Source organism: Acinonyx jubatus, chromosome E3, assembly GCF_027475565.1.
Source record: "Acinonyx jubatus isolate Ajub_Pintada_27869175 chromosome E3, VMU_Ajub_asm_v1.0, whole genome shotgun sequence".
Classification (NCBI taxonomy): domain Eukaryota; kingdom Metazoa; phylum Chordata; class Mammalia; order Carnivora; family Felidae; genus Acinonyx; species Acinonyx jubatus.
The window spans coordinates 21,125,511-21,387,500 of NC_069398.1; the positions used below are offsets into that span (position 1 = coordinate 21,125,511).

Here is a 261,990-nt window from a genome sequence, read left to right on the forward strand (position 1 = left end):
GATGCTCATTAACTCTTTAAAGAGCTGTACCCACCTCCTGTGTAGCACTGAGATAAACAAACACCCCTGAGACTGCTGGGGAGATTGTTCACGGAAGAATTTAACAGTCATTAAACACCGTAAAAAGCAGACAGACTTACAGGGCGTGGCTGAGGCTATGGTGGCCATTACTTCCTATCCACCCCTTTCCATAGATGATCCACTGTATCTAAAATATAAAAATATTCCCACAAACCTTGTGGACATAAAAATACCATGCCTATGAAACTAATACAAAATACAAAACACGCAGCATCAAAATTCATTCCAGGAATACTATTAAGGGCAAAATAATGGCTTTAAAACAAAACTATGGAGAACAGACCCTAGACATTTTGGACCAGCAAAATGACTTGTTGTACGGGGAGGAAGCCAAGAAGAATTATCTGAAAATTGCGCAAAATGTGGAAATGTCTGGTGTCTCTTAATCCCTGCTCACTGGGAGTGTGTTTCCTCTTAATTCGGTCTCATTTCTGAGTTGAGGTGCCATGAAGTTTCCATAGGTGCCTGACTTCCTCCTTCCAGGGTGGTTCGAGGGGCTGCTTAGGAAATGCATTTATGGATTCTTACGTGGGGAAAGGATAGTACCATTTCCATCAGGCTTCCAGGTCTAAGGATCTAAGCTGTTTTCTAGGAATATTTGGTAAGCTTTGGTCAATGGGGGGAGGTGGTTACTTTCTGTGCAAAATCAAAACGTGGTCCTTTTCTTTCTTGAGTGCCTGCCTGCGTGGGGCTTTCTGCCCTCCAGTGTCTGGGCTCACGGTGTGCTCCCTGCCCTGGGAAGACGTGGTTCTCTCTGAGCAGCGGATTTCTTCTTTAGGATCCTTTTTCCTTTTTTTCTCATGTAAGCCTGAGATGTCTGTGTCCCTCTGTGATATTTGGTTTCCTTTCCCTGGTCATCACAAGACTTTCTAAAGCTGGGGATGAGAAGGAGGACTGATCATGAAAAAGGTGTGTGTTAAGTCTTAAGTGTGGACCATGGGGGGCTTCTCCAGGGACACTTAGTGTTTACTAGTCCAGTGGGTTCACTGAAGGTCTGGGAATGGAAGGTGTCTCAGCGCCGTGTCCCTCCCACATGGTTTGTGCTCAGTGGAGGTCATTCTCCACGTGCTCCGTGGGGACAGGGCACTAAGCATCTTCCACAGGAAGGGAAATGCCAAGGCTGGCGGTTGGCAGAGACAGTGTTGGCCCCTGACTTCCGACCCCAGGACCCTGTCCACTCCGCACACTCACCTCCCTCCCGGTGGAGGGCCCAGACGGAGGCGTGGATGGGCTGGAGCCCCAGCGCCGGGTGCTACTTTCCTTGTAGAAGAGATGGCTCTTGATCATCAGGATGGTTTGCACTGCGGGTACAGCGGGGCCCAGTGTTTGATGGAGAGAGTCTGAGCCAAGGTTTCTCAAGAAAACCCCAAAGCTTTTGTTACTAATGAGTGCACACGTCAGTCAAGTTGAACTTGCAGAACAGTTCCGTTTGGGAACTGTTTATTTTTCTTTAAAGCTGTTCAGAGTTTTGATGTTTGGACTCAACTGGGACCAGTCTGGTCAGAGACACCCTGGCCTGAGCCCGCTGCTGAGGCCCCAGCACCCCTGCCTCTATTAGGTGGGCCCAGCAGCCCCAGGGAACCAGGGGCCAATCGGCAGGCTCTGTGCCTCAGACCCCGTTTTGTTCCGGGTATGCAGCTTCTGAGGGGTGCTGGGGCAGATCTGGGCAGGGATGATTCTAGAAACCTCAGCCTCTGCTCCCACTCTCTTTCCCATTCTAGTATTTTATTGGGGAGATAGGCGCATAAAGAAAATGTAAAGAAAATCATCTCTATTCTTTGTCTGGAAGTAAAATCAGAAATCTCCCTAATATTTTTTTCCTCTGCCTCCATATTTCAGTATAAATTGTATTTTAACATCTGCCAGGAAAATACAAACCACACAGATGTTTTACTTGGTGCGGACACAAATGGAATTCACATGTACAGCATCCGTTGCTGTTTGTTGTTGTTGTTGTTTTCTCCAAATAAATCTTTTGAATGGAGCAGCATCCACAATATTTTCTACAGGGAGAAAGAAGTAGGCACCTGCGATTTCTCAGCGTTTTTTGAGAGTCAATGGGACAGACTTGAGCACAGTAAAGTAAAATCTGCATCTATCCCACTGCGATGTAATGATGTATCTCCTTATTACCTCAGGCTCCTTGAGGGCAAAGGGTCTGTCTTTCACTGTGCCCTCAGCATCTGGCACTGTCCGTTGATGTGTTTTGAAAAATGTTTAATATTTATTTATTGTTGAGAGAGAGAGAGAGAGAGAGAGAGAGAGAATGGGGGAGGGGCAGAGAGGGAGACAGAATCCGAAGCGGGCTCCAGGCTCTGAGCTGTCAGCACAGAGCCCGACGCGGGGCTCGAACTCACAAGTCCTGAGATCATGACCTGAGCTTCAGTTGGACGCTTAACCGACTGAGCCACCCAGGTGCCCCTATTGATTTGTTGTGAACTGAGGAAGAAAAAGCTCTGTCTTGGTCATTTTAAACGTGTGTTCTAAAGGACATGGGAAAACTCATCACAGAAAAGGAAAGAAGCATTTGGGAAACGTAACGTCTTCAGATATTGAAATCACTGACAGGCGCCTTGTCCTCATTTCCTTGCCTGCCAGAACAAGTTATCTGTGGATGCCCCAGCTTCAGGGCAGTGGGTGGAGACCAGGTAAGAGTCACAGGAGCCACCCTTGTCCTTCTGTCCTGGACCAGAAGAAGGGCGGGCAGAGCTCATTCTAAAGACTTGAAGGGGCAACTTCATTGAGCCCACGGTGTTCTAGACGTTGTTCTAAGTGTTTTATGTATGTTATCTCACTTAGACCATCACCAATCGATGAGGTAGGTATCATGAGCCCTCCTTGTACAAACATAGACACCGAGGGGTAGTGAGATTAGATAAATTGCTCACCTGTCTTAGCAAAGCCTTCCTGGTTGTGAGTCACAGAAACCAACTTGAGCTCAATTTTGCAAAGGGGGAAAGAAGAGGGAGGGGCAGGGAGGATCCAGGGATGTTTTGCTGAACTGACAGTCAGGCTTGCCTCTAGAGTCAGGAAGGTGTTGAACTTGAATCGGGAAAGAGCTGGGAGCCCAGCAAACACACCCCGGATTCATCTTTCTCGCTGGCCGCCGAGTGGTTTCTTTCTCTTGGCTTCTTCATCCTTGTGGAGAATAATGGCCGTCCCACTGCTCCTGAAGTCATGAGTGACAGGGCCAGCCACCTGCTGAATCCAATTGTTCCTTGGTTCTGATTCTAAATGCTTTACAGGGACATCTGGATCTTAGTAGGGCCCACAGCCAGGCACACGCATATGGCTGTTAGAGTTTCTCCATGTGTGGAAGTGAAAGACGACTTCAACCACCTCCATTTTGGCCTCAAGCTTTCTGATTAATTTCTTCCAGCTTATGTCTGAACTCAGGCAAAAGGGTCTGCAGGGAAAGCATCCCCTGATGGGCACCGAAACCACCAGCCCAAGCAGTAAATACCGGCCTGAGCCAGCAAGACCCTGCCTGTGACTGAGCCCAAGACAATGAGCGACCTGACCTTCACTGCCCACCTGCAGGTACCCACCGACATTTGTCCCACATTTTCCTCGTAGAGACCTGGAGATATTTTCGGCACTTTGGAGACAGTGTTTGAGACTCGAGTCCACTCTCTTCCCGGTGTCAACCTCACTGAAATAAATCCCTTTCTTGTTTCACAGCCACCTTTCTCTCTGCAAGTGACTGAGCCTGGTCTGTTTGGGACCCCCCGGAACCAGGCACCCTTGCGCCCCTGTGCCCCAGCTCCAGAAAGACTGAGCAATGGATTTGACACAAGCAGTGGAAGGATTGTGGGATCGACAAACACAAAAAAGGCATCTGCTGTATACCAAGTCCATGCAACTGGTAAGATTTAAATTCCCGTTTATCCGAATTTATTCTAGACTCTGGGCTTGTTGTATTCCCACGATGCTTTAAAACAAATCTGTCTGATCCTTTCTTTTTAGTTTCTTTAGCCTCCCCCCAAAGTTATCAGATTTCCAGAAAATTTGTCTTTCCTTCATGTGCGTTTGGTCTCTTGGCATTCCTGCACCTTCCTCCCAGCTTTGACCTATCCAAATTCTAGGTCTTAGCTTAAAATATTCATTTACAGACTTCACTGTGCATCAGGATCCCTTGGGAAGTTTATTGAAACACACTGCTGTGCCCTCCCCTCAAGTTTCTAATCCATTAGGTTTGGAGTGAAGTTCAATAATGTGCATTTTTATCTAACAAGTTCCCAAGAGATTCTAATTCTGCTGTTTTGGAGGCCACACTTTGGGAACTGCTTAACTGGAAAAGCCAAAGTCATGAACGAAGCCCCTAGCGTAATGCCTCACATTATTGTATGGGATGAACTTCTTAATGCAGCATATGCACTTTTTTCATTATTTCTTCACATATATTTAGCTGTTTAGATTGGAGCCCTTCTCTAAAACATGCTGCTTTTAAATTGTATTAGAAAACTGTGATAAAAGGCTCTTTGCCTAAGGTCACCTGGGTGGCTCTGTTGGTTAAGTGTCTGACTTTGGCTCAGGTCATGATCTCACAGTTCATGAATTTGAGCCCCACATTGGGCTCTCTGAGCCCACTTTGTCAGCGCTGAGCCCACTTTGGATCCTCTGTCTCCCTGTCTCTCTGCCCCTCCCCCACTTATGCTGTCTCTCCCCCCCCCCCAATAACATTAAAAAAGAAAAAAAAACATTTGACAAAATGCTAGTTTTAAAATTCTTTTTTCACACTGGAAGATGAATGAATTTTGTCCCCCCCAAGGATGAACTTTCCACATTTTTCTTTCATGTACATAGAAAATGGCAGAGGCAGGGAGTGGGCCTGGCACTTCTCTACTATACTGGACTTTGTGTTTCAAAGTTACACTGTTCATTTGAAAACAAAAGATGTCATAGCTTGGTTTTAATTGCTAACAATTCCTTGGGGTTCCCATTTGTTTTTTAAGCTGTCAGTTTCTTCAAATCCTTTTTCAAACGCCACACTGTATTACAAATAATGGCAATTAGTAATGTAGCATTTCCATATTTATACCAACAAAAGAAATTCACAGGGCATAATAGCATACAACCTTGACGTTTAGTAATAGCAACAAAACATGATAAATAAAAAGCATTTTTCCCCTGTACAGACCAGCAGAACATAAATCTATTCACGTTTAAAGAATCATCTTGGATTTGACCTACACATCCCCATCTCATTCTACGCATTTCTCAACGCTCTCATCACATCACCCACACATTCACCAGACTACAGAGTCTGCAAGTAATCAATCCATCTAAATAGAGCTTAGAAAGTCCTCCCTCCTGAAGGTCTTCTCACTTCTCTGATAACCCCTCAAAAAAGAAAAAAAAAAATCATGCCCTTCACTCATTCCTTCCATGTCACGTTCACATTTCATTAGCAAATCAGCAAGATGGACTTTTTCATCTCAATCCAAACAAGGTTAGAGAGAAAGAGTTCCTCTATTGAGCATCTCGATGCTCCACCCATGAGTCTGGGGACCCTGGGTCCTGTTCTGCTTATGAGAAGGTCATTTTGGGGCACCTGGGTGCCTCAGTCGGTTGGGCTTCTGATGTCGGCTCAAGTCATGATCTCGTGGTTTGTGAGTTCAAGCCCTGCATCAGGCTCTGTGCTGACAGCTCAGAGCCTGGAGCCTGCTCTGGATCCTGTATCTCCCTTTCTCTCTGTGCCCCTCCCCTGCTCATGCTCTATCTCTCTCATTTATTCAAAAAATGAATAAATGTTAAAAAAAAAAAGAAAAAGAAGGTTGTTTCGTGGATTAAGAGTCTACATAATTTGTGGTTGATTTCAGCCCATACTGTGTTGAATAATCAGTAAAGCTGGGAAGTGAGCTCAGTCACCAAGATAAGGATCTTTATGGCTATGAGGAGACAGCAAACACAATCTGTATGCATCAAAGTTCTTTCTGTTGGAGTTGTCTTGACTATAATACAGCTGCTGATGCTGCCTGAATGTTGGTTGGTAGTATTCGAGGAAGGATGTGATTTGAATCGGCCTTGCCCTAACGTAGACACAGGTGTAATAAAATGGTTCTGATTCCACCCATCCTTTCTATAAATGCTCCGGAGGTCCCAAAATTGCCATGATGTATTCAAGACCTGGGATGCTGCCTTCATCACTTTCGGAGATGATCTGTCTCCTCTGCCCTTGGTCATGTTCGTCAGCTTCTCTATCCTCCCTGAATCAGCCAGGGCTTTGGCATTCTCCATGTTTTTGCCGGTGACCCTGCGCAGAGCACAGCAGATGGCCACCGTGGTCTCATCAGACAGCACACTGGGGCCAGTCCTGCCGGGAAACCTGTTGACCTGGTCTCGCATGGCATATTTACCAGTGAGCTCCTTGTTGTGAACATCCAGAGCCATGTTCCTCTGGGAAGTTGCCAGAGAAAATGTAACTTTACCGTATCCATTCTCAAAAAGTTCTATAAGGATGGAGAGCCTTTCTTCTTTGCGGAAGTCTGCCCGGATGTATGCTGCAAACTCCCAATTTCCAGCAGATGGTTTCTGGAGAGACCTGGCAGAGCCTTCCAAGGCAGCTGGGCTGGAACTTTCTGCTAGAAGGTTCAGGTATGGTTTTAGCACTGGTGGATGCCACGGCATCTTTGAGGGGGCTTTGACAGTCCTGGGATAGGACTGACTCCATCCCATTGATCCTCTTATGGTGTTCTCTGTTTCTTTTTCTTCTTCTTCCCCAGCAACTTGACTCTGAATCCCTGCTGGGAGACTTTTCCTAGTAAGTCATCCAGCCCACTCGGCCCCAGCAGCCGGCCGACAGGACAGGTTCCTCTGGGTGCACACACAGTTCTCCACAGTCTGGCTGCTGTAATCGGATGTGTTCACGGAGGTAGGGGTTGCATACCGAAGCAAGTCCACCGGCCCCTGCGCAGAAGCGCATTCGCGTCCTCGCCTCCTCCTCTCCAGAGCTGAGGTTCCTCAGGCAACCTGTCGTGTTACACAGAACGAGCGACATCTGGGATTTGATTTTGTGATCATCATCCAAAGGCCAGTTACTCCGTCAGAGTGTGGAATGGTCACAGGGCTTGCTAAGGTCCAGAGAGCATCTCGAGTGATTGCCATCTTTACAGCCTCACGTGAGGACACATTCCAGAGAGTGCCTGTAACAAGCTCCCTCACTTCTGTGCCAGATATTCTCAACAGTCGTAGCAAGGCAGGCACCCCACCAACATTCTTTCATTGTCATTTTATTTTCATCTGTAGACTTGCCAAAACAAGGTTGCGGATGGCACCGTAAGCGTTCTGCTGAACTTGCCCAAGTCCGTGGTCCGAGAGGTCAACCAGATGCTCGATTCCCCCTACCCTACACACCTCCATTTTCACGTGGCTGTCACCGCAGTGCAGGTGCCGCACGTGGACCGTGGGTTTCCCTGGGCTGAGGGGATCTGGTGCCGCGGCACGCGAATGACTTCGGGCAACTCAGGATCACACCAGGCGAACTCCCTGGGGTCCTTCTGAATGCTGTCTGTTGATAGGGCACTCTTGGTGCCCTCATCAGCTGGTGCTGGGTGCTGAAGCCTCTTACAATTGCCCTCTTGCCCTCGGTATTGTATTGGCCCGTAGGGATCTGCGTAGGTTGCCGTTGTGTTCAGAGCATAATTATTCTTTTCGCATGTAAGGGCGCATCGTTGGCTGGATGTGCTTTGCAGATTTCCGGCACCTGCTGAGCCTGTGCGATAGGACACTGCCTGGTACCCTCGGAGCTCCACGGTTCCGTGGTTTGGGCTGCGGTACACTGGGCTGTAAGAGGCCCTCCCCTCACGCATAGGATTGGTGTGTAACTCAGGAGACAGAGCCGCGTGAAGGTCTTGCCCAGGCTGGCTGTGCTGACCAGCACAGGAGCTCCGTAAGTCTGTCAAGCTGTGTGGCTGGAGGTGGAACCATCTTTCTGTAAATTTCATGCAGCTGCTGTCCAAATTGTTCCACGTCGTGAACAGTCCTTTGAAGGAAAGTCCCACGTGTCGTGGTATGGCGATCATCCCTGGGTGTTTGGGGGATGATGACACTGCCTAGCCTTGGGATGGTGAAGCTAGTTGATTCTGTGCATCCATCAGGGTCGGTGGGGACCCTACTGGGCTGGTGGTTTAGTACTGAGGGGTTGGGCTGTTGGGATTGGAGATCTGCTGGGAGGTGACTGAGCTAATCTGACTTGCAGCTGTTGGGAGAGGTGAGTCTCTGTGAAGAGTATGGAGAGGCTGCCTGCTGAGCAGATAATGTGGTGGAGGAATATGCACTGGGGTTCAGGGGCTGGGAGTCGGAGAGCCAAATTCACCACCCAGAATTCTCAGTGATCCACTTGAGGAGACCCACCTGCGCTGATAACATAGAAAGGAGGCTGCATTCTAGATGGAACTGAACTCACTCTTCTCATGGCCTGACCCAGTGTTCATCCTTCCGCTCTTGAATTCTTCACCAAATGGTTATCAGTTGATCCTATGAATGAAGGCTGCGGGCTGTTATCTGCCTTACTCAATTTCTGGCTGTTGCAGGAACTCCCTGCTTCCTGGGATCCACTGTCAGAATTTGTGTTGAACTTGAGTTACCCAGTGATCTTTCACGGAGAGAGGAGTGTTCTGGTGAATGTTCTGGCTCTGTCCTAATGAGATAGTTGTTGTGGCGGACAGCACCAGAAACTCTAGGTTGGTTTGCACCAGTATTTGGCACACCTGTCACTCTCCAAGGAACGGACTTCTCAGTTGAGCTGGTGCTGGCCATACTTGGTGATTCTGCCCCAAGCCTACATCTTTCTAGCTGACTGGCAGCGATCCGCCTTTCCACTTCCAGATCTCAGGCGAGTCATTGAAACGGAAGCTCCTGCTACTGTGATGCCCAGCTAGACTAGTGACTGTGGTCTCAGGTTCCATGCCTTCGCCAGCGGAGGCAGCTTCCTGGGCGGGTCTGTGGTTGCCCCTCCTCCACCAACCAGGCCTACTGCTTAGGAGGGCATTCCTCTTTCCAGGCGTCACTCAGGGGATCAGGGACAATCTGTGCCCAGGGGTTGCTGCTGTGGCACCTGAGATATTAGAAAAAGTGCCATGGCCAAGCAGCTGACGCCCCCTCCCCCGAAGCGGCCTTTCCCCACCACTCCCAGGGTGCATGGACTCAGCCCCGGCGTCCCCTGTACTGTCCAGAGGCCACCGCCCAGCCGCCAGCCCACATGTGCTGAATTCATGTTCTAAAATAACATAGTAATATCCGAACACAAACATTTATATCTAAATTCTGGACCCTGCCATGGAATTGTGCCCCGGGTGCTTAGGTAACTTCACACTCTCCATATATGAAGGATGCTTAAAACCGGGATGAGTTTGAAGACAGGGTAAAATGAACCGATGTCTGAACCACACTCCAGACACACAGTTGCCGCGCTTTGAATAGTCGACCCTGCAACAACACAGGTTGTAATGTGTGTGTCCACTCACATGTGGATTTTTCTTGGTAAGTACAGCACAGCGCTGTAAATGTGTCTTCTCTTCCTTATGATTTTCTTAACATTTTCTTTTCTCCGGCTCACTTTATTATAAGCATACAGTATATAATGCGTGTAATGTACAAAATATGCGTTAATCAGCTGTTTATGATATTGGGCTTCTGGTGAACAGTGTGCTATTAGTAGTTAAGTGTTTGGGGAGTCAAAAGTTATAGGGGGATTTTTCCCCTGGTGGAGAGGGTAGGGGGGGCGGGGAGGGGAGCTGGCACTTCTAACCCCTGGGTTATTGAAAGGTCAATTGTACCGATAGAAAGTACTGAATCAGCAAACATGCAGGGAAAATTCGGCCGTGTTCTTTATTTTATTTGAGCAAATTTGGTAAAGAAATTGCTGAGAGCAGTTTCTCCGAAAAGCTCTGGGTACACTCAATATTTCTGCAGACCTTGGAAATGGAAATTTATTAATTGTTACTGTAGAGAGCCGGAGTCGAAAAGTGAAACCACCGCGATGAATTTGTACGACGATAAAGAAGTATAAGAGAGAGAGACGTTTGTCATTGGATAGTCTTTGGCCTTTTGAAAAGGAAAGTATTGTCCTACAAGCACATTTAAGACTGCAAGATGTCCGGGGCGCCTGGGTGGCTCAGTCGGTTGAGCTTCCGACTTCGGCTCAGGTCATGATCTCGCGGTTTGTGAGTTCAAGCATCGGGCTCTGTGCCGACAGCTCAGAGCCTGGAGCCTGCTTCGGATTCTGTGTCTCCCTCTCTCTCTGACCTTCCCCCGTTCATGCTCTGTCTCTCTCTCTGTCTCAAAAATAAATAAACATTAAAAAAAAAAAAAAAGGACTGCAAGATGTCCATGAGCCCTTCGGGGGTAAATTACCTGTGCACCTGCCCGCACCCCCACGGTGGCTTCTGAGGGAAATGCCTGAGGTGTGCGTGGGGTGCTGGAGTTCGTGAGGCAGAAGACTGGGTGGCCAGCGGACTGCATGTCAGATTCTACAGCTGTGTTTTGGAAATCAGAGTGTCTCTATGAAAGTGGCCTCATCTGAGAGGCAGCAAATGCAGAGGCCAAGGAAATAAGGGCTCAGAAAAAAGTGAGTTCATTCTCGTTAGAAATTTGGTGTTTTACACTAGCCTTTATTTCTATGCCATTTGCTTGGTATTCCTTCTAAAGGAGAAGACCAATTAAAAAAAATTTTAATGTTTATTTTTGAGAGAGAGAGAGAGAGAGAATGAGCAGGGGAGGGGCAGAGAGAGGGGGAGACACAGAATCCGAAGCCGGCTCCAGGCTCTGAGTTGGCACAGAGGTCGACGCAGGACTTGAACCCACAAATGGGGGGGATCATGACCTGAGCCAAGGTCGGATGCTTAACTGAGCCACTCAGGGGCCCTGAGAAGGACCAATTTTTAAAACTGAAATCTCTTCTAGGGTGCCTGGGTGGCTCAGTGGGTTAAGTGACTCTTGGTTTCAGCTCAGGTCATGATCTCACGGTTCGTGAGTTCCAGCCCCACGTTCAAGCCTCTGCGCTTGACAGTGTGGAGTCTGCTTTGCATTCTCTCCTCTCTCTGCCCCTTCCCCACTCATCCTGTCTCTCTTTAAAGAAAATAAACTTAAAAAAAAACAACAAAAACAAAACCCCCAACCCTCCCTCCCCCGACATGTCTTCTGAGAAGTTACTTATCTTCCTGCTTGGAAACCTAACCTAACGCCATAACTTACCTGGCGGATACTTCTTGTCTACTAACTGCCTCGTAATAATTTTTGGTCAAAAGTAACAGAATGACCATGTACAAAGAGAACGGTATATGCTCTCTGTTTTAAAAAGCAAAATATGAGATCAGAGATATGGGTCTCCCCCCAAGAAAGGAATTATCTTCAAAATGAAAGGAAACTGAATCAAATCACTGACTCAAGTGCTTGTTAATGCCGTGCCATGAAATGGCTTAGTTTGTGCTGATATGAAAACGAAATTTACAAGCTTCTGAACTCTATCAAGAGCTTGGGCCAGCTGATGATCCAATCTCAAGGTCTGAAGCGAGACCAAACTTAATTATGTTCTGTGGTTTCCTCTGTTGTGTTTCCTTCCACTTAATATAAAGAGATAAAGACTCTTACAAACTGTTTTAGTTACAGAACTTTATAGACTTTAAACCTTTCTTTAAAATTTTATTTTAGAGAGGGGAGGGAGGAGTGGGAGAGGGAGAGAGAATCTTAAGCAGGCTTGGCGCTGAGCACAGAGCCTGACTTGGGGATTGACCCCATGGCCCTGGGGTCATGACTTGAGCTGAAATCAAGAACTGGATGGTCAACCACTGAGCCATCCAGGTGACCTGAGCTTTATAGACTTTTAAACCTTTAAAGTCCTATGAATGTCAAAGTTTCTGCAAAGTATTTTAGATAATTGTGGAGAGGCACAATAATTGGTTGGGGTAATAGATAATAGTGGTTCCTCATTCACTGATGGCAAACGAACGTTTTGAATTTAAAATTTTTCCTTGTCTTTCTGGGTTTTTCATCTATAAAAAGCTATGAAAGCCCCAGAGTCACTTTTCATCATAAGATGACCACTATAATTAATGGACTCTCTTGTGCAGATATTTACAAGCTTAGATTAAATCAAAGTGCTGCTGATAGTTTCAAAACCTAACACAGTAGGGAGTTAGATTTTCATAACCTATGAGGAAATAGGAGACAGATGTGTGATTTGAGGAGACATTCAGGGAATCATCTATTGAATTATCAAGTGCTTACTATATTAAGCTCCCGTCCTCCTGGGAGCCTCATTTTGCAGGAGCAATGTGGTGATTGCTAGAACCAAGGCCTGGCTTCCCAGTGTAATCTGGGCAGATACTCTGCTTATATCTGATCCTCACATCTGTCTACTCTCTGGTATGGGCATATTTTATCAGTGAGGACAGAGGCTCAAGCTAAGAGTCACCTCTGGCCAATGTCCATCCACATCTGTTCACACAGGGAGGGAACTTTGCTCTGTTTCCAGAACAGCATAGAACTTGGGAAAAATGTGTATTCATATCTTCTGCTCATCACTTAACTGAATGTTTTTTAGGGGTTGAGTTGTATCGGTTCTTTGTATGTTTTGGATACTAACCCTTTATTGGGTATGCCATTTGTAAATATCTTTTCTCATTTCGTTGTCTTTTAGCTTGTTGATTGTTTCCTTTCCTGTGCAGAAGCTTTTTATCTTGACGACGTCCCAATAGTTCATTTTTGCTTTGGTTTTCCTTGCCTTGGGAGACATATCTAGAAAGATGCCTGTGCTTTCTTCTAAGATTGTTATGGTTTCAGGTCTCAAGTCTAGATCTTTAATCCATTTGGGTTTCATTATTTTGTATGTAGCTGTCCAGTTTTGTTGAAGGGACTTGTCTTTTTCTCATTGCTTATTCTTGCTTCCTTTATCAAAGATTGACTATATAATCGTGGTTTATTTCTGAGCTTTCTATTCTGTTCCAATGATCTATTTGTCTACTTTTTGCCAGTGCCCTTTGTAGTATATCTTGAAATCTGGGATTGTGATACCTCCAGTTTTATTCTTCTTTTTCAAGATTGTTTTGGCTATTTAGGGTCTTTTGTAGTTCTATACAGATTTTAAGATTATTTGTTCTTGTTCTGTGAAAAATGCTGTTGGTATTATGATAGAGACTGCATTAAATGTGTAGATTGTTTTGAATAGTTTGGATATTTTAACAATATTTGTTCTTCCAATCCATGGGCATGGGGTATCTTTCCATTTCTTTGTGTCATCTTCAATTTCTTTCATCAGCGTTTTATAGTTTTCACAGTACAGGTCTTTCACATCCTTGGTTAAGTTTATTCCTGGATATTTTATTATTTTGGGTGCAATTGTAGATGGGATTGTTTTCTTAATTTCTCTTTTTGCTGCCCTGTTGTTAGTGTATAGAAATGCAATGGATTTTTGTATGCTGATTTTGTATCCTGTACCTTACTGAATTATTCATCAGTTCTAGCAATGTTTTGGTGGAGTCTTTTGGGTTTTCTCTATATAGTATCCTGTCATGTACACATAGTGACTGTGTTTCTTCTTCCTTACCACTTTGGATTCCTTTTATTTGGTTTTCTTGTTTGATTGCTGTGGCTAGGACTTCTAGTACTAAGTTGAATAAAAGTCGTGAGAGTGGACATCCTTGTCTTGTTCCTGACTTTAGAAGAAAAGCTGTTTTCCCCCATTGTGTCTGATGTTAGCCGTGGGTTTTTCATATAAGGCCTTTCTTATGTTGAGGTCTGTTCCCTCTAAACTGACTTTGTTGAGGGTTTTTAATCATGAATGGATGTTGTACTTCGTCAAATACTTTTTCTGATCAGCAGCATTTAATGCCTGCAGGGACAAGGGCCAGTGATTTTCATCTCCACGTGTATGTATCCGTGATGAGACCTTCAAAATTAATGAGTTGAAATGGAATTTCACAGCAACAATTCTTAGCTAAAAGTATAATCTTGACCTATCAGCTTGGATATTCTACTTCCTATCCGGGAATGACTTAGTTTTTGATAATATGATTTTTATTTTCTCTTTTTGATGTATCACATTGACTGATTTGTGAATATTGAACCACCCCCGCATCCATATAATCTGCAAAGTTTTAACTATAAATCCACAAATGCTTTTACCTTAATTACGTGCAAGATTTCTAGTCTTGATTCTATCTCCACATGACAGTAAGAAATAAGTCTGTGGCCCTCTTCCCTTGAAAAGCATGTCAACTATGCTTGTTGACCACAGGAAGAGCTCCACCATGAATCTTTTGGCATTCAAGTGGCTCACCAGACAAAAAGATCTCCTGAGATATAAATAGTGTTGAGTGTAGGAGACAGGTCTACTTTTCTCTGCAGTAAAAGACTTTGCATTCTTCAATTTCACAACTCATTCACCTCCATTCTCTGCTAACCAGAAATCTGCAGAGATTCAACTAGGAATTTGGTGAAACGGGGGCATCCAAGGGGGTGTTTGGAAGGGGTCCTGGGCAATTCAACTACGTGTACTCATTCTTGTGAAATCATTCCTGGGTAGGAGCTGGAATATCCAAGCTGATAGGTCAAGATACTTTTTGCTAAGAATTGTTGCCATGAAGTTCCATTTTGACTCATTAATTTTGCGGGTATCATCACAGATACATACACATGGAGATGAAAATCACTAGCCCTTGTCCCTGCAGCCACTGAATGCTGCCAGTGGCAAAATATGTATGCACAACCATCTTCATGATGCAGCAGCAGAAAAATGTTTTCCAATAATCAGTACCTTGAATTTCAGTAAGAGCAGATTGATAAACAAAACAAAAACAAGACCTCATAAAGATAATAAGGAGCCTCATTACTACCAAAGTTGTAGGGACCTCATGATGTGGGCTTGAGTGCAGCATGCAGGAAAAATCATGTGTGTGGCTACTGCTTATGAGCGTTACCCAATTTCCCCCCATCACAGCCTCACGGATATTAGGTGTGTATGACGACCTGGGACAAGTAAATGCAAGAGGCTGGTTGCAGGCAGAGATGAATGCCCTCAGGCTGAGGGGATCTGTGCAGATCAGAAGCCACCAAGCAGCACAACAGCACGCATCAGTATGAAGGGTGGGAAGCTTTGGCTCAAAGCCTTGACACCTATTCTAGCTTTAAAGATGGATTTGAAAAAGTCATTAGCAGACACATTTGTCTTCACCCACCCTCACTGAGATAGCATGTATTACTCTACAGACATCTATTCCACACCTACTGGGTCCAAATGCGCAATGGCTCATCCTGCCCTTGGGGAGCTCACCATCTAGCATGCCAGATGGGTATTTAAGCAGGTCTCTAGAACACAAAGTAGGGTGAAATCAAGGCCTAGGAGGGGGTTTCAAAGTGGCGTGAGGTCCCACGTGTATGGGGACAGGTGACGCTTCACAGAAAAGGGCCGTGTTAACAGAAGAGAGTTAATTCTGAACCGTCACCCTGACCAACAGCACACAATACAGCTTGCACTGACAAAGCAAAAGAAACAGCTCAATCCTTAGAACAACCCATTATAGCACCAGCACTGAGAGCATGACCGAGAACCACAATTTTTAAACTACTTTTGAGTAATGAGATTCATATAAGGTAAAAATCTTTTATTTTCTATAGGTTCAGAAGCATGGCTCACATGTGATCTGCATTTGACATTTCTAGAGGTTCCAGCTTTTTAGGAGATCAGTAACGAGAATGAGAAAAACTTATGGCAACGTTCTAACTTTCCTGCTCAAGGTGCAGCTAATGAACACTTCCAGTGACCAGGACTTCCAATCTGCAACACCGCTTTAACTGTCTAAGCTGGAGATAAAGTGTAAACCTGACTACTTAAAATCTTCCCTTGGGATTGAGTTTAGCTCGTCTTCATGAAACAAACTGCACCAGTAAAATGGAACCAGTGAGGGCCATCTTAAGGATTGGTATTAAAACAGTAATTCAATTTCAGCACCACAGAAAGCGTTGTGTTCCCAAGTTATCAAGCAGGAGTACTTCTAACACTGTAAGAAACAATTTTGACTTCATAATTTTGATTGGAATTATTTTAAAACGGTCCATTTCTGTGAACTTCTATTAGCAATGAATTCTGAACGCGTATAAAACCCATCTGGGGTTTTCAAGTCAAAACCTCTTCTAGTTAAAAAGTTCTATTCAGGGGCGCCTGGGTGGCTCGGTTGGTTAAGCGTCCGACTTCGGCTCAGGTCATGATCTCATGGTCTGTGAGTTCAAGCCCCGCGTCGGGCTCTGTGCTGACAGCTCAGAGCCTGGAGCCTGTTTCAGATTCTGTGTCTCCCTCTCTCTCTGCCCCTCCCCTGTTCATGCTCTGTCTCTCTGTCTCAAAAATAAATAAACGTTGAAAAAAAAAATTAAAAACAAACAAACAAAAAAACCCAAAAACTTTTATCCATAAAATACGTTTGTATGTTAAGTTTGTTTGTTTTTTTTTTTAGGTAGGCTTCACCCCCAGCGTGGAGCCCAATGCAGGGTTCAAAGTCATGCCCCTGAGGTCAAGAGTCAGAGGCTTAACTGACTGAGCCAGCCAGGTGCCCTTGCATGTTAATTTTGAATGAAACCCTAATTTATGTTCTAGAATATCTTTTTGAAGATAAGCAGATTGAAAACAACTTGCATGTTGTCCATTTAAGTACTAAAATAGTTATATTCAATTATATCCCAAATCACTAAGATTTATCAGGTGTTCAGCAGAACAGGCTCTGTTCTACCCACTCCTCATGGGGCTTATTTAGTCCTGCTGCGAACTCTCCAACCCTACCAGACAACAGGCAGAGAAAAGAAGGGAGCTTGGAAGCTGTCTAGAAACACAAGCCATGGTTTAATAAAAATAAAGAGTGGTTTTATTGATAACATATAATTGCGGCTACATTAATATATATTATAAACTTTAAGGATTAGAAACCAATGACTTTATTCTTTACTGAGAATAATCTAGGGTACGGCCATATGTTCCGCGAATCTTACTTCAGTCCCACACAGTGGTCCTAGATCTATTTTTCACAAAATCAGGAAGTCACCATCCAAGCTTTGTATCAGGCCACACGTTTCATTAAGTAGAAATAAGACATTATGTTTTCTTCAGCAAATACCCCTTTTGTCACATCGTCCGATCTTCTCACATTTATCTTAATATACAAAGCTTAACTTTTCACCCCCAAGATAACGTGCATGTTGGAAAGTGCAAGTCATGAGACAGCAGCAAAATGCTACTCTGCCCTTTGTATCCTGGATTTTTCATTTTTGCCCCAGACCCCGCTTTATCATTAAAACTACATGAATCCCACAGTGTGATACTTTATCAGAAAAGTCTTTTGTGTACACGTTACCACAAAGATGGAAAACGTCAAACAGTCCGAGCAAGTGTTTGGCAGACCACAGAAAGGAAAGAGGACCGTGGGAAAAGAAAACGCTTTAGTGTTTTAGAGCTGAAGAGCTTGACGGGCGTCATTCAAATTTCTCATCCCCTTCTTCCACGTCCTTCAGGTTGAGCACTTCCAGAGAACCTTTGCCTTTTGTCTCCTTTTTTATGAGCTCATCGATTTCTCTGAAGCAGCCTGGGTCAATCAGACACACCTGAAACACGGAACACAGGTGCTCAGCAGGTGCAACGGAATGAACACAGCCCCCGCTTTCTCTCAGACACACAGCACGTTCCAGATGTCTCTACTGCTACCGTCCTACAGTGCAAGAACGAAGACAGGGCACAGGGAAGCAGGCAGGGCTCTAGTCTAGCCTCGCTCTTTTAAGGGCACACACAGGCCCTGCGACAGGCGTTAACCTCCCCGTCTGAGGTCGTCTCTGGACTCCACAGCCATCAAGTGAAGTGGCTGGAAGAGGAGAGCGTGGTTCTTTTGATACTACAGTTTAGCGCGAGGATTTACAGTCTGGCGAGAGCACCTCTATTTATCCACATCAGAAGGAGAAAAAGCAGCTTGAAGGCCTATTTAGAAATCACATGTGAAGTTCTGAAAAGACCGGAGAACTTCAGAATGTCAGATGTGTCCCTTCGCGTTTAGGGAGGAATGCCCAACAACCCGGGCCAGAGCTTGTTTATACTGGCGCTGGAGCCAAATCTCAGGGCCCGGGTTTGCAGACAACCGAATCTCTGCTGCGTCTGACACTGCGGGGCCACTGCGGGGTCCAAAGACCCCATGCTTTGCCGCGTCTTTAAAATGTTCTATGGGCAATGAGGCCGTCCAACTTTTCGTCTCATTTCCAATTTCCTCATAATAGAAGACTCACCGTAAAATATATTCTCTCGTCTAAACTGAGCATGGATTTAACCAGAAAAAACAAACCATCCCCCCACCCCCAAATCCCAAGTTGTGCTTAATTTAACTATAATTTCGTTTTAGTCTGACCTTGAGATTTTTACTTAATTCCAGGTAAGATGTTTCTGGAAATGTCTATTGTTCACACCTTTAAATGTCTGTGACACATTTATGACTAGAAAACAGATGATTCTGGTAACATGGACGCAAAAGAAGAAGAATATTTTTATCTTACAATTTCTAACTGCTGACTGTAGTCTTCGCTTTCTATAACCTTGATTAGGGGCTTCAGCTTTTCTTTCAGCTTCTTCCCTTCATTCACTGGAAGAAGGAACCGAAGTCTCATGTGAGCACGTTCGATCTTCATCTTCTCCTTTAACTGCTTTATCACTTCCAAAGCCTGGCGAGACCAAATTGAAAATGTTGGCAATTTCTTTGCTACCTTTGCTGCATTACTTTGTAAGGTATTCAAGACAAAGCAGTTCCCATCCAGCCAAATTAGACGGTGGTTTTTAGGTAGGACACAAAGAACATAAACACCCATAGAAAAGAGAAGATAAATTGGACTTGAAGATTACACACTTGTGGGTTTCAAAACACTATTGAGGAAGTGAAGACAGCCCATTAAATAGGTGAAAATATTAGTCAATCACACATTTGATGAGGTGCTAGTATCCAGAATATATACAGAACTCTTACAACTTGATAATGAAGAAACAAATAAAGAATGGCCAAAGAATCTAAATACTGATTTCTCCAAAGATGACCAAAGGTCAACGGGCACAATATGCTGAAATCATTTGTTATTAGGGAGATGCAAGTCAAAACCAGAATAGTACACCCAGGATGGCTGTAATAAGAAAGGTGGATTAACAACAAATATCAAAGATGTGGAGAAATCGGAACCCTTGCACACTGATTGTGGAAATGTAAAATGCCTCAGCTATTTTGGAAAATGGTTTGGCAGTTCCTCAAAAGGTTAAATATAGTTACCATATGACCTAGTAATTCCATTCCTGAGTCCAGAGAAATGAAACACGTCCACACAAAAATTTGTAATGAATTTCAGAGCAGCATTATTCATGATAGCTAAAAAGTAGAAACAACACAAATACCCATCAACAGATGGATGAATCAACAGAATATGGTATTTCCATACAATGGGTTATTGTTGAGTCCCAAAAAGGAATAAAGCACTGATATGTACTACAACAGGTATGAACCGTCAAAGGGCCACATATTGTCTGATTCCATTTATAGGAGATGTCCAGAAGAGAAAAGTCCATAAAAACAGAAAACAAATTTGCTGAACAGCTGTGAGAAGGGTATATGAGGAGTGAGTGCTAATGGCCACAAGGTTTCTTCTGGGGGTGATGGAAACGTTCTCAAGTTAGGTAGTAGGGAAGGCTGCAAAAACTTTGTGAATATGCCACTGAATTGTTCACTGTAAAAAGATGACCTTGTATGTCATGTGAATTAGATAGAAATCAAAAAAATCTAAGATGTGGAGTTGAAAGGATTCTTTAAAAATTCAAGTTTTATCTTTAAAGGTTTGACTTGGATAGGAAGATGAGAGCTGTAGTACATTTGTGTTTAGTTAAAAAAAATTCCATTGCTTTTCCCTAAAACCCCCATCATTTCCTTCCTCCCTCCCCCTAATCTCCTACCTTACTGCTTCCAAGTAGTATCACTTTATTATCACAGACAGATCATTTTCAATGGTTTCTTCAGAGAAAATTGATTTTCATTTGGATACTTTTTGACATTAAAAACCACTCACCTGCTGTTTTGTACTTTTATTGGTTTTGACTGAATAGTGGATGTCCTTCATGGCTCTCTCTATAAGGATAACAGTGTACGGTCTCTTTGTTTCAGGGTTCACACACTTGTCGGCCACAATGGTTGCAATGTCCCTGAACATCTGCTCCAGCTGTGTATGCCGTTCTTTATCTGATACTTGAACCTCTCCTTTAGTCAAAATCTAAAAAAACCCCAGATTTAAATATCTTTATTGTGCATTATTTGTTAACTGACCACAAGAATTAATAACTTGGGAGAGAAAATTAAATTCCATCCTCTTCAGCTACTCACATATAGGTAATAAACTGAACTTTGCCCAAATGATACACTGGATTATCTTGTGCTCTAAGATACTATTTATTTAGGTGGGGGAAGGGGAAAAGTCAATTTAGGCAAAGGTTGTAAATGGTGAAACCCTTAAAAAGAAAATTTAATTTTAGGTATATTATGCTCAAAATATAAAAATGGACAAAAATAAGGTAATTTAGTAGAAAATTTAAGTTTTGGAGACTTTGACAAAATATATTCATGTCCTGCATTATTAAAAATGATGCCACACAAAAAGACTCCCCAAACAATCTGACTAAAATGAGCAGAGAACTCGAATAGACATTTTCTCAAGCAAGACATACAGATGGCCAACAGACACATGAAAAGATGCTGAACATCACTCCAACACCACTCATCATCAAAGGAATGCAAATCAAAGCACAATGAGTTTTCACCTCACCCCTATCAGAATGGCTAGAAATCAAAAAAACAAGAAACCAACAAGTGTTGGAGAGGATGTGGAGAAAAAGGAACTCTCAGTGCCCTGTTGGTGGGAATGCAAACTGGTACAGCCACTGTGGAAGTCAGTATAGAGGTTCCTCAAAAAAATAAAAATAGAACTACCATGTGATCTCGTAATTTCACCACTGGGTACTTACCCAAAGAAAATGGAAACTCTAATTTGAAAAGATATTTGCACCCCAGTGTTTATTGCAGTATTCTTTTCAATAGCCATGATGCAACCTAAGTGTCCACTGATAGATGAATGGATAAAGAAATAGTATACATACACAATGGAATATGACTCAGCCATAAAAAAGAATGAGATCTTGCCATTTGCAATGACATGGATGGACCTAAATGGTATAACGCTAAGTGAAATAAGTCAGACAAAGAGTAATACCGTATGATTTCACTATTTGGAATTTAAGAAACACATAAACAAACAAAAAAAGGGCACAAACAAAAAAAGACTCTTAACCATAGTGGTTGCCAGAGGGGAGGTGGGTAGGGAAAAGTCACAGAGATGAAAAAACAGCATATGGAATACAGTCAATAAGACTAATAACATTGCTTGGTGACAGGTGGTGACGACACTTATCATGGTAAGCACTAAATTACAGAATGCATACAAAAGAACGCACAGTGATGTGTATTGTTGAATCACTATGTTGTACACCTGAAACTAATTCTAACACTATTAATTATACGTCAATTAAAAAAGTGATGTTACTCAGGTCACGCCTAAAAAATAACGATTCAAGTTTAACATACGTTCAAGTACTTCTAACACATAGCTCTTAGAACTCACCTGCTTACAGATTTCTGTCTGGTCATCTGTTCCAAATGCACTGATCAGATCTTCCTTCTTTGCAACTTGACCTTTAGAAACATTTACAAACACTGAGTGGGTCTGTAGAACTTCATCAAGGTCTTTTTCCCTTGTGACAGCAGGAGAGAAAAGTCCTAAGTGAACACACTTGAAACTTGGAAATTCATTCACATTTAAATACAAGATGGTAGTGACATAATAGTAAGAAACAACAAATACTCAGCGAGAGGGAACATTTTCAAAACTCAGAACCGTATCTGTATTCCCACTTACTCACTGGAGAAAAACGTCACGGGATCATGTATGAAACACTGAGCTGTGGGGGCAGAGGGCGGGCTGCTGCCAGGGAATTCCGATCCCTAGATGGCAGCAGCGAAGACACTACGCACTTCGGTGAAAACTACAGGGCAAAGATCTGTGACATCAGGATGTGCTATAGCCACGGAAGTATTTGGAAGACTAGGTCTCCACCCTTTAACATTATTTTGGCAAAAGGGCCATATTTTGGGGATTTCTTGGCTGTGGCTTTCAGGACACCAACCAATTAAAACAAAACTCCGAACCAACAACCCAAACCACAACAATTCAACAAAAAGGGAATCCTGGATTTAGGCGCTAAGCTCGAGAAAGACAGTGACTTTTCACGCTCACTGCAGGAATAAATTGTCCACTTCCTTCCCTGTCAAGACACCAGCTCGAACACTAGGGGCAGGCCGCCTCGGAGGCTACAAGCTCCGGCCAGAGCTCGGACGGAGAGGGTCACTCACACGCCGCTCCGCCAGCCGACGACTTTGTTCTTGTAGCAGGCGATTTCGAAGCGCTTCCCGGCGCGCTTCATCCGCACCACGGCCACATTGGTTAGGCGGATCTGGTTGGTGGGGGTGAAGATCGACATGGTGGCTGCTCACAGCCCTTCCCGGGTCTGGTGAACCAAGGCACACCCGTGCGGCCGGCCGGAGGGACCACCTGCGCCTCGCTGTAACGACCCGGCGGCGCGCGGCACGACCACTACCTACCCGGACAGCCGCCACGATACACCCAGTTGACTTATTGCGCAGGCGTCAGGTGTTGCGGAAACCGGGCGAGGAAACATGAGCAACGACGCCTGCGCATTGTGGCTTTTACGACATCGTTCGGCTCGCGACAAGAGAAGCGCTCTTCCTTGATGTAATTTACTTCCGCCAAGGAGCTCTGATTGGCTGGTGATGCTGATGTTTTAGCTACCGGCTGGAAACGTAGAGTCGGTCCCTCAGAGTTCCGCAGGTTTCGGGGTCGCGCCCTCAAACTTCTCTTACGGAAAAATTGTAAAATAAAAAACTTGAGAAAACAGTGTGATGAACCGCCACGAACCCATCGCCCTGCTTCAACGATTATCAACATTTTGCCATTCATGTTCCATTCTCCCTCTTCTTTTTGGTCAGAGTAGTTTAAAGCAAATTATAAGGTTTTAGCTTTACAGTCTGTACTCCTCACAGATGAAGGCAACAAGATTAACCATTATTCCTTAATATCATCTACTAGCCAGCCCATAACCCAATTTCTCGAAATAATGCTTTTTCACAATCGGTGTGTTTGAAGTGAGGTCCAAAGGAGACACAGATTACGTCTGGTTGATGACACGCTTTTAATGTGCCCATCTTTCCCAGGTTTCTTTCCTATACCACCACGCCTGTTTTGACCCTGCTTCCCTCTAGACCCGCCCCTTGCACCTCTGAGCCAATCCGAGAGGAGCCGGGAGCGCTTGGGCTACCTAGCTTGGATCTCTAAGCGGGGCTTCTCTCTGGGCCCGCCCCTTCCCCCTCTGAACCAATCCGGACGGGCTGGCGAGTGGCATGGCTGCCCCCAGCTCTCCGGGCTCCGGGTATACTGGTAATACTTCAAGATAGTTCTGGTCGTCTCCCGGTGTCCGAGCCAGGTTCTTCAGGTCTGCAGTCCTAGTCTATCGGGCCGCAGAGCCTGGGCTCTGAGGAGAATGGGTAAGCCGTCACCCCCCCCCCCCCCCCCCGCCCCCCGACAGGCAAAATCGTGGAGGGGGAGGAGAGAGGGAACCGTTTTTCTCACTCTCTCCTGGCGGAGTGGCGTCCTCGAGGACCGTCCTTCAGAGGTTGTTGCACTTGTCAGCCCGGGACAGGAGCCATTGACAGCAAGGGAGGATTGATCCTTGCTTTTGACCTGGCTTTTGCCTCATGAGGTTAGGGGATGAGTTCAGAAGGAACTGTGCTTCTGACCTCAAGTAAAACGCATAGAGAACTGCCCACTTTCTTTACCCACGTGTTTGGTGGCTTTTGGTCTTTTCCAGGGTGGAGCAGCAACGGCAAAGCCCATGTTTGTTTTTTCCACGGTGGAGCAGCACCTGTAAACCCCAGAATTTAGGCTTCGCCTTTTGAAATTGCCTCCAGTTCAACATTTGAGGCCAGGTCCATTCATACGTCTTTCCAAAAAACGGGGTGTGAGATCCATTGCAAGTAACAGTGGGTCTTTAAAACTAGAGCAAAGAGAATAGTATTTTTTAAAGCTTTTCTTATGGAGTACTCAAAACACAGCAGAGTTAATTCCACGTAAAGTGTTTTGACTTTGTTCACTTCTCTTGCTTCCAAGTGCTATATCCAAATGAAGGTACAATTTTGTGTTTTTCTGAGTTAGCATCGTTACGGTAATTTTATCACATGACCACATGCAGTTGTATATTATTTTTATTAGCGTTGATATTTTTTAGAATTCTTACCCGGGTTGTTGAATATGAAGGTTGGTTTTATTTTATCTTTTAATATTTATTTTTGAGAGAGAGACAGAGACAGAGAGAGACAGCATGAGCAGGGGAGGAGCAGAGAGAGAGGGAGACACAAAATCCAAAGCAGGCTCTCCAGGTTCTGAGCTATTCAGCACAGAGCCCATTGCTGGGCTTGTGACAGCTTAGAGCCAGATGTGGGGCTGGAACTCATGGAGTATGAGGTCATGACCTGAGCTGAAGTCAGATGCTTAACTGAGCTACCCAGGCGCCCCTATTTTATTTTTTATTCTTAAAATAAGGATGGGCAGCTTTGTATATGTAACTTTATGTAAAATTACATGTATGTATTTTTTAAATTTAGATCCTTCTTTGGATACATGGGACTTCTCTTCACCTTTAATATCATTATGGATAAACAGGTTTTACATATATTTGGGCTTTGCCTTTGGCATTAGCCTTTGGATTTGTTTCCAGATTGTCATCAGGAAGCAGGTAAGTGGAGTTGGTTTTTATAGGAGAGAATTAAGGCATTAGATTTATAGAGAATTTAGAGTGCAGATTTTCTAAGGTTTTCAGAAAAGCTAAAAGGAACTTTTCAGTCACTTTTATGTTTGGTCTCTACACAGGTTTTTTTTTTTATGCCTAAAAATTTTATTCTCAGTTTTTAGAGACAAATTTATTATGAAATAAGTTATTTATGTTTTCTTTGATGGGCTGTGGATGTTTTACTCTTGAGATACAGGAAGAGTTCATAGTGAAAAATTAAGCCTTCATAAGAAAAATCTATTTAGCGCTTTTAAAGAGTAGTAGTCTTCTGTTTTCTTACCACTAATTAAGGATTGGAAAGTAAGTTCCTCGTCTTATTTCGATAAAGCACATTATGGATGAATGTATGTATAGTTAGTTCTGTCCTGGAGGAATTGGGAATCTTTATAGCCTTAAGGATCGTAGGTCCAGCCTTTAAAGGACCTAATTATATCAAGGGGTTAATATTTGAGGAGTACACCAGAAAGATTAAGAGAATAGTAAAATCGGTTATTGTCTGTGCTGTCATCACTACTGAAGTTGGGAAAAGACTCAAACTTGATGGATTTTGTGTAGTTGTTTATCTTCAAGGGCAAGAACTCAAAGGATAAGTCTGTTCCAAAAGCAACTCGGGATTTGATGACAAATGGTTATATCTCTCTTCAAAAGAAGGACATCTTAGTGTCTGGAGTGAAGATTTTCTATGGTTCCCAGACTGGAACAGCGAAGGTGAGAACTTCATATGATATTTTTCTCTGGGTTTCTTGATCTTTTAGAAGATCCCTTAAAGGTATTCATTCACAGTGAACTGAATCGGTCTTCTAATTTTTTTTTTTTTCTTTTAAATCTTCTTTTTTCCCTTCCCCAGCATACCTTTTTCCTTCCCGGGGCATTGCATGGGTTTTTAACCCTTGTGCCCAATTCCAGCCTTGTGCCCAATTCCAGCCCAATTCCAGTCTGATGGTCACTGTCCTGAGGGGTTTTGTGCTGAAGCTTGCTTCTGCCTCAGCAGAATGGAGAGTTCTAAGCCTTTTACTGATGGCGGGTGCGAAAGTAGGGGATAGTGAAAAGAGCATGTCAGCAGTAGCGTCCAGTATGGGATGGGGCCCTGACTTTCACGACGTCACACATCTACTTAATAAAATGTGTTTTGATTTAATAGCGTTAAAAGTGTTAACAGTAGACATCGAATACTGCTTAAAGTAGATATGTGCTGCGGATGTATTTGCTGTCGGCTTCTTTGTTATGAAGGTCACAGCTATTTAGTGCTTTTTAGGAAAAGATTCTAAGGCGAAGGTGAAAATGAAGTTAAAAAGTCAGTGTCAACTGATTTTTGTGGGGTACTGAAGAGGGTCGTACTGCCCTCTTGTGGATGTTTTGTAGAATAATATTTCTTCGCTTTTCAGAACTCCAGTGCCGGCTTTGTGCCACATCATAGTTGAAGGTCACTTAACATTAAGGGTTCAGCCTTAAGCAACAGAGGTGGGGAACCAGAAGAAATGTAAAAAAGGCATCTGAGCAGCCAAAACAAAGTCCTTTTATGTTACTCATAGAAGATCTCAAAGCCTCTCTTTATGTGTGTTTTTAATTTTTTTAAAAGATCAAATTGACACTTGAAGACTGTAACAAATCCAGGTGTGTGGAGGGTTCATACTGAAAAGTACTTTCTAGTGAATCTTTTTTTAACTATTTCTTCTTTTTGATTCCTCTGATGGCTGTTTCTTTATGCTGTGTTTCTAGATTGATCAATGTTGGATAAAAGTTATTGACTTCTTATGTTAGTTAACACAGACTTTCCTCAAATATTGGTTGTTGGCCTGTTGGCTTAATGTCGTTGGCATCTCATTGTTGATACGGGTTAGATGACCCTCCTAAAAGCTATGCCATCTGAATTTCTTTATTCTGCTTTCACATTTAATGGCTTCATATTTGCTGGGTGTAGATTAGTTTTTCCTTACAGCTTTGAAGGCATCACTTCATTGTCTTACACCGGTCAGTGTTGTTGATGAAAAAGTTAGTCTCCTCATTCCTTTGTAGATGACTTGATTTTTGTGTTTCCGGAAGCTTTTAGAGTCATGTCTTTGTCCTTGAGGTTTGGAACTTTTTTGAGATGGTGTCTAGGTTGGATCTTTTTTCAGCTGTTGTGCTGGACACTTGGGCTCTTTTGAAGATTTGTGAGCATTTCTGCTAATGTTTTTGGGCATATTTTTTCCCTTCCATTTTCTGTTTTTTTCTTTAAAAAAATTTTTTTTTAATGTTCATTTTTGAGAAAGAGAGTGAGAGAGACGAAGATAGAGTGTGAACAGCAGAGGGGCAGAGAGAGAGGGAGACACAGGATCCGAAGCAGGCTCCAGGCTCTGAGCTGTCAGCATAGAGCCAGATGCGAGGCTCAAACTCACAAACCATGAGATCATGACCTGAGCCCAAGTTGGTCGCTTAACTGACTGAGCCACCCAGGCTTCCCATTTTTATTTTATTAAAAAAATTTTTTTTTAAACTGTTTTTTTTCTTTCTGTCATTTGTGTTGGCTGGATATTAGAGCTTTTGGATGGCTTCTTTGTCTTAAATCTTTTCTCTTTTGTAACTCTTTTTCTTTCCACTTGGGGTTGTGGGATTTCAATTCCAAACCTTTTTGAATGTTTTATTTTGGTTCTTACGTTTTTAGTTGCAAAAACACCATTTTGTTCGTTTTTTTCTACCCCTCCCCCCAATTTTGTTTGTTTTTAAAACATGTTTATTTTTGAGAGAGAGCTCGTGCACATGAGTGAGTGGGGAAGGGGCAGAGAGAGGGGGACAGAGGAGCCCAAGAAAGCTCCATGCTGACAGCAGAGAGTGTGATGTGGGGCTCAAACTCAAGAACTGTGAGATTAGGACCTGAGCCAAGGTCAGACGCTTTCTGACCTTGCCATTTTTCTTTCCTGCTGCTTGTTCTAGTCAAGTTCCTGGTGAACCATGGTTTTCTGTTCATTTTTAGACAGAATGATGGGCTAGCTGGTGTGGGTTTTCTCTGTTCTTGTGTGAACAGATGTGTGTTCTTTAATTATAAATTTTTCACCGGACGCTCTGTGCAGGGTGGGTCAGAGCATACCGTGTGACCTATTGGCCCCATATCTCCCTCTAACTGCCATCTCAGATTTTTTTTTTTTAAGAGTAAAGCGCCTTGAAAATATCTGCCACTATCTCTAAATCTCCAATTTCCCTACTCCTGTTTTTCTTGGACCACTCTTGTCAGGCTTCTATGCCCTGACGTGTTCCTGGTGCTTTTCATATTGCTGATTAGTTCTCACCTTTCATCTTACTTGACATTCTTCTCTAGGTCATCCTCCTGCTTGGCCAGGGCTAGCCTTCCTTACTTATCATCTGCTAATTTCTCCTCTGCTTGACCTCTAAAGGTAGGAGTGTCCCAAGGCTCCGTCCTTGAGACCCTGTCTCTATTTGCACTCACTGTGCTCTCTAAGGGATCTTATTATCTAGACTGTGTTCTTGCCTCTAGATACAATTTGGCAGACTTTTTCTGTAAAGGGCAAGCCATTTTATTTTTTACGCTATGTATGTGTATGTATTTAGGCTTTTAGTTTTTGTGGGCCAAACAGTCTTTGTTGCAGCTGCTCAGCTCTGCTGCCTTGGCGTGGATGCAGCCACAGACAATACGTAAATTAAGTGGCATGACTGTATCCCTGTAACTTGCACCTGTAGAACCAAACGGAGGGCTGGATTTGACCTGCCGGCCTTCGTTTGTATGCGCTGAGGGCCTCTGAATTTATGGTTTCCATCTGAACTGTTCCCCTCAACTCCAGACTCCCATGTCCAGTTACTCTTAGATCTTTATGTGATGTCTAGTAGGCATCTCAGAATTCAGATGCTCAACTGAACTCCCGAGTTTTTTGTCCAGACCTTTTTCACTTACACTCTTTACCAACTTCATCTTTCCAGTTGCCTAGCTCAAAGAAAACCTTTGGCTTCTCTCTTTTTCCTACTCCCCTCCCCCCATGCAATTTGTCAGCAAATGCTGTTTGTTCTACTTCCACAATGGATCCAGGTGCCAGTCACTTCTCAGCACTGTGGTTCGGGGCACCCTCAGATTTTGTCTGGATCACTGCAGTCACGTCCCCTTCATTCAGTGCCGCTCGGCCCCTCCCTCGGCTTCAGGGCCCTCTCAGCTCCGCAGCCAGAGGGACTCTGAAAACTTAAGTGGAACCACATTCCCAGCAGTGACCTCCTCATTCACTTAGAGTAAGTGCCAAAGCCCTCACAGTGGCCAGGAAGCCCTCACGTCTGGTTTTCCCTTATCTCTTTTACCTCATTTCCTTGGTCCCCCCCAGTCCCCCTCAGTGTTGTCAGCCTCTTTGCCAAGCCTGCCCCCTCCTTTGGGCCTTTTCACTTCCACGTTACCTCTGTTTGGGGTAGCCGCATGGCTTGCCCTCTCATTTCCTTCAGGTTTGGCTCAAATCTTTGTCTTTGAGACCACTTCTCCAGTTCTGATACCAGCTACCCAGAGTTTTTGTCAGATTCCACAGGTATAAGGGCCCAGTCTACAAGACTTGTCTCCACTTCAGATGCCAGGGGCCACTAGTCCCAGGGGCCACCTGTGCTTGTGACTGGAACAGCTATAAGTTCGATCCCACGGTCCTCCTTAGGTTCGATAATTTCCCGGAACGATTCACAGAACTCAGGAATTGCCTGACTGGCTACATTTACTGGTTTCTTGTAAAGGACACAAGACAGACACAGACAAATGGCAGACATGCATAGGGCAAGGTATGGTGGACAGGAATGGCTCAGAGCTTCTGGACCTTCTCTGTGCACCACCTTCTCAGTGTAACAATGTGTTCACCAACCCAGAAACTCCCTGAAACCTGTCCGTTAGAGGTATTAATGGACATTTCAAATCATTGGCCATTGATGATTGAACTCACTGGGAACGATGGTACTGAAAGTTCTAAATCTCTAATCATGTTGTTGGTTTTGTGACGACCAGCCTCCCTCCTGTAGCTACCTGGGGCCTGCCTCCCCATAAGTTACTTCATTAGGATACCAAAGGCAGTAAGTTCCAAGGGTTTTAGGACCTTTGTGCCTGGAACTAGGGGCAAAGACTGAATATGTGTATGCATATTTTTATCTTATGCACCTGTTCTGACACTCCCTGTGTATAATGACAACTATCGTCATACCTGTAATACTGTATTCTTACCCTTTACCCCGATTTATTTTCTTCCATAGCACTGGTCATCCTCTGATTAACTATGTGTTCTCATTTCTTTGCTGTGTATCTGTCCATCAGAATGCAAGCTCCCTGAAGGCAGGGACCATGTGTGTCTTGTTCACTGTTGTGTAATATTTCCCAGAACTGAGACTGGCATAGTAGATGCCCAGTAAATTAATAGATGCTTGGTAGGCTTAGCTTTAATCCTGGGAGCTTAGACTACTTAGCAAAAAATAGGAAGGCATTTTCCAGAGTGCCGACACCTGGCTAAAGGTTTGAGCTTTCCCCAAACGTTGGGTTCATTTTGTTTGGAGAAGAGCTAGCAGGTGTTCTGTCTGGGGGGTAAAGGGTGGATGTTGCCCAGGCTCTGTGTGCGCTTGTTCCATATACAGATTGTCTACTGATGGGCTCTTCTCTGCCCAGGGTCCCCCCCAGCTTTGGTGTAGTGGCTGACTCTGAGCCCAGAACCCCTCTGGGGTTCTGTCAGGAACATGGACTGTCCCCTAGGGCTTTCTCCTCCTTGTCAACCTGCTTCTGTTTGCTTTTTATCTTCCAGAAACGTGTCAGATTTCTTACATCCCACATTCATTCTCTTCCCTCTTCAGGATTTCTTACCTCCTCTATGTTTATTCTAGTGGGGCAAAGCAGCTGGAATGTCAAAAAGCCAATTTAGATTTAGTCCCGTATATGTACTTCCAGAGTGAGAACAGCACAGTTGAATGATTGATCTCCATAAAGATGCTTGGGAAAATGGTAGAGGTGAGAATAGCGTTTGGGTTTATGATGATAAATGTCAGTGACTGCAAAAAGTTTTTCATGATAAACGCCTATTCCCTTGCCGGCAGAGGTAAATTAAGACTGTACTTTGCTTATTTAGCTCATCGAAGAGTTTATGTGATTTTTTTTTTTTTTTTTCCCATTAGGGATTTGCAGCAAGTCTTGCTGAAGCAGTTACCTCCCTAGGTCTGCCTGTGGCAGTTATTAATCTCCAAGAATACGATCCAGATGATCATCTAGTAGAAGAGGTTGGTAATTGTGTTAAGTTTTTCTTCAGTCCAAACTCTCAAATGTAACTGACCTCCTGCATTCTGGGATAAATAGAATCTTCAGAACAAATTTCGTTTTCATGCTAAGGCATTTCAGTTGGCTGAGTTTGCAGGGTCAGTTAGAGGTGTTGAGTATATGGTGTGGGACCCGTCCCTCTGGCATGTGGTCTCTCCTGGGGTGGGGGTAAGGGTGGGGAAGCTTGGTGGCTTGAAGTTCCCTCCTCCCTCCTGAACCAACCTCATAATCCAGGGAAGATTGTGATTGATGGCAGTGTGCAGAGCACGTGAACCACGCGTGAGCTTGCTGAGAGGTCAGGAGCCACTTGGGTAGCAGAAAGGATGGGTTTGGGACTTACAGAAGTCTCTCACTACCTGCGTGACCTCCGTGCATTACTTAATTATCTGTGTGGGTTTAATTTCTTCACCTGAGAAATGCCCCTTGCTCTCGTCTAGTTACACTCAAGAGAAGTTTGCCTTACAGCACTGATTCTCGAACCAGCATTCTCAGCATCTCCTGGGAACTTGTTGGAAATGCAGGCCGGCCCTGCTGAATCAAAGTCTGGATGGGGAACTGTATTTTTACAGGTGCTCCAGGTGATTCTGAAGCAGCTAAAGTTGGAGAAGCACGTAGAGCAGGGGTTAATGAACTACTTCTGTAAGGGGCCAGATAGTAAATATCATCTGATTTGGGCGCTGTGCACACAGTTCTGCCTTTGAGGCACAAAACAACCATAGGCAATGTAAATGAATGAGTGTGCTGTGTTCTACTAACACTTTGTTTTTAAAAAAAACAGGCAGTGAGCTGGACTGGGCCTATGGGACATAGTTTGCCAGCCCCTTCTTAGTCGATAGCCTCCTAGCTGTAACTGTCCATTTCTTTCTCCCATAAGAAAATGGTGGGGTGCAAATGAGTGACCTTGAATCTGCTCAGAATTACTTGTGAAAAATTATTAGCAAACTTTGAGATTTAATTATTTTTTTTACCATCAAAATATTTTATTGGGATTTAATTATTAATAAAGGATTGCTTATAACTTATCTCATGACTTGGAATATAAAAACAACATTTTTTTAAAGGTTTGTTTATTTATTTACTTAGAGAGAAAGGATGTGAATGAAGGAGGGGCAGAGAAAAGGGAGAGGGGATCCCAAGCACACTCCACATTTGATCTCATGACCGTGAGATCTTGACCTAGGCCGATATCAAGAGTTGGCCACTTAACTGATTGAGCCCCCCAGGCGCCCCATGACTTGGAATTTTTGAGGTTCATTCAAGCAGATTGGAATATCATGGCTAGCAGGACTGAAGGCGTATTTTGTTTCCCCGTGTAGATGATAGTGCCACGTGTTAAGTTACCTTACATTTAAAAAGTTTATTACATTAATTTTTCAGATAGTTTTAATGAGATCTTTCTGTTTTTCTTCCCGACTGATTTGGATTTTGTTTCCAATAGGGCAGTTGGAGATGATAGGAGCTTATAGTCTGAGGACTGGAATGGAATATATAGTTAAGGGCACCAGGGGTGTATTGGCAGGGGCAAAGGTCTGGGTTTTCTCCCCGTGCAAAGTGTTCTTGCTCTGTTTTCTTCCACTTTTGAAAGTGAGTAACATTTTGAAAGCACCCTGTGCCCTTAGAGATTAGTATTAATGTGGATGTCAGCATTTTAAAAAGGAATTTTCTTCACTGGTAAGTTATATTGTGAATATTCTTCTGAAATAATTACTTTCTTGGTTAGGTTACTAGTAAAAACGTTTGTGCCTTCGTGGTTGCTACGTATACTGATGGTCGACCCACTGAAAGTGCAGAGTGGTTCTGCAAATGGTTAGAGGAGGCATCCAGTGATTTCCGATTTGGCAAAACTTACCTGAAGGGTATGAGATATGCTGTATTTGGCCTGGGAAATTCTGCCTATGCGAACCACTTCAACAAGGTAGGTACAAAGTAGGTGTATGTTGAATTGTAGGGATAAATTCTCTTTTAATAAAAAAAAAAAAATTCATACACACATTTGTGTGTGAAATAATCCACAAACTTTGGTACTTAATAATAAACTTGTTGTGTTACTCTATTATAATGGGGAATTGTTACACATATGTATCCAAGGTTGGTGCGTAGTAGGCAGTCAGTAAATTTTATTGAATAAAATGCTTATACCTCCTGTTGTCTAGTGTCTTAGTGGCTTGGATTCACGATCATTGAGTCTAGTCTGCTGTCCCCAGGCAAGACCTTGTGGATGGAAGGTCAGTGGTTCTTTGGACTGTCTCAGCTGCCTGTTCTATAGTTGAACAACCTTTATGGCTCAGGCTAACTCTGAATACCGTTGAGCTCATTGTCTTTTAATGATTAATTTTTTTTAACGCTTATTTATTTATTTATTTATTTAAAAAAAAAATTTTTTTTTTCAACGTTTATTTATTTTTGGGACAGAGAGAGACAGAGCATGAATGGGGGAGGGGCAGAGAGAGAGGGAGACACAGAATCGGAAACAGGCTCCAGGCTCCGAGCCATCAGCCCAGAGCCTGATGCGGGGCTCGAACTCACGGACCGCGAGATCGTGACCTGGCTGAAGTCGGACGCTCAACCGACTGCGCCACCCAGGCGCCCCTAACGCTTATTTATTTTTGAGAGATAGAGACAGCACGAGTGAGGGAGGGGCAGAGAGAGAGGGGGAGACACAGAATCTGAAATGGATTTGGGCTCCAGCTCGGGAACGGTGAGATCATGACCGAGGCTGAAGTTGGACGCTTAACCGACTGAGCCACCCAGGCGCCCCAATCATTAATTTTTAAAAGGAAATAGAAGAAAAGCATTTGCTGCCTTTTATGTAGTAAGACATTGTTTTGTTTTCCTAGATCTTTTTTCTAAATGCAATTAATTTGGGCTCCTTTTCTTTTGCGTTCTATTCTCTATACTTTAAGTAATAAAAATATAGAGCCTCTCCATTCCTTGAGATTCTAAACAGTTACCGGAACTTTTTGTATATGTACCTCTTCCCAAAATTGGGCCCAGCCAGGCTCACCTGTCTTTGGTAGAATGTGAGTAGAGGTGAAAGTAGAGATCTTCTTTTGAGCTTGTTTTCATTCAGTTGTTATATCAAGATGTGTATTTCTGGCTGTATTTTCAAAGGAATTAGAAAAAAAAAAAGGTAAAATTCAAGATACGTAAGTGATTAATGCCTTGCCACTCACAAAGCCTGTTAAGTTTTGAACTCTCTCTCTCTCTTTTTTTAAATTTAGTTTGTGAGAGAGAGGGAGAGAGCCACGAGTATGAGCAGAGGAGGGGCAGAGAGAGAGAGGGAGAGAATCCCAGGCAGGCTCCTTGCTGTCAGTGCAGAGCTCCACACAGCTGTGAGATCCCGAGTGGAGTTGAAATCAAAAGTAGGATGGTTAACCAACCCAGGCGCCCCTTAAGTTTTTGAGCTCTTAACCATGCATCTTGGCAATCCCTGTACCTCAGCCTAACTGCTTCTTACTGCAACACGTTCAAGTTCTGAATTTATAAAGCCGTGAGTCGTGCCAAACGGGCTGCACTTTCTTATTAAAGTGGGCTTTGCTACATTTGGAATCTCAGTTTGCTAATGAGTTATTTTATTCTGACCATGACTTAGAATAGGAGTTTTCAGAGTCTTTTTTTAGGTAGTAATCTTAACCTTAATAAAAGGGTTTAAGGGTTTGTCTGTCCCTTTGTTCAAAAAAAGTCTTTTGTAAGGTGCCTGGGTGGCTCAGTCAGTCGAGCGTCTGACTTCAGCTTAGGGTAATCTCGGCAGTTCATGAGTTCGAGCCGCATCGGGCTCACTGCTGTCAGTGTGGAGCCCGCTTCGGATCCTCTGTACCCCCGCTTTTTGTCCCTCCCCCACTTGCACTCTAAATTTTTTTTGATGTTTATTTATTTTTGAGAGAGAAGCAGAACATGAGCAGAGGAGGGGCAGAGAGAGAGAGAGGGAGACAGAATCTGAAGCAGGCTCCAGGCTCTGAGCTGTGAGCCCCACGTGGGGCTCGAACCCACACACTATGAGATCATGACCTGAGCCGAAGTCAGACGCTTAGCCGACGGAGCCACCCGGGTGCCCCAAGACATTGAAAAAATAATAATAAAATAAAGTCTCTTGCAGAATCTTGTCAGAATGTAACCAGTGTAGTGTTTCAGGTTGCGGCTGGGGCTGGAGGGCCTGCTGCCCTTTGGCTAAGCTCCCTCTTCCCAGCAGCAGCCAGTGACAGGGGTCCCGGAGGATCATGGACCTTTTGCAGAGCAGTCTACAAGCCTGTGATGCCGAGGATTATCTGTCTTCTTGCAGGTTGGCAAGAATGTCGATAAGTGGCTCTGGATGCTTGGTGCTCACCGTGTGGTGGCTAGAGGGGAGGGTGACTGTGACGTGGTTAAAAGCAAACATGGCAGCATTGAAGCTGACTTCAGAGTTTGGAAGACCAAGTTCATCTCCCGGCTACAGGCACTTCGGAAAGGAGAGAGAAAACCCTGTGGCGGCAACTGCAAGAAAGGCCAGTGTGAATCATCTGCGGTACGGAGCCTCTGTGTCCCTGTCTCGCTGCTTTCCCCTGGTGTTTGGAGGTGCTGAACCTCACCTCTGCCCGGAGAAGCGCCTTCTCTGGCTTCTAGTTAGAGGGAAGCTCTGAGACTCACGCGGTGGCGTTTTAGAGAGAGAGCGGCCTTAAGAGTGAAGCCAGTTTGTGCTCTGTGCCTTCCCACCTCTCCTATTTAATAGTTACGTGGCCAGCAGGTAGTTAATAGTTACACGGCCAGAGGCCTGAAGTTAGCTGAGCTCCTGTCCTCGTGTCCCCTAACCACGTCCTCCTGCTGACCTGTCTTACTGAACGATTCCTTTAGTCACTCAGACTGGAAGGCTGTCCCATCCTAGATTCCTGTCTTCTGTCCCTCACATTCTAAACAAGTCTCTTGGCTCCTGGTTCAGGTACCTAGTTCCTTGGAAGCTCATGTCACCAGGCTGTTTCACGGCTGTCTGTCTGTCCTTTGGCACTGGGTCACTTGTGTCATTCAGGAACCACTTTACATTCTGACTCACTTTCTCTCCACCCTTGTTCCTGTCATTACCCTTTGGGGCAAAGCCATCCATGAAGGTGATTGATCCAGCCGCCCGACCTTCCAGTTGCCTGGCCTTCATACCCCCAGCAGGCATGTTCTTCACTCACCTAGGCCTCTTCCATGGTCATCTCTGAAATTTCATGTTCCTGTGACCTGAACTCTGACCTGCCTCAGGTGTCCTACTTTATTTACAATTCTTTTTGATCCCATGCCTTTTTCATTGGGGAGTGAAAACTGCTTTCTTCACTTCTGCCCTTATCCAGGTTAGGTTTTATGCTCATTCTCTTATAAACGTCTTCAGTTGCCTTGCCTTCCACTTCCTTTTCTCACCCAAATGGCCAAACCCCAAGCCAGGTCGAAACCTCCCACCTGCCTTCCCCTTTGCCTGCTGCTTGCTCTTTGACCCTGGATTCACGACCACAGGCCTATGTATGCACTCAAACCTGCCCAGCAGTCTCCAGCGTTCTTGTGTGAGTTCCCTTTCTCACTCTCCAAGATGACTGATTAATACTCTCCATGCCTGGGGGCGCCTGGGTGGCTCAGTTGGGTGAGCGTCTCACTCTTGATTTCGGCTCAGGTCATGATCTCACGGTTTGTGGGTTCGAGCCCCACACCTGGCTCTGTGCTGACAGTGTGGAGCCTGCTTAAGATTCTCTCTCTCATGGGGTGCCTGGGTGGCTCAGTGGGTTAAGCGTCTGACTCTTGATTACCGCTCATGTCATCATCTCACAATTCGTGAGTTCCAGCCCCACAGTGGGCTCCAGGCTGGCAGTATGGAGCTTGCTTGGGATTCTCTGTTCCTCTCTCTGCTCCTCTCCTGTTCATTCATTCATTCTCTCTCTCTCTCTCTCTCTCAAAGTGAATAAATAAACTTAAAAAAACCCCAATTCTCTCTCCCTGTCTCTCTCTGCCCCTTCCCTCCTGGTGTGCTTGAGAGTGCGTGCTCTCTCTCTCTCTCAAAAATAAATAAATAAACTTAAAAAAAGACTTCTCTCTGCCCCTTCCTCCAGCTCTTGTAGGAGGCCATCAGAGATCTCTTGTAGCCTCCAACCCCATCCACACATCTTCCCCATCTCTTATGTGGCAGGAGACCAAGGGTCTGAGTCCTGCGAGAGCCGTTCTGTGCATGCGCTGGAATCAAGGACTTTGTCCCTTTGTTTATTGCGTCTCTCTCCTGTATTGTTAGTCTCTTCCATTCTGCCAGATTGTTCCCGTAAGTTTATGAACGTGCCCTGGAATCACCTGTGTTCAAACAAACAGGAAAAGCAAATATAAAACAAATGTTTCTGTTTTGTGTGTTTCAGCTGCTGTTTTGTTTTTCTGTTCTCTCTCTTTTTTTAAGTTTTTTTTTTTTAATGTTTATTTATTTTTGAGACAGAGAGAGACAGAGCATGAGCAGGGGAGGGGCAGAGAGAGAGGGAGGCACATAATCTGAAGCAGGTTCCAGATTCTGAGCTGTCAGCACAGAGCCCAATGTGGGGCTTGAACTCGTCAACTGTGAGATCATGACCTGAGCCGAAGTCAGACGCTCAACCAACTGAGCCACCCAGGCGCCCCTGTTCTCTTTTATAGCCATTCTTTTTGCTTATATTTGCTTCCCTTCCCACCAGTTGGTCTTTTAATATTTTTTTACACTGTTTAAACAAATTGAGGTAAAATTCACATAACATATCATTAACCATTGTAAAGGATACAATCCAGTGGTATTTAGGACAGAGTCCTGTGCAACCACTTTTGTATGTGTTGGTACGCTTGTTCATTTTTCAGACTGGCCAGTTTCTAACTGATCTGTGTCCATGTTTGCTGGTTCTTCTGTTGGCTCAAGTCTGCTACTGAAACCCTGTAAGGAGATTTTAGTTTGGTTCTTATGTTTTTCAGATCAAGAATTTCTTTGTTTCCTTTTTATGATTTCTGTCTTTGTGTCGATATTCTGTATTTCGACATCGTTCTCCTAGTTTCCTTCAGCTCTTGGAGCATATTTAAGACCATAGGCTTAAAATCTTTTATTTAGTGAAGTCCAGTGTCAGGGATGGTTTTGGTTGATTTCTTCTGCAGGTAGGCCAGACTTTTTTATTTCTTTGCATGCTTCATAATATTGTGTTGAAAATTGCGAGTTTTGAATATTATAAGGTATTAACCCTGGAAACCAGATTCTTTCCCCCCTCAGGGTTTATTTTTGTAGTTTGCTATGGGTTATAATTGTTTGTTTATTGACTTTAAAAACTATCTTTTTAAAGACTGCCTATTGTACATGGTTTCTTTACTTTGTATTCAGCTAGTGTTGTGACAGATTTTCTTGAATGTCATTTTTGGGTTTCCTTTTTCCTGATTCAGTGTTTACTTGGGTCTTGTAAACCTTTGTCAGAACTCTGGGAATTAGAGTTGAGTCTATTGGTTTTTGCTTAGTTTTTAGGTGTTTCTGTGGGAGAACAGGCCCTTGGAGTTGTCTATTCTGCTATTTTGCTGATGTCACTCTCGGTTTTTAACATGTAAACAGATTTTTTTTTTTTAATTTTTTTTTTCAACGTTTATTTATTTTTGGGACAGAGAGAGACAGAGCATAACGGGGGAGGGGCAGAGAGAGAGGGAGACACAGAATCGGAAGCAGGCTCCAGGCTCTGAGCCATCAGCCCAGAGCCCGACGCGGGGCTCGAACTCCCGTACCGCGAGATCGTGACCTGGCTAAAGTCGGACGCTTAACCGACTGCGCCACCCAGGCGCCCCAACATGTAAACAGATTTAAGTAAAAAAAATTTTTAAATCAAAAGTAACACTTGTACATTTAAGACTTCAAATAGTACTTCTAGGCTTTTAATTAAAAACTATCCTTTCTTCCCTTATTCTGTCTAATTCTTATTTTCCCAGGGTTGTCACTTTTAATTCTTGCTGTTTCATCAGACATTTTACCTCTACATTCCTAAATAATAGGCTCTTCTTGCTATTTCTTGGTTTTTAAAACATTTCACAATCTCTCTCCCTCTCATGGACACACACACACACACACACACACGCGCAGTGTCACTTTTCCTCTCATTTTCTTGTGCAGTTGTAGCACATTTTCTGGCTAGACTGTTGCTTCATTATTGTGACTGTATATGTGCTCACATTTCTGCTGTATATTATGTTATTATATTTTCATTCTTTAAAAAAAAACTTAACTTTTTTTCTGAGAGAGAGAGAGAGTCAGAGTCAGAGGGAGTCAGAGTGTGAGCAGGGGAGGGGCAGAGAGAGAGGGAGACACAGGATCCAAAGCAGGCTCCAAGCTCTGAGCTGTCAGCACAGAGTCTGACGTGGGGCTGGAACTCATGAGCCATGAGATCATGACCTGAGCCGTCGTCAGAGGCTTAACCTACTACTGACCCACCCAGGTGCCCCACATTTTCACTCTTACACATTAATTTCCCTTAGGTAATGGCTACATCAGTTTTGATTTCTCTATAATTATCACTGATTCATTCTAAAGTTCTATTGGAATGAAAATTATTTCTTAGTGTTCTGTAGTTTTTGTTGATTTCTTGGAGGCTTCTCACGAGTCCTTATTCTTCCACTTTGGCGTGGCTGCAGTCCCAACCTTAGTGTGGGTGGAGTCCTGTGTCTTCTGTCTGCTGTGATGCATAGCCTTCCTGTCACTGGTTTACTGGGTTGGATTTCCTGATTCTGGTATCTCCTTTATCTTCTAATTTCTTAGTTAACTCTTGTTTTTGGAGCATGTTCTCTAGTAGTTCTCTGAGAAAGGTTGTTTCGGAAGTAGATTTTCAGAATGTTTATATCTACATGTCTTTATTTTGCCTTCATAGTTGATTGATGCTTCACTGAGTATAGAGTTCTAGCTGGGAGTCATTCCCCCCTGCCCTGCCCCCAAATTGAACACAGTGATCTGTTGTCTTCTAGTTAGAGTATTGCTTTTGGGAATTTTGGTTTAATTTGGTTCTGCGTTTTTATTATAAAATTCTCCTTTTTTTTTTTAATTTTTTTTTTTAACGTTTATTTATTTTTGAGACAGAGAGAGACAGAGCATGAACGGAGGAGGGGCAGAGAGAGAGGGAGACACAGAATCGGAAGCAGGCTCCAGGCTCTGAGCCATCAGCCCAGAGCCCGACGCGGGGCTCGAACTCACGGACCGTGAGATCGTGACCTGAGCTGAAGTCGGACGCTTAACCGACTGAGCCACCCAGGCGCCCCAAAATTCTTCTGTACCCCTCCCAGAAACTTTAGAATTTTTGAATAAAATCCCTGTATCTATTCTTAGCTCTTGCCTCCCCCCTCCTCCTGCCCCAAAACTCTCTGCCTATGTTTTCTGCTTTCTCCTCTTGCATGGAATGTTTATTTCTAGTTTACATGTACATGAGAGATGTAGCCTTGTGGGGTCCCAGCTTTGACTTTGGTCTTCTGTGTTAGACTCTCCTCCTAGTATTGTTTCCTCGACTTTCCTCTTCCCTGGTCCTGTCCAGCTGTCAGAATAGGTTCTCCGGAGTTCAGCAGATACCCTCCACTCCATCACTCGCTTACCTCCTAGGATTCCCTTTTCAGTTGATGCTTGTCCACTTTTAATTCCTCGTATGTTTGTTGACTTAGTGATACGCTTGAAATTGTGCTACTAAAATATTCTGTTACTCAGTGTTGGTTATTTTCCACAGGAAGGGTGTTCAGTGTCTTTCACACCCTGCAGCTGGGAGCAGAAGTCCCAGTTCACGCTCGCCCACTCCGCTTTGGCTCTCTGCCCCATGGTGGCTGCTCCTTTCTAGGTCCGAGGACATCATGTTGTCAAGCCCCGTGGGTATTTCTCTGCCTTCATTTTGCTTGGCCTCTTCGTAGGGTTTGATACCGTGATTCCTTCTTTGAATCACTCTTCTCTTGACTTTCACAATACCATTCTCGTGGTTTTCTTCCTTTTTCCCCTGGGATCTTCTTCCCTTACCTAACCTCTGCGTGTTGGAACGATTCAGGGCTTGGTATGAGGTTCTTTTCTTTGTTGATACTTTCTTCCTGGATGATCTTACCCAGTTTCATGGCAGTTAGTACTGTCTGAATGCTAGTTATTCCTAAGTTTATATTTTTGTCCCTGAGGTCTGCCTGGAATTTTGTTCTCTTATGTGCATCCTCTTTAAAATCTCTGCTTGGAGGTCTGAGGCATCTCATACTTTACAAATTCAAAATGGAGCTTTTCATTTCCACTCTTCTGGTCTATTTCTCCCCAAATCTTTCTCATCTCAGTAAACAGCACCACCGTCTCAATTACTTAAAAAAGAAACTTAAGAGTCATGCTTAATTCCTTCCTTTTCCTCATTCCTGCCTTTAGCTCTTCACTAAGCCTGGTTGGTTCTGTCTAAAAGAGAGGTCAGGAAACTTCTGTGAAGGGCCAGCTAATAAATATTTCCATGTTTGTGGGCCACATGGTTTCTGTTGCAACTGTCAGTCTGGTCACTGTATTAAGAACATAGTTATAGATAACGTGTAAGTGATGGCTGCCTTTAGATTTGGCCTGAGGCTGGCTGCATTTGGCTTGTGGGCCATACTTGCTGAACCTGTAGCCTAAAATATCTCAGATCTGTCCCATGAACTCACAATCTTGGAGGCTCGCTACTTTGAACAATATATTTCTGAAACATTGATGTTCCAGGAGGAAGAGCCCTTTGAGAGCACCAGTGAGGAAGAGTCTGGTACTGAGGACCACCAGAATCTAAATTCTGTCGTTGATGTCGAGGACCTCGGCAAAATTATGAATTGTGTGAAGAAAGAAAAGGTACCGTAACTTTGGGAAAGAGTGCACCTGGATCCCGCTGTTAGCTAACATCTAACATTTGCCTCCTGTCTTGAGAGTTTTCTACTTCTTTGCCATTTTTACATGAACTTTGTGAAAATCTTCCCTCTAAGCCCTGTGAAAATGAGCTTGTAGTAGGATAGGCAGATTTTAGGGCAGGAATTGAGGGAAGGGTGGATGGTTAGAGGGACTTCAATGTTGTGACTGAGGAGACAGACAGGGTGAACAGCATGAAGATGGACTCGTGCTGAGATTCCAAGTAGAACTCTCTCTCTCTTTTTTAAAAATATTTATTTATTTTTGAGAGAGAGAGAGGCAGAGAGACACAGAATCCGAAGCAGGCTCTAGTCTCTGAGCTGTCAGCACAGAGCCTGACGTGGGGCTCGAACTCGCGAACCTCGAGATCACGAACTGGGCCAAAGTCGGACACTTAACCGACTGAGCCACCCAGGCACCCCCCAAGTGGAACTTTCTTCAAGTGCTTCTGCCTCACGTAGAGTGAGGGCTGTTGAGCCTACGGACAGCACCTTGGTCTGGAGGTGTTGAGATCAGTGTAGGTGGAGGCCCTAGGAATCTAGGAAACATTAGTCTGGGTTGTCATTGCCGCAGACAAGATGAATGTGAGAATGTGCGGTGTGGTAGGAGTCTACGCAGATTCCAATGATGTGAAATGGGAGTAGTATACACAATAGCATAAGAGTGTATAGACTCCATTCATGTGTCAGTTTTGGGAAATGAGAATATCCTACACTGGGAATGTGCCCAGTGCCCAAGTTTTAGAAACAAAAGAAGTAAAACTACGGAAAAATCCAAGAAAATCAATGATAAAATTGACACAAACTCAAATGAAAGAAATCAGTAAGGTAGCAGGATATAATAAGGTAAAAAGCCAAATAGCCTTTGTCTTTCCAAACAATAACCAGTTAGAAGCTGTAGTGGAAGAGAAGACCTCATTTATAACAGCTATATAAAAGATAAAGAAGTACATAAAAATAAATTTAGAAAGAAATGTCCTAAATCTGTGTGATGGAAACTGAAAAAATTCCCGAGCAGAGACATCTCGTTTTTAGATGTGGTGACTCACTCACTGTTCTAAAGATGTCACTTCTCTTTAAATTAATACGTAAATTTGGTGAAATCCCATTAAAAGTTTCAATAACTTTTTTTCCCCTAGAGCTAGCCTGGTTGATTCATGTGGAAAAATAAACATGCAAGAATAGTTAGGAACTCCTTGGTGTAGTAATGAGAAAGACTGGCCCTACCAGATATTAACACTTACTACAAGGCATCTGTAATTAAAGCTGTGTTTTGGCTCCTGTTGAGACAGATTGATGCAGCAGAATAAAATAGCAGGAGTAGATCCAGGAATATATGGGGATTTCATCTATAATAAAAGTGGCATGTCTTTTCCCTGGCAGGGTATGGCACGACAAGCAGATAGCTACCTGTGAACATTTAAACTTGGCTCTGTGCATCTCATAGGTCACCATAGACTCCAATTGGGTTAGAGAACTTGTTGAAAAAAATTTATAAGTAATAGAACCAGATGCATTATTTTATAACTTAGAGAAGAGTTTTCTGTATGATTCAAAATCTAGAAGCAAGAAAAGACTGAATTTACCAATGAGTTTTAAAAAGATTTGCATGGTTATAAGCATATCAAAAGACAAATGATAGAAAGGGAAAGTATGGGGCGCCTGGGTGGCTCAATCGGTTAAGTGTCTGACTCTTTGATATTGGCTCAGGTCATGACCTTGCAGTCCTGGGGTCGAGCTCTGCATTGGGCTCTGTGCTGAGCATGGAGCCTGCTTGGGATTCTCTCTCTTTCTCTCTGCCTGCCCCTCTGCTGCTCGCTTGTGTGCTCTATTTTTCTCTCTCTCAAACATAAATAAACTTCAAACAAATTAAAAAGGAAATATTTGCCTCTTCTATAATAAAGAAGGGGTTAATTTTTTTATTATACAGAGCACTCTTAAAAATCAAAAGAAAAAAGACCTAAAACCTAATAGAAAAAATTGGCCAAACACCTGAATAGGCGAGTCTCAGAAAAAGCTCTACAAATAGACTTTAAGCATATGAAAACATGCTCACATTCACTCAGAATTAAAGACAGGCACATTAAAACTACTCTGACATGACATTTCTCACCTACCAAAATCACAAAAGTTCAAAAACTGTACGGCATCCATAGCTGGTGAGGCTCTGGGAACACAGGTGCTCACACCTTGCTGAGGGGAGTCCGGAACGGTGTAACCTGTATGGAGGGGCTTTTGATTCACGTGCATTTGCCCATCATCCAGCAGGCCTGGTTGTGTGAATTTGCCTTGAAGATTCATCTTCACAAATACAAAACAGCAGATGCCCAAGGTTATGCCACAAGTATATACAGCAAACAGCTGCCAGAGACTGGTTGAAAAAAGCATGATATATCCACACACTACAGACCTTGTTGTGCATCTGTGAGAAATAATAAGGTGGATCCATGTGTATTAATGAGATTTTCATGTGGTGTTGGATTTCATTTGGAGGTTGATCTGAACATGAGATTTTTTTCTAAAAAAATAGTTTATTGTCATGGCAGATTTGCAAATTTATAATTTGAGTGCTGTGTGTGTAAACGGTATTTTGGAGCTGTGTTTACAGAAAGAACCTTTCACATTCTGACCACTAAACACCCGGTTCTGTTCAATTCTGACAGTAGCTACCTGGAGTTAGCATCAGACTCTGCAGATTTAGGGCATAGTCTTGCATAGGACTGTCTCCATTTCAGATGGCGGCTCTAAGTAGGGGCCGCCTGCCCTTCCCATCAACTGGTTATAATTTTGGGGTCCCGTGATTGCCCTCAGTTTCGGTAATTTGCTAGAATGACCCAGAACTCACCGAAAGCACTATACTTACAGTTTTAATGGATACGAGTTAGAAACAACCAAGTAGAAAAGACAACAGGAGGAATTCTGAGAGTAGGGAGGTGGGGAAGAGACTCAAGAGTTTCCGCGCCCTCTCCACGTGAAACCCAGGCACATCCTCCCTTCCCACCATATCCACGTGTCCGCTAACTAGGAAGCTGGTTAGTTAGCATCCAGAATGTTTATTGGGGTTTCATTGTGTAGGCATGATTGATTAGATTATTGGCCATCTGATTCTCCAGCTGACCTCCTTCCCTGTTTCTTTCCCTGGAGATCCAGCTGGCCCAGAGTTGGTCTTTCTGGTTGACCAGCCCCATGCTAAAGCTATCTAGGCCTACCCCCTCAGCCACCTCATTTGCATAACAATGACCCTTCTGGCACTTAGAAAATGCCAAGGTTTTTTGAAGCTCTGTGCCAGGAACTGGGGACAAAGAACAGATGTACTCTTTGTTAGGCCACAGACCTAGAAACAAACATGGTGAGCACTCAGTTCTTGTTTTCTCAATATCCTACCTCATTGAAAGGAATCAGGGCTTGGAGAAATGACTGATTCCAGGGCTGAGGAAGGGAGCATAACAGATGGGCCTGGGATGTCTTGTTGGGCAAGTGGATCATCAAAGACTGATGGAGACACATCAAAGGGACATAGGAACCAGCTTGAAGAGTTTCCCACAGGCCAAATTTGGGACAATTTGAGCATCAAAAATGAACATAATGATAATATGTATTGTATTATATGCAATGGATTATATTACATCAAATAAAAAAAAAATCAATCCTTTTGCTGCTCAACAAAAGGGAGGTACAAGAGAAAGTCTTTATAGGTTTCTAGATAAGAAATACAGAGGGTATGATAGATTTAATCATTTGTTTTCTATCCCCAGAGTGATAATTAATTTAAGCAAGGATTGCATGAAATGCCTTTGGGGGCCATATATGCACGTATTCTCAAAATATCATCCCAGAAACTAACCCACTTAGACATGCCAAAAATAAATACATCACTGGGGGAAAAATACCTGCAGATGATTTGCTAATTACAAAGGATAAAATATACCTTTACAAATGGAGTGTTCAGGTGATTTTCGCCTGTACCAAAAAAGTCAAATTTAGCTTCATCATTTGTATTAAAATGACCTCGTGCCCCTCCTGACACGATGGGTAGTAAGATGTATGCAACATCATCTATGTAATTTTGTGTCAAAAATTTTTAGCCTGAGTCTAGTTATGGGGAAACAGTCAGACAAATCCAAAAAGTGGGACAGTCCAGACTCTTTAAAAAGAGTCAATGTCATAGACATTAACAGTAACAAAACCTGGGGTGAGGACGGGTCCAAGGTTTAAAAACGCTAATGAAACATAACTAAATGCATTGTGTAACCTTTGATCTTGAATCAAAGAGCAAAGGTCATTGTCTGGACATTTGAGGATACTTGAAATGGATTTTCTTATTAGATAATACTGGATTTTTGTTAATTTCCCTTGTAATAATGGTGTTGTAGTTGTGCAGTTCTGTCATTTTTTAGGAGATGAATTCTGTAGTGTTTAAGAGTGAAGTGTTATGGTGTCTGCCACATACAAATAGTTCAGCAAAGTTTTCTTTCTGCGCATACATTCACGTGTATTTTATAGATGTGTATGTGTGCATGGAAGGGTAGACAGGTAATGATCAACAATAGTGGTGAATCTAGGTGAAGGGACTATGGGTCTTCATTGTACTTTTCGCTTTTCTGAGGATTAGAAATAGAAAGTATGGAAGGAACTACTTTCTCTCCATGCTCCCAAAATAAAACAAAAAAATCTAGTATCAACTGAATTATAAACTATTTATGATATAGCCATATGAGAATATCTCCAATTTTTTGATAGGGTCAGTTTTGAATTATATAAGGTCTTAAGAACTTATTTCTTGCATAAAACATGATGACCCTCTAATTTTACTCAGGGTGGTCCCATGCTATAACAAATAGTAATATAAAGAAAAAAATTTAATGTTTATTTAATTTTGCCTCGTTAAAAATTTTTTCATTACAAATTAACATACCTAAAAAATAAAAATTTAGAAAACAAAGGGCCAAAATCTATCAATAATTCTGTCTCCCCAGAAAAATTACTATTAGTATTTGGAATGTTTATTTTAACTTTGTTTCATATGCACCCGAATCTCTATTATAAAAATCTTTGTGATATTTTCAGGTAGTTTTTACAACCTCATTTAAAAATCTCACAGAAAAATCTTTTTGTTTTTTTCAGAAAAACCTTTTTTTAAAAATCGGCTAATTTAAAAAATGTTTTATTATATTTGAGAGAGAGAGTGTGCGCATGGGCGGAGGGGAGGGGCAGAGAGAGGGAGAGACAGAATCCGAAGCAGGCTGCAGGCTCTGAGCTGTTAGCACAGAGCCCGATGTGGGTCTTGAACTCAACAAGCCATTAGATCATGACCTGAGCCGAAGTTGGACGCTTAAGTGACTGAGCCACCCAGGTACCCCCAGAAAAATCTTTTAAAAGTAGTGTTACAAACAGGGATTAATTTTGGGAAGTTATTATAGAAGCTGCTTTGTTTTGAGTTTTACTGTCCCTTTCAACCTGCACAGGAGGGAGAACTGGGAGATTTCGTGACTTTTCTGGTCATTTTTGGTAATAAAGTGTTACAGGTACTTTAAGACGCAAAGTTTTTTTTTTTTAAGGTTATTTATTTATTCTGAAAGAGAGAGAGAGAGAGGCAGAGGGAGAGAGAGAGAGAAAGAAAGAGAGAGAATTCCAAGCGGGCTCCCCACTGTTAGCATAGAGCCCAATGTGGGACTTGAACTCATGAACTGTGAGATCATGACCTGAGCTGAAACCAAGAGTTGGCTGCTTAGCCCACTGAGCCACCCAGGTGCCCCTAAGACACAAAGTCTTAATAAATTGACAGTAGAATGCCCAAGCCTAGGTAATAGGTAGTAAGTAATACTAAAGAAACTAAGTCAATTTAATTCAAAGGCGAAACTCCTCCCCTCTTGTCTACTTTCTGGCCTATTTGCTAGCTGCTGTTTTGGACCTGCTTAGGGTCTGGGGAACGGATGGGGAGCATCCTCACTCCTTCCTCTGAGCCCTGCCTCTGGCTTCCTCTCTTTGAGGTCTGTCCTCTGTTTTCCTCTCTGGTTGCCCGGTTGGTCAGCATCTAAGGTCACCCCCACCTGCACTCTTGTCCCTTCCCACGGGAATACTCCTGAGTTCTTTATTCTGGGAGGACAGGCTGATTCCTACCCAGCAGCAGTGCTCACTTGCTGGGGAAACTAGTCAGTCCTTTGGTGTCTGGATTCACTGGGCAGGAGTCCTACACCAGTCAATGATGCCCTCTGAGTGCAGGGCATACAAGCAGCTTCTTTTGAGGGGCCCTGGTGGAGCCTCGGGGGCTTGAGATGTGACAAGGCACCTGCTCTCCAGCCTCTCTCCATTTGAGGTGGGATCTCAAAATACCTTACCAACATTCTCCAAAGAAATTTTCAAAAATCCTCTGTCCTTACCTCTTTGTCCTCTATCCTTTTCACATCCTCGATGCGAGGGAGGTGTTTTTAGAGTTTCTGGTTCTTAGCTATTCCCTTTGAAAATACATAACTTGATCTGAACCTCCCTTTGAAGTTTCACTTAATTTCATATCCTCTTTATATATGTTTGAAAGATTCAAAGAATGCAGCTCCCTGTCCTTGTTCTTCCTAAATCTACTTTTCACAGGAAACCAGACTTTCTAGTTTGGCAGTATTCGTCCGGGTGTTTGACTGCTCTTACAAACACACCTGCATTTTGGTCTAACTTTGTTTTTCTGGCTACACAGATGGGATCATTTTGTTCTCCCAAGTCTACAGACTGCTTGTTTTCATCTAACATGACAGCTTTCCAGTGCTGTCATACGGATTCACCTGGTTCATTTTAATGTTTACATAGTGGTCTAGGACTATGTCCCATGATGTATTTGGCTCTTGATGATTAACATTTAGGTGTTTGAACACTCTTGCTCTTATAATTTTTGCGGCTGGCATAAATTTATCTCAAGAATAAGTTCATAAAATTGAAATTTCTGGATCAAAGGGGATTTTATATCTACATCTACACACACACACACACACACACACACATTTTTAAGTATCTGTACACCCAGTGTGGGGCTTGAACTTACAGCCCTGAGATCAAGAGTTGCATGTTCCACCAACTGAGCCAGCCAGGTGCCTATTTTTTTATTTTTATTTTTTTAAAGTAAGCTCTATGCTCAGTCCAGAGCCCAACGTGGGGCTTGAACTTATGACCCTGAGATCAAGACCTGAGCTGAGATCAAGAGTTGGACGCTTAACCAGCTGAGCCACCCAGGCACCCCGGGATTTTATAGTATTAATAGGTGTTTCCAAAGTGCCCTATACAAAATTGAAAACATTTTTATTTCTTCTCATAGGAGAGAGATGAGATAGCCTATTTCTCTGTACCTTTGCCAACCCTCAGGTGTTATTAGTCTTTTAAATCTTGCCAGCCAGAAAGGTGAGAAATAATGACCTGATTTTAATTTGTATTTCTTTCATTTTGAGCGAGGTTGAACATGTTATCCTGTGAACAATCTCTTTCTTCCTCCCTGGTATTAGAAAACTACAAGGTCTGAGGGCATAGTCCCCAAGATTGCTTTCACTTCTGACACCAAATTGCAAATTTTGGGGGAGGGGGCTCCTAAAAACCACCCTCAGGTTTGTTAATTTGCTAGAAAGACTCACAGAACTCCCCCAAAGCTGTTACCCTCATGGCTGTGGTTCTTTGTTGGGAAGGGGTACAGAAATCAGCCAAAGGAGGAGACGCATAGAATAGATTCAAGAGGCATTCCTTTGTCCTCCTCAAGATGTGTTGTCCTCTCAGCATCAACGTGCAGTAATACACATCAAGTATTGCCAACCCGGGGGGCTTACCTGAGCTTCGGTGTCCAGTTTTTATTGGGACTTGACTGCCCATGTGGTTGAACTCAGTCTTCAGCACCTTCCCCCACTTGCAGTCAGCTGCGGTCTGAGGGGCCCACCGTGAATAACGGATGCTGCTGTCACTCGGGAAATTCCAAGGGATTCCCCGTTACTTTCCAGGAACTGGGGACAATGGCCAGATTTCCCTTCCGGCAAGGCCAAATTTTTCCCTGCACGCTGTCCTGTATGCATTTGGTTTGGCTACTTTTATAAAGCTCATAACCAAAAAATTCTTGGTTGGGTGTAAAACTCTAAGCCAATATATCCAAAATTATTTCTCAATTTAAAATTGCTGTCCATCTTTCCTGTTGTTGCAGCTTTTGTTCCTTGTTTCTGAATACTTCCGCGTGTGGATTGTGTCTGTCATTTTTAGTAGCTTCTGTATTTCAGAAGCCCCTGGCAGAACAGCTGTTAAGAATGACAAGTGCGTGGAGTGTGGGTTCAGGGCTTGGCCCAGCCAGTGTGTAACTCAGTGACCTGTGGGCATAGCTTAACCTTCCCTAGTCTTAATCCCCTTGTCTGGGGAACAGGGGCCGGGCCCTCTGCCTTCCTCATAGGTGTGAGTCAGATGCGAACATGCACATGACAGTGTGTCATCACCTCTAAAAGCCCAACAGATGTCAAAGTGAGAAGTTAGTTTGCTTAGATATTTTAAACTGGTTTATACATTTTCCTAGAGCTGGCCATTTAGTCTGTGTCAGGTTTTTCTGCTGGTAAAATTAGCACAGGTCTGAGACCTTTTTACTGTTTTTTTTTTTTTTTTTTAATGTTTGTTTATTTTGAGAGAGAACGTGAGTGGGGGAGGTGCAGAAAGAGAGGGGGACAGAGGATCCGAAGCAGGCTCTGCGCTGACAGCAGAAAGTCTGATGTGGGGCTTGAACTCAAGAACTGAGAGATCACAACCTGAGCCAGAGTTGGACACTCAGCTGACTAAGCCACGCAAGGACCCCGAGACCTTTTTACTTTGAAAAATGTGTTAATATTTCTTAGGTTATATTGTCCCCAAATTGATATACTGGGTCAAAGCAAACGTATAGTTTTACGACTCTTAAATTAAGAATCTGAGTAATTTTTTAGTGGCGAAACAGTCTTAAAACAGGATAGATTTCAGTGTACGAGATACCTGATTTAGACAGATTTCTGGGTTTTTACAGAAGGTTAAGAGAAGATATTTAAAGCTTTGTTTGCAGTGAGTGAAGAGTTTGCAGTAATTGTTTCTCCAACTTTATTGAGGCATGATTGACAAATATGTTAGGGTTGTACACTGATTTTTTTAAGGCGTGTAATGTGATGATATGTGTGTACATTGTGAAAAGATTACCACAATCAAGTTAAGAAATCCATCACCTCACATAGTTACCTCGCGTGTGTGTGCGTGTGTGTGTGTGTGTGTGTGTATGTGTATTGAGAACACTTCAGATTTAATTTCAGCAAATTTCAAGTGTATGGTAAGAGTTTAGAATAATTTGTGGGTTCATTTTCACTTTGCTTTTCATCTCTGTCCATTAGAGGGCACTGGAGAGAAAGAACAAATGAAAATTTTGAACATCTGTGTAAATTATTTTTTAAATGAAATGATTTTGGACTTTATGAACTTGAAGCAGTTGGTTTATGACATTTTAGATTTCTCATAAAAAGTTTCTCATAAAGTCATTAGATTTGGGGCAAAAATAAATATTTTTCCGCCTTCAGTGTGACATGAAAATAAAGCCACCAGTTTTTGTTTCTCTTTATTGTTAGCTTATGGCAGAGTTTCCAAGTATGGCTTGTGTTTTCATTCTATATTGGACAGAATACACTAAACTACTGCCTGGTTGTTGGTTTTTGTTTTTTTGTTTTTTCCCATGCATTTATTTGGCCTTTTAGGGTCCATTCATACATATTCCTGAGTTGCTTTCTGCCCAGTCGTTGCCAGGCATTGCACTAAATTGCCTGAATTGCTACTCTGGAGGAGACACTACTACTGGTTAGCAATTGGCTCTAGGGTTGGGCCAGCGTATTCCTATTATATAACCTCTTTTTGAGTAATACTCACTGAGTTTTGTGGAGTCCTGCTGTCTCAGCCTGTGCGTCTTGGGCAAATTATTTTACTCTCTGCTTTTGTTTTCTCGTCTCTAAAGTGGGAGATCATAAAAGTAACCTCTTATGAAGTTGTTATGAAGATTAACTAAGTTCATTCACTGGCACGCTTTATTGCCTGCCACGTAGTGTGTACTTGGTAACTATGAGCTATTACTGTATAAGCAGATATCTTCAGATAGGATAGGTTTGGTCCGACTGGTGTACCACCATGGTATTCTACCTCCCTCACTCTGTAGCAAGATCCAAGATGGTGAGTCTAGGGCTGAAGAGAACTCGAGGGGTGGGAGCGATGTCGAAGAACAAGGGAGCTAACGTGTGAAACGTGGGAAGGTTAGGAGGACAGATACGGATGCAGAGGGCTGGGGTGCTAGGGCGAATGGCGTGTTTGGGGAACAGTTTGATGTGTCTGTGGTTTCAGGTAGGGGTGGGGATGTGCGGAGAATGAACTAGAGAAGGAAGGCAGGGGCAGGGTACTGGAGGCCTTTTCATTCTGTCAGGGGGATGTGAACTTCAACCTGAAGGCATTGGGAAGCAATGTGATTTGATTGAATATAGTGGATGGGTTGGGGTATAGGGCAAGAGGGTAGTTCAGTACAGATTCAGAGTATTAGGAGAAGTCAAAGTACACATTGGATTGTCTCATTCAATCCTCACATTGACCTTGATATCCATACTATTATTACGTCCACTTTACCAATTTACAGGGTAGGAAGTAGGTTTAGAGAAATAAAGCAATTTGTCCGAAGTCAGATGGCTGACAGGCTCGTAGGTGGTGGGACCAAGCCTAGACTCCCATCTCTTTGTTTCAGCCCCCAGGGGAGAAATGGTTTTTAGAAGAGAATCTGAAGAGTGGGTAGAGCACAAGGAGTCAGCAAGAGCCTGACAGTCTTAGGTTGTTTTTTGTTTTTCTCGTGATTGTGATTTGTAAATGTAGAGCAGAATGTTCCTTTTTTTTTCTGCAGTAAATAAATGTTGTTAAATACTCCCCACAGCATGTTCCGGTTAAGCAGACAAACAGTGATATCCGTATCATTAGTTTTGGAAATAAATGGTGAATGCTTGGTAATTACTCACCAGAGAAGCATTTCAGTTTATGAAAGCATCTCAGTGTGTCCAGTTCTTATTATAAAGTCGCATAGTACTGCAGTAGAATAATATGAAGTTGTTCTTCTTTCTTTATTATTTTTAAGGCTTTGGGCATTTGATTCACCCAGAAACACAAGGCGACACATTCCTTCAACCCCAAGACACCCACTGCCTTTAAACCAGCCTGTTTCACCCATGGTCTGTGCAGCCAGGAGCACTTAGGATGAGTTCTGGAATTATTTCTTTAAGTCAGGTTATCCGAAATAGAATCACTGGGTCAGAGGAAAACCATTTGAAAGCTCTTGACACATCTGTTCAAACTGCTTTTCAGAGAGTTCAGAAAGCTTTCTTAAAACCTAGTAAACAGAAAAACTTCGAGTCCTGTTCAAAATTTGTCACTTAAAAACTGAGCTATGACAAGTAAGTGGCATATAGGGGGTTTCTTTCTTAAAGAAATGGAACCTGCAGGGGCGCCTGGGTGGCGCAGTCGGTTAAGCGTCCGACTTCAGCCAGGTCATGATCTCGCGGTCCGTGAGTTCGAGCCCCGCGTCAGGCTCTGGGCTGATGGCTCAGAGCCTGGAGCCTGTTTCTGATTCTGTGTCTCCCTCTCCCTCTGCCCCTCCCCCGTTCATGCTCTGTCTCTCTCTGTCCCAAAAATAAATAAATGTTGAAAAAAAAATTTAAAAAAAAGAAATGGAACCTGCAGATGCGGGGTTAAATTGCAGCAGTTTTAGCTTCAATACCTGAAGGAGAGTTTTTAAGAAAAATTTTTTTGTTTTTAGCGTTTATTCATTTTTGAGAGACAGAGTGTGAGCGGGGGAGGAGCAGAGAGAGAGAGAGGGAGACACAGAATCTGAAGCAGGCTCCAGGCTCCGAGCTGGCAGCACAGAGCCTGATGTGGGGCTCGAACTCACTGACCATGAGGATCATGACCTGAGCCGAAGTCAGACGCTTAACCGACTGAGCCACCCAGGCGCCCCGAAGGAGAGTTTTTAACATTGAAAGTTGCCAGATCCAAAATCAGTTACCGAAGAAGGGAGATCTGCTTTTCTAGAGCTAGGAATATCTGTCTGGTAGTTTGGAGGCATTCATTATTCGGCCACCATTTACTGAATGCCCAACCGTTTGCCAGCAAAGCTCCAGGCTTAGAAGGGCTGACTGTATAGGAAGATGACTTCTCGAGAGAGCTTGGGGATTCTGTTTTCTGCATGACTTGATAAGGAAGGGAATCACCTGATGGATCAATGAAATAAACAGATTGAAACAATCAGAAGGACTTTTTCCCAGCAGAAATGCTTTGGTAATGAAAAGCTTGTTTGTGGCAAAACACCTGTTTGGCACTTACCCGGCTAGGTGGAATTTTACCTTAAAGTCTTTAACAGATGACTTTTTTTTGCTGTGTCCTGTTTCCCAGGTGATAATTGGGATGGTACTGTGGTTCCTGGGACAATGGTATGAAAATGAATTAGGTAATATTGTATGATATCTTTTTTTTTTTTTAAAGAAAATTGGTACCACTTTTTGCTCCTGTGATTATGTAAGATTAATGTAGTCCTGTTTATTTATAAAGGACTTTTCACTTATTTATAGTCATTTTCCGAAGTGCCTAGGAATGTAGCTTGTAATTGGCTTTCCTTTTTGCGTGCTGGGAAGCAGCAGCTTGGAGAGGATGTTCGTTTTCTTTCAGGGCAGATGTGATGGGTTTGGGAGTTGGGGAGGGATGAGATTACAAGTTGGAGACAGGGAGACCATTTAGTTTGGCTCTTGCAGTTGTCCTGTCCTTAGGAGAAACCAAGGCTGGTGTGCAGAAGCAATGGCATTGTGGATGGAGTGAGCCAGTCTGTGGGAATTAACCTTTAAAACTTGGTTACTCGTTGTCAAATGGGGCACACAGGAGAGGGAGGAATCAAGGTTGACTAGTTGTGGGATCTTCAGTAATTTCTATTACGGCCATATAGCAGCTATATATGTTGTATTCTGGGCAAACAATGAACAGTGTCTGCACCTACAAGATTAGAATTTGGCGCTTTGCACTTCCTTCGGGAATGTTATGAGCCATTGTATTTCTTTTTGGAGATGAAGTTACTGCTGCATATGGAAGATGGGACTAAACTTCCATAGAGACAGAATGGTAAATGTTTGTCCTGAATGCTCAGGATCTCTCATTGTGGCCTCTGAGCTCTTTCCTATATAAATTTTGTATCTTAAATGGTTGAAATGGAGTAGCTACCCTCATATTTTATGATGGATAATTTCTCTAGTGATGGGACATGGATGATGGTCCATGACCGTTCTTTAAGAGTGTTCATTTCATAGGAGTCAGAATTAGTTTTTTTGTGGTGGTGGTGGTGGGGTGTGTGTGTGTGTGTGTGTGTGTGTGTGCGCGTGTGTGTGTGTTTATAACCACAAGAGGGTGTCTCTGGAACTCTGAGCACACTGGTCAGAGGCCAGTGTCACGGGTGGGTCCAGTTTTGGATTTATGTGGCCTTTGGGATAAGCATACATGCTTGGTGATGTTTTGTGGTGACAGGCTTTTGAGAGCAATTCTTGCATGATTAGTAGGGAGTTCTAGTAACTTGCTGTGGAATTACCTCAGAGACATTTAAACGCTGTCAAGTTCAAGGTCAGTTCATCTTGCTCTGCCACAGACTTCCTTTTTAAGTTGACATCTTTTTAGGTCTGAAATAGACTTAAAAAAAAAGAAGCCAAAGGATACTTTTGTTTTTAAATATTTTAAAAGAACAACTGAAACTTTAAAATTTTTTAAAGAAAATGCCTAGGAATAAACGGATCACTTTTATGGTAGATGAGAATAATTTGTTGATGTTTGTAAATTTTTTCAGTTCTGTGTGGAAATGTATAGTTGAAAACTATATTAACAGAAGCAAAATTGTTCATTAGCTTTGCATTTTGATTATATTTAGTAATTAGGAATGCTGACTTTAGGACAGATAGGACTAACTGGATTTATGTTTCTCATCATGATACCTCTGAGTCTCTAAAGTAGTTTTTCACTGACTTCCAATTTTGGAGTAAATCCCTGACGTAACAGAGAAGGTAGAGAAGTTAACTCCAAATTTCATTGGTTTACCTGTTTCTTTTTAAAAAATTTTAAATCTGTTTTACATTTTTTGTTTAGAGAACTTTGAACATTCACAAAAGTAGAATGATCTAGTGAATCCCTGTCACTTGTTGTCCAGCTTCAAACAAGGACCGTCCTCCCGTCTGTATTAGTTGGATGCAGATTTCAGACATCCAGGGATCTGTGAGGTGTTCTCACTACTGATTCTCTAGGGGCGGGGCACTGCAAACGGACAGGCACTGAAGGTGGTCTAGGGCTTGGTGGTGGGGCCGCTGCCAAGGTGAGTTATTTTGAATTTCTGCAGCTCTTACTAAGATCTGGCAAATGTAGTATAGCACAGACTTTGTGTGTTGCCCTGAAATTATTGATTAGCATTCTACCATCTTACAAAAAGACATTCAGATAACTTTAAAATATATGTACATAGAGTAAGATTTAAAAATAGAGGAAGAAGGCTGAGGCGCCTGGGTGGCTCAGTCGGTTAAGCATCCGACTTCAGCTCAGGTCATGATCTCATGGTTCGTGGGTTCAAGCCCCACGTCAGGGTCTGTGCTGACAGCTCAGAGCCTGGAGCCTGCTTCAGATTCTGTGTCTCCCTCTCTCGCTGCCCCTCCCCTGCTTGCTTTCTGTCTGTCTGTCTCTCTCTCTCAAAAATAAATAAACATTAAAAATTTTTTTTTAAATAGAGGAAGAAATCAGTGTAAAGGGTGAAGATCATCATGTACTATGAAGCCACTTACAGAGAATTCGAGACAAACATGATTTGAGACTTTACACAGCCATCAGCGTACTGCTGAATTTTCTAGGGCCCAAAGTCAAAAGGAAACACAATCAGCCTTATATTATCCTTCAGATTTCTTTCTGTCACTGAAGACACATTTTCCCCACAGGATTATCTAGAAGGAGTCATTGTTGGGATGGCAGGTAGAGGAGTAATTTGGTCTCCAAACAAATGGCTGTCTGAGCAGCTCAGAGCACTATTTTGACTTGTTTTGGGGGTTTTGCAGATACATAACCAGCAGTATTCTATTTTATTGAACTCCTGTTACATATCAGGCATTGTACCTGGTGATTTATTTCATTTAATTGTAATGTTCCTGCTCTCTAGCTATTACTTTCCTTGTTTTTCAGGTGAGGAAATTGAAATTCAGAGAAATAACTTGATGAATTTCGGCAGCTGTCGGTACTCAGATTGCTAAAAATAATTGACATGTAGATAAGTGGATTGTTGATTTACATTTTGCGGGTGTATGTGTTTGAGTATGTAGTTCCTTTTTTTGGAAAGCAAAAAGAAAAGAGAAAAGACTGGCAGGCCTTCTGCTCACTGTCTGACTGGGAGTGCGGTCACTTTGGAGGAGACTGGCTCGTGTGGGCCATGGTTCGCGACGCACCTTCTTACCCATGCCATGTGTCCGTGAGTGTTGTGCTGTTCTCCTCGCTCACTGCCAGCTCTGAATTTTGTTCTTTTAATTTCAATACAGAGAGAGAAGGAGCACCAGGAGGAGAAAAGCACTCTGGTCAGGAACGCCGTGAAGGGTGAAGCCAGTGAAAGAAGGGCCATGATAACCCCTGCTCTCCGAGAAGCCCTTACTAAACAAGGTGAGGACCGTCAGGAGGCGCTGTCACTGGACCGCCCTCCCAAGCGCTCTCATTTAATACCCCAGTGAGGAGCGTGAAATAGGGAGGGAGGGAAGAAGGCCCAGTGGCCCTGTCACTGTGGCGGCCGGAGCTGTCGAGGCAGCCCCCTCTCGTTCCTGCAGAAGGATCCCCTTGTGCGCTGGCTGCGGGCCAGCACATTTCCCCTGTGCTTGGTTTCCTGGGATCATCAGCGTGGCTCTGGCACAGAGACGGAAAATGCCATCACAGATCGTCGTTTGTTAAGGGAAAATTATTAAATGCAGAAAAGAAGCTTCTATCGATATTAGGCTGGGTCAATTAGAAATGTTTTACGTAGAAGTGTATTTGGGTTTTTGTGGTCCTAACTCATCAAGGAGGCCTTACTTGAGAACAAATAATACTGATTTCCTGTAGAAGATGAGTGGTCAGTTGGGAGTCAGTGGACTGACTTCCTTCCCTCACTCCATCTTTCTGTGTTTATTGAGACCCTTTTGTGTGATAGTCCTGGCCATGCAGAGAAACTTAAGATGCAGTATCTTCTTCAAGGAGCCACCAGCCTATTAGAGGAGACAGACAAGAATATTCAGATCATACATATATTTATGTATATAATATATATATGTGTAGTCTGCCTTTTAATAAGGGTATTCAGACAATTTAAACTGATTTCATGATAGGTTTACATTTCTCATGTAGCCATTTGTTTTCTGCTTGTCTCGTGCTTTGATTTCCTTTTTCCAGTTTCTGCCTCCTTTAGAGTAAGTTGTTTTTTAAATTTTTTTTTAATGTTTATTTTTGAGAGAGAGAGAGAGACAGAGACAGAGACAGAGTACTAGTGGGGGAGGGGCAGAGAGAGAGGGAGACACAGAATCCGAAGCAGGCTCCAGGCTCCGAGCTGTCAGCACAGAGCCCGATGTGGGGCTCAAACCCACGGACCATGAGATCATGACCTGAGCCAAAGTCAGATGCTTAACTGACTGAGCCACCCAGGTGCCCCTAGATTATGTTTTTATGATTCTGTTTTACCTCCTCGTTGGCTTGTTAGTTATAGCACTGTATTGGTATTTAGTGATGGTTCGAGGTGTTACACATACCTCTTGATCATATCACAGTGTATCTTTGAGTGATTAAGATGCCACTTCATGTCCAGTGGAAGAAGCTGCAGTAACACACTTGTGTTTTCCTCTTGTCAACCTCCATGCGATCATTATCATACATTTTACTTCTATGTATCTTAGAGGCCTACGCTACATTTTTATTATTTTAGTTTAAGTAGTCAATTATCTGTTAATTTTGACTTAATTAGATGTAATTAGAAACAATCTTACATACTGACTCGTATAGGTACCACTTAAAAAAAATTTTTTTTGGGGGGTTGCCTGGGTGGCTCAGTAGCCCTGACTTGGGCTCAGGTCATGGTCTCCTGGTTTGTGAGTTCAAGCCCCGCATCGGGCTCTGTGCTGACAACTCAGAGCCTGGAGCCTGCTTCGGATTCTGTGTCTCCCTCTCTCTCTGCCCCTCCCCTGCTCACGCTCTGTCTCTCTCTCTCTCTCTCTCTCTCAAAAATAAATAAACAAACAAACCAAAAATATAAATAAAAAAATAAAAAATTTTAAAGTGTTTATTTTTGAGAGAGAGAGAGAGACAGAGCATGAGAAGGGGATGGTCAGAGTGGGGGGGGGAGACACAGAATCCGAAGCAGGCTCCAGGCTCTGACCTGTCAGCATGGAGCCCAACGTGGGGCTTGAACTCATGAGCCATGAGATCATTGACGTGACTGAAGTCAGAGGCCGACTGAGCCATCCAGGTACCCCTGTAGATACCACTTTTGTTGGTGTTTTTCTTCCTTTGTGTAGATGTGTGTTCTCTCTGACAGCCTTTTCCTTCTGCCTGAAGGGCTTCATTTAGCGTTTTGCGTTGTGTGGGTGTGTTGGTGCTGAATTATTTCAGTTTTTGTGTATCTGAAAAAGACTTTATTTTGCCCTCATCTTTGAAGGATATTATTTGATGGATGTGGAATCATAGGTTGATGACTTTTTTTCTTATGGCGCTTTGAAGGTGTTCCACTTTGCTCCCATTGCTTCTGTTGAGACCTGTGTTGTCATCTGTTGTTTGTTCCTTTGAAAGTAATGTTTTTAGCCCCTGGCACTCTGAAGATTTTCTATTTTCTCTTAATTGCGGATTTTGAGCAATTTAATGATAATGTGTTTCAACGTAGTTTTCTTCATGTTGCTTTTACTTGGGATTTGTTGAGCTTCCTGGTTCTGTGGATTTATAGTTTTAATCAAATTTGGACAGATTTTGGCCATTATTTCTTCAGGTATTTTTTCTGTCACTCCCTCTCTCTTCTCTTCCTTGGGGACTTCAATTACATGAGTTTGACCTACAGCTCACTGATACTATTTTCATTATTTTTTAAAATTCTTTGTTCGGGGCACCTGGGTGGCTCAGTTGGTTGAACGTCTGCCTTCAGCTTGGGTCATGATTCGCCGTTTCTGGGTTCAGGCCCTGTGTCAGGCTCTGGGCTGACAGCTTGGTGCCTGGAGCCCGCTTTGGATTCTGTGTCTCCCTCTCTCTCTGCCCCTCCCCTGCTCACACTCTGTCTCTCAAAAATAAATAAATGTTAAAGACAATTTAAAAAACATTCTTTTTTCTGTTCTACTTTTCATTTTAGGATAGCTTCTATTGCTATGTCTTCAGGTATAATTTAGTAATCTTCTCTAATGTCTAATCTTCCATTAATTCTATCCAGTGTTTTTTTCAGCTTTGACATTACAGTTTTCATCTCTAGAAATTCAGTGTTGGCCTTTTTATATTCTCCATGTCTCTACTTAACTTTTTGAGCCCACGAATTACAGTTAGACAACTGTTTTAATGTAATTCTAACATCTGTGTCATTTCTGGGTCAGTTTGGTTGCTGGATTATTTTTTCATTGGTCATGTTGCATGCTTGGTTAATCTTTGATTGGATGCCAGGTCTAATTTTACCTTATTGGGTGCTAGATATTTTTGTGTTCCTATAAAACATTCTTGAGCTTTGTTCTAGGATGAAGAGCAGTTACTTGGAAACAAGGTTGAGCCTTTTAATCTGGCTTTTATGACTTGTTAAGTGAGACCAGAGCTGACTCAGAATATGGCTAATTACTTATGACTATCGGGGCAAAACACTTCTGTGTACTCTGCCTTGTGAATCTTAAGCTTCTGACTGGTGTGAATAGACACAGTTCCCAGCTGGCTGTGAGCACCAGGCGCACCTCCAGTCCTTTAAGATGGTTCTTTCCCATTCTTGGTTAGCTTTTCTCTCACATATGCATGAAGCATTACTCAGGCAGAATTTCTAGGAATCCTCTACAGATTCATGAGTTTAATCTCTGTGTAGCTTTTGACTCTCTGGTACTCAGCTCTGCAAACTCTAGCCGTGTGGGCTCCCCAACTCTTGCTTCCACGTCCTCAACTCCGAGAAAATACCCAGCGTGTGTGCGTTGCCTCTCCCTGCCGCACAGCCTGGAAACTTTGAGGGCAGTAAGCTCTGGGCATGGCAGGGCTCGCCTCCTATGTTTTCCATCTTCTCTGGGATTATTGTCCCTTGTTGCCTGGTGTTTCATGTCTTGGAAACTGTTCATATATTTTGTCCATTTTTGGCGTTTCAGGTGGGAGAGTAAATCCTCCGTGACTTTATCTTGGTTAGAATTGTGCAGTGTGATTTCTAGCAGCTGCGTACCATTGGTTTATCTTGGCGTTGTGGTCTGTCCATCTTGTACTCGGCAGTTTTTCTCATACCTACCTCAAGGCAAAATTTTATAAAACCCTATGTATCTTGGAAGAGAAGGATGTAAAGACACTAATAGACTGTAGGAATCCAAAAGAAGAACTGGAATTTTCTGTAGGAATCTCTTAAATGCTTATTCTGCATCTGAGATTAGCTGTCCAGTTGCACTCTGTTCTGTCTTCATATAGATAAGCGGTGTTTTGTTTATTTACATGCAAGATATTTACATAAATGTGGAAGTGGGTAAAAGACAAAGCCCAGTAGAGACTTACAATCCAAATTGACATTGTTCCATTAATCATCACACTCTGAATATGGATATTTAACCAGCCACGGATCCACTTCTGCCGTCATCCAGACTATATTTCTCCATTTGCCTCATTTGTCTGCAAGTCAAGAGTCTTTTTATACAAGAGACTCATGATAATTGTGGCTTATTACTTGAAGCCTTGTGAGAAACTTCATTAAGTGCTTTCTGAAATCAGAATGTTCTACTTGTTTGCTCTACTAGTTTATTAAAAAAGGAAATGTGATTACTTCGGCATGGCTTTTCCATGCTTCTCATATCTTCTGTAGCTCATGAATTTTAAATGCTAGGTTGTGGGACTGGTCCTGAGAATTCACGTTGGGTTATGGTTCCTGGAATTTTGTTTTTCCTCTTCTTGGGGCAGTATTTCTTTATTTTTATTTCTTTCTTTCTTTATTAAAAATTTTTTTTAAATGTTTATTTTTGAGAGAGAGACACACACAGAGAGAGAGAGACAGAGAGAGAGACAGAGCATGACTGGGGGAGGAACAGAGAGAGAGGGACACACAGAATCCAAAGCAGGCTCCAGGCTCTGAGCTGTCGGCACAGAGCCCAACGTGGGGCTCGAACTCATGAACTGAGAGATCACAACCCTACCAAAGTTGGACGCTCAGCCGAGTGAGCCACCCAGATGCCCCAGTATTTATTTTAATATCCTTTTGCCCATCTGATTCTTATCTTTTTTCAAAGATTACCGACGAGAGTTCCCCAGTTGTTTGTTTGAAGTATATCGTTACTTGCTTTTGCTTTATGGCCCAGCATTTGGTTTATTTTTACAGAATTTCCTTGGGTCCTTGAAAAACAGGTGAATTCTGTAGTTGTTGAGGGCAATACCATGTGTTCTCAATCACATTTACAGTATGGATTAGATCATACTGCATTTCCATCTGTGGAATCTGTTAGATACTGAAAGATGTTAAAATCTTTCCCTATGATTTTGGATTAGCCTATTTTTATGTATTCTGAGTCTATGTTATTAGATACATAAACATTTAAAAACACTTTTTTTTTAAGTTTATTTTTGAAGGAGAGAGAGACAGAGCGTGAGAGGGGAGGGGCACAGAGAGAGGGAGACAGAATCCAAAGCAAGCTCCAGGCTCTGAGCTGTCAGCACAGAGCCCGATGCGGGGCTCCGAACCTGTAAACCACGAGATCATGACCTGAGCTGAAGTCAGAGGCTTAACCAACTGAGCCACCCAGGCGCCCCTAGATACATAAACATTTTAAGTTGTTTTATCATCCTGGTGATTTCAACTGTTAATGTTTTCTGCCATTGGGTTGTTGCCTACCATTATGCAGAAAAGAAGAATGATTTTGTTAGTTTTATAATTGCCATTTTTTTAAAGTTTATTATTTATTTTGAGAGTGAGTGCATGTGCACACATGTGAGTGAGGGAGGGGCAGAGAGGTGGGGAGAGAAAATCCCACACAGCCTCTGCACTGTCAGCACAGAGCCGGATGTGGGGCTTGATCCCACACACCTTGAGATCATGTCCTGAGCTGAGATCAAGAGTTGGATGCTTAATCGACAGAGCCACCCAGGTGCCTTTTAATCACCTTTTAATATGAGGCTTTGAATCAGTTCAATTTTGTGTTCCTTGTTTTTCTGTTCAGGTTATCAGTTGATTGGGAGCCATTCTGGGGTGAAGCTTTGCAGATGGACAAAGGTATTTGTTTTTATTTAAATATTATTTCTGTTTTATGCAACTTTTCTATGGCTGTTCTATGTAGCCAATGAATTTTACCATTTTAAAGGTATAATTTACATTTAATGTAATGATTTTGACTGAATTTGTTAAATGACTTCAACCTGTATAGATGGATATAAAAAACCCTTATTCACCACCTAAATTAAGATATATATAGGCCATTTTTCTCCTCCGGATAAGTTCACTTGTATTTATTTCTAGCCAGTAGTCCCTCCCCATCAGCCAGGACATAGTTGTTCTAGTTGCTGTCACTGGTTTTAGTTTTGCTTGTTCTAGAATTTCATATGAATGGAATCATAATGTGTATTTTTCTGCAGGTGGATTTTTAAACTCAACATAATATTTCTCAGATTCCTCTATGTTGTAGTAAATTTCAGTAGTTTTATTCATTTTTATTGCTGAGTACTATTCAACACAATGAACATACCACAGGTTTGAATCTGTTGATAGACACTGGGTTGCTTTCAGGTTTTGGCTATTCCAAGTAAAACTTCTGTGAACATTCTTATGTAGCACTTTGTTATGAACGTATGTGTCAGTTTCCTTTGGGTATATCCCTAGGAGTGGAATTGCTAGGTCACAATGTAGGTATGAAACTCCCAGTCTGTTTTCAGTGTGGCCGTATTATTTTATACTTGGATTGGCAATTTATGAAAGTTCCAGGTGGAACATTTTCTCACTATTCTGTGGTATTGAAAATCTTTTTTAATTTAGCCATTCTGATGTGTGTGCAGTGGTATCAGTGTGGTGTTTTTTTTGTGTGTGTGAGTTTATTTTATTTTATTTTATTTTATTTTTTTAATATATGAAATTTATTGTCAAATTGGTTTCCATACAGTACCCAGTGCTCATCCCAAAAGGTGCCCTCCTCAATACCCATCACCCACCTTCCCCTCCCTCCCACCCCCCATCAACCCTCAGTTTGTTCTCAGTTTTTAAGAGTCTCTTATGCTTTGGCTCTCTCCCACTCTAACCTCTTTTTTTTTTTTTTTTTTTTCCTTCCCCACCCCCATGGGTTTCTGTTAAGTTTCTCAGGATCTATATAAGAGTGAAAACATATGGTATCTCTCTTTCTCTGTATGACTTATTTCACTTAGCATCACACTCTCCAGTTCCATCCACGTTGCTACAAAAAGCCATATTTCATTCTTTCTCATTGCCACGTAGTACTCCATTTTGTATATAAATCACAATTTCTTTATCCATTCATCAGTTGATGGACATTTAGGCTCTTTCCATCATTTGGCTATTGTTGAGAGTGCTGCTACAAACATTGGGGTACAAGTGCCCCTATGCATCAGTACTCCTGTATCCCTTGGGTAAATTCCTAGCAGTGCTATTGCTGGGTCATAGGGTAGGTCTAGTTTTAGTTTTCTGAGGAACCTCCACACTGTTTTCCAGAGTGGCTGCACCAGTTTGCATTCCCACCAACAGTGCAAGAGGGTTCCCGTTTCTCCACATCCTCTCCAGCATCTATAGTCTCCTGATTTGTTCATTTTGGCCACTCTGACTGGCGTGAGGTGATATCTGAGTGTAGTTTTGATTTCTATTTCCCTGATAAGAAGCGATGTTGAGCATCTTTTCATGTGCCTGTTGGCCATCCGGATGTCTTCTTTAGAGAAGTGTTTATTCATGTTTTCTGCCCATTTCTTCACTGGGTTATTTGTTTTTAGGGATCATTGTGGTTTTAATTTGCATTTTGCTGACGACTACTGATGATGAGGCATGACTTTTCATGTGCCTGTTGGCTGTTCATATGTGTGAAGTGTCTGTTCACATCTTTTGCCCAAATTAGGTTATTTGACTTTATGTTGTTGATTTGTTGGTGTTCTTCATATATTGTGGAAATGAGTCTTTTGCCCAATATTCATTGTGAATATTTTCTTCTAATCTGTGGCTTCCTTTTTTCATTTCCCTAATGGTATCTTTTAAAGTTTTAAGTTTGGATAAGTCCAATTTATCTTTTTTTCCCCTCTTTTTAATGGTTAGCATTCTTTGTATATTAAGAAATCTTTGCCAACTTCAGGGTCACTGTTTTTTATGAAAGCTTCATACATAGTTTTAACTTTTATGTTTAGGTCTTTGACTTCATCGTGATCTGATTTTTATGAATGGCATGAGGTAAAGGTCAAGATTCATTCCTCTCCTGTTCCCCATGTGGATATTCAGGTGTTTCAGTACCATTTGTTGAAGACTTTCCCTTTACCATTGAATTACTTTAGGCCTTTGTAGAATATCAGTCATGTGTCTACGGGTAGGCCTATTTCTGGACTCCTTATTCTGTTCCATTGATCTGTTTGTTTATCCTCATGCCAATACCACATTGTCTTGATAATTGTAGCTTTGTAATAAGTCTGAAATTAGGCAGTATAAGTTCTCTTTGTTTGTTTGTGTATTTTTTTATTTATTTCCAAGAGAGTTTCCACTCTTTTGGGTCCTTTGCATTTCCATATAAATTTTAGAATCAGCCTGTGAGTTTCTATTTTATGTTTGTTCTGGTTCCTTAGATTCTGAATTTGTCCATTTGGCATTAATTCATCACAGGGCCAGTTATATTAACTATTTTCTTATTTTGTATTTTTTTTTAAGTTTTTTAAGTTTATTTATTTATTTGAGAGAGATGGAGACCCTGTGAGTGGGGAAGGGGCAGAGAGAGAGGGAGAGAGAGAATCCCAAGCAGGTTCTGAACGGTCAGCACAGAGCCAAATGCGGGGCTCGAACTCAGGAAACTGTGAGAGATCAGGACCTGAGCTGAAACCAAGAGCTGGACGCTTAACCAACCGAGCCACCCAGGTGCCTCATTTTGTAGTCTTGATGCTCTGACTTTTGAGGGCCTTACAGACCTGGGGAGAAACTGTCCCTCCCAGGGCTAGCTAATTCCTAAAGACAATAATAGCTTGCCTTGAGTTTGCCAACCAACCAATCCTGAATCTGTAGCCTTCAGTTACCTCCTTATCTCACTCACACACCATGCCAATATCTTCCCCACTCTGTATTATCCCAGGGCCAGGTACTGGACAACTAGTGACAGTGCTATAGCCTGAATTATTCAGACAAACCAATGCTGCATTGTTTACCCTGTCTTGCCTGCCTTTCCCAAGGGATCCCCAGTAAAAGCTCTGGCCTAGGCTTTCCCCTCTCTCCTTGCTCTGTCTCCTGAACAAACCTGCTAGTCCTCTGTTACCCTGTGTGGTGGGGGTGCCCTCTTGTCTTGGGAAATGTAAGCAAGATATTCTTTCACTGGCATTGGCCTCTCCAGGTTGGTACTCACTTCCATAAGTTAAAATCCCATGGGAACAAATAAGATGGCATTTTAAAATAGCTTTTTTGAGATATAATTTACCTATTATATAACTCCTACACTTTAAAGTGTACAGTTGAGTGGGTTTTAGTATATTCACAGGGCTTTGCAGCCATTATCACAATCTAATTTTAGAACATTTTTGTCCCCTCTGAAAGATGTCATGCACCCACTAACAGTCCACCTTCATTCACACTTCTCCTCCCACCCCTGAAGCATCATTAATCTACTTATTATCTCTGTGAATTCCCCTAACCTGGACGTTCGTGCATGATGTGACCTTTTGTGTTGGCTTCTCTCATTTAGCATAATGTTTTCAAGGCACATCCGTGTGATAATACAGATCAATATTCCATTCCTTTTTATGGCCAGTAGTATTCCATGTGTAGATATATCCCATTTGTTGTTGTCGTCCATCATTTGATGGACATTTGGTTTGCTTCCCCTTTTTGGTTATTACGAATTACGCTCCTACGGACATTATTATATGTACAGGTTTTCTTGTGGACGTGTTTTTATGTGCTTTGGTTATAGGCCTACAAGTGGAATTTGTGGGTCATGGTAATTATGTTTAAATCATTTGAGGGACTGCAAAACTGAGCGTATTTTCTGTTTCCACCTGCAGTGTACAAGGGTTCCAGTTCCTCCACAACCTGCTAATGTTTGTTGTTGTCTGTCTTTTGCATTATAGCCATCCTAGTGGGTGTGAGATTGTTACCCTATAGTGATTTTGATTTGCATTTGCATTTCCATTAATGGGAAACATTGTTGACTATGTTTACTTCTTGGCCTTTGGTGAATCTTTGGATAAATGTCTGTTCAAATTCGTTGCAATTTTAACATTGGGTTAACAGCGCTTGTAAGAGCTGTTTATATATACTGGATACTAGTTCTTTATCACGTGGATGGTGTGACTCTCCTGCCACTGTTTGTGGCTGTGTCACCAGGAGCTGAGTCTCTGCAGGCCTGTAGCAACTTGGCTCCCGAAGTCGCAGTGGCTCCATTGCTGTCTTCCTGGCCTTTTTCCAGCCTGTCCTACCCCCATAACGAGTGTTCCCCACAAAGAGCCACTCTTGTTGAGGTTTTGGTTAGCTTGGACCTGACCGTTCTAAATAGACCAGGCTTTCTTCTCCAGGAATGCTTGACTTTTTTTATATTCTTTATATATATTTTATATTTTTATTTTATATTTATTTTTATTTTATATTCATATATATTTTATATTTTTTATATATATCATGACTCCTGCCTCTTCTAGAACCAGCCTTTAACGGTGTGCTCTCTTGTTCTTGGCAAGGAAGCATGCTTCTGGCTTCATCTTTCTCTTGGAATGCCCCTGCCCTCACTGCCATAATCCACAGTTGACCTCTGCTTGGTGCCTCAGTGCCTTGCTGGCCTTCCCTAAGAGGGAGGCTGCTTCTGCAGCCCCCGTTGTTTTCGGAGTATCCTGTCCGCTCACTATTTCCCTGAGCATGCTTTCAGTGCCATCGGCCCCCTAGGCCTTTTGCTGTTGTTGATTAGTATTTGAGAAACTCTTACTTTTTTCACCACTATTTTTCTGCCTTCACCCTTTGGGGCATGAACATGCTGATGATACTTCTGGCACCTTAGTCACTCAACATACTGTTGTGCTCAACTTTTATTTATTTATTTTTTTAACCCTTTTAACATCCAGTATTTGTCTCTTCTAATCCAGTGATTTTCAGTAATGTCAGACTCAATGCCTTCTGCTTATAACCAGCATTTTACAACAGCTAGATTCAGTTTATGGATTTACAAATATAGTTTCACATGCGTAATTTAGAAAGTTAGTGTTCTGCTCTAGTTGTAATGTAAGGAGAGACAAGAGGAAGTACTTTGTATTAAAATGGTTTGTATTTCTGTATAAAATGCTCTGGCACTATGCCATTCGAAGGCACTGTGGGACAGGCACTGCTTGCACCTGCTTATGATGGACGACTTTGCAGTTAAGAGAGACAAACAGATTAGAAGTTATTCTGTACAAGAAGTAAAAACAAGCCAGACTTATGTAGTTATAATAACGGCAAGAGGGCAGTAACCCTAACTGAAGTAAGGCTAACAGGCCAAGCAATTACACATTATCAAATTGGAAAAATGAGAAAGTAGGATGTGCTCGCAAATGGGTGGTGTTTCGCTTATAACCGTTGACTCAGAAAAATCTTTTATGTTGCAACTTGGGAGGAGTAGAGATGGATTGTCATAGAAAATACTTGTCTTCTGCCTTGAAATTCCACATCTTGTTGAGATCCACATTCTGTCTTTCATTTGTAACGAAACCTTGGAGGCCATACCTTTAAGTGACAATAGGACCAGAGGATGGACTGGAGAGGCAGAAATGGTAGTGCGAGTGGCCAACAGGTGTGGTAGACCTCTGGTGACAGTTTCTGAGTAAGATTTTGAAACGGCAGGCAATCCCCCCAAAACAAGTTCAGTTTCAAATAATTATTGCAAGATAGATACCTTGTCCTTATGTTATAAAAATTAACAGTATAACGACTGTAATAATTTTATTATTTTTTTTCTTATTTTTACTTTTTGAGAGAGAAGAGAGAGAGCACATGCGCGCGTGAGTAGGGGGAGGGGCAGAGGGAGAGAGAGAGGGAGAGAATCTTAAGCAGACTCCACGCTCAGCACGGAGCCTGATGTGGGGCTCAATCTAATGATCCCTTGATCCCCCAACTGGGATCATGACTCGAGCTGAAATCAAGAGTTGGACGCTTAACCAGCTGAGTTACCCAGGTGCCCCAGAATGACTAATAATTTTAAAACAACTTTGATTAGTGAGAATCTTGCATTTCATATGTCTGTTAATTGAATATCTGCTTCTAAGTCTACCAAAAGCATCTTGAATCTCCCCTGTAATGTATTTGTAGGTGGTACCTACAAGTACAACACAGATACAGGTATTTGCTCATGACTTAAAATACTAGAAAACAGCATTATTTTCATGGTTTTTCAAAATGGTGAAATTTCTTGGAGAAAGTTTTACATAAAAGAAAGTGTTTTCTTTAATTTACATGATAGCTGCATTCCTGGAAAATTTAGTATCTGGTACAATTGTGCAGGAAATACTTTATTAGCAAGAAGAAGTTGGAATCTATGCTCAGATAATTACAATCAGATTTTTCGCAAGTATGGAGGTCTGGTGAATCATTTGAAAGGAAGTGGAGACTTTTTTTTTTCTCATGGGATTTATCCTGAGCATTGCAGGAGATGTGAAACCCTTGGCCTCACCTGCTTATTGCTAGTAGTCAGATTTCCATACCCTCATTGGGTGGTGTCGGTCCCATTGAGAACGCCTGCCCCAATCCATTTTCATTGCCACCTTCCCAAGTTCACGTTGTCCTCTTGAACATTGCAGCTAGTTTTTTTTTTCCCTCTAGTGCCAGCTTCTAGTGAATCCCCAACTCTGTCTCCCCTGTCCAATTTATCTGACATTAGCTTGGTTAATCTCTGAAGTATACTTCTCCTCTAGCTACTCCCTTCCCAGAAGCTTATAGTGGCTCTCCATTACCTCTTACTCAACATGTCAATTTGGATGTGTAATAGGCATCTTGAACTTTAACATGTCAAAAATGGAATTATTGATTTTCTCTCCTAAATCTGTTCCCCTCAGTCTTCGTTCTGTCAATTAATGGCAACTGTATCGTTTGCTCAGGCCAAAAACCTGGGAGTCATTTTTACTCTTCTGGTTTTTTTTCCCCCCTCCCACATCTATTCCATGAGCAAATTTTCTTTTCAGAATATATCCAGAATGTGATTACTTTTCCCCGCTTATACTACCTTCGTCCAAGTCTCTGTCATATATTCCTTACACTATTTCAGAGATGTGAGTGCTTGTTCTGGTTCCACTCTTGTCTGTTCCCCACACAGAAGCCAGATAGATCAGATCCTGTCACTTTTTGCCCAGAACTTCCAGGGGTTCCCATCTCACTCAGAATAAAAGCCCGAGTCCTTATCACGGCCTCCAAGGCCTTGTGTGATCTGGTCTTCCGTGCTTTAGTCCAGCCATGCTAGCCCTCTTGCTGGTCCCTGAATGCACCGAGTCCAGACTCCTCCCAAGCTTTATGGCCTCTGTCTCTTAGATCTCCGCTCAGAGAGTTTCTATCAGAGCGACTTAGGCTGCTTGGAATTTCTCTGTCGCTCTTATTACCATTTACTAGATGGTACCTTTGTTTATTATCTGTCTCCTCCCTTCTCCTCTCGGCCCCTCCCCAACCTGAGAGTCCTTGTTTTTCTTTCCAATACCAAGAATAGAGTCTGGCATGTAATAATTGCTTAGTAAACATTTGTTGGATCAAAGAATTAGTGTGATAGAGGCCTGAACCGAGAAAGAGCCTACTTAGTGTAGTTATGATCCACTTGTTCAACATCGTTTTTCTGCTGTAATCTCCCTACGTTGTGTGCTGCTTCTCTCCCCCGCCGTAATCTCCACCTGACCAAATCCTGCCCATCTGTGTCGGCCAGGAAAACAGAAAGCACCCTGGGTATTTTAGCAAGAACAGATTTAATAAAGTAAATTAACTAAACGTTTACAAAGCTGTTGAAAGGCCCGCGGTAGTGAAGGTCAGAGAGAATTGCTTCTGGCTTTGAGGAAATTGAAAGTGCTGGGCTCACAGGCCTTGAGTGACCTGAGCTGCTGCAGCATTAAGGCGGATGTTTCCCAGGAGCCCACTCTGAAGCCGCTGCAGACTTGATGTTCGCTGTATGCCCTTGTGTCTGCCAGCTGCTGCCAGAGAGGGACCACAGTCTCTCCTTTTAGTCTTCTGAATCTTGTATAAATGCCTCTCATTGGTGGCATTCCTTCAGACAAGGGAGTCTGAGAAGAAGTGTCGTAGGGCGTCTAGCCCCTGCTTAGACAGGTAGGCGTGGGAGCGAGTATTGTACTGTGTACCTCTTTGGATGTTCAGCATCTATATACACCCTCTGCCTGCAGTTACTTTTTCAAACAATAATGTAAACAAAACATTTGCTTCTGCCTAATCTGTTGCAGCCACTACTCATGCAAGGGAGGATGTATGTATTCATTCACTCTGTTCTTTAAAAGGGAGAATGCTCTTTTGAGACCCTGTACCTAGGGATGAAATCATAAGGTCACCTACCACCGACGCATCCCTGTAAGTAATTGGAGAAGAGAAAGATATGTATGCATAGATACAACTGTCCTCACTTGCACCTGTTCCCTGTTGGTATTTATAACTTTCTTCTTCCATTAGGCAGGTCACATGTCCTTTGTGCTCAATGAATGCCTCAATGTGATGGTTCTTTACCAAGTGGGTGATCCAGTCTGTCAGTGAAGAGTTTGGGCCAGTAGTGGGCCCTCCGGCACTCTTGTCTTAAGTTTACTGATGTCCATGAGTCTGAACAGATGCCCCAGAAATCCCCTTGGTTCCTGACAAAATTCTTGTTTCTATGGCATGAGGAGCTCAAAGGAGCCAGCTGATAGTGTTAACAGTTAAAAACTATGGGGGCGCCTGGGTGGCCCAGTCAGTTAAGCGTCTGACTTCGGTTCAGGTCATGATCTTACAGTTTGTGAGTTCAAGCCCTGCATTGGGCTCTGCTGTCTGCACAGAGCCTGCTTCAGATCCTCTGTCTCCCTGTCCCTCCCCTGCTTGTGCACACTCTCTCTCAAAAATAAACGTTAAAAAAACCCAACAACTGTGAAAAGTGTGCTGCTTTCTCTTACTTACAAGCTAACAGCCTAGCAGAGTTGCATAGATGTTGGCAGAGGACACAGAGTTCCTGGGTCAAAGGCAAAGCATAGCAGGCAGTTTGAATGTCATGTTGGTTCCCTTGTCCCCCAAGTGCTAGGAGTTTGATGTGGAAATGGGCCCGAGGGAACTCTGGATGCATGTCAGATTTATGTTATGACTGAGGAACCCAAGTTAAGTCCCCAGTCTTACAAGAAGGTTGCTTGCCAACCTGCCCAACCTTTAGCTGGGAGGGAGACATGGTCTCTGTTATGCTGGACAGAAAACAAATCTGCCTTCTATCCTGAAGGGAGATACTCTAGCTTCCAAGGCTGTTTGCTCTACAGACATTCTTTGAAAGCATGGCCTGGAACTAAAGCTGATCTAAGAGGTGCAGAACCACCATTGAGGGTTGTCCATTAACACAGCTTCCCTGGAATCTGGTGGAAGCATTCTTCCCTTGAGAACCTGTAAACTGGAGTCAGTGTTCAAGGGATGGAAGGCAGCAGTGCTGTGAATGATGTATTGATGGTGATAGTGAGAGGAGACATCCACCTCTTTAGCTCTCTCCAATAGGACTTCTCTGCAGTGATGGGAATCTTCTGGGTCTGCACTATACAGTGCAACATACTAACTGTGTACCTCACACCTAATACTTCATACCTAACTGCGTGCCTGCCTGACCACGAAACTGACACATGCGGCTTTTGAACACTTGAAATGTGGCTGATGTGACTAAGGAAGAATTGAATTATAAGTTTTATTTAATTTTAATTCATTTAAACTTAAATAGCCACACATGGCTAGTAGCTACTGTACTGGATAGTGGAGTTCTAGGCCTTTTGCTCATCTTTCGTAACTGCCTAAGGAAACTTTTCTTGTTTTCCATGATGGGAAGTGACTTTGACTACTGTTGATTCCAAAGCTGTTTTTCTGCATCTCTGAAAGCAGTTATCAGTGTCTTCTTCATATTACAAATGTTATGCTTATGTCTTATTGCCCCATTGAAATGTATGTTCTGATTCATTTTATTTTTATTTTAAAAATTGTTTTAAATGTTTATTTATTTTTGAGGGCGAGAGAGGGTAGGGGTTGGGGGAGGGGCAGAGAGAGAGAGAGAGAGAGAGAGAGTGAGTGTCACAGAAAACAGAAGCAGGCTCCAGGCTCTGAGCTGTCAGCAGAGAGCCTGACCCGGGGCTCAAACCCACAAACCGTGAGATTGTGACCTGAGCTGAAGTTGGACACTTAACCGACTGAGCCACCCTGGTGCCCATGTTCTGATTTATTTTTTAAAAAATCATTTATTATTGTAGAAACACTGTGTGTTGTAGAAAATGAAAATATTTAGAGAAATAAAAATAAAGTGAAACGTATTTCCAACATAGTCTCTGCACTAACACCTTAATACATAAGCTTTCTTTGTATATATATTCATTTTAACCTGAATGGGATCAGACTGTATATACAATGAGATCATACTGTTTTATAACCTGGTTTTTCCTGGCAGTGAATCTCTAGTTTTCAGTAAATCTTTGTCTCATCTAATACCCCGAACATATTCATATTTCCTGAATTAGCCCCCAAATGACCATTATAACTGGTTAATCTTCACATTTCCTCTGTTTTTGTCTGTTGTCACTTTTGTAAACAAGTCTAGTATTTTTTTTTTTTTTTTTAAAGGACACTGACTTCTTTAGGCCAGTTTTGTACAATATCCAACCTTCCAGATTTATCTAGTGTTTTCTTTGTCTTTTTGGGCATATTTCCTTATTCCCAATATTTCTTGTAAAGGAGAAACTGCATTGAAAGGCTTGATTGATATTTAATACTTTTGATTATATACTACAGGTCACGTTGATTGCATTCATTAATACATATCAGTAGACTTGATATCTGGTTGACCTAACATTAATGATGCTAATATTGACCACTGAAACAGGACAATGACAGTCTACTCTCTTTTTTATTGTTATGTTTTTCTCCTTGCTGCTAGAACTTTACTTTGGCATTATTAAGACATAAAGCTTCCCCACTAATAATGAAATAGCAGAGAAATTAAGAAAACATTTACAATCATACCAAAAGGAGTAAATACCTAGGAATAAACTCCAAGGAGGTAAAAGACCTGTAGCCTGAAAACTGTAAAACATTGATGAAAGAAATTGAAGAGGACACAAACAAATGGAAAGCTATTCCATGCTCATGTGTTGGAAAAACCAATATCGTTAAGATGTCCATATTACCCAAAGCAACGTACAGATTTAATGCTGTCCCTATCAAAATACCAACAGCATTTTAAATAGAACTTGAAGAAAAAAATCTCAGAATTTGTATGGAACCACAAAAGACCCTGAATAGCCAAAGCAATCTTAAAAAAGAAGAACAGAACTGGAGGTATCACAATTCCAGATTTTAAGACATACTACATCAAAGCAGTATGGTACCAGCACAAAATTAAACACATGGATCAATGGAACAGAATAGAAAACCCAGAAATAAACCCATGATTATATGGTCAATTAATCTTTGACAAAGGAGGCAAGACTCTGCAATGGAAAAAAGACAGTCTCATCAACAAATGGTGCTATGAAAACTAGACAACTACATGCAAAAGAATGAAACTTGACTAGCTTCCTTTTTTTAAAAAAAATTGGGGGGTGGGCAGAGAGAGGGGGACAGAGGATCTGAGGCAGGCTCTACGCTGACGGCAGCAGAACTGATGTGAGGCTTGAACTCACGAACCGCAAGATCATGACCTGAGCCAAAGCCTGACGCTCAACCGACTGAGCCACCTGGGTGCCCCTCAACTACTTTCTTATACCACACAAAAAGTGCACTCAAAATGGATTAAAGACCTAACTTTGAGACAGAAAACCATCAAAATCCTACGGGAGAAGACAGGCAGCAACTTCTTTGACCTCGGCCGCAGCAGCTTCTTACTAGACACGTCTCTGGAGACAAGGGAAACAAAAGCAAAAATAAACTGTTGGGCCTACATCAAAATAGAAGGTTTTTGCATAGCAAAGGAAACAACAAAACAAAAAGCATACTGAATGGGAGGAAAAAATTTGCAAATGATATATCTGAAAAAGGGTTAGTATCCCAAATATATAAAGAACTTATACAGCTAAAAGATACCCCCAATAATCCATTTAAAAATTAGGCAGAAGACATGAACAGTCATTTCTCCAAAGAAGACATCCAGATGGGGAACAGACACATGCAAAGTTGCTCATCATCGCTCATTATCAAATCAAAACCACAATGAGATATCACCTCACACCTGTCAGAATGGCTAAACTAAAAAACGCAAGAAATAGGTGTTGGTGAGGATGTGGAGAAAAAGGGAACCATCTGGTGCTGTTGGTGGGAATGCAAACTGGTGTAGCCACTGTGGAAAACAGTATGGAGGGTCCTCAGAAAAGTAAAACTAGAATTACCACATGATCCAGTAATTGCAGTACTGGGTATTTACCCAAAGAATACAAAAACACTAATTTGAAAAGCTGTTTGCACCCTTATGTTTATTGCAGTGTTATTTACAATAGTCAAATTATGGAAACAACTTAAGCGTCCATCCACAGATGAATGAGAAAGAAGTGGTATGTGTGTGTACACACACACACACGCACACACACACACACACACACACACACACACACACGCGCACAGGAATATTACACAGCCATAAAAAGGAATGAAATCTTGCCATTTGCAACCACATAGATGGATCTAGAAGGTGTACTGCTAAGTGATGATTTCCCTCATGTGGAATTTAAGAAGCAAAATGGACAAATTAAAAAAGAGGCAAACGAAAAACATGCTTAAATACAGAGAATGAACTGGTGGTTGCCAGAGGGAAATGGGTGAAATAGGAGAAGGGTTAAAAGTACACTTACCATGATGAGAACTGAACAGTGACTGTTGAATCACAATATGGTACACCTGAAACTAATATAATACTGTATATTAATTATAGTGGCATTAAAAATTAATAAATAAAAAAATCCCGACTCCTGTCAACTATTAAGCTGTGGTTCGCTTTTTTTCTTTAACACCAATTGATAGTACTTGGCTGAGGCAATACGTGATTAGATTTTGTAAAATCATATTTCAATTCTGTTATTTCTTCTGTGTTTATTAACTAGCATTATTCTTTAAAGAAGAACATTTTTATTATTAACTACAGATATTTGGTTACTCTGAAATACTGTTCCAGTTGGCGAGCAGGATACATGTTTAATTCTTTCTCTGTAGTTACCAGGTTTCAAAGTGGATGTTATATTATTAGCTGCCTCAGATGGCAATGAATTTTCTTCTCTGTTTTGTAATCTCATTATGTAGTGATGTATTTTCATCAGCTCAACCCATCGTAGTCATTTTATTGATCCTAAATGTCACAATTTGGTTGGTGGGAACTTTTCTAGTTGACTCCTGCATCTTCCCTCCCTACCCCCCCCTTCTTAGTTAAAATATTTTTAACATTAATTGAAGTATAATTGACCTACAAGAAATTGTATGCGAAGTATACAATTTGTGAATTTTGGCCTATGGGTGTATTAGTGAGAAGACACATCAAAATCAAGGAAATGAACAGCCCCCAGATTTCCTTGTGCTTCTTTGTAATCCATCTATCTCTTTATTTCTATCTCCAGGAAACCACTGATTTGCTTTCTGTCTCTGCATATAAAATTTATATTTTCTAGAATTTAATATAGTTATGCATTATGTTCTCTTTTTGATCTGGCTTCATTCATTTGGCATCTTTATTGATGTTCTTCCATGTTTCTGTGTGAATCAATACTTCATTTCTTGCTGAATATATTCCGTTGTGTAGATAGGCTGCCATTTATTCATTTACTTGTTAATGGACAATGGATTGTTTCTAGTTTTTTGTTACTGTGTTTGCTCATATAAAGTCAGTGCTATGAACATTCATGTACAGTCTTTGGACTTAACACTAATTTTTCTTGGGTGTACACCTTGGAGTAGAATTGCTTAAACACATGTTTAGCTTTTGTAGACATTATGAGTAGTTTTCCAAAGTGGTTGAACTCTCATTCCAACATTAGTTTTCAGTTAATTTCTTTCATTTTGTAATTGTACCACTTTTTTCCTCTCAACAAAATCCTTGATTTTTTTATATTGACAAGATTACTTATTGCTGGTAACCTACAGTGGTGGTTCTTAAAATGTGATCTGCAGACCCTTGGGTGTCCCAGAGGTCAATACTGTTTTCATAATAAAGCTGTGATGTCATTTGTCTTTTTTGCTGTGTGGACATTTGCATTAATGGTGCAAAAGCAATGTTGGTTAAAAAGGCCGACCCCTTCAGTATGAATTAAGGCAGTATACCAAACTGTACTAAGTAGTCAAAGTGCATTCACTCTGTTTTTTTTTTTTTTATGTCAGTTATACTTAAGAATTACCTTGATGAAGTTGCAGAAATTATTTAAAAACATCTCTACCTGTGACTATCTGTCTTTTTAATATTTTGAAGAATATCTAAAGAGTATTTAATATCTGAAGAATATTAAATGAAGAAATGGCAAGTATGTGTAAAGCACTTTTGTTGCATACCAAAGTATACAGTTGTCTTTTTGTTTTGTTTTTTTAATGTTTATTTTTGAGAAAGAGAGGGAGACCAAGTGCTAACGGGGGAGGGGCAGAGAGCAAAGGGGACACAGAATCCAAAGCAGGCTCCAGGCTCTGAACTGTCAGCACAGAGCCTGATGTGGGGTTCAAACCCCCAAACTACAAGGTCTTGACCTGAGCCAAAGTTGGACGCTTAATCGACTGAGCCACCCAGACGCCCCTACAGTTGTCTTTAGGAAAGCATTTTTGCAGTTAGGTTGTAAGTTGCTGTGTTCATGGAATGCCATTTTAATGTACAAAAGCAATGAAGTATGGTTATTCAGGCTTAGGTATGTGGCCAATATATATACATATATTTTAATAACCAAAGTCAGCCTGACACTTCAAGGAAAACCACTGAAAGTAGTTATTGCCAGTAATAAAGTTGAGCTTTAAAAAGGCAAAGTAGAATTTTGGAAAACTTGTATTAGTTGCCATAAGTTTGGCAGCCTCCCAATACTTGAAGAGTTTAGTGATGAGATCAGTTGTGATTTTAAAAAGTGTGATTTTTAAAATATTATACAATGAAATGTGTCAGTATTTGGAAGATCTGCATAACTTTGTGAATCAGTGTTTTTCAATACATGATGTTATAAAATCAAATTCAAAGTGCAAGGTAGACAAATGTATTTTAATGTAACAAAACATGAAAAGTTCATTAGTATGTTTTCAGATTCCATAATGCAGTTAATATTTAATGAAACTTGTGGACTTTTGGTTTAGTATTAGAGTAGAATGTTTACAATTTTCTGAAAAGGCTATTAAAATACTTTTTTCCAGCTGCATATCTGTCTGAGGCTGGGTTTTGTTCATATACCATAACCAAAATAACATATCACAACAGTTGGAATATAGAAACATCTATAAGAATCCAACTGTTTTATGCTTTTTTTTTTTTTGGTCTTGGAAAATATATTTTTCATAAAACCATGCTATTGTGTTAACACGTAATGGGTTTGTAATTATCGTAATTGAAATACTAAGAAATATTTTAAACATTTCTTGGTTCTAATTTCTTTTATGTAAATATTGATTGATATAAACCACACAAATGAAAGTTCTTTAGGGTCCTCCATAATTTTGAAGAGGAGAAATAGATTCATTGTAGCTCCTTCTGTCAATAGAATGCATCCCATTAAGAGCATACATTCCAAATGTGTGTTCTAAAGTTCTTTGCAATAAATTGTATATCTGTGTGAGTATGGTGGTGATTTGTTATTTCTTAATATATTTCCATTTGATTTCAATGTAAAGAATTTTAAAAATTTATTTGTGTTTTTGAATAGTCTAGAAAGCTTTTATGTTTTCTAAGGTAAGAACTTCAGGGTTTTATAAAAAATACATACAATGAAGTCAGAATCATTCATTTTTCCTCTAAATCACTTAGCACAGAATATGGTGATTGTGTATTAAGTAAACATATCTTAAATATCTAAAATCAGAATATTTGCCTGTCTACCCAGAGAGCTGCAGTAATCACCATATATTAAAAGGATTTTGTTATAATAAGCCAAAAATTGATCTAGAGCTATTAGCGGTTATATTGAGTGTGAAAGCTCTTTGAAAACTAATAAATTGTGATGTGTAGAATTTTTGCCTTCAGGCTTGGAGTGAACGTAATTGGTATAAATGATGTAGGAGTCTATTAACTGGGCAGCCCTCAGTGAACCATGACTCCCAATAGTCACACTCTTGCAATCCTCTCTCACAAGGACTCTAGGCTTGGCCATTGGACCTACTTGGGCTGTTGGGCTGTGAGCAAGCACAGTGCAAGCGGAGGCCTGCTAGGTGCTTGGACATCGAGGCTTCTCCTTTTGGAAGGCTTCCTCCGAGAACCCAGCTGTTGTGCTCTAAAGAAGCCAGTCTAAACTAATGGGGGAAAGGAGCAAGGGCCCCCCGAGCCAGCATCCAGTGTCAGACATGTGAGTGAGGTCTTCTGGGATGTGTAGCCCCAGCCAGACTGCCTCTTGTTCCAGCTGTATGAGTAACCTTAGCACAGACCCTATAGGGAGTGGGGAAACCACCCAACTGACCCACAGAATTAACAGGGAAAATAGCAGATCGGTGTTGTATTAAGCCACTGAGTTTCGGGCCAGTGCGTAGGTACTGGAACCAGATGATATTGGCTCCTTATAAGGAAGTGGTCATGGTTTGCTGCTGACATGGTGGGTGTTACACACCTGTGTGTGGCAACTCTCATCGTATAGACATAGATATAGATGAGAATGTGGAGAACAGGACAGGAAGTGGGGTTTATTCTCTTTTTTTCTTTTCTTGGTTCTGTGTCAAGGGGTATTTGCTTGAAAGACAAAGGGCCTGGCAAGCATTCTGTCAAGTTTTGTGGCTTTGCCATCTTCGTTTTCTAAACCTCTGTCATCTGAATGGAGTTGCGGGGAGTAGGAGGTTCTTTCAGCAGGAAATCATGACCTTGTAAGGATACCGATGGAGGAGGACTTGCCTATTTGGTGGTCACTTTAATTGAGAGTGTATTTTCCTGTCTTTACCACTGCAGTCTGGAAAAGAAATATGTATTTATCATAAATATATATGTAAATGTATATGCCATATATATCATATATAGCATTTATGTATAGCATATATCACGTATGATATGGCCCTTTTACTTTCCTTTGTGGTTGTGGCTTTACTACTGTTAAGTAGCAAAGGTATTATAGAAAAATCACAAGTCACATGGCACAGGGAGTAGGAGAAATGGAAATGTGGCTGTGCTATACCCATGGTTAGTCTGTCGGCATATATTCTCTGTGCTCAGAGACAAGTGCAAGGTAATGGGGATGTGAGAGATGCCTGCCTTCACTGATTTTGTAATTCAGCTTGGTGAAAAGGGTCCCTCTCCTGTCTTTCCTGTACGTCTTTTCCTGTTTCCCTCTCCCCAGCCCCAGATAAAACTCCAGTAAACCCAAACCCAGATCAGAGGTTGACTTGGCAATAGTTTTTGTATCCTTACAGATTTTCAGTCTCGTTCTGTTAGAGAGGAGTGTGGAAAACTCCAGCTCTCATTGTGGATTTGCCCGTTTCTTTTGTATCAGTTTTTGCCTCATGTACGTTGAAGCTCTGATGTTAGGTACATTCACACTTAGGATTCTTAGGTCTGCATGGTGAATCTACACTTTTATCATTATGTAACGTCCCTTGTTACCTATGGTAGGGGTCCTTGTTTAGAAGTTAAATTGTCTGATGTTAATTCAGATATCCTAGCTTTGTTTTGATTAGTGGTTGCATACTAGCCTTTCCCCATCTGTCTGCCTTGGCTTCCTTTAGTATGTCTCAGAGTAGGTCAGGTGGCAGTGAATTCTTAGTTTTTCTTGACCTGAGGATGTTGGTATTTTGCTTTCATTCTTTGTTTTTGCTGCGTGTAGAATTGTGGGTTGACAGCCTTTCTTTTAGCACTTCAGAGATACTGCTCCATGGTTGTCTGGTCTTCATTGGTTTCTGATGAGAAATTCCCAGTTATTCGTATAATTGTTCCCATGCAGTGAGTTCTGCCAGAACACAATCAGTTGTGGGAGGGGAATGTCTATAAGTCTTATTGAAATGCTCAGCCACAAGTAAGTGGTGAAAAAGCACATCGTCAGCACTTGAGAATAGTGTGAAGTAGGGTGCATGGTGATGAATTACGCAGATAGCAGTTGGAAAAGCTAGCACATTCTGGCGAAAAAATATAATCAGACGGTGCTTAAATCTGTGACCTTATATTTAGTGAAAAGATTCACAGACTTGTGGATGATGCTATGCAAGTTTCTCATTCAAATCATTTTTCCTTAGCAAAACTGCTTTTGTTTATTATTAAAATAACACATGTCCTTTTGTAAAAAATAAAAATATAGAAAATAAAACTTACATTCTACCTTACATAAATCTTAAAGTGTATTTTCTTTCAGCCTTTTTTTACTATTCACCTTTATGCATGTTTTTATGTATTTGAAATCATGTTGTATATGAAATTTTGTATCAATTTTTTTCACTGAACATTATAACAAGCATTTTTCCTATTGAAAAATCTTTCCGAAGCATAGTGACTATGTAATTATTGATGAAAGTGCCATAATTTAATTTGGCATTCACCTGGTGATGTGTGTTTTTTTCCCCCTCTAATATAAGCAATTATGTGAAGAATGTGTTTTTATATAAAGCTTTGTGTGCATTTAGATTATTTAGAGTCCTAGAAATGATATTACAAATGGAAAAGGTTTGCTAACTATCTTTCCTTATAATTTCCTATGAAATTTGTAACAGTTTGTAAAGCTGTTAAAGTCTGGATCTATCATTTATTGAAATAATTTTTCCTAGGGGTGCCTGGATGGCTCAGTCAGTTATTAAGCGTGTGACTCTTGTTTCAGCTCAGGTCATGATCTTGCAGCTTTGTGGGTTCGAGCCCCACATCGGGACTTGGGATTCTCTCTCTCTCTGCCCCTCCCTAATTTGTGCTATCTCTGTCTCTCTCAAAATAAATAAGCTTTAAAAAGAGAAAATTGAAAAAAAAAATTTTTTCCTAGTCTATTTTTTGCCCCTTTGGAGGTGGTGGTTGTTGTTTGATGTGCTTAAATTTTATATTTTTGTTTATTTTTATTCATTTAATGTTACCTTTGTGGTTTTTTCTATTTTTTTAAGCTTATGGAATTCTTTCTCACCCAGGGATTTAGAAAATGGTGACTTCTTTTTTTTTTTTTAATTTTTTAATGTTTATTTATTTTTGAGAGAGAAAGAGTGTGTGTGGGAGGGGCAGAGAGAGAAGGAGTCACAGAATCCGAAGCAGGCTCCAGGCTCTGAGCTGTCAGCACAGAGCCTGACTCAGCCTCGAACCAATGAACCATGAGGTCATGACCTGAGCTGAAGTTGGATGGTTAACTGACCGAGCCACCCAGGCCCCCCTAGTGACTTCTGTCTTTGTACTACTTTTTAAGACTAAGTTTTTTTTTTTTTATTCTGTTAAAGTTTCCCAACTTAGCCACTTTTAAGTATATGGTTCAGTGGTATTAAATACTTTACCTTATGCAGCTGTCACCGCCATCCATCCCCATAAGTCCTAATCTTGCAAAACAAACTTTATACCTATTAAACACTAACTTCCCATTCTTCCCTCTCCACAGCCCCTGGCAACCACCATATTTTCTGCTTCTATGATTTTGACTACTCTGAGTATCTCAAATAAGTGAAATCATACAGTGTTGGTCTTTTTGTGACTGGCTTATTTGACTTAGCATAGTGTCCTCAGGGTTCATCCATGTTGTGGCATGTGTTAGAATTTCTTTCCTTTTTAAGTTTGAATAATATTCCACTGTATGTACATATATCATATTTTTCTTTATCCATTTTTGTGTTGATAAACACTTGGGTTGCTTCCATGTTTTAGCTGTTATGAATAATGCTACTGTGAACATGGGTGTACAAATATCTCTTTGATCCTGTTTTCAAATCTTTTGGCTACATCCACAAAAGTGGAATTGCTGGGTTATATGGGAATTCAATTTTTAGTTGTTTGCGGAGCATCCATACTGTTTAACACTGGAGCTATACCATTTTGCATTCCCATCAACAGTATACAGGGGTTCCAGTTTTGTACATCCTCACCAACACTTGCTTTGTTTTTGGTTTTGGATGATAGCCATCCTAATGGATGTGAGGTATCATTGTAGTTCTGATTTGCATTCCCTGATTGTTAGTGTTGGTGAGCATCTTTTCACGCGCTTGTTGGCCATTTGTGTATTTTCTTTGGGGAAATGTCTATTCTTTGCCCATTTTTTGATTGGTATTAGTTCTTTAAGTCCTTGGTAGAATTCACCCAGTGAAGAAATCAGATCTTGGGCTTTTGTTGTGGTTGCTGGGAGATTGGTGATTACTGATTCAGTCTTCTTATTAGCGATAGGTCTTATACAGGTTTTCTTTTTCTTTGTGATTTCTGGTAGGTTTTGTGTTTCTAGAAATTTGTCCATTTCAGCTAGTTTATCCAATTTCTTGGCATACATTTGTTCATAGTACTCTCATATCTTTTATTTCTTTAGAATTGGTAGTAATGTCCCCACTTTCATTACTGATTTTAGTCTTCTCTCTTTTTTTTAGTCCCATGTAGCTAAAGGTTTGTTGATTTTTGTCAGTCTTTTTGAAAAATGCACTTTTGTTTTGTTGATTTTTATCTGTTGTTTTTCTATTGTCTGTTTCATTGATCTAATCATCATTATTTCATTCCTTCTGCTAGTTTTGGATTTGTTCATTCTTTTTTTTTTATTAAAACATTTTTTTTAAATGTTTTATTTTATTTTTGAGACAGAGAGAGACAGAGCATGAATGGGGGAGGGTCAGAGAGAGAGGGAGACACAGAATCTGAAGCAGGCTCCAGGCTCTGAGCTGTTAGCACAGAGACTGACGCGGGGCTTGAACTCACAGACCGTGAGATCATGACCTGAGCTGAAGTCGGAAACTCAACCGACTGAGCCACAGGCGCCCTGTTCATTCTTTTTCTAATTCCTTAAGTTGTAAAGTTAGGTTGTTGATTTGAACTCCTTCCTTCCTTCCTTCCCTCCTTCCTTCCTTCCTTCCTTCCTTCCTTCCTTCCTTCCTTCCTTCCTTCCTTCCTTCCTTCCTAATATAAGCATTTATAGCTGTAAATTTCTCCCTTAGCACTGCTTTTGATGCATCCCATAAATTTTGGTATGTTTGTTTTTCATTTTCATTCATCTCTTAAGTATTTTCTAATTTCTCTTTTGATTTCTTCTTTGATCCATTGGTTGTTTAAAAGTGTAAAGTGTGCAGTTTAATTTCCATAATTTTGTGAACTTTCCAGTTTTCTTTATGTTACTGATTTCTAACTCCATTGCATTGTGGTCAGAGAAGATAGTTGGTATGATCTCTATCTCTTAAAATCTATTAAGACTTGGGGTGCCTGGGTGGCTCAGTCTGTTGAGTGTTTGACTTTGGCTCAGTTCATGATCTCCCGGTTTGTGAGTTAGATCCCCGCATTGGGCTCTGTGCTGACAGCTCAGAGCCTGGAGCCTGCTTCAGATTCTGTGTTTCCCTCTTTCTCTGCCCCTCCCATACTCATGCTCTGTCGCTCTCTCAATAATATAATAAATAAGTGTTTAAAAAATTAAAAAAATCTGTTAAGACTTTATTTTTGGCCTAATTAATGGTCTATTCTAGAAATGTCGGATGTGTAATGGAGAAGAATGTGTATCTGTTGTTAATTGTGTGGAGTGTTCTGCATACATCTCTTAGATCTAGCTGGTCTTTTTTGTGAAGTCCTGTGTTTCCTTCCTTGTCTTCTCTCTGGTTGTTCTCTTCATTGAAGTCTCCAACAGTTATTGTAGAGCTGTCTTTCTCCCTCCAACTCTATCCATTTCTGCTTCATATATTTTGAAGATCTGTCATTTGGTGTATAAATGTCTATAATTGTTATATCTTGCTGTTTTGAATCTTTTATAATATATAATGTCTTTGGTTCCTTGTAATCTTTTTTTTTTTTTAACTTTTTAAAATACTTATTTATTTTTGAGAGAGAGACACACACAGAGCACGAGCAGAGGAGGGGCAGAGATAGGGAGACACAGAATCTGAAGCAGGGTCCAGGCTCTTTGCTGACAGAGCCTGATGTGGGGCTTGAACCCACGAGCTGTGAGATCGTGACCTGAGCTGAAGTCAGATGCCCCAATGTAATCTTTTTTTGATTTGAAGTCTTTTTTGTCTGATGAGAGTATAGCCACTCCTGCTCTCTTATGGTTACTGTTTGCACAGAATATCTTTCCATCCTTTAACTTCTGACCTGTGTGTGTCTGTGGATGTACAGTGAGTCTCTTGTATACAGCAGAGTTGGATTGTGTAGTTGTTTTTTTTTTTTTTTTAAGTTCATTTTGAGCAAGCTGGGGAGGGAGAGGGAGAATCCCAATGCGGGGCTCGAACTCAAGAACCATGAGATCATAACCTCAGCTGAAACCACTAGTCAGAGTCTTAACCGACCAAGCCACTCAGGTGCCCCTGGATCATGTATTTTTATGCATTCTGCCAATCTCCCATCTTTTGATTAGAATTTAATCCATTTAAATTTAAAGTAATTACTATAAGGGGGGCTTACTTCTGTCGTTGTGCTCTTTTTTTTTTTCCTGTGTGCCCTACTGCATTTTTGTCCCTCATTTCCTACCTTTTTGTCTTTTTTAGTGATTTTTTTGTAGTGAAATGTTTAAATTTCTTCTTAATTTCCTTTTGTGTATATTCTATAGCTGTTTTCTTTGTGGTTACCATGGGGATAACATTTCACATCTTAAAGTTATAACATTTTAATTTAAATTTATTGTAGCTTAACTTCAATAACATACAAAAACTGCACCTTTATAGCTCTGTCTCCACCCTTTTCAGTTATTGGTGCCACAAAATTACATCTTTACACATTGTGAGCCCAGAAATGTAAACTAATAACTCCTTTAAATGCAGTCATCTAAATCATGTAGAGAATAAGATTTGGAATTATAAACCAAAGTTACAGTAATACCAGCCTTACACTAATAATTTTTTTTACACATATTAGTCTCTTAAATCAAGTAGGAAAAAAAAGCTACAAACCATTGTTACAATAACACCAGCTTTCACAATTCCCCTATATTTACCTTTATTGAGAACTTTACGTCTCTGTCTGGCTTTGGGGTCCTGCCTGCTGTTCTTTCATTTCACCTGCAGGAATCCCTTGAGCAAGAAATGCTCGGGGCAGGTCTAGTGGTCATGAACTGCCTCAACTTTTATTCCTCTGGAAATGTCTTGATTTCTCCCTCACTTCTGAAGGACAGTTTTGCCAGATATAGGATTCTTGGTTTATAGTGTTTTTTTCCTTTTAGCACTTTGAGTATATTGGTCCATTGCCTTCTGACCCCCTGAGTTTCAGATGAGAAATCTGCCCATAATCTTATGAATGCTCCCTTGTATGTGATGATTCACTTTTCTCTTGCCACTTTCAAGGTTGATTCTTTGTCTTTCCCTTTGGAAACTTCGAGTATAATGTGTCTTGGTGTAGGTCTCTTTGAGTTCATCTTACTTGGAGTTTGTTGAGTTTCTCAGATGTTTATATTTATGACTGTCATCAAATTTGGGAAGTTTCCAGCTACTATTTCTTCATATATTCTCTCTGCCTCCGGCTCTTTTCTCCTGGGGCACCTGCGAAGTGCGTTTTGTTCTGCCTGATGTGTCCCACAGGTCCCTTGAGCTCTTTTCACTTTTCTTTGTGCTCCTCAGCCTTGGTAATTTCCATCTTCTTACCTCCAAGTTCACTGATTCTTCTGCCTGCTCAAATCTGCCCTTGAGTATCTCTAGTGAATTTTTCATTTCAATTATTATACTTTTCAGCTCCAGAATTTCTTTTTGGTTTCTTTTTAGGCTTCTTAGCTCTTTACTGATATTTCCATTTTGTTCATATGTTGTTTTGTTGATTTTTTCCACGTCTTCCTGTAGTTCTTGGAGCATCTTTAGGACAGTGTTTTTAAAGTCTGTCTAATGTATCTGCTATAAAGTATTTTTCAGGAATAGGTTCTGTTGAATTATTTTTTTCCCTTTGAATGGGACATACTTCCTGTGTCTCTGTTGTGGACATTTGAAGCTCATCGCGTGGTAACTCTGGAAATCAGATTCTCCCCTTTGTACAGGGTTTGCTGTTTTTTGTTGTTGTTTTTGTTTTATTGAGTTTTGTATGCTCTCTCTGTAATGATTAGGCTGAGGTGTAAACTTAATGTGTTAACTATGTTTCCTGAGCCTTTCCTTGGACACGCACAGTAACTTTCTATTTTCCCCTGAAGGTGATATTCAGTTGTTTTGAATATCCTACTTTTTAACATCTGGCTCCCGAAAGGGTGACAGCGAAAAGTCAAGGGGGATCAAAATAGGTAGTGGTCCTTCCAATCTCCTGGCAGTCACTTGAGCTGGAGGGGTAGGGCCCTGCAAAAATGGGGAGAGGAGCAACGATGGCCGCGCACCTCTCTGTACCTCCGTGATCAGAAGCTGCAATTAGTGGTCAGAACACAGGTCCCCAGTATTTTGCAGGACAGGGTCCTTTTTGCCTGCCCTAGCTATGTGCAAGCTGCCCCGGGAACACATGCACAGCTGTCTGCCAAATGGCTGGGGCTGGGGGCTGGGGAGCTCCTACTGTGCTAAGAGCTGAAATGAACTGTTCCAGCCTTTACCTGGAAGTTGCAAGCCTTCAGCAGTGAGTTCCGAAATAGTTCCATCAGATAGATTCTGCCAGTGCAGATGTTGTCCAGGTCGGGGGACTGATTCCAGCTCTGCCCCTCCACCTTTCCCCCAATTCTTCTCCCATTTGTACTTTTTTAACAGTTTAATCAGTTTGGAATTTATTTTGTTCTAGAAAATGAAAGAAATATCTAAGTCAGGGGCCAGCAGAGTTTTCCTTGAAGGGCCAGGTACTGACTTTTTAACATTTGTGGGTCATCTGATCTGTGTTGTGACTTCTTGGTTCTGCCATTGTAGCAGAAAAGCAGCCATAGGCAGTAAGTAAACAAGTTTGGGTGACAGTGTTCCGACAAGACTTTATTTACAGAAATGGATGTTTTTGTCCCGTGGACTATAGTTTATTGACGTCTGCATTGAATTCTCCATTCTCTGTCACAAATTAGAGTCTGAAATTTTACCCTTCTTGCAAGCTAACAGGTTAGCCGGCTAGAGTGTCATGGATGCTGGCAGAGAGCATGGATGGTACATTATAATAATAGCTGTAGCCAGAATATCATTATTTGCTCTGGTTCCTGAGCCCCCAGTTCCTGTGAAGCAGCTGTAGAAGGGCCAGGTAACATGTGTTATGTATGTTACAGGAGAGGAACCCCAAGTTTAAGGAAAATGAAACTTTTATAGTTGATGATATTCCTGCCTGACCTTTGCCATAGAGGGACACATCTTTATTATCCTGGACAATAAACAGATATGTGGTTTGCTCTAGAGAGACAGTAGATCTTCTAAGGCTCTTTGCTATACAAACCTTTTTGAAAAGATAGTCTAGAGGGCAATTAGTGCTGCTTGCAAGATATTCAGAGGGAGAGAGACCCATGGAGATCTGTCTCTCAGCATCCCACCTCCATTCTTCTCCCTGCACCCCCATCTCCAAATTGATGTGCACAGAGCCTGCCTGCTGATAGTGTTCTGCATTCATTCAGTGTGGCTGCTGGCTGCCGTTGTATTTTCTCAGGCTCTCATTTGCCGTTTGACGCCAAGAATTCATGGATTAATGAATCTGAGGCTATCTATAATTTCCACCCAGATCCATCACATAGATTTAATTCTAAGTATGTGTTACTCTCAGATCTTGTTCCCTTTCCAGCCTGCTTATTTACTAGTTTTCAGATGTGAGAGTACTTCCTTTCAAAATGTAATGTCTGAGGATTTGTGGTCTGGACAAGAGGGCAGAAACCCCTTTCTCCCTGTTCCTTCCTGCTGTGCACAACCCTGGAACCCTGGGAAACAAAAACCAGATGAGAACTTTGAAAGGTGGTAAGAGGAAGGCTGCCTGGTTCGAGACCCCAGGAGTGGAGGAGCAGTACAGCAGCAGGATGTTTTACATCTCCCATCTCTGAGCGCAACTCAAACCCCATGTTTCCTAATCCTTAATCTTGCAACAGAAAACCACCTAAGGAGGCTCATTTATTCCCGGTATGGAACGAGAGTCCCTCCAACAGGATCGGGCAGGCCCAGTACCACTGCCAAGGAGATCAGCTGGGAGTCCCACTAACAGGAAGTGGCTAGCACAAGTGGTCTCCATTCCTGTTGGACCTGAAATTCTGCTTTCCTGTTAAGGGTGGCCAAGTGAAAGTGGAAAGAGAGAGATCCCTTCCCACCACCTACTTTTCCAACAAGTGACCTGACTTGTGAAATGCTTTCCATCCCTGCAGGGCCTGAGGCTTCCTTTCCCAATGGAGAGAGAACATGGTGGCTGGGTGGCCCTGGCAAGTGGCATCAGTGGGGAAGTGGTCTAGCTGGGGAAGCCTCTTTGTCCCTGTGAGCCTAAGATTCCCTCTCCCACTCAATTCCTGGGGTTGTCGGGGGCAATCACGGAGGAACTTTGCTGCATGAGCAGCCTACCCTGGGAAGCCAGCTGACCTGGCCTCCTCACTCCTTCGAGACCTCCCAGCGAGCCATCCTAGAGGAACCCCTTCTACCTCTGCAGATGGTAACAGCAGAGATCAGTGAGTGGGATCCCAAGCAAAGTTACACGGCAAAGGTTTGGAAAATTAAACTTTGACACTGGAACCACAGCACACAAAAGACCTGTATGCTCAAGTGACTGCCTCCTGAAATAAAGTAATTAAATAGGATCTAGAGTCCCCTGACATAGTAGACAGAATGTCTAGAATGCAATAAAAATCACCTGTCATACCAAGAACCAAGAAAATCACAACTTGAACGAGAAAAGATAATGAACTGATACCAACACCAGATGAATCAGATGATGGAATAATCTGACAAGGATTTTAAAGCAGCTGTCATACAGATGCTTCAGCAGTCAGTTACAAATTCTCTGGAAACAAATGAAAAATAAAAAATTCCAGCAAAGAAATGGAAATTATAAAAAGAACCAAGGGGGAATTTTAAAATTGAAAAACACAGTAACAAATAAAAAACCAAATGGGCTCAGTAGTAGAGTGGAGATGACAGAGGATAGATAGCATCAGTGGCCTCACCAGATCAACAGAGTGATCTGTAAACAGATAGGTCAATAGAATTTACCCCCTCTGAACAACAAAGAGCACAAACCCCAAGTGGGATAAAACGAAAGAAATCCACACCAAGATCTTAGAATTAATGGATCTGAAAAGTAAAAAAGAAAAAATCGTGACAGATGCTAGAGATAAATGATGTAGTAATGTTAATTTGGCACCAGATTTCTCATCTGAATTCATGGAGTCCAGAGGGAGGCGGTACGGTTTTCAAATGTTGTAAGAAAAGAGCTGGCGACCATTAATTCTGTATCTGGCCACGCTGTCCTTCCAGAATGAAGATTAAGTACAGACATGCATGCAAGAGAACAAAGAATTTGTTGTTGGCTGATCTGCTCTTAAAAACTGAGTAAACGAAGTTCTTCTAACCTACTGAAATGATAGAAGAAAGATTATTAGAGCAGCAGGAAGTCAGAAAGAATGATGGGAAGATCAGAAATATGGGTCCATGCAGCAGATGATAATTTTTCTCATGATTCTTATAAATCGTATTTGATGATTGAAACAAAAATTAAGATACCATGTAATACTCAGGGCAAAAACATTTAATTTAAAAGAGGGAAAGTTAGTGGTGCCTGGGTGGCTCAGTCAGTTAAGCATCTAACTTCAGCTCAAGTCATGATTCTCAGTTCATGTCAGCTCTGCTGACAGCTCAGAGCCCGGAGCCTGCTTCGGATTCTGTGTCTCCCTCTCTCTCTGACCCTCCCCTGCTCGCACTCTGTCTCTCTCTCTCAAAAATAAATAAACATTAAGAAAATAAAAAAAAAATAAAAGAGGGAAAGTTAAAGGGACTTGAATTGAAGTGATGTTTACATACTTCACTTGAGGTATAAAATGTTAATACCAGCAGACTATAATAAGTCATGTATATATGTAAATATACTATACATACAGTATATACATGTCACGTATATGTATGTAACACTCAGAATAACCACTGCAAACACTATACAAAGAGCTACAAACAACTCCAAATATTTACAAAAGGATACACCAAAAAACAAGATAAATTAAGATGTAATCCCAAAACACGTTTAAGTAACCTGCAGGAAATCAAGAAAGAGTAACAGGTATGAGAATGAGAGGAAACAAGCAGGAAGCATAATAAAATAGCAGACTTAAGGGCTAGTGTATCAGTAATTGCTTCAAATACAATTCTAAGTGTACCAATCAAGTGATAGCTATTGGCAAAATAGTCCTGTAAAAAAAACAGGACTCCAAGATATGATGTCTGTGAGAAGCTCCCTTCAAATTTAGTGACATGGGTGGGTTGAGTAAAATGATAGAAAGCCATATACCATGCTGACAGTAATCCAGAAAGCAGGTTTGCCTGTGTAAATATCAGATTAAGTTGACCTCAGAGCAAAGACACTTTCTCTAGAGACAGAGAATGACATTTCATAATGATTAAATGATAATCCATACTAAGTGAGTATATACCAAACATTGGAGGCTCAAAACTGACCTAGTTGAATGGAGAAATTTATAAAAATAAAACTTCACAGTTCTTGTTGGGGGCTCTGAAACCCCCTCTCATCCTCTGCTGGAACTACTTGACTAAAAATCACAAGGTTCTAGAAAATCTGAGCAACATAGTTGATTAATAGGATCTAATTGACAGATAAAGAATATACCATGCAGCAACAGCAGAATACATATTTTTTCAAGTGCCTTTGGAACATTGACCAGGACAGACCATGTTCTAGGCCATTGAACAATCTCAACGAATTTACAAGAATTGAAATCATATAGTTGTTCCCTGACCATAATGGACAAGCTAGAAGTTAGTAGAATCGAAAGGTAAATCTCTAACTATATAGAAATTAAACTAACTCCCTTCCTTCCTTCCTTCCTTCCTTCCTTCCTTCCTTCCTTCCTTCCTTCCTTCCTTCCTTCTCTTTTCTCTTTCTTTCTTTCTTTCTTTCTTTCTTTCTTTCTTTCTTTCTTTCTTTCTTTCTTTCTAATAATATTGGTTTCAGGAGTAGAATTTAGTGATTCATCGTTTACATATAATACCCACTGCTCATCCCATCAAGTGTCCTTAATAGCAATGACCCATTTAACCCATTCCCTCTACCCACCTCCTCTCCAGCAATTCTCAGTTCTCTGTATTTAAGAGTCCCTTATGGTTTGTCTCCCTCTCTGTTTTTATCTTATTTTTCCTCCCTTCCACTGTGTTCATCTGTTTTGTTTCTTAAATTCGACATATGAGTGAAATCATACAATATTTGTCTTTCTCTGACTTATTTTGCTTAGGATAATACACTCTAGTTCCATCCATGTTGTTCTAAATGGCAAGATTTCTGTAATATTACATTGTGTATATACACCACATCTTCTTTATCCATTCATCAGTTGGTGGACATTTGGGCTCTTTCCATAATTTGGTTGTTGATAATGCTGCTATAAACATTGGGATGCATGTGCCCCTTCGAATCAGCTTTTTTGTATCCTTTGGGTAAATACCTAGTAATGCAATTGCTGGGTTGTAGGTAGTTCTATTATTTTTTAAAATTAATTTATTTTTTAAATATACATCCAAGTTAGCCTATATAGTGCAACAATGATTCCAGGAGTAGATTCCTTAATGCTGCTTACCCATTTAGCCCATCCCCCCCGACAACCCCTCCAGCAACCCTCTGTTTGATCTCTATATTTAAGAGTCTCATATGTTTTGTCTGCCACCCTGTTTTTATATTATTTTTGCTTCCTTTCCCTTATGTTCATCTATTTAGTATCTTAGATTCCTCATATGAGTGAAGTCATAGGATATTTATCTTTCTCTGACTAGTTTTTTAATACCCTCTAGTTCTATCCAAGTAGTTGCAAATGGCAAAATTTCATTCTTTTTGATTTCCGAGTAATACTCCATTGTATATCTATACCACATCTTCTTTATCCATTCACCCGTTGATGGATGTTTGGGCTCTTTCCATACTTTGGCTGTTGTCGATAGCGCTGCTATAAACATTGGGGTGCATGTGCCCCTTCGAAACAGCACACCTGTATCCCTTCAATAGATACCCAGTAGTGCAATTGCTGGGTCGTGGTTCAATTTTTAATTTTTTAAGGAACCTCCATACTGTTTTCTTGAGTGCCTGCACCAGCTTGCATTCCCACCAGCAATGCAAAAGAGATCCTCTTTCTCCACATCCTTGCCAACATCTGTTGTTGCCTGAGTTGTTAATGTTAGCCATGCTGACAGGTGTGAGGTTGCATCTCACTGTGGTTTTGGTTTGTATTTCCCTGATGATGAGCGACGTGGAGCGGAAGTGTCTATTCATGTGTTTTGCTCATTTCTTCACTGGATTATTTGATTTTTGGGTGTTGAGTTTTAGAAGTTCTCTATAGATTTTGGATACTAAACCTTTATCTGATATGTCATTTGCAAATATCTTCTCCCATTCCGTTGGTTGCCTTTTAGTTTTGCTGATTGTTTCCTTTGGTGTGCAGAAGGTTTTTACTTTGATGAGGTCCCAAACAGTTCATTTTTGCTTTTGTTTCCCTTGCCTCCAGAGACGTGTTGAGTAAGAAGTTGCTGTGGCTGAGGTCAAAGTGGTTTTTGCCTGCTTTCTCCTCGAGGATTTTGATGGCTTCCCATCTTATTTTGAGTTTATTTTTGTGTATGGTGTAAGAAAGTGATCCAGGTTCATTTTTCTGCACTTTGCTGTCCAGTTTTCCCAGCACTATTTGCTGAGGAGACTGTCTTTATCCCATTAGATACTTTCCCGCTTTGTCAAAGATTAGTTGGCCATGTGTTTGTGGGTCCATTTCTGGGTTCTCTATTCTGTTCCATTGATCTGGGTGTCTGTTTTTGTGCCAGTACCATACTCTCTTGATTACAGCTTTGTAATACAGCTTGAAGTCTGGGATTGTGATGCGTCCAGCTTTGGTTTTCTTTTTCAGGATTGCTTTTGGTATTTGGAGTCTTTTCTGGTTCCATACAAATTTGAGGATTGTTTGTTCTAGCTCTGTGAAGAATGCTGGTGTTATTTTGATAGAGATTGCCTGTTGACATTTTGGGGAACCTTCATACTGTTTTCCAGAGTGGCTGTGCCAGTTTGCATTCCCACCAACAGTGTAAAAGTGTTCCCCTTTCTCTGCATCCTCTCCAACCTCTGTTGTTTTTTGAGTTTAATTAACACATTTCTAAATAAACCCTGGGTCAAAGAAGAAGTTTCAAAAGAAAAGGAAAAAAAAAAACAAAACATACAGCTGAATGGTAATAAAAACAAAACAAACTGTACGTGGGTTGTAGCTCAAGCAGTGCTCATAGGGAAATTTACAGCACTAAATGCTTACATTAGAAATGAGGCAAGATATCAAATCAGAAATCAATGAAAATCTAAGTGTAAATGTAAATAAAAATCTAAATGTAAATCTAAATAAATGTTGTTTCATTAGAGGACTCAGTACAGCAAAATGTCAGTTTTCCCCAAATTGATCTATAGGTTTAATGTAATTCCTATTAAAATCCCAGTAAGGTTTTTGTAGAAATAGAAGAGCCTAAACAGTGTTGAGGAAGAAGAAGAAAATGGGAGGAATCCTACATCCTGATATTATAGCTTACCGTATCAGACCCACAGATCGACAGAACAGGTTAGAGATCCCAGAAAGAAACCCACAAACATGCCTAAACGACTTTTTACAAAGGTGCAAAAGCAATTCCTTGGAGGAAGGATAACCTTTTCAACAAATGTTGGGATAATTAGACATCCACAGGCAGAAAACCACCACCAAAATGCACACACCCGCAGTACCTGCACACATACACACGTTGCTTTTAAACTTGACATCTTACATAAAAATTAACTGAACGTGGGCCATGAACTACAGTAAATAAAGTAAAACTATACAACTTTTAGAAAAAAACAACAGTTTAAAAATTTTAAGTTTATTTTCAGAGAGACAGCATGAGTGGTGGAGGGCAGAGAGAGAGAGGGAGAGAGAGAGAATCAATATGGGGCTTGAACTCAGTTGGGAGATCATGACCTGAGCCCAAACCCCGAGTCGGATGCTCAACTAACTGAGCCACCCAGGTGCCCCAGAAAAAAAGCGTTTTTAAAAGAGAAACGTGTCATCCCTCTTCTCACATGACTCTGTCTCTCTTATCCTTTTATCCTTTCATCAGTACTTCAGTGCTGTTTGGACATCACACCTCTAGGAAGTTGTCACTTGTCCGGTGAGGCTGGCTGGGTCAGTCATCTGTCTCTCAGGCTCTCGTAATACCTTACTGGACATTTGTCTTTTCTCTGCTTGCCCTGCCCGGCATCTGGGTCTTTTCATGTTTGGGGAATTCCCTTTTGAATTAGCTTTGTTTAGGGCAGGGGCCCATTGCCTGCTTCAGAAGTTAAGGAGGAGAGATACTGTTTGCTGGTACCATGTGCTGGCAGTGGGGGTATAACAGTATCATCAAGGCTGATCATTCTCTTTGCCCAAGACTTTGAGTGTGGAGTGAGAGACAGAAGGGCTGGGACATGGAGGGTTCATTCTTGGGCTCGTGGCAGAGGCATCTCCATTTCAGGGGTGGTCGTGGTCATGGTAGCCACAGAGCGGTGGCATCTACAGTAGATGGCTTCTGAGGGATTGAGGGGTGGTCCTGTGACAGCCGTCCTTCGTTCCTGCCTTTCTAAAGATTCTGTGATCTGTGGGGTCCTTTTAACAAATTCCTTTTCTTTAGCCAGAGTCCGTTTCTGTTGCTTGCAAAAGAATCTTGATTGATTCAATCACCCTAGCATAATAGTATTGCACGTTTTGCCTGTTTACTTGCCATTTCCTCCTCAAACTAGATCATGGTTGGGGCTCTGTCTTGTTCATTATTGTACATTCAACACACGGCATGTTTCAGGTATATTAACCTTTCAGTAAATAATGAAATGTGCAGGTCTTCAACCTTGTTTTCCCATTGGCCTGATATTTAGTGGTAATTACGCTGTGATTTTGGCATTTAGTGGGCTTTTATTTTTAGTTTTCAGTGCTGTTTGCAAGATCTGAATGTTTTGTTTGCCTTCTGGATATTTTATTGGCAACTTGGAAGAGAATTCGTAGTTATCTTGAACAATATTTTTCCTTCGCTCCTTAGTTTTCCTAATCCAAGTACCAAATGCGATGGACTGGAGTACGCTTTTCTATCAGGAAAAAATAAAATAAAAGACTTTGTGATTAACCAACATAATAATCAAGCTGGTAGATTTTTTTAATAACTTCCTTTCATTGTGGATAGCATTATAATGTTAGAGCACACTGATGTATAGCGTATACACACACATACACACATGCACACGTACACATATGGGCTCCTTGTGTCTCCTCATTTTTCCTGTTGTTAATTCCATCATATTTCAGTCACAGTTGAGATGAGGCAACATCTCCATTATCTTGGATGACTTCATTTTGCCTGGATGACTTTGTTTTGCCTCTCTAATGGAGAATACCTTTGATTGTACCTCCTTAGCACTCTTCCCCTTTCCTCCAATAATATGAGCCAACTCACCATGATCTTTTTTGCGTAGCCTCCTCACAGGTTTCACTTTTACCGAAATCAGGCCTATCTTGCAGAGTTTCTAGTTTTCTGATGACATCTGAAAAAGCTTGATAATATCTTGTGATTCCAACTCTAAGTTTATCTTACAGTATTTCTTCAAATTATTTATTCTTACTAGACTCACCGCAGTTTTACCACTCACATATTAAATTGTGTCCTTTTTGGGGGAAAATCTGTCTCTTAACACACATGCCACTTGTCCCCTCAGCAGTTTCAGTATGTTCAAGTTCCACCATTCAGTTGACATAGAATATGCTCTAGGACGCATTCCCTTACTCACTCTCCCTTTCTCAAAGCAGAGATACTCTTTCTTAGGAGTGCTACTCCCCTCTAGGAGCCCGTCTTATCTATCCCTTGGTATTACATATTATTGTACTAATACTATCTGAAGCGGTTGAATGGATTTGAAAATGAAAGCATCAGTGCCATCTTCTCTATAGGGCTTTCAGAGTTAATGGATCATAGGTTTATTTCATTGGGTTTTAGAAAATTTAAAGCACCATCAAAACACTATAATGTTAATTTTCTGCATCATGCGGATACCGTAGGGGCATTTATGGTTATGAAATGCACCTTTTTTTCTTAAAAATGATGCCTTGGCGTTTTCTTTGCCTTGAGGGTTTTATTCAAATTATCATTTGTTTTTTACTTTTGCAGTCGATGCTCCGAGGGAGAGGAGGTTGCTACAAACATACATTCTATGGTATCGAAAGCCATCGTTGCATGGAAACTACCCCAAGCTTGGCATGTGCAAATAAATGTGTCTTCTGTTGGCGGTAAGTAAAAATGAATGGCTGTGGTGACCGAATCCGTAACCATCTGTAATAATCAGTTTCTGTTCAGCCTTTCATTCAAATTTACCTAAAGCTCTGCTGGTTTTAGAAGTAATCCCCATTTCCTTTTCTAATATTATATATTTACACATTTGTTTTTCCTCAACCAATTTTGTCAGGAGTTTGCCAAGTTTTTGTCTTTTTGAAGACATAGATTTTAGCTTTGTGAATCCTTTGCATCATAGCTTTGTTATCTTGTTCAATAGTCTATTTATTTTTTTTTTTTTGTTTTACTCCCCTGTTCTTTCTCTAACTTAAATTAGACTGTTAGCTCATTAATATTCAGTCTTCTATAAATCCTTAATCAGGAATATTCATCTAAGTACTTCTTCAGCTATGTTCCATAGATTTTGATTAGTTAATTATTTTTCAATTATTTTTTTAATTTGAATATAGTTGACACACACAGTAGATTCAGGTGTGCGATACAGTGATTCAGCAAGTTTATACCTTATGCTGTGTTTACAAGCATAGCTCTCGTCCGTCACCATACAGCATTGTTACAATGCACTTGAATGTTATTTCCTTGTCTGCACCTTTTATTTTTGTGACTTATTCATTCCATAAGTGGAAGCCGGTATCTATCACTCTCCTTCACCCATTTTGCCCATCCCTTATTCCTCTCCTCTCTGACAACCTGAATCAGTTTGTTCTCTGTATTTATAGCTCTGATTCTTTTTGTTTGTATCTTTGTTTATTCATTTGTTTTGTTTTTAGATGCTACACATAAATGAAATCATATATGGCCTTTGTCTGTCTCTGTCTGCCTTATTTCACGTAGCATAATACCCTGGAGGTCCGTCCAAGTTGTAGCACACAGCAGCACCTCATTCTTTTTGGTGGTTGAGTAATATTCCACTGTACGTATACACCACATCTTCTTTATCCAAGTGTCTGTTGATGGACACTTGGGCTGCTTCCATATTGTGGCTGATGTAAATAATGCTGCAATAAACTGGGGTGAATGTATCTTCTCATTTCCTTTGGGTAAATACTCAGTAGTGGAATTATTGAATCATATGGTAATTTTATTGATAATTTTTTAAAGAATCTCCACACTGTTTTCCCCAGTGGCTGTAGCAATTTACATTCCCAACAACTGTGCACCAGAGTTCCTTTTTCTCCACACCCTCACAAATGCTTGTTATTTCCTGTCTTTTTTACTCTAGCTATTCTGACAGGTAGGAGGTGATATCTCATTGTAATGTTGATTTGCATTTCCTTGATGCTTGGTGATGTTGAGCATTTTTTTATGTCTGTTGGCCATCTGGATGTCTTCTTTTAAAAACTGCCCATTCAGGCCCTGTGCCCATTTTAAATCAGATTATTTGCTTTTTGGTGTTGAGTTGTACACGTTCTTTATATGTTTTGGATACTAACCCCTTATCAGAAGATATTTACAAACTTCTTCTCCCATTTAGTAGTTGCCTTTTAGTTTTGTTGATTGTTTCCTTTGCTGTGCAGAAGGTTTTTTTTTTTTTTTCTTTTCTTTTTTTTGCTGTAGTCCCAGTAGTTTAATTTTGCTTTTGTTAACCTCACTTGAGGAGACATATCTAGAAAAATGTTGCTATGGCTGATGTCAAAGAAATTACTGCCTATGCTGTCTTCTAAGAATTTTTTATGGTTTCAGGTCTCACATTTAGGTTTTTAATTCATTTTGAGTTTCTTTTTGTTTATGGTGTTAGAAAGTGATCCAGGGGCGCCTGGGTGGCTCAGTCGGTTAAGCGGCCAACTTTGGCTCAGGTCATGATCTCACGGTCTGTGAGTTCGAGCCCCGCGTCGGGCTCTGTGCTGCCAGCTCAGAGCCTGGAGCCTGTTTGATTCTGTGTCTCCCTCTCTCTGACCCTCCCCTGTTCATGCTCTGTCTCTCCCTGTCTCAAAAATAAATAAAATGTTAAAAAAATTAAAAAAATAAAATAGAAAGTGATCCAGATTCATTCTTTTGCATGTGGCTGTCCAGTTTTCCCAGCACCATTTATTGAGGATGCTGTCCTTTTCTCATTGTGTGTTCTTTCCTCCTTTGTCATAGATTAACTGACCATTGAAGCCTGGGTTTGTTTCTGGACTCTCTGTCATGTTCCATTGAGCTATGTGTCTATTTTCGTGTCTGTACTGTTTTGATTACTGCAGCTTTGTAGTACATCTTGAAATCTGGAACTGTGATACCTCTAGCTTTTTTCTTTTCTCTCAAGATTATTTTGGGTATTTGGGTCTTTTGAGGTTCCATATAAATTCCATATAAATTTTATAGTTCCATATAAATTTTATAATTATTTGTTCTAGTTCTGTGAAAAATGCTGTTGGTATTATATTGAATCTATAGATAGCTTTGGATAGTATGGACATTCTGACAATATTAGTGCTTCTAACCCATGAGCATGGGATGCCTTTCCATTTGTTTGTGTCATCTTCAATTTCTTTCATAAGTGTTTTATGGTTTTCGGAGTACAGGTCTTTCACCTCCTTGGTTAAGTTTATTCCTGCGTATTTTATTCTTTTTGGTACCATTGTAAATGGGATTGTTTTCTTAATTTCTCTTTCTGCTACTGTGTTACTAGTGTGTAGAAACAGCCAGTTTCTGGGTATTAATTTTGTATCCTGTGACTTGATTACTTAATTTTATTATTCAATTGTAAATATTTTCTAATTTATATTATGGCTTCCAAAGACATATTTAGAAAAATTACACATAAATTAGATTTGGGAGATAATATTTTTGTTTTTAAATTTCAACCAAATTGGAGGCACCTGGGTGGCTCATTTTGTTAAACATCTGACTCTTGATTTTGGCTTAGGTCATGATCTCAAGGTTTGTGAGTTCAAGCCCTGCATTGGGCTCTGTGCTGACAGCATGGAGCCTGCTTGGGATTCTCTTTGCCTCACTGCCCCTCTCCCTACTGACATGTGTGCATGCACACACATGCTCTTTCTCTCTCTCTCAAAATAAATAAAGTTAAAAAGAAACTCAACCAAATTATAGCACGTGATTTTTAATACAAGTTATTTAAAATTTACTGAGAGGTACTATATGTCTAGTAGAAATGGTTAGTGTTTATAAATTTATCATATACTAGTGAAAACGGTACTTTTTTCTTAAGTTTATTCATTTATTTTGAGAGAGAGCGAGTGAGTGTGAGTGGGGGAGGGGCAGAGAGAGAATCCCAAGCAGTTGTAGAGCCTGACAGGGGCGCTGTAACTCATGAATGGTGAGATCATGACCTGAGGTGGAATCAAGAGTTGGATGCCCAACTGACTGAGCCACCCAGGCACCCCAAAAGAGGGTATTTTTAATTGTTGGGTAATAAAACAGCAATGAAATTTATTTTATATAACTGATTATTTGTCTTATCATTATTTAGTCATCCTCTTTATCCATAATAATGCCTTTTTGCTTTAAAGTCTACGCTTTGTGATATTAACATAACGATACTGGGGCGCCTGGGTGGCGCAGTCGGTTAGGCATCCGACTTCAGCCAGGTCAGGATCTCGCGGTCCGTGAGTTCGAGCCCCGCGTCGGGCTCTGGGCTGATGGCTCAGAGCCTGGAGCCTGTTTCCGATTCTGTGTCTCCCTCTCTCTCTGCCCCTCCCCCGTTCATGCTCTGTCTCTCTCTGTCCCAAAAATAAATAAACGTTGAAAAAAAAAATAACGATACTAAATTTCTTTTGATTACTAATTCTTGCCCAGTCTTTCTTTTTTTTTCCTTCATGTAACTTCAATCATTGTGCATGCTTATATTTTAGGTGGGCTACTTATAAACAAGTGTTTGGCTGGATAAATTTTTAAAAATCCACTTTATTGAAGCTTTGTTTACGTACAGTGGAATGCATTTGTTTAAAATTTTTAAAAAATGTTTTATTTATTTTTGAGAGAGAGAGAGAGAGTGTGTGTGCAAATTGGGGAGGGACAGAGAGAGAGAGGGAGAGACAGAATCTGAAGCAGGCTCCAGGCTCTGAGCCATCAGCACAGAGCCCGATGTGGGACTGGGACCCATGAACTGTGAGATCAAGACCTGAGCCGAAGTTGGTCACTTAACCGACTAAACCACCCAGGCTCCCTGAAATGCCCAGATCATGATCTCATGATTCGTGAGTTCAAGCCCCATGTTGGGCTCTGTGCTGGCAGCGTGAAGCCTGCTTGGGATTCTCTGTCCCCCTGTCTCTCTGCCCCTCTCTCATTTGCAGGCACACATGCTCTCTGTCTCTCAAAAATAAATAGATAAACATCTAAAAATACATATTAAAAAAAAGATGAAGGACACTTACGTTAGTCCTGGAGGTTCCCTTGTGCTCTGCCTCCCAGTTAATTTCTCTCGTCTTGTCCTAGCACCAGGCAAATTGATTTTCTTTCTGACAATATGTGTTAGGTTGCTTTTTTCTATAGAGTTGCTTAAAAATGGAATCATTTGGTATGCATTTTTGTGTCTGGTTTTTTTCTTTCTTTTTTTTTTTTTTTACACATTCATTTACTGTATTTTTTTAATATGAAATTTATTGTCAAATTGGTTTCTATACAACACCCAGTGCTCATCCTAACAGATGCCCTCCTCAATGCCCATCACCCACCCTCCCCTCCCTCCAACCCCCCACCAACCCTCAGTTTATTCTCAGTTTTTAAGAGTCTCTTATGGTTTGGCTGTCTCCCTCTCTAACTTTTTCTTTTTCCCTTCCCCTCCCCCATGGTCTTCTGTTAAGTTTCTCAGGATATCCACATAAGAGTGAAAACATATGGTATCTCTCTTTCTCTGTATGACTTATTTCAGTTAGCCTAACACTCTCCAGTTCCATCCACGTTGCTACAAAAGGCCATATTTCATTCTTTCTCATTGCCACGTAGTATTCCATTGTGTATATAAACCACAATTGCTTTTTCCATTCATCAGTTGATGGACATTTAGGCTCTTTCCATCATTTGGCTATTGTTGAGAGTGCTGCTATAAACATTGGGGTACAAGTGCCCCTGTGCATCAGCACTCCTGTATCCCTTGGGTAAATTCCTAGCAGTGCTATTGCTGGATCATAGGGTAGATCTATTTTTAATTTTTGAGGAACCTCCACACTGTCTTCCAGAGTGGCTGCACCAATTTGCATTCCCACCAACAGTGCAAGAGGGTTCCCGTTTCTCCACATCCTCGCCAGCATCTATAGTCTCCTGATTTGTTCATTTTGGCCACTCTGACTGGCATGAGGTTATATCCCAGTGTGGTTTTGATTCACATCTCCCCGATGAGGAGTGACATTGAGCATCTTTTCATGTGCCTGTTGGCCATCCGGATGTCTTCTTTAGAGAAGTATCTATTCATGTCTTCTGCCCATATCTTCACTGGATTATTTGTTTTCTGGGTGTGGAGTTTGGTGAGTTCTTTATAGATTTTGGATACTAGCCCTTTGTCCGATATGTCATTTGCAAATATCTTTTCCCATTCCGTCGGTTGCCTTTTAGCTTTGTTGATTGTTCCTTTTTGGTGCAGAAGCTTTTTATCTTGATGAGGTCCCGATAGTTCATTTTTGCTTTTAATTCCCTTGCCTTTGGAGATGTGTCGAGTAAGAAATTGTTGCGGCTGAGATCAGAGAGGTTTTTCCCTGCTTTCTCCTCCACTGTTTTGATGGTTTCCTGTCTCGCATTCAATTCCTTTATCCATTTTGAGTTTATTTTTGTGAATGGTATAAGAAAGTGGTCTAGTTTCATTCTTCTACATGTTGCTGTTTAGTTCTCCCAGCACCATTGTTAAAGAGACTGTCTTTTTTCCATTGGATATTCTTTCAAAGATTAGTTGGCCATACTTTTGTGGGTCCAATTCTGGAGTCTCTATTCTATTCCATTGGTCTATGTGTCTGTTTTTGTGCCAATGCCATGCTGTCTTGATGATGACAGCTTTGTAGTAGAGGCTAAAGTCTGGGATTGTGATGCCTCCTGCTTTGGTCTTTTTCTTCACTATTACTTTGGCTAATTCAGAGTCTTTTGTGGTTCCATACAAATTTAGGATTGCTTGTTCTAGCTTTGAGAAGAATGCTGGTGCAATTTTGATTGGGATTGCATTGAATGTGTAGATTGCATTGGGTAGTATTGACATTTTAACAATATTTTGTGTCTGGCTTCTTTTGTCACACGTTTTTGGGATTCATTCATGTTGTTATATACATCAGTAATTTTTTTCCTTTTATTGCTGAAGCACACAGTCTATTGTATGGTTATATCACAGTTTGTTTCTCCATTCATCTGTAGTTGAATATTTGATTTGTTTCCAAGTTTTGACTGGATTATAAAGCTGCTGTGAACATTAGTGTATAAGTCTTTTATAGACCAATATTTTCTTTATAATATTTATTTATTTTTTGAGAGAGAGAGCGAGTGTGCACGCATGTGCGATCAGAGGAGGGGCAGAGAGAGACGGAAACACAGAAGCAGACTCTAGGCCCTGAGTTGTCAGCACAAGATTATGACCTGAGCTGAAGTCGAATGCTTAACCCAGTGAGCCACCCAGGTGCCCCTATAGACCAATATTTTCACTTGTATATGGAATTGATGGATTTTTTTTTAAGTTATTAATGTTTATTTATTTTTAAGAGAGAGAGACAGCACGAGCAGGGGAGGGGCAGAGAGAGAGGGAGACACAGAATCCAAAGTAGGTTCCAGGCTCTGAGCTGTCAGCACAGAGCCCGACATGGAGCTCGAACCCACGAGCCATGAGTCTGTGACCTGAGCCGAAATCCTATGCCTAACTGAACCACGCGGGTGCCCCTGGAATTGCTGGATTTTTAGAAGTCTGTTTGGAGTTTAGTTGGTCTTATTGTGATTGTTTATATTGATAAATATTGATAAATTAATAAATTAACGAATATTTAATTCTCTCGTTTTGTGATTTGTGTTTACCTTGCTTTTCTACATTTTATTGTCTTTTTCTTTTTAAGACTACTTTAATGCTAAGGTATCATGTTAGGTGTTTTGTTATAGGAAGCTCTTTTATTTATCTTGCTGGAAATTCAAGGTGTTGAATTCAAATGTCTTTAAGCCAAGTACAGTCCCTCATATGTAGAATTCCATCTTTTAAAGTTGGAAATTTTAAGCGAAAGAAAATGTCTAAATTGCAGAAATCTTTTGTGCTTGCCACTAATCCATTTTTCTCTTTCACTAACACCTGTTTGCTTTTCACCACCTCAATTCTCTGCTGGCTGATGTCTCCATTGCAGTTCGTTTTGTTATGATAGCTAGTGACTTCTTTACTATCAAATCGAATAGAGGTGACTTAATTCTCCTCTCAATTGAATTCCAGGAAAACATGCTAGAAAACAAGGATCTCTACTTCTATTGGATTCAGACACACCTGTCTTTTCTAGTGTTTTCTCCCAGCCCTTTGACAGTTACTTTTTAATTTCCCCTTTTAGCTCTTTGGCTTATTGTTGACCTGATGAATTCTTTCTGATTCTACCCTTGGCTTTCTTTTGTTGCTCTATGTTATAATGGGAGGGGTAGTAAACCATCTCTGTGGCTTCATTAAATACCTGGAGTTTGACACCTTTCTATTCTTTATCTCTAGCCCGTCTCCTTTCTGAGTTTTCATCCTTGGTTTGCAGTTGCCTGTTGGATATATTGTCTCAGATGATCCACAAGTACTTTAAGTCCCGTTTGTCCACAGTGGAATCTATTATACTGTTAACCTCTTCATACTATTTTGGTAATGGCACCATTAGTTATCCAGTGGCTTAGGCTGAAAAGTTCTTCTTCCTCTAACTCACTATATCCATTTGTATACTTAATTCTAGAGTCTCAATATTTCATTCTTTAGCAACCAGAATGATTTAATACTTTCCAGTCTATGCCATTTCTTGATTTATCTATCATATTGGTACAAGACCTATAATTCTTCTCTTGAGAAAAGGTTTTATATCATTGGTCATAAAAGTAATCCATGTTTATTGTACAAACTTTTGGAAAATACCAAAAAGTATAAAGAGAAACAACTATCTACAATTCCAGAATCCAGACAAATCATAGTTAACACTTTCCAGTATTTGCTTTCATTCTTTTTTTCCTGGGTCTTCTCACTTTTTTAAAAGTGTGGTTGAAATCATTCTGTAATTTGTTTTACATCCTTTTTTAGTCTTTAAAATATGACTCTTGTTCTATCATTAAAATCTTATAGGCATAAACTTTTTGTTTTAAAATAATTCTAGGGGTACTTGGGTGGCTTTAGCTAGTTAAGCATCCAACTTCGGCTCAGATTCATGAGTTTGAGCCCCACATCAGACTCTGTGCTCATAGCTCAGAGCCTAGAGCCTGCTTTGGATTCTGTGTCTCCCTTTCTCTCTACCCCTAACCCACTCGTGCTCTGTCTCTCTCTCCCTCAAAAATGAATAAACATTACAATTTTTTAAAAAATAATTCTCGGTGTGATGTGCCTGGGTGGCTCAGTTGGTTAAGCATCCAAATTCAGTTCAGGTCATGATCTTGCGGTTCGTGGGTTCAAGCCCTGAGTCGGGCTCTGTGCTGAGCTCAGAGCCTGGAATCTGCTTCTGACTCTGTGCTCTGTCTCTCTCTCTGCCCCTCTCCACTCATGCTCTCTGAAAAATAAACATTAAAAAAATTAATTACAGATTTGCAGAAGAGTTACAAAGATCATAGGGTTTCTGTATATCTTTCACCTAATGTTCCCTAATGTTAAGAAAGACCTTACTTAACTCTGGAACAATGATCAAAACCAAGAAATTAATATTGATGCAATACTATTAATGGAACTGGAAACTATTTGAGTTTCTTCAGCTTTCCCACTAATGGTCTTTCAGGATTCAGTTTGGGATCCCACATCACATTGAGTTGTTATGTCTCTTTAGTTTTCTCTAGTCTGCCATAGTTCTTTCCTTGTTCTTCATGATTTCGACACCTTTGAAGAGTTTTGGTCAGATATTTTGTCTAATGTTTTCTCATGGTTAAAGTGAAATTATGGATTTGGGGAAGACTACCATAGAGGGAATGTGACCTTTCCAGCAGGTCTTATTAAGGGCTATATGATATCAATATGTCCTAATACTGGTGTTGTTAACCTTTATCATTTAATTAAGGTAGCGTTTGCCAGGCTTTCAAGTGTAATGTTCCACCTTAAAATTGATTTCTTCTTTGTAAGTAATAAATATTTTGATAAGATACTTTGAGCCTATGCAAATATGCTGTTTCTCTTTAAGCATTTGCCCACTAAATATTTCATTCGTTTGTGGATTTTTGCCTGCATCAATTGTTGCTTTGGTGTTCTAATGTTTATTTTTTATTTCCTTTTTTTTTTTTGTTTTTAACATATAATGGAATTCTTCTGTGAGGAAGCATCATTTCTCCCCCATTTTAAAATTTATATTAGTTTGGACTCAAGGATACTTATTCCTTTGGTTATAATCCAATACTATTATTATTTACTACTCATATTTTTCTAGCTTTGGCCATTAAGAGTTCTGTTGGGTTGACTTCTGTGGCTTTTCTTTCATTTAAAACACTGTGTGTTATATGACTCCAGAAGAAGTTTCAGGCTCAATTTGTGTTTTCCCTGACCAGCCTTGGAATCAACCACTTCTCTAAGGAGCCTTAGTTTCCCTTATTGAAGAATGATATTTAAAATCTAAAATTTGGATGCTTGCTATGTTCACTGTTATTGAGGTGTTAGTGCTTCCAGGCCTTCTCAGCAGATAGAAGTAGAAAATACATGTATGTGTGTATATCTGTCTGTGTATATTAAAATACGGAACCATGAATTTGTACTGATACCTTCAACTCCTGTCAGCATCACAGAGCTCATTCTGGCATACCCTTATTTTGTAACTTTTTTCTTGGGCAGTAAGAACCTGGCCTGGCTGTTTTCAACTACAACATATTAATGTCAATTATAGTTATATGCATGTGAAGGACTTTTAGAATTGCAAACTGACACTTTGGGAGAAATAAATTTATTTTAGGATGGCTTTTTCTGGCTTTGTTATGAGGATGATGCTAATCTCATAGAATGAGTTAGGAAGTGTTCCCTCCTCTTTTATTTTTTGGAAAAGTTTGGGAAGAATTGGTGTTGATTCTTTGAATCCTTAGAGGAATTCACCAGTAAAACCTGTTTTGGGGCTTTTCTTTGCAGGGAGGTTTTACTTACTGATTCACTTACTTTACTTGTCATAAGTTGGTTTAAATTTTCCATTTCTACATGAGTCAGTTTTGGGAACTTGTATATTTCTAAGAATTTGTTCATTTTGTCTAGTTTATCTAATTTGTTGGCATATAGTTGTTTATAGTCTTTTCATAATCCTCTTTGTTTCTGTAAGGTTGGTAGTGAGGTGTTAATTTTCATTTCCGAATTTACTAATTTGAGTCTTTTTTTTTCAATCTAGGTAAAGGTTTGTCAGTGTTGTTGATCTTTGCAAGAACCAGTTTTTGGGCTCACTGATTTTTCTCTAATGTTTTTGTTTCTATTCTGATCTTTATGATATCCTTCCTTTTGCTGCCTTGAACTTCATTTGCTTTTCTTTTTTCTAGTATTTTATGGTATATAGTTAGGTAATTGATTTTTTTTTTTTTTTTTTTTTTTACATAGGTGTTTATAGCTATACATTTCCCTCTGAGCACTGTTTTAGCTACATTCCATTCATCTCTTAAGTATTTTGTAATATCCCTATGTTTTCTTCTTTGATCCATTGGTTGTTTAAAAGTGTTATGTTTAATTTCCACACATTAATATTTCAGTTTTCTGTCTGTTCTTCATTTCTGATTTTATGCCATTGTGGTTGAAGCAAATATTTTGTATGATTTCAGTCTTTTAAAGTTCATTGACACTATTTTTTTGGTCTAAAATATGGTACAACTTAGAAAATGTGCTATGTACACTTGAAAAAAATGTGTATTCTGATGTTTTTGGGTATATTGTTTATGTCATAGGTATTTTTGGTTTATCATATTGTTCAAATGTACTATTTCTTTATTGATCTTCTGCCTAGTTCTGTCCGTTATTTAAAATGTGGATTTGAATTTTATAATTATTAATTTAGAGCTGTATTTTCTCCTTAGCTTATAAATTTCTGCTTCATATGTTTTGGTGTTCTTTTATTAAGTATGTATTTTGTTATAATTGTTAACATGTTCTTGATGGATTAACCCGTTTATCAATATATAATGTTCTTTGTCTTTTGTAGCAGTTTTTGACTTAAAGTCTATTTTGTGTTATATTAGTATAGCTGCCTCAGCTCTCTTTTGGTTACTATTTGTACTAAATGTTTTTCCCTCCTTTCACTTCTATTTGTGTCTTTGGATCTAAAGTGAATCTCTTGTAGGCAGCATATTGTTAGATTTTTTTTTTAAGTTTATTTATTTATTGTGAGAGAATTGGTGGGGGAGGGCAGAAAGAGAGAGAGAGAGAGAGAGAGAGAGAGAGAGAGAGAGAGAGAGAATGAATCCCAATCAGGCTCCACACTATCAGTGCAGAGCCCTAAGCAGGGCTCTAACTCACGAATTGATAGATCATGACCTGAGCTGAAACCAAGAGTCAGATGCTTAACTGACTGAGCCACCCAGGGGCCCCTAGATTTTTTTTTTTAAATCCATTTGCCAATCTCTGGCTTTTTTTTTTTTTTTAATGTTTATTTATTTTTAAGAGAGAGACAGAGTGTGAGTGGGAGAGGGGCAGAGAGAGAGAGAGAGAGAGAGAGAGAGGGAGACACAGAATCCAGAGCAGGCTCCAGGCTCTGAGCTGTTGGCATAGAGCATGATGCGGGGCTCAAACTCACGAACTGCGAGATCATGATCTGAGCTGAAGTCAGATGCTTACCCAGCTGAGCCACCCAGGCGCCCCAATCTCTGGCTTTTAATTAGAGAATTTGATCCATTCACTTTTGCTCCTTGTTTTTATAAGTTTTTAATCTTTTTGGCTGCACACTTTATTACTGCCTTCTTTTGTGTTTGATTTTTTCGTTGTGTACAATTTTACATAACACAATTTGTTGTGTACAGTGTTTCCCTTTCTGTACATTTTTTAGTTATTTTCTTGGTTATTCCCCTCGGGATTAAAACTAACCTCTTAGACTTATAACACTCTACATTTAATTTTCTTTATTTGTGGTAGTTCTATAAAGTTGGCACGAATCCTGCATTAGCAAATACTAAACTGTGACTTTTAGGAGAAATAAAGGATTAGGTTCTTGCACTCCTCTTGGCACAACGTATTTGCCATCTTATCAGCACATAACTTTGTTTTATGTGTGTTTCTGTTTAAAGATGCCTTATTTTATATATACTGTTGATTCATTAACATTGAACTTACGGCCAACAGCACTGTAATTCACGCCTCAATGAAGCTTACCTAACACACGTATTTTCCCTGCAAGGCACATCACACCTAAGAACACTACACGGCACTTTAGCAGTGTGCTTGGAGACTATTTTAAATAGTAGCATCACTAACAAACAGCACAAAGTGCAGAAAATGGGGCATTAAGTTGACTGCCAAAAGAACACTGTTTGCAGTACAAGAGCTTAAACAAGAAGGCAAAGAGAACATTGCCTTGTTTGACCTCAGTTGGGAGTGTGTGTACTATGCGACTCAAATTTTTTGCTGCTGAGTGGCCATGAATGACCACAAATATGCCTCAAATATCGATTTTGGGGTTACAGATAAAGTTTAGCAAGTAGGTGATTTTGCAAATATGGAATCAGCAAATAGTGAGGATTGACTTTATTTTGAACTATGACCACCCTTGGTTCAACTGTATTCAAAAACTTTGTTCATACAGAGCTTCATTCCCATTCTTTTATGTTGTTGTCACAAATTACAGCTTTATGCATTGTGTGCTCATTAACATACATTTGTGACTATTGTTATATACATTTGTCTTTTAAATTGTATAGGAAAAAAAGAGGAATTAGAATCCAAAAGTGCGGTAATACAGACTTCTGTATTTGTCTATGTAATAACTTTTATGTTGTTCTGTATTTCTTTGTTTGGTGCATGTCTGTACAGGTCTTAATATTTCCTTCGGTTTTGAAGAATAGCTTTGCCAGATAGAGAATTCCTGGCTAACATTTTTTTTCCTTTAGCATTTTAAATATGTCATCCCACTGTGTCCTGACCTTGATTGTTTCTGCTGAGAAATTGACTGTTAATCTTACTGAGAATCCCTTATGTGTGATGAATGTCTTCTCTTGCTTCCTTCAAGATTCTTGAATCCTTTGTTTTTCAGCAGTTTGATGAACTGTTGTGTCTTGGTGTGGATTTTTTGAATGTATTCTGCTTGAGTTCATTGAGCTTGTTGGATGTATAAATTCATGTCTTTAATTTGGGAAGTTGTTACATTATTTTTTTACATATTCTTTCTGCCTCTTTTTCCCTTTCCTCTCCTTCTGGGACTTCCATTAAACATATGTTGGTATTCTTGGTTTTTTTTTTAATGTTTATTATTTATTAGAGAGAGAGAGAGAGAGACAGAGAGAGAGAGAGAGGCAGAGACAGAGAATAAGCAGGGGAGGGGCAGAGAGAGAGGGAGACACAGAATCCAAAGGAGGCTCCAGGCTCTGAGCTGTCAGCACAGAGCCCAATGCGGGGCTCAAACCCATAAACAGTGAGGTCATGACCTGAGCAGAAGTTGGATGCCTAACTGACTAAGCCACCCAGGCGCCTGTATGTTGGTATTCTTGATGGCTGTCTCACAGGTCTTGTAAGGCTGCGTGCACTTTTCTTCACACTTTTTTTTTTCCAGTTCCTCAGATTGGATAATTGACATATCTTCAAATTTACTGATTCTTTCTTCTCAAAGCCTGTTCAATCTGCTGTCGCAGCCCTCTGCTGAATTTTTTATTTGTTATACTTTTCAGTTCTAGAACTTCTTTTTGGTTTCTTTTTATCATTTGTATTTCTTAATTTATTGTCAGCATCTGTTGAGATCTTTCTCCTGGTTTTCTTCAGCTCTTTGACCATGGTTTCCTTTAGCTCTTTGAGCATGTTTAAGACAGGTGACTTAGTCTTTTTCTAGTAAGTGTAATGTTTGAGTTTTTGTTAATTTCTCCTGTGAGTGGTCCATACTTTTCTTGTTTCTTCCTATGCTTTGTAATTTTTATTGACAACTGACATTTTGGATATTATGATGTGCTAACTCTGAAAATCAGATTCTTCCCATTCTTCAGGTTTTTGTTGCTTGCTCTGGGTTTTAGTTGTTTGTTTAGTGAGTTTCTAGACTATTTTTATACAGACTTTATTCTATGTTGTGTATTGTCTGTGAAGCCTTTGTTTTAGTGGCCAGGAAATGTGTTGACAGAGATTTCCTTGAGCACATGGAGTCAAAGAAAAAAAGAGGAATAAACCCCACCCCCCACCCCTAGTCTTTGCAGATAGATTCTGTGTTGGGGCATTCCTTCAAAGCTTGGCCAGGCTATTTATTGACAACTCTGTCTTTGCCTTCACTGCCTGCATGTGCTGAGCCTGAAAATCAGATGTAGGTGAAAGTTTAGTGTCTTTTCAGGGCTTTTCCTAGAATGCATTGTATCCTCGGTGTGGTTCAAGCTTCTTTTATTCCCTGGTGTATGTGAGTGCTTTTCAGTGCTTTGACTCACCCAGGACCCTATCTCCCAGCGTTTCTTTACAGGCAGTCAGCCATGTGTTGTTTTCTTATTTTGGTGCAGTCAGCAGCAGATTGTTTATCTCCTGAGATCTGTGCAGAGTTCTTTTTTTTTTTTTTTTTTAACTTTGATTACAGAGTTTTTTGAATATAGGTAAATAGTATAATAAGACTTTGTGTGCATTTTATTAACACAAAGCCAATTGCATTCCATTTATCTTACTATTTATCCATTTATCCTTACTATTTTGATGCAAATCCCAGCCATCATATTGTTCTGTCTGTACATATCTCAGTTGAAGGTTAATATATGTGCTGCCAAAGCGAGCACTCTCAGTTGAAGGTTAATACAAAAAATAATATCTTTTAAGAAAGAATACACCCATAATATCATCATCTCATTAAATTCTCATCATCTCCTATTGAAGGAAGTATATGTATTCCCTTGTCTAGTTATCCAGGGATATAGTGGGAAACAACAACAACAACTGAAATGTATCTCTTTGGACTTTTCACTTGTGGGGGGGGGGCAGGGCAGAACCTGGGCCATTTGACAATGTCTGGAAACATTTTGTATCATTCTTATCGAGGGAGGTACTTCTGGTGTCTTTTGGGCAGAGGTCAGAGATGCTCTAAACATCCTGTATTGCACAGGACAGGACAAACCTGTACAACGAAGAATTACCGTGTCCAAAATGTCAGTCGTGCTGAGGTTGAGAAGTCCTGTGTATAGTCTAGATCCGCAGCTACTATTTCAGTCAAGGAGATTGCTAAAATATGGTGGCATTGCAATAAAATGATACGTCACACCTCCTTTTTATGTAATTTAATTTATCTATCTATCTATCTATCTATCTATCTTTATTTTAGAGAGAGAACACAAGAAGGGGAGAGGGGCAAAGGGAGAGGGAGAGAGAATCTTAAGCAGGCTCCATGCTCAGTGCAGAGCTCAACGTGGGGCAGAGGGAGAGGGAGAGAGAATCTTAAGCAGGCTCCATGCTCAGTGCAGAGCTCAACGTGGGGCTTGATCCCACGGTCCTAGGATCATGACCTGAGCTGAAACCAAGAGTCAGATGCTCAACCAACTGAGCCGCCTGGGTGCCTCATTACATCTCCTGTTTAGTGATAAGAGTATGCGCTTACAAGTCTTAAAATATTATAGGATGAATATTTGCAAAACAAAAGTCATATGATTATGTGAACTGAAATATTTGGATCACCTAATACTTAGCTTGTGGAGGAGAGAATCAAGTGCTTTGTGTCCTAGTTCTCATTGCTACACATTTTATAGTCTCTTCTCTCTTCCTAAGATTCTTGACACAAGTAGTTGTGTGTGTGTGTGTGTGTGTGTGTGTGTGTGTGTGTCTGTCGTTGTTGTTTTTGAAGGTCAAGATTCAAAAGAGGATTTCGTGGGTAATACCCCTTACTTGTAGTACCTGTTTATAGCCAGTAATGCAGTTCTTTAGTTTCTGAGGCAATACATTTACCCAGTTTTTAAAAAAGCAAACAGTATACTTAACAAATTCATTAGTGAGATGTTAGAAAGATAAAAGTAAATGGAGAGGTTTCCTGTACTGTGGCTTCTGATAAAGAAGTACTAATACACTGACTTTTAAGATTAGAATCCACCATCTGGTTCAGTTATAAATAATTTAGTACATATGTTAGAAAAGGCCTACAAAAATTGATTTAAATGCTTATGTGAGCATTTTGTTTATTTTTGTTTCATTTTACAGGTTCTTAAAAACAGCCTCTGAGCCCCAGTTTTCTTAACTGTAAAATAAAAACAGTAATACCTTCCTTACAAGGTTGCTATGAGGCTTAATTGCTTGAGGGAGATGGTGCATATGAAAGTACTTCAAACTGCAACATGATGTGCAGATGTGAGTTTTCCTAAATGAATTTCTCTAACTTCATTTGGATAATATGGGTAGCAGATGGCTTTAGATAGATAAAATATTACTCTGCTCATTTTCAGAAAGAGTTGTTGAGTGTTATGTGTGTAGATAGCCCAGACTTACCATTGTTTGTCTCCCGTTTCTGCCTGTGTAAGTGAAAATTTTTACTTTGAGATGTCAGGTTAAGAGTTATATCTGTCTTGGGGCGCCTGGGTGGCTCAGTCAGTTGAGCATCCGACTTCGGCTCAGGTCATGATCCTCATGTTCATAGGTTTGAGCCCCACGTCAGGCTCCGTGCTGACAGCCCAGAGCCTAGAGCCTGTTTGGATTCCATGTCTCCCCGTCTCTCTGCCCCTCCCCTGCTTGTGCTCTGTCTTTCTCTGTCTCTGAATAAATAAATAATACGTTAAAAAAATTTTTTTTTAAAAAGTTGTATCTGTCTTGAACAAATAACCTGATTACAAAAATGGGCAAAGGATCTGAACAGACTTCTTCAGAGAAGATATACAAATAACACATGAAAAGGTAATAATATTCCTCAGTTGGAAATAAACGAAATGCTCATCAGCTGACGCATGGGTAAACAAAATATCCACCAATGGAATATTATTTGGAAACAAAAAGAAATGAGATAGTGATGCATAGTACAAATTGATGAACCTTGAAAACGTAACACTAAGTCAAAGAAGCCAATCACAAAAAAACATATGGTATAATCGTATCGTTTATTTCTATGAAATGCTCCAGGATAGAGGAACCTGTAGACACAGAAAGTAGATCAGTGGTTGCTTAGGGCCTGGGGGGATGTGTGGATTGAAGAGTGATAGCGAAGTGGAGCAGGATTTCTTTTGGGGGTTGACAAAAATGTTCTAACATTGCTTTGTGGTGATGGATGCCCAACTCTATGAACTGAGCAGTTCAGTTGGGCAACTCTATGCCCAACTCTATGATAATGAATGCTGTTGGGTTGTACACTTTAAATGGAATTTTATGGTATGTGAATTATATTTGAATAAAGCTTTTAAGAAAGTTTTGCTTGAATGGTAAACACGAGTCTTTAAAATATATTTTAAATGTATTTTGAAAGGTCATCCTTGCATATAGTGAAAATTCAAAATGCATAAAAGGTTATACTGTGAAAATCCTTTTTTTCATCCTTGTCTTTCAGTCAGTTGGGTTTTCAGAGATATTCTGCACAGGTGCTAATAGATATGTGTGTGTGTGTGTGTGTGTGTGTGTGTGTGTGTGTGTGTCTTTGTAAACACACACACACAAGTGGCAGACTGCTTTACAGTGTTCTGCATCTTGCTTTTTTTGTTCCTACTTTATAGAGATCTTTTCATATCAAAGCGCATATAGATTTAGAACCAGATTTTAATCTGTTAAATTAAATCATTGTTTGGAAAGCAAGAGAGAAACATGTTCAAAGGGCCTTTGTCTTTAAAGTAGTGACTAAGGTGTGTCTCTTCCACAAAATTTCCTCATTCCCCATGTTTAGTGGGATTGTAATTTAATTTTGCTCCACAGTAATGTTGTTGTTGTTGTTGTTGTTATTTTTATTACTGCTGTGGTAAGAATACCTAACATGAGATCTGCTCTCTTAACAAAATTTTAAAAGTACAATACAGTATTGTTCATCGAAATGAAAGGTTCTCTAGAACTTAATAATCTTATGTAACTGAAGCTTTATATTTGTTAAATAGCAATTCCCAATTTCCCCCTCCTTTAGCCCCTGGCAACACCATTCTACTCTCTGCCTCTGTGTGTGTGACTATTTTATAGACCCCATATAAGTGGTATCGTGCAGTATTTGTCCTTCTGTAGACAGCCTATTTCATTTTAGCATGATGTCCCCCAGGTTAGTCCACGTTGTCACATATGGCAGCATTTTCTTCTTTTTTAAGGCTGAATGTTATCCATTGTATGTGTATACCACATTTTCTTTATTCACACATCGTGACTAATAATGCTGCAGTAAATGTGGGAGTGGGTATATCTGTTTGAGATTCTGTTTTTCATTCTTTTGGAAAAATACACAGAAGTGGGGTTCTTACATCAAATGGTAGTTCTCTTCTTAATTATTTTTATAACTTCCATACTGCTTTCCATAGTGGCTATACCGTTTTGCTTTTTTAATAGTGCATAAGGTTCTGATTTCTCCATATGCTTGCCAACATGTGTTATTTTATTTTACTTTATTTTTTGTCTGATAGTGGCCATAGTCATGGGTATGAGGTGATATCTTACTGTGATTTTGATTTGCATTTCCCTGATGATTAGTAATGTTGAGAATTTTTTAATATACCTGTCCGTCGTTTGTATGTCTTCTTTGGAGAAATGTCAAGCCCTCTGCCCATTTAAAAATTGAGTTACAAGTCCTCTGTCCACTTTAAAATTGAATTATTATTATTATTTGCTATTGAATTAATGGAATTCCATATATATTTTGGTTATTGACCCTTATCTGATATATAGTTTGTAAATATCTTTGTCTATTTCTTAGGTTATCTGGTCACTCTGTTGTGTTTTGGGTTTTTTGTTTTTTGTGGGTTTTTTTTGGCCTGAATGTGCTTTGTAGTTTGGTTTAAGGCAAATGAACTTAAGCTGTTCCCGTAAATTTTTTGATGTGCTCTTTTTGCTCTGGTAGAAGATAAATAGCAAATAAATTTCAAGAACAAAATCTTAAAGACTTGATTAGGTAGTGTGGTGTGTGGGGATGTTATCAATCAAATGCAATTGAAATTGGTAGAAGTTTAATGATATTTGTGAGATCAAAAAAGGAGAGAGGGAATAAATAATATTAACTAATGAAAGAGGATAAATAATTTTGATGCTGCAAAGATTGAAGACAGTAGACAGTAAAGTATTAATATTTGAAAATTTGAAAAATAATCAAATTCCTTGTAAATTGATTTATTTATTTAAAAAAATCTACAGTTTATTCAGATTTCATCAGTTTTAAATGCACTCATTTGTGTGGTGGGAATACGTATGTATGTATTCCTATACAATTCTATCATATTTTTGAATTGTGTGTCCATCACCACAATCAAAATACAGACTTTTTCCATCACCAAAAGGCTCCTTCTTGCTACCCCTACTCCCTTGCCCTCCACATTCTTAGTACCTGGAAATCACTGGCCGGTTCCCAATTTCTAAATTCCTTGCAAATTTAGATTTTCAAAAGTAATTCAGGAAGAATGTCCTTCTGAGCAGTTCTGTAATCACTGTAGTAATGGAATCGGTAGTTACAAACCGTATCAAAAAGAAACCAGACCTAGATGGTTTTATAAGTAAGTTCTAAGCACATACTCAAGGAAAAGAAATTCTCCAGAAAGCAAAGAAAAAGGGAACACTCATAGACTAATTTTAAGAAACCAGTGTAACTGGAGTGTCTGGGTGGCTCAGTCGGTTAAGTGTCTGACTTTGGCTTAGGTCTTGAACTCACGGTTTATGGGTTCAAGCCCTGCTGTCGGGCTGTGTGCTGACAGCTCAGAGCCTGGAGCCTGCTTCAGATTTGGCGTCTTCCTCTCTCTCTGCCCCTCCCCCGCTAGTGCTCTGTCTCTCAAAAAATAAAATAAACGTTAAAGAAAATTAAAAAACAAAACAAAACACTAGCGTAACCTTGATAGCAACCCAGAGAACAGCATTAACAAATATTGCGGTGCAGTTTCATTCATTAGTATGGGTGTAAAATCCTAAACAATATATTAAAACACTGAGTCCAGCATTGAAAAACAAGAGATCGTGGTCAAAATGGGTTTAATTTTTGCAAATATAATTTTTTCTTTTTTAAAATTGAAGTATAATTAATATACAGTGTTATATTAGTTGAACGTGTACAATATGATTCAGTAATTCTGTACATTACTCGGTGCTCATCAAGATAGGTTTTTTTGTTTTTGTTTTTGCTACGATAGCTGGTTGTGTTGTAATGAGTACTCTGCTGTATAAAATGTTTTCGGATTTTTACTATATATTTTAGACCCAGATCATATCAGTTTATACTTCAGCATGTGAATATGATGCTTCTTTCCCTGTGTTTCCAACGTTTCGTGTTTTAAGGAAGGAAAACTGTTTCTTATGTGGCAGGTTGCAAAGGTTGTTTGGAAAGTTCTGGTATCCGTTCATTTACCTTCCTGTAGTGTTAATATCTTAACATGGGACATGGGACAGTTATCACAACCAAGAAATTAACATTTCTTGCTAATTAAAATATATATAACACTACTAATTAAACTGGAGACTGTTGAGATTTTGCCAGTTTTTCCATTACTGTTCTTTTTCTATTCCAGGATCCGGTCCAGCATCCCACATTGCATTTAGTTGTTATGTGTCCTTAGTCTTTTCCAGTCTGTGACAGTTTCTTAGTTCTCCTTGTTTTTATGGCTTTAACACTTTTGAAAAATCCTGGTCAAGTATTTTGTAGAAGGTTCCTCAATTTGTATTTGGTTTATTTTCACAATGAGAATGAAATTATGTATATTTTTGTGTGAAGCAATGTGTTCTCAGTATATCAGTCCTACCAGAAGGTATATGCTATCAGTTTGTCTTATTACTGATGATGTTCAAGGCATGCATGGAAATTGGTTTTTTTGTTTGTTTGTTTTGTTTTTTGTTTTGGCTTTTGGATATCCAACTGTTGTAGCAACATTTATTGAAAGGATTATCCTTTCTCCCTTAAATTGCCTTTGCACCTTTATAAAAAGATCAGTTCACAATAATATAAGTTGGGTATATTTCTGGATTCATTTGTCCCTTTGATCTATGTGTCTTTCTTTGGCCAATACCACAGATTCTAGTATATAATACAGACAGTTGATTTTTGTATATTGACCATGCATCTTATGCACTTGCTAGGCTCTCTTACTAGTTCTCATTAGTTCCAGTATATTTTTTGTAGATTCTTTTGAAGTTTTATGTAGACAAACATGTCATTTGTGAAGAGAGAGTTTACTCCTTATTCTGGCTTTATTTCACTACTAGGATTTACATGCTGTATAGGAGTGGTCAAAAAGGATATTTTTACAGTGTTTCAGATCTTAAGAGGAAAGCATTCATTCTTTCACTGTTAAGTTTGATGTTAGCTATGAGGGTTTTTTTTGGATCCCCTTCATGAGATTAAAGAGATTCTGTTTTTTATTTTTAGTTTGCTGAGAGTTTTTGTCATTAATGGATGTTGCATTTTATTCAGATAATCATTTTTTCTTCACTCTGTTAAAATGGTGAACCAGAGGGGTGCCTGGGTGACTCAGTTGGTTAAGTGTTCAACTGTTTTTGTTTTTTTTAATTTATGCATTTATTTTGAGAGAGAGAGAGAGAGAGAGAGAGAGAGAGAGAGAGAGCACGAGTGTGGGAGGGTCAGAGAGAGAGGGAGAGAGAGAGAGAACCCCAAGCAAGCTCCCCACTGTCAGCACGGAGCCTGACATGGGGCTTGAATTCATGAAACCGCGAGATCATGACCTGAGCCGAAAGCAAGAGTCGGACGGACGTTTAACTTCCTGAGCCACCCGGGTGCCCCATGTGTCTGACTCTTGATCTCAGCTCAGGTCTTGATCTCAGGGTTGTGAGTTCAAGCCTTGTGTTGGGCTCCATGCTGGACATGAAGCCTAGTAAAAAAAAAAAAAAAAAAAGGAAATTGGTGAACTAAAGTGATTGATTTTTGCATATTGAACCAGTCTGTGTTTCTGGTTCAACTTGGTACTTGGTTGTGACACATTATCCTTTTTATGTGTTGCTGCATTTGATTTGCTCAGGGTTTTTGTTTGTTTGTTTTGTTTTTTTTAGGTTTCTGTGTCTCTGTTCGTGGAAGGTATTGGTCTGTAGTTTCCTTGTAATGTCTTAATCTGTTTTTTTGTTGTTGTATTAGAGTAATTCTGGCTTCATATAATTTTTCTTTTCCTTTTTTTAAAAAATGTTTAGAGAGAGAGAGAGAGAGAGAGAGAGAGAGAAAGAGAAAGCAAGCAGGGGAGGGGCAGAGGGAGAGAGAGAATCCTAAGCAGGGTGCACACCATCAGTGCAGTGGCCTCATATAGACTCATCTGATAATCTCTCTTCACTGATGCTTTAAACCATTTATATTGAAAGTGACTATTGGTATGGTTTGATTAAAATCTACATCTTGCTGTTACCTATTCTGTTTTTTATTTTTCTACCTGCTGTCATGTTAATTGAGCATTTTAAATGATTTTATGTTTAAAAAAATTTTTTTAATGTTTTTATTTATTTTTGCGACAGAGAGAGACAGAGCATGAGCAGGGGAGGGGCAGAGGGAGAGGGAGACACAGAATCGGAAGCAGGCTCCAGGCTCTGAGCTGTCAGCACAGAACCCGATGCGGGGCTCGAACCCACAGACTGTGAGATCATGACCTGAGCTGAAGTCAGACGCTTAACTGACTGAGCCACCCAGGCGCCCCAAATGATTTTATGCTTAATCTTGGCTTATTATTTATGTATTTTAAAAATATTTTAGAGATTTCCCTAAGGTTTACAATGTACATCTTTATTTTTTTATTTTTTTATTAAAAAAAATTTTTTTTTAATGTTTATTTTAATTTTTGAGACAGAGAGAGACAGAGCATGAATGGGGGAGGGTCAGAGAGAGAGGGAGACACAGACTCTGAAATAGGCTCCAGGCTCTGAGCTGGCAGCACAGAGCCCGACGCGGGGCTCGAACTCATGGACCGTGAGATCATGACCTGAGCCAAAGTAGGACGCTTAGCCGACTGAGCCACCCAGGCGCCCCTACAATGTACATCTTTAATTAATCAGAGTCTACCATCAAGTAATATACCCCTTCATATGTAGTGTAAGGATTTTACAACAGTATATTCCCTATTCCTCTTTACTACCCTTTGCTATTGTTGGCATAGTAAGTTTTACATAAGTTGTAAATGCATAGTACATTGCTACTCCTTTTTACTTACACTGTCAGTTATTTTTAGAGCAGTTAAAGGTAAAAAAGGTAAATATGATTTTCCCCTTTCCCCCCCTTTCCAGTGCTCATTATTTCTTTGTATAGTTTCAGGTTTCTATCTAGTATATGTTTCTTTAGTCTAAACAATTCCCTTTAACATACCTTGTGATGTAGGTTTTCTGACAAGGAAGTCTCTCAGATTTTGTGTGCAAAAGCCTTTATTTTCCATTTCTGAAAGATACTCTGAGTTTAGAATTCTGGTCGATGCGTTTTGTTCCCTTTTTTTTTTTTTTTTAAGCATGCTTCTCAGGTGTCATTATAATTTCAGCTGGCTTTTGTTTTCTGATGAGTTGTCAGATGTAATTTTTAATCTTTTGTTCTTAGGTAATGTATCTTTTTAGGCTGTCTTTTTTTTTGTTTGTTTGTTTTAATATCCTGGGGATGCCTAGGTGGCTCAGTTGGTTAAGCATCCCACCCTTGGTTCGGTCCAGGTCATGATCTCTGGGTTCATGAGTTTGAGCTCTGCGCGAGGGCTCTGCAACGATAGGGCAGAGCCTGTTTGGGATTCTCCCTCTCCCTCTCTCTCTGCCCCTCCCCTGCTCATGCGTGCGTGCTCTCTCTCTCTCTCTCTCTCTCAAAATAAATAAATAAAATAAATACATCCTGGTTGTTCTGAGAGCTGCTTGGATCTGTGGTTGTTTTTCACTACCTGTGAAAAATTGTTAGTGGTCATTTTTCTACTATTTCTTCTGCTTTGTTATCTCTGTTTTCCTTCCGGGATTCCAAGTATGTGTATTTTGGAGGTATTTGTGTTGTCCCACAGCTCTCAGATGCTGTGTCCCTTTTTTTTTTTTTTTTTTTTGTCACTTAAAGAAAACTTTGTGTTTTAGGTGGCTTATTTGCATTGGTCTCCAAGTTTTTTTACTCTCTCCTCAGCTGTTACAAGTTACTGCTGAACTGGTCGAAGGCCTGTTTTTTCATATTTAGCATTTCTCTTTGGTGGTTGTGTTATAATTTCCATCTCTCTGCTGAATTTACCCATCTGATCTTGCATATTGCCCACCTTTTCTATTAGGGCTTTTAACATATTAATCATAGTTTTTTAAAATTCCCTGTCAAATAGTTTCACCACTTGGGTCAAGAGTTTGGTTCAGCCAATTGCTTTGTCTATGGGGAATGTGTTGTTTTCTTGTTTTTTGTATTCTTTTTTTTTTTCTGTTTTGTTTTTGTTTAAAGTTGGACTTCTTATGTAGTACTTAAGAGATGAGGTGAATTTTTTTGTGTGTTTGAAAATCAGTACACCTTTCCTTTCTGCTAGGCCTTTACTTTTTGGAGTTTAGGTTAATCTAGTCAGGAGTTGGGCTTGAGTTGAGATTTACTGTTTCTGTGCTTCCCTTCAGTGTACCACAGGTTTAAAATTCCTCAAGGCGATCCTTGTGTATAGCATGGGGGCTGGTTTGACAGGTTTTTTCCTTTATATTTTTTAATGTTTATTTTTGAGAAGAGGGAGAGAGAGGGAAGACCTGTGGGGGAGGGGCAGAGAGAGGGAGACAGAATCTAAAGCAGGCTCCGTGCTGTCAGTGCAGAGCCCCATGTGGGGCTTGAACCCACGAACCATGAGATCATGACCTGAGCAGCAGTCGGACGTTCAACCGACTGAGCCACCCAGGCGCCCCGACAGGTTTTTTCTTGATGTCCGATCCATCCTAAGCTGTAGGTGTTTCCACTGTGCTGCCTCTCAGGGAGGGTCAGTCACTGTGATGGTGCAACTCTTCCAGCAATATTCTATCGGTCATTAATGGATGCCTGTTAACCTGGTGGTGGGTGGCTGGAAGAAAGGGTTGCACATTTCGTATTGTTCTGATTAAATCCTCAGTCTTAGCTAGGCACTTCTCTGCCATGTAACCCTCTCTGCTAGATGTCATGACTTAGAATACGCTGGAAAACACTGCTATAAATAGCTGAGCTCCTAGGGGGAAACCAACTCTAATTTTGTGATTTTATGGACTATGGCATAGTAGATGACTGAGGTGTTATTACAGAGAGTCCTTTAGAACTTTTGCCTCTCGTTCTCAGGCACCACACCAACCCAGTGGGCACTGAATGGCGGTGGAAGATGGACCAGCCTGAAATGATCTTAAAGGAAGCCATTGAAAACCATCAGAGCATGATTAAGCAGTTTAAAGGTATTTATCTACCTTTTACAAAGGAATGCTAATTAGTGCGAATTAAATTGGCAGCCGAATTGCCTCTTTCACAGGACTTTGACCCCACTGGCAAATTTTCATACAGGGAAGTGAAAACTTTATAGAAATACTGTATACATTTTGGCTTTTTTCGTTTTTACTGACAACTCTTACATCCCATATGATGGAAGAACTAAAAAAACGTAACTCAGAGCTTAGCAATTGCAAATATGATGCACGAGGCCTGTAAGTTTTGCCTGGGAGTGTATTATCATCCACCCTGAACACTTTTGATATTGTTCTGTCTCAGTAAGCACAAAGCAGCCTAAGAATGGATTGAAAAGTTGAGATCATTGGAAAAATCTTAAATAATATCAGTGATATAGTATTAGTTATATAAATGCCTTATAAAAAAGGAGGGATACTATTAATAAAAATTCCCTCCACCTGATCCATAGTGATGTAAAAATTCTGCCCCCCAGTTTCTGAACTTCCTGATTCAGTTCTGTTTCATACTTAAAGGTATATGATTTTACTGGAGGTTTCTGGGTCTCAGGCTTTAGTGTAAATCAGAATCATCTAGAAGTCTTGTTAAAACACAAATTCCTGGTTTCCTTTTCCAGAGGTTGTTCAGTAGATGTGAGCGGGGCCCAGGCATGTGCATTTCTGCAGCTTTCCAGGTGGTGTCAATGTTGTTGAGCTGGGGACCACTTCTTGTGGCCCAATGCTGTAATGGAGGTGGTGGACTCACAAAGTGTTGGCTTGGTGAGGTGATAGCTGCATATACTGAACTGAAATTTGTTAGGTTCCCTGTTAAATCTATGTGTTTGTCTCCACCTACCACTTACAAGCCCTCCTGTCCTGTCCTTTCCTTTGCTGTGCAGTAATAAAAAATGAATTTTAACCAAGGTGTTGATAAAGACCCTCTTGTGGTGCTAGCTTCATATGTGGGAGTCTTTCTAAACCCCAGTAATAAGCATTTTGAAGATCAGGCGATTCTTTTCTTTTACGTGAAGAAACTTGTTGTGTCAGGTCACTGCTCCTTGAGATTATATTATAGTACTTCTTATAAGTGCTGTTTCCTTTTTTAGCACACCAAGCAATTCTTCAGTTCTCAGTAGACACTGACCGGGTGTCCTATAAATTTAATTTGGTTCTAACACTGTCTGGAGGTCGCATCAGGCCCTACAGGGTCAGGGTTCAGTCCTGTAAGACTGCCCCACATCAGACCCCAATCTCAAGTCCTGGTTGTTACCTGTGCTTCTGACTGGCAGTAAATTGGAGGTTCCCACTCCCTGTTCTTTGGATTTGATTAATTTATTGGGGTGGCTCACAGAACTCAGAAACATTCACTTACATTTACCAGTTTATTATAAAGGGTATTTTAGAGGATTCAGATGGACAGCTAGAGGAAGAGGTGACATAAGGCAAAGTCCGCAAACCTCCTAAGCACTGGAGCTTCTGTCCTAGTAGAACTGGAGCGCATCATCGCCCTGGCACTTGGATGCACTCACTACCCTGGAAGCTCATCAGCTCTTGTTGTTCACGAGTTTTTATAGAGCTTCATACCCTGCCCCCTTTCCCCTCCCAAGAAGTCTGTGGTGTGGTTGAAAATTCCAGCCCTCTAATCACTTGGTCTCTCCAGTGACCAGCCCTGTCCTGAGGCTATTTAAGGGCCCTAAGTCACCTCATTAGTGTAAACTCGGGTGTGCTCAAAGGGGCTCCTGATGAAAGACAAGAGACGCTACTTTCCATCAGGAAATCCCAAGGGTTTTAGGAGCTTTCTGCCAGGAACCAGGGCCAAAGACCAAATGTATTGCTTATTATACCTCAGTACTTATTACTGTTCTTATTTTCGTATGAGAAATTGAGAAAAGTAATGCAAATCATGATTAAGATCAATAGTAATTTATTAAGGGTAAACAGTCAATGATTATGCCTTTATTTTATTTTTTATGACTTTTCTATGCAAAGTGGACCCATGTGTGTTTGCGGGTGTCGGTGTATGTACTGACTTTTTTTTTCTTTTTAATTTTTTTTTAACATTTATTTATTTTTGAGACAGAGAGAGACAGAGCATGAACAGGGGAGGGGCAGAGAGAGAGGGAGACACAGAATCTGAAACAGGCCCCGGGCTCTGAGCTGTCAGCACAGAGCCCAACGCGGGGCTCGAACTCACAGACTGTGAGATCATGACCCGAGCTGAAGTCGGATGCTCAACCGACTGAGCCACCCAGGCGCCCCTGTACTGACTTATTTTTGTACATCTGCAAAGATGCTCATAAATACTTAAATTTGCATCTTGGCTTTAGTCTCAAGCACTTTTTATTTATTTATTTTTAACAAATTACTTTCCCTTGTTTGGATAAAGCAATGTCTTTTATCAGTGTTTAGGAAAATTAAATGAAACTGGTGAAGAACTAAGTCTTCACATCTGGTATCGGACCAATAACAGTCATTGTTGATTTAATGAATATTGATTATTGATCTCCAAACAAACCATATGCCTTCTTAAAAAATTTCAAGGTGAAGTCTTGTTTTCTTTTGGATCATGTATTAGAGTTCTCCAGAGAAACAGTCACCAGGATCGTGTGTGTGTGTGTGTGTGTGTGTGTGTGTGTGTGTATGGTTGTGTGTGCAGCGATTGAGAGTGAGAGATTGATTTGGGGAACAGGCTCACCTGATTGTGTAGGTTTGGGGTAAACCAGCAGGCTGGAGACTCGGGGAAAATTGCGGTTCAAATTCAAAGGCAGTCTGCTGGCAGAATCCTTTCTTGCTTGGGCAGAGTCAGTTTCTGTTCTATTAAAGCCTTCAACTGACTGAATGAGGATCATCCACCTTCTAGAGGGCAATCTGCTCTTATACAAAGTCCACTGATTTCAATGTTAATCTCATCCAAAAGACAGCTTCACAGAAACATCCAGAATAATATTTGACCAAATATCTGGGCACTGTGGTTCAGCCAAGTTGACAGATAAAATTAATCATCACAGATCATAACATCAGAAGCTGACACATGCCAGTAATTTATCTTTCGATTCTAGTAAGTTTTATTTTAGTGCCTAAAGAGCCAATTGTACCTTTCAGTAATGGGACGATGACCGTGAGGACGTGTTTCCCAGACATCTGGCAATCTCCCTGAGTGAGCTGTGTCCCAGGCAGTTTGTGTGGGGAGGAAGCAGCCCTAAGGACGAGGCATTCATTCTTTCATTCTGAGATGTCCTTGATGCAGGATGACAATTTGAGTTTTGATAATAATTTTTCTGACAGGAACATTTTTGCAAATTCACTTTAAATGGAAATAAGTAATGAATAAATCATAAGGCTGACTTTATTCATGTTAATAACATGTTAGGTGAACTCAGAGAGCACATGTTCTTTATTGTCTGCCTTGCTGGTCGGAAGTGCTCGTCCTGTGTAGGCTGGTGTATCTGATCAGTTACCTTGTACTTACCTGCATATCCTGTAATCAGTAGGCATCTCAAATGGTTTGTCTTCAGGTTCCCATGGGGGTAAGAAACAAGAGTTTTAAAAAGTGTATATTATCTTGTAGGGGGAAGATAGAGAATGGATTGCAGAGAGAAAGAATAGAGCGTATCTGTGGACCAGTGAGTCCTGAATAGGGGCTTCAATGCCTAAGGGGGAAGGGATGGTACCTATGTTACCACGACAGCAGAACAGCTATTCACATAATCAAAAATACATTTTCTACAAAGGTTTTCAAATTGGAGCTGGTTGACGTTTGTACGCTGACACTGTTCAGGGTGCCAAAGCAGTTTTTCTTTAAAGTAGGAGTAGCAGTAGAAAATGGATTTATATTTGAAGGTGGGGTGGGTGTAGAAAGGCTGACACATGAGCATAAAGGAGGTCTCATTTGTTAAATTTTATGTTTTCACAAAGAGTGAGAGCTCTCTTCATCACCAGTTTTAGGATTGTGGTAACTCTTTGTTGATGCTTTTTATTTCATTCCAAGCTTAACTAAGACATTGGCTTCTCTGAAAATCTGTCTTATTGCTATAATAATGAAAAAAATTTTTTTTGAAGTTTATTTTTATTTTTGAGAGAGAGCATGCACAGGGTAGGGGCAGAGAGAGAGAGAGAGAGAGAGAGAGGGAGAGAATCCTAAGCAGGCTCAGCACTGTCAGTGCAGAGCCCGATGTGGAGCTCAGACTCGTGAACCGTCAGATCATGACCTGAGCCGAAAGCAAAAGTCGTTCATCTAACTGACTGAGCCACTCAGGTGGCCCTTATGGCTACAATAATTATCGGTACACCTGGCTCTGATACTATAGTATTATAAAAGGCGGGGGGGGGGGGGGACGCCCTAAATGTTAAAGGATCAAATACATACTTTGTGAGAATCCAGAGCTCTTCTAGAAAACGGCTGGTGGTCTGTAGCCCTCGACAAACATGTTAATTGTATTCTTGTAAAAAATAACGTAACTTGGGCAAAATAATGGAATTTTAATGTTTCAGAATATTGGGTATGTTTTCTCTTGGCTCTCAGCAGAAAGTAATCTAAACCATTCAAATTCACGGTTGTTTATTTTGTAGACATTCATCAGGCAGTGAGATTTTAATTTATAACTTCACTCAGTGGTTATAGTCTAAAGTTTTCTTTTTTTATGAAGCCGAATTCCTCCTGCAGTGAGTGAAATCTCTGTGTTCTAGTTTTCATTCATCCCTAGGGGAGAGGGTGTAAATAAAACCGGTCCCCTTCCTTTCTGAATAGTGAGCCTCAGAGAAAGGATGGTGAGGTTCATACAAGTCACACTACCGCTTCTGAACCCCGTGCCCGGGTGCAGTCGTGACGTGGGTCCTGAGTTTGGACTCTACAGATGCAGATACGTAACTCTAGATTTCATCTTAGCCCCTGGTGGAGTCTGTTGTCTCTCTTCCCCAAATCTGCACTCCTCAGTAGGGATTGGTCTGGAGAGATGGCTTACCTCGCGTGATGTAATTACTCACTTTCCGAGGCCCTTCAGGAAAGTTCCCCTTTCTTTTCTTCCAAGCCCAGATTAGAGTTTCCCTGTTGGAGCGCCAGTGCTATTACCCTGTGCCCCCTTGTGGCTTGAAAAGAGCAAGACAAAATAAGAAACCAAAGGAATTAGGGTATTAGCGGTTTCCTTAGTTGGAATTTGGGTTCCATTTTACTATAGGAAAAAATTTTGTATTTAATTAGGTAACAATGAAATAGATTTGTAGTACTGTAGTTTTAAGTATATTGCAGATTAATTTGGTGTTTGGGGAGTTTGAATGGTAACTTAATCTTCATTTTAATAATGCTGTATCTGTGGGAATACAAATTTCAGGCTTAAACAGAAATGCTTTAGGAACATTTAAAGACAATTTTCAAAGAATTAAAGCCATTCTTAGTCGGTTATATCCTGCATATCCTGACTACATCCTGTATTTAGATAAGGTTTACTCTTAACTCATTAATCATTTCCCTTATTCCGGCTTGGAGTCCTTTGTTTTTTAGTGTGCTTTTCTAGCCCATGGTGAATACCTGCCTTCTCCCATGGGTCTGGTTCAGTCATTTTATGATTTTATTTTTGTGGAGGATGAGACGTGCTGTGTGGTTGCTTATTCCCGCGGGGTGTCAAGCTTTAGCTGAGTGGCCAGCCTTGAACAGAGTTTGAAGATATTCTGAGTTTTTAAATGCTTCCCTTTTGTGCTTCTGTTCTCAGTTCCGAGGGCAATCATTGTCTTTTCAGTTTTTTAATTGAATCATTAAAATATCTTTCTTTTCATGACCTTCATTAGCTTTCCCTTTATACACACGCAAAATTAAGTTTATATTGATTACAAGTGGGTCAGAATTTCAGTGCAGCTCAGCATCTTTTCAGAATGCTGCCTGTCCCCCTCTAAATACTACCGTGGCAGGAGAAATAGTTCCCGGAGAGTGGGGTGGAGGTTTTCTTAGCTCAGTTTCCCAACAGTTCAGCAGTTGGGTGAGTGCACACTCTTTGTCAGGAACGTCCTCAGTCCTGAAAGTGCAAAGATGGAAAAGACATTATTTGTTGCCAGATATTTTTCATCTGTAGTTTAAAACTGAAGTAATGCCAAAGAAATAAAGGGTCTCCAACTGATGGTTTTTACAAATGAGGTATGTTAAAGTACACATCCAGAAGAAACGTGGGGGCGGTGAGGAACAGCATCACCTGCTAATTGTTTTCTCAAGGTTGTTTATGAGAAACCTCGCAGTGGAAGTGACAACAGCAAAGTTATCTATGATGTTCAAGAGGGGCGGGGTTGGGGGGGTTTCTTAGGAAGATCTTGGCCAGGAGCTATATTGTTACGAGAAGAAAGAAGAGAATGTTTTCTGATTGACCCACACTTTAAAATACGCATAAATACTCTGTGCTGAGCAATGTATCATGTTTATTTTTGTGTTACTTGGTTTTATTGCTATGACATGAGGATAACACTTCTGGCATCTTAAGTGTCTGCTTTGGCATCTTTGCGTGAGAGAAGGTATGCTTTGTAGTTAATCTGATGGCTGTAGTGATGGTCCAGGATCAGGAAGCTGTTCAGGATAAGAGAAATGTCAGAAACTTGCTAATGGGGGTGGGGGTGGGGGTGGGGAATCAGAACGACAAAGCACATTGTAGTAGTGAAGGGGCTGAGGTTAAGGGAAACATGAGAATAGAGTGTGTGTGTGGGGGGTGGGGGGGTGAGGGGAAGGAGACCCCGTGGGAAGTATCTGTATAGATGTGTTACTGAAATGTAGCATCTGCTGTTCCCTGGACTATTTTCCTGCTCCAGAGCTTCTTTCTATTAGAAATTTAGAGGATGTCTTCTTTTCTGACCTATTTCCTTGAGGACAGTGAAGGCAGGCGGGAAATTGTGTCCCTAAGGGCCTTGTTTCAGGAAAGATCACTATAATAGCCTCTGGCAGTGAGCACGAAATAGAAATCTGCTTTTATGAAGGAGAGAACCACGATTTTATGTCTTCTTCTCAATACCTTACTTTTGAGAAAATTAGGATAAGTTTTAAATCCCGGAATCATTACTCTTAGAAGATTTATCCACAGGGCTTTTTTTTCTGTCTTAGTTTTTGTTGTTGTCATTGTGTAAATGGGCAAGTTGATGTTTTTAGTTCAGGCTCTCAGAGAAGATGACAGCCGGTTCCTTTGCTTTTACATCGTCCTCCTTCCCCAGCTGCTCCTTGGTCGTGTCCTCTGCCGACCCCTCTTGCTTTCTCTAGATACGCAAGTGTCCTAGCGCTCAGTTCTCTTCTCTGTCTGCACTCACTGCCCTGGCAGTCTTGTTCAGGCCAGGAATGGAAATACCATATGTTTGCCAAAATGTTTGTTTCTACCCAGTTCCTCCAAAATCCAAACTTGAATGTTGGACACTCATTCACACATGTAACATAAATTTCAAACCTTACCAGTCTGAAATTGAGCACAGGTTATTCCCTCCCTGCAATACCTGTTACCCCCAAGGCGTTTTGTTTGTCTCCTTTGGTGGCGCTCTGTCACTCTGGCCAAAAGCTTTGTAGAAATCACAAAGACACCTCTCTTTGTCTCATATCCTGCATCCAATCCATTAGAAAGTCCTATTGATTAGATCTTCAGGATCTCTTCCCGCAGCCTCCACTGTCACCGCAGCCTTGGAAGCCACCATCTTAGATTATACAATAGCCTCTGGCCAGATGAGCCTGTATCTTTGCCCCTTTGTTCTCAGCATAGCACCCAGGGGGTTCTATTTAGAGGGAGATTGAGGTTATGCCACTTTTCTCAAAACCCTGCAGTGACTACCCATGTTTCTCAGATTCCCTGGACATGTCAGCATGCTCCCACCATGGGGCCTTTGCTCTGCTGTCTGCTGCCTGGAGTGCCCTTTCCCTCTTTCTTCTCTGGGCCCCCTCCCTCATCTCCTTCAAGTCAGACCTCACATTTTCAGTGAGCTTTGTCTCACCGCCCTTTGTACGAGACGGCCTACCTCTTTGGATCCCTAGTTTTCTTTACCCGGCTGTACATTTTCTGTTCCATATGCTTATCACCTTCTAATATACTAAAGATACGCATGTCCTGTGTGGTAGCCCTTAGCCACATGTGGCCCTTTACATTTTAATTAGTGAAAATTAAATAAAATAAAAAATTTGGTTCATCATCAGTGACGCCACACCACATTTTAAATGCTCAACAGACATGTGGCTGGTGGCTGCTGTATTGGATTGAATAGACAGAACGTTTCCATCGTCTCAGAACCTTTTCTTGGACCACAGTGGTATAGAATTCACAGATTTATTATGTTTAATGTTTATTCTGTGTCTCTCCCAAGAATATAAGCTTCACAAAGGCAGAGGGTTTTCTCTAAATAGAGAAATTATTTATAAAACAATTTACTATAGAAAACTTGCCTCGAACACTATTTGGCACATAGTAGGTGATCAATAAATATATGTTGAATTGAGTGGAATTACCATTTTAATTAAGATAACTGGAAGATTGAATTTCTATTGCAATTCAAAAAATAAATAATTATTATTGTAATAAAAATATTTGCAGCTAACATTTTTTGAATGCTTCTGTGCTGGGCCTGGTACTGCACTAGGTATTTCAGTGAATTCTTACAAAAGCTCTGTGTGTGTGTGTGTGTGTGTGTGTGTGTGAAATCCCCACGTGTAGATCAGGGAATGGGAATAAAGAGGTTGAGTGGCTTGACCAAGGACACAAAGCAGCTTACTGGTAGAACCAGAATTTAGACCTGCTTCACGTGACATCCAGTTAGAGCCTAGCCAGTGCTCAGTTATTCTGAGTTTCAGGTTAGTTTTGCAGTTCAGGTTAAATCTGCCCTTCTACTCTTCTGCTCATGAGGGGATTAAAATTAATGATGTTTTTTATGAAAAGGAAATTGTATGCTTAATGCAGAGTTGTTTTGGCAACGTGGAGTTGAGTCAAGAATGAGGTTTTATTTAAAACCTTGATTCACTTGAGTTAAGATCTTCGATTTCAGTCACGTAAAAAACTATTCATTTAAAAATACTGATGTGAAATGTGAAGTACATTCTCAGAATTGCAGTTAGAGAGTGATCAAAGAAGATCTCACCTGCCACATTTATATTGTTCTGATCTTAGCCTGTATTGCGTTAGTTTGATCTCTCAGGTATTTAGTTGCAGTTGCTTATTTCCACATAGAGAGAGAGAGAGAGAGTGTGTGTGTGTGTGTGTGTGTGTGTGTGTGTGTGTCCCAAGCAGGCTCTGCACTGTCAGTGCAGAGCCTGGTGTGGGGCTCGAACTCATGAATCCTGAGATCCTGCTGAGCCAATATCAAGAGTTCAATGCTTAACTGACTGAGCCAACCAGGCACCCCTCATTTCCCTTTTTATATTCTTTCCAAGTCTTCCAGATTCTTAGATTGAGGGACTGTCAGGAGTGCCTTCTGCATTAGAAGTAAGAACAGTTTTTTTCAACCCATGCTGTACACTGGAATCAAATGGGGAGTGTTTAAAAAATGCTGGAGTCCCATCCCCAGAGGTTTCGATTTAATTGGTTTGGGATACTACCTGGACATCGAGATTTTTAAAAGTACTCTGGGTAGTTCCAATGTCCAGTGAGGGTTGAAAACTGTCCCCAAACTTTTGTTTGTACATTGGAATCACCCAGGGAGCCTCAGAAGCTGCTGATGCCCGTGCTTCTCCCCCAGGGACTGTGATTTAGTTGGTCTGTGCTGGGGCCTGGGGTTTGGAAGTGTTAAGGTTTCCCAGGTGATTCCAATGTGCAAACACATTTGGGGAGCTCTGGTTTAGGCAGTGGTGTTCGACCTTGGCTGCACATGAGGATCACTTGAGGAAGTTTAAATCTCCTGTTATCCTGGCTTATACCCATCCCAATTAAATAGAATCTTTGGTGGTGGACCTAGTTTTTGACATTCCCGGTGATTCTAATATGTAGCCAAAGGTAAGAGCTTCACGTTTGTTTTTCTCTCCTGTATACTTTTGGACCAACTCCATTTAGTTTCACAATGCAGAATACTTGAGGAACGAAGGGGGAAATAAATGACTGGTCTAGAAGAGGCTTTTCCTTATACTGAGTTCATTCCCTTCACCCCCCATATTTTTGTGGTAAAATATACATAACACAAAATTTACCATTGCTGCCATTTTTAAAAATACTTTTTAAAATATTTATTTATATTTGAGAGAGAGACAGACAGAACGTGAATGGGGGAGGGGCAGAAGGAGGTAGAGACAGAATCTGAAGTAGGCTCCAGGTTCTGAGCTGTCAGCATAGAGCCTGATGCAGGGCTCAAACACACGGAGCCGTGAGATCGTGACCTTAGCCGTGAGATGGTGACCTGAGCCGAAGTCGGACGCTTACCCGACTGGGCCACCCAGGTGCCCCTCATTGCAGCCATTTTTAAAGTGTATGACTCAGTGTCATTAGGTACATTGTCAATATTGGGCAGCCGTCAGCAGTATCCATTTTCAGAACTTTGTCATCATCCCTAACAGAAGTTCTGTACCCAAGAAAAAATAACTCCTCGTTTCTCCCTCTTCCCAGCCTCTGATAACCTTCTACTTTCCGTCTCTCTGAATTAGCTTATTCTGGGTGCTTCAGATAAGTGGAAACATACAATATTTGCCCCTATGTGTTGGGCTTATTTCACTTAGCATAGATTCATCCATGTTGTCACCTGTCAGCATTGCAATTCTTTGCAAGGCTGAATAACTTTCCATTTCATGTTTATACTAAATTTTGTTTATCCACTTATCTGTTGATAAACATTTGAGCTCATTTCCTTAAACCAACATGAAAGAATACAGAGCTAAGCAAATTATGGAAAGTAATACGTTCTGCATTTCAGATAATTAGCTATCAAAGTTCATTTCGCCTGCTTGTATTGATGTAGTTTAATTAGTATTAAGACTGAGGATGGGATTGCTGCTTTCTCTGATTTACTAATTCTAGTGTTTCTCCCTCCCAGCCCTTGTTTTGTATTATTTGAATGGTATCACAAATGAATTTTCCGTCTCTAACCAAAGAGCCATTTAGAAAAATTAAAAATCTGTAATTAAGAAAAACAAAAGTGATAGCCTGTCTCTATGCCTTACTGAGCTTGTTCCTTTTCACTGTGTTCTCCAGGAGTCCCAGGTGTCAGAGAAGATCGTTTTGAAGAAGGGATGATGGTAAAGCACTGTGCCTTGTCCCTTGTGGGAGAACCCATCATGTACCCAGAAATCAATAGGTTTTTGAAATTACTCCATGAGTGTAAAATCTCCAGTTTCCTGGTCACAAATGCACAATTCCCTGTGGAAATCAGGTGAGACATCCAGCTTATTAAGATATTCTTGGATCTGTGTTTGACTGTGAAATGAAATAGGCAGTAATGTATTCAAAAGGGACTTATCGATTACTAGCTACATACAAATGTTGGCATTTTGGGAACAGAGATGGTCCTACTCTTAAAAATTCATTCTATTAGGGAAGATAACATTAGTAAAAAGAGTAGAGGCACAAATCAATTGCTGGGGAAGTTCAAAAGAGAGTGCAATTTTTTTTTTCCAGATGGGAGAAACAGTAAAACTTCTCAGGGAAGCTATCATTTAATTGGGATCTTGAAGGTAGGAAGCTGTAATTTTTAATAAGAATCTCCCGAGAAAAATAGGAAGTTAGGGTATTTGTGACACCATTATGTAAATATAGTTCTGGACCACAGAGTGTGTGAAGGAGACTGGCAGCTGGAAACCAAGTTGAAAAGGTTGGGGGTAGATTGTAGAGGATTTTAAGTGCTGTTCTTTGGAAAGATCTTGCTTCCTGCAGAGCAGTCTGCCAGCATGGTATAGAATGGGAGAGCCAAAAAGCAGGCAACTAGGTAGAGTGTTCTTTTAGGTAAGAGTCATAAAGATGAAAGTAGGACAGTGAGAATGAGGAGTCCTAAAAAAGATATTATTGAGACATAATAGATCAACTTGGCAAACTGCATGGCTCTGAGAGCCCAGCGTAGAAGAGGACCAATTAAAGACTGGGAAGGTTCCAGCTATGCTGATTGCTAGGATTAGGGGGCCCCAGAGCACCAGACGATCACATAAGGAAGGAACAGGTTTTGTAGGTAAGATGATTTGGTTTGGATGACTTGGGGCGCTTTCCAGATGGAGATGACCATCTTCTGGGGCCTGGAAATTACCTGTTTTTGTATTCCGCTTGAACTATGCATATATTATAATATGGAAAACATTACATTTTATTTATTTACCTGTGTTTCCCCCATTAGACTGAGTTGCTTGAGACTGGTGCCCCCTGCTTATTTATCTTCATGTCACCAGTATAATGCCTGTAAGTTCTCAGTAGATGGCTGGTGAAATATTGGTGAAATTCCCACATAGGAATAGAAGACAATGAACTTTCAAAATTCAAAGTTGTTTTGTAAATGCTGACCTCTAAAGTACCACATGAAAAAAAAGGAAATAATTGTCAAATATAAAAAGATACTATTGGAGTGACGTCAGAGTCATGGCTGCCTGCCTTCTTCCTTTTTTCCCTTGCCTTCCATTTACAAGTAATGAGATATCCGTAACCAAACAAAAACACACCTCTGTGCAGCACACCAGAACACCCAAGAGATTCATTCACGTGTGTACCCAAAAGTGGGTAGATTGGGTGTTGGAGGAGGCTGTGCAGTGAGGGGAGTGGCAGCAGAGGCTGCAGAGACAGGTCTGATGGGGTGGGGACCACCCTACTGGCAGAGGATGTGGAGGCTGAAAGCATTTGCTACACAGCTGGGGAACCACTGCTGTCTCTGAGAGACCTTGGTGACTGGGAGAAAGGAAAGGGAAAGGAAGAAGGCAGACACAGAACTGGAGAGTTTCCTGCTGTCTGCCCCAGGGGATTTAGGCTAAAGGACTGCCCTGGAGCTCTGGGAACTCCCCACTTTAGGATCCATTTACTTGGTCATGGGCACACCCATAGCCCCAGGTGCTAAGCACACACCTCCTTCCATTTTGCTGCCCCCGCCCCACCCCACCCTCTTTAAATGCACTGCTCTCCCCACCTTAGTGGGGGAGTCCTCTCTTGCAGGAGAAACCAAAAACTTGTGCTTTAGCACCACCTTCTGGAAAAGAAAAGGAAGACTCCCAATTACCAACCTGTCTAAATTATTAGACTCAAAGTAAAGGCTTGACCTAAGTAAGAAAGGTGTTTCCTACTTCAGATTCAGTGGCAGAGGCACTTATCATGAATCACTATGACAAATCATGGTAATATGGTATCACAAAAGGAAAATGACAGTTTTCCAGCAACTGGACCCCAAAACACAGACTATTCCAATCTAACTGATGACATAATTTACACTAGCTATTATGACAAAATTCAACAAGCTACAAGAAAACTTAGAAAGGCATGAATAGAAGGAGTACTTTACTGGGATACCTGGGTGGCTCAGTCGGTTAAGCATACAACTCTTGATCTTAGATTTGATCTCAGAGTTGTGAGTTCAAGCCCTGCTTTGGGCTCTGCACTGGATGTGAAGCCTACTTAAAAAAAAAAAAAAACAAAAAACGAGTACTTTACCAATGATATTGAAATCCTAAGGAAAAACCAAACAAACTCTAGAGCCGAAGAACTCAGTGAATGGCATGAAGAATGCATTTAGAAAGCACCAGCAACAGAGCAGATCAAATGGAAGAGAGAATCAGTGAGCTGGAAGAAAGGAATCTAGAAATGATTTTTTAAAATATTTACAGTCATTTATTTTCTTATCAAAATGATAACATTGACATTAATCTTTTTTTCTTTTTATATAATTTGTTATCAAGTTAACGAACATACAGTGTATTCACTGTGCTCTTGGCTTTGAGAGTAGATTCCCATGATTGATTGCTTACATACAACACCCAGTGCTCATCCCAGCGAGTGCCCTCCTCAATGCCTATCACCCATTTTTCCCTCTCTCTCATCCCCTCATCAACCCTCAGTTTGTTCTCTGTATTTAAGAGTCTCTTGTGGTTTGCCTCCCACTGTGTTTGAAACTGTTTTCTCTCCTTCCCTTCCCCCATGGTGAGAAGTAAGATTTTAAGATTTAGGAAAGAGAAACTCTGTGAGGGTGCATGGGTGGCCCAGTCTCTCTCTCCCCCTCCCGTGCTGGCACTCTTTCTCTCTCAAAAAAATAAATAAGCATTAAAATTTTTTTTAAGAAACTCTGTGAGACCTATCAGACTCCATTAGATGAATTGGCATACCAGAGGGAGAAGAGGGGGAGAAGGGAGCAGAGAGTGGATTTAAAGAAATAATGCTGAGAACTTCCCAAACCTGGGGAAGGAACTGGACATATAAGTCCATGAAGCTAATATAACACTTGTCTCAGTATGAAAAGACCTTCTTCAAGACATATTGTATTGAAACTGTCAAAAGTCAATGATAAAGAATTTTAAAGGTAGCTGGGGGGAAAAAAGACAGTAACTTAAAAAGGAACCTGCATTAGACTATCAGCAGATTTCTCAGCAGAAACTCTATAGCCTCAGAGAGAGGAATAACTTTTCAGAATATTGAAAGATAAAAACTGCCAGCCAAGAATACCTGGCAAGGTATCCTTCAAACATGAAGGAAAGATAAAAGCTTTCCCAGACAAACCAAAACTGAGGGGAGTTCACCACCACTAGACCTTACAAGATAAGTTGCAGGGAGCTCTCCAAGCTGAAATGAGAAGATCAAAGTACACACAAAACCCTGATTAAGGTGGTAAATAGACAATCAGAATTAGAAAACTGACTTTTAGAATAGCATACTATACTCTTAATTATAGTATAAAGGTTAAAGGAAAAACATTAAAAATAATTATAGCTACTACAACTTGGTAACAAAATCACAGCATGAAAAGATGATTTGTGACATCAAAAATACTGAATAATATGGGGCACCTGGTTGGCTCAGGTTCGACTCTTGATCTCAGCTCAGGTCTTGATCTCAGGGTTGTGAGTTCAAGCCCCATATTGTGCCCTATGCTGGCCATGGAGCCTACTTAAAAAAAATAAAATAAAATAAAAGGATGGAATCTTTATAGGCAAATCAAGATTAATTGCCATCAGTAGAAAATGAGTATTTTATCTATGAGATGTGTTTTGTAACCCTCATGGTAACCACTAAGCAAAAATGTAGAGCATAGACACGAAACATAAAGAAAAGGAAGACAGAGCAAATCATCATGGAAGACCACCAACTTACAAAGGTAGGAACAGAAGGAAAAAGAAACAATGGGAAGGCAAGAGATAAGACGCCACTAGTAAATAAATCCTTACATGTCAATAAGTCACCCAAAATGTAAATGGACTGAAACCACCAATCACAAGGCTCAGAGGGGCTGAATGGATTTAAAAGACCACAAGACTCAACTATGTGCTGCCTACAGGAGATTTATTTCATCTCTAAAGACTCACACAGACTCAAAGTGAAAGGGTGGAAGATGATATTCCAAGATGGAAACCAAAGGAGGTGGAGCAGTACTGATATCAGACAAAATAGACTTCAAGCCAAAAAAGGTAATAAGAGACAGGAAGGTCATTATATAACGATAAATAAATCATTATTACATCAAGAAGATAGAACACTTGCAAATATATACAGTCCTAATATCCAAGCACTGAAATAGATTAAGCAAATACCAAGAGATCTTGAGGCATAAATAGATAATTCAGTAATAGTATGGGACCTAAATACCCCACTGTCATCAATGGATAGATCATTGAGAAAGGAAGTCAAGAAGGAAACTTGGAATTGAACCACACTTTAGAGGAAATGGACTTAACAGCCATACACAGAACATTCCAAGATAAATAAAGAAGTCAGTCAACTTAGTAACAAAAACAATCTGATTAGAAAATGGGCAGAAGAACTAAATAGGCAGTTTTGCAAAGAGGACATCAAAATGGCCAACAGGTGCATGGAAATCAGGGAGATGCAAATCAAAACCACAATGAGATCCCACCTCATACTTGTTAAAATGGCTACCATGAAGAAAACGAGGGACAACAGATGCTGGTGAGGATGTGGTAAAAAGGGAATTTATACATTATTGGTGGGAAAGTAAATTCGTCCAACCACCAAGAAAAGAATATGGAGGTTTGTCAAAAAATTAAAAATAGGTCTGCCATATGATCCAGCAATTCCATTTCTGGATATATACCCAAAGAAAATGAAAACAGGATTTTGATGAGATATGTACTCCCATGTTTATTGTAGCATTATTCACAATAGCCAAGATATGGAGACAACCCAAATGCCCATAAACAGATGAATGGATGAAAAAAAGTGTGGTTGGTACAATACACAATGAAATCTACTCATCCATGAGAAAGCAGGATATGTTGCCATTTGCAACAAGTTGGATGGATTTCAAACACATTATGCTATGCAAGTCAGACAAAGACAAGTACTTATATGTGGAATCTAAAAAAGTTAAATCTGTTAAAAAAACAATAAAGTAAAATGGTGGTGACTAGGGAACAAGGTGGGGTGTAAGATTGTGGTGTTTAAGGGTACAGACTTGTAACAAGTAGTAAATAAGCCATAGAGACCTAATGCATAGTATAAAGAATATACATAATAATTACTATAATTATGTAATATAATAAATAGTATATTGGCAATCTTATTACAATATATAAATGTAACATGCTGTATACCTTAAACTTACACAGGATCACATGTCCAATTTAGTAAATAAAAAAGACACTATTGTTTGTAAAAAGAATGATCATACACACAGGCATGCACAAAGTTTAAAATTTAACATCATAGGAAATCAGAGTTGGTTAAAATTATTGGCACCGGGCAGTAATATGAAAAGCAACAAAGTTGTTACAACAATAGCTAAAATGTTACTTTTTGAAGTTGTATAAAAAGGTAGAGTTAAAAGGGAAATGTTTTTAAAATGTCAGTGTATCAATTTTGCATGGGGTTACCATTCTTTTTTAAACAACTTTTGTTAGGTTTAAAACCCTTCCGTTTTCAGAGGGCTCATGAGGGAGAAGTTGGGATAGAGACGTGTTAATGATATACACATACACATAGCATATACAAAAAGGGAGTCTGTCCCTAATTTAAGGCATGTTATACATGTGTAAAAAGAATTAAATCTGCCAGAAGTAGGATGTAGGTGATTCCCTGCAAAATAATAACCAAGGAAGATAATTCATTGTTTTTTCATGCACAGTATTCTTTGTGAATGCCAATATGGACCGAGGAGAATTACAGAGAAATAAATAAGCTGTGTACTCAAAAGCGTCCAGCAAAATGCCTGACACATAGTGAACGTTCAGGAAGTGTTACTGGGTCTCTCTTCCTCACTCTGGCTGGTGAGCCTCCTCTTGTCAGCAGGAGGATCAGGATACGACATGACGCTGGTCCGGTCTTGACTGCCATCAGTGAACAAATGGGTACAAAGGCATTGATTACCCAGTCCTCTAGAATGGGCACTGGTAAATTGGGAGGGAGGCAGAGAGGAAGAGGTAAAGTGGCAGGGGTGGGGGAATGGGAAATTAGCAAATTTCTCTGATGTTGAACATAAGAGGTTTTTTTTGTTTTTTTTTTTAATGTTTATTTATTTTTGAGAGACAAGAGTGTGAGCAGGGAAGGGGCAGAGAGAGGGAGACACAGAATCCAAAGCAGGCTCCAGGCTCTGAGCTGTCAGCACAGAGCCTGATGCAGGGCTCAAACTCACGAACTGTGAGCGCATGACCTGAGCCGAGGTTGGACGCTTAACCGACTGAGCCACCCAGGTGCCCCTGAACACAAGAGTTTAATAACTGGACGGGTAAACCCCATGCAGAATACTCAAGAAAGAAAGAGTTCTTGGAAAAGGGAAGTTCCTGTGTTGGATTTCTAAAGCATTCTTTAAGCTCCTATATTAAGGGTGCCATGGTTCAAGGGAGCGTGTCCTTTCTTGAGTTATGTCCTTACCTGGGCAAAGGAGAGAATGTATGGGAAGCAGCCATTTTAGGTTTGGACTTCAAAGAGTTGGCATATTTGGTTATTTATTGAAATATCTACCTAGACAGAGGGAAAAACCCAAAGCTGAGATACACTGATTATTAATGCGTGAATCGAGAAGAATTTCTGATAATTGATAGCCTAACAGAGACGGATTAACGAGCTTAATGTTTAGGTGTACTTTCTCTAAAACAGAGCAATCCTACTGGTGTGGGAGTAATATGTTAGGGGTCCCGAATATAAGGTGGCTTTCCTACCCCTCATTTCTCCAAAGAAAGATGTGAATAGTTCAGAAACAATTTAAAAGAAGAACACTGAGATTTGACATACCAAATAGTACAATGTGTTGTAAAACGACAAGTTTCAAATACTCTGGACTGTAGAGTAGTGAAACAATAGTCCTGAGATGCTCCTACTTTTAAACTGATACTTTCCTGACTTGAGGCCTCTTTGAATTGAGCCAAGTGCTCTCTCACTTTTACCCCTGTGGCCCAAGAAAAAATGGAAAGAGAAATGCTTCTCCAAGTACAGATGATATTTGGAGGAATCCAAATACCAGTTTCTCTGGTGTCTTAGTGTCTTTCAGAAAAACAAGGCAGTAGATTTATGAACAGAGCATAGAGGTCTTGAATTTTGGAAGTCCTCCCTAATGTTTATAGTGCTAATTCTGTATAGAAGTTCAGCTCCTTCAGGGGTACCTGGGTGGCTCAGTCGGTTAAGTGTCTGACTTTGGCTGAGGTCATAATCTGACGGTTTGTGAGTTCAAGCCTGGTATTGGGCTCTGTGACGGCTCAGAGCCTGGAGCCCTCTTTGGATTCTGTGTTTCCCTCTTTCTGCCCCTCCCCACTCACTCTCTGTTTCTCTCACTCTCCCCTTCAAGAATAAAGAAACATTAAAAAAAAAAAAAAGTTCAGCTCCTTTAGTTGAGCTTTCAGGTGGACATCTTGCGACCATTTTAGCATTGAGCATGCACTAGGAAGTGATGAAGCTGTCTGAGTGACTGGGGGGTTTATTAAGTTGTTTTTTTTTTTTAATTAAAACAATTTTTTTTCTAGATTACTGTAGTATCGCCCATACTCTGAGACCTTCTAAGGAGATTCTTGGCTTTGTCAGTTGGCCTTCCCTTGACCCACATGCAAGTGTTACTTTCAGGCTACTTGCCTTTCCAGGATACTCACCTTCTCCTTAAGAGAATTTCAGTTTCCCCTCCAACTCCAAAGTATGTGGCTCTTTGCTGACAGTTCTTCCACTGAGGGGAGTTTTTACAGTGAGTGGTCCTCAAGGATTATGGAGGATAGAAGCGAACACCTTAGGCAAATGAGAAAGCTGTTAGACTCTGTGCAGCTTTATGATTTTGTCAACACAGGGGCTAATAAAAAGTGACGAAAATATGTAAGACACATAGTATTAATAATAGGACCGGTAGTGATTGGACCATAAAAACCCTTTCTCTTGAGGAAAAGCCCTTTTCATTTCACCAAAACAAGTGGTTTTATAGTGGTATTTTTAAAATTTTTTTGTCAACGTTTATTTATTTTTGAGACAGAGAGAGACAGAGCATGAACAGGGGAGGGGCAGAGAGAGAGGGAGACACAGACTCTGAAACAGGCTGCAGGCTCTGAGCGGTCAGCACAGAGCCCGACGCGGGGCTTGAACTCACGGGCCGTGAGATCATGACCTGAGCCGAAGTCGGACGCTTAACCGACCGAGCCACCCAGACGCCCCATATAGTGGTATTTTTAATAGGCATATCACCTATATATCATAGTCTCTTATCAGTTATCTTTTCTTACAATCACTCATCTTAAAACTGAGTCCCTCAAACTGACAGTCAATTTATTTAGCTCATAATTCTGGGTCAGCTGGGAGGGCTTTTGATCTCATCTGGCTTTGCTGGCCTCACTGCTGTTCACGTGTCAGTTGGCAGATCTGCTGGGCTGGCCGGTTCATGATGGCCATGGCTGGGACAACTGGGGCTTCTACTCATGTAGCTTATTTTCCAGCAAGTTAGTCTCAACTTCATCACGTGGTGGCAGGGCCTCAAAGAGCAGCAGGAGAGGGCAGGCTTCAGTGCACAAGCATCTTTTCAGCCCCTGCTTGTGTCACACTTGCTCACTTCCGTCGGCCAGAGCAAGTCACAGCTGAGCTTAGAGGCAGTGAGAGGGCACTCACAGCTGCAGGGCAAGGGGACGTGGATGTAGGGAGAGGAGGAATGTGTCCGTGTCTGCAGTCCGCTCCATGGCACAACGGGCTGTAGTTGTCAAGGAGGATAAACTTGAGCCACCGGGACCCGGTATTTCTTCGGCACTCAGTTGAAAAAGAATATATAGTTATGTGGGATGGTTGGAGTGTCATTAAGACCAGAGGTCTCAGGTTGGCAGTTTACCAGAAGTAGGTTTTATTTGTCCTGCACCATGTTCAAAAGCTTTTTTGTTTGTTTGTTTTCTGAGCCAACATTTAACATCCAGAGATTTTGTATAAAATCTGAATTTCTGACTTTTGGGAAAGACAGTGTGGCAAAAATTGTCAAAGGCTGAGTAAAAAGTGCCGTTTTTACCACACTATAACCCTTCACTCTTACCTGGTTTTATTACTTGCTGCACTTCTGACACCAGCTGTGTGGATTTTTTCCACGTCAAGCAGGTCTCCAGTTCTCCACGGACACCCAGCTGGGTGTCCTACAATTCAGTTATGACACCATCTGGAGTTAATGCAGACCACACAGGTTCAAGACTCAGTCTCACAAGACTGCCCCACTTCAGACACCAGCCGCAGTCCCAGATTGTACCCGTACTTCTGACCAGCCAGCTATAGATTGGGGCTTTCCGTGACTCGCTCTTCCGGTTCAGTAATTTGCTAGAACGGCTCACAGAAATCAGGGAAAACCGTTTACTTATGATTATTGGCTTATTATAAAGGATACGACTCAGGAATAGCCAAATGGAAGAGGTGCATGGGACAAGGCCTGGGGGAAGGGTCGCTACACTTCACACCATCTCCCGGAACACTACCCTCCCAGGACCTCCGTGTGTTCACCAACCTGGAAGCTTTCTGAACCCCATCATTTTGGGGGTTTTACGGAGGTTCTATCACATAGGCATGATTGATTCAATCACAGCCAGTTGGTGATTAGCTCAACCTCTGGCCTGTCTCCCCTTCCTAGAGGCTGGGGGTGGGGTGGGGCTGCAAGTTCCAACCTTTAATCACGTGGTTGGTTCTTCTGGCAACCAGTCCCTATCCTGAAGCTGTCTAGGGACCCATCAGGAGTCACCTCATTAGTAAAGTAATTCTTTGTGGTTGTAGAGGTCTATTACGGATAATGAAAGATGCTTCCCTCACCTCTGTAACTCAGGAAATTCCCAGGGTTCTAGGAGCTTCATGCCAGGACCCAGGGACAAAGATCAAATATATATATCTTATTATACAGCATCGCACCATGTAATGTTTATGATGAAGCCTGTGGTTTTCAGCCTGCGTGACTGTTGTCCATTTTGTCATCTCCTCCACCATGAGGCTAAGTATCACCTGCCACTTGTCAGAGGGGTTGCACCATGCATTCTCTTATAGCAGAGAAATTTGTCACCATTTCTAGCAAATGTGGAACAACAAAGGGTAGACTCTGTGTTTCACATGCAGTCTATGTTTTGGTGTCCAAAGAACTTTTTCCTTTAAAAGTGGCTTGCTTGATTCACACTATCCTCCGCCCCTACAGACACGGGAATTTAGGACCCTTATTCTAATTCTGTACAGTCTGTGCTTGCATTCAACCCTGCAATCAGAAAGGTCCGTCACACCATTCGTCTACCAGAGCACACCATGTCATTCCTTCTTATAAATTGCTCTGCGCTGTGATGCCAATGACCTACAGAAAGACACCTTGTTAAAGGCAGACCTCTGAAGGTCATCGTGCTGTAAGGTGATGAAGTTGTTGAGAGTGATGTTCTAAACACCGAACAGTCTCTTCTCTCTGAGGACTCGCAGAAACTAACTGGTTTGTTCTTCTTTTGTGTTCATTTGAAACCTATGACTGTGTCCCCCCCCCTCCCCGTCTTTATAAATGTGTTGGGGTGAGAGGCCCTTTGTAGACTTTGTGTAGTTCTTTGTAGACCGGCACATTCTTAGCTTCGTCTTGAGTCCCCCCGCTTTACTTTTATTTTATCATTATTTTCTTATCTGTTTGTCTTATGTTGTTTTTAAATTTACATTTAAAATCTTATTATTTTTTTCTTTTTTGGTAAAATATTGTTGATGCAAAGCTTTCTGTGTGTTAGCTGCTGATCATAAGACTATAGAACTATGTTCCATATTTAACTCTGGCACAGTTAACACTTTGCTTCTCAGACCTCCTCACCACCACCAAATTTGTGCTAATGTCCATTTACCTTTGAGCACCTTCTTCTAAAACCAGGTGTGAACTTCATTCTGTGTTGCTTCTTCCAGTGGTATTTCTGGTACTTTGTTTGCTGTGTTTTTTCCCTTTGGTTGTTTTTTTTTTTGTTTGTTTGTTTTTGAGAGAGAGAGAGGCAGCAAGCCGCGGAAGGGCAAAAGGAGAGAGAGAATCTTAAGCAATCTCCAAGCAGATCCTGGTTGCAGGATCACTGCAGGGCTTGATCACATGATCCCAGGATCATGACCTGAGCCAAAATCAAGTCAGACACTCAACTAACTGAGCCACCCAGGCGTCACTGCTTTCCTTAGTTTTTGCTAAGACATTCACCATACATATGTTAGAGAACCTTTATTGTATTGCTCTTCATATATAAGATGCTTATTGAATATTTAAAGAAATGTATGAGTTTTAATAAAGTTTTCTTGTATTTGTTAGCTCTAAGTGGTTACAGGAAACCACTTACAATGAAATAAGAATTATAAATACCACCTGATCCTTTCAGTAGAAGCTTTTTTCCCTCCTCCCAGCCCATTTTGTTTGTAGCAAACATGTTACATTTAAAATACAGTCTTCTCTTGTGTCTGTGCATTGATAGAACACTTTTCAGAAATATGCATGTCTAGATAAGCTAAAAAAAAAAGAGAGAAAGAGAAGAAGTACAGTGAGGTGATAAGAGCTGGGCTCTGGTCTAAAAGAAGCTTTGAATCTTAACTGGAGCTCTTGCTGTCTTAGTGACACTGGGAAGATGACTGCTCGGGGGCCTCGTTTCCTAACCTGTGAGCTGATTTGGTATTAATGTGGCATTGTGAGTATATGAGATAATGCATGGAAGCACTTAGAAGTTTCACTTTTGGAAAGGTAGGCTAAATAATAATCGGTCAAAGTATACTTTAAGACAAGAACCGTTACTTGAGATAAGATGGACATTTCTTAATAAAATATTAAACCCACCAGGAATATAAAACAGTTTAACAACTTAAAACTTGCAAACACTCAATAACGTAATCTCAAAATTGAAAGAACTATAAGGAAAAATGGTAGGTTTTTCACACATTTCTCTCAAACTGATAAAACAAGCGAATTAAAATCAATAGCAGCAGTGAAGGTTCAAACGACTAAATCAACACATTTAGCCTGTATTACAGAAAGAGAGCATTGGAACAAGAAAACCTTGGAATATAATTTCTTTTCAAGAGCAAGTTCTGCAACTTGCTTTGCAGAACAATTACCAAATGGCCATATGCTGGGCATTATAGCAAGTTTCAACAAAATATTGAAATCATACAGAGCATGGTATCTGAACATACTGGAATTAAACTATAAATGAATACAGAAAGATTACTAGAGTATTCCAGTATGTTTGTAATGCAAGCAATGCACTTCTCATTCACGTGTGGGTTAAAGAAGAAATCACAGGGGACCTAGAAAATGTTGTGATGAATAATGGTAGAAATAAAAACAAAATGTACGTGATGAATGTCAGCAGGAATAACAGTACAGACCTTCAAAACCTGCTTCTCTATAAAAACAGTGAGAACACTGGCAAAAATTGTCAGAGTCTTAACCAAAGGTCCACAACAATCTGAGGAGCATTTATTCTAGAAAAATGGCTGAATCTCAACAAGAACAGTAAGCTTTGTGATATGTCGATATGTCCTATTTTATGTCCTGAGTTTCCTGATGTCTTAATGTGTTCTATTCCATTCTAACTTCCCAGCTCTGCAGTAGCCATAAAAGCTAATAGCTTATAGTCCTAGTAAAAACCTGCAGCCTGGCAGCCAGGGGAGGAGGCAAAACAGAGTTGGAACTCCTTCAAAGTCCCATTTCCAGAGAATTGTCATCATGTGGGTTGTGTGGCAGTTCCCTGGAACCCCTCATGCACAGGGGTTGTCTTTATTTGAAGTGACTCATATTTTGTCTAGTGAAAAAGCCTTTCTCTGGGGTGTTTCTCATCAACAGTCAGCGGCAGCTGTTTAACTTCACAGCTGCCTGAAGCAGCAGTAATGGTCGGGGCAAACGAGAAGCTGACCAAAGAACTTAAAGGGGAAAGCTGGGCAGTGAGATGTTCATAGGGAACTTTGAAAAGCCCCGTATGTTCCTGGGAAGCTGGAAGCGCACACACGTGGGCAGGGCTGTGGGCTTGCCAGGGAAGATTTGACAAGGCTCTGTGTTCTCACCTCTTCCCCAATGTTGACGTCTTGAACACGCAGACAGTGAAGACTAAGGCAGAGCTGTCAACTGCCTGCCTGGGCATTGAAGGCATGCCCCAACACACACACGCACAACCCGTAGCAAAGTCTGGGAGCCTTACCAGTTGAAGGCATTTAAGTTATCTCTGGCCAGTCATTAGCAGCCCACTAAGCTAACCCAACAGGCTGAACACAAGAAAGAATACAGAATTTACCAAAGTAGTTCAGTAACAACAAAAGCAGCAATAAACAAACAGAGCGACAGTGCTTGGTTTGGGAGGTATCCGATGCACAGAGTTGCCACATAATATTATTTAAAACGTTAAATGTTTATTTAAAAAAGTCACGAAACAGACAAATGAGAGTATGGCCCATACACAGAGAAGAAAACAACTAATGGAAACGGTCTTTTTTAGATTCCACACATAAGTGAGTTCACGCAGTATTTGCCTTTCTGTGTTTGGCTTATCTCACTTAGCATAATGTCCTCCAGGTTCATCCGTGTTGTAAATGATAGCATTTCCTTTTTTCTCATGGCCTGAATAATATGGCCTGTGTCTGTCTATATTTTTTCTTTATCCATGTGTCCACATTTTCTTTATCCATTCATCTGTTGATAGAAATGTTGTTTCCATGTCTTGGCTATTCTGAGTAATGCTGCAGTAAACATGGGGGTGCAGGTATCTTTGCAAGATACTGATTTTATTTCCTTTGGATAAATACCCAGAAGTGGAATTGTCACATCATACAGTTCTATTTTTAATTAATTGTTAATTACATAGTTGTATATAACCATTATTAATTGTATAATTAATTAATATTACTTATTATTCCCATTTATTTGGGTCTTCAATTTCTTTGATCACCTTTGAGAAGTTCTTAGACGAATATAACAATACGCTTTCTAAGGCTCCATTCCTGGAGAGTGATTCCGTTTCAGGAGAGGCCCAAGAACCTGAGTTTGCAGGTCCTTCTGATGCATGTTGTCCTGACCACAGTTGGAGACATTCTGCTGTGAGACTTGAACTACTGCTCTTGGCTTTCTGTGACAAGAGGCCTGGCCAGCGCTGCCTGTGAAAGGCCGTTCTGATGGAGACATTGTGGTTCAGGGCTAGGTGAACACGCTCCGAATCTCTAGGCTCGAATCTCATCGTTGACACTTGTGGATTCTTGAACAAGCTACTTAGCTACTTAACCCTTCGAGTCACAGTTTCATCAACTTTAAAATGGGCAAAACTGGCAACCACCTTGTTAGTTTACCATGAGTGTTCAATGAACTGGATGAGAAGGGTAAGGCACTTAGCACAGTGCACCCAGCACATGATGAATACTCAGTAGATGGTGCTTTTCTCCTTCCTCTTTATCCTCCTGGTCTTTAACTCCTAAATTATTTGACCAGGCCTAACAGCCCCAGATTCTCTTAGAGATTCTGGTTTTAATAGTATTGGGTCTTTGGGCTGTTTTGGTTGGTTATTTATTTGTTTGTTTGTTTGTTTATTTTTGTCCAATAGGAGCATCAAACTTCTTCTCTAAGCCACTTGATTTCTTGCAAACATAAATCTCTCTTCCTTTTTTCCTTTCTGTACAGATTAGGAGGCCTGAGGCCTTTCCATACAGAAAGGAAAAAAGGAAGCATTTTTACGTTCAGTTGTCAGTGCATTTCTATATATGATCATTTTTAAACATGTTTATTTATTTTGAGAGAGAGAGTGCGCGCTTGCACGAGTGGGGGAGTGGCAAAGAGAGAGGGAGAGAGAGAGAATCCCAAGCAGGTTCTGTGCTGTCAGCTTCGAGCCTGATGCAGGGCTTGATCTCACAAACCATGAAATCATGACCTGAGCTGAGATCAAGAGCTGGACACTTAACCGACTGAGCTACCCAGGCACCCCTATATATTTGATCATTCTTAACTTAGAGATATAAAATGAGCAGGATGAGGGGCGCCTGGGTGGCTCAATCAATGAAGCATCTGAATTTGGCCCAGGTCATGGTCTTATGGTTAGTGAACTTGAGCCCCGCGTCAGGCTCTGTGCTGACACCTTGCACCTAGGAGTCTGGAGCCTGCTTCAGATTCTGTGCCTCCCTCTTTCTCTGCCCCTTTCCCACTCACACTCTGTTTCTCTCTGCCTCTCATAAATAAATAAACATTAAAATTTTTTTTTAAAAATGAGCAGGATGAAGGATCACCACAATAATCATATGAAGGTGCATTGGGCATTTTCAGTGGGGTTTAGGCTTTCAGTTGTATTTCCCTTTTATTATATGGTCGTTTTTAATTGTTTTCAGCAGCAGTGTTAGATTCTCAAACACAAATTATTATCATGATTTTAAAGTTATAACATTCTCTTGCTTTTGGGGGAACTAAAATGATAGCTATCATTGTATAGAATGGAGACAGGTAGATGACCATGCTGAGAACCACATTGCTTGCCCTGGGGAATAGAGGCCAGTACCAGGCACATATAAGATCCCTGAGGCTCAGAAAGTTTCTCCAAGTACTTTTAATATTTTGAGTCCCTTAGGAATAAGTTCTGTAATTCCTAGGAATTTTTCCTCTTTTCCATTCTTTGCCTGCTCCTTGGTAAGAGCAAGCAATAAACTTCCTTGATTATAGCATCTCAGATATTTAGTATTGACTAAAATTTCTTATTGGTACTGTCAGTGTTCAGGGCTTCCCATTTTGCAACTGATGGAGGTTTGTAAAATAACTAGGGCCTTTGGAATTTACTGTTCATAATCTTAAGTAGTTTTGGAGGCATAGTGAAAAGGTCAGGTCAGTTCCCATTTTTGCATTAGACAGCTTTATGACAAAGTCCTGCAAGTATCAGATAATGATAGCCAACAGTATCCATTAAGACAACCTCTTTTATTTTTATTTTTTGTAAAACATGAGTCCGTTTAAGGTAGCATGCCCTGTCTGTTATTAAAGAGGCTCCCAGGAAAAGGAATGATGAGACAGAAGTATACTCCTGTTTTTCATTTTCAGTAATTGATGTCCTTTGCTCAGTAGTGACACAGTATTGAACTTTTAAGGATTCCCTTTGTAGCCAGCATTGGAGAGGGATTAAAGCAATGAGTCTGCCAATATGTAATCACTTCTTTCTTAACTTTGGTCAGACCTTCTCTACTTTTAATAACTTCGGGTTCAGACCCCTGTGATTTTTCCATATGTCACTAAGCCAGATCGTGGTAAGCGTTTGTGTGGCCTGAATGCCCTCAGAAGCTTTGTTAGCTGAAGTCAACAATATCAAGTAAAAAGTAGCTTTAAGTATCTGCCTGTAAGGCTGGGTACAAAGAAAGCTGTGGTTCCTGCCCTTGAAGGTCTTACACTCAACTACAGATAAGACCGATACTAATAGATACAAAAAGCATATAAGCCCCTTTGATGGTGAATTTCATGGCATGTGAATTATATTTCAGTTTTTGAAAGTGCATAGACTTTGAAACAAAAAACGTGTAAATAACATTCCAGGGGTAAATACAAATCCTGGAATAGTTATAGAAAGTTAATAGTGGGAAGATTTGGTCAAAGGATTATTAAAGGGAAGTTTCTTTCTTGTTGCAAGTTTATTGAAGGGAATGAATTATGAGACCCACTTGAAGGGAAAGGAGAGAGGTTTTGGAAAGAGCACAATCTGGGCTCGATGCATAACTGGCAAATAGGATAGTAGATCAGAATGACTTAATGAAATGAGTCCGTGAATTTGAGAGAAGTGGAGAATGAGTGGTATTCATGGAAACTGATCAAGAAGGCGAAGAAAAAGAATCTGCAACGTACAGTTTTCTTGGGGGTTGTGCTCCTTTGTAAGGGCTTGGTGGTTGTTGTAGCTCTGCATTGCTTAAGGCTCCCTGGCTAGGGAGCTTTGCCCATGCAAGGCTGGACTTTAAACTCACTCTGGCTCTTGGAGGCATAGGTGAGCTACTGGTGTGGCTTTGTGCCTTTCTAGGAAGGCTTGAGCTTTTTGGGGTTGTCTCTTGTTCCTTAGGAAACTTCCATCAGGGAAGTGATGATGGGAGGTGGCCTGTCAGCACGGACCCCATGTGGCGGTGACATTTCAGCTGAATAATTCTTGAACGGCAGAGTTCACAGGGAAACTTAAGTCTGAGAGCCCCTTCTAATTGCCCTGGGCTGATAGTACCTGACCTGAAGCTAGAGCTCATTTTGTTTATTTTCCACTAAAAACTGTTTGAAGAGGGACCAGTTTTAAGTAATTGAATGTTTTCAGGTTATTAAGGATGGTGTCCAGTCCATTTTAGAAATAATATCATACCACATCATTCAAATCATTGCTAGACCCCGTGACATGTTGAATTACCCCATCTATTATCGATTGTAAATTTTACAGCATGACAAGCCTGACATGGGCATAATTTCTTCCCTATTGTTTTTTGTTTTGTTTTTTCAAATTATGAAGGAACCTCAAACCAGTCACACAGCTGTATGTCAGTGTGGATGCTAGCACCAAAGATAGCCTGAAGAAAATTGACCGCCCACTCTTCAAGGATTTCTGGCAGAGATTCCTCAACAGCTTAAAAGCCTTGGCAGCAAAGGTAAGAATTATGACATCTTTAAAAGAGAGGGGGGGTGGGAAAGAGGAAGTGGAGAGAGGTGGTTTAAAAAAAAAAAAAAAAACCTTCAACCTTGTTTTAGACTTCCACCCACTTTGATTATTCAATAAATATTTATTGAGTTCCTCTTAAGTTTGTAGCACTCTGCCTTTTATGTATAATTTGTCCTTCATGTATTTAGGGAGAGAGATACATGCTCCCAAAGTTAATTAATAAAATATGGTAAAGTAGCAGTTTATAGCTACCCTAGAAGAGATACCAGCAAATAGTATGTGTTTAAATACGAGATTAATTTTCTTGAATTTCTAAGACCAAATTTCCTACCTATAAGGGACTCAGCCTCAGAATTTCCAAATTTAATGCCTTTTTCTTCCAGCATTTGCCCTCTTTTATGTCTTCTCTTAGGTTATATTTACTTTCCTAGTCTTTTATTTTTTTAAAGTTTATTTATTTTGAGAGAGTGAGCACATGTGAGCGGGCTGAGGGCAGAGAGAGGGGGGGGAAGGAGAGAGAACGGGCAGGGGAAGGTTAGAAGAAAAAGGGGGAGAGAGAGAATCCCAAGCAGGCTCCCAACGCAGGGCTCGATTGTATGATGTGATCCATGAGATCATGACCTAAGCCAAAACCAAGAGTCTGACGCTTAACCGACTGAGCCACCCAGGCACCCCTACTTTCCTATTCTTTTCGACCTAAAGTAACCTTCTGATTCTTCTTTTCCATTAACCCCATATTGTAACAGTTGGTATTTTCTGTTAGTTCTGCCTCTCTTCTCTCATAGCCATTCCCTTGTCCTGTTCTCTTTGCTTTTGCCTTGCAGTCCTTCACACTTTACTCAAACGTGACAGATAATGAGAGTCACCACAGAAGCTTCAAAAATTACAATTTCCTATTCCTAGTGGCATTTGAGAATCTGCATTTTAAACATCGCAAGTGGCTTTTGATGTGCCGGCCCCATCTGGGACTCACTGTCCCAGAAAACCTCCCTCTCTCTCCTTTGCCCAGCCCTTACTCACTTTGCCATTCCTGACCCACCCTGTCTGGCCCCAGGAAGGCCGTCCTTCCCTGCTTAGGTTGGTGTCTCTGCAGATGCACCCACTACATTTTCCAAGTCTTTGGTTACCTCCCCAGAGCCGAGATTGTCCTTTCTTTCCATTTCTTTCACTTGTAGAAATTGTGTGTGACCTTCCATGCTCAACTTCATTATTACCTCAATTTTGAAGCCTTTTCCAGTTGCAAACAGCTGCCCCTGTCTCCTTTAAGTTTTATATCTATAAACACACATTATTTCTGCTGTTTTATCTCAACTTCTCTCTTCTCAACTGAATTCCTTACTCATGTCTTAATTCCACACCAAGTCTAGCACAGCACATCTTATGGTACTTGAAAAGTGTTTCTTGAAAGAATAAATGGGTGGAAACTCAACAGAGCTCTGTAGTGGTAAGATGTATACATACATTTTCTGGGCCGTTCAGATGATTAAAACTCCCCCTTCCCCCATTTTATGCTTGAGAAGTTAAATCAGTGCTTTTTTGGGCAATTAGCACTGACAGTATTTAGGTAATGCAAAATAGGCATTTGGTTTCTCATCTGACCTGTCTTGGATTATTTAGAAAGCTGGCAAGCCAGGTGCTTCTTGGGCTCCTAAAGTCTCTTCATCTCTGGACTTCACCCTCAGCTCTATCCCCTTCACTCATTGCCGAGACAGGAGATACATGGCGTACAAGTCAGGATGCACTTAGATAGAAGCCAGACAGCGGGAGCTGGCATTATCGGACCCATCTGAGATTGTTACCTAGGCTGTATTCTGAGTCAGATGTGGACGATGAGAAGCAGGCATTAGTAGAATGGCTTAATAGCTTCTTTTTTCTTTTGGCCAAAATTTTCCACAAAATGTATTCTTGCTTGGAGTTATAAGCCCTTAGATATCCTATTCAGTTGTAAGTACTCTGGGTTGACTCATTGAGAGTAATGAAATAATTTAAAGTTGTGCAGTATTTTCTAACCTGTGAGCTTCTTACATGTAACGTTATAAATTGTGTCCATGTAACTCTGGTTGGAAGATTTTCCTTGGGCTGTTAGACTATCCTGGCAGATTAGGGCAAGGGCTTTCTAAGCATTTTGTAGCAATTAGAGTGCATGTTTCTTATTGTATTGTTCATGTTGCCATTTAAGAAAGATCTGTGACAGGGAACTGCTCTTAAATTAACTAGATCTAGCTATGTTACTTCCTTCTGAATATCTAATATTACTGGTACAGTAGATACTATCAAAGTTCTGCTTTACTGCTGTTTAATACCCAAAAATAACACTTATGTTGTAACTATACTTATTAGCTGGGCTCCAACATGTTATTACTGTAATCTGGCATCATTTGAGTTTTTAAATAAAACATTTTAAATGAAAGTGACTTTGGGGCGTTTGGGTGGCGCAGTCGGTTAAGCGTCTGACTTCAGCCAGGTCACGATCTCGCGGTCCGTGAGTTCGAGCCCCGCGTCGGGCTCTGGGCTGATGGCTCAGAGCCTGGAGCCTGTTTCCGATTCTGTGTCTCCCTCTCTCTCTGCCCCTCCCCTGTTCATGCTCTGTCTCTCTCTGTCCCAAAAATAAATAAATGTTGAAAAAAAAATTAAAAATAAATGAAAGTGACTTTAGATACTTTAATTAGAACATCTATGCATTTATATTATTATCTTTATTGCCTGTTTAGGCTTTTAGTACATTAGTACTTTTTGTTATTTGTTTTAGGCTTAGCAAGGAAAGGCATCAGAATTGAAAGAATTTCTTGAACTTTATAAACAGAAAAATTTGATTTGTCCCAAGATTTTCAGCCTGTTTATGAGCTAGTGTAACCCAAAGCAGAAAGAGGTAGGGTATTTGGGGTTTTTTTGTTTTTTGTTTTTTTGTTTTTTTACTCATGGCTAGTATAGTATTTTCATTTCTGGATCTTTATCCTTTGTCAAATTGTTCTGCTTCAAATATGAGAAGAGAGATATATTGGTACTTGAGTATATGGGGCTAAAAAGCAATTCCATCAAGGTAACACAGCAAAAAATGTGTTAGCTTCAATTTCCGTCCACGACAGCTACTTGTCACACAGTTTTTTTTTTTCTAAAAAGAAAAATCCATCTTGTAAATGACAACACTGACTGCCTTTGGCAGGAGACTTTTATCAGCTGTGTGACCAGATGTGTTTCTGCTGCACATTGTTATGCCAGGTTGAAGATCCAGCAGGATAAGCAGTGGTATTGATATCCTTGAAACGTTATATTTGAAAAGAAAGACAAAAATAGTTGTCTGCATTACACATTCTTAGATCTCAAGAGTGAACATTAGCACTCTTTTCCGCAAATGTGAGCATGCTCTGACCTGATGTTATTAGAGTTAATATAGTTTCATTGTTAAGAAGGGCTTATTGTACATTAATGAGGTAGATTTGTATCTAATAAGAGGTAAACCAGTGTATCCATGTGGCCCACAATTTGCAGCTTAAAAAACAAACATTAATATTTGACTTCCTTATCTCTGATTATAAAAACATTATGTGTTCATTATGGAAACTCAGGGGACGTAAAGAGAAGTATAAAGAAGCAAGGAAAGAGGTTACTTCTAAATCCAGGACCTTGAGACACCGACTGCTAACATTTAAAGTACTTCTATTTAATACTTTGGTGACGGGGGGGGGGGGGAGGTTGCGTTTTTACATAGGTAACTCAATTTTATATGTTGCTTTTTGTTGTTAACATGAGGTCATAGCATTTTTTCATGCTATTAATTTTTCTGTATGACCTTCGTGTTAAAGACAGCTTAGTTTTTCACCTCAGCGTGAGATCACAGAAAATACATATATTGGTTTCTGCACCCGGTTTCTGGCACGGAGCTCCTAGAACCCTTGTAGTGTTCTAAGTGGTAAGGCCATCTTGTTTTAGTGTTTCACCTTTGACCCCATACTTAACATAGGGCTCCTAAAACCCTTGTAAATTCCTAAGTGATAAGACCACGAAGATCATCTCTTGTTCTAATGAGGTGACTCTGGGGGGACTCCTAAGTGGCTCGTAGATTGAGTCTCGTCACCAAAAAGATGAAGCTAATCAGAAGGCTGGAATTTTCTGTGGGTTCCCCGCCCCCCACCCCACTGTGCTTCCCCATTTCTCTAGAGAGGGGAGAGGGCCTAGAAATGGAGTAAATAACTGATCATACCTACATGAGGAAGCCTCCATAAATCCCAGTAGGGAGTTTGGGAAGCTTCAAGGTTGGTGAACACAGTCACACTAGAGGGTAACATGCCCCAACTCCATGGGGACAGAAGCTCCTGGGCTCGGGACCCTCCCAGACCTCACCCTGTGTACCTCCTCATCTGGTTGTTCATCTGTATCCTTTCATAAAGTGGTAGATGTAAGTAAGTGTTTCCCCGAGGTCTCTAATCTGCTCTAGCCAATTAATCGAACCTGAGGGAGGAAGGTCAGAAGCATACGTGATAACCTAGACTTGACATTGTCTAAAGTGTGCTGCAGTGTCAGAAATGAGTTCAGTTGTAGAACACCCAGTTGGTGTCACAGAGAATTGCTTGTGGGGGAAAACCGCCCACATATTCGATGGCCGGACGTGTTCTGTCTTAGTGGAAAGGGAGACACATAGGAGAGAACACTGGGTTGTTCCCTACTCACTCGGTTTCCTGCTTGTTGACCAGTAGGGGGGGTCTAGTGAGAGTGTGTCATGTTCTGGCACACTTCTTCAATTGTGCGTGTCTGGCAGTAAAGTCAAATTCCTGTCTTTATCACACTCGAGAGGGAGCCTTGATGCCTGTGCTGCTCGTGAGTTGCAACATACACACGTTGTCATTTAAAACCATTTCTGAAGTCACGTGCAGCCAGAGATGGCATGTCCTAGTCAGTAGCATTGCTATTTTCATTATTGTGTGTCTTACAATCTAGAGTATCTTAGATGAAATGAAAGAGCATATCTTCTCCCTTACCTCCTTTTTGGGATGAACAAGTCTCCCCTCCATCGTTCTGACTAGTCCTGCTGCTTATTGACCCATTTTCTTTATTTCCGCCTCCCAGCATTGATGCCAAAGTCTGCTCTTCAGTCTTTGTCCATCTGGCTGTGGTTCTGCATATGTTTTTTTATTGTCATCTTTTTTTAGGCTTTATCTTGCCCTTTACCTTCATCTGTTACCCATGAGCCCGCTCCATGGGACGGGCCTCCCAGGCTGTGGATTCTGTCCAGCCTGGGTTTTTTGGGGGTTTTTTTGTTTTAATTTTTTTTTTAATGTTTATTTCTGAGACAGAGAGAGACAGAGCATGAGTGGGGGAGGAGCAGAGAGAGAGGGAGACACAGAATCCGAAGCAGGCTCCAGGCTCTGAGCTGTCAGCACAGATCCCGACCCGGGGCTCGAACTCACAAACCGCGAGATCATGACCTCAACCAAGGCACCCCCTGTCCAGCCTGGGTTTAATGCCACCATATCCTCCTCTGCTTGACTAAAAACCATGTCCTCGTTTTAGCCACTTTTGAAATCAGACTTTTGAAACCAAGACTGCCGTGCTTGGATCTCTCCAGCGGTGTCATCCAAAGCCAGTGTCTACAAACTGACTGGTTCCCTCCAGTGCCAGGAAGTTCTGTCATAAGTACATTTTTCTCCAGACGTGACTTCTGCCTAAGCTCATTCTAGGGAAAGATGAACGTGTTGCATGTTGGGTTCATGTTGAGGCACTGGGTGATTGGGTCAGGCAGATAATTGCTTCAATCTTGGGGACTCAGGAACGTCACAGTAGGAACTTGTAGGTGTGGAAGTCATCTCTGTAGCAGTTTGTCGAAGGCAAACAGGTGGACGGAATTGTCCAAGAAGGGTCTAGAGAAGGCCAAAGAAGGAGCTGTAGGGAAAACAAATTTTGAAGCTTTCAAAATAAGGAGCATATGGGGAGTGAGTCTGGGAAGAATTTGATAAAGGTGTTGGTGCAGTTTCATGCAAGTGTGGTATGTTAACGTACAATTCAAGGAAACAGTTCGGTTCCAGAAAGAGAAGGGGAACGTTAAGTATGATGAAAAAGAAACTTGGTCTATCAGTTAGTCTCTAATGACTATGGCAAAAAGAAGTACAGTGTTTTGTGTAGAAGCCATTGTGTAGTGGGTTGAATGGGGACAATAGATATTAATGTAATAAATACTAACTTTTTGAACCAAGAGCAACCATATTAATGAAGAAATGAAAGGTATTTCCTTTTATCGGATAAAAATTTATCTAAGCATATGTGCTAATTTGAAAATAAATATTACTGTAATGAAGAAAATAAGATGACTCCTATGTCACCAGAAGTCAAAGGTGAAAAAACACTATCGCTGTAACGCGTAGCTTCCGGAGTTTTAACTCTTGTGTGTATGTATATGTATGTGTATTTTACTTACAAAATGAAATCATGCCATACATATTTTTACAACTGTACTTCTTATTTATAATACCATATTTAAAATATTTATTTAAAATATCAACTTCTGTCAGCATAGATTAATTTTGCCTATTTTCTGGCTATAACAATTTAATTTTGCCTTTGGCGGCCTTCCCTGACTCCCTCCTTCCCCCTCCCTGGTTTATATCCCACACTGCCCATACCCAGCACTTACGAACTTGAAAGATCCCTGAGAGAAGGCAGAGTGTCTGTGAGGTCTTTGTGCCCACCATGGTATTCCCAGCTCTTAATCACAGGTCAACACACAGTTGCCAGATAACCAGAATGCGATTGATCCACTCCCGTCGTGATGTGTATTCAGTTGTTTCCCATCGATTTGTTGTGTGTAGTAGTTATGAGCTTGGGATTCTGAAACAAGACCACCCAGGTTTGATTCCTATTTCCTACCACTTCTTGGCTGTGTAATATTGGTCGTGGGACTCAGTTTTCTCTTCTGTAAAATGGGGTTGATAACAGTGCCTTCCTCATAAGGTCTAGATAGAAACACCTAAAAATATCATAGAGTGCTTGTGTTTAAATTTTAAAATATAATGCCCTCTATCACCAATCTTGTGTATATAATTGATTTTGGACATTTTTAAAGGTACAGTACATGAGGTGGTAAATACTAATGTAACTACCATCTAGCTTAAGAAATAAAAGATTATAAACTCAGTTGCAGTCCCTGTGAACCCCTTTTCTATTATATTTCCTTTCCTTCCCTCTCTTGCAGAGGTAATCAGTATGTATTTTGTGTTTATTTTTCCATGCTATTTTTATACTTCACTCTATTTACACCTCCATAAACAGCTGTTTTCCATATTTTAAAGCTATTTACATAATAGTATCATTCTATAAATATCGTTCTGCAACTTTTCCTTTTTTTGACCATTTAAAAGATAAAATTTACCATTTTAAATATTTTTACATATACAGTTCAGTGGTATTCAATACAGTCATATTGTGTAACCATCACCAGCATCCATTTCCAGAACATTTTTATCTTCCCAAACTGAAACCGTATGCCCATTAACCAATAACCCCAGTCCTCCCCTCCTCGCAGTTTTTGCTTGTTGGTTCAATATTATATTTGTGAGATGTACCCTCATTGCTACGTTTTGCTTTTGAGACACTGAAACTGCTACATAGCAATCCGTCCTATAAATATCCCACAAGGTACTAATCATTCTCCTGTGGATGGGCATTTAGGTTTTTCTGTAGTTTTCAGCTCTGCAGTGAATGTTAGTGAAAGTGAGGCTCGTGTACCTGTGCCGTAGTAGTTTCTTTAGGGTCTGCACCTAGGCGTGAACGTTGCTGGATTGTAGGGTATACACATCTTCAACTGGATTTTCTGTTTTTGTTGTTTTTCATAGTACTCAGGAGAGTGGCTGTACTTCAGAGGCAAGCATATGAGTTTCCACTTTCTATCCTCACAAGCCACTAGTATTGTTGGCTTTTAAAATTTTGCTAAGCTGATGGATGTGACTTGGCGTCTGTTTGTGGTTTTATTTTGCATTCCTCTAATTAGTGAGGTGAGCATCTTCTCATGTTCTGGGTCATTTCCTTAATCACTTTTACATACCTTGCTTATTTTTCCATTGGTTGTTTATATACATTTTCTGATTATTTCTTTCAGTAATGGTCTTTCCCTAACGTTGGCATGGTTTGTTTTCTCACTTCCTTCAAGACTCCATTCAGATATCCTGTCATCAGAGTCATTCGCTGACCATCCTGCGTAAAGGAGCTCCCCTCCTTGGTAGTATTCCTGTCCCTCTCCCCTGTTTGTCACATAGCACAGGTCACTACCTGACTTGTGTGTTTATCGTGGGTCTCTTCCCCAGTTCGAACATACGCGCACGTACGCTCACAAGGGCAGGGACATTGTCTCGTTCTCTGCCGTATCCTTAGCGGCTCCCATCGTGCTTTGCCTGTAGTGCACATTTAATAAATAAAGAGAATGAATATAAGAACACATGTATGCTGGTATTCAGGTTTCCAGAAATGATTACCCCCCACCATGGGCTATGTAAACAAATGTTAGAAGGTAATAAAAAGACACCATTCCTCCAACTTTGTGAGCCTCCACAGCGTCGATACATCCGGTTCGTCAGAGAACCTAGAGAAGAGCGCTGCAGATTTCTGCTGGGCCAGAGACACTAAAGTTGATGAAGATACAGGTAACCACTCCTGGTTCTGCCCGGCTCCCCTCAGTACCTGCCCCCCACCCCTCCTGGCAACAACTGGATAAAAACTCCTCAGAACCAGTGAAATGGAGAGAGAAAATGTACTGTGTCCATGTCTCTCTTTTTACTTGATGTATATATTTACATACTATCAGATTCTCCCCTCCAGGGCGTGCAATTCAGTGATTTTTAGTACATTCACGAGGCTGTGCAGCCATCACTACCATTTCGTTTTGGAACATTTTCGTCACCCCAGCCAAATTTCCTTTTTACTTATAATGTTAAAACACTTTTTTAAAAACGCCTTTGTGTTTCGTGCTTAGGTCTCCAAATACCTGGGGTTTTCTGGAAAGTGTGTGCTGCCTCCAGGGTCTACCCAGCAAACTCGCACAGGCTCGCGAGTGCGGCCCCTGCCGACCAGCAGCTCCCTGGGTGTTCGCCCCTGGGAGCCAGGCCCGTGCCACTCCAGCCTTGCTGGTGACACTGGAGGCTAGGTTCAGAATTGAAATAAACATAAGGCAGACCTTTGATCTTGCAGAGAGCATTATTACTGCAAGTTTCTGTGTTTAATAATAAAGCGCCGACAGCTAACATCTGTTAAATGATTGCCAAGTTCTAGTCCTGCTAATCGTTTATGTGCATCATATTGCTTTATCTTTGCACACTTCTTCTGAGGGAGATAGTGAAATCACCCTCATTTGACAGATGAGAAAACTGAGGCTTATGAAGTTGTTTGGCCTGTTACCTGTTAGCGTTTGCTTATCCTTTGTAGCCACAGTGGAGGTCACCGTTTCTGAGAATCTGGATACAGCTACTGAATATCAGAACCTGAAAACTGGTATTTGAACTCGGGTTTGGTTCCAAAGTGCTCCATTTTGTCAGTCAGTACTCTCTATATCCGGAAGATCGAAGTTAGTCCTGTTGCCTAAAATTACCATTTTCCCTTCTTTTATTTATTTTTTGAACCGGGACAGTAAGATGTATTTATTTCTAGATGATGTGAAGAGGTGGAGATTTTCATGGGTCAGCAAAAGTTTATGAAAACATTACAGTTCTGTAGCTCTGTAATGATCTATTGCCAAGATATTCTAGCACTGAGGGAAGATTTCATCTGATCTGAATAACATCTTACTCATAATTTGCTCCTTGTTTCACATGGGAAGGAAGTATTTTTGGATTTAATCCTCATAATAGTGTGTGATTCAGAGTGCTACCTGATGAGCTGTGAAGACTGACAGTAGTCTTCGTAATTTGATGAAATGTAGGTCCATATGTAGGTCCATGTATTGTGTATCAATATATTATAGTGAGATCATGATGAAAATGTAAACACGATTGACTGTTAGAAACTAACATATTTTAGTGAGTGGAAGAAAATTGCACGTTTTCCTGTTTTCTTAGAGGTGTTTTTGGCTGAGAATTGATTGGTTCCAATAACCTCCTTCCTCCACCACTTTTAGAAAGAGAGGGGCTGGGACTAAAGATTATTCTAATCAAGCCTTCCGAATTCCTAGTCTCAAACAAAAAAAAGAATTCCTACTGTCTTGCAGTTTACCCCTTCTTTATTGTTACTTGCTTCTAAGACTAAGTCTTTTTCTTCATCCTTTTCTAAGGGGAGAATTACAGGATGTTCCAAACTGAATTTTAAACCATATATTTGGTAGCCCTACCTAGCAGAACATGGTAAAGTGCCCTTTGCTGTTTCTACTGGGTGAAATGCTCCTAAACCCGCGTAAAAGGGACTCCAGGACTCCAGGGGTGGAATAATTCAACACCGTGTTGCCCGTTTAAACAAAGCCTCAGGGAAGCATTGCTGGGTGACTTAGTCTGCAGAGCTGAACGTTGGGACTTCCCCATTGGATAGATTTGTGTGTCTAGAGGTGGGCATTCAGACCTAGCCTTGAAAGAAGAAACCTGTGAGGTGGCCTGTAGGAGGAATCCGTGAAGAGCCCCCTGCATCAGGCATCCTGCCAGGAGGGTCTGTATCTTCATCACTCTGGTGCTTAGTAAGTACTCACAGCCACTGTTGAAAATGACCTTATCTCAGCAGCGCAGAAAGTCCCATGCTCTTGCCCCCTGCCCCTCTTCTTCATCTCAGAGCACTGAGAAATACTTTTAGACTGAGAAACTTGGGAGATGGCCGCTGATCTGGAATCGGCCTTGTGTTCTGGTTAAATAGACGAAGTGGCTTTTGAGAAAGCCTCTGGGCAGCTACCCCACTGTGGCCGAGGGCCTGCTTTGCTGACACGGCACTGCACAGACAGGAGTAGAGTTCCTTCCCAGCTGGGACGGCCTCTGTACTGATACCCTGTTCTGTAGAGCCTTGGCTTTCTTGAGCCTTGATTTCTAGAGCATGTGTAGACACTTCTAAACCCTGGAGGGTGACAAAATCCTTTGTGACCCTCTAGGCCAGGATATCACTATTACTTGTCAGTACTCTTCTGTATCAATGTATCCTGGATTCTGCAGGCCTCCTAGGTTGGGCTGCCTTAGACCAGCTGTGGCTCCCTGCTTTGTGTGAACGCTAGGAAGTGTAGTGTTTAGCCAAGGCATCTGTATGATGCCAAACAGGGAATGTGGGGTACCAAGCTGGGTAGCCCTCCTGGCCAATCAAGGACATCCAGTGATTTCTGAGAATCTGTGGGTACTGCTGGCAGATCATCCTGTATTCATCCAACGGAACACTTTGGCAGACCTTCTAAACAAAGGTCTCATCTCTAGCCACAGAATATCAGTGGAAAGTGATCAAGAAAATCTGGTAAGGATAGGGTAAGATGCTTGCATACAGTTGTCCTTAGCCGTAATCAAAAGCCATGAGAGTAGGCAAATGGGGACCCTGGCCATCTTGCACCTGGCAGAGTGTTCTTCACGTGGTCCAGGGCTGCAGCACACGTTCAAGGTGGAAGAGGTTATAAGTTGGACAGTTTGGATGCTTTTGTTAGCGTGAACTTCTTTGCTATTAAGATCAACCTTGATTCTCAACATTGGTAGAGCAGCAAGACGATGGGGTAGATCCTGGCACGGCCTGCTGCAGGCTTTTGACAGAGCTTGTGCTCCAGAGCCACACTGTCTGTCTTTGAATGCTGGCTCCACCTTGGAGAGCTTTGGGACCTTAGGCAGCACGTTCGTGCTTCAGTTCTTTTATCTGTAAAATGAGGATAATAGGGCACCCGCCTGACTGGGTTATTGTGAGGATTAGATGAATTGTTACAGAAAGTGTTACCGGAAAGGCCTAGAAAGCAGAGTAAGACTTAATAAATGCTAACATACTTACAACTCTCCAAAAAGGGTGAATGGAAAGGTGTAATCTACATTTCAAGTTGAGGATTATACATGTTCTGAAATTTTAAAATATGTTATTTTAAGTAAAAATTAATGAAAACGCAGACTTAAATTTATATATATTTTGGATATGTGTATTTTAAAGCATTCCAAGTTTACCTGTTTTGACTGTTTAGACCAGAATAACTTTTTTTTTTTTTATCTTTATTTTTTTAACTCGAACTCTTTAGAGGCAGGAGAAATTCAGTACAGGAGAGAGGTTCTAAAAAGAGTTTTGAGGGACACCTGGGTGGCTCCATTGGTTAAGCATCGACTTTAGCTCAGGTCATGATCTTGCATTCGTGAGTTCGAGCCCCGCATTGGGCTCTGTGCTGACAGCTTGGAGCCTAGAGCCTGCTTTGGATTCTGTGTTTCCTCTCTCTGTCCCCTCCTGCTCGCACTCTGTCTCTGTCTCTCAAAAATAAAACGTTAAAAAAAATTTTTTTAAATAAATAAAAAGAGTTTTGATACAAACATATGCAGCACATAATCTAACCTATTGCTTTACTTCATGTGTATAATCTGTGGATCCTTTTTTACCTTCATTTTTAAAATGGGACAAATATTTGTAATACTTAAAGCAAGTATACTTAGACACATACACATATATATTTAGACACATGTATGTGCATATATGTTTTTGTGGTATCTGTGTGTTTATGTGTATATGAAATACATATGTACGTATGTATGTATTTTGCAGTATCTCCAAATAACAACTTTAAGTCGCAAAACACGAGAAACTGTAATGCTCAATACATGAAAAGAAAGCTTTGTTTCTGTCTCTTAGGATTCTTTTCTTTGTGAATCATTACACTCCTTCGTGACCTGTTAACATAAGAGGGAAAGAGCCCTTGTTTTTTGCCTTTAGAACTTACGAAATACTAGTCAGGCCTCTCGTTTCTTTCCTTGAATTTTTCTCAGTTATATGATGGTGTGTTTGGGATGGGGATAGTTTTGGAAAAAAGATTTCTAAATCAAAGTTTAAAATAAAGTTAATAAAGTGAAGAGTTAGTAAAGTTTAAAAAGTACCAGCCGATTTTAAACTTGATGAAAATGCTACTACCAGTCATTAAGCAAAAGAATAATAAACCCAGTAGAGAAATAAGACAAAGATACAAATGCTTAATGGAAAATAAAATGCAAATGGCCCATAAATATAGATAAAAATATCAGTGAGGAAACAAGTACTCCCACACAACTCTGGTGAGAATATAAATTGGTCCAATCTCATCTTTGAAGGACACTTTTATGGTATCTATTAAAATAAAAAATGCATGTACCCTTTGAGTGAGTGGTTCATATCTCGTGATTTACCCTGAGACCTAGTTAACATCCACGTGAAGTAACATATATGCAAGATTATTCATTGTGACGTTATTTATAATAGCAAAAGATTGGAAGCAAACTAAATATCCATCAGTTAAATAAATTATGGTACAGCCGTACAATTTAATTCTTTTTGACCCGAGTGTCTGAAAGTGGAGGGAGATCTTTGGCCATTTTCCTCTTCGTCTGTTTTCAGAGTGTTCTTGCTTTTCTTTTTTTTTTCTTTTTTTGTTTTAAATTTAATTTTACATTTTTTTAAAGTTACATCCAAATTAGCATATAGTGCAACAGGGATTTCAGGAGTAGATTTTTTAATGCCCCTTACCTATTTAGCCCATCCCCCCTCCCAGACCCCCTCCAGTAACCCGCTGTTTGTTCTCCATATTTATGAGTCTCTTCTGTTTTGTCCCCCTCCCTGCTTTTAGATTATTTTTGTTTCCCTTCCCTCATGTTCATCTGTTTTGTCTCTTAAAGTCCTCATAGGAGTGAAGTCATATGATTTTTGTCTTTCTCTGACTGACTAATTTCACTTAGCATAATACCCTCCAGTTCCATCCACGTAGTTGCAAATGGTAAGATTTCATTCTTTTCGATTGCCCAATAATACTGCATTGTGTATATATACCACATCTTCTTTATCCATTCATCCATCGATGGACATTTGGGCTCTTTCCATACTTTGGCTATTGTCGATAGTGCTGCTGTAAACATGGGGGTGCATGTGTCCCTTTGAAACAGCACACCTGTATCCTGTGGATAAATGCCTAGTAGTGCAGTTGCTGTGTCGTAGGGTAGTTCTGTTTTTAGGTTTTTGAGGAACCTCCATACTGTTTTCCAGCGTGGCTGCACCAGCTTGCATTCCGAACAGTGTTCTTACTTTTAAAAAGGATAACCATCAGAAGCTGCCTCAAGGAGATAATTTTTCTAGGCAAAAGAATTGTAAATACTGTGTCAAATTCCTCTTCTTTCTAGTATTAACAGTCATTACTGCTTGACCAAAGCAGGGAAGGTGTTGTAGAAGCTAAAATAGGATTGTAAATCAGGACATAGTGGGTTATAGAAAGTAGGACATGTTAATTGTCTCATGTAGAAACATTCTCATCTTAAGCACTTTTTCAACATTACATATATTTGTTTGTCCTAAATATTCTAGCCAACACTAGTGATTGGTCATCTTAAACTTGTTATGTTACCATTTCTTACAGTGTTCACTGAAAAACATTGGCTTTTCTTTCGTGTTCTATCTCCAGTTTGTTTTCTTGTTGTTGCTTTTTAGTGTTTTACCCTTTGGAGGCTTCTGGGCAGTGATTGTGTTTGCAGGTAGTGCTTGGTCAAAGTGGTTGACTGGAACCTCAGGGCTATCTTTCCAGTCCTCAGAAAGTGAGCATAGTGGAGGTACTTGATTCCACAGCAGCACCATATCAGCTTTGTAACCTTGGCTAAACTCCTGCTAAATGTCCATAAAGACCATGCTTCCTCATCAGTTAAATGGGGTTAAGAGGGGTTCCTTCCATGCCAGACGCCGTTCGGGGATTAAATGACGTTACACGTGTAAAACGCCTAGTACATTCATTGGTTGGCACGTGGACTCACTAATGTTAATGCTCTTGTTAATGAAATTAGTTCAGACTTAAACAGTGGTCATCTGCCTCTTAGAATGGTTACAAATGATTGTCAACATTTTAGAGACTCTGGTTTTACTGTATTTATGTCGGCCACCTCTTACTTTGAGTTTATTATGTTTCAAGTCCTGTGCTAGGCCCAGGAATATAATTGGATATGGCCTGGTGCCCTTGAGGAACTGTAGTCTTCTGGGGACAAATAGACAGTTTCAGCAGTGCTGGGGTAGGAGGTTGCACAAGGGCTACAAGAACACGGGGAGACACTGGGATCAGAAGCTTCCTGCAGGAGGTGATGGGAGCTGAGCCAGAGCGTTAACCATCAGTTACTATTAGGGCATAATCTGTAAGGGTCACAGATTGATACGGAGTTAAAAGTAAGCTTCCCTCCAACCCCAGTCTCCCAGTAGCCCAGAGCCACCACTGACTACTAAGATGCGTTCCCAGTGGGAAGGAAGAGCCGAGCTTGAAGATACGGAAAGCCTGTGTGGCTTGTTAGCAGGTTCAGTTCTGCGGGAATCCAAGAGCAAGGGGGTCGGTAGGGTGAGGAGTGGAATGACAAGAGAGGAAACCAGTGTTGGGAAGAAGGTTCCTCAACTGTGGTAAAAAAACAAAACAAAACAAAACAAAACAAGGGCGCCTGGGTGGCTCAGTCGGTTGAGTGTCTGACTTCAGCTCAGGTCATGATCTCGCTGTCTGTGAGTTCGAGCCCCATGTCGGGCCCTGTGCTGACAGCTTGGAGCCTGGAGCCTGCTTCATGTTCTGTACCTCCCTCTCTCTCTGCCCCTCCCCCGCTCATGCTCTGTCTCTCTCTGTCTCAAAAATAGACATTACAAAAATAAATAAAAAAAAAAAACATAAACAAAAACCAAAAAACAGCCCTGATCTCTGCCAATCAAAAAATGCAAAATGGTCTTAGAGCTTTCACTAGTGCCTAGCACACCAACAGTTCAAAAAAATTTGTTCAAATCTGTGGTTCTAAAAACATTCTCAAATAGTCATTTGAAGGTGAAAAGGCATTTTTTAATGTATATTCCAATTAGATACTTTTTTCACTTAAAAATTATGTTGAACAAAAACATTCATAATAGCTGTATAACCATGGGGTCATGAGTGATATTTTAACAAGTTTTCCACTTTTCACCAAAAATAAAATCTATGATAACATTAGAGAAGAAAAATGTATATTTTATTTTTAAAGTTAGCTGTAATTTTATGTAGGTCATTAGTGTGAAGGTGGGTATTTTATCCCATAGAAATTTCTAGAACTTGATGGTCTAAATAACCAAATATATAGAGTAATATCCATTTTGGACAGATGGCTTTCAGGGCCAGCCTTTTTCCATTTGAGCAAGTGGCTTTTATATGAAGCCTGATGTATATTAAGGTCAGCCCTGCGTAGATTGTGGCTTGAATGATCGTGAATAGTAGTGACACACTATAGCTCAAAAAATGATAAATGGGTTTTAAAGATCTAGCTATCCACAAGTTAATAGAATATTACCTACCCTTTGACCTTCGACTCGTATATCATCAGATTATCTGAAGGATATAGGAAGAGACACCTCTTCCAAAAATAGGCATAACTACAGACCATTTCCCTGTAGGGTGCTGGTTTCCCAGTACAATACCTTTCTTTAATTTCCAGATTTCATAGAACATATGAGTCTTTCACTACAGTGTTTTTAATTGGTATATTTATGAGGGCAAAATCTATGTATTTTTTCAAAACATAACATAGCATTTAAAACAAAATGATGATGCAAGGAAAGTCCTGAATGACATTCCAGATACAGTGGGTAGATCATCAGAGTCCAGTGTAGATGATTTGAAAAGCTCACCAGGTTGTGGCCGAGGGGGCCTGGCTTCTGGATTGTGCCGGCAGCGTGAGAGGCCACTGTGCTTCACTGCGCAGTGCTGTTAACCATGTTTGTTTTCACTTGTTAAATCCGGAAGTAGTGTTGAACACATATTATAGACTGGTACAGTGGTTATTATATTTATGGGCATTTTACCTTGTTTTAGTTTCATTTTAAGAAAGTCTTTGGCAGTTTTGAGTTGATGTGTAGCATTTTAATTTCTCTCACTTAAAATAATGGGAAATATGCTTTATTTTTTGTGTATGATGTTAGGTTTCAGGAACAGATTACTGCTGTTAGCTGGGAGGTGTCTGTGTTCCTATTGTGATGGATCTTGAAATGTATTGGGTGTGTGTTTCCTGTGGCCACTTTTTTTTTTTTTTTTAAGTTTTTACTTAAATTCTAGGTAACATACAGTGTAATGTTAGTTTCAGGTGAACAATTTAATGATGCAGTGCTTCCAGGTGCTCGTCAGGGCAGGTGCCTTCCTTAATTCCAATCGCCTGTTATCTTTATCTCCTTCCCTCCCCCCACCCCAAATGCCCCCCCATAACTATCAGTTTGTTCTCTGTAGTTAAAAGTTCATTTCTTGTTTTGCCTTTCTCTTTTTTTTTCATTTGCTTGTTTGCTTTGTTTTTTAAATTCCACATATGAGTGAAATCATATGGTTATTTGTCTGTCTCTGACTGACTTCGCTTAGCATAATACTTTCTAGCTCCATCCATGTCATGCAAATGGCAAGATTTCATTCTTTTTATGGCTGAATAATATTCCAGAGTGTGTGTGTGTGTGTGTGTGTGTATCAAAGATTTTTTCTTTTTTTAATTTATATTTAAATTCCAGTTAGTTAGCATACAGTATAATATTAGTTTTAGGTGCACAATATAGTGATTTAATGCTTACATACAACACCCAGTGCTCACCTTGACAAATGGGTGCCTTAATCCCTATCACCTGTTTCCCTCATCCCCTACCCCTCTGAGAGGTAACCATCACTGTGTTCTCTGTAGTTAAGAGCCTGTTTCTTGGTTTGTCCTATGGCTACTTTTTCTGGATGTCTTTCTGCTGCCCACTGTAATTTAAATTGCATTTTTGAAATTCATAGTGTTTAGAGAAATGCTACTTATATTCTCTTTAAATTTTTTAAAAATGATTGTTTATTTTTGAGAGAAAGAGACAGAGTGTGAGCAGGGGAGGGGCAGAGAGAGAGGGAGACACAGAATCTGAAGCAGACTCCAGGCTCTCAGCTGTCAGCACAGAGCCCGACTTGGGGCTCAAACCCAAAAATCAAGAGATCGTGACCTGAGCTTAAGTCAGGCGCTTAGCCTACTGAGCCACCTAGGTGCCCTTGTATTCTCTTTTATTATCTTTATAGTTCTTAGGCATAAATTTGGGTTTTGGATAGTTGTAATCATACTGCATGTATAACTTTATCTTCTTTGCAACATAAATGTCTTTCAGTTCTATGATGCAATCTTGCTTTATTATTTGCTAGTACTCTAACATTTATCAATTTTTCTTTGTATTTTTATCATGATCCCCTTTTATGTGTGCATAAAATGTAATATACTAGCCTGTAAACAAATGTTTAAAAAATCTAGACTGCACAAACTGCATTTATTCATTCATTCAATAGATATTTATTGAGTGCTTCATATTTGGTCACAATTTTTCTAGCCACTGAGAATCAGTGAATAAGGCATATGAGATCGCTCTTCTTTGGCAGTGGAGACAGAAAATAAAGATATGCCATTTACAGAACACTGAACACACAGTGGCAAGACCAACAAAAATTTAAAGAAACAAAGCCCAACCACTTGGTAATACAGAAGAGTAACTTTCAGTTTTTATTAGGTGAAAGAAAATCAAAAGTACAATTATAGATGTTTGTAAAGTAGTGTAAATTAGGGACGCCTGGATGGCTCAGTCAGTTAAGCATCTGACTCTTGATTTTGGCTCAGGTCATGATTTCACACTTGGTGAGATCAAGCGCTGCATCAGGCTCTTCACTGAGAGCATGGAGCCTGCTTGGATTCTCTCTCTCTCTCTCTCTCTCTCTCTCTCTCTCTCTCTCTCCCCCTCCCTCCCTCTCTCTCTCTCTCTCTCTCTCTCTCTCTCAAAATAAATAAATAAACTTTAAAAATAACAAATAAAAAAATAAAATAGTGTAAATCAGAATACTGGATCGATATCTAGGAACCAAAGGTGAATTGTATCACTTGGGATTCAAATTAACTACATGTGACAGGTCCCCAAATAGTGAGTAGGATAATCAAATTAGAAATGCCTTTTCTTCTGTTGTCAACAGAAGCCCAAATATAGTTGAACCAAGGGCTGATATGGTGTCTCTGAAATAAGAGAAAATATGTATGTTGGTCTCTGTCCCTGCTTCCAGGCACAGAGCTCCTAAAACCCTTGTAATTTTTTAAAATGGTGAAAGCAGTGAGACTGAGAGCATCTTTTGTTCTGATATTTGGTCTTTGACCCCATTTCCTGACACAGCTGCAAAATCCCTTGGAATTTCCTAGGTGATAGCAGTGTCTTTTGTTCTAATGAGGTCACTCTCAGTGAGCTCCTCAATAGGGGGGCTGTTCACCAGAAAGACCAAGCCATGATCAGAAGCTTGGAATTTTCAGCCCCATATCTCATTCTCTTGAGAAGGGAGGACTGAAAATGGAGTTAATGATCTATCATGCCTATGTGAAGAAGCCTTCATAAAATCCCAGAGGTATGGCTGTGTGTTCAGGGAGCTTCTGGGTTCTGAACACATGGAGGGGCTAGGAGAGTACATGCCTGGAGAGAGCACGGGAGCTCCTTGGCCCTTCTCACATACCTTGTGCTACTCCTGTCTTCCATCTGGATGTTCGTCTGTATCCTTTATCATATCCTTTTATAATAAACTGGTATATAGTAAGTAAACTATTTTTCTGAGTTCTGTGAGCTGCTGTAGCAAATTAAACCCAAGGAAGTCATGGGACTTGCCGATTCATAGCTGATCAGTCGGGAGCACCTGGACTTGTAGTTGGCATATGAAATGGGACTGTTTTGTGAGACTGAGCCCTTAACCTGTGGGATCTGGCTCTGTCTCCAGGTAGGTAGTGTTAGAATTGAGGTGAATTGTGAAATGTGAAATGTGATACCCAGCTGGTGTCACATTAATAGCTTAGTGTGGGAAAAATTCCCCCACATCTGGGGTTGGAATGTTATGAATGTGGTAGTAGTGTGATAGTAAAGGAGAAACACAGGAAAGAGTGAGTTTTACTCAGGGACTTCACAGTATCATCAGAGACCCAAGTTCCTATCTTTATCCTCTGACATTCAATGTAGGGCTTTGATTCTGAAGTTTACTTCCGTGGTCCAGAATGCTTGCTAGAGCTCTGGTCATCATGATGGCATTCTAGCCTTCATTTTGAGGAGGCACCATGAGGATGGATGCAAGGAGGGCACATCTTTTATTTATTTATTTTTATTTCTTTAAGCTTATTTATTTATTTTGAGAGAGAGGGAGAGAGAAAGTGCAAGTAAGGGTGGGGCACTGAGAAAGGGAGAGAGAGAGAGAGAGAGAGAGAGAGAGAGAGAGAGAGAGAATCCCAAGCAGGCCCCTCATTGTCAGCACAGAGCCTGATGCGGAGCTCAAATCCACGAATGAACCATGTGGTCATGACCTGAGCCGAAGTCGGACACCTAACCGATGAGCCACTCAGGCGCCCCACATCTTCTTTTTAAGATGATTTGCCTAACTCTTCCCTTTACATCTTGTTGGCCAAAACTTGGACCCTTGGCACATCCTGCTGAGGGAGGCTGGAAAGTAGAATCTGACAACAGCTGAGTGCACCGTTGTCCCTAAGTAGTTCAGGCATTCTGCTTGATACGGAGGAAGTGGAGAGTGGGTATTAGCAGGTGTCTAGTAATCTACACCAGTGAACGAAGTATTCCAAGTGGCAGCAAAATAAACCTAAGAAGAAGAAAATCATCAAGATAAAAGAAGTCAGTTAATTTCAGGGAAGGGCCCCCAAAAATTTACATACAGAAGGTTATCGATGCCCATTACCGAAGTAATCTCAATGGTTTAGTGGAGACGGAAGGCAGATTGCATAACGTTTGTGAGAAGGACAGAGACGCATGGCATCTTGGGAGGAGAAGGGAGACAGAAAGCTTTGGGCTTTGTTTGGCGTGGGGGGTGTTATTTGTTGCCTGGTTTGAAGTGGAGGAGGCCTGAATATGAACATGTAGATAGAGGGGAAGATGATCTTTATCTATCTTAAATAGAGGTGGGTTTTATTTCTAATACCTAGACTAATGGTTTCATTGGTGCCTTAGGATTCTTACGTTATTGTGATGTATGTGTATGTGTTATTAAAATAAATAGTATTCTTTATACTCATCCAGCACAGTGTGTTTTTTTATTTATTAAAAAAAATTTTTTTTAATGTTTTTTATTTTTGAGAGACAGCACGAGCAGGGAGGGGCGGAGAGAGAGGGAGACTGAAGCAGGCTCCAGGCTCTGAGCCGTCGGCACAGAGGCTGACACGGGGCTTGAACTCACAAACCATGAGATCATGACCTGAGCTGAAGTCGGATGCTCAACTGGCTGAGCCACCCGGGCGCCCCTACAGTGTTTTTAGTAAGATTTTTTTAAAAAGTTCTTGATAGTCCTAGACACCATGTTGGAACTGATGTCACTTAATGGGGCTTATTTGAGAGGTCGAATTATTTGTTCTAGTGTACGTAATCGATCATGGATTTTTACCTGCCAAAGGAATGGGGAGGAAAAAAGCAAGGGGACCCAGGTGGTTTGAACAGACATTTGGAAAAATGACCATCATTTTCAATTTTTTTTTAACTGATATTTACTTTGAATTTTCACATAGTATTAAGGGAACATTCGCTTGTTAACCAGAAGTGGTTTGGCGTTAGAAGTGGTTGAGATCTACCACAAATGGGTATCCCGGAAGTCATCAGCCCTCCATCACTAAGGGACCTGTGGGCATTCTTTCCCGCCACTTTGTAGACTTCATCCTCTCCAATTTCCTTTGAATGGAATAATTCACAGCCGTTCATCTCAAGGCTCATTTAAAAAAAAATTAGCTTAGGTGTTGTCATTTTGGAGATTCGAGTTGAACCTTTTTATGAGAATCATTGTGTTTGATTTATGTAAAGAGTTAGGAGGAAAGGGAAATTAAAAGAACGGTCAGAAGCTAATTTCTTCTGCTTATTGAAACCAGAAAGAAGGAAGCACTTTCTCAAATTGACATTTGAAGACCTTTATTAGTGCATTTGGGAAATGAAGATAGCGGAGACTCTGAGTTTGGTTTGATTTATGGCAATAGGAAGCTGGTCGCTCCTCAGATGTGGCCGCAAGAAGCCAGTGTATGTGGCAGAAACTCATTTGCCACCTTCATAGGAATTAAAAAAAAAAAAATTATGCTGTTAGTTCCTTTCTAGTCTGAGATACTGGATTGAAATAAATACCATTTATATTCAGTCATTTGCACCTTCACTTCCTCCAGCCACACAGTGGAGAAAAAAAATGTGTTTTGCCTGTAACAAGTTAGAAATGTTAAAAACCACAAAAATAGAATTTGAGCAACCCTTAGAGTTTATTAGCTTCATCTCCAGCAGTTTTAAGAGCCTTTCTGATGAGATGGCTTCTATAGCTTTGGAGCTTGGAGTCGTGTCTCTAGATGTCGGGAGGCTTCGACCAGGTGCAGTGACTGAACGAAACCTCTCTTTTACATTACCATGAAGAGCATTTTTATTTCTTCCTATTCCTAGCTCCGGATGGAAAATTATCGTCTTTTGATTTTATGTACTTTGAAAATATCTGGTAGACATTGAAGACACTGGAGGATTCCTCAGTTTTAGGTCCGTTTTTGTATTTATGACCCATTACAATCCAAGCCCGTCTTCTCGGTCTTTCCCTGGGAGAAAGGCAGTAATTATTTGGAGATCCTTGGTTTCCAGTTTCTGGGTGTGCTGGGATGTAGGGCCGAGGACAAGGATGGAGTAGAGAAGTGCACAGATCACTTCCTGCCCATCTTTTTAGATGGTCCCACTTAGTAGAGTTGCATTTTGAACACATTGGTTTCTTTACCGAAAGTAAAGATCATATCCTAAAAAAATCCATGTGGTAGGAAAAGTCACATTTGAAGAATTTAGCACTTAGAGCAAAATTCAGATTGAAATTTGGAATTAGAGAATCATGAAAGCTCTTACAAATACTGTGTTCATAGAGAATATTAATAACATTTTATAAATCTTTAATTAGTAATGGGTACTATTCAGTTACTTTCTATTTCTCTGTTCCTTGCTTGCGGTGATATTTTTAGACTCCCCCACAGTCACCACATAATTGCAAATTTGTTTTGTTCTGTGTTTATGCATAGTAAATAAAGCCTTTGCTTTTTTCTTTTGGTTTGACCCATGACTAAATTGTTGACTTTGGAGTTCCATTGTGGTTCAACAAACCCAGAGCCTGGGGTTTAAAACCCAGAGTCTGAAATTAAAATCCTGGGGGTAAATTTTATTTAATTCATTTAATTTATCATATTTTGAAATGTTCTCCTTAACACATAGAGTTAGCTACCTGCAGTGCCACCTAAGGTAACTTTATACCAGATCTCACTAGGATTTACTGAAATTAGAATTCCAGCCTCCTAATAGGTTCTAAGGTGCAGTTGAAGGCCTGGATTTGTTTTGTCCCTTTAACTCTTACTCATGAGTATAATCCAAAAACCTCCACTGCTTGCCTTTTATTTTCTGTCTTTTTTTTCTCTTACTAATACCTAGGTCTCTCTTTTTTGTAACATTTCCCTTAAAAGTGATTCAAAAGCTCCTGTACATTCTTATGCAAATGTTCACAGTTAAGGGAAACGTATACGGGAGTAAATGTGCAAGTGGTGGAATTTTATAAATAAGGAACTGGTGATGGAGGAGGTCTTACTGTCTCTAGAGGCAGCATCTATCTGAAAGCAGTTATTTTCCAGCAGGCATCATGGAGACTGGTGTGGGGGCGGGGAACTACAGCCCTTGGCCCAAACCTGACTTGCCCCTGCCCTTTTTTTTGAATGTGTATTTATATTTATTTTATTTTGAAATAGAGTGGGGGAGGGGCAGAGAGCGAAGGAGACAGAGAATCCCAAGCAGGCTCTGCACTGTCAGTGCAGATCCCAACTCAGGGCTCAGTCTTAGAACCCTGATATCATGACCTGAGCCGAAATCAAAAGTTGGATGCTTGGGGTGTCTGGGTGGCTCAGTCGGTTAAGCGTCCGGCTCTTGATTTCAGCTCAGGTCATGATCTCAGGGCTCATGAGTTTGAGCCCCGAGTAGTAGGGCTCTGTGCTGATAGCTCAGACCCTGCTTGGGATTCTCTGTCTCCCTCTCTCTCTCTCTCCCTCCCTCCCTCCCTCTCTTTCTCTCACTCACTCACTCACTCACAAAATAAATAAACATTAAAAAAAAAAAGTCAGACACTTAACCGCCCAAGCCACCCAGGCACCCCTGCCCTGCTTTTGTAATAAAGTTTCACTGGAACACAGCCATGCTGCTTGTTGGCACACTGGCTGTGGCCGCTTTCCTGCTCCTCTGGCAGAGTGAGTAGCTGCCACAGAGACCATTTAGTTCCCAAAGCCTAAAACAGAACAGGCTTGTGCCCCCTGGGCACCCCCCGGGACTCACCGACCTGGTGCTGGGGCCTTGCTGGCTAGTTGCCTGGTCCACAGCTGCTTCCCCATTGGTCCTCCTGAACTTGGCACTGCTCGCCTTACCACCGCTTGCTTCCTGAAACTCTCTCTTCCCCTGGTTTCTTAGAACATCTCATTCTCCTCATTTTCTTTCTTGTTCCTTACCACCTTCTCCACCTTTAGGCTCCTCCCTGCACCCTCTTACCGGAAGTGTTTCCCACGCTTCAGTCCTCAGGCTTCTTTTGTCCTCGTGATCTTGCTGGAGCACATCCTTCTGTGCTTCCCCCCCACCCCCGTTCCTGCTCCTGAGTTCTGTTTCCTGTTTCCCAACTAACTGTGCCTCCAGACATACTCACCTGTTGCTCTGCTGACTCCTGGGCAAAACCAACCTCGTCTGTGTTCTCAAGCCTACTTTCCCCTCATCTCCCTTCTTATTCGCACAGCTGTTCTGCAGTCACTCTTCACCAGGAAGAAGTCATTTTTACACTTAATTCACACTTACTGTAGTTGAGATTAGCATCTTATGTTTCTTGGGCTTTCCCCCTATCAAAGCAATACATGAGGAGTGTAAGTCCTTTTAATCTTATGTTTATGTATACACATATGTGCCAGTATTTTTTTAGGTATCTTATTGTATGTATTGTTTTATAGTTTGTGTTTTTAAGATAAAAAATTACTTTGTCAAGTTTACTCTCATAAAAGATGCAAAAGTATAAAAACTAAAAACCTCCCTGTTTGATCCCCCACTCCCTTCTCACCTTAAATCTTATTTCCCAAAGGGATTTCTGTTTACTTTAGAAGTATCTTCATTGACATATGTAGTGCGTATAAACTATACTTGAATGTTTTTTTTAATTTTTTTTTTTTTACATTTATTTATTTTTGAGAGAGACAGAGCACAAGTGGGGGAGGGGCAGAGATAGTAGGAGACATAGAATCCAAAGCAGGCTCCAGGCTCTGGGCTGTCAGCACAGAGCCTGACGCGGGGCTCGAACTCACTGACTGTGAGATCATGACCTGAGCCGAAGCCGGATGCTTAACCGACTGAGCCACCCAGGCACCCAAACTCTACTTGAAGGTTAAAAATACAAATAGGATCTCACTTTACATAATGCCTATAGGTTGTTTTTTTTGTTTTGTTTTGTTTATCAATATATATTGTACCTCTTTGTGTTTGAATGCAAATAATTTTACCTCATTCTTTCACATAGCTGCACCCATAAGGCTATGTTGCTTAACCACTTCCTGATTGATGGTTATTTCTATTTGTTTATTATTATAAAGAATTTGGTATGTTTTTAATTTTTTAATGAACTTGTATTTTAGAACAGTTTTAGAGCTACAGAAAAATTAAAAAGACAGTACAGAGTTCCCACGAACCCTTACTATTATTTCTGTATTATTAACATGTTACATTTGTATGGTACGTTTGTCATAGTTCATGAACTAATATTGATACATTAAGTTAATATTTTATTCCAATATCCCTTTTCTGTTCCAGGATCCCACATTACATTTAGTAGTTTTGTCTCCATAGGCTTCTCGTGACTGGTTCTTTTTTCAGACTTTCCTTGTTTGCATTGCCTTGACGGTTTTTAGGAATACTGGTCAGGTATTTTTTAGAATGCCCCTTGATTGGGATTTGTCTGATGTTTTTCTTGTGATTTGACTGCAGTTGTTACATGTTTTTGGGGAGAAGATCACAGAGCCAAAATTTGTATACATTAAGATTCTCTCTTTGAGCTGTAAAGTTCTGTGGTTTTGACTAATGCACAGTGTCATGTGTCCACCATTACACTATCATATAAAACAATTTCACTGCTCTAAGAAATCCCCTGTGCTTCGCCTATTCAAAATCCCCCACCTGCCCCCAAATCCCTGGCAACCACTGTTCTTCTAGCTCTCTCTTACAGTTTTGTGTCTTCGGTAGTCATATAATTGGAATCATACAGTGTGTGGCCCTTTCCGACTGACTTTTTTCACTTATGTATATATTCACTTAAGGTTCCTCCATGTCTTTTCATGGCTTGAAAATTCATTTCTTTTTCTCACCAATACTTCATTATATGGACACAGCACAGATTATCTGTTCCTCTGTTGAAGGACATCTTGGTTGCTTCCAGTTTTTGGTGACTATTCATAATCACCAAATGCTATAAACATTTGCATGCAGGTTTTTGGGTAAACACAACTGAGTTGAGTAAATCTCTAGGAACTCCATTGCTGGATTGATGGTAAGTCTATGTTTAATGTTCCAGTGAACTGCTTGAGCTGTCTTCCAAAGTGGCTGTAACATTTTGCGTCTCCCCTAGCAATGGAGAGTTCCTGTTGCAGTGCATTCTCATCAGCATCTGTTATTGTTGGTTGTTGAGTTTTAGACCTCCTAGCAGCCACATCGTTGTATCTCATCGTCGTTTTGTGGTTCTCTAATGGTACATGGGGTTGAGCATCTTTCAGTACGCCTGTTTGAGATCTGTACATCTTTTTTTTTTTGAGTTGTTTGTTCAGATCTTTTGCCCGTTTCTTAATTGTTTTTTGAACTGAGTTTCAAGAGTTCCTTATATATTTTGGATATGAAATTTTTATCAGATATATGCTTTGCGTATATCTTTGCATATTTCTTTTAGTCTGATTTGTCTTTCATTCTCTTCACAGCATCTCTCTCAGAACAGAAATTTTTAATATTAATAAAGTCACTTACCAATGCTTTCTTTCCTGGATTATGCTTTTGGTTTGAATCTATAAACTCTTTATCAAACCCAAAGTCACAAAGGTTTTCTTTTGTGTTTTCTTCTAGAAGTTTTATAGGTTTGCATTTTATATTTAAGTTTTGTGTGTGTGTGTGTGTGTGTGTGTAAAAGGTGTAAGGTTTGCATCTAAATCCATCTGTTTGTGTGTTTAATTAATTAATTACTACGGACGTCCAAATATTCTGGCACCGTTTTGTTGAAAAGACTGTCTTTTCTCAATTGAATTGCCTTTGTTCCTTTGCTAAAGATCAGTTAATTCTATTTGTCTGGATCCATTTTTTAGCTATCCTGATGATCTGTATGTCTTCTTTTGCCAATACTGTACTGTCTTACTTACTATAGGTTTATAGTAAATCTTGAAAATGTATCATGTGAGTTCTCCAACTTTGTTTTCCTTTAGAATTGTGTAGGTTGTTGTAAGTCTTTAATGTTCTGTATAAACCCTACAGTCAATTTGTCAGTATCTATAAAATAGCTTGCTGACATTTTGTTTGAAATTATGTTGAATCTGTAGATCAAGTTCAGAAGAAGTGACATCTTAACAATATTGGGTCCTCCAATTCATGAACATAGAATATTTCTCCTTTTTTAAAAGATTTTTTTGATTTCTTTAATCAGACTTTTATAGTTTTCTGCACATAGATCTTGTGTATATCTTATTAGATTTATGTACCCATATTTTATTTTTGTGGTGCTGTTGTAATTTAAAAAAAATTTCCAATTCCAATTGTTCATCTCTGGTATATGGGAAAGCAGTTGGCTTGTTTGTAAATCTTGAATCCTCTGATCTTACTATTCTCATTTAGTAGTTCTAGGAGGAGATTTTTTTTCAGTTTTTGCAAATAAAAACAGTTTTATTCCTTTCCAATTTATATACCTTTTATTTCTTTTTCTTGTCTTTTTGTAGTAGTTGGGTCTTCTGGTACTTTGTTGAATGAGAGTGGCAAGAGGAAGCATGCTTGCGTTATTCCCAGTCTTGGGCAAGGGGGAAATGTCCAGTTTCTCACAATTAAGTATCATATTAGCTGTAGGTTCTTTGTAGATATTCTTTATTGTTTTGAGGAAATTCCCCTTTATTCCTAGTTTGCTGAGGATTTTATCATGAATAAATGTTGACTTCTGTCAAATACTTTACTGCATTAATTTATAGATAGCATGATTTTTCTACACTAGCCTATTGATGTGTGATGTTGAATTTTTTGAATACTGAACCAGCCTTGGATACCTGAAATAAATCCCAACTGGTCAGCATGTGTATAATTATTTTTAAACATGGTTTGATTACTAATGCTTTTTTTTCAAATCTATGCTCATGAGAGATATTGCCCTCAATTTTCCTTTTTTAAATGCCTTTATCTGGTTTTGATATTAGGGTAATACTGGCCTCAGCATTCTGTGAGAAGTGTACCTCGTTTCTGTTTTTCTGGAAGAGATTGTGGTGAATTGATGTCATTTCTGGCATAGATGTTTGGTAGAACTCATTTGGGCTTAGAAGGTTATTAATTATTCAACTTCCTTAATATACATAGCCCTAACCATATGATTTCTTCTTGTGTCTTCACAAAATTTGTCCATTTCATCCAAGTTATCAAATTTGTGGGCATAGTGTTGAGTATTACTTTATTATTATTTTATTGTCCATGGAATCAGTAGTGATGATCCCTCTTATTTTTGATCTCAGTAAATTATGTCTTCTATCTTTTTTTCTTGGTTAGTGTAGGTGAAGGCTTATCGATGGTAAGTGATTTTTCTTTCTTCAGAGAACTGTGTTTTGGTTTGTTGATTTTTCGCTATTGGTTTTCTTTTTTACACTGTCATTGATTTCTGCTCTAATTTTTATTATTTCTTTTCTTTTATTATTATGGTTTAGGCTTAAATTGCTCATCATTTTCTACTTTCCTAAAGTGAAGGCTTAGGTTATTGATTTTTTTTCCCTTAGGACTATGTCGTGATCCTTTGTGAAAGTATTCTATTACACTGAGTTTAATTGCCACATAGTCATTCATCCAGTGGGTTTGCTATTGTTTTTTTTTTTAACCCATCTACTAATAAATACTGTGAAACCTATGTACATCTTTGCTTATATTTCTGATTCCTTAGAATAAATTCTAGAAGACGAATTCCTGGGGTAAGAGATTACAGTTATAAAGGTTTTAAGTAGATATTGCCAAATTGGGCATGTAGTAATAAGCTTGTATCACATGGACTTGTCATTTCTGCACATTCTTACCAACTTCACATGTTAATATTCTATCATTACTCAGCTTTATAAAACAATAAAGTTGTCTTATTTTATGTGTGGTCTTATAAGTCTTATTTTTATTGTTAATTTTCTTTTTGTTGAAGTGTAACATTTATCACTAAAGCATAGAAATCCTAAGTGTACAGCTTGATGAATTTTTTTTTTATTTTATTTTTTAATGTTTCTTTATCATTGAGAGACAGAGAAACACAGAACATGAGCAGGGGAGGGACAGAGAGAGAGGGAAACACAGAATCTGAAGCAGGCTCCAGGCTCTGAGCTGTCAGCACAGAGCTCAACACGGGCCTCGAACCCATGAACTGTGAGATCATGACCTGAGCCGAAGTCGGTCGCCCAACCAACTGAGCCACCCAGGCGCCCCTGATGAATTTTTAAATAAAGTCAATCCACCTGTATAATTAACACCTTAAAGGTCTCTTTCATGTGTCTTCCACACTATCCTTCATCTCCCAAATTAACCACTATTCTGAATCATTAAACATGTACTCTTTTATTTGGTCTAGCTTCTTTAGTAGCATTAGATCCATTAAATTTATCCATGTTATTGTATGTAGCAATGATTAATTTTTTTCACTGATCTATAGAATCCCATTGTAAATGTGTCACAAATTTTTTAATTCATTGAACTTTTGGGGCACCTGGGTGGCTCAGTTGGTTAAGTGTCTGACTTCGGCTCAGGTCATGATCTCGCGGTCCATGAGTTGGAGCCCTGTATCAGGCTCTGTGCTGACAGCTCAGAGCCTGGAGCCTGTTTCAGATTCTGTGTCTCCCTCTCTCTCTGACCCTCCCCTGTTCATACTCTGTCTCTCTCTGTCTCAAAAATAAATAAACGTTAAAAAAAATTTAATTCATTGAACTTTTGATGAGCATCAAGGATGTTTCCAGCTTGTGTCTATTATGAACATTGCTACTTTGAACTTTTTTTTTCTTACCAGTGCCCATTGTTTTAATGTGCATTTAATTATTTGTGATATTAAAATAATTTGCTATATTTTAGTTGACCCTTTGTATGTATTCTTTTGTGAAATACTGTTTTGGTTTTTAACCATTATTTTCTTTTGAGATGTGTGTGATTTTCATTAACTTGCAAATCCTTTTTATTAAGGACCAAATATCTCTTTCTGTGAGCATATGTACACACACATACACATGTATATGTGTGTATATCTGTTTATTTATTTATTTAAAAAAATTTTTTTTAATGTTTATTTACTCTTGAAGGAGAGAGATAGAATGTGAGTGGGGGAGGGTCAGAGAGAGAGGGAGACACAGAATCCGAAGCAGGCTCCAGGCTCTGAGCTGTCAGCACAGAGCCCGATGTGGGGGCCCCTATCTGTTTATTTTTTTAAGGATGTTATGAAGCAGGGGTTCTTTTCCCCCCATGTTAATAATCGATTGCAACAACATTCGTTGTTGAATAATTTGTTCTCTACCCAATGATTTATAATGTAATCAAGTTTTCATATATTCATGGATGTTTCTAAACTTTCTACTGTGTTATGTTGATTATTCTTTCTTGTCTCATTGCCCCGTGGTTACTATAGCTTTATAAGACTTGATATTTAGCACCAAAGACCCCTCCCTTCCTTTCTTCTTGAAGAAAAAAATTATTTTTCTTCAAAATTGTCTTGCTTATTCTTACCACCTTGCTACATTTTCATATTTACTTTAGAACCAATTTGTCAATTCTCATATACACTTGGGGACATTGATTGGAATTGCATGTGATTTGGGCAAGTTGCTATTTTTATGAAGTCATGTCTTCAGTTTATCGCTTATTTTTAAATTGCCTGCTCTATCACTTTAATTTTCTTTTACTAACATTTCTCTTCTGATTGTAGATTATGTTGGCCGTCTTGGGGAATGTTAGATTTCCACACATCTTTTGGAATTGTTTGCAGGCTCTTCTTGAGTAGGAGGTTATTTTTGTTCCTATATGTTCCCTTAAGAGGCTGCTAGGTCCAATTCCTTATCACAAGGCTGTTTCATTATATATTTTTTAGCCAGTTTTATCTAATTTACTTTTCATTTTTCATTTCATCTATATTGCCATGGGGATGGTTCAAGAGATGAACTTGAAGTATCCTTTTGACTATATGTCCATTGTATGCACTATTTGGTAAATAATGCAAATTAGATAAGTAAGGATTTTAGATGAGAGGCTTAATTTTGGCATTTTAGTATTTGTAGAGCAAGTGCCATCCGCCCTTCTTCAGGCTCATCTTGCTGTCATTCCAGATTCACTTTCTTATGAGTCAGACATGAGGTAGAGTACTGTATACACAGGCACATCTTGTCACTGTTAAGCTTTCCAGGGAGGAAATTTTATAGGCTTACTTCAAGGGTTTAGTCACCTTCTAATGAGTCATTTTTTTTTTTTTTTTTTTTAATTCTGGAGCCAAGTTTAGGCACAGGGAGGTTAATTGGTGGGTTAAAACAATCTGAACATTTCTTAACTACAGAGTGTTTGCATTTGGACAGTTAATTCCCAGGAAGGGAGCTTTTAGTACCTAACATTTGGTACTTAAACTCATGAATTGTTACAAGTAATATTTCTGGAGAAACAGATCTATAGAATTTATTGATTTTGGGGAGGTATGGTTTCTGGCTGTTCTATATTCCTTCTGGATTTACTTTATCTCAATACTTTTGTGAAATGTGGTTTGGCTATATTGAGATAACCTTCTCATTCCATCTTTACACTCTGGATTCAGGTGTTTCTATCTGTTTGTGTCTGCTGCAGGATGATGGATAGATAGACTGCCTGTGGGAACATTGCCAGAGATTGTGCTCTTTTGTCAGTATCTGGAGACATCCAAGTTGATGTGTTGCTTCAGTGATTGGAGTCTGTGTACGCACCCTGCTTGTAGGCAATAACATGATCTTCTGCTTATTGATTTTTATGACATTGTTTATCTGACCTGTATTTACTCTTCTGTACATAGGCTGTCACTCACCTTGTGGTGGTGGCTTTAGACTTCTCAGTACAGATGTTCTGTCACGCGGAAAGTAGAGAGTGGCCCTCGGATTTTGTGCTCAGCTCTTGCTTCTGGTAGAAACCTTCCCATTTATTTATTCTTCTTCATTTATTTTTGCTTTTGTCCTTATTCTTTACATTCTCTCTCCCTTATTCATCTTTTTCAAAAATTATTATTCTCGTTCCTTTTCCTTGCATTCCCATGTTGTAAGCTTCTATGTTAGTGGTTCTCAGGATACAGGTCATGTTCACACAGTGGAAACTGTCCCGTTAAGATGCCAGTGGAGCCACCTCTTCCACTTTCTCCAAACCTCCAGAGGATGGAGAAACACTGCTCTGTACTATTCGTAAGCTTTTCTGAAGTGTAAATATTCTGCTTTTTAAAAAATCCTCTAATGGGAATTTTTTCCTTGCTATTGAATATTTATTTACAATCTCTCCATGTCTCATCCAATTGCCAGTGCTCTCAGCCCCCTTTGTCTTTTGCATTTTGCACTTCTGAGCTTTCTCTTCTTGTGGTTTCTCAGGAGATGAATCCCTTTTGCCTGTATGTCTATTATATGCATTATAATATCTTGTTGTATGTGTGGACTATTCTGTGTCTATACATATATCACATACACGGTTTCACCCTCCTTCTACTCCTTCACACAGGCAACATCTTCCTGCGTATTAACCACATTGCCAGGAAGACGTTGCCAGGAAGATGTCAAGTCCTTCTTTCTTTCTTTTTTCTTTTTTGCTATTAAGTAACTTGTGGAGGCACATGACCCTTCAAACTCTGGGCACACTCTGTCTAGTATTCCGGCTGATACGCGTGGTCTTCTGAGGCTTTGCTGAACCTAAGGCAAATCTTTTTCTGTATCCTTTACTGAATTTCTGGTTTTTGAGCAGCAGAATTTTGTTTAAGCCATCTGCTATAATGGATAGTTGAGATCAGGAACATCAAGAGACTGTTAAGCTGATTCAGTCTCCTCTCAAGAGTCAGTACTATTTAAAAATGTGTGTGTGTGTATGTGTGTACATGTTTTCTGATCCCACAGCTTTCGTTATATTTCCTTTAAGCCTTATTTATGTCATTAATACTATCATATATGTACAGTTTTCTTTTTAGCTATTTAAAAATTCAGCACTATTGCATAAAAATGATCCCTCATCATTAAACATTCTTCTAACACCAGTTATTCTCAGTAGGAACAAATACAAAAAAACAAGCCCCCTCCTCATTTCCTACCCCTTCCTGAAAATCACATCTCCATTGAGCTCTTCTTTTGTTAGGAATGTGTTTCTCTGCTATGTTAGGATTCATAACCACTGTTCTGAAATATCATCTTTAGTGTTAAATAGCTATGTCCTAAATCATCTTGCTCTTTCTTGGGATTGAAGCTCTTGAGAATAATATCTCATTATTATGAACAAAGCTGGAATGAACATTCTTAAATATCAGTATGTGTCCACAATTTTTTATCACTTCCAAACGTGAAATTTTTAGAAATGCAATTATTGGGTCAACAGATTTAAGTATTTTTCAGATTCTTTAATCATGTTGCTGTGTTACTTTCCAAAATGTTTTCGCTGGATTTTGCTTTCACTGTCAGTGAATGAGTGCAGCATTGCACTCATTGAAAAAAGGCAGCATTGAATATTGCTATTTTGAAGAATCTTTGCCGATATGATAACCCAAAATGGTACCTCATTACTGCCTCAATTTGCATTTCTTTGATTACTAGTAACTCAGTACCATATTTTAGAAGACCATTTTATCTTGTTTTGACACAGCTTCAACTCGAGATTGTCTTGAATTGCAACTGTCAAGATAAATCGTTGAAATTAAGAGCTGTAGTCCTGGGATATAATAACCTCATCCAGAATATGTAGCCCTGAAAGCTGCCTAATTAGAAACAACAGAATTCTGTCCAATTCACAGATATATATATGTGTCCAATTCATATATATATATATATATTTTAAACACACACACATATATATTTTTTTTAAACTTTTTATTATAGATTTTTAAAACACCCAAGAGAAAAGAAAATACTAGAATGAATTCCTGTGTAACCACAGTCTTTACTTTGGCAACTACTGGCACTCTACATTTCTTATTTCACCTGTCTCCCCTCTGTTTTTGGAGTGGAGGAGGCATTGGAATATTTCAAGTCAAATAAATACATCACTTTACCCATGAATACTTATGTATAGAATGCCTCTTCCCAGAACTTTGCATATATTTTATCTCCAAGAGGATTTATTACTATAGTATATCATAGGTACAGAAAAGTGCATAGAGCTTAAATGGACAGCTTGGTGAATTATTACAGAATGAACACACCTCTGTTTTCAGCAACAAACTTAAGAATACAGTATGAGTATGTATGTAATATGAAGAACACCTTCAGAGTCACCCTTTCGCACCATTCATCTTCCTTGCTGGTCATCAGCCCCTCTTCTTTCTAAAAATAATCACTGTTTTGTCTTCTAACACTGTAAGGTAGTTTTCCCTGTCCTTGAACTTTATAGAAATGGAATCATACAGTATAGAACTGACCCTTGAATAACGCTGGGGTTGGGGTGCTGACCCCTTGCGCAGTTGAAAATCCACGTATAACTTTCACCTCCTAAAACCAGCTACTAGCCTGCTGTCGCCTAGAAGCCTTACCGATAACATAAATAGTTGATGAACACATACTTTGTATGTTATACGTATTATACTGTATTCTTACAATAAAGTAAGCTAGAGAAAGGCAGATATTGAGAACATCACAAGGAAAAAACACATTTACAGTACTGTACCCTAAAAAATTCACGTTTAAGTGGATCTGCGCAGTTCAAACGCATGTTGTTCAAGAGTCAACTGTATTTTGCTTTACATGTTTGTTAGATTTATCCATGATGTTGTGTACAGCTGTAGTCTGTTTCATTGCTATATTTCATTATGTGAATATGCATCCTTGCTACCAACTGGTTTTGTCTTTCTTTGAAATAATATTTTCTTGTGGACTTAATTTGCATTTCTGTTGGGGCACCTGGGTGGCTCAGTTGGTTAAGCCTCTGACTTCAGTTCAGGTCATGATCTCATGGCTCGTGAGTTCAAGCCCCACCTCGGGCTTGGAGCCTGGAGCCTGGAGCCTACTTCAGTTTCTGTGTCTCCCTCTCTCTCTCTCTGCCCTCCCCCACCCCCAATTTTTTTTTTTTTTTTGCGTATCTGTTTATTGGTCATTTGAATCCCCTCTTACAAGAAGGATACATTAAAAGTTACTGTCCTCTGTTATTAAAATGTAAAAACCCCTCTTATTCAAGGCCATACAAGAACATTCATAGCTTTTGTCAATTTTTATTTTGCATTATCTTTTTCTAATTGGTTTTCAGGAGTTCTTTATATATTGTAGATAATGAGTAAATGTCTTTTTTCACTCTGTAGCTTGTCTCTTTCTTATAATTTTTAATAAGGAGAAGTTGCTAATTTTAATGTAGTCCAGCTAAACACGCTTTCTTTTCTGTGGAGTGCATTTTAAACTGTTTAATAAAGTCATGAAGAGATTCTTATTTTCTAGATATTTTGTTGTTTTTCTCTCACATTTAAGTCTGTAATCCATTAAAACATTTTCTAAGTGTGAATGCTTTTATCCCCCCCCACATATGAGCACCCATCGGACCCAGCACGGTTAATTTAAAATACCATCCTTTTCTACCTTATTCGATAGTGCCAATTTTGTAATAAATCAAATATCTATACTTGTTGCTCATTTCTGTTTTTTTTGTTGAGATGTAATTGATAATTGACATGTGACATTTTATAAGTTTAAGGTGTGTTCATTTGATACATGTATATAATGCAATATGGTTACCATGGTAGTATTAGTTAACACTTCATCACATCCAATAATTATCATTATTTTTTAATGGTGAGAACATTTAAGATCTAGTCTCTTAGCATCTTTGTTAACTAAATTGTTAACTAAACTAATGAAATCACATGTTAACTAAATCACAATGCTGTGCTGTACATTAGATCTCCAGAACTTTATTCATCTTATAACTACAAGTTTGTACCCTTTGACCAATATCTCTCCAGTTCCCCCACCCTTCAGGGGACTGTTTCCATGAGTTCCCCCTTTGTAAATTCCACACATAAGTGGTATCGTACAGTTGACTGTTAAACATCATAGCGGGTCGGGGCACTGACCCCCTGTGCAGTGGCAAATCTTCATATTAACTTTTGACTCTCCCAAGACATTTAGTATGTTCTACATATTATACTATATTCTTACAATGAAGTAAGCTAAATAAAACATTAGTAAGAAAATCAAGGAAGAGAAAATATATTTATGGTACTGTACATATATATTTACTGAAAATCCATGTATAAGTAGGCCCACACAGTTCAAACCCATGTTGTCTAAGGGTCAGTTGTATTTGTCTTTCTCTGTCTGATTTACCTCACTTATTATAATGCCTTTGATGTCCATATTTATCCATGTTGTCACAAATGGGAGTATTTTCTTCTTTCTCTTGGCTGATGTATATATATACACCACATGTTCTTTATTCATCTGTTGATAGACACTTGATTTGTTTCCATATCTCGGCTATTTTGAATATCCTGTTTTATTTCCTTTGGATATATACCCAGAGGTGGGGTTGCTGGATCATATACTACTTCTATTTTTTTATTTTTTGAGAATACTTCATACTGTTCATAGTGACTTTACCAGTTTACACTACCACTAATGGTTCCCTGAATCCAAAACCCAAAAAGGGTTCCCAGTTTTCCACATCCTTTTCAACACTTGTCTTCTCTTGCCGTCTTAAGGATGGCTATTCAACACGTGTGAGCTGATCACTGAGATCATTGTGGTTTTGATTTACATTTCCCTGATGATTAGTGATGTTGAGCATCTTTTCACGTCCTTGTTGACCATTTGGATGTCTTCTTTGGAAAAGTGTCTATTCAGTTACTCTGCCCGTTTTTAAATCAGATTGTTTGGTTTTTTGTTATTGAGTTGTAGGAGTTCTTTTAGCTATTAACCCTTTATCAGAAGATGATTTGTAAATATTTTCTCCCATTCCATAGGTTGTCTTTTCATTTTGTTGATGGTTTCTTTTGCTGTGCAGAAGCTTTTTGTTTTGATGGTAGTGCCATTTGTCTATTGTGGCTTTTGTTGCTCGTGCTTTTGGTGCCATATCCAAAAAGTTATTGCTAAGATTAGTGTCAGAGAGCTTTTTCCCTGTGTTTTCTTCTAGGAGTTTTACGGTTTCAGGCCATATGTTTAAATCTTTAATCCATTTCAAGTCATTGCTTTGTATGTTTTACAGTTTTCCAGGCACCATTTACTGAAGACACTATCTTTTCCCGATTGAGTATTCTTGGTTCCCTTGTCAAATATTAGTTGACATGTACACACAGGTGTTTATTTTGGGCTCTCTGTCCCATTGGTTTATGTGTTTGTCTTTATGCCAGTTGCATACTGGTTTGATTACTGGAGCTTTGTAGGAAACATTGAAATCAGGATATGTGATGCTTCCTGCTTTGTTCTTTTTTTCTCAGGATTGCTTTGGCTATTGAGCGTCTTTTGTGGTTGGATACAAATTTTCAGATTGTTTTTTCTAGTTGGGTGAAAACTCCCATTGGAATTTTGATAGGGATTGCATTGAATCTATATAGATAGCAAAGTGTATAAATTCACTGGCTTTTAGCTTATCACAACATTGTGCAATCATTAGCATTATCTAATTCCAGACGATTTTTAATAGTGTCGGGCTTCTTTCAGTTAGCATAATGTTTTCAGGATTCACTCATGTTATTGCTTTAATCAAAACCACATTCTTCTTCCCTCCTGCCCTCTCCCCCCACTGAATAATATTCCACTGTATGGATACACTACATTTGTTTATCCATTCTACAGCAGATGGACATTTGCATTGATTCCACCTTTTGCTCTTATGATTAACAAACTATGAATATTGATGTACAAGTTTTAGTGTGAACCCTACATTTTTAATTCTCTCAGGTGTATCTACCTAAGAATGGAATTGCTAGGTCATATATTGATTCTATGTTTAACTTTTTGAGGAACTACTAAACTGAAGCAGGAAAGTTAATTTTGATGAAGTTCACCTTAGTTTTTCATTTGTTGCTTGTGCTTTAATGTCATGTCTAATGGCCTAATCCACGGTCCTTATATTTTTTTCATAGAGTTTCATTGTCTTAGCTCTTACATATGGATCTTTTCACTTAATCTTCATGTAGAATATGAAGTAGGCTTCCACTTCATGCATTTGCACGTGAATATCTAGTTGTCTCAGGACTGTTTGTTGAAGAGACTATTTTTCCTCCATTGAATGGACTTGACCTGCTTGTCAGATCAGTTGTCTATATATGTGTAGGTTCACTTCTGGACTCCATTCTGTTCCATGGTTCTGTATGTCTGTTCTTATGTCAGTTTCACACAGTCTTGATTAGTATATAGCTTTGAGTAAGTCTTGAAATCAGGAAGTGTGAGTCCTCCAAATTTGTCTTCTTCAAAGTTATTTTGGCTGTTTGGGCCCATATGCATTTCTATATGCATCTTGAAAATCAACTCCCCCATCCCCGAAAAATGGGCAGCTGGAGTTTTGACAGGGATTTTTTATTTTTTATTGAGGTGAAATTCAAATAACATAAAGTTAACCATTTTAAATGAAGAATTCACCGGCATTTAGTACATTCATGGTGTTATTCAGTTACCACCTCTACGTAGTTCCTATACATTTTCATCTTTCCAAATAAAGTCTTGTATCTATTAAGTAGTTACTCCCCATCCTCCCTACCCAGTTGCTGACAACCACTAATCTGCTTTCTATTTCTGAGGATCTACCTGTTTTGGATATTTTGTATAAATGGATTCATGAAGCACGTTATCTTTTTCATTCCTGGCATAAATCCTACTTATTCATGGTACATAATACTTTAATATGCTATTGGATCCAATTTGATAGTATTTTGTTGAGGATTTCTGCATTTATATTCATAAGGGACACTGGGTATTTTCTTGTGCTATGTTTGGTTTGGTTCAAAGGTAATGCTGACATCAGAGAAGGAGTTCATAAGTGTTCATTTTTCTTCTGTTAATGGGAGGAGTTTAAGAATATTACCCTTGAAATGTTTGGCAGAATTCACCAGTGCAGCCATTGTTTCTGGACTTTGTGTGGGAGTTTCTTCATTACTGATTTAATCTCTTTACTTGTTGCAGATCTGTTCAGATTTTCCATTTCTCTTTGAGTCATTTTTGGTAATTTGTGTGTTTCTAAGAATTTGTCCATTTTTGTTAAAGTGTATTTATTTTGAGACAGAGAACACAAATGGGAGGAACAGAGAGGGGGAGAGAGAGAGAATCCTAAGCAGGTTCCACACTATCAGTGCAGAGCCCAATGTGGGGCTCAAACCCACAAACTGTGAGATCATGACTTTAGCCGAAACCAACAGTCAGACACTTAACCGACTGAGCCACCCAGGTGCCCCAGAATTTTTCCATTTTATTTAGGTTATATTTAATTTATTGACATAGTTGTTCACAGTATTCTTTTATAACCTTTTTGTTTTTGCAAGGTTGGCAGTATTGTCTCCACTTTCAGTTCTGATTTTAGTTGTGTCTTTTCTGTCCCTTTTTTTTTTTTTAAGTCTAGTTTCAGGTTTGTCAATTGCATTGATATTTTCATAGAACCAACTTCGGTTTTTTTTTCTTCTCCATTGTTTCTCTCTTCTCTATTTCTTTTACTTCTGTTCTGTTCTCATCTTTATTATTTCTTTCTTACTCTTTACTTTCGGTTTAATTTACTCTTTTGGACCAGATACTTGAGTTGTGAATTTTGAGATCTTTTTTTTTTTTCTAATGCAGGTGTTTATAGCTATTAATTTTTTTGTCTTTTTATTTTTTTAAAAAAAGATTTATTTATTTATTTATTTTGAGAGAGAGAAAGAGAGGGAGAGAGAGAGGGAGGAGAGAAAGCACATAGAAGAAGGGCAGGGCGAAAGGGAGAGAGAGAGTCCCAAGCAGGCTCTGCACTGTCAGTGTGGAGCCTGATGCGGGGTTCAAACCCACGAACCATGAGATCATGACCTGAGCTTGAAATCATGAGCCAGACATTTAACCAACTAAACCACCCAGGCATCCCTTTCTTTGTCTTTTGACAGTTTGATTATAATGTGTCTCATTATGAGACTCTTTATCATTTTTGGAGTTTGTAGAGCTTCTTGGATGTGTAGATTTATGTTTTTCACCAAATTTTTGAAGTTTTTGGCCATTCTTTTTCCAAACATTCTTTTTGCCATTTTTTCTTTTCTCTCTTGAGACTTTTGTAATGTGTATGTTAGTACACGTTGTAGTGTTTTATGGGCCTTTAAAAAGAAATTTAAATAATAAGCCTACAATCTTTCTCTTCCTTTTTGGGAAATGAGCATTATTAATGAATTGATGTGTTTCCTTTAAATGATTTCTTTTCCCACTGGATCAGATTTTCTTCACTGAGGTTTATTATCTTGTTTTGCCCTCTTTCCTTTATTGGAATTTTCAGTTGTTCATTAAGCTTGAAATTGGTTGGTTACTTTATTTAGAGAGTAATTCTATAATAACAGTTTTCCTGCTTATCTTTGAGCATAAAGAATGTTTCATTTGGTTGCATCATGAATTATATCTTTGAATTTACCTTTTCATTCTTTGTTTATTTGACTTACCAAGTTGACGCATTTTGTTTTGTCTTCCACAGATAGTATAAAGCTTAGTTTAAAGCCATTTCAACAACAAGGCATGCTTTCTAAGGAGTTTGATAGGTTGCCCAACTTCTAGTAGAGGCATTAAATGTTCTTTGCTTTTAGAAACAATGGTCATCAGTGAGGGATTTTGTGTGTGTGTGTGTGTGTGTGTGTGTGTGTGTGTGTGTGTGTGTTTAAAAGTTTAATTTTTGAGAGAGAGAGAGAGAGAGAGGGAGAGAGAGGGCATGAGCAGGGCAGAGAGAAAGAATCCCAAGCAGGCTTCAGTGCAGAGCCCGACACGGGGCTCAGTCTCACGAACTGCAAGATCATGACCTGAGCCAAAATCAAGAGTCGGATGCTTAACCAGCTGAGCCACTCAGGCACCCCAGTGAGGGACCGTTTCAATTTTAAGTTGTTTTTTGGCTTTAAGCCATTCAGAATTAGTTTTTGACAAACATACAATTTGGTCAGTATTCAGTTTGGTTTTTATAAATTGAGAAGACGGTGCAAAAGGCATCAGTGGTGGAGTCGTAACCTCTGCTGGTTTCCCAGCTCCTCTCCTCTTTTGGCATTACTATGGTCACTAATTTTTTTCTGACTCTGGTTTTGTTTATTTGTCAGACTAGAATGTAAATGACACAACAGTTGGCACTTGGCTTTGTTCGCTGCTGTATCTCTAGCACCTAGAATTAGGCCCAGCATAGAGAGGGACCCGGTGACTATTGGTTGATACCTGTGATGAATCTGTGGAGCTGCTGGTGGTGGTGGTGATGGTAGCCGAAATTTATTCATACCTTTCTTTGTGCCAGGCCATGTTCTAAGACCGTTGTTTTAGTTCTTTTGACTTTACAACCATACTACAAGATACTGGTACTGGTGCTCTCCCCATTTTACAGAGGCAGAGGGTGCATGCCTGAACGCACACCGCCGATTCCAGAGCCAAGAGCCGTAGCTTAATTGTTACTCTGTGGTTCTTTTTCCTCCTTTCTCCTGGCCTTCCTGACTACTCGGGCCTTTTCTCCTTTGCACTTAAAATCTTTTTCTGCCTCGGTTCCCCTTGATAAGCATTTAACATTTACCTTAGGTATTTTGACCTTAGTTTTCACCCCGTGTATTTTCAGTTCATCTATTACTTCCCTCTAAGAAACAACACAAGTTAAAACCCAAATTTAAAATCTGTCGCAAAGATCTGATCAAAAATTTCGAGGTGAACATCTAGGTCTCTTGCTAGGGACCAACCACATTTGATGTGATATTACTTTCAAAATTCTGTTACTGTGTGCAGACCACTGGGGCAGGTTGGGGGGATCTTAGACTCTCAAACAGAAAATATATGAAATTATAAGATGCCACCTTCTTGACATTTTTGACAAGTCACACTGTGACATTTTACAAATAACACTATACATTGAACAGCAAGTAGGTAAACTGTTTGTCTGAAGTCAATACCTTCATCCTATTTTTATATTCATCCTATTTTTATATAACTGTCCCTATGAGATAACATGCCACATTCAGAAAATTCTGCAGTAATAACCATTCCAGAACCTATGCAAATTAAAATTACTAAATCTCCAAACTGAAAAAAATAAGTTTAATTCAAATGAAATGAATACAGTTGACACTCCAACTTTTTTTTCTTTTTTAACAGAAGATAAAATAGCAATGGTAAGTATTTCCTTTGCAGAGGAAATTCCAGCCTTCACCTTTCAAGAAACATCTGCACCCAGTTTTTGTTTTAATCTAATCTAACTAGAGTGTACCACCCTTTTGTTCTTCTGTAGACCTTAGGAACTGCTTTAACTAATTTTCAACAGACTTTAAATAAAATCTCTGAAATGATTCCATTGAACAAGCTCCCCATAGTCACAGCAAAACCCAGAATGCAAAGTTGATAATTTGAAATGAACTAATCAAATCCACTAACATTCCTTTTCCAGTAACCCCATAATGTTTCTCTCTGTAGCAATTTGATATAAGTATGCTATAGATAAAAAGGTATGAAAATTAGCTATTTCTGCTAATCAAAAGATACGAAGAAAGTGAAAAGGAAAGCCATAAAGTGAATGGAAATGTTTCCAAGGCCTTTATAACAGCTCTCTTATAGCCAGGATATATAAAGCATTTGAAAAAAACAAAACAAAACAAAAAACAGTCAGTAGGAAGAAGACAGCCCAATACAGAAATATTTAAAACACTTGAACAAGTACTTCCCAATAGCCAGCATCCAAATGGCCAGAAACATAATCAACTTCTTTAGTAGTCAGGCAAATACAAAATAGACAATGCAAGAGTGGCAAAATTTAAAGACTGAAAACTCCAAGTGTGGTTAAGGAAGAGAAAGAGCTGGAACCCTGAGACACTGCAGGTGAAAGTTTTGTAAAATCACTTTGGAAACCAGTTTGACAGTATATGCTGAAACTGTATGAATGCACCTCCTGTGACCCAGCATTTCCACACGTAGGTGCATCCAAGAAAAATACATGCTCTTGTGCATCTCAAGAGTGAAGTGTAATAACACGGAGGGCAACAGACACTATTTTGGTAGGACCCAAACTGGAAAATAACCAAAACTTCCACTAGTAGTATATTCACATAATAGATACACAGCAGTATGTTTAATCTCACAAACATCAAATTCAGTGAAAGAAGCCAGACCTAATTGAGTATAAGTCATAGTAGCATTTTATACAATTTCCTGAAACAGGCAAGATTAAACTCTAGTGTGATAAAAATACAACAGCACTGTTTTAGAACAGCTAAAAAGTGGAGATGATCCAGATGTCTATCGTTGGGGGAATGGTCGAATGAATTGTTGTATATTCAAATGATGGAGTACTGGCTAACAAGGAAAATGAGCAAATGTCAACGTGCAGCAACACGGATGGATTTTCTGAAAATGTTGGATGACAGAAGCAAGACACAAAAGAATAATGGTATTGGGTATCTTTGGGACAGAGGGAGCGGATAGCGACTGGGTGATGGGTATGTTCTTTGTGTTAACCCCTTTTGCTATACAGATGTGTCTTATACACATTTCTCTTTGTATATTTTGTTTCACAATTTGAAAAGGTTTAGCAAAGCAGAGAGGGCCATGCCCCTTGGGTTCACATGCCAGCTTTGCCGCTTTCCAGCTGTGTGACTTTGGGACATTTATCTAACAGCTCAAGGTCTCGATTTCACAACTGTGATGTGAAGATAATAATCAAACCTATTTTGTAAGATTTGTTGTAAAGAGTAGACAGATACTGGACTCTTCGCTCCAATGTTAAGCACTTACAAGAACAGCTGGCACGTAGTCAGTGCTGAGTAACTGCTAACTCCTTTTCTTGTTATTGTTGGTATCATTGCCAGTTTATTTGTCCAAAGGAATTATAAACTCTCATTGGAGTTAACATTATATTATAAATCTATCATGCCTCTCCATGTAGTGAGTTTTTGTTTAGGTCTTTCAGAAAAGTTTATTTTCTTCAGTGTCCATGTTATTTCATAAACTAATCACTAGATATTTTATAGATGTATTTTATAGTTGTAAGTGGAATTTTCCTTGCCTTGTATTTCATAATTGGTTGCTGCTGGCATATAGTAGCTAATGCTTCTTGGGGTTCTAAGTTCTACACGGGTTGAAGCTTTTAATCCTGTGTAGGACCCCCATTTTTCACAGGGTAGAAACTGAGAACAGGGAGATGAAAATAGCTAAGTGTGTGGTCTGGGCTTTGGTCCGGCCCCAGCGCCCATATTCATTCCACTGATCCATGCTAAGAAGGCAGTTCATTTTTATACTTTTCCTTAATACAACTTTTTAGTTGATTTTCTTAGGTTTCCAAGAAGCCAGTTACATCATTTGCAAGTAATTATTTTTTGTGTAGTGTCCAGCAATTCTTGCTCCCTTGCCTTATTGCTTGGATTTTAACTTTCAGGGAAGTGTTCATAAAAATAACAGAGTGGACATTCTTCTGTTAGTCTGACTAAATGGGAGTGCCTGTATTTTTCATAAACCACTGAGAATGACATTGACCATTTTATGTTAAGGTTGTGTTTTTTAATTCTGTAGTTTGCCAAATGGTTTTTGATTTGATTACTCTGTTTTGTTTTCAAATTAAGGATGGCTTTTAAATTATACCAAATACCTTTGTGTGTCTGTGAAGATGATCACGTGTACTTTTCTGTGTTGAACTCTGTGATGAATTATATTAATATGTAACCACATATCGAATCATCTTTGCATTCCTAGAATTTTCAACATACTGCTGAATTGTATTTGCTAAAGTTTCTATAAGATTTTTGTATCTATAAGTACAAGTGAGATTGGCCTGCTGTTCTCTACCTGTTTTTGTTAAGTGAATTCTGGCCTTATACGTAAAGGGAATCTGGAAGATCTCTGTCTTTTCATGCATTATATACTGTGTTTTAAAGTAATTTTTGAGTACATTTTCTGGTATGGCTGCCAAATACTGTTCAGCGGTGATCTTTTCATTTTGTTCATCGAAGATCTCGAGTGTTTCTTCTCTTTCACTAATTATGGAAATCTTCAAACATAGGCAAAAGTAGAGAGGTTGGTATCATTTTGTTCCTCTCTCGCCTCACTTTTTCTCTCAAGTATTTAGAGCCTCACTACTTAAAACATGCTGTGCGTCGTAGCAGCATGGATATTATCCGGGAACTTGCTCCAGATGGGTGTGGCCCTGCGTGCGTATGCACATAGACCCCACCTCCACCATATACTACTGGTTATAGGCAAGTCCTAGGTCCCGCTCCCCAGTCTTGCTTTAGATTTTAACCTCTTTTGGGGCACCTGGGTGGCTCAGTTGGTTAAGCGTCCCACTTTCGGCTTAGGTCATGATCTCATGGTCCGTGAGTTTGAGCCCCACGTCGGGCTCTGTGCTGATGGCTCAGAGCCTGGAGCCTGCTTCCGATTCTGTGTCTCCCTTTCTCTCTCTCCCTCCCCCGTTCATGCTCTGTCTCTCTCTGTCTCAAAAATAAATAAACGTTAAAAAAAAAAAAAAGATTTTAACCTCTTTTTCATACTGTCCTGAGATGTTTCAATAATGCTTTGAACGTTTGAAAAATTGTCTCGGGTCCTAGAAGGGAGAGAGCTACAAAGTCAAAGGGCATAAACTTGTTAAAGCCTTTGATGTCTGTTGTCTAATTGCTTTTCAGAAAACCACTACCTCTTTTGGTTAAGTGGTAAACAGGTGACAATACTGACAGTTCATAAATGTGCCTTTTCTGCCAACAGGAGATCATTAAAATGTTAAGAAAGCAGGAAAGAAGAGAAGAGTAATTAGAAATTCTTGTCATAAACACTTGAGTGATTGGTACCTGAAAGCCTGAAGGTTATTTGAATTAATTTTCAACAGTCTTAAACTATTTGGTCAATTTACTATTCCTTACTAAATCTAATTCAGTGTGTCGTTTTCAAGAAACATTTGGGTGCCTAATGTAGTGGTAGAGATTATGAGTGAGAAAAGATACATGCCAATATCTGTGCCCTTAAAAGGCTTATGGGAATCTTATTATATTGTTTTCATTTTTTTTTCGTCTTTCTACAAAATATAACTTTGGCTTATAGAAGTTCTGGCTGGGGGCGCCTGGGTGGCTCAGTTGGCTAAGCGTCCGACTTCGGCTCAGGTCATGATCTCACAGTTCGTGAGTCCGAGCCCCGTGTCGGGCTCTGTGCTGACAGCTCAGGGCCTGGAGCCTGCTTCGAATTCTGTGTGTGTATCTCTGTCTCTCTCTGCCCCTACCCTGCTCGTGCTCTGTCTCTGTCTTAAAAATAAATAAAACATTTTTTAAAAATTTTTAAAAAAAGTTCTGGCTGAATTTCACATTACCTGGGTCTCTAGGGGATTGAAGAAATTTGAAAGCCTTCCACGGTGTGACTTCCACCAACATTCCTTTGTTTCAGCAACAGCGTACCGTGTACAGGCTGACTCTAGTGAAAGCGTGGAATGTAGACGAACTCCAGGCCTATGCCGAGCTGGTGTCCCTGGGGAATCCTGACTTCATCGAAGTGAAGGTGAGCTCCTGCTGGCCAATGTCATCCCACTTCCTATGGTGCTTTGTTGTGGTGAAGTTAGTACCTTATAAAACTCTATAGGAGGTCCCAGATGTGTTATTTATTCATTCAGAAATATTAATCAAGAACGTGGCACCATTCTAGGCAATGGGGATAATAACAGTAAAGATGGAGCTTTTGCTCTTATAAAGCTTATATTTATTGAGAGGGAGGCAGTCAGTGCAAAATAAATAATTAAAAACTACACAGTAACATTAGTATGCTGAGAAATAAAATAGTGTTACAGTGAGGAATTGGTTGGCTTTAAAATAAACTTTTAGGGTTGACTTGGGCTCAGGTCATGATCTCATGGTTCTTGGGTTCAAGTCCTGCATCGGGCTCTGTGCTGACAGCTCAGAGACTGGAGCCTGCTTTGGATTCCGTGTCTCCCTCTCTCTCTGCCCCTCCCCGCTCGCACTCTCTCAAAAATAAACATAAAAATTTTTTTTTAATTAAAAAAAGTAAAAAAATAAAATAAAATAAAAATAAAATAAAAATTAAAAAAGTAAAATAAACTTTTATTATGGAGAATTTCAAACATACATAGAAGTAGAGAGATTGGTCTAATGACCTCCATCTGTTCACCCAGCTTCAAAAATTACCAACTCATGACCAGTCTTGTTTCAGTTCTACCTCTGCCCATTTTCTCTGCCATATCCTATTATTTTGAAGCAAACCCAATGTTATATGGCTCATCTATAACTGTATATGTCTCTAAAAGATATACACTCACTATATACACTTATTCAGAATACTGTTCTCATAATTGAACAGTTTTAACAATAGTCTCTTAAGTATTGGAAATAGAAGGTTTCAGACTTGACCAACTATTTCTTATTAAAATAGTATTTGTGAATCTAGATCCAAATAAGGATCATTAACTGTAATTGGATTCTTTCTTTTTTAAATTTCTTTTAATCTGTTAGTTCCTCTTTCATGTGTTCTCTCTCTACTCTGCTCCCCCTGCCCCCACACCAGTAAGTTTGTTGAAGAAAATGTGTCATTTATCTTGGCTAGTTCCCTCTGTCTATATTTTAGATTTTGCTGATTGCTTGTTCCTTTGCCCCCTGTATTTCCTGTAGATTGGTAGTTAGATCAAGAGAAGATTGATCAGATGTGTGTGTGTTTGCATTTTAAGATTATTTAGTTGGTGGTATTGTATACTTACAGTAGGAGGTGGTAGTGCCTGGTTGTCCCTGGCCCGTTTTTTGGCAGTATTTCTTTGGGATGATGGATTCCTATAAGTGGATTGATGTGCCAAAGGGCAGATAATTGTTTTGGTAGACATTGTGATTGGCTCTTTTAGATTTCATAGGCAGAAGTCTTTTCTTCCGCCTATGAAATCTAATGGAGGAGATGACTCTTCTACAACTGATTCCTAAATAGTAAGAAGCAGTGCAGTCACCAGGGGATCAGAGCATTTTGGGCAGATGGCACAAGTAAGTATTCAAGTCGGGCGCCCCGTGTGAGATCAGGAGGGCAGTTGGAGTTGGCAGAGACACAAGATGAATCACAGAGGTGGGATGGGGCCAAATTTTGTTAGAACTTTCAAGCAAGAAAAGAACTGGATTTTATACTAAGTTTAGTGGTAAGCTTTTTGAATAGTCTGGTTTATGATTTTAAAAGATTACCCTGCTGCTGTCATGGGCAGATTACAGAGCTCAGAGTGAGAGTGGTTATAAAACGAGACGTTATGGCTTGTGGGGGAAGGTCATTGGCAATATGATTGGAGAGGAGTGGATGCATTTGGGATAAAACGTGGAAGTGGAACCAATACAGCGTGTTGCCAGACAAGACACAGGGAGTGAAAGAACAAACAAAATCAAGAACAACACCTGGATTTTGGCTTAAGCAATCGTGCGGATGTGGAACAGTTTACTGAAGCGGGAAAGACCAGCGGAGGAGGCAGGCAAGTTTGGGGAGTAATTTCACGAGTTCTTGTTGGCCTTAATCATTTGAGAGACCTTTTAAATATCCACATATAGGTTCAAATAGGCCAGAGGTTATATAAGCCTGGAGTTCTGGGGATAAGACAGGGCTGGCAGTAATCATTTGGAAGGCATCAGCGTGCCATGGTAGTTAAAGCTGTGGACTGTTACAAGGCAAATGGCTTTTCTGGACAACTAAGAATCCACAGAATGAGAAAACGTGACCAGAAAATTCCGCCCTGTCTCTGAAAACCCGACTCTTCAGTTTATGTCATTTCACTCTGTCATTTCAGAGGATAGTTCATTTTTACAGCTGTCTGTTCAGCTTTCTGTGGTACTATAGCCTAGAGCAGCAGGGAGGTGGGAAGAGATAAAATATTGCTGTCTGAGTGTTCAGCATTTTATCCCTGGTCAGGCCAAAGACACTCTTTTCTTTTGAAATTGCTCTTAATTTTAAAAGGCTACTCTTGGCAAGAACTCTAATGATGCAGAGATGCAAACTACATCTGCAGTATATTTGTTGGCTTAAGCAAACCTTGCCAATGTCAGGGAGTAATGGTGTTTTAATTTATGATTTAGCTATTAAAGAATGCTGTCTCCAGTGATGTTGGAGTAAAACTTCCATTATAAAGCAAGTTTCTGGATCATACGGTCACCTTTTTTCTGCCTCCCTCCGTCCCTCCCTTCCTCCTTTCCTTCTTTGCAGTCATGTTTTCTATAATGTATGACATATTTTACAATCTGAAAAGAATCACCCGGTATTATTTTTAAAAGAAAGGTAGCTACTTTGTAAACAGTATAATCCTCCGATGGGTATTTTTTTAGTTTGACAGACTATTAACGTAATACCCTCTGTCTATACCTGAGATGTTATAATGACATGGTTTCTTTCACATGAGATTTCCATTTTACTGTTTTATCCCTGCATTCAACAGGTATCTTTCAGCTCTTTCTATGTGCTAGGCCTCATCAAAGCACCAGAGATAGAAAATTTGATATGGACATGCTGTTTGGGAAATGGATGGTCTTATTGAACAAGGCCAAGTCTACAGAAGTAAAATGAGCCACTTGGAGAGATTTTATTTAAAAGTTTCTTGAAGAAATATGTAATATAATCACAATTTTAACTGTCTTACATGAATGATAAAATATAACGTAACAGGTAACAGTCGTACCAAGGGAAAGCATGGTGATGATCAGCTTGTTTCTTATAGAAGGTTTGAGATAGAAATGGCCTCTGTTAAGTGTACCTGTGCCATTGAGGGCTGGATCTCATTGCTTTGTTAAATTCAGCTCTCATTTGTCCTGTAGGGTAATGAAGTATCTTCCTTTAAAAAAATTTTTTTTTAATGTTTATTTATTTCTGATAGAGAAACAGAGCATGAGTGGGGGAGGGGCAGAGAGAGAGGGAGACACAGAATCAGAAGCAGGCTCCAGGCTCTGAGCTGTCAGCACAGAGCCCAACGCGGGGCTCGAACTCACGGACCGCGAGATCATGACCTGAGCCGAAGTCAGTCGCTTAACCGACTGAGCCACCCAGGCGCCCCTGAAGTATCTTCCTTTTAAACTGAAGTAGAAAAGGGATGTTTGCACAATATAGTATACTTTAGAAACAGAACAAGTCATAGAATAATGTTTATTATTTGATTATATATTTTTTAAAAGTTTACTTATTTATTTTGAGAGAGAGATGAGTGGGGGAAGGGGCAGGGAAAGAGGGAGAGAGAATCTTAAGCAGGCCCTGTGCTGTGAGCTCTGACTCAGGGCTCGAACTCACAAACCATGAGATCATGACCTGAACTGATATCAAGAGCTAGATGCTTAACCAGCTAAGCCACCCAGGTGCCCCTGATTATATTTTTTAGCAGTATATGTTTGGATATATTTATATAAGAAGAGTACGGAAGGATTATATCAGACTGTTCACAGTGTTGTAATTTGGAAGAAGGGCAGGGAAAGGCTTAGTAATTCTATTTTTCATGTTTCCATGCCCTGCAAATTATTAGAGTGAGTGGGCATCATTTTTGTAATCCCACTGATTGAAACAAAATCAGTAAAGGAGAAGGCAGCCTTTCCTGTTCAATAGAGTTAAACTATTTAAGTCTGAAAAGGCATTTTTGTTGTTGTTGTCTAATTAATTAAATTTAAATTATGTGGGGGTAGGGGGGCGCTTAGGTGGCTCAGTCGGTTGAGTGTCTGACTCTTGATGATCCCAGAATTGTAGGATCCAGCCCCGTGTCCAGCTCCACGCCGAGTGGAGCCTGCTTGGGTTTCGTTCTCGCTCTCGCTCTTCCTCCCTTCACCCCTCCCCCCACACCAAGTGCCCACGCATGTTCTAATTTTAGTATATGTGCTGCCAAGGGAGCACTTGCCTGTTCTTTCTCTCTCACTCTCGCTGTCTCTAAAATTAAAAAAAGTTAAAAATTTTCTAAATTGGAGGAGTTTTAAAAGTAATGGTAACGAGGACATGTGGCTGGCTCAGTTGGTAACTCTTGATCTCCAGGTCATGAGTTTGAGCCCCACACTGGGGTTAGAGATTACTTAAAATAATAACATTTAATAAAGTAATAATAGTAAAAACCCTCTCTGAAAAACATTTGATGAGAACTAGCGATATGGTAAGTAACCTCAGCTTCCTCTAAAAACAAACACTTAGAAGTAACTGTGTTATAATAAACATACTTTTGACAGCATGGCCATCTGTCAGGTCTGTAAGGGAGTTCCTTTGGGACTCAAAAAAAGAGAGACCACCCTGGTGGTACTTTGTAGCTCTGATAGAGATGAGACTTGGGTTTAAAGGATGGAACACGAGGCCCTTTTGCCTTCAATGAAAGCACAAATTAGGACAGAATTTACCCACTGACACAGAATGGCCCTTGGAAGCTTGTCTTTCACCTATGCTCTTGATTTAAAAAAAGGGGGGGGGGGAGTCTCCCAGGGCCTGGCATTAAAATTTGAATAGTACCTCATGGTCACATAAATAAATGCCTTGAAGCTAGGAAATTGATAATACAAATTGACCCTAGGCTGGTGACATGCCTGGGTTCCCTGCAGAAGCAAACAAGTACTGTTCATGTCTTGTGTTTTCCAGGCATGTGTAAGTGTGCACGCACAGGGGTCTCTCCTAATCTGCACTCTCGAGCCTCATGGGGAATGGGGAAGAGCACAGCTTTGATACATTCCGAAAAAGTACTGATGTAGATCTTCTCTGCATCTAAATTTCCTCCATATTAGAATTAGAATAACAGTATCATTTTAATAGGTTTGTTTTGAGAATTCAGTGGGATAATGTATGCCCGGATTCAGTAAATGTTTAGATCACTTCTCATTAAGCACATTTATTTAAACTAAATCAATAGAAGCTATTTCTTTATTTTATTGGTTCCCACTTTTCTTTCATTGCTAGTCTCATAAACTATTTTTCTGTTTGATTCCCTGTAAATGAACATATATTTTAGTTTCATTAGGCTTAAATAGGCCTTTATTTGCTAGCCCTAGAACCTTAGTGATCATTATTTGCTTGCTTGTTTGTGAAAATGTGTATCATATTCTAAACATCTGCCTTATTGAAAAACTTTCATAGCACAATCCATTTGTAAATGAAATACTGTCTTTATATTCCCTGCCTTGCATTGCACCTTGAGAATAATAGTAAGTGCTTAGTAATTATTTGTTGTCAGATGATCTAAACCTCTTATGCTGTTGGCACTGTAGCTGTCTACAGAGCTCAATCCTTGTCGTGTACCTTTTGCAAAACAAATGCCTTAGCCTGACCTCACTGTCTTTCTCTACACAAAGATAAGGAATATTAGCGGTTATTCATGTAGAAGTCCCTGACTGGTATTCCTCAGTTGCTTTGTCATCAAGCATTAAAGAGTAGAGGGGAGAAAAGAGTAGAAAAATCCAGATTAATGTGAATGAAATTTTATATTATATCAGAAAAGAGTTCTGGAGTTTAATGTCATATAAAATATGTGACTTGATCTTTAGGTCATTCAGCATAGACTGGTTGGGGGTACAGAGAAGAACAGAGCACAGCCCCTGCCTGTACACGCTTAGAATTTACACATGTAATTATACCAGTTGGTACAAGCTATGTACCAGATATGATGAGCTTGGGATCAGGTTGGGTAGGGGTTCTTGAACAGAGATTAAAGAGATGGTGGGAAATTTAGCCAAGTAAAGACTGGATGCTGAGGAGGGCAGTCCACTTAAGAAAGCCTCGTGAGTGGCTCAGTCAGTTGAGCATCCAACTCTTGGTTTTGGCTCAAGTCATGATCTCACCGTTTTGTGGACTCTAGCCCTGCGTTGGGCTCCGTGCTGACAGTGCAGAACCTGCTTGGGATTCTCTCTCTTCTCTCTCTCTGTCTCTCTCTGAAAATAAATACATAAATAAACTTAAAAAAAAAAAGAAGGCCTCATGTGCCATGCTGAGAAGGTTGGGCTGTTTTTTGTTTTCCTGTGTGTGTGTGTCTGGGAAGAGTTGTTGAAGCATTTTTAGGATGGAGTGACACGTTTTGGGTATATTGTGCAAAAAGTAAAAGTCATGAAGACAACAACATTTCTCATTAGACTATAGGAAACAAAAACAATAGGAGTCTTTTGACGTTCAGTTTAATTAGAATATCAATCAAACTGCCAAAATACTACTCTTCCCACAGACCTTGAATCCCCAGGTAAAGTGTCCACGCACCCAATATAGGACCTTATGGCTTCCATGTCCTACAGCAGAGTGATCCATCCAAAAGGCACCAATGTAATGGCGTGGGTTATGCTTTTCACTACAAATCCAGGGGTGCATAAGTGGTTTTGTTCTTGAGGAACTTTCTTTGGGTCTGCTTGCCACTCCTCAACCTGGAGATTACAAAGTGAGTGTCTTTCAGTTGCCACACGGTACCCATCTGTTTTCTTGAGTTCATTCTTTTTTCAAAGTTGTGACGGCAAAACTTGGTGCTGGTGATAGATGGGGTGGGGGCAGGATGGTGGCGGGATGAGAAGGTGGCAGACAACTGTGATGTCATAGAAAAGGAAGCACTTTTAGATAGTTTAGGTAAAGTGTGATCAGGAATAAAGTCAGGGCAAGTCAGCCATTAGACCGGAGTGCAGAATGAAGTAGCCAGAGCAGAGAGGGGAGCACCAGAGGAGGGGCACATCAGGAGCCCAACTGAGGGAGGGCTCAGGGGTTCCCAAAGGTGACTCCACAGAGTAATTCACAGAGCCCATTCATGTCACAGAGGCTCAGAAAGTTGCCCATACTGCCTACCCCAGAGGATTTTGCCTGGCTAAAATGAGAACCTTTATGTGAAGAACTTAGTTAACTATGAAGCATCATGTGAGTGTATGGGAAAGTATTATGTGAAGACCTAGTAATGAACCATGGCGCTCATTCTCTCATTTCCTTCCCAAACCAAATCTGTCCTTGATGGTTCATGATTTATTATTGGTGAATAAGAAATAATATTTTCCAGAGCTATTGTCATAGACGTAAGATCTTATCTAAAAAATAGGGGCACCTGGGTGGCTCAGCTGGATAAGCATCCAACTTCAGCTCAGGTCATGATCTCACGGTTCATGGGTTCAAGCCCCACATCAGGCTCTGTGCTGGCAGCTCAGAGCCTGGATCCTGCTTCCGATTCTGCATATCCTTCTCTCTCTCTCTCGCTCTCTCTCTCTCTCTCTCTCTCCCCCTCCCTCCCTCCCTCCCTCCCTCCCTTCCTCCCTCCCTTCCTCCCTGTCCCTCTCCTGCTCGTACTCTCTCTCTCTCTCAAAAATAAACATTAAAAAAATTTTTTTTAATATGAAAAATAAGTTCCTTTGAATTAGCTACTATGTACATGCTTTTTCATATAATTCACAGTATCATAAAAAGTACTTAAGTTGAAGTAAAGTTCATTTTTATGACTAATTTGACCTATCAATAAATTGTTTTCATGTTTGGTATACATTCCGGTAAGTTTAGCACAATTTTTCAGCCATTCCTAAAGATTTTCAGAACTGTTGTAGTACTTGCTTTTTTTTTTAATCACCAAAAACTCAAACTTGGTTTAATGAATTTTCTAAAATCACTGGGCTGATAGAGATGATGCTCTTGATTGTTACAACTGAGCTGGGTTGCCTCTAGTTTATGTTCAGCAAAGGTCACGGTTTAGCATAACGGGAATCTTTTTGAGTAGTCATCTGGAGTAGATCATTTTGCAGAGTTCATATGAGTCTTCAGCCGGTTCCCAGTCCTGAGTGTTTGCTCATCCATGGGTTTTTCATTCAGTGGTATCCCATCCCCTCTACTCTGTATGTGTGTGTCTTTGTGTGTGTGTCTGTCTGCGTCTGTGTGAGTAAGACAGAGTGTGTGAGTGCATGTCTTTTTATTTTAGTTATTCCCTCCTTAGTAGCAGCATGTCTAGAATATTCAAAACACTTGTCCAGAAAGTTTAATTCTGGAGTATTTAAAGAGCCTGCAAAATTAAGATATCCCTTATTATCAGAAAATTTATCATTATGTAACTTAACCAAATAGAGAACTTAATTATGAAACTTTGGGGTCCTATAAGCATGGGCTGTCAGGTAGTGTTCTAAAGCATTAGAAGCCAATTTACCTTACCGCATTTGTACAACTCAGAAATTTCTGTAGAGGCGAGATGCATGTATATGCATGTAAGTGTGTGAAAGGTATGCATGTATAGCCACAAATGTATTTCCTGTTTGGCACAATTCTGTGTTTATACATACCCATGTACAGAAAGTAATCTCCTTAAAGAATACTTTCAAAGGGATCCCTAGCTGGCCCTTTGCAGAAGAATCTTATCAACCTTTATCAAACCTAAGTTGTATTGGGAAATGGGGGCTCATCTTATTTTCCCAGTGAATAAACTGTTCGGTGAATTTTTGTGCCACATGCCTCCATTATTAGTGTATGAGATTTATAATCCCTTGAGCATTAACCTCTTACAGTGCACCAAGAAATCTGAATGAAAAGATACGTTGTTGGTTCAAATACATTGTTGTGCCTAGACAGCATGGATTGTGACAGCACTGAGCACAGTACCCAAGCACCCTCAGTCACAGGGTGGGAAGGCCATCCGCCTGGGAGCTCCTAAGCAGATTTTATCATCTCTAATTCACTGGTACTTTCTTCACTTTTGGATTGAATTGGATTGGATTGGGTGGGATGGGGTAGATTCCCTCTAGAAGCCTTTCTGGCTCTGAAACTCTTGATTGATTTCATTTAAATTAGGTCCATAATTGTCTCTGTTGTCTTGCTTCCCCAGGGTGTCACCTACTGTGGAGAGAGTTCAGCAAGCAGTCTCACCATGGCCAACGTGCCCTGGCACGAGGAGGTGGTACACTTTGTCCGCGAGTTGGTGGCTCTCATCCCCAACTATGAAATTGCTTGTGAACATGAACATTCCAACTGCCTCCTGATAGCTCACACAAGGGTAAGAATAGCTCAACTATGCCTTCTTTTCTTCTTCTTTCTTCTCTTTATTTTCTCCTGTCTTTATTATAGTGGATATCTGCTTGTTTGCTACCTTTCCTGAAATAGACGTTAAGAAGGCCCTCCAGTCTGTCCATTGGGCTTACGCACTCTTGTTTCGTTCTTAGCCCTCAGCTAGGCACTTGAAGGGCCTCCTGGTTTGCAGTTGGTGCATGCTGAAAAAGAAAAGCAAAAAACACCCTTGTCATAACCTCTAATCCTTCCTCAGAATGACAAGAGAAAGCTGAAATAGTGGACAACCCCCATATGACTTCCAGAAGAAATATTGAAGTATTTATCAAATTTTATATCACTTTGAATCTCAGCCTCTGGAGAAATTTTCCTGGAGTTTTGGTTTCCATTTTTCCCTTTTAGCACTCTTACTAGACAGAATAAGTACCCAGATCTCGCATATTTCTTAAGAATGTCCAGCAAAGGAAAAATTCAGCTCTTGGTAAAGGTAGGCCATTAAAATAAGAAGGAAAATCTGCTAATCAGAAGGCCATTGTTGGAGTAGCTATCACAACGTGTCCTTACAGAAGTATTTGTACAGAAATAATGTGGCATCTGGGTTTGATTTAAAATAACATGAGGTGAAATTACGTGGGTGTGTGGATAAGATGACTGTTGTTGTGGCTAGATGATGAGCACATAGAGGTTTGTTATACTACTCTGCCTAGTTTTCTGTTCAAATTCTCCATTAATAAATACTTTTTTTTTTTTTTTAAGTGGACATGGGGCGCCTAAGGGGCTCAGCCAGTTAAATATCTGACTTTAGCTCAGGTCATGATCTCACGGCTTATGGGTTCCAGACCTGCACCAGGCTGTGTACTGTTAGTGTGAAGCCTGCTTGGGATTCTCTCTCTCTCTCTCTCTCTCTCTCTCTCTCTCTGCCCTCCCCCACTCACACTTTCTCTCTCTCAAAATAAATAATCTTCAAAACAAAAGTCGACATGGATGAACCCTGAAAACATTATTCTAGGTGGGGAAAAAAAAAAAAACCCAGACACAACAGGGCACATATTGTATGATTGTATGAAATATCCAGACTAGATAAATCCATAGAGATGGAAAGTAGGTTGGTGGTTGCCAGGTGCTGGGAGAAGAGCAGACTAGGAAGTGACTGCTAATAGGTATGGGATTTCTTTGGGGGATGATGAAATACTCTAGAATTATAGTGTGGTGTTGGTTGCCCATCTTTGAGACTAATCCAGAAGTCACTCAATTGTATACTTTAAAGGCTGAATATTATGGTCTGTGGATTATATCACAATAAAGATAGATTAATACCAAGATGATAATAAAGGTTAAGGGTGGGCTACCTTTTCTTACATAAGTTCTTTTTATGCAAATAAAGTCAGGGTCAATTTGAACATGAAAGACTCAGTATATTCTCCCCAAAAACCTAAATGACTTCCTGAACAGCTTCTCAAGTTAATGACATTTAATAATATGAGATTTGCTCAATTAAAATATCACATCCTGTAGTCTCAATAACCATGAGGTTAAAAGGCTCTCATGCTTTGGTTGCAGTTAGATTGTATGTAGCTGACTTGTGGTCTGTCAGATGTTTAGACAGAAGAATATGTTCTGGGACATTAGGGAACAAAGAAATAAAGGCCACCTGGTATTTGAAATGTTAATGATAGCTACAAAGCTAATTAACTTACAAAGCAAATCTTAAAAATTAAAGCCAAAAACCTAATTTTATTTTCTAGTTTTTCATTCACTGTTAACCTTTTCAGGTAAGACAGTGCCTTTAAAAAAATTATTTGAGGGTCGCCTGGGTGGCTCAGTAGGTTGAGCATCTGACTCTTGATTTTGGCTCAAGTCATGATCTCACGGCTTGTGGGATTGAGCCCTGGGTCAGGCTTTGTGCTGGCAGCACGGAGCCAGCTTGGGATCCTCAGCCTCCCTCTCTGTCTCTGCCCCTCCCCCACTGATGCACGCACACTCATGCATGCAGGCGCTCTCCCTCTCTCAAAATAAATAAATAACATTAAAAAAAATATATTTGATTAAAGAGGCAGTGCTCTGGAAATAATCCTGACTCTGGTGGCAGAGTTCTTTCTAACTCCATTGAGATGCCTCAGTGACACACCGTTGCTTTTAGCATGAAAATCAAAGTCCTTAATGTGACCCTAGGGCCCTGCATGGTCAGGCTGTCTACCTCTCCAGATGCTTTTTAAATTGCACTTCCCTCCCTCTCTGCACTTCCTTTATTTTCTCAGACACGGTAGGTGTTACTTTGGAATTATTTACTGTTTTCTTTTTTTTTAGTGGTTGTACTAGAAGTGACTTTATGATCCTTGACTAATCAAAGTATAATGTTAAAGAATACTTTTACCCTCTAACTGCAATGCAAGGACCTTAGAATACCTTATTAACCTCCATTTTCCCCTTCCCAACTCACATGCTATTATTGTTCTGTCCATGAATTATAAATGTGTGTAAGGAGAATATTGTTACTGCTGTATGTAGTCACTGTTCATTTAGATTTACCTGCATCTTTAACACTGTTTTGCACTCTTCCTTTCTTCATTTTTGACTCTCCATACAGGATTGTGTTCTTTCTGCCCAAAAAATACTTTCTTAAAAATTTATTTTAGTGGGCATCTGCTGATGGAAAATTCTGCTCTTGTTTGTCTGGAAATGTATATTTTAGCTGGGTATAAAATTCTAGGTTGACATTTGTTGTCTTTCAACACAATGTAATCTCTTGTCTTTTAAATTCCATTGATAAAGTCAGCTGTTGGTCTGTTGCTTGTTTTCAGATAATCTGCCATTTTCATCCTTCTGGTTTCTTTTTATGATCCTGCCCATATGCACAGGAAGTTCTCAGAAGGGACCAAACAACTGAAATTTTAGTATGATAAATGCAATAACAGACAAAGCCTACAAGGTACAAGCCAACATAAGGAGACAGTCTGAGATTGACCTTCATTATTTCATGTTTGTTGTGTACCCAGGATTTGTCAGGCACTATGCTGGGTACAAAGAATACAAAGATGAGTTAAAAAAAAAAAAATAGTCCCTGCCTTTCAGAATGGTCTAACAGAAAAAGAGGTAACTATCAAAACAAACACATACCCCAAAGTTTTATCAGAGCAAGATGGAAGAGTAGAATTGAGCCCAAGGAGGCATAGTTGGGAATATATGGTACCATCAGGAAAGGCTTCACAGAGGAGTTGCTGTTTGACTGCATGTTCAGTAACAGCCCAGGTAGAAACGACATTTAAGCAGAAAACAGCCTAAGAAAAGGTCCACAGAGAAGTGCAGAGGCCTGGCACATTGGGAGAATAAATAGTTTGGTGTGGCCGGAGGTCAAGAGAAGGATTGAAGGGAATGGAAGGGGGGTGATTCACCAGGGGCGAGAGCATTGATGGCACTGAATTACATCCTAATTGTGCTGTTTTTTGTACAGCATGGGCAGGCACTGAAGGGTTTTAAATAGAAGTGACACAATCAGATTTGAGTTTCAAAAAAATTTCTTTGGCAGTATTTCAGGGGATGAAGTGCAAGACTTTAAGAGAAACCAGTTCAGTTAAAAACTGCTATAATAGTGGGTGCCTGGGTGGCTCAGTCGATTAAGCGTCTGACTTTGGCTCAGGTCATGATCTTGCCGTTCCTGAGTTCAAGCCCTGCTGACAGAGCCTGGAGCCTGCTTCAGATTCTGTGTCTCCCCCTCTCTTTCTGCCCCTCCTCCGCTCACACTCTTTCTCTCTCTCTCAAAAATAAATAAACATTACAAAAAATTTTTTTTGTAAACTGCTGTAATAGTCCCAACAGTCAGAGGTAAAATGGTGAGGGTCTGAAACAAAGGGTATAAAAGGAGAGAGGAGAGTGGTCAGGCATTAAATGCAGAACTCGCTTTCATCCTAGGTGTATTGTGGGTGGGTGTCGCCTTATTACTGAGACATTCAGGCTCACCACTCAGCCTTCATTGACCTGTTGAGGGAGGGGAGCTTTGTTGTGGCTGATTTGGGGGTGTAAGTTCAGGCTTTCTCCTCAATAGCCTCTGATACCATTCTGATTTAGGAAAGGAGGACCACCTCATCACTGCTCCCCAGGGATGGTATGGAATGGACATGGCCTCCTTGCCCCTAGGCAGTGGCAAAAGTCTTGGCTCTCTGCTAAGCTTCCTCTGTCCCCACTCTGACGTGGGTGGGGAGAGGCACCTTGCTGCCACAGGTGGAGGTCAGTGCTCCCTGCAGGGTCTCCACTGAGACCACAGAGAGGGGTTGGGGTTGCTGGATCCTCCGCTCCACCTTCTCTGACAGCTCCCCAGCAGTGAGAAGGGAGGTTATGGCCCACCATGGCTGGGCAAATGTAGAAGTCTGGGGTCCCCACTCGGTGCTGACCGACTGGGGGGAGAATGAGGCATTTTTCTCATGGCCTAGGTTGGTTGTTGTCTAAAAGTTTTGTGTCTTGCTAGGCTGCTCTTTTCCTGGTCCTTTGGCCAAGAAAAGCAGATTTTTTTGGCGCTGTAAGATTGTTTTTTTTTATTGTTTATGCCCGCTGGTGTTTCTGGATTACAGGCTTCAACCAGGCTTCTGGGCTTCCGCACCCAGAAGGATAGAAGAGCCAAAAATGAAACCCAGGGAATGTATCACTGTGTTGTTCCTTGGGTCCGAGGTCCCTAGCCAGTCTGCCTTCTTACCTCTACCTTCAAAGCCTTCTTACATTTGCTTTACATATACTATTGAGGGATTTTAGCTGTATAGTGGGAGAAATACGAAGACGTGCATTTCCTCCATTTTGTCTAGCACCAGAAGTCTATGACCGCACAGTTTTGACATTTACGGTTTTTGGTATAGTATCTCCTCAGTGACCAGCATGCCAGTCCACTTCGCACACTGTGTCATCAGTAGATTATTTCCACATAAACTGATTTTCTTTTATTTATGTTTATTATGTTTTATTATGTTTTATTTATGTTTATTAAGTGTCACCCAGTATGGTTACAGAGCTGCCCCTGCAGTGTTACTGGAAAGATTTTCCTGAAACTTCTGTGAGAACATCTTTGCCTGATCCTAATCAGAGCCTATCAGGTCCCATTTACAGATGGATGCCTTTTTAAGGGTACTAAAAACAGAGATATAACCAAAAACAAAACAGAGGAAGGAAACAGAAGAAGACAAAACAAAACCTAAAGAGTAGACAAATCCATAAAACAAATCATTGAGTTCGTAAATAGCAGAGTGGGTATTGGCCATTTAACAACCTCATTGTTTATCCTGCCACCCCAAGCTCATTGTTTCCCTGCCATGTTTTTATCTCACAGTGCATGCAAAAGAAAAACCTAGATATTTTATTTGAATCATGATGGCTTTCACAATTAGGGCCTTTTTGGCTTTGTTTCAGGCCGCCCCCTGCCCTACCCCTTTAGAAGATACTGCCATGATTCTTTCCTCTGTTTGCCCAAGATACCTACCTCTTCTGCCAGAAATGCATTCACCACCCTGCCCCATCTCAGTTCACCTGCTGAATTCTCCTTAAAACTGTAAAACAAACCTCCTTGGGGGTCACTTCTCTCAGATCTATATGCACATAGGTAAGGCTGCCCTTCCTAAGGAGTTGTGGGTTCCTGGAACACAAGGACTGTCATCTCTAGCACTTCCTAGAGGAGCTGATGCATAGTAGATTCTTGGTGTTTGTTTAGTGAACTAACAGCCTCTTCACTTTCGTCTCCTTCCCTTTTTCACAGTTGTACCTTCCGAGAGCAGTTGCTGAATCGTCCTTGCTCATTTGGCTGTATCTCTACCTTCTTCCTTATTATTTATTCATTCATTCATTCCTTTATTCAACAAATAAATACTCAACTGAGTTTGCTATTTTATAGGTCATCAGTGACCTGCTACTTGTTAAATCCAGTTGTTTTCCTATTCACCATTTCTTCTGTTTTTCTGTAGCAGGAATCTGATGCCAATCCATGCTTTTGGAAAGTCTCTCCTATCTACTAGATTGTACTTTTTTGATTCTAGTAAAGTTGGCTAGCAGAAAAAAGAACATTGCCATAAAATGCAGCATTGAAAATCCCTCCATTGTGGCATTTCTTTCTTTATCCATTTCAAAAATTTTGAATTCTCTGATCCAGGATACCACATAACCCAAGATGTAAGGTGAATTCTTTAAAAGAAAAAAAAAAATTCTAGAGAGATTCCAAGCATTGGTTGAATATTTACATTTAGGTGACCTTTAAAGATTATGCATTAACTTGTAAAATTTTCACAGTATCAAACGGCCTCTGGAGAATCCATTATAATCTGCATTACCCTATCCATACCCAGAATACTCTGTGGTCATTTGCAGTACAAATGCCCTTGTTATTGCCATATGCTCTTGTTATTGCCATATGCTATTCCACATACAAAGCATTTCATAGTTGTTAGTGGGTTATTATTTTTTTTTAATCTCTGTAGAACAGTTTTTTGTTGTTGTTGTTTTTAACAGTCCATTTATTTATTTTGAAAGAGAGTGCGCGAGTGGAGGGAGGCACAGAGAGAGAGGAGAGAATCCCAAGAATCGCTCTCTGCAGGGAGCCAATGTGGGACGAATCATGAGATCATGACCTTAGCCAAAATCAGATCATGGCCTGAGCCAAAATCAAGTCCGCTGCTTTGGGCACCTGGGTGGCTCAGTCGGTTGAGTCTCCAGCCTCAGCTCATGTCATGATCTTTTGGTTTGTGAGTTTGAGCCCCACATTGGGCTTTCTGCTATTGCCACAGAGCCCGCTTCATATCTTTTGCCCCTCCCCTCACTCATTCTGTCCTTCTCTTTCTCTCTCAAAAATAAATAAACATTTAAAAAAAAAAAGAAAGCTGCTCAACTGACTGAGCCACCCAGCTGTCTGAACAGTTCTGTCATTTAGAGGTGTTGTTTAGACTCTTGATAAAGATGTTTCTGCTCTTGATAAGAGGCGGTTTCTTTAGTGAGTGGGAGTAGAAAGTTCAGTGAGTTTCTTTGACTTTGAACCAAGGAAAGACAAACTCAAGTTAAGTCAGCATGTTTTGGTTCTAAAGCTGAGCTTGAGGGACAAAGAGAAGTACAGCTGCCCACTGGAAACAGTCTACTCGAGGAAGGTGGACCTGCCTGTGTGCTTTGGACGAAGCAGCTGGGACAAGGAGATACAGTCCCCCTTCTGCCTCTGTGTTTTCCATTAGCAGCTCAGATGTAACCTTGGACCTGTCAGTTTGCAAACTAATGAGACCATGATCAACCCAATACACTCTGCTGATGGTTTTAGTTCAGAAACACTGAAGTCCTTCCTCCCTTCATGTTGGTGATGTCCTATTGTAGCGGATCACCGCCAGTGGAAACCAAGTAGTAGATCACATGTACAGCTTCCAGAAATCCACAGATCATTGTTTTAAAATGTAATTTCTTCCTTTTTTTTTTTTTTTTTTAAAAGTAGACTTTATGCCTTAGTACCTACAGATTGGGATTTACAGCAAACTTGATAAGATAGTATAAAGATTTCCTCTGTACCCTAGAGTTTCCCTGTTATTAACATCTTTCATTGGTATAGTATATAGGTTACAATTAACGAACCAAAATTGCTACATTATTAGCTAAAGTCCATAGTTTATTTAGATTTCCAACTAGTGATGTTGACCTTGGTCAGCAAGTCGAGGTAGTGTTTGTCAGCTTTCTCCACTGTTAATTTACTCTTCCCCTCCCCGTTTCTGTACATTACTCTTTGGAAAGAAGTCACTATCTATAGCTCATATGTAAGGAGTGCGAGTTAGGCTCCACATCCTTGAGAGTGAGATATCTACATAAATAGGTTTGTCTCTTCTTCCCATTTATTAATGTATTCAATCATTTTTTTTATAACAGTATGGATTTATAGTATTCAGTTTATACTTTGGGTTATAATCCAGTTGTACTCTATTTCCTTTGTTGCTCAAATTGTTCTAGCTCTGGCCGCTACGATCTCTTCCAGTTGCCTCTTTTGCTCTTTTAACATACCCCCCTTCAGGGTCGGAGGTTTTATTTGTTTTTGTTTTGAGCACTTCCTTACTTTCTGGCACTACAAGATACTCCAAGCTCATCTTGTATTTTTCTTGCTCCAGTCCTAGAATCAGTCATTTCTTCAGGAGCCCTGGTTCCTTTTATTGAAGAATGGTGTTAGAAACCAAGATCTGGGTGAAGGTGTGCTTGTTGTTGACTAGGGTGTTGTTTCTTCTTTTAGGCTCTCTAAAAGGTGTAACAGAGCAAAGACATTGTATATATATTCTAGCCTTCATACATACACATGTCTGTAAATACTTCCACCTGTAACCATTTGTATCTAGATGAAGCTAAACATACTGATGTCTCAAACTCTAATCCATTGCTAACATAACTCACTGTAGGCTCCTCTCCTTACTAATTTGAAAACTCCTCCTCTAACAGTGAGAAACCTAGCTCCTAATAGCTGTCATCTGTTTACTTAATTGTTCAGTTCCAACGTACATGTGTAGCAGTATCAGAACGTTTAAGCCAAGAATACAGTGCTTGTTTGTAGTTCCTTTTGCCTCTAGTCTTAGAGGCTCCACTTGTTTCCAGAATTACTTAGGTCAGCGCCTTTTCCTCTTTCTCCACTTCAGTGAAGTTATTTCATACATTCGTAGCAGAGTTAGATTCTCACACACGGTCTGCACCTCTTCCTGGGACCCCCTGACCTCCTAAGTGATTTTTCTTTAATGTTCATACTTTAAGGGTCAGTATTTGTGCTATAAAGTTGTATAGGTTTGAAAAACACATGACATGTGATGTCATAAAAAGATGAACATCTTTAAGTAGGGTTATTTGCAATCCGTACATTTTCTTTAGTGAGGTGTCTGTTCAGATCTTTTCCTCATGTTTTAGTTGGGTTGGTTATTTTCTTATTGTTGAGTTTTAAGAATTCTTTACATATTTTTGATACTTTCCATTTACCAGATGGGTTTTGCAAATATTTTCTTCCGGTCTGTGACTTTTCATTCTCTTAACTGTGCCTTTCTCAGAGCAAACATTTTTAATTAATAAAATCTGGCTTATCAACTTTTTCTTTCATGGGTGATGCTGGATTTCATCCTATGTTATCTTCTAGAAATTTTATAGTTTTATATTTTATGTTTGGATCTAAGATCTGTCTCAAAAACTGTGAGATTTATATCAACATTTTGTTGTTTGTTTTGTATGCAGATGTCAAGTTGTTGAAGTACCATTTGTTGGAAAGATTATTCTTTCTCCATTTAATTGCCTTTCCTCCTTTTTCAAAGATCAGTAGACTACGTTTGTGTGTGTCTATTTCTGGCCTGTATATTGTTACATCGATCTATATGTCCATTCTTTCACCAATGCTGTGCAATCGTGACTTCTGTTAGCTTTATTGTAAGTCTTGAAATTGGGTGATGTCAGTCCTCCAACATGCCAACTGGCTTCTTGGGTTGGCTATTCTAGGTCTTTTGCCTTTCCATAAAAACTTTAGAATCCATTTGTTAATACCTATAAACTAGCGTACTAGGGTTTTGTCTGGGAGCGAATTGAATCTACAGATTAAGCTAGGAAAAATTGACAATATTCAGTCTTCCAGTACATGAACATGAAATATCTCTTATTTAGATCTCCCATGACTTTTTTCAGGTTTTATTTCCTGCATATAGATCCTGTACATATTTCATTAGATTTATACATAAGTGTTTCATGTTTTTAAAATTTTTTTTAAAATGTTTTATCTATTTTTGAGACAGAGAGAGACAGAGCATGAATAGGGGAGGGACAGAGAGAGAGGGAGACACAGAATCTGAAGCAGGCTCCAGGCTCCGAGCCGTCAACACAGAGCCTTACGCGGGGCTGAAACTCACAAACCGCAAGATCGTGACCTGAGCCGAAGTCGGAAGCCCAACCAACTGAGCCACCCAGGCACCCCAAGTGTTTCATTTTTTGATGCTAATGAGCGTGGTACTGTGTTTTTAATTTCAAATTCCACTTGTTCATTGTTGGTATATGAGAAATCAACTAGTTTTTATGTATTACCTCATATAGCGCAGTCATGCCGTAATCACTTATTAGTTAGGAGGGTGTTTTGTTAATGTTAATTCTTTGTTTTTTTCTACATCGATTACTAATCACATCATCTATGCATCTCTTTCTTCCCAATCTGTATATCTTTTATTTCCATTTTCAATCTTATTGTATTGGCTAGTGCTTCTATATGATGTTGAATAGAAATGGTAAAAGGGGACATTCTTGCTTAGATTCTGATTTTAGTGGGAAAGCAACTGGTCTTTCACTTAAATATGATGTTTACTGTAGCCTTTTGGTAACTAAGTATCAGGTTGAAGACATTTCCCTCTATTTCTAGTTTGCTAAGAGTTTTTAATCATAAATTGGTTTGGATTTTTGTCAAATACTTTCTCTGCAATTAATGATATGATGAGTTTCATTTCTCTTCTTTAGCTTGTTGATGTGATGTATTACATTAATTGATTTTCAAATGTTGAACCAGCCTTGCCATACCTGGAATAAATGCATGGTTTTATTGGTATTATTGGTTGTGGTGTATAATTTTTTTATACATTGTTGGATTTGACTTACTAATATTTCATTGATTTTTTTACATATATGTTCATCACGGTCACTGTTTTGTAGTTTTCCTTTTTTGTAAAGTCTTTATCTCATTGTGGTATTAGGGCAATGCTGGTCTCTTAGAATGAGTTAAGAAGTGTTTTCTCTGCCTCTATTTTCTGGAATAGATAGGAGTACTGGTGTTATTTCTTAAATGTTTGCTTGAATTCACTAGTGAATCTTTCTGGAACAAGTAGTTGTTAAGCCACTACTCCTATCTACCCGTCTGTCAGCCTTTCTGACCAGCTCCTTCTCTTTTTCCTTTCCTCCCTCCTTTTCCCTTGGCTTCTTTTGCTTCTTTATTTTTCATATCCCCTGATATGGTGGCTGTAGCCCCAACTTAGCTTAAGCATCTACCACCACTTGGTTCAATCTCAAGTGCCAAATTCTCAAGAAAAGGCACACCTACATATAAGATCATATCGTCTGCAAACGGAGATAATGTTACTTCTCCTTCCTTACTTGGCTGTCTTTTACTTCTTTTTCTTGCCCAGTTGCTCTGGCTAGAACTGCCAGCAGTGTGATAAATGGAAGTGATGAAAGTAGGCATCCTTGTCTTGTTAAGTGATAGTAGAGGAAAAGCTTTCAGTCTTTCACCACTTAATCCGATGTTTACAGTTGGTTTTTAATTTTTTACTGTTTATTAATGTTTATTTATTTTTGAGAGAGGCAGACAGAGCATGGAGTAGGGGAGGGGTAGAGAGAGAGGGAGACACAGAATCTGAAGCAGGCTCCAAGCTCTGAGCTGTCAGCACAGAACGCGACGCGGGGCTCGAACTCACAAGCTGTGAGATCATGACCCAGCCAAAGTTGGACGTTTAACTGACTGAGCTACCCAAGCGTCCCATATGTCCCTTGTTGTTTTTTTTTTTTTCTTGATTGTTTTTTGTTCTAATGTTTGTTTATTTTTGACAGAGAGAGAGACAGAGCAGGAGTGGGGGAGGGGCAGGGAGAGAGGGAGACACAGAATCCAAAGCAGGCTCCAGTCTCTGAGCTGTCAGCACAGAGCCCGACACGAGGCGCGAACCCACAAACTGTGAGATCATGATCTGAGCTGAAATTCAGAGTCAGACGCTTAACCAACTGAGCCACCCAGGTGCCACTGGTGTAGGATCCTTTTAACATGCTTCTGAATTTGCTTTGATATTATACTGTTGAGGATTTTTACATCATTGTTCATAAGGGATATTGGTGCTTTGTGGATTTTTGGGGGTTTTTTTTTTGGTAGTATCTTTATCTGGCTTTAGCAGGCAGGCCTCATAGTCTGAGTTATAAAATATTCCCTCTTCTTCAGTTTTTGGAAAAGTTTGAGAAAGATAGATATTAGTTCTTTTAAAGTTTAATAGAATTCAGCAGTGTGGTCCAGGGCTTTTTTTTGGCGGGGGGTGGGGGGGAGATTTTTGGTTACTGACTCAGTCTCCTTACTAATTATCAGTCTATTCATATTTTCTGTATCTTTGTGATTTAGTCTTAGTAGGTTTTGTGTTTCTAGGAATTTGTCCATTTCGTCAAGATTATCCAATTTGTTGGTGTACATTTATAATAATTTTTCATAATCCCTTTTACTTCTGTAGAATCAGTAGTAATGTCCCTACTTTTATTTCTAATTTTAGTAATTTGAGTCTTTTCTCTTTTTTTCTTAGTCTAGCTAAAGGTTTGTCAATTTTGTTGGCCTCTTTGAAGAACCAGCTTTTGGTCTCAGTTTTTTTCCCCCCTATTTTTCTATTCTCTATTTCATCTCTGTACTAACCATTATTATTTCCATTCTTTTGCTCACTTTTGGCTTAATTCTTTTTCTTGTTCCTTAAGTTGTAAAGTTAGGTTGTCAATTTGAGATCTTTCTCCTTGTTTAAAGTAAACATTTTTAGCTATAAATTTCCCTCTCAGTACTGCTTTTGCTCTGTCCCATAAGTTTTGGTATGTTGTGTTTTCATTTTCACTTAGTCTCTTAACGTATTTGCTAATTTCCATATGATTTCTTCTTTGATCCATTGGTTATGTAGGAGTGTGTTGTTTAACCTCCACAAATGTCTGCATTTTGTAGTTTTCCTTTTGTTACAGATACTTAGCTTCATCCCATTATGATTAGAGAAGATACTTTATATGACGTCTATCTCTTAAAATCTATTTAGACTTCATTTGTGGTGTAACATACGGTCTGTCCTAGAAAATGGTGAAAACTTGAGAAGAATGTGTATTTTGTGTTCTTGGGCAGAATGTTCTGTTAGAGCTAGTTGATTTCTTGTGTTGTTCAAGTCCTTTGTTTCCTTCTATCTGGTTGTTTTATCCATGGTTGAGAATGGGGTACTGAACTCTCCAGTTATTATTGTAGAGCTATCTGTTCCTCCCTTCAATTCAGCCAGTATCTGCTCCAATATTTTGATGATCTGGTACCAGATATACAAACATTTCTTTTTTTTTTTTTTATTTCTTTTTTTTTTAATTTTTTTTTTTAACGTTTATTTATTTTTGAGACAGAGAGAGACAGAGCATGAACGGGGGAGGGTCAGAGAGAGAGGGAGACACAGAATCTGAAACAGGCTCCAGGCTCTGAGCGGTCAGCACAGAGCCCGACGCGAGGCTCGAACTCACGGACCGCGAGATCATGACCTGAGCCGAAGTCGGCCACTTAACTGACTGAGCCACCCAGGCGCCCCTATACAAACATTTCTAATTATTGTTTCTTGCTGCATTAAACCTTTAATTAATATAAATTGTATATTTTTCCTTCTTTCTGTCTTATCATCTTTTAACTTGAAATCTTTTAACTTGAAGTCTGTTTTGTGCGATATTACTGTAGCCACTCCTCCTGTCTTTTGGTGACTGCATGGAATATCTTTTTCTGTTCTTTTGTTTTCAACCTGTGTGTGTCTTTGGAGATAAAGTAAGGCTCTTATAGATAGCATATTGTTGGTGTGTGTGTGTGTGTGTGTGTGTGTGTGTGTGTGTGTATGTGTGTGTTTGATCCATTCAATCTCTGTTTTTTTTGTTTGAGTGGAGAGTTTAATCCATTTACATTTAAAATGATTACTGATAAAAAGGGACTTCTGTCATTTTGCTATTTGTTTTCCATATGCCTTACATAGCTTCTTTGTCCCTCATTGCCTGTATTACCATCTTCTTTTGTGTTTAGTTGTTTTTTTGTATTGAAACGTTTTAATTCCTTTCACATTTCCTTTTGCTTATATTCTATGGCTATTTCTTTGTGGGCCATGGGGATTGCATCTAATATCCTAAAGATATAACAGTAATTTGAATTTATTCCTGAATCTTTCCCTGGGAATATGTGATTACTTTCTAATTTCCACCCATCTGTTGTTGCTTTTGAATCTTCTAGTCTTTAATGTCTCTCTCCTAAAAGGGGAAAAAAAGGAAAGTGGAAGGTGATGGGGAGCACTAGCCCTTTATTCCCCTGGAAGTCACTTCAGCAGGAAGGGGAGAGGCTTTCTGCAATGGAGGAATGGGTACCAATGGCTGCCACTATATCTGTACCCTGATCAGAAGCAGCAGGCGACAGAGAACAGATCCCCAGTGTTTGGAGGACAGGGTCCTTACTGCCCAGCCTGTCTCCCACAGGCTGCATGCAGGCTGTCCCAAGAACAGGTCACAGTTGCCTGCTGTGGGGGTGGGCCATGGGGGATGGATAGCTACTGCCATCCAAGTTGAAACTGACTAAAATTAACTGTACTTTACAGTCCAGACCTTTCCTTGAAAGTTAGAAGCCTTTGACTAGAGTCCAGAGTTCCAAAGTAGTTATATCAGACAGATTCTGCCAGTATAATTTTTGTTTGGGTGAGAAGAACGATTTTTTAAGATTTATTTATTTAAGTAATCTCTCCACCCATCGTGGGGCTTGAACTCAATCTTGAGGTCAAGAGTCACATACTCTTCTGACTGAGCCAGATAGGCGCCTTTTTAAAATTTTTATTTAAGATCCTATTTTTAATTATCTGTACATCCAGTGTGGGGGCTTGAACTCACAACCCCGAGATCAAGGGTCATAAGCTCCACCACCTGAGCCGTGCCAGGTGCTCCGTGGATGGGAAGAAGGATTCCTGGTGCTTCTGCTACTCCACCATCTGCTCAGAATCTTGTACTCCGATATTTTGAAATTTGTACGTAGTTTAACTCTAATCAACATCGCCATCCTCCTTCAGCACAATACAAGGTCTTCCCGGGATTCTTTTGCACAGTTAATGGTTGTGTTGATGGATCCATGTAAACCCCACTTTCTTGGTTCCCCTTTGCTTCTTGCATCCATTGATTCTGCTGGGTGCAATTTTCTTTTCGCTAGAATGGTAAACTCAGTCTTCGTTCCCTCTGAAACGTCTTTATTTCACTTTCTCTCATGAATAATAGATTATCAGAGTGGATAAGTCTAAGTGGAGGTATTTCCTGTGAGCATTTACAGATATTATTCTGTTGTCTTCCAGCATAATTTTCTAGAACCTTTCATCACTGATGAGCTGTCTGGTGTCATTCCTTACTTTGGTGTCTGCTGATAAACTCAACCAATAGCAGTTATTAAGTTTACTTTGATGATGCTGTGTATGCATTAGTTCATTTAATTCTTATAAAAATACGATGAATTATAAATATTGTTTTTCCTCATGTTTTAAAGGAGAAACCTCAGGCTGAGAGAATACAAGCAGAGTTAGAATTCAATCCCAGATGTTTCAAAATACAAAGCCTACTTTGACCATGACATCATGCCATCTCCTAAATGCTACAGAGCAGTCACAAGGCAGGGAAACAGAGGCAGGTATCCACCGAAACCCAGGCGGATCCCCTCCCAGTTCACCGAGGAGTCTGGTGGACCTCCTTCAAAGCCACCTCTGGGAAAGTTTTGCCAAATTTGAGGCCTTCTGCATAATTCAGCATTGATCACAGAGGCCTCCCTCTTAGACGTATAAACTTGCAGTCTACAGAGGAAGGGAAGGAAGAGGTGTCCTCTCCCTGAGCCCTCCTTTCTTGGAGTAAGAAGGAATTGCGTGTCACCATTTAGGTTTTGTGCAGTGTTTTCCCAACAAAACTACCGACCGAATATTTTACTTTCTGTGATACATGTAGAACTCATGCTTGTCAGAGGCCTGGTTGCTCCCAGTAATTACATGCAGAGAAATGTCAGAGAAAAGTGGCATTTTGGTGACACGGCTGAGAGGACTTAGCTCTATTCCAACAAAACTGTAGATTAAGATAGAAATTCCAGAAATTGAGTTTCCAGATTTAAAAGCTTTTTAATTGCACTTGGATATATCTAGAATTCAGTCACATTGTTGTAGTTTTGCTTCTCAAAGTGGTTCCTCGGGCAGCTGTTGCCATGTGAATTCTACTTGTCACCAGCAAACCCAGAAAAAGGAGGCAACTTTGCTCGGGGCTCCACAGTCGCAGGCAGTCAGGTGCACTTGGAAGTGATCTGTGCCTCCTCTCAGCCACGGAACAATCGACGCAGTTGTCGCTAGGATAGTCAAGAACAAAATCCATAAATCTGGGAAGTTGAAGAAGGACTACAGTAAGAACTCTCTTTTTTTGAATTCCCAGATCACTTCTCCCTCAAACTAACCTGGGATCTCCTCTCCTTCCCAGTTCACATGCACTTCTGAATTATGAGAGGGCCTGGCAGCCCCTCATCCATCCTCTCACTGGCACTTTCCCAAGGTTTCGTTTGTAAGTATTACTGTGTGTTTGCGGGACCAGACTTAGAAAATAGCCAACGCTGGGGCCACCTGGGGGGCGCAGTCGTTAAGTGTCCGACCCTTGATCTCAGCTCAGGTCATGATCTCATGGTTCGTGGGTTTGAGCCCTGCATCGGGCTTGTACTGATAATGTGGGGCCTCCTTGGGATTCTCTCTCTCCCTCTCTCTCTGCCCTTCCCTCCCTTAATAAATAAATAAACATTTAAAAAAAAAAAAAAGAACCAACACTAAGATCATATAAGAGCCCTCCTTAGGAGTGTGAAAATTCAAATGAAATGTAGGAGTCTTTTTTTGTTGTTAGTGTTCTTTTTTATTTTTGTGTGTTTCTACTTTATCCATTGTATGTGGACTTTGAGTTCGGCTGTAATTTTACCTAAAGAAAGGGCTGCTCTTTGCCCTCAGCTTCTAAGAGGTGATTTTCAAGCTCTTGGAATGTCTTGTCTGGTCAGAGTATCTTTGTTTATCTGGGGACCTGGGGTCATGCTAGGTAGTCTACCCTAGGCATGTGATTTAGGGTAGAGGCTTTGGGCTACACTGTATTTGCTTGACCTTCAGAGAAGCTGGAAACTAAAGTCAGCCACTCAGCAGCCAGCTGTCTAGGAGACTGAGCCCCAGGAAAAACTCTGGACCTCGAGGCTCAGGTTGAGCTTCCTAGGTTAGCAGCGCTCCATGCCTATTCTCGCGCATCATTGACGGGTGATATTAGCTCTGACCACTACTTGAGTGACAGAGGGCAGCTGGAAGCTCTGGGCATGGAACTTTCCTCAAGTCTGTCCCATGTGCCTCTTCCTTACGCTGATTCTCATCTGTGTCCTTCCGCTGTAAGAAACCATACTATTAACAGCTTTCAGTGAATTCTGTGGGTCCTTCTAGTGAGTGGTCAAACTGAAGGCGGCCTTGGGAACCCCTGCATTTACAATTGGTGGCAGAAATGGGGGTGGTCTTGGGGACTCCTGAACTTTGTTGTGGTATATCTGTTTTCAAAGCCCAGCCTCACCATTTCTCATTTTCTTATCTGAAAAATAGTGGTAACTGTGTTTACAGGGTTATTGTGATGGCTGAGTAAAGTGACAAATATGAAACATCTGGAATGGGGCCTTGCCTGTTACAAGCCTTTAATAAAGGCTCTTTCCTAAAGGTGCTGATAATTTGACTTTTCCGTAAAGAATACTACAGTAGCATGTGGAGGAATATTTGCAAAGACTGTCTCCAATGGTGATATTAATAAATAGCTCTTGACTTGCTCTTTTTCAACTGCTATGCAGAATTTCCTCTTTATTTTTAACTCTTGCATATGTAGAAATATGATGCCTTTGAATGATTAGAACTTTCCCAGTAGCTACAGAGTATTTATCATTTAAAAGCTGGAATAACTTCAGCACAACATGGTTGAGGCATGAGATTGACAGGCCAAAGTGGTAAGAATTTTTGTTTGGGACATTTGGAGTTTGAAGTAGCTATGGATATTCTATATAGACTTTCCGTGTGGAAGATACCGTGAAACTAATGGGACGTCAATTTTCATCTACAAAAAAAGAAAAAGTGTGCTCACCTATACTGCCTGTACTATTAGGAACCAGTTAAGATAATGGGAAGAATATCTTTCACTATGGCAGTTTTATTTTTTTAATTATTATTTTGCCAGAAGGGACAAAGACTGTGTAAATAAAACAGAACCAATCAAAGGCAGAGCAGGCTGACTTCAGAAGTCTGCATATAAATCTTACATTTCCCCTGCATTAGCCTTGGAACAGGCAGTCTCTATTATGCTGTACTTGGGTAGAGAAATAATTAATAGACAGTAGGCTTCTCCTCAGTGTGCTCATTCTTTAGACTCTATGCTGAGGAAGGTTGAAGGACACTAAGAATTTGGGATATACACATTATTTTCTGTAACTTTTAGATCGGTTAAACAGAGGGAGTTAACTTAGAAATATTATACTTAAAAAAGTCCAGGGGTGAGAAAAATCTCTTTGCACTCCAAAATACTTAAAAGATAAAATGGTTATTATTAGTTCTGTCTTTTTTCCAGTTTGACAGCTAGCAGTGTGCAATCGTGTAATGACCACAGGCTCTTGACGACCCACAAATTTGAATTGTGGCTCTCCACTTACAGAGGATGTCACCTTTGACATATTTGTTAGTTTTTTGGGACTTTTGCCCTTTTTTTTTTTTAACATTTATTTATTTTTGAGAGAGAAGGAGGGATTGAGAGAGAGGAGAGAGAGAGAGAACACATGCTGACATGAGTGGGGAGGGGCAGAGAGGGAGACAGAAGATCCCAAGCAGGCTCTGCACTGTGAACAGAGAGCCCAATGCAGGGCTTGAACTCACAAACCGTGAGATCATGACCTGAGCCCAAATCAAGAGTCTGGCCCCTTAACCAACTGAGCCCCCCAGGCACCCCTATTTATTTTTTTAAGGTGACTCCATACCCATCATGGGGCTTGAACTCACGAGCAACCAAGAGTCACATGCTGTACCAACTGAGCCGCGTAGGCGTGCCCCACCCGTTTTAAAGATGGGCATCCAACCACATGAGTTTTGTAAAGTGCATTACACCAGCTAGAGAACCAAACAGTGCCTAGTGCACAGTAGGGTGCTTCCTGAATAGCGGCTGCTACCATCGTCCTGTAGGTCTTCCCCTTACCCCCACCCTATTTTGTTGGCTCACATTGTTAATAATATACTCTTCCCTCACTTCGATAGATTGGTCATTACTATTTTTAATTTTGTTTTTTAGTTTTATCAAAATTCTACATCGTCTAAGAAGTCAAAGTTTATTACAAAAATCAGTAGTTCCTTGTATTTTCCTCAAATATACCTCCTTTCCCTCCTCTCAAGCAACAGCTACTTTCAACTTTTGGTTGATTATTTAGGTATTTGTCTTTACCAAATATTGCTGCTATTCATTGTTTTTTCTCGTTGTCTCTTCACTGTGGAAGGTGAGATGAAGCTCTCCCCTACATTGGCTCATCATGCCCTTTCCTGTTCTCCCACCTTTGCAATGTATATATACCGTAGTTTTATGCGTTATGTGACCACGTGAACACTGTTCACTGCTGAGCAGTGCAGTCTCCTATGATGCTATTTGTTTCCAGCATACATTTTGGTTTCCTTGGAGTTAATATTTATCTTATTTTTTCTTTGTCTAGACTTCTGTATTCTTTAGCTAAATCAACTCTCAAACTCCCTGCCACCTGTATCTCCTCTCAGACTTTCAGATGCGTTGGAGGTTCTATCTGTTCATCTTTTTAAAGGAGTCTCCCCAGAGGCACTTACTGACTCACCCACTTTAGACACACACTATCATACTGGGACTTCCTTGAGCTCTCTCCTGTGTGGGATGTCTTGCTTTGGGGATCCTATGTCTCATTCTAGTGAAACATCCTCCAGTAGATTCCTAAGAAGGGGTATGTGGGAGGTCCAATTGATTGAGATCTTAAATATCTAAATATGTTTTTATTCTCCCTACAAGCTTGATTGATAGTTTTGCTGGATATAGAATTCTCAGTTGCAAACCAACTCATATGCAATCGGAGCCACTGTGTTTGAGCTTTCAGTGTGGTTATTGAGAACTCGAAAGGCATTCTGATCCTTGATCCTTTGTATATGACCATTTTTCCCTTGTTAGGATTTCCCTTTGTCTCCATTGTTTTGAAATTTCACTGAGATGTGCCTCAGTTGGTATGTTGGTTTTTATCTATTGTCTATTCCATATGTTTATCCTTTGTCTACATGAGTATGTTTACTCATGGCCTTCACTTTACAAAACTTTTCCATAATTATTTCATTGAGGATTTCCTCCTTCCTATTTTTTTCTCCTTTCTTTCAGAAAGTGGTGTTATTTTAAAATTGGGTCTCTTGGGCTAGTCCTTTAATTTTTTATTTTTTTCTTTTTTTTAGTGCTTTCTTTCCTGGTTTTTGTCTTTTTTATTCTACATTCTAGAAAGTTTTTTTTTTTTCTTTCTTAACTTTCCTGTGAATCTTTCATCTTTGCTCCTATAGTTTTAGAACCTAAGGTTCTTTTCATTCTTTAAGGGTTCCTTTTTAAAGGGTAGTGGTTTTTGTTTGTTTGTTTGTTTGTTTTATGTATACAGTATTGTCTCATTTCTCTGAAGATAGTTGTTTTAGTTTAGTTGTTTGGGTTTTTATTTTGTTTTGTGTGCTGTTTTCCCCTTGCCTAGGCTGTTTACTCTGTTACTCTTTTCTTTTGGTTTATTTTTAGTGTTCTTGTTAGGAGTTTTCTTCAGATGGTCACTAGTTGTCTGCTTATATTTAAGTGGGACACTAAAAAACATATTGAAAGTCCTAAGTGTGTGTATGGGGGGGGGGGTGCACCTGGGCTGGGTGGCTCCATCGGTTAAGCATCTGACTTAAGCTCAGGTCATGATCTCACGGTTTGTGGGTTCAAGCCTCACATTGGGCTCTGTACTGACAGCTCAGAGCCGAAACCCTGCTTCAGATTCTGTGTCTCCCTGTCTCCATGCCCCTCCCTTGCTTGTGCTCTGTCTCTCAAAAATGAATAAACATTAAAAAGAAAAAAAACAAAACTAAGTATGTGGACGGTGCTTGACTTTATCTTAGAGAAATCTAGTGGAGTCATTTACTTAGGAAACCCAAACAGTACATTTATTTATTTATTTTGAGAGAGAGTAAGCATGAGTAGGGGAGGAACAGAGAGAGAAGGAGAGAGAGAGAATCCCAAGCAGGCTCCTCACTGTCAGTGCAGAACCTGATGCGGAGCTCAAACTCACAAACCAGGAGATCAAGACCTGAGTCAGAATCAGATGCTTAACTGACTGAGCCACTCAGGTGCCCCTGTAATTATTTTTTAAATATCTGTGATGGGGCCAAGTCCATAGTTAGCATTCTGTAACTGTTATAGGAGGGAAAAATAAAAGGTAGCCATCATTATTGGCCTCATTTTACATGTCATACACGGTAATGACATGTTTACTCCTATGCTAGCTGGAGTGTTCCCCCATTTCCAGTAAGGTGTGAGTGTTGTGCCCCCTACACGGATACACTGTGAAAACAGCACACAGTATTCTACGGAGCCAATAGCAGCCAATTCCATTCTGTCAGGATGTCAGTAGAACAGGTGGGAATTTTCCTCATCCTGTGGTCTTCTGGTTTTGTTAAGAGGTAAGGAGGAAGAGGCTAAGCTGTTGTATGTCCTGAGTACCAACATAAATTATAAGTCAGATATATTCACAAAGCGAGCAGTTCTGATGTGGGATAGAGTGGGCTGGGGGAGGTAACTACAGAAGCAATTTTAATATGTGGTTGGCCAAGTTCAGGGTAGTGAGGTCCTGTGGCAGGTGAACTGTCATAGTTTAAAGGGATTTGGGAAGACTTCCCAGAGCAAGAGGTGTTTACCAGGGGACCTGAGACATAAGTAGGTGTTAATCATACAGCAGGCGTAGGATAGGAATCACATGACAAGGAGGTTGGCTCCTGGGGAGTCTCCAAATGGAGGTTTAGTATTTAGACTGTAGATACTAGGGCTCTATTCTGTTGTAGACATAGTAATCCCAGCATCTCCGTCTGCAGAAGTTGAAAACAGTCAAAATTGGCATCAGAAGATCAGTCAGCAAGAGGACCGTTGCTGAGTCCCAGAGGTGAGGACCTGTGTTAGGGTGGTGTCAGGACAATAGAAATGCTGCTGAAGGGGGCACCTGTGTGGCTCAGTCGGCTAAGTATCCGACTCTTGGTTTCGGCTCAGGTCACGCTCTCATGGTTCGTGAGTTTGAGCCCTGCATTCGGCTCTGCGCTGACAGCATAGAGCCTGCTTGGGATTCTCTCTCTCTCCTTTTCTCTGTCCCTTCTCTGCTCTCTCTCTCTCTTTCTCAAGAAACAAATAAACTTAAAAAACAGCTTCATGAAAAAAAGAAAGAAATGCTGCTAAGGAAGAATCAATGGGGCCTGACATCTTTTGGATGTGAGGGACCAGGGAAGGGAGAGGCACCTTTGACTCTGGAGTTCTAATGCTCAGTACTCAGGGATGACTGTTTTCTTGGGCAGCAGAGAACATTTGAGAGCAGTCTGTCTTGGGAGGGAAAACGATGGGGGAGATGTGGATTCTGTATCTTGGGTTGCAGCGTTCAGAGAGGCCTTTGGGGCACCATTTCAAAGAATGGTCTTGTTAGAAGAAAATTTCTCATGATTCATAGGTAGACTAAACTTTCCCATTTATTGGATAATTTTTGTCCACTGGAAGCCTCTTAGCTGTTGGGTAAAAAATCAGATGTCCTTGAAATTCAGCATATTTTAATAGTATTCTGAATCCAGGAAACTATGCATTTTCAATATTTTTCTCAGAACCCAAAATTGTTACTTCACTTGGGTCATAATTAAGAGTTTTTGAGAAGATAGCAGCTTAACAAAACTATTTGTCTGTTTATAAATCAGGTATCAGTGTATCATCTGTTTACACAAATGAGTGCCAAATAGATGCTTTGAGTCAGAAGCCTTCACAGTTCAATTAGTAATTCCTTCAGAGCTTCGTCAGTTTATTTCCTGTTTCCTTCGTCCTGGTCATTATTCTACAGGGACTTTTGAGAAGCGATTTTCTTAAAAGAGTACAAATTGGATTATTCCCCTTTATTGAATTGAAATTCTTAACAGGCTTTCTGCTAATGAGATACTGTATCCATGTTAGGTTAAACAGGCCAGTTTGAATCATTTTGTTGGCATTTCAGAATTAGAAGTCATTGATTAAAAGCCTAATAACTCAAGCCAAGTTTAATAATAAAATGGATTCCACTAGGTGCTTCTAACACAACCAAGAAAATTCATACCAAATCAAAAGTGGCAACAAAAGGAATTACAATTAGCTTGTCCATTAACACATGATAATGCCAAAAAAATGTAATTAACCTTCTTTTAGTGAGACTGCTGACAATAAACTTGACTTTCAATTCCAGGATGTATTTTTTTTCTTTTCAAAATTTTATTTAAATTCTGGTTAGTTCATATACAGTGCAGTGTTGGTTTCAGGAGTAGAATTCAGTGATTGATCACTTACAGACAACACCCAGTGCCCATCACAACCAGGGCCCTCCTTAATGCCCAGCACCCAGCTAGCCCATCCCCCCACCCTTCTCCCTCCATTGACCCTCAGTTTGTCCTGTGTCATTAAGAGTCTCTTGTGGTTATATTCTGTATTCAGCAGTTGGGTCTTCTAGGCCCAGCCTGGCAGCAGTCCTAGGGGAGAAGAAGCTCATTCTGCTTTGATATGGAACCATATCTGGAGCACAAAAGGATTTTCTTGGACTTGATAGAGAATAAAGAGACCAGGCTGGTTTTCGAATGTTTAAAATACTTACTTGATAGTTTTAAGGACGTTTGTGCTTCTGACCTGACTACGCTTTTTCTTTCCAGTTTAAGATTGATGGCGAATGGTGGACATGGATTGATTATAACCGGTTCCAGGAGCTCGTGCAGGAATATGAAGATAGCGGTGGATTAACAAATTTCAGCGCAAAGGATTATGTGGCCAAAACCCCCCTCTGGGCATTATTTGGTGCCAGTGAAAGAGGCTTTGATCCCAAGGACACAAGATATCAGAGAAAGAACAAATCCAAGGATATTTCCGGGTGTTGAGATTATCTGACTATAGGATACTGACGGACAAGAACTCCCGGCCCCTGAAGGTTCTCACGCCTCACTGTGGTTTTTCAAAGGACACGTCATGTGACTTGTGTTTCATGTAGGGAAGAATGGAAGGCTGCACACGGGGACACAAGTCACCCCCCGGGGTTGGGGAGGTGGCATCCACACTCTGAGTGCCTGGGACTCAGCCTCACGTGTCTTTTCAGAGCTCAGTCCCTTTCCTGATTTTACTTTTGAGAGGAACATTATTGCGGGGGAAGTACACAGCCATTAGAATTTAACTGGTGGTTTTGAATCATAACTTGTAAGACTCCCAAGAATGCTATTCCTGAGGGTGTTATAAGGGATGAATGTCTGTTCCTCTCCCCTTCGTGGGCTGTTGACCTTTGTGGACTGTGTTACCCCAAGGTAAGTAGATCTGCCCCCTCCGAGACCTCCATCCCTTCTTTAGATTTAAGATCTAAAGACACCTCCCAGAAGTCATTTAAGTTGTCACAATTCTCAATTATTTTTAAATACTGCACAGATTAAAGTTTTGCTTAGTACCAACGCTTTATGAACTTGCATTGGATCTGAATGTCCTAGATCTCACTCCGTTCTCGTACAGATTGCCATAGAAGGTATTGGTGGCTGCACCAGTGTGAAAGGGCTCTTCTGGAAGAAGAATGGCTCTGTGATGTCATCAGTTAGTCTCACAGACAAACTCTGAAACTGAGTATGGTTTGCTTTTTGTTCAAAAAGTCAGTGGTCAAGCCCCTGTCCTTATACACAGAACAAGTCCCCACCTTCTTTTCCCTCTCGTAGCCCGAGCTACTTTACACAATCTGTTCTTCAGGGTTCAAGTTTTTTCTACTTGAAAACATCATTGAATACCCAATAGTTTTTTTTAAAATATCATAGTTATTTTTAAAAAATTCCTTTATCCTAAAATTTTGATTAATAAAATTTTTTGGAAAGACTAGAGTTTTCTTTTGAGTGTTTATTTGAAAGATGCTTCTAGTGCCATGGTTGTAAGCCCCATCAGATCGACCTCCTCCTGTATACCAGCCGTCTGTCTTGTCACCCCCTCTGTTTTCTGCTGAAGTAAAACCCATACATAATGTAACCTACCTACTCACCCAGTTGAAAACTAGGCTCTGATTATTTCTAAGCAGTCGAGTCAGAACACTTCTGTCTGCTGTGACATGGGATGGGAGGGTTGCAGAGTATCACAGAAATCCTTTGTCCTTTCTTGAACCCACCTCATCTTCAAGCTTATGTTTGGTCTCCTGTTCTGGTGACTTAATGAGACCGACAGGAGACAGGAGTGATGCAGGTCGGTGAGGCAAGATCTCCTTGAAACCCAGATGGGTTAATGTTCATTGAATTTGAGGTGCAAAAATACCCTAGAGTAGAAGGAAGTGTTAAAAAGCAAGAGCTCATGCTGAGCGGGGAGCCTGGAGGCAGAACATGCTGGGCTTTGGACCATCCTAAACCTTTTTTCAACCATAGTAAGGACTGTAGGGAACCCACTTTCCCTCCAAAACAAAGAAGACATAGGCAAAGTGACTAAAATCCTTAAATTTTAGAATTTTGACAAGGAACTGAAAATCATCTGTTAAGAGAAACCAGTGAACCTCAATAAAACTAACTGTTGGCTTCTCATCAGAAACCGTGGAGGCTGGAGGACAGAGGCGTAGCACCTTCAAGGGACCAAAAGAAAAGGCTTTCTACCAACAATTCTTTGTATAAATCCTCCTTCAAAAATAAAGGAGAAATTAAGACATTTCCGGGTAAACAAAAAGTGAGAGAATTCACCTGCAGACCTGCCCTGCACGGAATACTGAAGGCTCTGATGAAATACACTAGACACTAACACAGAAGCACATGAAGAAGTAAAGAGCGCTGGTAAAAGTAATTTCAGAGGTTTTATAAATGTATCTTCGTACCTCCTATTTTAAAAAACAGTTGCCTAAAGTGATAATTATAGAACTGTGTTGATGGGCTTACAATGTGTAAAGATGTAATTCGTATGACAGTAATAGCTCACGGGGGTACAGCACAAGGCATAGGCATTTTGGAGCAACTATTGACTGCCTACTGGTGAAATTTAGTATGAATCCAAAGTAGATTGTGTCACGATGCTACTTAGAATCCCAAGAGCAGCCACAAAGAGAACAAATTTTAAAATATGGTAAAAGAATGTGATTCTGTTCCCAGTCCCTGTGTTTGGGCTTTTCCCCACACCAAGCACATCCAGCACACCAGCTGGATCTCCTACAAGTCACTAAATCCTGACACTGTCTACCGAGAGATAGTGTGAGATGATCACAGGTTAAGGGCTCAGTCCCACAAGGCTACGTACCCTCCCCTTCAGATGCCAGCAGCCAGCCCGGGTCTTTCACCTGGACTTCTGGCCCTTGACTCTCGATGGGAGGTTCTCACAACCCCCTCCACGGGTTTGATTAATTTACTAGAGCAGCTCACAGAACTGAGAAACGTTTTACTTCCTAGATTACTGGCTTGTTATAAAAGGAAATAACTCGGGAACATCCAGGTGGAAGAGGTGCCTAGGGCAAGGTATGGAGAATGGGTGCATCTCCCATGCCTTCTCTGAGCATTCCACTTCATCATTACCAACGTGTGTTCACCAGCCCCCGAGCTCTCTGAACCCTGAGCTTTTGAGCTTTTACAGCGGCCGTATTCCATAGGCACATGGAATAATCATTGGTTTAATTGACTTAATCATTGGCTGTTGGCAATTGAGCTCCATCTCCAGCCCCTCTCCACTCTGCAGAGGTTCTGAGGGTGAGAACAAAAGTTCCAGCTCTCTTATCACATGGTTGGTTATCCTGGCAGCCAGCCACATTGCCTACGGGCTTTCCAAAAGTCACCTCATTAATATAACAAAAGACATCTTTTCTGCTCTCATCACTTAGGAAATTCCAAGGGTTTTAGGAGCTCTGTGCCAGGAACAGGGACAAAGACCAAGTACGTGTTTATTATAAATCACAATATCACAAACAGCAAAGGAATTGAAAAGGTACACTAGAAAATAACACAAAAGAAGGCAGTAAGAGGAATAGAACAAAGACCTAAGACATTCAAAAAACAAATAGTAAAAATGTCAGGCATACATCCTACCTATGGTAAGTATATTATGTAAATGGGTTAAATACCCCCAATCAAAAGAAAGATGACCAAATGATTTATGTATTTATTTATTTAAAAATTTTAATGCTTATTTATTTTTGAGAGAGCACAAGCGAGGAAGGGGCAGAGAGAGAGGGAGACACAATCTGAAGCAGGTTCCAGGCTCCAAGCTGTAAGCTCAGAGCCCGACACGGGGCTTGAACCCACGAATTGTAAGGTCATAGAAGTTGGATGCTTAACCAACTGAGCCACCCAGGCGCCCCCAAAATGGATTTTTAAAAATCCAATTATATGTTATCTATAAGAAAATCATTTCAGATTCAAAGACTAAAAAAAGATGGAAAAGGGTGTATCATGGAAGCAGTAAACCAAAAGAGAGCTAGAGTGGCTATACTAATAGCAAAAAAAAAAAAAAAAAAAAAAAAGAAAAAAAAAGAAAAAGACTTTAAGACAAAAAAATTGTTACCAGCGAGGAAAAAGGACATTTTATAATGCTAAATTATAATTGGATTCGAATTATTTATAATTTAATCTACTAGGAAGACGTAATGGTTATAAACATATATGCACCTAACAAGAATCCCAGAGCCTCAAAATACGTGAAGCAAAACCTGACAGAACTGAAGGGAGAAACAATTCAATAATAATAATAATTGGAGACTTACACGATGGCATTGAACAATGGTCAGAAGAACTAGGCAGAAGATCACCAAGGACACACAAGATCTGAGCAACATTATAAACCAACTGTAACCAGGCCTCTAGAGAGCACTCCACCCGACAACACTTCATCCTCAAAGACACACGGAACATTTTCCAGCATAGACCTTTTGTTAGATCATAAGACAAGTTTCAATAAATTTAAAAGGGTTTAAATTATACGCAGTATGTTCTATGACTAATGGAATGAAATTAGAAATGAACAGAAGAAAACTTGGGAAATTCACAAATACGTAGAAATTAACCAACATCCTAAAAAACCAAAGGGTCAAAGAAGAAATCACAAGGGAAATTAGAAAAGACTGTCAGATAATTGAAAATTAAAACAATGTACCAAAACTTAATGCTGCTAATGTACCCCTTAAAGGGAATTTATAGTGTAAATGCCTACATTAAAAAGAACATCTATCCAACCAATAACATAACCTTCATCTTAAGAAACTAGAAGAACAATTAGACCCAAAGCAAGCAAGAGGAAGAAAATAATAAATGTTACAGCGGAAATAATGAAATAAGGGAAAGGAAAACAATAGAAAAAATTAATAAAACTAACTTGGTTCTTGAAAAAAAATCCAAATTGATTAACCTTTAGCTAGGTTCACCCAGAAAAATGAAGATGCAAATAACTAAATTAGCAATGAATGCACAGTCTGTGAATATAAAGCTGTAAAAACTACATTATACCCTTTATTTTTCATTTTTTAATTGGAGTATAGATGGCATACGATATTAGCTTCAGATACGCAACACAGTGATTCAACATCTCTATACCTTATGCTGTGCTCACTACAAGTGTAGGTACCACCTGCCACTATTCAACACTATTACAATATCATTGACTATATTCCCTGTGCTGTGCCTTTTATTCTGGCGACTTACTCATTCTAGAACCAGAAGCCTGGATCTCTCACATCCCTTCCCTCTGGTGAAATTAGAACCATCAGTTTGTTCTTTGTATGTATAGGTCTGACTCTTCTTTATGTTTGTTTATTCATTTGTTTTGGGGTTTTTTTAGATTCCACATGGATGTAAAATCATCTGGTATTTGTCTTTCTCTGACTTATTTCACTTAGCATAACAATACTCTCTAGGTCCTTCCATGTTGTTGCAAATGGCAAGCTCTCATCCTTTTTATGGCCATGTAATATTCCATTCTATCTATCTATCTATCTATCTATCATCTATCTGTCTATCTATCATCTATCTATCTAATCCATCCATCCATCCATCCATGCATCCATCCTTCCATCCTGCATCTTTATCTGCTCTTCTATTGATGGACACTTGGGTTGCTTCCATTATCTTGGCTGTTGTAAATACTACAGTAAACATAGGGGTGCATGTATTTTTTCAAATTACTATTTTCATTTTCTTTGGGTTAATACCCAGTGTATACTATTCACTTTACATGGGTGAATTTTATGAATAAAGCTATATAAAAATTTTATTTATTTATATGAATTTTATGAATAAAGCTATATAAAAAAGCAAAGAGCAATGTAGTATAAGAGAAGCATCATAAATCAATGGGGATTTAGTTCTGTCTTTATACTAAATAATAGGAAGAATCAAATGAAACAAAAGCTCTGAAGAAACCTTAGGTATAAAAAAGGCCTGTCTTGACCAGGATCTCCCAAACTTTTTCATGCATCAGAGTCACCTGGAGGGCTTGTTAAAACACAGATTCTGGGTCCCATCCCACAGTTTCTGGTACTGTAGGTATGCAGTGGAGAGCAATGTGTTTTCTAACAGGTTTCTGGTTATACAGATGCTAAGAGAGCACACCCTTTCAGAACCACTTGCAGATATAAAAACAATGTAAGAAACTCATAAAGGAAATGTCAACAGCTTTACAGAATATGTTTAAGTATCTAATAATATCAAACACCACAAACTAAAAAGACATAAATTGGGAAAAATAATTTGCATGAAATAACGATTGACCCATCCTTACTCTAAAAATCTCATCACTTCATTTAAAAAATGTTAAGACATAACTGGTTAAATAAGCAAAGGCTATACAACATAAAGTTTCATCTGTGCGGAACTAGAGCTAGCTACAAAATGTGAACAACTGTTCACTTTCAGCAAAGAAATGCAAATTATTTTTTTTATCAAATTAGCAAAATTTCCATATCATATTAAGGTGGACTACAGGTGTTCCAAAAGCAGTTTGGCAAGGTATACCAAGAGCCTTTATTTCCGAAAAAAAAAATCATTTAAAAAGAAAAATAGTTTTATGTTTAAAGATATTGATTATAGATAGCATTTTATAATAGCAAAATCTAGGAAACCTGAATGTAAAATATGATAGGCACTTAACATTTCTTGAAAGAATGGCAAAGTTGTATTACACCATATTGTCTAGGTAGTTCATTCTTTCAACAAATGTCTATTAAACACTGATTGTGTTCTTGCTGCTGAGGATTCACTGGTAAGTCAAAGAAAAAGAGGGAACATCGTTCTTATCATTATGATGCTGACATTCACCAAAGACAAAGATTCATACAATAGATGTGAGTCATCAAACACTCTGTGGCAAGTGCTACCAAGAGCGACGGGTCTTGATGTGAGGGCGCCAATGGGGAGGTTTCCTAGTCGGGGAGATGTGCCCTGGGACCTACAAGAGTCCCCGTTCCAGAGGTGGGGTCAGGGAAGAGCACTGCAGGTGGAGGATGGGGCACATTCGAAGGCTGTGTGGCAAGAGGGTCACAGCACACCTGAATAGCTGGAGGAAGGCCACAGCGGCTGGAGGCTGCTGCAGAAGGTGTGGGAAAGGGCCAGGCCACTTAGGGAAACCAGGGGAACATAATGAGTGATGACTCAGGGCGATGTAGGCCAGGCCGAAGAGCAATTATACAAAGGAACAACATGATTAGATTTGCATTTTAACGAGCACTCTAGCTGTGGGTCGCAAAATGGCTTGGAGAGACCTACAGGGAGATGAGTTGGTAGGTATTCCCAGGTTATGGCCTGGGTGGTGGCATTTATGCAGTGCACACCCCTACGTACTGACCCTGGTGGTGGTGGGGAAGGAGAGCAATGGATAGATTTGAAAAAGACCTTAGAAGGTAACCCTGATTCGGACACAAATTGGATAGATTGGGGTGAGGGGGTGGGGAGGAGGCAAGAAATGTCCAGGATGACTCCTGGTTTCTGGCATGAGGACAGGATGGATGATGGTGTCATTCTCCAGGCTGCTTAATCCTGGCAAAGGGCCAGGGGGAGATCCTGGGTCATTTGTGGACACATAGGCTCGACTTCTGTTAAAAAGAAAATCACAGACCCAAAATGGTGTTACCTGGGCTAGACCAAGTCACCAAGCCAGGGCTGAACCCTTAACCTAACTGCAGTCTCAACCTCCCCCAGAAATGTGAAGTCTTAACCTCTCCATTGGGGATTTTCTGGAGAAGCACCAATGAGGTCATCTATCACACGGTCCTTCTCCACCAGAGGAAGATGAGGTCACTTGCATAATAGGTCTCCCTGAACCTATACGTCTCCCCTAAGGGAAGGTGCTCTTGCCTGAAACAACCCTTTCTTTTCTTTTGTTTATAACTTTCTTGCCCCACCCTCCTTCCCATAAAAACCTTCCATTTTGCATAACTCCATGGAGCACCCATCTATTTGCTAGACGGGATGCTTTCTGAGTTCGTGGGTCGTTCAATAAAGGCAAAGAGATCGTCAAATGTACTTAGTTTTGTATCTAAACACCACCCGGTGGTCAGGCGTATAGGTCTCGGGGGAATGGGAAATGTGCAAACCATCATCTTAAGTTATAATCAAGCCTCAAGGAGACTTGAGATCATCTAAGGAGACAGAATGCAACGACAAGAGGGAAAGCCCTGCTCATGAAGCTCCAGCAGGTAGTAGCAGGACAGAAAAAGAAGGGTCAGCTGCCTGAGGAGTCAGGGCACAAACCAGCAGGTGTGGGGAGGGAGACACAGAAACTCAGGGTGGAGGATGAATCAAGAAAAGACTGATCATGGGGTGCCCGGGTGGCTCAGTCAGTTGAGTGTCCAAATCTTGATTTTGGCTCGGGCCACAATCTCGAGGTCTGCGAGTTCAAGCCCCGTGTCGGGCTGTGTGCTGACAGTGTGGAACCTGCTTGAGATTTTCTCTCCCTCTCTCTGCCCCTCCCCTGCTCACACACTCCCTCTCTCTCTCTCTTTCTCTCAAAGTAAATAAACATTTAAAAGAAAAAGAAATAAAAGACCGGTTGACACTGGAGGGGCCAGCAGGAAGTGAGCCAAGGAACATGGTGGCAAACGTCTTCAGATGGGGGCCATCCACATCCTGTGCAACATTTTGAGCAGAGTGCTGGCCCCAAGTGGAAGGTTTCTAAGCATTAAAAACAAAATTTTTTAATGTTTTTATTTATTTTCGAGACAGAGAGAGAGCATGAGTAGGGGAGGGGCAGAGAGAGAGGGAGACACAGAATCTGAAGCAGGCTCCAGGCTCTGAGCTGTCGGCACAGAGCCTGACGTGGGGCTGGAACTCACGGACCGTGAGATCATGACCTGAGCGGAAGTCGGACGCTTAACCGACTGAGCCACCCAGGTGCCCCGGTTTCTAAGCATTTTTAAGGACAGTTGATATAATGCTAAGTTTAAAACATAGAATACAAAATCACAGTTACTTTAATTACATAAAAATCGTATGAAGTGACATACAACTGAATATGTATTAATGAGAATGACACAGTACAAGGTATGAGAAAATGCTTTTCCTATGTCCTTGTGGAGTAAGGCTTTAAGCTTCTTCCTTAAATAAGATCCTGAAATTGAAATCCTCCTATAATTGGAGTCAAATACATATTCAAAACAGCATATTTTGTTAGGGGGAAGATCATTTAATCTTTTCCCGTTATTCTTTCAGTGTGCTGGGTTGTTTTTCTCACTTTTTATTAAAATACAAATCGGTAAACTCTTCCCGGGGCGCTACTGATTTAACACAAGTTGACAGTGACTAATCTTGCTGGCTATTAGTCTGCTTAGCACTTTAGCCTTTTACCATTTCTTTTCATTTAATGTAATAAAGCACGTTATTCTCACGACTCGGATTTGAAGGTGTTCGGGACCATGTTGTAAATCCATTGCATTTTCTAAATTAAGAAGGCCCTCTCTTTTGGAAGGAACCCCAGGGCATTAGGCTTCTTCTTACGGATTTCAGGAATTCTGGCCTCAATGTTAGAGAAAAAGAAAAACCCCTAGTGGCCTCAGAGCTCAGTATAAGGCAAGATGTCTGCAACTGACTATGAGGGAAACTACCCACTTCTGGGTGAGAAAAGACAGTGCATATTTGCAGAAAATCTGAAGCAATCACCCTGCAAATTTTTCTCAGGACACCTTGAAGCCCCAGGCAATGCCTTCACCTTCCTCCTAATTGAAGGAGCTAATTAGATTTATACTCTGATTATTGGCTAAGGAGAAGTTGGATAAAATAACTTGGACTTTTTTTGAAAAGTGGGAATGTTCTTTTCAACAGCTGGGCCCCCACCTCCCCTCTCCCACAAGGAAGAGCCTGCGTTCCCAGATCTGCTGGTCACTTGGGCCATCACTGGGCTGGCCCCATCATGGGGACCCCTGCTCAGGAAAGGATTAGGAAATGCCAGCGTCTCCACAGTCCCATTTACTCCAAGCAGCGGGGCAAACGTGATGATGGGGGAGAAGTCTGGACCGTTCGGTGGTCACCTGAGCCCCGGTGGAGGGCGTGCAGGCACAGCCGGGCTTAGCAGGAGTGCCATGGTCAGGTTGTGATGCCTGCAGGGGCACGGGATGTGGTCTTGGAAGTTTTGCCACTTTTTGACCTCACGTAGAACAGGAGTTCCTGGTGAGAGGCCCCAAGGCACCTGGGACACTGGGACTCGCGCTGCTCTGGTCTCTGACCTGGACCCTCCCCGGGTGACCAGAATCAGCACTTCCTCTGTGACATGGCTGGCTTCTGCCCCGCCCCCCCCCTCCAGTGCCGGGGCTGGGAGCTGGGGTTCAGTAAGAGAAGCAAGGCCGTCTGAGTCAGGTAGAACCTGAAGGTGAGAGCCCGGCAGGCCTGGAAGGGACAGGCGCCGAGGCGCTCGCGCGTGGAGAAGCCGCCGGTAGCAGGTTGTCTGGCCCGTGTGGCTGTGTCATCGGGCGCAGCTGATGCGAGCGCCTCAGCAGCGACGGTCCCCCGGTTGATGTGCTCTATTTAGCCATCAGTTTGCAGATGGTGCTGGTGGAACATAACCATGGAAGTGACAGCCGTGAATTGAGCCCTGCCTGTGCACCACGTGCTGTGCGCAACCTCTGCCCTCTGACCCAGGGTTTACTGTGTGCAACCCTGTGCCTCACCCCAAACTCTGCCCCCCCCCTTCCGTCCAGCCACCAGACAGGCTGCCAGAGTGAAGGTTCTAGAATGCACGTCTGACCACATCTCCGCCACCTAGACCCTTCTATGACTCCGTCAAGACTCCAGCTGCACTCTGACCTCCGCTCCCTGATGTCCCTCACCCCCTGGTCCCGAGGAGTAGCTTTGATTCCTGGGGACCCCCCTGGTGCTGCTGCTGCTGCTGCCTGTCGCTCCCGTCCTCACCTCCAACCCCCAACCGGCTCCGATCCAGTTTCTAACCTCAAACCTTTCCAGTTTGTCACTTGTGATTAACCTCATTCAGATGACTTCTTTGGCTTGCTGGTTAAAGTATACGTTTGCCTTGACTTTTTTCTCCGTAGGCAACTTAGCACAGAGCTTTTCAACATATTTGCATAATTCATCGCATTTGAGTATGTTACTGCGTGAGATATTACCCTGGTGGCAGAGCGTCCTTATTCCTGTTGCTCCATCTTCAGGGCCGGAGCCTTGGCGAAGGGTATAATGGCCCCCAAAGGGGAAGAGCGAGACTGCACGTGCTTGAGCGGCTGACCCAGGGGTTCCGACCTCTGGGTTTACGTTCAGGCCACAGAGCATCTTTATTCACTTCGTACTTGGCTCGAAACAATTGACTGTTGGACACAAAACATGGACAATATTTTGGTCATTTTTAATTTTGAAGTGGTTTTGTCTTCCCATTTTTTTTTTAAGCCGGTGCTAGATGGGAAAAGATTTGTTTGTGCTGTAGAGTATGATGCTGTCTTGGGCACGAAAGCATGTATTAACACGCTCTCCACGACCAGTAACAGAATTACCCACCAAAAGTGGTTTTAAGCAACAGGCATTTTTATGGTCTCATCTGAATAATCTGGAAGTTGGTGGTCCCCACGTTGGTTCTAAAGACGAAGAATCGAAGATCCAGGCACATTCCCATCTTTCCACCGCATCGTTTTGGACATGCTGGCTTTTGTCTTCAGGCTGTTTGCCCCACGGTCTCAAGATGGCTGCCACAGCTCCAGGCATCACATTCTCTCACTGTCATGTTCAAAGACAGGAAGGAAAAGGACAAGGAAGACAACTCTCCTCTTTCAAGTTGCTCTACATATCCAAGATGGGGGAAAAGCCCCTTGGAGACTTCTCTTTAAGTCTTATTAACCATAAATCAGTCACCTTGTAAGAGGAGCTTCACACCGTAAGAGTCGGTCCCTGCCTTGCTCAGCCCAGGACTGAAGCAGTACCCATGAACCAGAGATTAGATTTCAGCAAGGTTCCAAAATACTCTTGGAACCCGGGAGCAAGGCTTGGTCTTGGAGAATTGAGAGCTTCACAGAGGTCGTGGCATTTGAGCTGTGTTTTGAGGCATGAATAGGAGTTTACCAGAAGAGGGGCGCTTGGGTGGCTCAGTTGGTTCAGCAGCCAACTTCGGCTCAGGTCATGATCTCACAGTTCATGAGTTTGAGCCCTGCATCCGGCTCTGTGCTGACAGCTCAGAGCCTCGAGCCTGCTTCGGATTCTGTGTCTCCCTCTCTCTCTGCTCCTCCCCCGCTCATGCTCTGTCTCTCTCTCTTTCAAAAATAAATAAGAACATTAAAAAAAAAAAAAAGAGCTTACCAGAAGAACAATGCAAGGAAAGGCCATTTCTGGCCAAGGGACAGCACAGTAGATCCAGAGTGCCGCAAAAGCCTGTTTTTGTTCTTTGAACCGTGACGATCTCTTCTCAGTTTTCTGCTGCCTCCATCACTGCCCGGACTCTGAAGGAGCTCCAGCCTTTCTCAGATCTCACTTCCCGGCCTGTTTGGCTATGCTGAGAGCAGCGGGACGTGTGTGCTCGTGCCTCTCGGGGATTCTTCGTTCAGAGGGGTGGGAAGTCCTTCAGACCCGCAGCGAGTGTACGGGCTCCTGTGTGGGGCACTGCTTCCTTGTTCAGCCCATGGCGACCCCCCACTTCTGGGGGGACACCCTGGCCCTCACCCACTGTAGCAGTGGTTCTGCACTCTTAGCCCTCCCCCCATCTTGGCCCTGAGTTGGCGATATGACCCGGAGCCAGGCCAGTTGCTCCATCTGCCCCCCGCCCCCCCACCGGCTGAGGCGATGGGTCCAGATGTGAAGAGGACTCAGGCTGAGCCAGCGGAAGGCCCTCCCTAGGTGTCTGCACGTCGGGCGGAGAGAAAGGGCTGCTTTTCCTCTTGGGGCGCAACCTGGAAGGAGGAAAGTTCAGAGCTGCCAGCAACCTGGTCCCCGGCAGCTTGAAGAGGCCGATTGGAGAGGCACAGGGCCCCTCAGGGCTTGATCCCCATACTCAGGCTTCCCCACGCAGCCCAGTTACGGGACCTGGTTTTATCTAGGGTCATCGGAGCGGATTTTATCTCTTGCAGTGAAGTCGTGACTAAGGGCACATCGTGAGTGCAAGCCCGCTGTCTGCTGTCCCTGACCCGGTGACGCCTCGTCTTCTGTCCTGCGGAGGCTGGTTGGGGGAAGAAACAGTCCGGTGAGGCCTGCCTCAGCGGTTCTGCTCCTAGTTCTCTGGGACCTTTCACCCCACGCCATCGACTGGCTCTTGTGGGCCCAGCAGTCCTGGGCTGCCCGGCTGCAGGCCGGTTTCACTCCCACAGCTACGGGGACCCCGTGCCACCCACGACATCCCCCTGGGGGCCTCCAGAGCCTGCTGCAGGCGGGCGGCAAAGCTTTGGCACTCCCTTGAGATGGAGGGTTCACACCTTCCCCCGTGCTTGGGCTTCATGGCCCAACGGAGCCCATGAACTTGCTGGCACGTGGGCCAGGGCACAGAGGTGAGGGCAAAATCAGCATTTTTACCCCTCCTCGTGTCCAGAGCTCCCTTCCCCAGGCAGCCCGCCCAGCTGGGGTGTGTCCAAGCCCCCATCAACGAGAGTATCCGATAGGAAGACGATGGTTCTGCTCCACATTTCCTTCTCCTGAACAAAAAGCCTCCTGCGCTCCACCCCAGGGATCGGCCCATGAGCCACAAAATCTAGCCTTCGACCTATTTCGTACAGCTGCACGCTAAGAATAGTTTTTATTTTTGTTTAATATTTATTTATTTTTTTTTAACGTTTATTTATTTTTGAGACAGAGAGAGACAGAGCATGAACGGGGGAGGGGCAGAGAGAGAGGGAGACACAGAATCCGAAGCAGGCTGCAGGCTCTGAGCGGTCAGCACAGAGCCCGACGCGGGGCTCGAACCTGAGCCGAAGTCGGCTGCTTCACCGAGTTTTTATGTTTTTAAATGGTTGAGGGGCAGGGCGCCTGGGTGGCTCAGTCGGTTAAGCATCAAACTCTTGATTTCAGCTCAGATCATGATCTCACTGTTCGTGAGATTGAACCCCACTATCAGCCCAGTGCCTGCTGGGGCTTCTCTCTCTCCCGCTCTCTCTGCCCCTCCCCTGCTCATGCATGCTTTCTCTCTCTCTCAAAAGAAATAAAACTTCAAAAAAAAAAAAAACTGTTGAAAAAACCCCAGGAGAATAAATGTTTCATGACAGGTGAAAATTGTATGAAATTCGAATTTCTGTGTCCATAAGTAGAGATTCTTCGGACCTCGCCACACCTAACCCTGCATATTGTCTGTGGCTGCTTTTCACAGGGTCGTCAGTTGTGACAGGGACCACGTGGCCCTTCAATGACTGAATTATTTACTCTTGACAGAAGGGTGCAGACCTTGCTCTGCCCTGTCCCTTTGGCTTTCCGGTGACTTCTGTCCCACCCAGATCTCCCAGAGAAGGGAGCACTCGTTGTGCTGTGGGCACGCGCGGACTCCGAGTTTACAGGGACATCAAAGAGATCAAGATGTTGCTCTTGGAGCTCACTACCAAAGAGATCTCTCTTAGTGCTGACATTTCGGACATCTAAGGGGACTTCTTACAGGCCGGCCGGGCTGCTGCCGCCTTTCAAATGACAACGCGTGTCAGGACGCGCTTCAGACGCAGAGGCCGACCCCAGGCCCACCGCGGGGCTGGTCTTCACGTCCTGTTGCCTGTGCACCGGCTTAGGGCTGCCTTAGGGGTATCCACCTGGCTCCCCCAATTCCCCCCTTTCCTGGGCCAGCTGTTGTTTGTGCTTTGCTGTAAGGATTCAGAAAATGAACAGGGACCTTGGGCCAGGATGTCTTGGGGTCAGCATGGCAGCCACCCGCTAAATTTGGGGTCTGGAACCCCAGAGCGGCAGACTGTGGACCGCCGTTGTCCCCAGTCTCTGCCGGCCAGCCACGAGGAAGGGTTACCCCAGATTCCGTTCCGAGTCCCGAGACCTGCCACCACCCGCTCTTAAGTCTGGTGCATCTGAGAGGCACAGGTGGATCTGTCAGGAGGGGACCCCGGGGCGGGGGGTGCATTTGAACTAGAGGGGGGCGATGTGAGCTTCGCTGGCGGGCTGACATGGATGGGCGAGGCCGCGAAGGTCCCCCAGCGTGCGCTGGCTGCAAATGACAATCCCACACCGCAGAGGCTGAAGCACAAAAGACACTTAACCCGTTTCACATGGGAAGACGTCTGGACGTGGGGGTCCTGCTTTTGCTTCAGTGTCTCAACAACGTGGAGATTCAGACTCTTGCCCTCCTTCCATCTACCGTCTTCCCAATATGGTCACCGAAGCACCAGGCATCGATCGCAGCTGCATTCCGAGGCAGGAAGGCTGGGGCAGCGGAAGGCTTTCAGCTTGCGGGGCTCTTGCCCTTTCTCTGCCTGTCCTGGAAGCCTCCAAGTGGACCTTCTCGTACATCTCCTTGGCTACAGCCATTGCCCCCCCCCCCCCCCGGTGAACAAAGGAACTCTGCCCAAATCAGGGTTGCGTTGGCAGGAAGATGGGGAGAAGCCTCCTTGGAGGTCCCCCCTTGGGTGGACACAGGGGAAAGGGAAACCCAAGGACTTTTTGGTCCAGCGAGAGAAGAGCCTCTTCTATTCTTCCCTGGCCAAGTCCAAGTCATTCCTTCTAGAAGGTGCCCTGGAGGAGTCAGATGTGGGGAGCAGCAGGGATGCAGCTCAATGTCAGGGCTCTATGCTCATCTCAGAGCCCTGCAGGGAAGAGGGAAGAGGGGTTGGGCCAGAAAGCTGCGGGGCCAAAGTAACTCCTTCGGAGGCGGGGATGGCGAGATCGCCCACAGGGCCTGTAAGAACACTCAGATCATCAGGTGCTGACTAGTACGGAGGCCGGAAAGGCAGGGGGGTGGGAGGAAGGGGGGGGTAGTTGGCACCCCCCACCCCCGGCCTTCCCTTCCCCTTCACTGGTTACCCCAGTATGAAATGCTGAGCATGCATTGGGGGAGCCCCTGCCAGGGTCTCGCTGGTGTTGCTCCCTCACAAGGCTGTCACCATGTCACGTGGCCTGGTGCCAGACCACGCCTTCCTTTCCCCCAGCCAGTCTCCCCTCCTCCCAGGCCTCCCCACCCCACCACACCTCCTCTCTTGGGGGCAGGGCTGGGGGGGGTGGGGGGAGGGGGACTTCTCTCCCTGGAAAGGATGGTTTGGAGTCTGCTGTTTGTCCTTGAGCGATTTCCTTTGTCATTGCCAAGTTAAACCTCGCAGTAGGTAGTCCTGATTCTCTAGTCACTGTGGGCAGCTCCTGGGACTCCCGGCTTTCTTTTCCGGTTTCCTAAACGGTGCTTCTGTTATGAAAAATCAAACACAATGTCCAATGAATGGTGTAAGGTTCTTCGAAGTCTAGGATAGTTTAACCGAGAGTACTTTTCTCTCATAAATTATTTGAGGGAAGATTAGTTTGAATATCAGCCGGGAGGGATGTCCCTAAAACACGAACGTAACAGCCTTGAACCGCTCCTGAGAGGGTACAATTGTTCAATGGAACAACATCGACTCATATACTTTACAGGGCAAATTGTTCACAGTGCGGACATTTGTGCCTGGGATCCCTTCTCGGCCTGTCGCGGTGAGTAATGAGGTTCTCCTCTTCTGGAATTCTTTTAGCTCCTTTGCCCCGAGGGGATCGTGGAGGTGACACTTCAAGCCGGCCTCTCCAGGACCAGTCGGCCACAAGTCTGTCTGTCTAACGTGCTGGGTGCGAGCCATTAAGTAGAGCCCGCCTGGGCTCTTGTTTTAAAAGCCTATTATTTTAATTCCCAAAGCTTTTACAGGGAACAGGCCGCAAATAGAGCAACAGCAACGCACTCTGTCTGCCTTCTAATTATGACAAGTCATGACTCACAATCTCAAATTGGTTATTTCTTTGGCCACTCTTCCCAGCATCCCCTTCAAAAGAGTCAGCCGGAGGAGGGACTGTTGACGTAATGCATCAGATTACAAAGCTCGCTGCCCTGGGGGTGGGGGGAGGGGAGGGATAGCCGTGGAGTCAGCGGTAGGGCGGAGTGTGGGGGGAGGGGAGGACTAAACCATATCTCATTAAAAACCAAGAGCAATCACATCAACCCATCAACCCTCACCCCTGAACACTCTCCTTCCTGTGCTCTGTTTACTAAAGCTCATGCGCGTTTATTTAATTTTATTGGAACATAGGAAAAGGCCGAAACAACATTGCCTCACCTCAACACGCCTAAAAAGAAAATCAAGTGTTTGTGTGTAATGCTCGTCGACTTTATCTCATTAACGATCACTTCCCGGCCTGACGGGATCCCGACACAGTTCTTGGAGCACCCTGGGGTGCTGTGTTCCCCACCATCTTCCCTCTATTGAAAACAGCTGTCAAAGATATTCTCCATTTCGGGGCACCTGGCTGGCTCAGTCCGTTAAGCATCCAACCCACCTGATTCCAGCTCAGGTCATGATCTCATGGTTCGTGAGTTCGTGCCCCACGTTGGGCTCTGTGCTGACAGCATGGAGCCTGCTTGGGATTCTCTCTCTCTCTCTCTCTCTCTCTCTCTCTCTCTCCCCTCTCCCCTCAAAATAAATAAACTTAAAAAAAAAAAAAGAAATTCTCCGTTTCACAAGTCCTGAGTCTGTTTCTTTCACTGTTTCCTTCAAATAACAGCTGGAAATTGCTCTCTAAAAGTCAGTTTTGTTGCTCCCAGTCTGGTGAGCAAAAACGCAAGGTGAAGAGACCCCCTTTGTCATCTCCTATTGTTCCCCTGCTGAGTCCACTCCAGCCCGACTGTGCTCCCAGCCATGTGGCCGCATCTGCCCCAGCCAGGTCCTCAGGGACCCCCGACCCAGCCCACCCGACCGGCCCTCATCCCTCCCGCCTCTCCCTTACCTGCCGGGTGTCCTGGCCCCTCTGGCTACTCCTCCAGCCTGGCGAGGCTGATCTTTGCCTTCTCTCTCTCTCTCCATCCTCTACCCACAGCGACCCCAGCCGTCCCCCCTGGCCCACTCGGGTGTTGCCTACTCTGCTTTCTCCTCTGACCCATGAGCCTGCTTATCCAGCTGCCCGAGATGCCCACCCGCTCCCCACACTCGGCCAGTCTGCGCTTGGAGGCTTCCTGAAGGGGTCTCACCAGCCCACAAGTCAGGACCCTGGCAGCATCCTCGGGGGCTTTGCCGGCCCTCATCACTGCTGCCACCACCTGTGGTCAGGCCCTTCTCCCTCCTGTGTTGGGCCTTTGCACGGCTCCTCACTGCCCTCCCTGCCTCTAGGCCTGGGGGGGGGGGGGGGGGGGGCGGGTCTTCACACTTGTATTGATCATGCATCCCTATCAGAAAAAATTCTAGCAGGCACTCCCAGGACATGCATGCGAATGTATACATCGCAGACAGAAAACTTCTGCTGGTATACTATAAAAAATTCACCAAGGCAGACATTTTATTTTTTAATATTTATTTATCTTGAGAGAGAGAGAGAGTGCACGCAAGTGTGAGTTGGGGAGCGGCAGAGGTGGGGGGAGAGATGTGAGAGGTAAAGGAGATGATTCATTTTCAGAAATACCAAATAAGAGCTGTGCCCTCTAGTTCGGGGTATGTTTACAACCTGTTGGAAATATATACAGACCCCCTCCACCCCCACCCCCCCCACCCCCGATGGAGTCGCAAACCCTTGAACACTTCACTTCCTGGTTCTTCTTTCCCTCTTCGATTCGCGGGCTTATTTTCTTGGGCTTTGAAATGAGCATGTGCCAAAGAACGAAGGAAAGAGGGACTGAAAGTCTCTGCCCCTCCTCAGGAAACGTACACTTGTTCCGCTCAGACTATGTTTTGCCTTCCGTGGGCATAGGCGATGTTCCGGTGAGGCTGTCACCTCTGCAGCACTCAGCCAATGAGGAACCAGGGGAGGGACTTACCTCTGCAGCACTCAGCCAATGAGGAACCAACCAGGGGAGGGACTTACCTCTGCAGCACTCAGCCAATGAGGAACCAGGGGAGGGACTTACCTCTGCAGCACTCAGCCAATGAGGAACCAACCAGGGGAGGGACTTACCTCTGTAGCGCTCAGCCAATGAGGAACCAGGGGAGGGACTTGCACGTTTGGAGATAAATTGTCTGCTGTGACCATCAGAAGGTGCCTGTCCACCAGACACCTGCTCTTGCAAGAATACTGTCTCCATGTCCCTTCTTTGATTGGGTCCATGGGCTTATTTCTCACAGAGAGAATCCCAAGCAGGCTCCATGCCGTCAGCGCGGAGCCAGATGTGGGGCTCGACCTCATGAACCATGAGATCATGACCTGAGCCAAAGTCGAGGAGGTCACTGAACTGCCACCCAGGCACCCCTCTAGGCACCTTTCTAACCACCTCTCCTACCACCGCTTCCCCTTTCCTTCACCATCCCCTAACACACAGGGCCAAGCCACCCATGTATACTTTATGTCTTAGCAATACCATTTCCTTGGAGTCCTGCCAACAAGGCCCTGCATGTACAGGTGCTCAGGCTGTGCACTTGAATAAGTAGCTGCATGTAAGGAGGGTCACAGCAGGGACATATACTAATTTATACAAAAGAACAGCGGCCTTCCCATCAAAAGTGCCCTCACAGGTACACTTCGGGGAGCACACAATAAAATTCCTACCTGACTTGTTAAAACTCTACAAAGGTGGCGTCTTTTCTGCTTTGTACATACACGTTGCACAGCTAGTGGCAGCCTTGCCCTTAAACGCAGAGCAGTTTTATCTTTGCCTTTGCCTTTGCTGTACCCTTCACCTTGAGCACTCTCGCAGCTTTCCCCTTTTCTCCACTGCCTATTCACACCTCTCAGTACACAGCCAAGATATATGGCCCCTCAGAGGCCCGCTGTGCCCCCGTCTGAGGGGACTGCCCTGTCTTTGTACCTACTTCGAGTACCGGGGTTGCACTTTATTGGTTTAAATCAGATGGAAGCTCCCGAGCAGGGACTGGGCTCCCGCCACCTTCCTCTCAGCAGTGCGTGGCTCTGCGCAGGCGCCTTGCAAAGCCACGGGACTATCTGCCCAAGAACGACCGTAGGAATTCCTTCTCCTGGCAAGCTCACAAAATAACAGATTTCTAACTGCCCTAATTATCTTCCCTTCCCCCATCCAACTAGTTCTCAGAGCCCTAATATCTCATGAATACTTTTTAATGGACTCATTTATAAAATCATTCTCTGTTTTAATAAGTCAGGGGTAAGTTGCCATGTCCGTTATTAATGGCCTCTTTCAAAAGGCCTTCTTGGCACCTCGCTTGATTTTGAAAAGCCCTAAATGGTTTTCCGAGTTTGAACGGGGGCAATTTATCCTTTTAAGTTCTAGCAATCTGCAGTGAGAACGTTGTAAATGAGTCATCATACCTATATTGTAGCTTTTCTTCAAAACATTTTAGTCTCTTTGATATTTTTGTCCTGATATGTGGTGTCAGCGGACCGGGATCCCCTTTTAAGGGACCATGCCTCCCCCGCCCCGGGGTCAGCGCATTTGTCCTGCACATTCATTCACTACCCCTTTCTGGGGCCCATCGCGTGAGCACCCTTCCTGGCGCCTCCCCCGTGGGGGGAGCAGACTTCCCTCCTGTCCTGCTCCCTTCCCGTGTGGCTATCCCACTTCCTTTGGCCAATGGTGTTGGGGGCCAACAGGACAGACCGTGTATCCCAGGAGAAGTTCCTTTTTTCTTTTTTTAAAAACTATTATTTTTTATGTAATTTATCGTCACATTGGCTTATATACAACAGCCAATGCTCATCCCACCAAGTGCCCTCCTCAATGCCCTTCACCCCCAGCAGAAGTTTCAAGAAGAAGCTGATTGGTACACACGCTGTGGGGCCTGTGGAGAAGGAGACTCAAGTGTCTGAAAACTTTTCAGAGGTTTTCCCGCTAGCCCTTGGGCTCCTGCGACACCTGCCAGCTCTCTAAAAGAGGCCCACCTTGAAGAAGACTCACGAAACCTCCCAACCCCATTTCGTATTGGAAAAGGTCACTATCCCCAGCTTTGGTGCCCTTTCTTCTGTTACCGTAGCAACACACATTCTGGGACAGGGGCTGGACTGTCCTCAGAAGGCACCAGGGAAGAATTTTCACCTCCTCCTCTGACCTCAGAGACCTCACTTTACCTTCTGTGGTGTTATAATCTATGGTGAAGTTGAAGGTAAAATGCTCTAAGACATAAGGGGGAGATAGGCCCATCACGTGACCCGGCTTAAAATATCCACGGGTCCTGTGGGTACTTACAACCAGGCACGCTTACCAAGAAAGGAAAAATTCCATACAGTCCCCGTACCTCCTCACCTTCCTTCTTTAAGACCAGCCCCACCCACTGGCTCGCGGTGGACAGCCTCTCCTGGGCTGTCCTGCCCTCCACTCCCATGCAGTGTATTCGATAAGCTTCTCTTTTGTTATGCCTTGGGTGAATCTCTTACCGCCCACGCCACTGGCTTCCACCTGATCATCACCCCACATTTGGAGGACCCCCGTTGGATCGAGAGAGACACCACAAAGTGCACTCAGAGAAGGTTCGATCGCAAGGAGATTGCATATATGTGGGGCTCCAGAGAGCTCCCCCAAGTCCACACATAGCAGCAGCTTCTAGGTGGCACTCTGTTGGGCACGTGACTTGGTAGGGGATCTGCTCTGCGTGTCACGGGGCTCACTCACGTCTTGGAACCAGCAGCCCCAGGTGCTCTGGTGGATCATGTGTCTCTTGAGGTTCCTGAATCTAAACCAGGGCACACCACTTATATCTCTGTCAGGAAGGATCTGGCACGTGCATCCTTTCCTTCTTGCCCGGGAGCCTTGGTTTTCATTTGGATCATCCAAGAGCTACGCCTGGATTTTTTAAAGGAGGCATTTCAGCCCTGGGCTTCAGAAAGAAATGCCCGGCTCACTTTCCATGCTCACACCTGACTCAACAAAACCAGGGCGGATGGGAGCAATGGTTTATGCCAGTGTCATGTGTATGCATCCTGTTTTGGAAACCTTGGCTTTGGGGCACCACAGGAGGAGCTCAGCAACATGGGCCTGCAGGGTAGGTGTATCAGTCAGGGTTTTCAAGAGAAAGAGAGTCAATAGGAGATCATATATATACATGGAGGAGATCATATATCTATATCTATATCATCTATATCTATATCTACATATCTATCATCTATCTATCTATCCATCTATATGAACTTGATCATCTCATCGTTGCCATCTATATAGATAGATTTAGATAGATATAGATATAGATATAAACATATATTGATGAAGAGGAACTAGCTCACACAATTGCAGGGACTAAGATGTCCCATGATCTGCTGTCTGCAAGCTGGAGACCCAGGAAAGCTGGTGGTGCCATTCAGTCCAAGTCTGAAGGCCTGGGAACAAAGGGGGCTGGTGGTGTGTGAATCCCAGTCCAAGGGCAGAAGATGAGATGGGAAATCCCAGCTCAACAGTGAGGCAGGAAAAAAGGGGGGAGGGTGAATTCTTCCCACCTCCCCCTTTAGTTCTCTATTCAGCCTCTCAGGGATTGGATGGTGCTACCCACAGTGGGGAGGGCCACCTTCTTCACGCAGCCCGCTGATTCAAATGTTAGTCTTATCCAGAAACACCTTTACAGACACACCCAGAGATCATGAATCTGGGCAGCCCGTGACCAGTCATGTTGACACACAAAACGAACCATCACAGGAGGGAAGCCCAGAGCGGAGGCAAGGCTGGACTGAGGAGTGGGCAAGTGAAGTAATGCCAGGCCGAAAGGACATGGGGGGAGCTGGGATCCCATCTGGGGAGGCCCAACGCGGCTGGAAGTACACAGCCTGGGTAGGGAGCATGTGGCCTCAACAGTGTGGTCTCGGGGTATTCCACTGTCAACCAGACCTGCCTGGAGTGCTATGACAGAAACCAAGGCAGACTTCCTGTGGCTAGATTTGCACTGGACAAATGTACCAGGGAAGGCCCTGTGACTTGTGAGCTTTGGGGTCCCCACGGCTGTCCCCAGAGTGTTGGGAGACAGAAGTTTTGGTGGAGCAATCCATTCCAGCCTCCCCTGCTGGCTGCCCTGGCTGTCACAGGTCTTCGTGGATTCCATGGGGTGGCCCTTCTCAGGCCACCAGAGACATGGGGGAGCCTGCAGCGTCATAGCCCCCACCTTGACTCAGAGGGCCTACTTGTTTCTCCCATCCTGGCAACTCCATCTGACAGTTTCACTCTCCTGGGCTGTTAAGATGTTCATTTCCTTTCAGATACAAATGGAAATTAGATGAAATAAAATGCCCTAGAATTATCTGCTGTTTTCCTAATTTGATTCCCAGCTGCCCTGTGAATCTGATCATCTCATAGCTGCCACGGAACAAAATGTGAGAACATTGGTGAGGGAAGGATTTTGGTCTCTGTCCTCTTAAGCCAACAAAACCAAAGTGCCCCTTCGAGAGAGAACGTTTGTTATCCTCACACAAATAGATGGATTCCGTAAATTAATTGAAAGGCATTTAGTTATTTCTGAAGGAATACTAAGAGATTTGTGTTCCTGTTCATGATCAATTTCTATCAGCTTCCTCTGGTCTTTTCCCTTTGGGGAGATGTCTGCCGGAAGGTGTCAGTCAAGAGTCCTAGCAATTATGGAGCTTTGACCATCCTGAGATGGTCGTGATGGTTATGAGACAGAGTGAATGTTCTTGTCTCCCTTCTGTTTGGAACAGGGGGTTGGTCTGGGCTTCAGAATGCTCGTCTCCTTGGCTCTGTTACAGCTTTGGAAAGAGCTCCTGTGTAGTTCTTCCTGGCTTAGGGCTAGCAGCTCCTATCATCTGCTCCTCAGGCTCCCGGGTCTGCTTGAGTGGCAGGTACCTCTCTGCCAGAATAACTTTCCAGACTTGAAATGGAAAGAAAGCAGTGTGATGAGAGCTAATAATGTCCCGATACTCTGGAATTGTTTGCAAATGAATTATTCAGCGAAATGAATATTTGAAGTTGAGGTGTGTGTGTGTGTGTGTGTGTGTGTGTGCATGTGTGTGTTAGAGAGAGAGAAAGAGGGTGAAGGAGAGAGGGAGAGAGAGGTGGAGAGAGAGAGATTCTCTTAAGTCTTTGGAATCTCTCCAATGTAAATGCAATATTAACTTGTCTAGTAACCACAGCACACAAAACACATGAGGATTTTAGGTAGAAAATCAAAGATTTAAAGGATTGGAAGGGACCCTTGAAGTACCGGAATGCAACTCCCAGCCAGTATTTTGATTATTTCTACAGAATCCTAACCTAGGTTTGTCCCTTCCAGAATGGAAAGCCTCTTGTGATGGAGAACTTACCACCACTCAGACGCACGCATTTTACAGGAATCACACCACAAATGAGAGAGTCTTTTGGTAGAGCTGAAGGAACCCTCTCCCAGTGGTTGTCATGCCCTCATCCTGGTTCTCACCTCTGGAAAGTGTAGAGCAGCCAAATCAGCTCCCCGAGGTTCCCTTCTCCCTCTCCTCCAGATCAACACACCAGGTGCTTCCATCACCGATACAACAAGGGCTCCATCACCCATACAACAATCCCCTTGGATTTCTGGCACATTCTGTGTCATCTGTCTCTAAGGGCCTGAGCCAGGCGGCCACTCCTTCCACTTTGGGGACTTGAGGAGCAGCCTGCTTGGAAACCACAGGACTCTGCATTCTGCCAGGCTACAGCCCTTTGTTTTCTCAAGACAGACACATGCAAATGAGGGTTAATGGCCAAGTAGTACACACTAGGTCTGCTGAGGACTTGAGACTCCAAGAAGGGTACTCTGATCCTTGAACTGAGGGCCTTTTAAAACTGCTGTTACTCAATTTACTGAGATATAACTGACCTACAGTATGTTGCACATATTTATAATTTGTTTTAATGTTTATTTACTTTTGAGAGAGACAGAGACAGAGTGTGAGCGGGGGAGGGGAAGAGAGAAAGGGAGACAGAATCCAGGGCAGGCTTCAGGCTCTGAGCAAGCTGTCAGCACAGAGTCTGAAGTGGGGCTCAAACTCATAAACCGCAAGATCATGACCTGAGCCAAAGTCAGATGCTTCACCAACTGAGCCACCCAGGCCCCCCCAAGTTGCACATATTTATAAATATACAATTGGATAAATAATACAGATGTATACATACACAAACTATCACCTCAATCAGGATAGTGGACATGTCCACCACCTACCCAAATTTTATTGTATCCCTTTATAACCTGGTCTTCTCCTCCCTCCCAGATAACCACTATTCTGCTTTCTGTCATCAAAGATTTGTTTGCATTTTACAGTGTTTTATATAAATGGAATCCTATGGGATGAGATGTACTTTTTTTTTTTTTTTGGTCTGGCTTCTTCTACTGGCACATTTATTTTGAGATCCATCCATGTTGTTAAATACATCATCATTCCTGTTGATTGTCGGTAGTATTCCATTGAATGGATATACCACAATTTGTTTTTCCTTCCACTTGTTTGGATTGTTTTCAGTTTGGGGCAATTACAACCAAAGATATTGTAAACATTCATATACAAATCTTTGTATGTACATAGGCTATCTTTTCTTTTGGGAAAATACCTAGAAATGGAATGGCTGGATCATAAAGAAGGTATATATTAACTTTCAAGGAAAATGCCCAACTCCTTTCCATCTTAAATTTCTACCAGTGCCATGAAACAGTTTTGGTTCCTCCACATCTGTACCTGTTTGCAGTTGTTTTTGCCATTTTAATAGGTATGTAGTGGTATCTCACCTAAGTTTTAATCTGCTTTCCAGTAATGATTAATGATGTCTGAACTTTTTATCTACATATTTGCAATCCACATGTTGTCTTGTTTTTTTTTTTTTTATGTTTTTAAAAATTTTAAGTAATCTCTACACCTAATGTTGGGCTTGAACCCACGACCCTGAGATCAAGAGTCGCATGCTTCTCTGACTGAGCCAGCCAGGCGCCCCACTCAATTCTTCTTTAATGAAGTTCAAGTCTGTTATCTATTTTTAAAAAGTGGGTTGTTGGCTGGGGCACCTGGGTGGCTCAGTCAGTTGAACATCCGACTCTGGCTCAGGTCATGATCTCACAGTTTGTGAGTTTGAAGCCTGCATTGGTTGCTGCTGTCAGTGCAGAGCCTGCTTCGGATACTCTGTCCACTCCCAACTCGTGCTCTTTCTTGAAAATAAACTTTTTAGTCGGCACCTGGGTGACTCAGTCAGTTGTCTTTGGCTCAGGTCATGATCTCACAGTCGTGAGTTCGAGCTCACAAAAGTCCCAAAAGCACAAGGATAAGAGAACAAGATGATAAATTTACTCTATCAACATTAAAAACTTCTGGGGTCCCCTGGGTGACTCAGTTGAGCGTCTGACTCTTGATTTTGGCTCATGATCCCAGGGTTGTGGGATCAAGCCCTGCATTGGGCTTTGCACTGAATGTGGAGCCTGCTTAAGATTCTCTTTCTCCCTCTGCCCCTCTCCATTCTCTCTCTCTCCCTCTTTCAAGGAAAACAAACAAAACAACAACAAAAAAAGAAAAACAACAACTCTTGTTCTTCAAAAGACACTGTTAATAAGAGAAAAGAAAAAAAATATTCCACAGACTGAAAGGAAATATTCATAGAGCATGTATTTACAAAGTACTTGTATCCAGAATATTCAGAGAACTCTCAGAATTCAACAATGAGCAAACAACCCACTTTTTACAAATATTTATTTTCTTAAAAAAAAAATTTTTTTAATGTTTATTTTTTAGAGAGAGAGAGACAGAGCATGAGCAGGGGAGGGGCAGAGAGAGAGGGAGACACAGAATCTGAAACAGACTCCAAGCTCTGAGCTGTCAGCACAGAGGTTGATGTGGGGCTCGAACCCATGAGACGTGCTATATCTTCTCATGCTATATCTCCTCATGCTATATATCCTTGTGACCTACTTGTTTTATGACTGGAAATTGATGCCTTTTGATCCCCTTCACTCATTTTGCTTACTCCCTACTCTCTTTGGCAACCACCAATCTGTTTTCTATATCTATGAACTTGGTTTTTTGTTTGTTTCCTTTGTGTTTTTGCTGTGTGTGCATGTGTGTGTGTGTTTTAGTTTTCTATATATAAGTGAGATTGTATGGTATTTATCTTCTGTATCTGATTTATTTCATTTAGCATAATGTCTCAAGGTCCATCCATGTTATTAAAAATGGCAAGATATTCTTTTCTCTCATGGATGAATAATATCCCACTATACATATATGTATGCGTATACATATATATACATGCATATATATGTTATCCATTCATCTGCCTACAGGTATTTAGATGGTTTCCATGTCTTAGTTATTGTAAATAGTTCTGCAATGAACATATGGGTGAAGGTATCTTTTCAAGTTAGTGATTTCATTTCCTTAAGATATATAACCAGAAGTGGGATTGCTGGATCGTATGTAGTTCTATTTTTAATTTTTGAAGAACCCCCATACTGCTTTCTGTAGTAGCTGTGCCAATTTACATTCCCACCAACAGTGCACAAGGGTTCCCTTTACCCTACAACCTTGCCAAAACTTGTTATTTCTTGCCTTTGATGATAGCCACTCTAACATGTGTGAGGTGCTATCTCCTTATGGTTTTGATTTGTATCTCCCTGATTAGTAACGTTGAGAACCTTCTTCATGCACCTGTTTGCCATCTCTATGTCTTCCTTGGAAAAGTGTCTTTGCCAATCCTCTGCCCATTTTCTTCATGTTTCTTGTTAATGTCATGTGTGTTTTTTTTTTTTTATCATGGTTGGAAAGATTTTCAGCTATTATTTCTTCAAACATTTAACATTTTTTTGTCTCTTCCCTCAATTTGGGGACTACAGTTACATGGATTATTAGTCACTTGAATTTGTCCTACAGCTTACTGAGGCTGTATTTATTTATTTTTAATTCTTTTTTATCTCTGTGTGTTTCATTTGAATACTTTCTCTTGCTAAGTCTTCAAGGTTTGTTATTTTCTTCTATTATGTCTAATCTGCCATTAATGCGTCCACTACATTTTTCGTTTTAGACATTGTAGTTTCATCTCTAGGATTAAAAAAAATATATATATATATCCCATATCTCCTCTTAATCTTTTGAACTTATGCAATACAATTATAATGACTGTTTTAATGTCTCTGTCTGACAATTCTAACATCTTTGTCAGATCTAGGTTGTTTTCTTTTTCTTTTTGAAAAGTCTGCTTCTTTTTTATTGAAATATGATTAACATACAATGTTATATTAGTTTGCGTCATTTTCAATTGATTACCTTTTCTCCTCCTTATGAGTCTTATTTTCCTACTTCTTTTTGTAATCTTCCTTTTGTAATCTTTGATTGGATGCAAGACATTGTAAATGTTACATTATTAAGTGCTGGATATTGTTATATTCTTGTATTTTTTACTTTTGTTCTGCCAGGCAGGTAAGTAACTTGGGAACAGATTGATCTTTTAGGGTCTTGATTTTAAGATTTGTTAAGTAGAACCAGAACAGTGTTCAGTCCAGTCTATTGAGGCAAGACTTTTCTGAACTCCCTGCCCAGTGCCATGGATGATGAATTTTTTCCAGTCTGACTAGCAGGAACAGGCATTATTCTCGTGTCTGTGTAAGCACCAGGCACTGCTCATTCTGATCCTTTTGGATGGCTCTTTTCCTGGCCTTTGGCAGTTTCCTCACACTAGTGGGTTTATCAATATTTGACTAAATTCTCTGGGGAAATCTGTGGTTCTCTGAGGCTCTCTTCCTGTGTAGCTCTCTCCTCTCCTTTCCTGTACTCTGTTCTGCAAACTAGGTCTTCATCTCGTGGCACTGTTTTTAAAGCTGCATGATTAGAAAAGCATTAGGTATAACACACACGTCACATAATCAGAGGCCAGGATAAAATAACCATATAACATGATAGAATCTTAGATTTGATCCCATCCTACCAGCTAAAGATGTGTATTGGGGTCAATGGGCATTACCCCTTGCCCTGACAATATCAGGAGGCTGG

The 261,990-nt window shown here is 40.9% G+C and overlaps 2 protein-coding genes and 1 pseudogene across 4 annotated transcripts; 1 reads left to right on the top strand and 2 right to left on the bottom strand.

The window, feature by feature from the left end:
• Positions 1 to 5,788: 5,788 nt before the first annotated feature.
• Positions 5,789 to 9,298, bottom strand: LOC106972845 (plakophilin-4-like; annotated as a pseudogene).
• A 7,613-nt stretch (positions 9,299 to 16,911) lies between these two features.
• SBDS (SBDS ribosome maturation factor) lies at positions 16,912 to 22,891 on the bottom strand. Its single transcript, XM_015069887.3, has 5 exons — positions 22,536 to 22,891; positions 21,748 to 21,877; positions 20,146 to 20,346; positions 18,601 to 18,765; positions 16,912 to 17,667 (listed from the first exon to the last, which is right to left on the bottom strand). Exons 1-5 carry the CDS (start codon positions 22,661 to 22,663, stop codon positions 17,539 to 17,541), a joined length of 753 nt encoding a protein of 250 aa, XP_014925373.1. The 5' UTR covers positions 22,664 to 22,891; the 3' UTR covers positions 16,912 to 17,538.
• Positions 22,892 to 23,554: 663 nt separating this feature from the next.
• Positions 23,555 to 234,501, top strand: LOC106972846 (S-adenosyl-L-methionine-dependent tRNA 4-demethylwyosine synthase TYW1). 3 transcript variants are annotated; one of them, XM_053213792.1, is made up of 17 exons: positions 23,556 to 23,744; positions 24,068 to 24,185; positions 24,861 to 24,991; positions 25,601 to 25,753; positions 31,151 to 31,252; positions 33,010 to 33,204; positions 35,569 to 35,790; positions 41,953 to 42,075; positions 57,707 to 57,824; positions 63,533 to 63,585; positions 98,191 to 98,309; positions 123,822 to 123,931; positions 135,028 to 135,205; positions 152,859 to 152,994; positions 200,081 to 200,191; positions 209,424 to 209,591; positions 233,308 to 234,501. In XM_053213792.1, the coding sequence occupies exons 4-17, from the start codon at positions 25,664 to 25,666 to the stop codon at positions 233,527 to 233,529; spliced, it is 1,947 nt and encodes a 648-aa protein (XP_053069767.1). In that variant the 5' UTR covers positions 23,556 to 23,744; positions 24,068 to 24,185; positions 24,861 to 24,991; positions 25,601 to 25,663; the 3' UTR covers positions 233,530 to 234,501. The 3 variants fall into 3 exon arrangements, with proteins under 3 accessions (XP_053069766.1, XP_053069767.1, XP_026897652.1); XM_027041851.2 differs by lacking the exon at positions 24,068 to 24,185; XM_053213791.1 differs by lacking the exons at positions 24,068 to 24,185; positions 200,081 to 200,191 and having other exon boundaries at positions 23,555 to 23,744.
• The last annotated feature ends 27,489 nt before the right edge of the window (positions 234,502 to 261,990 follow it).

Bases quoted from the DNA above. Each gene is read 5' to 3' on its own strand.
- SBDS (XM_015069887.3), bottom strand. From the start codon at position 22,663: ATGTCGATCTTCACCCCCACCAACCAGATCCGCCTAACCAATGTGGCC. The intron at 21,878-22,535 runs GTGAGTGACCCT...TGCTGTCACAAG, and splicing joins GTCGGCTGGCGGAGCGGCGT to GGAAAAAGACCTTGATGAAG. The intron at 18,766-20,145 runs GTGAGTGGTTTT...TGGTCTCGCCAG, and splicing joins ATAAAAGTACAAAACAGCAG to GCTTTGGAAGTGATAAAGCA.
- LOC106972846 (XM_027041851.2), top strand. The intron at 63,586-98,190 runs GTATTTGTTTTT...TTACTTTTGCAG, and splicing joins AGCTTTGCAGATGGACAAAG to TCGATGCTCCGAGGGAGAGG. The intron at 200,192-209,423 runs GTGAGCTCCTGC...TTGCTTCCCCAG, and splicing joins CTGACTTCATCGAAGTGAAG to GGTGTCACCTACTGTGGAGA.